Source organism: Triturus cristatus, chromosome 2_2 (genome assembly GCF_964204655.1).
Source record: "Triturus cristatus chromosome 2_2, aTriCri1.1, whole genome shotgun sequence".
NCBI classification, from domain to species: Eukaryota; Metazoa; Chordata; class Amphibia; order Caudata; family Salamandridae; genus Triturus; species Triturus cristatus.
Genome location: NC_140582.1, coordinates 1,138,949,312 through 1,139,237,669, shown reverse-complemented (window position 1 = coordinate 1,139,237,669; position 288,358 = coordinate 1,138,949,312). Strand labels below are relative to the sequence as shown.

The 288,358-nt window shown below is 45.5% G+C and overlaps 2 protein-coding genes across 4 annotated transcripts; both read left to right on the top strand.

Annotated features, from left to right (window-relative positions):
- Positions 1-59,524: 59,524 nt before the first annotated feature.
- Positions 59,525-277,334, top strand: MAVS (mitochondrial antiviral signaling protein). Of its 3 annotated transcripts, XM_085642674.1 has the most exons (8): positions 59,525-59,640; positions 142,650-142,778; positions 167,235-167,415; positions 185,723-186,129; positions 210,755-210,913; positions 226,086-226,253; positions 226,544-226,696; positions 270,861-277,334. In XM_085642674.1, exons 2-8 carry the CDS (start codon positions 142,659-142,661, stop codon positions 271,692-271,694), a joined length of 2,022 nt encoding a protein of 673 aa, XP_085498800.1. In that variant the 5' UTR covers positions 59,525-59,640; positions 142,650-142,658; the 3' UTR covers positions 271,695-277,334. The 3 variants fall into 3 exon arrangements, with proteins under 3 accessions (XP_085498800.1, XP_085498802.1, XP_085498801.1); XM_085642676.1 differs by lacking the exon at positions 167,235-167,415; XM_085642675.1 differs by lacking the exon at positions 210,755-210,913.
- LOC146863251 (eukaryotic translation initiation factor 5A-1) lies at positions 168,147-169,536 on the top strand. The gene has a single exon (XM_085642672.1). The coding sequence runs from the start codon at positions 168,185-168,187 to the stop codon at positions 168,647-168,649; it is 465 nt and encodes a 154-aa protein (XP_085498798.1). The 5' UTR covers positions 168,147-168,184; the 3' UTR covers positions 168,650-169,536.
- Positions 277,335-288,358: the final 11,024 nt, after the last annotated feature.

Here is a 288,358-nt window from a genome sequence, read left to right as displayed (position 1 = left end):
GTAATAATCTGACTCCTCCTCTCTAACAGTGAGGAGCTTAGCTCTACCTTTGTCTGCAAAGGAGAGCCATAAGATAGCTGCCCACTGCTCCTGGGGGACCCTTTGCACTTTACAGGCCCTTTCCAGTGCAGTTATCCACTTGTGGATGTCATCCCACTCTGGTAGGGAGGGACAATCTTATTCAGGTTTCTATGATCATAAGACCGCTCCCTATCTCTAGGGATGTTGCTGCCACCATGGGACTCTAGTCCCACCTTTTTTTTTTTAGCTCTGTAGAGCTCTAGGGCCTCCCTATCTAGGGCTACCTGCTTTCTTCTGATTTTAAGCTGAGCTTCCTCATACTTAAGCAGTCTCTCCCTTCTCTCCTGAGAGGTTTTCCTCCTATGACAGGAGATTGAGGACCCTACAGATGAGTTAGACTGGTTAGACTCCCTGGAGGAAGATCTTGACCTTCTAGGCCCACCACCAACTCTCCCAGGAGGGACAAAGAGGGGTCCATAGTGGTCCTCTCCATCACTGTCTAGGGGAATTGGATTTTCCAGGTCCAGATCATTGTTATCTGCCTGGCCAGCCTCAGAGGTCAGGTCATGGGGAGTAACACCCCTAGGCCTTTCCTCAGGTGCTGTCCCACCCACTCTGCCCAACCCTTCAGATCCTAAAGATCTGCTAAGGTCATCCAGCCTGAGTACCTCTATGAGATGCTGGGTGGTTGGACATTTGCCTGTCTTCAGTTTCCTATTTGCACATAATGCTCTCAGTTCCATGAATGGGAGGCTATCATACTGGGAATCTTGAAGCCCATTGGCTTCTGGCAAGGACCTACTGGTTCCTGGCCTTGAAGACATTATTAGTGTGGTGTGGTGTATTGCACTGCCTACTCTAGTGTGGCCTACTAAATTCTCTTGAGTTGTAGAAAGGGCGTGCTAGCCCTTAACACACAACTCTAAGTACAGTAGAACTTACTGTATTCTAAAGCTTGTATTATATGTACCTAGGGTACCTTTAGTGGTTTTCAATTAGTTACTCAATTGAGATTATCTGGTAAAACAATAGCAAGCTGGAATCCCACCGCTGCCACCAATGTGCGAAGTTGGTCTGATTTATGCTGTCCACTAGTTATAGTGGGCACCTTGTATCAGTCCAAACAACCCCCTATCGGTTATAGGTTAAAGACAACCTATATTGAAAGCTATCCTAGTGGTAGCTATGGAGAGCAGCTTTCAGGCTAAGTCTTGAAGGAATGTAAAGTGCTTGTTTTACCAGTCTATAATCTCTTGAGTCACTAAATGAAAGAAATCGACACCAGGTATATATATAAAATATATGTATTTATTACTAAACACACCCTCCTATTCTCTTTATGAGACTAGAGGTCAAAAAACATAAGTTACACTTCAATAATCACAGTAAAATTGCACAAATACACCTCAGGCCCTAGGGGCGAGCCCAACCATATACTAAAATAGTGGTATAAGAACCACGACTTAACTAGACACAAGGCATAGAGCCTGTAGAATCGCTGGGACCCCAAGGACCCACCCAAGGTAGTGACACAGGGGACCCATGGGGGCCGTGTGCAGTGTGTGAACACAGCCGCAAGCTCCCGTTAGCTTCTATGGGGAAAGTCGTGGTTTGATTTTTAAAGATTAGGGACACTTTGAAATGAGTCAGAACCAAACCCTTTTGGACTTATGAACTTCCTGGGCTAGCACCCACGGAGCACCAGAGTACCCGTGTTACCTCACCCAGGGAAGCCGGGTGCATAGGTGTCTTTCGGTGTCGGGTCGCGTCGTCGATTTCAATGGGAGCTGGCGAAGAAGTGCTGCTGCCGTGAAGATGCAAAGTGTCTGAAGAGATCCAAGCCTGGATCGAAGATGAGAAGAACCTGAAAGCAGAGGGGACAGAGTCTGGGTCACTAGCCAGTGACCAGGAAGGCGATGGACAGATGCCCACCGATGTCGGGTGATTTCAGCTGACAGAGGGGAACCTTGACTCTTCAGCCACGAGGACCAGGAGGCGTCAAGGACAACTAGGAGCTGGATTCGAGCTGTCCCACAAAGGATGTCGAGTGCTGCAGCGTTGGTTCCCAGTTTGGACACTACAAGCCTTGGCAACAGCAACCCACGCAGAAACAAGAAAGATGCTTCGGTGCAGACCAGCAAGGTCTGTGAGAATCACCACTTGGTAGGGGGTCGGGGCATGTCTGGAGCAACCAGGGAAGCCCAAGGAAATTAAAAGTTACCCCCTCAGGAACCCACCAGTCAACGGACCAGGGATTGCGAAGGGACCTCGAGATGAAACACAAAATGGCGGCCCACAGGTCACTCGGAATGACCAAGTGAACAATCTTTGGTGGATTCAGTGCTCGAGGTGGGGGCTACAAGTCAGCCCAAGCACGACTTCAGGAGATGTCGAGAAGTCAATGCACTTGCAAAAGCGCACAGTGACAAGGAGTTCCGGTTCCACGCTACTCACGAGGGCTGCGGGTCTCAGCTTTGCTGGGGACTCAGGTCGGCCTCTGAGATGTTTGGAAATCCTCTTCCTGGGCTACAAATACTTCGGAGCCCGGCGGGAGCTTCGATAATGCAGACCGGCAAATTGCTTTGTTGGTGCCTGCCAAGCAGGGGAGTCACTCCTTGACCCCAAGGGAGATTTCTTCAGTCCTTTGGTCTTTAGCAGAGCGTCGAAGGTCCAGGATTCGGTGTCAGAGTTTCATCCAGGGTAATCTAAAGTTCTGGTTACAGAGGTTCCTTACTTATCCCTAAGGAAGAGGTTGGACTAGCTCTGGGGACCCATCTATGGGAGGGTTTGGAAAGAGGGGTGGCTACACCCATTTCCTTTGTACAGTTTCGTGCCAGAGCAGGGGCTGGAAGCCCCTGAACCGGTCTGAGCTGGACTATGCACAGGGACACCAAATGTGACCCCAGTCCAGGACTTCAATGCACTCAAAGAGTGCTCCCACCCAGCCCCAATACACATAATCCTGTCTGCGAGGTGGTTACACCTCCCTGTGACAGGAAACCTATTGTCCAGGCCTCCCCTGCCAGAGTTTCGGTCAGCAGCAGGAGGCCAGGCCCGTGTTTGTGGCTGCAGCATCCATTTTGTGATGCCAGGGCTCTGTTAAGTTTCTACCGGGTATACCAGTGCTGCCATGTCTCTCCCTCTAGAAGGGGGGGATCATACTTCCACACCAGTTACTGGTGTGGGGGTATGATTCCAAGGTGTTTGACACCAAACACAACATGTTTCCGTGCAGCCAGTCCAAAGTAAGCATTTACCGTTTGGTTATAATGCACTTAAGAGTATATGGTCAGGCTGCACTACTGACAAACCCGGAGAAGAGATTCCGAAGGCTGTAGAGGGGCTCAGCTCATGTCTGGGCAACCCCTCACATATAACCAAGCACCCTGCCTTCAGGATTGATAAGGCCTGCCATAGGGGTGACTGATAGGTTTGTATGTGCAGTATATAGTGAGATATAGTGAACCTATATCTCAGTAAGGGGTGCATGCACCACCTTATCCAGGCTGCAGTAGCAGACCTGTGGTGTCATTTTGGGTGGCTTTCCAGGGGTGGCATAATACATGCTCCCGCCCCTGATAAGTCTCTTGGGTACCTATGCCCTGGGTACATAGTAAACCATATACTAGGGACTTATAAGGGCACCTCAGATCCAATCTGAACTGTACCTAAAGTACATGGAATCATTTTAGAGAGGATGCAGCTGGGGCCCTCAATAGCAGGGTCCCAGCGAGACTAAAGTAGAAAAACAGTGAACAGTGGGGGAAAACATGTGAAGCAGATCCTACTCTCCTACACCTTGTTTTCAACTTGTTGCATAGCTGCTGCCAGTATCCTGCCTGTAACCTGATAGTAGTGGACTCTGGTCAAGACATCAGAGTGTAGTAAGGAATCCCTTAATACGTACATACATTGTTAAGTTAGCATAACCACGTTAGATGTTAGAAAGCCATCTTGCTGCTTTTGCGCACGACACTGCATCTACATGTTATTGTTTAAACAAACTGCTGGCTCGCGCTTCGCCTCACATTAGAGCAATCTGTTGTTACCATCCCGAGCTCTGCGCAGCGACCTTAGTCTGTACATGGTGTAACAAACAGTCTGGGTCGTTAGACAATGCATGTTTTCCACTCCAGGTTGATCGACCCACTATTTAGCCATAACACACAGGCAGCTGCGAATACCTGAAAGTTGGTGCTTTTAATATTGCAGACATCAGGTTTAATAGTCAGACCGAAGACGAGCCTTCCTGCGAGAAGACTTCTGATGCTCCTGTGATGTGATTTCACTAAGCTGATCTGTGAGGTATGGGGTCCCCTGTTCAAGCCTAAGAGACCTTTTATTAGCATAATAATAATATTAGCTTCTTAGTTAAGGGAAGGTGGCAGTATCCACTGTCATTTATAACATGATCACTCCCTTTATATTCTATGGTATTGTAACGATGCTGATGGTTTTAATTATAATCATTTGTCTGCTTGTATTAGCCAAAGTACTGCACCTTAGGACACGTGGTCTATAAAAATAAACTCTTTTTATTTTCACCGTGTCTCTGTTTATTCTTGTTGTGGACTGATGTGAGAATAATATACGAACAGGTATTTCCGATTCCCACCATTCCTGAGAGTACACTGAGTCGCTTGTTCTGGGTTGTCTTTTCATTGGGACCGCCGAGCTAAATCTCGGATAACGAATGGGACACTTATGCTAGCCGGATACTGGGTTCTGGGTTCTGAGGTGAGTTTCTGGTACACCACAATTCACTGAGGTCCTGGGGTTCTACGCATAGTTCTGTGTATAAGCAGAATCCCTGCAACATGGCGCACCTAACGTTTGGTCTATGAGTTGAAACGCCTTAGTAGTGCTTATATTAGTCCACAACACCCTCATTCTTGTTTCCGGATAACAAGTCTGACGGATTTAAACCTACCTATTTCTGTTGATATAGGTTTCTTCAAGCTTGATCATTAAAAAGGTTATTGAACCCTTGTGCTACTAATTACTTGGAGTGTAGCTTGTCCTTATGGCGGTTGATATAGCGGCGCACAGTCGGGCACCTCTAAAACGTCATTTGACGCAGTATGGGGTGCCGGACACTGGTATGAACGTAATCTTTGTGGTAGGAGCCGATGCGGCTCATCCTTATGAGTTGTTTTACTCTTGGGTGACGCTTCCGGCGGTGAGTGAGGACGATAACTCTTTTCATACTTACACTGCCACTGCCGTGCCAGCGAACTATACACCGTATAGGACACAAGAAATACCAATATCTGCTTGGCAGCATCTTATTTGGTTTAATGGCGCCCTTCCCCATGCGGTCATACCGCCGAGAATGGGCCCTTTGTCAATTGCAGGGGCCACTTGGCCGGTATTAGCCGGATATATGCCTCATCCCCGTTACCTAACGGTGTCGGTGGCTGATTTGCGTGTACTGCACACTGCCCTTATTACGGTGCATAGGGCTTTAGTGCAGTACGTGTCACGCAATGTGCAGGCGGGGGCACCTGCTGTTGCGGGGCAGCCTACTGACCACCACGCAGTGGTCATTAGTCCTGTTATGGTTAATTCTGTTATGGGCAAGCGCCCCCCAAATAGGGATGATTTCCCTTTTTGGCTTGCTGAAAAATTTGACCAAATAGAAGCGGTTTACCCAAATACATCGCCTGTGGAGAAACACAGGATCCTTACCATTAGTTTGCCTAAGGACTTGGTCCCCGACATTGATGATTGTGTAAACTGGGGCAAGGTCTTTGCAGCGACGTACTCGCAGTGCTTTGGCACTCCGTCTATGTCGGTACTGCCCTCCGTTATTAAACGTGTTCAAGATAACCACGGTGCGGAGTCTGCGATAGAATTAGGCATGCGGCTCCTCGGACAGTTTGACCTGGTGGCTACCATGGTAATGTGTAACCTTAAGGGTGATGCTATGCAATTCCAAGTTCGTAATGAACTGAAGAAAGTTGCTGATGAGGATAAGCCGCGGGAGTTCGCGAAAATAATCTCGACGGCATGCAGAGATTTGGGTCGTAGCTCTTTAGGAGTTAAACCTGTTGTAAAAACTCCCGAAATTAAGCAGCAGGGTAAGGCAGAAGCCTCTGGTAAGGATGACCGTCCGAACTTTCCAAAACAGAGTTGGCGGTCAAAACAACAGGGAAAGCAGCAGCAGCAGAAACAGGGGTCTCGGCCTGCCTCTCCCGTTCAGTCAGGTAGTGAGCGCACTTATGATCTGCGTGATCGTGCTACTATTAAGTCTCCTGATAGATTTCAGGTTTCTGAACAACGTTCTCCTCGTTCTTCACAGGAAACATCGGCTTCACAGTCCAGTGGCGGAGGCGGTGGCAAAGGTCGGGGTGCTCCACAAACACGTGACCAACCCCGACTGACTGAAGGTAAAGGCAAGCAGGACGAATTCGCACGACAAAGACCCCCGTTTCAGAAGAAGAAAGTGGCTGCCCTGACGGCACGATATGCCTCAGATAGTGCGGACACGGCTTCGGAACCGGACATGGGCGCCTACGCTACTGGACAGCGCAGCGGAAATTACCATAGTCCGTCAAGCTCTGCGTCCATTTCTGGCGGCGACAGCAACTGATACATTGGTTACTGTTGAGACAGCTGACACCAGAGTGGCTCCCCCTGACAGACTTTCCGAAATAGTCTTACTAATTGAGGGTGACATACAACGTACAATAAAGGGGATTTTTTGGGATAATCTGTCTACCACCTATGATATCCTCCTAGCGGAGGCAGATTGGCCCCCAGCTTTCATTTTAGAAGCTCATAGAGGGGAGGAGGTAATCCTCCCGTCCTTTGCGCACACAGTGCCTAAGGACCGGGCTGAAGTGTACGCTGAGGAGTGGGCACTGGCGCTAGCGCCGGCATTGTATCGTACTCATGGGACCGATTGTCCCCCTGCCATGAGATTCCATTGCGGTCTATGCCCCAGCCACAGCCCCAATATCCTATGCGTCGTGAAGCTAGACCGCACGTCGCTGCAATCCTTGACCAATTGGAATATCAGGGTGTTATTGAAACTTGTGTGTCCCCTATGAATAACCCTTTATTCACTGTGACGAAGCCTGACGGGTCGTACCGTTTAGTTTTGGATTACCGGCACTTAAATTCGCATTGCCGGACCTGCGCGGTACAAAATACTCACAGTTCGGCTCTTGTCGACAGTCTCGTGCGTAAGAGATTTAAAACGACACTTGACATCTCCAATGGCTTTTTTAGCCATAACCTGTCCACACTGAGTAGCCAGTGGACTGCGTTTACTTCAGGCGGCAAACAAAAACAGTTCACAAGATTAGCCATGGGTTATAAAAACAGCCCTGGCGTCTTTGCCGCTCGCGTGGTCTCTCTCTTAGAAAGAATAGACCCTGACGCATACTCCTATGTTGACGATATCTACCTCACGGATGATGAGCTGATGCCACATCTGTCTCGTGTCGACAATATTATTGTGAGTTTTGCGGATTATGGCTACAAATTTAATTTTGCGAAGTCTCACATCGCAGAATATACAGTGTTGTTTTTGGGCTACGAGCTCAACAATGAAGGTAAGGGATTGGCTCCTCACTTTCTGGAGACATGCGCATGCTTGCGTGCTCCTACATCACTGAAAAAATTACAGTCTTTGCTGGGCTTTCTGAATTTCGGTCGTACGTATATTCCTGATTATGCCCAGCGTATCAAGCCGCTTTACGCCTTGGTACAACCTTCTTTTTCGAAGTCTAGCTGGCAGCTAGAACATTCTGCTATTCTCCAGTCTTTACAGGCTGATCTTCTTGCTTCACAATACTTATTGACGCGTGATAACCGCACTAACCTGGTAATAAGAATAGTACCAGGCGCAGTGGGTTTCACGTACTTGACGTTCAATGAGGGCGATACAGTCCCCATTGCGTATAAATCACACTTGTACACCTCTGCTGAGTTGCGTTTTTCCACTGTCGAGAAAGTTCTGACGGCTGTACAGATGGCGATCCTTAAAGAACGCGCATTGTCACAGGGAAAACACATACTGGTTGTAACACCGTATCCTGCCCTAGAGGCAGTAACAAAAGCAAGTGTACCAAATTCTAAAGCTTTGCATCCACGGTGGATACAATGGGCCACGACTCTGACATCACCAGATGTCACTTATATCTTTGACGCCTCTTTACAGACTTAGGAGTACTTACAGTATGAATTCGTTCATCCGGCTCCTCTGTCTTTGCGCCCACTCGAAGAATACCATTGTGTCATATACACTGACGGCTCGGCGCAGCCGGCGATTGGATCAAAGCATGCCTATTCTGCGGCTTGCGCAATTGTCGTGGGTACATTCGTAAATGGTGAATTCCAATCTGATGCCGTGCATACGCAGTCATTGGGTGATTGTACCGCGCAATTGGCGGAGCTCCGGGCTCTGGTGCTTGCACTGGAGTTTGCTGATCCCCGAGTTACTACTCTTATAGTAAGTGACTCCTTTTATTGTGTCCAGTCCTACAATGACAATTTACACTTCTGGTCTCAAAACGAATATCGTGATACCAAAGGTAGCACTATTAAGCATAAATTGCTTTGGGTTCGAGTGGCAGACTTTAAAGAACGTCTCCCTCTTGTGAATGTTATTCACACTCTTGGTCACCAACGACTTGGTGTCCATGCTGTCGGTAACAGCTTGGCTGACGAGGCAGCAAAAACAGCAGTGGCAACATACTTATTGGCAGCAGTTACAAGATCTAAAAGTAAGATTGATGATGACATCTTGGCAGCTATTGCTGCTACAGAGAAGGGAAGTGATTACCCGAAGGGTTTTCCTTCTCGTTATTTTTATCACTTAAGTCCTGATAACGTCCCGTTAGTGAGGATTAACGACGTTGGTGACAGAATTATTCCCAACGCGGACTGCAGACCATCTCTGATACTAGCAGAACACGAGGGGTTGGCGTCTGCCCACGCTGGCGTGTCCGCTACTGTATCTCTGTTACAACAACGTTACTGGTGGTTTGGTTTATACAAACAAGCGCGCGCTTATGTTCTTGATTGTGACATTTGCCAACAGATTAAACCTTCCACTGTTGCGCGCCCACCACAAACACAGTTGTACATATCTAATAAACCATTTGGTTGTGTTTATCTAGATCACTGCGGTCCTTTTTCTTCTGATACTGCGTACAAGTATATCTTGGTTGCAGTGGATTCGTGCACACGTTTTCTTTGGGTATGGCCACAAAGGAGTGCTGATTCACGGACTGTCATCAGGGATTTGCGTGTCTTTGTGGGAACTTTTGCGTGTGGTACCTTCCATTCTGATTAGGGCCCTGCGTTCGCCTCTAAGGCTTACAAGGAGGCTATGGGAAATTTGGGGGTCCAAGTCAAATTTTCGTCCCCCTACCGACCTGAGGGTAATAGTGTGGTGGAGCGAATGAACCGTGACTTAAAGCAATCTTTGACAGCACGAGTTTTAGGCACAGGCCGGAATTGGTTAGCCCACTTGTATAACGTCCAACGTGCACTTAATAATCTCCCTAGAAGGTCTCTGGGTGGGCGGACCCCATACATGATGCTCTTCGGAATCAGAATGTTTGTCCCAGACCTTGATGGTCTAGACATGGCGGCGTCGACCGCACCCTTTGACGTAGATGATCACTGTGCTGTTTTGCAGAACCTACAAGAAGCCAGAGACACTCTATCGAAGGAACACTTGCCCTCCACGTCTGATGCTGAGCTTCAGATTCCGGTAGTCGGCTGGCTACCCCGAGTTGGAGACCTGGTCCGTGAGAAGGTGGAGAACAAGAAGGAGTTCGGCCCCTCTTATCGTGCACCAGCTCCAGTGCTTGGAGTGCAGGGTACAAGAACAGTCATTTTACCTCCACTTCTTGGTCGCAAAGAAAACAGGTACATCTCTATTGACAATGTCAAACTTCAGCGAGTGGCCGATACTTCTTAGTCTGACTCCAGCAGTTTCATGCCAGACGATGCAAAGAAATTCAGTGTTGGTTCCTGCTTTTACCACCTTGTCTGATGTTGCCATCGAGATGCAGTCAGTTACTGATCCCTTGTTAATACCGCCGGCTGGTGGTCTGCCCGAAGAGACTGAGTATGCTTAGCCTACAAATGGTCACTCGCCTGTTTTACAATCTATGGCGGATGACCAGTCACGTTTCTCCTTTGACACTAACTCATTGCCTTCTACTTCCCCTTCGAACATTGCTATTTTTGCTGGTTGGTTCAAAAGACATTTTTTGATTCCCCCTTGGACATACATCTGGCTGGTGCTTATAAGTATTTTTTTGTTTATGTCCATTGGATTTGTAATAGTATTTTTCCGTCTGGTGAATGGCCACTATCTCGAAGAGAGATCTACAATTAGACTTATCAATGGAACTTTGGCCCCCCACTCCTTGTCCCACATCATGAAAAGGGACCAGACTTTTGTGAATATTACTGCCTGGCCCGTTTTGGATGGAATTGCGTGGGATGCTGTTAAATTCCAAATTCATGGTCCTACAGAGGTCATCAATGTACCTAATGTATTTCGTGTTTCTATGGGTGATGTGGTTAAGCAGAACATTCGTTCTGATGATTGGGATGTTCATGCCATTGAAGCACTGTTTTCTGATTTGAAATATTATGCCGCTTTTGATGCGAAAGATTTATATGAAAATGCGGCTAACTATGCAGAACAGTATTGTTTTCAGCATTATGGCAATCACTTCCTGCATAAAGCGAATACATTTCGAAATTTTGTAAATTTTACCCAATGGGAACACTGTCCCACCCCATCTTTAGGCAGTTCACCTACATTGGTTGATAAGTATACTTATTTTACTGATTTCAGTGTTTCCAGCCCAGCGTCCTTTTATTTTAAAGTGATGTCTGAATCTGCCTCGAAGGTTAGACTGACACACACCAAATTACTATATTCTAAATCCTTTATGGATGAGTTGTCAATCAAAGGTTATGATCTGTGGAAGGCTACTATTGATCTTAAATCGGTTTGGGGTTCCAAACCATGGCAGGTTCAGGGAACTGAAGCTTTACATCGTGCCTGTCTTGTACCAAATCATATGTTGTTTTTAAATTCAACCATCTTCCAGACCACCTGTTTCGGATTGGCCACTTCTAAAAAACTAAATTTCCCTTCTGTTCTAGATCTGGGCGCTTACCCAAATTGGGATAACCACACAGATCTGTCCCTTCCTGCTTTGCAGTCATTAGTCTCTAATACATCTTTCAATATTTCGAAATTTAGTAGTGAGGGATGGTTAATTTGGCAAAGCAGTTCAGATGCCTGTCAACGTCGTTTTCTGGGTCTGAAACCGGGGTATACGCAGCAACGCGTAGACCCTCGGTTTGAGTCCTCTCATACAGTAACTACCTACTCTGTAGGGAAATTATGTCATTCCTGGCTGCGACATTCCACCTTGGCATCTGTCAAAGTTCATTTATCAAAATTACATGACAAAATAGATTTGAATGATTTTGTTAAAGGTCCTGTGGGTGGCAGATCCAAGAGGTGGGCGTATGCTATTTACAACGAAGTATGGAAATTGTCGCAGATTGAGGCGGCTTCAAGATTGAGAGCCATTGATCAAGCAAATATGGAAAAGGTCTTGGCTGTTATAGATAACAGCATTAACACACTTTCTTCCAGAATTTTTACATTAGACAATATTGTTTCTTCAATTGTTGATATTGTACATGATGATATGTCTGTGTTGTATCATGGTCAAAACCAGTTGCGTTCTGTTATGCAGTTTGCATGGACATTACAAACGTTAAAAGCAGGAAAGGTCCCCTGGGACTATCTGAATACGACATCATTATTCCTTCCCTTTAACCTTACTGTAAAGCAGCAGTTCATGTCCATGAAAGATGCTACATATTCATTGTTACACATTGAAAAATTGGAGCCGTTACCTTTCTCTGTGGCGGAATTGAATTCAGCCGTGTGGTTAGTACATGGGTTGATAACGCTCCCTTTCGCGCTTTATAAGTTTACGTCATGCATGAAACACTATGCTCTGGGTAGATATGAACAGTTGGGTACCGCGTTCCTACATGAGGTCTGGTCTCTCCCTTTTCGTATAGATGTACAAGAGACGGTACAGAGGTTTAACTGAAAGGTGAGGAGTGTACCTCGACACCTGATCATTCTGTAGTATGTAGGCACATTCAGTTACACGGTGCATGCAATGTACACGCCCCAAATTTGGCCTGCGTCCTCAGAGGTATCCCAGTGCCATTGATTACACCATCTTTCACGCTGCTTGCAAACGGTAGTAAATAATGAAGCTTGCTGCGGGATGTTAGTGGGAATCCCATATATAGTAACTGTATCGCAGAGAGTAGTCTGCTGCAATAATGTTCTATTTCCACCCCCGCATGGGCGGCTGGATGTTTCCATCTGGCCTTCGATTCCGACCTTGAAAGCAGAGTTCAACAAGATGAGCAGAATAAGAGCTCTATTGTCCCAAAAGGAGGTGCCATTGACTTCCTCCCGAGAAACATTTGTCCTTCACGTGGCAAATACGCGCACTGAGGTACAGGCGCTTTTGAATACTGACCTCCCCCTGCATTTTGGAGCTTTGATCCAAACAATCTTCAATGCCTCGTCCACAACTGGCCTGGCTCATTTTTTTAAACTTGTGGGCTCAGGCCTCGTGACCTCCTTCCAAACTATTTTTGGTGTGATTCCGGATTTTTTCATTCTATTTTTTCGAGTGTCTTTGGCGGTGTCCCGCTGATTCTGGCGCTGGTGGCAGGTGTGCTACTTTTACTTTTCATACTACGAAATGGCTGCACTTTCTGTGCCACACGACAACCTGCCCCGTCTGCATCTTCTTCGTGACAGGATGCTTGAATATTATGGTACCCTGCCATTGGCGACTTTGAGCCTGGCATATGGATTATCCTTCCGGTATTCCTACTTTACCTGCGTGCAACCTGTCTTTCACTGCCTAGATTGTCCCTTTGAATGGCCTCTGGATTTGTGCTTAACCAACACGGTGTCTCCAGTGCCGGATTATGATCGACTGATGAGTCCTTTAGTGTCTCACGAGTTTGCCTGTTCTGGTGTTCGGATTATGGCCTGTGGTGCGGCGCATGGTATCCTGGGTAATTGGGACATCGCAAGGGCTGCCTATGACTTCTTGGATATGAGTTATCTGGAGGAACACGTCGGTTGCCCTCTGTTGGTGCTGGAGGCTCCGCTTATTGAAGAACATGCATGTTCCTTTTCTTTGCTTAACTGGATGGCTGAAACTTTTAGTGGCCGTGCCAACGATTTTCTGTTGGAAGCTGTTGCTATGTATGCTGCATACACGTTCATGGATTGAGTGAACTGTCATCCACTATGTTTTTTCTACCATGTCTTGAACGTTACCTATGACTTTGAAATGCTGGCTAAAGCGGCGTTTTTCATTTTTTTCCTTTCCCTTTTTGAGGTTTTCTTTTGCTTTTCTTTTTTGAACTTTGTCTGAACCGATATTTAGTTTCAATTTGAATACGCCTTGTTCTGCTCTGTCGAATTTGAACTCTGCGTTCTCTCATTTCTTCCCTACTGGTTAGTGCTTCGATCAAGGGGGCATGTAGTAAGGAATCCCTTAATACGTACATACATTGTTAAGTTAGCATAACCACGTTAGATGTTAGAAAGCCATCTTGCTGCTTTTGCGCACGACACTGCATCTACATGTTATTGTTTAAACAAACTGCTGGCTCGCGCTTCGCCTCACATGAGAGCAATCTGTTGTTACCATCCCGAGCTCTGCGCAGCGACCTTGGTCTGTACATGGTGTAACAAACAGTCTGGGTCGTTAGACAATGCATGTTTTCCACTCCAGGTTGATCGACCCACTATTTAGCCATAACACACAGGCAGCTGCGAATACCTGAAAGTTGGTGCTTTTAATATTGCAGACATCAGGTTTAATAGTCAGACCGAAGACGAGCCTTTCTGCGAGAAGACTTCTGATGCTCCTGTGATGTGATTTCACTAAGCTGATCTGTGAGGTATCGGGTTCCCCTGTTCAAGCCTAAGAGACCTTTTATTAGCATAATAATAATATTAGCTTCTTAGTTAAGGGAAGATGGTAGTATCCACTGTCATTTATAACATGATCACTCCCTTTATATTCTATGGTATTGTAACGATGCTGATGGTTTTAATTATAATCATTTGTCTGCTTGTATTAGCCAAAGTACTGCACCTTAGGACACGTGGTCTATAAAAATAAACTCTTTTTATTTTCACCGTGTCTCTGTTTATTCTTGTTGTGGACTGATGTGAGAATAATATACGAACAGGTATTTCCGATTCCCACCATTCCTGAGAGTACACTGAGTCGCTTGTTCTGGGTTGTCTTTTCATTGGGACCGCCGAGCTAAATCTCGGATAACGAATGGGACACTTATGCTAGCCGGATACTGGGTTCTGGGTTCTGAGGTGAGTTTCTGGTACACCACAATTCACTGAGGTCCTGGGGTTCTACGCATAGTTCTGTGTATAAGCAGTATCCCTGCAACAAGAGGGTAGTTTCTTCCCAGTCTGGTGCACCAAGAAGACCTTCTATTAAAGGTGCATTCAGCATAACAAAACAGCCATAATCAAAATGAGTGTAAAAAAGGTCATATCGAGAAAGAATAGAAAATACTTGAAGAAAAAGAAAGAAAATGGTTAAAACTATAAAATGTATGGTAAGGTGACTTAATTCCAATGTACTGGCCAAAATGTAAAAGTGAAAAATATTTTTAATATAAGACACAGGTAATTCTAAAGTTTCCCTTATGTACGGGTCTTTAACTTTTTAGAGGCTCTCTCTAGAGTCCCAACTTCTTCTCTAGTATATTCCAGATAGTTTTGTGGCAGACACTCAGGAGAAAGAATATTTGATCGTTGGCTGACACAAGCTGATCTCTACACAGGTTGATATTGACAGCACTCATCCTGATGGGGTTGTACAGTTGACAGTTTGGCAGGAAGGGTCTCATGTCCTGTCTTGCTCCACACAGTCAGTTTGCTGATGCTGCAGGTTTCTTTTCTTTCTGCAGTTCATTCAGCAGCAAGCAGCTCCCTTGCGAGTTATGTCCAGGATCATGTTTCTTTCATAGGCAGTTGAAGGATCTGTCGAAAAGAGACATGGAATGAGGAAATTTGGTGTTAGAAACATCTTTACTAAGAACTCCTAAGGCAATTGTGAATTTCTCCATCTTACAGCTTGTCAGTCGTCAGCTGTTGCTGGGCTTTCTATGTAGTCGCCATGCCTGCTAGCAACAGGTTCACCAGGCTTGTTTCTACATGTTCAATACACATCCCTTCTTTCTGCAGTGAGCAGTCTAAATCACAGAGAGACTTAGTGAACTCTTGCCGCAATGCTGTAATGTCTTTTTTGAGTTCCATAAAGAGGATATCACTTTTTGTTGAAGGGGCCTGGAGCTTGGGCCATTTGCTCATCATGGGTGATTTTAGTGTCTTCCACTGTCTCTACTATTCCCCTCTTAGCCATTCTTTGGCTGACCAGAAGGTACTTTATCAAAGAAGCCTTCAATTGCTTCTGCTTGTCTGCAATCATAGCATGAGGGAGATGAGACATTGTTGCAGGGATTCTGCGCAAACACAGAACTATGCGTAGGATTATTGGACCTTAGTATATAGGGACTGAGTTATCCTATCACCTTATTACCCATGAGCCCTGGACCGACTAGCTATAGTGTCTCACTTACCCTCCTACTCACTCACAGAGGAACAAGTGATTAGACACCCCAGAATACAACACTCTCAACTCTTAGGAATCGCGGTTGCAAGACACACCCTTTCGCTCACACTCTTGTATTTGTCCACAATAAGATATGACAGAGGCACAAACAAGTTTAAAATGTTTATTTTAACTAACATGCTCTAATATGCAGTATACGTGCCTCAATAAGTAGAAAATGCATAACACAAATATGGTTAGCATGGCAAGTAGTCTGTAAATCATAAAAGGAAATATCATTGTAAAAGACAGCGTAGCCTAGCTTTCCTCCCGTTGTACAGAAGCAGGATGATTATATATTAGAAGATCTCTGAGCGTTATCTGCAGACCCCGTACCTCAGTCTATAGATGGTAGATCTACATCATCGGTGCTGTCATGCTCTTCTCCCTGGAAAGGTCCCTCTCCAAGTGTGTGCTACCTATCTGTGTTTTCCAATTAAAGCCAACATGCGTATTCCCAAACAACAGCTGCACCTGTATGTTTTGTCTCGGTGGTAGGGCCTGACCAGAACAGAATAACAAGGGTCATTGTTGTTCGACCTTGTTCACAGTGTTCAGACTAAATCTCAGGAACCTGCAAAGCGTGAAAACAGTGGTAGGTTCTTATGTAAAAATGTCAAAAGAGGCATTTGCAAAATAAACTTTTGTAGTAAGGTGCGCAAAGCAGCGGACAGTCTGCAGCATGCTCATGCTAACTTAGAGAAGACGACAATGTCCCCATGGGCCATGTGACTACATGTCACGACACCCAGACATAATATCGCTCACAATGTCAGGGAGACCACATTTTATTTCCACTATGATGCGAAAGGTCCTGTGGTTCGTGCCCCCAAATCAGTGAACAGCAGAGTTTGGGAAGGCACTATCTATCATCCACCGGGCCTCCAGAAGCACCCCCTCTTAAGGTTCTTCGTTAATGGTTTTTGTTCAGTTGGGCACGCTCACACTTCTACATGGGTAGTGGCCTTACAGTGAAGGAACAGCCAGGCCCTGCACCATTCTCCTTTTGACTCACAATGCTGGTAAAGTGGCAATTGCTCCATGGTACTGCGACAAGGATCCAACAGCAGCTTCCCAACTAAAGTCTTACAACAGATGGCTGTGCAGAGCCTCTATGCTATGGGCATGGCTATATTGAATGGCAGTTTTGTTTTTGGCCATGGAGGGGAGAGGCTGCAATCGGGGTAAAAACATTGCGTAGACTTGGGCATCTAAGCAAATGTACTAATCCATTACATCAACTTCCACTTCTTCTATAGGAATCTGTCATGATTTGCGGGGCCACATTTCATTAAGTAAAATATGCAGCCATAGCAGTTTGCCCAAACCCAGAACTCAGCAGAGACCAGAGAAGTCGGGTCTGCACTCCAGCCATGACCTAAACTAATCGTTAGTAATATGTCATTTAAATGCAGCACCCAACCGGACAGTAGATATGATATACCTTATGAGTATCGCTGTATAACCCGGTCTTTGTGTACTTGAAGTGAAGCAGACATTTGATAAGGTAACGACCTTCTGCTTTGAGAATGCACATTCCATGGAGATGAGTGTTAGTTCTTATCTAGTCTGTGTGTTCAGCTGTAAGGCTATTAACAACCCTCATATTCTCTGGCACCTAGTACCAGCAACATACACATACTATTCAATAATTGCAAGCCTTTCTTCCATCACCTTTTGTGTATTTCATGTACAGCCCTAAGTGGCATGGGTATGCCCAGATGTGGACCCCGTGTTCATTGTGTCACTGGAACCAAGCTGTACCCAGCTGATGAGCCAGTAACTAGGGCAAAACCAGTCTTGGGATGCTTAGTTCCAGCTCAGGGAGGACCTGGCCTGCCAGTTCGGGCTGGACTATTCCCATGAGAAGCAGGGTCAAAACTGATTTGCAAATGCATGGGTCCAAACTGAGGTGGCATGGTTATCAAGAGACCGATGGTTTGGGATGCTACCCGAGCGATTGTCAGTGGTTAGATAAATATCAAGCACGTCTCCCAAAACCTTCTGTGTGTGGTTTGTGTACCACCCTAAGTTGTATGGGTATGCCCAGACGAGGTTCCCATGCTCACTCTGTCACTGGAATCAAGCCCATAACTATGCAAAACTGGTCCTGGGTTGCCTGTTTTCCTGTTCAGGGAGGACCTGGCTTGACAGTTCAGGCTAGACTGTTCCCATGAGGAGATTTTTCAAGACTGATTTGCATATGGCTGGGTCCAAACTGAGGTGGCATTGTGAGCAAGAGAACGATGGGTTGGGAAGCTACCCGGAGCGAGTGCCAGTTTTAATACAAATTGCAAACACTACTCACAACACCTTTTGTGTATTTCAGGTACCCCCCTAAGTGTACCTGGCTGATGAACCCATAACTAGGGCGAAACTGGTCCTGGGTTGCTTGTGTTTCAGTTCAGGGAGGACTCAGCCTGGCAGTTTGAGCAAGACTTTTCCCATGAAGTCCAAGGTTGAGACTGATTTGCATATGCCTGAGTCCAAACTGAGGTGGCATGGTGAGCAAGAGAACAATGGGTTGGTATGCTATCCGGAGCGATTCGTAGTGGTTAGACAACTTGCAAGCACTCCTCCCATCACCTTTTGTGTGTTTCTATTGTAATCTGAGCAGACAGTCAAGAGGTTCCTGTTGACACCAGCAACGGAAAGCGTACTGTGACAGCCTGATGGTGTGCTGGTTGTCGGAGTAAGACTATCACACTGCCCGTCCTATTTAGGGTAGATTGTATAATGTCCCTTTTACCTGCCGGTGACAAACAGAAGTAACTCTTGGGAGTTTGTTTTTGAAAAACAAAAAGTTTGGTGGATAGGCATCAAAATGGATGGTGACTGTACACCAAACTTTTGGTACCTTCAGAGGTGCAGTGATTACCACTGGGCAGGCCTTGATCTCTAAATATGGGTGTCTTCTGTCCATCAGAGGGCCAGATATAATGTCCTCTGCCACCCCAACAGACAGAGGTAAAATCACCTAACCCTGAATCACGCCTAAAATTTCTACATATTTTACAAAAGCTGTTGAATCTAAAAGCTCAGAACCCACCTTCTCCTGACTTTCTGTCAAAATCATTTTCATGGGGACTATCATATAAGTCACAGCTGATTGCATTGCATGAACTAGCATTAGGTCTTCTGATGAATGCTATTCGAAAACAGAAGAAGGTCCCTGATCAAAACCAATAAATATGGGGAAGTTTCCAGGGAAGGATACTAGCAAAAAACCAGAATACAATCTTCTCCAATTTAACCTAATATAGGAACAGTACGTTGACAATATAGAAAAGCATAAATCAGACTGATTCTTTTAATAACTTATTTTTCATAACTAAAAATGCTTGTCATCGACAGAATGTGAAGTTGCACGCCGCAAGATCCTTCTGTATCCTATCCAATCCCTAGGATTATGCTCAAAATTATGAGAAGGAATGCTTCCCTTCTACACCTTGAATTATTTATTTGAACTGAAACTGGTAGCAGTGCTGTAGGAGAGTAGGATCTGCACTTATGTTGCCCCCACTTTTTTTCTGATGTATACACTGGTTTCTGGCTATACTCTGGCTGGGTCCCTGCTAATCAGGGCCCCAGTCTCTCTAAACGACTTGGTGTGCATATTAGATGCACTAGTGATTGGATACTGTGGTACCCTATGAGCCCCTAGTATATGGTACCTTAGGTATCTAGGGCATTGGTACTTCACAGGCCTTCCAGGGGCTGAGGCATGTCTTATGCCACCCCTGGGAAGCATTCTCAATCAGACACCACAGGCCTGCTACTGCAGCCTGTGTGAGGTAGTGTTAGCACTCCTCACTGAGATATAGGTTCCTATATCTCACCATACACACACATATAAACCTATCAGCCACCCCAACGGCAGGCCCTATCAATCCTGAGGGCAGGGTGCTTGGTTTACAATGTGAGGGGGTGCCTCTGCCTGAGCAGGGAACCTCTGCAGCTTCCAGAGTCTATCCTCACAGCCCCCTTTTTGTGGATGCGGTTAAACCATATACTCTTAAGTGCCTTAAAATGCTAACTTTGGAATGACTGCATCAAAACATGTCGTGTTTGGTGTCAAACAACTTGGAATCATACCCCCACATCAGTCCATGATGTGGGAGCATGATCCCACCCTTCTAGAGGGGACGACATGTAAAACGATAGAAATCATATAGAGCCCTGGCATCACAAAATGGATGCCACCAGCACAGACACTGGGCTGCCCTCCTGCTGCTGACCGAAACTCGCAGTGGAGGAGGCCCAACAAAAGGCATCCTATTACAGGGAGGTGTCACCACCTTCCAGACAGGATTTAGTGTATTGGAGCTGGGTGGGTGCACTCCTAGAGTGCTTTGAAGTCCTGCACTGGAGGAGCAGTAGGCTCCTCTGTGCATATGCCAGCTCAAACCGGTTCAGGGGCTACCCGTCCCTGCTCTGGCACGAAACTGGACAAAGGGAAGTGGGGGTAACCACCCCCTCCCCTGACCCTCCTAGAGGAGTGGTCATAGAGCTAGTCCCTCCCCTATCTTCACTATAAGATAGCAAGCATTGCCTTTACAAATCAGATAACCCTGGACGACGCTCTACAAAGAAGAATCCTGGCCCTTTGACATTCCACTACCTTTGTAAGACAGAAGAATCTCCCTTGGAGTCAAGGAGTGACTCCCCTGCTTGGCAGGCACCAAAAACCTTAATCAATCGTTGCAAACTTTCCTGCTCCCGCTGGAGTCCGAAGTCCCTGCGACCTCAGAAGCAGATTTCCTGACCTCTCGACGGCCATTTTGAGTCCCCAGCGAAGCTGTGGCGTCTGGACCCCACTAGTGACGAGGAACTGCAATACCTAGGAACCGTGCACTATTGTCAAGTGCAAACCCTAAACAACGTGTGCTTTGGACCACTTGTGGCCCAAGCCCCCAGCAGGTCTTGCACCAAAAATCAGCGGCCTACCCAGTCCCGAGTGACCGTGGGCTCCTGTGAAGCATTTCCTGTGGCGGCGTCTTCGCGATCACTTGCCCGTTGGCTAGTGGGTCCCCCGAAGACTTTCTCAACAACTCAAATGGCTCTCCTGGTTGCTCCAGGCCTGCCCTCACTTACCCTTGCTGGGTGCGTCCATCAGACCTTGCTGGTCTGCATCGACTTTCTTCAGTCTACACAGGACTTGCAGTTGCCAAGGCTTGTTGGCTCCAATCCAGTTGCCGACACCGACATCAGCTGCAGACGTCATGGGACACTCTAAATCCAGCTGCTGGTCATCGTCGATCTCTCCTGGACCTCGTGAGCGAAGAGTCAAAACACCATCGACGACCTGAATCGACGCGACATCTGTGGTCATCCATCTTGCTGGCCACCGGTCACTGGCACGTGACTTTGAACACTGTTCCCTCAATTTCCAGGTCTCCTCCATCTTAAATCCACCTTCGGATTCCACCGGACACTTCTCCAGACGACGCAAGCAGCAAGTCTTCTTTGGTCTCCATAGAAAACAGCGACGCGACCCAACACCAAAAGACACCTATGCACCCGGCTTCCCTGGGTGAGGTAACTCATGCACTCCGGTGCCCAAGTGTGTGTTGGCTCTCGAAATACTTACCTTGTAAGTGACTTGCTTGTAGTCTTCCTCGAAGTACCCTAGAACTGTAAAAATCTAACCGCGACTTGCACCATTATAACCAATAGGAAACCCGCGGCTGTGTTCACACACTGCACGCGTCTCCCGTGGGCTGTTACTTACCTGCTAACACTGCAGTAGTGAAGCCCCAGCGATTCCCCAGGCCCTAGGCCTTGTTATTTTGCAAGTCGACATCCTTATACCACTTTCTTAGTATATGGTCTGGTACACCCCTAGGGCTCCAGCCATATTTGTGCTTAATTTATTGTGAAACATTGACATTTGAATGAGTACCTGGTTTCTAATCTCATAAAGAGATTAGTAGAGTGTGTCTAGTAATAAATACATATATAATTGATATATATACCTGTGTGGTGTCCTTTCATTTGGTAATTCAAGAGATTATAAGGTAAAACAAGCTGCTTTACATTCCTCTGAGATTTAGCCTGAAGGCTGCTCTCCACAGCTACCACTAGGATAGCTTTCTTTAAAAGGTTGTCTTAAACCTATCTACCATAAGAGTCGAATTGGACTGGTGCAAGGTGACCACTATAACTAGTGACCAGCATATGCCAGGCCAACTTCTCGCATTGGTGGGCAGCGTGTGGGATTCCAGCGTGCCATTGTTTTACCAGAAAATCTCTATTTGAATTACTAACTGAAAACCACTTAAGGTACTCAAGGTACATATAAAGTCAAGCTTACTATCAATAAGTTCTACTGAACTTAGAGCTGTTTGTGAAGGGATACGCACACTCTTGCTACAGCTCAAGCTAGGTTCAGTAGGCCACAAACTAGTGTAGGTAGTGCAACACTGCATAACACTAGAATGTCCTCAAGGGATGGAGCCAGTGGGTCCACCCAGCTTCAGTACAAGGACACGGGCTACTTTGACTTGAAGGCCATGTGTGTTGCAAAACACCTGAAGCAAGGACAGAGTCCCTCCACACAACACCTAATAGGTCTGTTAGTAGCAGATGATCTTAGACTGGCTCTAGGAGCTGGTGCATCTGGATCAGGGGGTGGGTCAGCCATAGTCTCTGGGTCTGATGATGAAAATCAAGATGACCTGGAGTCTGTGATTGAAGGGCCAGACCCAGAAAGGTCTGAACAGGACAGAGGAATCCTCCCTAAGAGGGCGGATGGAGTGGAAGAGAGGCCTAGATCCCCTTCTAGGGAATCTGACCACTCATGTCACTCTAACAGAGATTCTGTCCATCAGAGGAACTCATACTCACATAGAGAGACCTCCTCTGAAAGAAGGTACAAGATGCTCCAGTATGAGGAAGCTAGGCTTGCCCTCAGAACCAAGCAATTGGCCTTAGAGAAGCCTTTGAGCTCCAGAGAGCTTCTAGAAAAGAGGGGTTAGATACCCCTGGTGGCAGCAACAGTGTCCCTAGAGGCAGAGATTACATTCCAGACCATAGGAACCTGTCCAAGGTTGTTCCTCCCTACCAGAGTGGGGATGATATCCACAAATGGGTAACTGCTATGGAGAGGGCCTGTAAAGTTCAAGAGGTCCCCCAGAAACAGTGGGCAGCAATCTTGTGGCTCTCCTTTTCAGATAAAGGTAGAGATAAGCTCCTCACTGTCAGAGAAGAGGATGCTGATGACTATGAAGCCCTGAAGAGTGCATTAATAGATGGGTTTGGCTTAACCACTGAACAGTACAGGTTGAAGTTCAGAGATACCCAGAAGGCACAGACTCAGGATTGGACTGACTTTGTTGATTGTGCAACCAAGGATCTAGAAGGTTGGCTGGTTGGTAGTAGAGTAACTGATTTTAAGGGATTGTATAATCTTATAATGAGAGAACAGATCCTTAATAATTGCCAAAAACAGTTGTTGCATCAGTTGTGAATTTCTCCTGGGGAGGGGTAACTGGCCTCAAAAAGGTAGTAGTCAGTGCAGACCTCCCTGTCGAATGTTTGTTGGGCAATGATCTGGAGATTTCAGCCTTGTCTCAAGTAGAATTATGGACTCATGCTGAGATGTTGGGCATACCTGCAGAGGTATTTGCTGTGACCAGGTTACAAGCCAAAATGCACAAAGCTGAACCAGCTCTGGATCCTGAAACTATGGACCAGATGCTACCCAAGAGGAGGAGCAGTAGGGTTAAGGCTGGGCCTTCCCCTATGTCTCAGATCTCAGATTCCCCTCCTGAGGGAGGAGAAGAAGAGCCTGAAGAAGGAACTGCCCCAGAGGAACTTGAGCCTGGTCAGGTTGAGTTCTTGGGGGCAGGGGGACCTTTCAAGGAAGATCTGAGCAAAGAGCAACAGTGCTGCCCCACTCTTGAACCCCTCAGAAAGCAAGCTGCTGCTGAGGCTGCTGGGAGTGCTAGTGGGTCCCATAAGGTTTATTGGGATTAGGGGCTCCTATATTCTGAGGCTAGAGATCCTACCCCTGGAGCCACCAGGAGGCTGATAATAGCTCAGAAGTTTAGGGGGTTCCTCCTGACCTTAGCACACGACATCCCATTGGCAGGACAGACACTTGGGCCAGAACAAGACCTGGGACAGGCTTGTCCCTCATTTTCATTGGCCACACATGTCTGAGGACACCAAGGAGTTTTGTAGCTCCTGTATCACTTGCCAAGCCAGTGGCAAGTCAGGTGGCACAACAAAGGCCCCCCTGATACCACTACCTGTGGTGGGGGTTCCCTTTGAAAGGGTAGGGATTTACATTGTTGGTCCCCTTGACCCTCCAACTGCATCTGGGCACAGATTTATACTGGTGGTAGTGGATCATGCCACCAGGTATCCAGAAGCTATACCCCCCAGGACTACCACAGCCCCTGTGGTAGCAAGAGCCCTTATTGGAGTTTTCTCCAGAGTGGGTCTCCCTAAGGAGGTCATATCTGACAGAGTTACAAACTTTATGTCATGATATCTAAAAGCAATGTGGAAGGAGTGTGGTGTCAATTACAAATTTACTACTTCCTATCACCCACAATGCAATGGGTCAGTTGAGAGATTCAACAAAACCCTAAAGGGAATGATTAAAGGCCTCCCAGAAAAGCTTAGGCGAAAATGGGACCTTTTACTTCCCTGCCTTCTGTTTGCATACAGGGAGGTTCCACAGAAGGGGGTTGGCTACAGCCCTTTTGAACTTCTGTTTGGGCACCCTGTGAGAGGACCCTTATGTTTGGTGAAGGAGGGATGAGAGTTACCTCTCAAACCTTCCAAACAGGATGTGATGGACTATGTACTTGGTCTCCGCTCCCGGATGGCAGAGTACATGAAGAAGGCAACTAAAAAACTTGAGGCTAGCCAAGAATTACAAAAAGCATGGCATGACCAAAAGGCTGTCCTGACTGTTTATCAGCCAGGCCAGAAAGTGTGGGTGTTGGAGCCTGTGGCCCCAGCAGCTCTCCAGGACAAGTGGAGTGGCCCCCATACAATTGTTGAGAAAAAGGTAGAAGTCACCTACTTGGTGGATCTTGGAACTCCCAGGAGCCCCCTTAGGGTGCTCCATGTCAACAGACTTAAGCCATATGTGGATGGGGCTGACATGGGCTTGCTCATGGCAACTGATGAGGACCAGGAGGAGGAGAGTGACCCTCTCCCAGGGCTCTCACAGAACCCTGATGATGGGTCAGTTGATGGTGTTGCTTTGGCAAGCAGCCTCACTGAGCATCAACAAACTGAATGTAGACATGTGCTACAACAGTTTAGACATATGTTTAGCCTGACCCCAAGTCAGACTTCCTGGTGCACCCATGAGGTGGACACTGGAGACAGTCTGCCTGTAAAGAGTAAAATCTACAGGCATCCTGACCATGTCAGGGATTGTATCAGGACTGAAGTCCAGAAAATGTTGAAACTAGGTGTTATTGAGCCCTCAGATAGCCCTTGGGCTAGCCCAGATGTCCTTGTGCCAAAACCTCATACCCAGGGTGGTAAGAAAGAAATGAGGTTTTGTGTTGACTACAGGGGCCTCAATGCAGTCACCAGGACTGATGCCTATCCAATTCCCAGGGCAGATGAACTTATAGACACTTTGGCCTCAGCCAAATACCTTAGTACAGTTGACCTAACAGCTGGCTACTGGCAAATCAAGTTAGCTGATGATGCCAAGGCCAAAACACCATTTTCAATCCCTGGTGGGCACTATCACTTTGTGGTAATGCCCTTTGGTTTGAAAAATGCACCTGCCACTTTTCAGAGGTTGGTGAATAAAGTTCTGACTGGTATGGAAACTTATTGCTCAGCTTATCTTGATGATATTGCCGTCTTTAGTTCCACCTTGCAGGATCACCTGGTCCACCTCAGAAATGTACTGGAGGCCCTGCAAAAAGCAGGCCTCACTATCAAGGCCACTAAGTGCCAGATAGGGCAGAGTCCGATTGTGTACCTGGGCCACCTTGTTGGTGGAGGCCAGGTTCAACCATTGCAGAGCAAAATCCAAACCATAATGGAATGGGTAGCTCCAACAACCCAGACACAGGTTAGCGCCTTTTTAGGCCTGACTGGGTACTATAGGAGGTTTGTTAAGGGATATGGATCTACAGTGACCCCCTTAAATGATCTGACCTCTACGAAAATGCCAAAAAAGGTTCAGTGGACAGCTAGCTGTCAAAAGGCATTTGATGACCTCAAGCAGGCAATGTGCACTGCCCCCATCTTACAGAGTCCAGATTACCAAAAGAAGTTCATTGTTCAAACAGATGCTTCAGAGCTGGGTGTGGGAGCTGTACTGTCTCAACTTAATGATGAAGGTCAAGACCAGCCAGTAGCTTTCATAAGCAGAAGGCTGACCCCTAGAGAGAAACTTTGGTCAGCTATAGAGAGGGAGGCCTTTGCTGTGGTGTGGGCCCTGAAGAAGCTGAGGCCATACTTGTTTGGCACTCACTTCATAGTTCAGACTGACCACAAGCCCCTCCTATGGCTCAAACAGATGAAAGGTGAAAATCCTAAATTTCTCAGGTGGTCCATTTCCCTACAGGGGATGGACTATTCAGTGGAACATAGACCTGGGACCCAACATGCCAATGCAGATGGACTCTCAAGGTATTTCCACTTAGAACATGAAGACTCAACTGGTCAAGGTTAGTTTAATGTCCCTGCGTTTGGGAGGGGGGGTTGTGTAGGAGAGTAGGATCTGCACTTATGTTGCCCTCACTTTTTTTCTGATGTATACACTGGTTTCTGGCTATAGTCTGGCTGGGTCCCTGCTAATCAGGGCCCCAGTCTCTCTGTTCTCTCTCAACGACATGGTGTGCATATTCGATGCACTAGTGATTGGATACTGTGATACCCTATGAGCCCCTAGTATATGGTACCTTAGGTATCTAGGGCATTGGTACTTCACAGGCCTACCAGGGGCTGAAGCATGTCTTATGCCACCCCTGGGAAGCATTCTCAATCTGACACCACAGGCCTGCTACTGCAGCCTGTGTGAGGTAGTGTTAGCACTCCTCACTGAGATATAGGTTCCTATATCTCACCATACACACACATATAAACCTATCAGCCACCCCTATGGCAGGCCCTATCAATCCTGAGGGCAGGGTGCTTGGTTTGCAATGTGAGGGGGTACCTCTGCCTGAGCAGGGTCCCTCTGCAGCTACCAGAGTCTATTCTCTATGGCTGTTTGTGGATGCGGTTAAACCATATACTCTTAAGTGCATTAAAATGCTAACTTTGGAATGACTGCATCAAAGCATGTCGTGTTTGGTGTCAAACACTTGAAATCATACCCCCACATCAGTCCATGACGACATGTAAAACGATAGAAATCCTATAGAGCCCTGGCATCACAAAATGGATAAGTAAACACAGAGGTCATCTCGGGTCTAAGAAGGTAGTGAACGCAAAAGACCAAGGCAGGTGAATTGAATCCCCACAGGGATAATCCCGAAAGTGGACTGGAGCCCTCACTCATCAAGAGGTGACATGCTTTATCATCGGGTTCGTTCCTCCAGTGGAAAAACCTAGTTCCAAAGGGGGCTACAACCCCCTCACTAAGAGGGAGGAGTCCAGGGATTTTGTTCAGCGAGGATGAGGCTGTATGTACAAGGAGTAGTGTTCCTTATACTGTGAGTGAGGTAAAAGAGAGCAGTGCTAGAGAATCAGTGGTGAGAAAACTAGTGGTGAGAAAACTAGTGGTGAAGTTAAAACTGGCTAGTGAATACCAAAAAAGACTTTTCTGTATAGGTTTCACTGTCAGGATGAAAAAAGTGCATACGGTAGAGTAGTGGAGATTCGACACTACTCTTCGCAATAGGTCGACATGTTTCAGCCCTTGGGATCTATACAAGGATCTGGGCTTTCTTCAGGACCGGGTGAAAGATAAAGCTACTGCTGTGGTGTAATCAAATTGAACAAAATAATAGTAATAATACTACACCGATGATCCAGGTGTTCAGTATTTATTGGGTCCATCTGAGGGCGATAAAAAAACAACAACTCCCCTGGTCAGAAAGGGTCACTACATATATACAGTTCTAGTAATGCAGGTAATATATTTATAAAACATAAAAAATGTTAACCCCAAAAGTGTGGGTCCTGCACTTACCCAAATAGTTTGGATGACACCCTCACCTCAACCTGGATACAACTCAGGGAAGGGGGCCTGCTCTATAATAAACAAAATGTGTGATGTCAGAGTGTACAGACAGATCTCTGATCATATGGTTTACTATAAACACAACCACCCACCTAGTCACAACTACAGTATGGCATAAAAAGAAGAACTCAGGACAGGATTCAGTCATTTTAAAATTTGAAAAAAAGGAATTTCTTTTATAAATAATAATTATTTAGGTAAACAAATAGAGAAACTGTTAGCTATGTTAATGTAAGGAGAGAGTATCTAAATTCCAAGCGCAAAGCTTACCTGTCCGTCGGTACCCCGGGGCGGTCAATGAGTTGAGACCGGAAGTACCGAACGGCTGGCCAGCTCTGCGCTTATATAGTGAGTGGAAGACAGTGAATTGTTCCCACCTGTGTCAGTCAGGACACTGAGGTGGCCAAGTATATCGCCTGGCTTAAAGAATGAGGCCCTGTCATGACTGAGCATGCTCAGTAAAGGATACACTTATTCATAGCGCGATGAGTGAGCATGCTTAGTGAAGGACATACTTATTCAAAGCCTGAAGAAAAATACTCAAAATTAAAATAAATGAAATTAAATTAAATAGAATGAAATTAAATGGCAATGATGGAGTAAGGCATTGCTTAAAGAGAGGGGGATAGTTCCACAGTGTGAACGATCAAAGAAACGATCAAAAAAAGGTTCTGCTATAGTGTTGCGCATGTGCAGTGTCAAAGACACTAATCATAGCCCAAGAAGCAGATTAACAATAGAATCATCTCCAAAAGATGTTATATTAAGCACAACCTTGTGTAAATTTGAGGAATGATTGAGTGGTGCGCCTCAGAGTAGGGTGCGGATACAAAGCATTGGTAGAGGAGAATCAACCACTGGAAATCATGTGTGCTGTATCTTATGTTGTGATGTAACAGATCAGTTATATGATACATCTACAATAGAAGCCAGAGTATGTCATCATTCAGTCCATTGGCATCAGTACGTAGTTTGTGTACCCATCGTTGTTCTCTGATCAGTAAGAATTGATGAATGTCACTGATATGAGGGGGAATAGTTGGTTTCTCTAGTACCACCCAACTAATGTCATTCTCAGTGTGTCCTTGTATAATGAAGTGATTGGTCATCTTAGTTGAACTTTTCTTGCATCTCACATTGCTTTTATGTTCCAGAATTCTTGTCTTCACCTTTCTCGTTGTCATGCCTATGTACCGCATCAGGCAAGGGCATGTGATCATGTAGATCAGTTTGTCACTATTGCAATTAGTGTTTTTCATGAGAGACCATGGTCTGTTGGTGCCTATGTCAATTTCTGTCGTCTGTTTTGTTTGTGGGCATGCGGCACAAGAACCACATGGTAAATGCCGTTTAACTGCAGGCAGGCCCCATAAGGACAACTGGTTCTGTGTCTGTTTGGGCTGGGGTCTGGTGTGCACCAGCATGTCTTTTATGTTCCCCATACGCTTGAAAGCAAATAGTGGCGGTGGCAGTGATGTGGGTCCGATGTTCAAGATGCGCCAGTGTTTGAGGATGGTTTTCTGGATTTGGTTGGAGAAACCACAGAATGTGTTTACACATGTCAAGCGCTGTTGTGTTTCTCTAGGTGGTGCTACCTCAATAAGGGCTTCTCTGTGATTGTTGAGTTCTCTCTTCCTGCATTTGCATATGATGCTGTGGGGATATTGCCTGTCTTTCAGTTGTGTGGACAGTGATCTAGCGTGTTCTTCATATTTCTCCACACTAGAGCAGTTGCGCCTCACACGTGAGAATTGTCCAAAGGGCAGATTATCCCGAAGGGCTTTGGGATGAAAGCTGTGGTAGGACAATAGTGAGTTCCTTGCCATGGGTTTGCGGTACAGTTCAGTAGACAAAATCCCATTATCAGGATAGATTCTCACATCTAGGAATGGAAGACTGGTGTGTGAGAACTCATAGGTAAAGCGCAGAAATTCATTTCTTGTATTCAGCCAGATATGAAAATCCACGACGGTCTCAGGTGTTCCTCGCCAGACCACCAAAATATCGTCGATGTACCTCTTCCATACTATTATGTGATCTCTGTAGGGATTAGTCGGATGAAGCACTTCAGTTTGTTCGAACCGGTGTACATAGAGGTTCGCCAGGCTAGGTGCGAAAACACTGCTCATAAATGTACCTGATATTTGTAGGAACAACCCATCTTCGAATTTGAAGAAATTCTCCTTCATTGCAATAGTTGCACAAGACATGATAAAATTCAACGGAGTGATGGAGTCTATGTGCTCGCCCTCTAGCAGAGACCTGATGGTAGTCAGTGTCTCGTCTTGAGGGATGCACGTGTCTAGCGACTCTACATCAAAAGACACCAAGAGTTCTTCTTCTTGGTTGAACGGCATATCATGTAGTAGGCGTAGTAGATCCTTAGTGTCTTGCACAAATGTTGACATCTTCTGTATGATAGGTTTGAGAAACACATCAACAAAGGTGGATAGGGGTTCAAGTAGGGAGCCTATCCCGGAGATAATGGGTCTACCGGGCGGCGGTATTCTTCCTTTGTGTATTTTGGGTAACACGTAATAGTACGGTGTAACCGGATGTTCTGTAACCAGCTAGGTGGCCTCATGGTTGGTTATCCATCCAGCTTCCTTGGCTTCGTTGACAAGGTCCTTGATGGTGGTAGTGAGCCTTTTCGTGGGATCCATCTTGAGGGGACGGTAATATCGTCTGTCTTCAAGCTGGCGTATGCATTCTCTTCTATAGACTTCAGTGTCAAGGATGACAGTTGCTCCGCCTTTGTCTGCGGGTTTGATAACGATGCAATCCTCTTTGGCTAATGTCTGTAAAGCCATCCGTTCCGCTCTGGGGAGGTTCTGAAATTGTCTCGTGTTGGTATTCATGATGGTTTCTGTGTCATGTAGGACCGCTTTCTCAAAAGCGATAATCTCCGGTGGAGTCATCTGGTTAGATGGATGCCCAGTGTTGGTGTTAGCGTCATCCCTTGGTTCAGGGTGGCCTTTGAAGAAGGCCTGTAGTCTAATTTTGCGGAAAAAACCTGCCAATTCTTGTCTTATAGTGAAAGGATCACCCCTGGCAGTGGGAACAAAGCCCAATCCTTTCTCCAATGCCGAATATTCGATCTCAGTCAGCTCCCGTTGACTGAGATTCACAACTATTGAGGATCGCTGCTCGTCCCTGGTCCCATTGGTGTTTTCAGATTGCTCCGTGTCCTTGAGGCCGGTGGGGGGCTCCAGTGAACATTGGCCTGTTGATTTCTTCTGCGTCCTCTCGATCTGTTTTGGCCTTGCCCTAAAAAAGGCTGGTTGGGCATTGTGTTATTGTATGGTTGGAAGGGGAACATGGGTTGTTGAAAAGGCGGTTGTTGGTAACCAAAGGGTTCCGGGGGCCACCATTGTAGGGGTGCCGGCCCGTAGAAAGCACCTCTGCCTCTCCTTGGACCTCTATTGCGTCTACCTTGGTATCTGCCTCCCTGATTGTCATAGTTGGTCGTATCGGAATCAGATGAACCATCTTCACTGGCAGAGGTTGAGTAATTAGAGCCATAGCGTTTGCCTCTTTGGTTAAACTGTGGAGGTTTATAGGACTCGCTGGTGTAAGGGTAAAACCTCTCAAGAGAGAATTTGGCCAAGTCTTTCTTAAATTTGGTGATCTTGCTAGTTAAGACTGCATCTCTGTAGTCTTTGTTAGTTTTGACTGTTTCTTTGGCCTGCTTATTGTAGACCGTTGTGACTATAGCAGATTTGATTTGTGATTCAAGGATCTGAATTTCAACTAATATTGAGTCTGCTATTTTTTTGGCTGTAGTGATAATTAAGATAAGCCAATCCCTTGTGCAGCGCCAGGCAATGAGGGACCAGTCTTTCAGGAAAGTCTTATCTTCAAGGAATAGTCTAGGGGCATTAGTTACAATCAGGCCCGTTGGTGCACAGTCTGCTCTCAAATATTCGGTCATGATTGCCCTATGAATGTAGGTGCTAGAGTGTGATCGTTTAAGGACTAGAAGTTTAGTCCATTCATCGTTCATAGTACTGCTAGTCGTAGGACCAGAATCTATTATGCTAGGTGTTGATAATATATCTGCAGCTATTGTCTCATCGAATGCCAAGCCCTGTCGTTCTGACATGTTGGTGTGTGTAGTGAGTTACTTTAATATGCCAATACTGGGAAGGACAGGAAGTGTGTAGTGGTGCGGAAAGGGGGCTCCAAAACAGTAGTGGAGCCTCAAATTAAAAGACCCGCGGCCGCACTAACGTATAAACAACAGGAATTAGGGGGGTCAAAGGGAAAAAGTTTATAGACCAGCAAGATGAAGTTTCCCCATATACTAAGTAAACACAGAGGTCATCTCGGGTCTAAGAAGGTAGTGAACACAAAAGACCAAGGCAGGTGAATTGAATCCCCACAGGGATAATCCCGAAAGAGGACTGGAGCCCTCACTCATCAAGAGGTGACATGCTTCATCATCGGGTTCGTTCCTCCAGTGGAAAAACCTAGTTCCAAAAGGGGCTACAACCCCCTCACTAAGAGGGAGGAGTCTCGGGTGTCCCTCGCCAGACCACAAAATATCGTCGATGTATCTCTTCCATACTATTATGTGATCTCTGTAGGGATTGGTCGGATGAAGCACTTCAGTTTGTTCGAACCGGTGTACATAGAGGTTCGCCATGCTAGGCGCGAAAACACTGCCCATAGATGTACCTGATATTTGTAGGAACAACCCATCTTCGAATTTGAAGAAATTCTCCTTCATTGCAATAGTTGCACAAGACATGATAAAATCCAACGGAGTGATGGAGTCTAGGTACTCGCCCTCTAGCAGAAACCTGATGGTAGTCAGTGTCTCGTCTTGAGGGATGCACGTGTATAGCGACTCTACATCAAAAGACACCAAGAGTTCTTCTTCTTGGTTGAACGGCATATCATGTAGTAGGCGTAGTAGATCCTTAGTGTCTTGCACAAATGTTGGCATCTTCTGTACAATAGGTTTGAGAAACACATCAACAAAGGTGGATCGGGGTTCAAGTAGGGAGCCTATCCCGGAGATAATGGGTCTACCGGGCGGCGGTATTCTTCCTTTGTGTATTTTGGGTAACACGTAAAAGTACGGTGTAACTGGATGCTCTGTAACCAGGTAGGTGGCCTCATGGTTGGTTATCCATCCAGCTTCCTTGGCTTCGTTGACAAGGTCCTTGATGGTGGTAGTGAGCCTTTTCGTGGGATCCATCTTGAGGGGACGGTAATATTGTCTGTCTTCAAGCTGGCGTATGCATTCTCTTCTATAGACTTCAGTGTCAAGGATGACAGTTGCTCCGCCTTTGTCTGCGGGTTTGATAACGATGCAATCCTCTTTGGCTAATGTCTGTAAAGCCATCCGTTCCGCTCTGGGGAGGTTCTGAATTTGTCTCGTGTTGGTATTCATGATGGTTTCTGTGTCATGTAGGACCGCTTTCTCAAAAGCGATAATCTCCGGTGGAGTCATCTGGTTAAATGGATTAAAGGTGGACTCTGGTCTGAGCCCAGTGTTGGTGTTAGCGTCATCCCTTGGTTCAGGGTGGCCTTTGAAGAAGGCCTGTAGACTAATTTTGCGGAAAAAACCTGCCAATTCTTGTCTTATAGTGAAAGGATCACCCCTGGCAGAGGGAACAAAGCCCAATCCTTTCTCCAATGCCGAATATTCGATCTCAGTCAGCTCCCGTTGACTGGGATTCACAACTATTGAGGATCGCTGCTCGTCCCTGGTCCCGTTGGTGTTTTCAGATTGCTCTGTGTCCTTGAGGCCGGTGGGGGGCTCCAGTGAACATTGGCCTGTTGATTTCTTCTGCGTCCTCTCGATCTGTTTTGGCCTTGCCCTAAAAAAGGCTGGTTGGGCATTGTGTTATTGTATGGTTGGAAGGAGAACATGGTTTGTTGAAAAGGCGGTTGTTGGTAACCAAAGGGTCCCGGGGGCCACCATTGTAGGGGTGCCGGCCCGTAGAAAGCACCTCTGCCTCTCCTTGGACCTCTATTGCGTCTACCTTGGTATCTGCCTCCCCAATTGTCATAGTTGGTCGTATCGGAATCAGATGAACCATCTTCACTGGCAGAGGTTGAGTAATTAGAGCCATAGCGTTTGCCTCTTTGGTTAAACTGTGGAGGTTTGTAGGACTCGCTGGTGTAAGGGTAAACCCTCTCAAGAGAGAATTTGGCCAAGTCTTTCTTAAATTTGGTGATCTTGCTAGTTAAGACTGCATCTCTGAAGTCTTTGTTAGTTTTGTCTGTTTCTTTGGCCTGCTTATTGTAGACCGTTGTGACTATATCAGATTTGATTTGTGATTCAAGGATCTGAATTTCAACTAATATTGAGTCTGCTATTCTTTTGGCTGTAGTGATAATTAAGATAAGCCAATCCCTCGTGCAGCGCCAGGCAATGAGAGACCAGTCTTTCAGGAAAGTCTTATCTTCAAGGAATAGTCTAGGGGCATTAGTTACAATCAGGCCCGTTGGTGCACAGTCTGCTCTCAAATATTCGGTCATGATTGCCCTATGAATGTAGGTGCTAGAGTGTGATCGTTTAAGGACTAGAAGTTTAGTCCATTCATCGTTCATATTACTGCTAGTCGTAGGACCAGAATCTATTATGCTAGGTGTTGATAATATATCTGCAGCTATTGTCTCATCGTCGACCTATTGCGAAGAGTAGTGTTGAATCTCCACTACTCTACCTTATGCACTTTTTTAATCCTGACAGTGAACCCTACACAGTAAAGTCTTTTTTGGTATTCACTAGCCAGTTTTAACTTCACCACTAGTTTTCTCACCACTGATTCTCTAGCACTGCTCTCTTTTACCTCACTCACAGTATAAGGAACACTACTCCTTGTACATACAGCCTCATCCTCGCTGAACAAAATCCCTGGACTCCTCCCTCTTAGTGAGGGGGTTGTAGCCCCCTTTGGAACTAGGTTTTTCCACTGGAGGAACGAACCCGATGATGAAGCATGTCACCTCTTGGTGAGTGAGGGCTCCAGTCCTCTTTCGGGATTATCCCTGCGGGGATTCAATTCACCTGCCTTGGTCTTTTGTGTTCACTACCTTCTTAGACCCAAGATGACCTCTGTGTTTACTTAATATATGGGGAAACTTCATCTTGCTGGTCTATAAACTTTTTCCCTTTGACCCCCCTAATTCCTGTTGCTTATATCACAAAATGGATGCCACTAGCACAGACACTGGACTGCCCTCCTGCTGCTGACTGAAACTCGCAGTGGAGGAGGCCCAACAAAAGGCATCCTGTCACAGGGAGGTGGCACCACCTTCCAGACAGGATTTAGTCTATTGGAGCTGGGTGGGTGCACTCCTAGAGTGCTTTGAAGTCCTGCACTGGGGGAACAGTAGGCTCCTCTGTGCATATGCCAGCTCAAACCGGTTCAGGGGCTACCTGTCCCTGCTCTGGCACGAAACTGGACAAAGGGAAGTGGGTGTAACCACCCCCTCCCCTGACCCTCCTAGAGGAGTGGTCATAGAGCTAGTCCCTCCCCTATCTTCACTATAAGATAGCAAGCATTGCCTTTACAAATCAGATAACCCTGGACGACGCTCTACAAAGAAGAATCCTGGCCCTTCGACGTTCCACTACGTTTGGAAGACAGAAGAATCTCCCTCGGAGTCAAGGAGTGACTCCCCTGCTTGGCAGGCACCAAAAACCTTAATCAACGGTTGCAAACTATCCCGCTGGAGTCCGAAGTCCCTGCGACCCCAGAAGCAGATTTCCTGACCTCTCGACGGCCATTTTGAGTCCCCAGCAAAGCTGTGGTGTCTGGACCCCACGAGTGACGAGGAACTGCAATACCTGGGAACCGTGCACTATTGTGGAGTGCAAACCCTAAACAACGTTCTACGAACTTGTGCTTTGGACCACTTGTGGCCCAAGCCCCCAGCAGGTCTTGCACCAAAAATCAGAGGCCTACCCCGTCCCGAGTGACCGTGGGCTCCTGTGAAGCATTTCCTATGGCGGCGTCTTCGCGATCACTTGCCCGTTGGCTAGTGGGTCCCCCGAAGACTTTCTCAACAACTCAAAGGGCTCTCCTGGTTGCTCCAGGCCTGCCCTTACTTACCCTCACTGGGTGAGTCCATCAGACCTTGCTGGTCTGCACCATCGACTTTCTTCAGTCTACACGAGACTTCCAGTTGCCAAGGCTTGTTGGCTCCAATCCGGTTGCCGACACTGCCATCAGCTGCAGACTTTGTAGGACACTCCAAATCCAGCTGCTGGTTATCGTCGATCTCTCCTGGACCTCGTGAGCAAAGAGTCAAAACACCATCGACGACCTGAATCGACGCGACATCTGTGGTCATCCATCTTGCTGGCCACCGGTCACTGGCAAGTGACTTTGAACACTGTTCCCTCAATTTTCAGGTCTCCTCCATCTTGAATCCACCTTCGGATTCCATCGGACACTTCTCCAGACGACGCAAGCAGCAAGTCTTCTTTGGTCTCCATAGAAAACAGCGACGCGACCCGACACCTATGCACCCGGCTTCCCTGGGTGAGGTAACTCGTGCACTCCGGTGCCCAAGTGTGTGTTGGCTCTCAAAATACTTACCTTGTAAGTGGCTTGCTTGTAGTCTTCCTCGGAGTACCCTAGAACTGTAAAAATCTAACCGCGACTTGCACCATTATAACCAATAGGAAACCCGCGGCTGTGTTCACACAGTGCACGCGTCTCCCGTGGGCCTGTTATTTACCTGCTAACACTGCAGTAGTGAAGCCCCAGCGATTCCCCAGGCCCTAGGCCTTGTTAGTTTGCAAGTCGACATCCTTATACCACTTTCTTAGTATATGGTCTGGTACGCCCCTAGGGCTCCAGCCATATTTGTGCTTAATTTATTGTGAAACGTTGACATTTGAATGTGTACCTGGTATCTAATCTCATAAAGAGATTAGTAGAGTGTCTAGTAATAAATACATATATATTTGATATATATATATCTGTGTGGTGTCCTTTCATTTGGTAATTCAAGAGATTATAAGGTAAAACAAGCTGCTTTACATTCCTCTGAGACTTAGCCTGAAGGCTGCTCTCCACAGCTACCACTAGGATAGCTTTCTTTAAAAGGTTGTCTTAAACCTATCTACCATAAGAGTCGAATTGGACTGGTGCAAGGTGACCACTATAACTAGTGACCAGCATATGCCAGGCCAACTTCTCACAAGTGCCCCAAGCTTTTTCCCTGCTTTATCGTCTATCAGATGGGTCCTTCACCCTCTCCTCTGTGTGGAAACCCACAACTCTATATGGACATTGATGATATCCGTTTAGGAAACCAGACAGCCATTACTTCTGCATATTTCTATAAACCAGCATCTTCCTTTGATTGTGAGCAATTTTTTGTCTTACCTGATACTTTGAACTTACCCATACTGGATGGCAGCTGCCACCGATCTTTGAGTACAGACAGCGCCCTGATGAAGGTTACTCCAACTTCCTCCACTGGCCTCTGACAACCGAAACGCGCGTCGGCGCAACTCTGTCCAATCCAATTCTTATTTCAATAATTAAGGCACAAAAATAAACGTCATGATAAAACTGTATTATTTGTATTCAATGTCTGGGTGTGATTGTTCTTTGAGATATACTATGCATTTTTAGTTTTTGTCCTGTAATTGTTTGCAAATGTTTTGAACCTTCTGGAGCTCACTAAAATCTATGTACATATTTGTTTTTATATAAAACATTTTTACTTATGAAAAATAAATTAAGAAAGTCTGATGTATGATTTTCTATATTGTAATTATTGTTGCAGGGATTCTGCTTATGCACAGAACTATGCACAGGAAACCAGGACCTCAGTGAATTGTGGTGTACCAAAAACTCACCTCAGAACCCAGAACCCTTTATCCGACCAGCATCAGTGTCCCATTCGTTATCCGAGTTTTATCTTGGCGGTCCCAATGTATAGACAACCCAGAACAAGCGACTTAGGGTATTCTCAGGAATGGTGGGAATCAGAAATACCTGTTCGTAATTATTCTCATATCAGTCATATCAGTCCACAACAGAATAAACAGAGACACAGTAAAGTTTAAAGAGTTTATTTTATAAACCTTGTGTCCTAAGATGCAGTACTTTGGCTAACATAAGCAGACAAATGATTAAGATAAAAACCATCAGCATAGTTACAATACCATAGAAAATGAAAGGAGTAATCAAAATAAAATGACAGTGGATGACAGCCACCTTCCTTTCGCTAGTAAACTAATATTGTTATTATTAGACTAATAAAAGGTCTCTAGGCTTGAATGGGGAACCCCATACCGTAAAGATCAGCTTAGTGGAATCACATCACAGGATCAGCTTAGACTCTGCTCCTGGGAAAGCTCTTCCTCCGAATGTGTCTAAAACATGTAGCCTGCAATATTAAAAGCACTCGACTTTCAGGTATTTGCAGCTGCGTGCGTGTTATGGCTAAATAGTGGGCCGATCAACCTGAACCCAACAACATGCACCGTCTAGCGACCCAGACTGTTTCTTTACACAATGTTCAGACCAAGGTCGCTACTCACTGTTAGCGATGTGAACAACAGACAGTTCTCATGTGAAGGAAAGTCGAGCAAGCATTTCTCAATTATTAACATGTGACTACAGTGTCGTGTGCAAAAGCAGCAAAAGCGGCAAGATGGCTTTCTAACATCTAACGCGGTTGTGCTAACTTAGCATTGTACGTATATAGATAGCAATATTCACTACACCACCCCTTGATCGGACCACAAACCAGTAGGGGCGCACTTTCAAGAACGCAGAGTTCAAGTTTGACATAACGGAACCAAGGGCATAAATTGTGTGTCCATATAAGGTAAGTGAAAAGTTGGAAGAAAAAAAGGAGAGAAAAAAAACATTTAAAGGGGAAAAAAATATCATCGATGGATGTTCAACGAAATGAAGGGGGAGAAAAAAATACAAAGTCATTCCACAGGAATTCTGGATCACTTCCAAGTTAATCCATCAAGGTGTAAGCACAATAAGTTGCAACAGCTTCCAAGAGGAAATCATTGGAACGTTCTGCAAAATTATCTGCCATCCAAATCATCAAGGGGAAGGAACACACATGTTCCTCGACAACCGGAGCCTCTAGCACCATCAGAGGACAACTGGTGTGTTCTTCAAGATAACTTCTCGCTAAGAATTCAGCTGCAGCCGTTCCGATGTCCCACTTCCCTAGGACTCCATGTGCTGCTCCACAGGCCATAATCCTGACGCCAGAACAGTCCAACTCATGAGCCACTAAGGGGCTCATTAGCCGATCATAATCTGGGGCAGGAGGCACCGAGTTCGACAAGCACAAATCCAGAGCCCATTGGAACGGACAATCTAGGCAATGAAAGACAGGCTGCACACAAGTAAAGTAGGGAAACCGGAAGGACAATCCATAGGCTATGCTTAAAGTTGCCAGTGGTAAAGTGCCATAGTATTCAAGCATCCGGTTACGAAGATGGAGCAGCCGGGACATGCTGTCGTGTGATGCAAGTTGTGCATCCATAGCGTAGTACACAGATCAACAAAAGCACCCCAGCTACGAGAGCGAGAATCAAAGGGAGACCTCCGAAGACGTTGGAAAAAATAGAATGAAAAAATGCCGGGATCACACCAAAAATAGTTTGAAAGGAGGTCACGAGGCCGGAGCCCACAATTTTAAAAAAATGTGCCAGGGCACTTGTTGACAAGGCATTAAAGATAGTCTGAATCAGGGCCCCAAAATGAAGTGGGAGATCAGTATTCAAAAGCGCTTGCACCTCTGTGCTCATGTTTTCTACATGAATGACAAATGTTTCCCGGGATGAAGTCCTTTTTGAGACAATAGAGACCTTATTCTGCTCATCTTGTTGAACTCCGCTTTCAAGGTTGGAATGGAAGGCCAGATGGATACATCGAGCCGTCCATGCGGGGGTGGGAAAAGGACGTTATTACAGCAGACTACTCTCTGTGATACAGTCACTATGTAGGGAATTTCCACTAACATCCCACAGCAAGCTTCATTATAAAGGACTTGGAATACAACAATTTGGTGTGTGTCAGTCTAACTTTAGAAGCAGACTCACATATGTGAATTTGTCCACTAACGTGGTGGAGCTGCCCTGCCTAGGGGCTGGACAGTGTTCCCATTGCGTATAATTTACAAAATTTCGAAACGTATTTGCTTTGTGTAGGAAATGCGTGCCATAATGTTGATAGCAGAATTGCTCATCATAATTAGCAGTATCTAAATACAAATCTTCAGCATCAAATGCAGCAAAATATTTCAAATCAGAAAACAGTGCTTCTATTGCTTGTACATCCCAATCATCCGAGTGGATGTTCTGCTTAACTACATCACCCATAGAAACACTAAATACATTTGGCACATTGATTACTTCAGTGGGGCCATGAATTTGAAATTTTACAGCATCCCAAGCGATCCCATCACATACAGGCCAGGCAGTAATGTTTACAAAAGTCTGGTCCCTTTTCATAATATGTGATGAGGTGTGGGGGGCCAAAGTTCCATCAATTAGTCTAATTGTAGATCTTTCTTTCAGGTAGTGTCCATTTATAAGTCTAAAAAACACTACCACAAAGCCAATGGACATAAACAAAAAAATACATATGAGCACCAGCCAAATGTAAGTCCAAGGGGGAATTAAAAAATGTCTTTTGAACCAGGCAACAAAAATCGAAACTTTTCATGGGGCAATGGAAGTCATTGAATTAGTGTCAAAGGAGTAGCGCGACTGGTTAACTGTGGCGGATTGTAAAACAGGCAACGGGACATCCGCAGGATAAGCATACTCAATATCTTCAGGTATACCACCAGGTGTCGGTGGCAATAAAGGACCAGTAACTGTATGCATCTCGACGGCAACATCAGGCAAGGTGTTAGAAGCTGGGGCCACAACAGAATTTCTCAGCATCGAAGGGCAAGAAACCGCTGGTGTCAAACTAAGAAGAATCGGCCACTCGCTGTAGCTTGACATTGTCAATAGAGATGTACCTGTTATCCTTGCGACCAGGAAGTGGAGGTAAAATGACTGTACGTGTACTCTGCACTCCAAGCACTGGAACTGGTGCACGATAAGAGGGGCCGAACTCCTTCTTGTTCTCCACCTTCTCACGGACCAGATCACCAACTCGAGGTAGCCAGCCGACTACCGGAATCTGAAGCACAGCATCAGATGTGGAGGGTACGTGTTCCTTCGCTAGACTGTCTCTGGCTTCTTGAAGATTCTGCAATACAGCACAGTGATCATCTACGTCAAAGGGTGCGGCTGACGCCGCCATGTCTAGACCATCAAGGTCCGGGACAAACATTCGTATGCCAAAGAGCATCATGTATGGGGTCCGCCCACCCATAGACCTTCTAGGGAGATTATTAAGTGCACGTTGCACGTCATATAAGTGGGCTAGCCAGTTCCGGCCAGTACCTAAAACCCTGGCTGTCAAAGATTGCTTTAAGTCATGGTTCATTCGCTCCACCACACTATTACCCTCAGGTCAGTATGGAGACGAAAATTTGACTTGGACCCCCAAAGTTCTCATGGCTTCTTTGTACGCCTTAGAGGCGAACGCAGGGCCCTGATCAGAAGGAAAGGTACCACATGCAAAACTTCTAATAAAGACACGCAAATCCTTGATGACAGTACGGGCATCAGCACTCCTTTGTGGCCAAACCCACAGAAAACGTGTGCACAAATCCACTGCAACCAAGATGTCTTTGTACGCAGTATCAGAGGTAAATGGACCGCAATGATCTAAATAAACACAACCCAGTGGTTTATTAGATATGTAAAACTGAGTTTGTGGTGGGCGCGCCGCAGTTGAAGGTTTTATCTGCTGGCAAATGTCACAATTAAGAACATAAGCGCGAGCTTGTTTATATAAACCGCACCACCAGTAACGTTGTTGTAACAGAGATACAGTAGCTGCAACGCCGGCATGCACGGACGCCATGCCCTCGTGAGCTGCTAATATCAATGATGGTCTGCAGTCCGCGTTGGGAATCAATCTGTCACCAACGTCGTTAATCCTCACTAATGGGACGTTATCAGGACTTAAGCGATAATGGTAACGAGAAGGGAAACCTCTTGGATATTTTGTTCCCTTCTCTGTAGCAGCAATAGCTGCCAAGATGTAATCATCGATCTTACTTAGTGATCTTGTAACTGCTGCTACTAAGTATGTCGCCACTGCTGTTTTTGATGCTTCGTCAGCTAGGCTGTTGCCGACAGCATGGACACCAACTCGTTGGTGACCAAGAGTGTGAATAACATTCACGAGAGGCAGATGTTCTTTAAGTTCTGCCACTCAAACCCAAAGTGTTTTATGCTTAATTGTGCTACCTTTGGAATCACGATAGTCATTTCGAGACCAAAAATGTAGATTGTCGTTGTAAGATTGTACACAATAAAACGAGTCATTCACTATAAGAGTAGTGATTCGAGGATCAGCAAACTCCAGTGCAAGCACCAGAGCACGAAGCTCCGCCAACTGTGCGGTACAATGACCCAATGACTGCGTATGCACGACATCGGATTGGAATTCACCATTCACGAAAGTACCGACCACAATTGCGCAGGCCGCTGAATAGGCATGCTTCGATCCAGTAGCCGGTTGCGCAGAACCGTCAGTGTAAATGACACAATGGTTCATCCTCGAGCGGGCGCAAAGACAGAGGAGCTGGATGAACGAATTCATACTGTAAGAACTCCTGAGTCTGTAGAGCCGCGTCAAAGATATATGTGACGTCGGGCGATGTCAAGGAAGTGGCCCATTGTATCCACCTTGGATGCAAAGCCTTAGAATTAGGTACACTTGCTTTCGTCACCGCCTCAAGGGCAGGATATGGTGTTACCACCAACATGCGTTTACCTTGCGATAGCGCTCGTTTTTTCAGAATCGCCATCTGCACTGCCGTCAGAACTTTCTCGACAGCGGAAAATCGCAGTTCAGCCAAAGTGTATAGGTGTGATTTGTAGGCAATGGGGACGGTGTCGCCCTCATTGAACGTTAAGTATGTGAAACCCACTGCGCCCGGCACAATTCTTATGACCAGATTAGTGTGGTTATCACACGTCAGTAGATATTTTGAAGCAAGAAGGTCAGCTTGCAATGATTGCAATATAGCTGAATGCTCCGGCAGCCAACATGATTTGGAAAAAGTAGGTTTCACCAAGGCATACAGCGACTTGATACGCTGGTCATAGTCAGGAATGTATGTTCGACCGAAATTCAGAAAGCCCAGCAGAGATTGTAATTTCTTCAGTGTCGTAGGAGCACGTAGGCATGCGCATTTCTCTAGGAAGTGCGGAGCCAATCCTCGACCTTCATTGTTGAGTTCATATCCCAAAAACAACACTGTATATTCCGCAATGTGAGACTTCGCAAAGTTGAATTTGTAACCGAAGTCTGCAAACAAAACAATAATGCGATCAACACGACACAGATGCGGCCACAACTCGTCATCTGTGAGATAAATATCATCCACATACGAGTACGCATTAGGGTCTATGCTCTCTAACAGAGAGACTACACGAGCGGCGAAGACACCAGGGCTGTTTTTATAGCCCATCGGTAATCTTTTGAAATGTTTTTGTTTGCCACCCGAGGTAAATGCCGTCCACTCACTACTAAGAGAGGACAGGTTATGGCTGTAAAAGCCATTGGAAATGTCAAGTGTGGTTTTAAACCGTTTTCGCACGAGACTATCGACGAGAGCCGAACTGTGGGTATTCTGTACCGCGCATGTCCGGCAATGAGAGTTTAAATGCCGGTAATCCAAAACCAGGCGGGCCGACCCGTCAGGCTTCGTCACAGTGAATAAAGGATTATTCATTGGTGACACACATGTTTCAATTACACCTTGATATTCCAATTGTTCAAGGATAGCCGCGACGTGAGGTCTTGCTTCGCGACTCATGGGATATTGGGGTTGCGGCTGGGGCGTGGACCGAAACGGAATTTCATGGCTGGGGGACAATTTATCCCAGCCTACCTGATTACGATACAACGCAGGTGCAAGCACCAGAGCCCACTCCTCGGCGAACTTCTTAGCTTGGTCCTTTGGCACTGTGTGCGCAAAGGACGGGAGGATCACCTCCTTCCCTCTAGGAGTCTCTAAAACGAAAACCGGGGGCCAATCAGCCTCTGCCAATAGAATATCATCGGAAGAGGTCAGATTATCCCAAAAAATCCCTTTGATCGTGCGTTGTATGTCACCTTCAATTAAAAGGACTATATTATACAGTCTGTCAGGGGGAGCCACTCTAGTGTCAGCAGTTTCTACAGTTAGGAACGTATCAGTTGCTGTCGCCCCCAGATATGGACGCAGTGCTTGTCGCACTACTGTAACTTCCGCCGCGCTGTCGAGCAGCGTTAGTGCCCATGTCAGGTTCTGAAGCTGCGTCCGCACCGTCTGTGGCATACCTCGCTGTTAGCGCAGCAACCTTCTTCTTCTGAAACGGGGGTCGTTAACATGCAGACTCGTCCTGCTTGCCTTTGCCGTCAGTCTGACGGGGTTGCTCACGACTTTGGGCACCCCTTCCTTTCCCACGGTCTTCGCCACCAGATTGTGAAGCCGATGTTTCCTGTGAAGAACGAGGAGAGCGTTGTTCAGAAACCTGAAATCTATCAGGTGACTTAATACGAGATCGATCGTGCAGATCATATGTGCGTCCGCTAGATGACTGCACGGGCGAGGCAGGACGAGACCCCTGTTTCTGTTGCTGCTTCCCCTGTTTCTTTGTTCGCCAACTTTGTTTAGGAAAATTTGGGCGTTTGTCTTTAGTAGACGAGCTCACCTTAGTTTGCTGTACTATATCAGGAACTACCACAGTTGGTTTAACACCCAAGGCACTACGGCCCACGGTCCTATAGGCTTGCGCAATTATTTTAGCGAACTCCTTAGGCCTGTCGAGTTCATCCACGCGGTCCAGCTTATTAGCCACTTAGAACTGCATGGCATCGCCTTTGAGGTTGCCCATTATCATGGAAGCCACCACATCGAACACTCCGACAAGCCTCATTCCTAATTCAACAGCAGCCTCCGCTCCGTGATTCTCTTGAACACGTTTAATGACGGAGGGTAGCACAGACATAGACGGAGTGCCGAAGCACTTCGAGAAGGTCGTGGCAAAGACCTTGCCCCAGTTTGTGCAATTGGCCATATCTGGGACCAAGTCTTTCGGCAAACTAATGGTGAGAATCCTGTGTTTCTCCACAGGAGAGGTATGCGGAAAAACCGCCTCCAGTTGGTCAAATTTCTCAGCAAGCCAATAAGGAAAATCATCCTTATTTTGGGGGCGCTTGCCCATTACCGAATTAACCATAACAGGACTAATAACCACCGCATGGTGGTCCGTTGGTTGTCCCGCAACAGCAGGTGCCCCCACCTGCACGTTGCGTGACACGTACTGCACTAAAGTCCTATGAACTGTAATCAGGGCTGTGTGTAGTACCCGCAACTCAGCCACCGCCACCGTGAGATAGCGGGGATGAGGCGAAAATCCGGCTAGCACCAGCCATGTCGCCCCTGCAATAGACAACGGGCCCATTCTAGCCGGTGCAACCGCATGGGGAAGGGCGCCATTAAACCAAATGGTATGCTGCCAGGCAGAGATTGGAATTTCTTGTGTCCTATATGGCGTATAGACTGCAGGTAGCTGCGTGGGAGTAAAGGAATGAAACGTATCATCGTCCACATCCACCGCCGGAAAAGTCACCCAAGAGTAAAACAACTCATATGGGTAAGACGCATCAGCGCTCACCACAAAAAGAACAGCCATCCCATCATCCGGCACCCCGTACGTCGTCAAATGACGGCACAGAGGTGTACGACTATGTGCGGCTATATCAACCGCCATAGGGACACACTAAAGAGTATCAACGATATCAACAGTAGCACTGGGGTTCAGTAAAAATAACCTTTTTAATGATCAAGCTTGAAAGAACCTATTAGTCGAAACACAGGTAGGTTAAACCCGCCACTCCCGTTAACCGGAAACAAGAGTGAGGGTGTTGTGGACTAATATAAGCACTACTAAGGCGTTTTCAAATCAATCGACCAAACGTTAGGTGCGCCATGTTGCAGGGATTCTGCTTATGCACAGAACTATGCACAGGTAAACCAGGACCTCAGTGAATTGTGGTGTACCAAAAACTCACCTCAGAACCCAGAACCCCTTATCCGACCAGCATCAGTGTCCCATTCGTTATCCGAGTTTTATCTCGGCGGTCCCAATGTATAGACAACCCGCAACAAGCGACTTAGGGTATTCTCAGGAAGGGAGGGAATCAAAAATACCTGTTCGTAATTATTCTCATATCAGTCCACAACAGAATAAACAGAGACACGGTAAAGTTTAAAGAGTTTATTTTATAAACCTTGTGTCCTAAGATGCAGTACTTTGGCTAGCATAAGCAGACAAATGATTAAGATCAAAACCATCAGCATAGTTACAATACCATAGAAAATGAAAGGAGTAATCATAATAAAATGATAGTGGATGACAGCCACCTTCCTTTCGCTAGTAAACTAATATTGTTATTATTAGACTAATAAAAGGTCTCTAGGCTTGAATGGGGAACCCCATACCGTAAAGATCATCTTAGTGGAATCACATCACAGGATCAGCTTAAACTCTGCTCCTGGGAAAGCTCTTTCCCCGAATGTGTTTAAAACATGTAGCCTGCAATATTAAAAGCACTCGACTTTCAGGTATTTGCAGCTGCATGCGTGTTATGGCTAAATAGTGGGCCGATCAACCTGAACCCAACAATATGCACCGTCTAGCGACCCAGACTGTTTCTTTACACAATGTTCAGACCAAGGTCGCTACTCACTGTTAGCGATGTGAACAACAGACAGTTCGCATGTGAAGCAAAGTTGAGCAATCATTTCTCAATTAATAACATGTGACTACAGTGTCGTGTGCAAAAGCAGCAAAAGCGGCAAGATGGCTTTCCAACATCTAACGTGGTTGTGCTAACTTAGCATTGTACGTATATAGATAGCAATCTTCACTACATTATACTGTTCCTATATTAAGTTGAATTGGAAAAGTTTGTGTTCTGTTTTTTTGCTTCTGATGGATGTTGCCTCACAGTGGGTATTGTGAACAATGCTTGATTCTTATATGGTCTAGGTTTTCTTTTAGTCTTTAAGAAAATGACCCAGCCTTCCAAAATATAAACATAGCACTGCGCACATCTTCTTTGTGTCTCTTCTTTATATATATGGGCCTCTTATACTTCCTAATTGCATAGGTATTGACAAATCTGTGACTCTATTCTCCTGAAAGTTAGCCTGCACTACAAATACTTTAGCTTCCTGCTTCCTTCCTGGCAGTGATTCCTGGAAAATATATTCTATCCTTGCTCAGCATCCTTAGGTCATTTATCTTTAGTGGGGGCAAGGTGGCAAAAGTGGATTCCCTTTTAACCCATTATTGAAGACGTTTGCAGACTTTGCAACTTTTTAACTTCTGGAAAACTGTGCCTTTGGAATTACAGAAATTGGTACTTGTGAAACCTTTTGCTCAATGGCGACTTGGCAAGTTCTCTTGTTGGTTGCTAACTTAATAATTGTCTGGTACAGCTAAACACAAGGTCTGGATCCCCCCGTTAAGCACCAATGTTAGGATTTGGGTGTATTATATGGTATGGCTGTGGGGCCTTACCGTGGAATACACTCACAAAAACTGTATTGGGTCCAGTCAGGGTAATTTGAACAAACTTAAGCTCAATGCTGGGTAGCTATAGCTTTTGAGCAGCAAAGCTTGAACAAAGGCACTTAAAGCATTTAACAGTACCAAACAATGAAATAAGAAAGCCAAACAACACTAAAAAACCACAACACCAATTTATAAAAATAGATTACATTTTATGAATTTTTAGAGTCCTAGGTGAGCAACATCCACCGAAGGATTCCGGAGATACAGATTTTTAAGTTTTTAGCACTTTTAATATCAGCCGCAAAAAAGCACTGGTCAATAAAAAGTTTTGAAACTTTTCAAAGGTTTATAAAAGTTAGTTTGGCTACTCCGGCCTGGCTTGGGCGACCAAATCTGACAGGATGGAGGTTAACTTAACTAGTGCTCAAAGTGCATAGTTGTAGTTTTTAAATATCCCTCCTCTGCTCTTCCTAGGTAACCCCTCCCACCCCCGGGCCTTCCCTTTCTTCACTGTCCTGAGGGAGACCCCATCATAAGGGAACATTAACCTACAACAACACTCTAGGGGTCGAAACGTCGACTTTTTATTGATTGCCAGCTAGATCAACAGCGATTTATCATTGTGATATTGTTTCTAATCATGGCTATTTATGTTTTCTACATTACTTTGAATTGTGAGGCTTAACAATGAGCCATATGTCTGTTAATCAACGAATTGCGTGATTTGCACTATACCTTCCTTACTTACCCTGCAATCTTCACTCCAATCACAATACTCAACATATTACTACCATCTCCCTTCTCCCTTTTTTCCCCCCACTGGGGGCACCATTTTTTGTCAATCTTTGGAATGACCTTGTATTATGCTCAGTGTAATTAAATAACACTGTACACAGAATATACAACATGTCCTTTTCTAAGTGTTTTTCATTTGTTTACATTTTGTGTTGTTGATGGATTGGTTATTGGGACCATTTCTTTCTATGTACTGTTCTATACCCAGGTCCCAGTGACGTTATTTGGGTTTATCCTTTTTGTAACCAACCCACTCCCAAGATGGGTCAGCTGTTAGGAGCTTGATAGCCCACCCTAGAGTTTTGGCTACCTGTGGGCTACAAGCCCACAGGGTAAACCAGTTTGGGGATGCGTTTTCCCTCTCAGGGCCAGTCTCTTGCCCTGTCTCTAGCTAGTCTACAGGAACAAGAGGCAGCCCCTCTGGAGTGTTATCACCGTTTGCTCATCAGCAGAGGATTCTCCTTTGGAGCTTGACTTTTGGGCTAACACCCGAGTGGCTTTCTGAAAAGTGGAGGTAATACCTCACCCTGCAGCAGGCTGTGTTTGATCCTAAGCCTCGGAGTCGTTCACATGACTGCCCAAGCGGGCAGAAAGCTGTCTGTGGGTCATAGCTCGTGTGAAGCTACTGAATCACTGGGGCACAGAGTGGCAATTTTATTAAAGTTGCCTTACTCTAATAGTGACATTAAATTCGACCTGGTGGGGTCGAATGCCACAAATAATTTGCTACCTAACAGTACCCAGTTAGCTAGCCCCATTCAAAAGTTATCCATGCTGGGGGTCAGCCTGCAAGCCTATATTAGCCAATAGAGCTACTAACTGTTCCATAGCAAAATGACAATTTGAGGGATTTTGCTGCAAGGAGATATATAACCATACGTCCCACTTAACAATATACAGCTCCATGCCTTGGGGCCTTAGGGGAGACTTACATTTATTGTTAAAGGTAGCGGTGGCTTAGACATTGGTTTGGATGGCAAAGTCGAACTGGCAGAGTAAACACTGGCTTGATATGAGTAAATTTAGAGTGCATACTGTCACTAAAAAGAGAGCATCCAGGCGTTATGCAAAACTACTACAGGTTCCTAAGAATAGGCTGGTAGAGTTAAATTAACAAACTACTAAGTGAGTCTGCAGCTCGTAAGAGCCCATTTTTAAGGTCTTTTTTTTAGGGTTCCTTCAGAGCCAATTGAGCCCATGCTGTTCAGAAGCAGGTTCCATGCTTTGGAGCCTACAACTGTGAATGCCTTTCCACCTTGAAATTTCAGATGGAACGAGAGCAGGTTCAGAAAGTTCTCTGAGGATGATATTAAGCAAAACCCGTAATTAAAGTATTTAGTTTAGGTACACTTAAAAGCTCTATAAACGAACAGAAGTATTTAAAAAAGGATCCTTTTATGAATTAGAAGCCAGTGCAGCTTATTAAATGCAGCTGATGGAGAACTCCGCCTGAGAAGTTGTAATACCAGTCTGGCGGCTGTATTCTGTACCATCTGAAGTCTATGAAGGAGGCATTTTGTGCAGCCAGCATAAAGACTATTACAAAAGTCCAATATCGAGGAAATGAGAGCCAAGGCTACAGCTTTCCTGGCAGCCAAGGGCAGAAAGTAATAGAATTCTTCCAGAGATTTTAAGAGATTAAAACACATGCCTGCGACTGCTGAGGCGTGTGAAAAAAAGATAGGTCAGTATCGAATTTGACCCCAAGATTTTTTGCAGCCATTACAGTGCCTGGGGGGAGAAGAATTTGGCCATCATTTTGTGGGGCAGAAACAGTTGGATTTGCCATAAAGGAGTATCTCCGTCTTGTCAGAGTTACACTTAAGATGGTTGTCATGCATCCGCAAAATGTCAGCTAGGCAGGTCTGCAAATAGTTTCTGATTTAAAATTAGTTTTTATCTAAGGGCAAAATTAGGTGGGTGTCATCAGCATATGATGTAGTACCAATCGCGTATGAGGCAATTAGTGAAATAAGGGGAGTCATGTAAATATTAAAAAGAGCCAGACTCGAAGAAGAGCCCTGGGGCACACCCATTGTGACTTCTCTTTATGATGACAGATATTGTCCAAGAGATAGTGTTTGCCTTCTGTTGGTCAAGAAGGATTTTAACCAGGCTAAGGCATTGTGAGAAATTCTGATGCTCTGAATCTGCTGCAATAGAATGGCGTGCTAGATGGTGTCACATGCAGTGGATAAGTCTAATAATTTCAGCACAGTATTATTTCCTGAGTCATTTTGATTGTTTTCGAGACTTCAAGGTGTGCTAAATCGGAATTCTCAAGGCCACCGCCTTGAGACCCTCACGGGTGAGTAGCCAATCTTAATAAGCAATGAGTTATTGATAGTGGTACTACCATCATGCAGAACTCACAGGCTGTGTATTCATTTGATCAGAACTCGTACTTGATTGCAACTTGGACTAACCTGCATGAATCTGATGACTGATTCTCTCAGCAATACAGCCAAGGTAAGGCATCTGCTCCTCTGCTAGAGGGTCACTCCTAGAGAGAGACTTCTGGATCAACGGAGTAGGGTGATAGTACTCTTCCCCCTTAGGAGACTTAGGGTGTCTCTCAATGGTCCATGTGCATCCTGCAGTTGGATTGACTGTAGCTTTTGAAGGAGCTTAGCGCTAACCAACTCAATCCCCATGGCAAGACTTAATCCATGCAAGGTGGTCTTATGTCACGTATTTGCTTGGACAGGCCTGGTTTTAGGATATATGTTGAGGTGTCCAGTTTTCTCCATATAAAGCACGGCCTTATACCTGTCAACTCACTTGCATTTGGCTGGTGTCTCACCATTTCTTTTAACTGCTATTCATGCGCCTGACAAACCAAATGCCTCCATGGACTTTAAATAGGTCATCCTTTTTTCAAACCAATATCACCTCTAAAAAAGTGTCTATTCCACACTTGATCTTAATGGGATCACCCTCTTAAACACCTGACTGTACCCGCATATTTGAGACAAGAGGTTGACAGGTATGTGTCCCAGTTTTCAGAGGGGGGTCAAGTTGAGCAAACACCCCACATTAAAGATGTTACTCATGAACCTTTTGATAAAGCTTTCAGTGTGCTCAAAAAGCAGGCATTTCTTTACAAAAAACAGCCGTTCCATTCTCTCATCTTCATTTGGAGACAGGCCAGCAGCAAAACTTGACATGGAACATGCAACATAGCATGCCATACAATTATGACTTGCAAACCAAGTGTGATGATAGAAACAAGCACTAGGAAGAATCTGCATTAAGCAGGTCAGGTCAGGTCAATGGCAAGACCATGAGTTCGACACTTGCAAGACTCACAACCCCTACCGTGACTTGACTCAGTCTTTGCCATATTTGTATACCTGCATTAGAGATTTTAATGCACATCAGAAAATGTGAATTTAATGTCCCCTGTGATTCCAACAAAAATGCACGTCCAATGTTGTGCAATCCGTATAGCTGTTAATATAAAGGTCACATCGCTAGCTTTTGTGTGGTCTATGTGAAGAGGGCTAGGATTACGGTCCTGCTTCTATGTCGGTGCAATGTGCCGGTTTTTAGGTCTCACTGAGACAGCGAATGTGCTGTACACTGTTGCTTACATGACATTTAGTTTACTTACAGGGGGCTTAGAGCCCATCCTTTGCTTAACACTTATTGGCTTTGTCATTCTCATTAGCTTGCTTTTCGTTGGTAAGCGAATGGCGGCTTCATATCCTCTTGTGTTTGGCCCTTCCATGGAACAAGGCCCAAGTACTGTTTCCTTGCACAGTATCCTTCCCTTTATCGCTATCTTTTTCTTTCTGTTGCGACACTTTATAAGAGTGCTTGTGTTTGTACTGTCCGTCATGTTGCTTGGCCCTTCCGATGTCTGCTGTGTTGAAAGCCCAATCCGGCTATCTTCTGTTTTGCTTGCCTCCTCTTGCCCTTTTCCTGCTCTCCTCCCAATGTGCCTCATGTTGCTTGCCCCGTCCCACTTTCCATCATGTTTCTAGCCCTCCACTTCAGCTGTCCATCGTGTTGCTTGCCACCAAATCTCTATCCGTATTGTCCCAACCCTACAACAAGTAAAACATGCTGTGGCGCATTTTTTCGCTCACTTTAATTTTTTGGGGCCTAAAACTGCAGCTGTCTGTTTGCTCCCCCACCCTCCAGTCCACTGTTTTTGCTTGCCCCTTCACCCACCCGATGTTGTTGCTTGCTTCTTTCGCCATAACTTACACCCTCCCATCTCTTTAGAGGGAAAAAGCATTGGCAAAGCCAATAGGTCGCACCAATGCAAAAGCTGTTTGGCTTTGTCAGTTTTCTTAGCCACGTTGTACAGCAGTGCGGCTACTGTGCACCATAGGTGAATGCAGAAAAAAAGCGCTATGAACACGGCCAACACTGACTGACAGCATAGCACTTTCCTTTTTACTTTCAGGCATGCTGCACAGCAGTTGTACTGCTGTACAACATGGCTAAAAAAACATTGTCAAAGCCAATAGATCTTGCATTTCGAGGCCTATTGGCTTTGCCACTGCTTGTTGTAAAACGTGTCACGTTACATCCATGGCGCCAGCAGTCAGACCTCAAGATTAGATTCAATTCAATTCAATTCAAATAGACTTTATTCGGATTTCAAAACCATCCATAAAAGCACAAAACCTGAATTAAAATACACAGTTTAACACTACAGTTTTAGTCCGCAAATTAATAATAAATGACATATTAAATATAACTTGCAAGAACAACAATTAAAATACAATTATACCATCATACTAAACTATACATTAGGCCATCATACGTAAAATATATAAAAATGTACAGAAATGTAACTACTAACTTTATAGAGGCAAAGCAGATAAGTGCATTAGGTTTGTGCAAATTAAGCTTTAAAGTGCGTAGTGCATATGTAAACAAAATTACTCAATTTTCAAAGACCTGCGTGAACGTACAATTGCATTAAGAAAACCACTGACTCTAAAAATTAATTCGTCCGATCCAAGCGTCAAAAAGTGTCTAAAAGCATGGTTATGGTCAGTCAAATCATATTTCCTGCAATAAGGGATTAGGTAATACTTTGTATATTTCCTATAAAAACCACAGCCAAAAGTAAAATGGAGCATACTCTGGGTTCCACCAAGATCACAAGGGCAATGTAATTTTTCCAGATTTTTGGTGTAGCCCAATGGAAAGCAGATAAGGTTTACAATGCTCCTATCCCTAAATCTAAATAATAAGCCCCTGTTCCACCTGCCCAAATTTTTGCGTAAATAGGGCTCAGGTAACGTCGGAGATTCAGTGTATAACTCCCGGATCATTAGGTAGTTTGTTGTAGATAATTTCAGTGAGTCCACTCTTTCCCTCTCATTATAAAAATATTGATAGAGTGCCCTTCTCACCAGGTTTTTATGGGAGCGGTCAATCTGGTTGGGATCTGTGAAGAGGTGACCATAGTTGACACTCACAAGGCTCCTTTCCACCGCGTTTATCCAGGGGATTAAGCTCGAGTTCTCACATTTCAAACAATCCATAATGATCTCACGGGAAAGGGAAGCTGCTGGGTTTTGCCAAATCCTTAACCAAAATAATGCAGGTCTAGCTCTTATGAAATCCTCAATATAATGCAATTTTAGTTCTTTGGGTCGGTGCACTAATAACCCCCCCCCCAGGATCTTCCGACAGAATCTATTCTCTTCTCTTTGTAATTCTGAACAGTTCGAGAACCCCCAGACTTCTGCTCCATACGTTCCAGTTGGAAGACATTGAGTCCGATAAATTTGTAATAAACTGGAAACCACATCAGCCCGACGGGGTTGACGAAGAGAGGTGACAGAATTAATGGATTTAGAGAGTTTGTTCCTCCCCATTGCAACATGGGGTTGCCATGAACCGCTATTAGAGAATAGTAGACCCAGATAAGGGAAAGTGCATGTGCTTTTTAAAATGTTTTGGCCTATCACAATCTTTGGGATTTTATAATTTTTAGGGCCGCAGGTCATTATAAAAGATTTGCTAAAATTAGTGCACAAACCAAGATCAGACATATAGTTAACAAATCCCGAGATTAAAATGCGCAGAGCATTCGGGGTGCGGCCCATAAGGACCGCATCATCTGCGTAAAGTAACGCCGGGATAGGTCTCTGTTCAATGATAGGGACATCCTTTGTCAGATTACATAGGGAGTTAGTTAGTTCATTAATGTATAATATAAAAAGCAAGGGGGCCAGGACGCAGCCTTGTCTCACCCCCTTGCCAATTAAAATATCATTTGAAACCTCACCTTCGTTATTTATTCGTACTCGGGCTTTCAAATTGCAATGGAGGTTGGCCAAAAAGTGAACTAAAGGTTCATCTAAACCATAATTTAAAAGAATGGACCATAAGCGGGAACGGTTTACAAAATCAAATGCTGAACTTAAATCCATAAAACCAAAATGTAAAGGGGATTGTTTGGCTTTTGTATATTTGGCCATTAGGAGATTAAGATTCAAGCATTGTTCCACCATGCCAAGTTTACTCCTAAAGCCCAACTGGCAACGGTGGATAATAGAGTTCTCATCTGCCCAGGTACTAATTTTATTAAATAGAACCCTTCCAAGGACCTTCAGGGTGTTATCGATCAAGGATATTGGTCGATAACACCCCGGGTCCATCCTATCTCCTTTTTTAAAAATGGGTACAATGGTACTGTTGGACCATGTCGAGGGGATAGATTTCTTACTCAAGTTATTAAAAAGGTTACAGAGTAAGGGGGCCCAGATACAGATGTTAGATTTTATCTGGTCAATGGACAGGCCATCTGGGCCAGGGGCCTTATTGCCGGCACTATTGGCAATGGCATCCTCCACCTCCTCTAATGTTATAACTATGGTACTGTCGGGGAAAGTATCCTCAGTTAGGTCTCCAACCGCAGCATAAAGCTTAGAAAAATGATTGACCCATGAATCACCTGTGATATTGCAGTTTATCGGGGTAATATTACTGCCCAGGGCTCTCAAGTTCTTTACTTCTCTCCAAAACCCTGTCGAGTCTTTTAGAGCAGCAGTTTTAGTGAGATTGTCCCAGTGGCTTATTAACAGCTCCTCAGATCTAACTTTTAATGTATGTTTGTATTTAAGGCGTAATGATCTGACAAGGGACACATCTCGGGGTTTAGCTTCCAAGGCCTTTCTGAGCTCTCTATTAGCCCTCGAACAATCAGTGTCAAACCATCTGTGGTTGTTTATGTTATTCTTTTTTAGGGGTTTGGAGATTGCCCTTTTTATAGCTGCACATAAATCACAGAAGGACTTAATTATGTCAGGGCCGCCGAATGTTAAGCAATTAGAGATCAATAGAGGGTGATTCTTAATCACATTAGCTAGAATCTCTTGGTTATCAATCCCTCTCCATACAATCCTAAGCCTGTCTGTGGATGCAGTAATGTTTGAGGCCCCCACCTCATGTGGGCCTATAGGTTTTTTAATGGATTTAAGGTGAATTACTATTGGCAGGTGATCGCTATATGAGCTACTGACAACCTCAGATTTAAGTAACACACCACTAAGGAGGGAGGAGGTAAACATATAGTCAATAGTTGTTGAACTACCGCGGCCAATATAGGTGGGGGCCGGTGCCTTTTCCTCAGCAATTCCACTGTAACCCATTACATCGTCTAAATCCCTGCTATATAATAAATTCAATAGTTCAGATCCTCGTCTACAAGGCGGGGATATAGAATGAATGTGAGCATTGAAATCTCCGCCAACACAAATACAATCAAATTGGCCATACTTTTCTCCATTTGCAATTTCATCAATAAAATTAAACAATTCTAAAAAAGTGGGATTAGGATGGTTAACGAAATCATTGTTATAAAAGTTTATAAAAGAAATCTTTAACCTTGCAACATATTTCACAGCTATCAAGTGTTTGCTGACCACATATAGTGGTTCAATTTTCACGCCCTTAGAGATTTTTGCCCAGATAGATAGACCACCACTAGGTCGCCCCATAGCAGGAGATGGTGCAATAAGATTATGACAGAAAAAGCCCTCCAGTAATTGAACACGTGTGCACCATGTTTCTTGCAGCATTACCACATCAAAGTTACTTATCCAGGTAACCCATTCTTTAATTTTCATCTTTCCTAAGAGCCCAGCAATGTTCCAACTAATGATACTCAAAGTATCAATCGGTAAGCTAATGGGGGAAAGAGGAAGGGCAATGGGAAGATCGGGGCATACTACATGTGGAGGTACTAATCTACCTGGGCATGGCTTGTGAATACATGTGAAATTTGCCTTTACCAAAGGAACAATACTTGTAACCTCATCAATTATATTAGGAAATGTTAGTGGTGGTCAATCTAGACTTCCTAAATCAGATAAGGCGGAAAATCTATTAGATAGGAGAAAAGTGGTAGGGGCCTATAGAAATAACCCAATGGAAGCAGGGTTATTGCGGTAGACAGACTGGCGTGGGTTTGATAATTATCCATAAAGAATCTAACTGAGTTTGGGTGTCTAAAATTGATCACTATACAGTCCCCACTTATGTTTTTGTGTTGTGGGCCCACCCAACTCACCCGGCGAGCTGATATGATCTCATTTGAGATGTCCCATCTTGCCCCTTTATGTTTGGTCAGCCAATCGATACATTTGTTATGTAGTTGTACCCATGACTCACCTTGACCTTCTTTAAGGGCAGGGACGCCTGCTAAGACTAGAACATATGGGCAGGCTTCTGGGGGTAAGTGGAGTGACGGCCCTTGATAGTTAGTGGGTCTATTTCTTACATGTACACCTCCACTATTGCTTACGCCATCAAGGGTAATGCCTGTCCTGGCTAGTGAAGTAGCTAATGGGGTAGCAATAGCCTTGACATTTGAACTTACAGTGTTGGCCATTGCTATTCCTACTACTTCAGAGGGGTCATAAGTTGAACCAATGTTCCGTACGGGTGGGGTATTGGCTGGGCTGCTATTAGAGAATACAATTTTAGGAATAGTTGGGCCTCTGATGTTACTAGACCCAGGGTCAGCGGTAATAGCCAGACCCCCCTCCCTCAGGACATTACATAGTGGTTCTAGCTCCTTCATAAATTTCTCGCCCCGGAGGGCATCTAAACTAATAATGCCTTTTCTTTTAGTTTCCTCTTTTTTTACAAGGTTTTCGATTTTATCTAGTCTCTTAAAAATAGTATTAAATTGTTTAGCTATTTGAACTTCAACTTGTTTAAAAATGGTATCTACAATAGTTTCAATCAAGTTGCCATTGTATTTAGGTTGGATATTTCGATCGAAGAATTCAGTCTGTGTACAGACAGAGTTATCAATTCCCTCAAGGGGCAACATGAAATCCCCACAGGTGCCTTTGTCCATAGCTAAAAGCTGTGGTCTACTGACAAAAGCAGGGAGGCTCTCAGTGCCTTTGTCCAATGGTGATAGTGAGGGCAATAGATCCTCGGTGACAATTGGTGTTACTATTTCACAGTCTTTATCTTTATTCCACATGCTCTGTGGGGTAGGTTGATTTCTACAGCAACTTGGTTGTTTCCTTTTATTTACAGTACTTTTAGCAGGGCCTCTCTTGCTTTTTCCCCCTGCTGTTTTATTAGTAGATGGCGTTATATCTGTTTCAGGTACCACTAAAGAGTCAGTGACAGGGACAGTCGCCAAACTGGTGGTTCCAATAATAGGGGCTGATGTATCAACTTGGACAGTTGGTTTAATGGCAGTTACTGTAGGAGAAAGTGGGAGGTCGAGATTGGAAGTAGCCTTTGGAGATTGAGGGCATAGAGGAGTAATAGTAGGTAGTCCAATGGACATCCTTCTTTCAGTGTCTGCTATCTCATTGGTAACCATGGTAAGGGCATTGGCCAACAATTTATCAAACAATGTGGGCAACTCAACAGGGTCTGCAGGTGCAGTCGTGTTAGTACGTTTCCCCATGGTATGTTCAAGTACCTTCGCAGCCTGATGTGAACAAAGGGATGGCCCGCCCGACCACTGGTGACCACTGAGGGCCACAGAGGGCCCGCCCTTTGCCCGGGCTTCGCCCGGCTCGTCCCGCGAAGCGGGTTGTAGCACAAGATATAGGCGCCTCCAGGCGCTGGCGCTGCGTGTCAGCAACGCGCCGCCGCTGAGGCTGCCGGGATATGAGGTCCCGGGGCGGCGACGCGGCGAGTTTGAATAACGGGATTCTGGTTCCCCTTTGACTCTTGGCAGTGGCGGCGGCAATGTGGACCACTTGGCGGTAAGTTTTGTTCCAGCTCAAGATTAGAGCAAAACACGGCTGCAGCCCTGTTCATCAGTCACATGAGACGGGTGTGTTACCAGACGATCAACTGACCTTTCCTTAATCCCTGGGGTGATAACTATCAGCAGCAGGTAAATGCTCTTCTTACTTTGCTTCGTGCTCGGGGATCTCAAATTATTTATTCTGGGTGCCTGCACAAGATTCTTGAACAACATGTGGAGCTCTGATTTGCATAACAAAACATTTTAAAGTAGTACCCCAATTGCGTTACTTAGTGTACCCCCGATGAGTGACAATGGCAGGGCTGCACCATGGCACTCTAGGGTCGAACTGGGACAGAGGACAGGCCTGGGCACCAAAATAAAAGTGGCCCACATGTACAATGGGGTCAGTTTTTAACTTGTAAATACATGCTTATATATCTGTTTTGCACGGTATCAGAGATAGTATGCATTTGCTTGCTGTATTCAAAACTGGTGGTAACATGGGGGAAATCAACAGCAAACACAGGCCCACCATACCATAAAACAGGCACCACAAACATGGGGCCTACAACCTACACACTAAGCTGTCAAACCAGCCCTTGGCGCACTGCCAGGTTGCCCTTTTGGTTAGCCCGACCCTGTAGCACCCTAGCTACTTCTTGCCATACACAGGAGCAAGCAGGTTCTTGTCGAAAAGACTATGCTGAGCTCCACCCTGGTGTCACTCTCGCATTAAGAGAGTTAATGCTGCCAACAGCGAGGCGGGCCAGCCCTATCACAGTGAAGGGCGGCAGAGAGCGGCATCGACAGTGCGCCTCAAGGACATGCTCTGTACAGCTGGATTGTGACCAGGCCGGTCCAACGGCGCATACCGTTTTGGGCGTCTGCCAGGACCAGAGAGAGGAGCCGCCCGCCACAGACGCACCCAATCAGTAAGGGAGGAGGGCGTCGGCTGTAGGAGGAGCCGAGTCAGCCGAAAGTGAAAGCGACTAACGCAGCGACTGGATAAGGGAGGCCGGTACACTGTGTCCACCTCTGTCCGCCGCAGGTAAGGTGGCGTGGCTTGTGTGGGTCATAGGTGGGGTCGGGGCCTCGCGCAGTGTCACGTGACAACTGTCACTCGCAGTTAAAGGGGAGTGGCCTGCGCTGATAGGGGGGGTCTGTGGCGCGCGCGACACTGCGCAGAGCCTAGGATGTCAGTGCCACGCAGCTCGCATCTCAGCCACTGGCTAAGCTCGGAGGTGTCCTGCTGCCCCCCCCCCCCCCCCCCACGGGGGTCCTCGGCCCGTGCGAAAGGTGTCCATGGTGCTACGCGGGGGCTCAGGATAAACGTCCTAATAACAATCGACGAGGACATATTGGCTGATAGAAATCCCCGGTGACGCCATGCATGCAGTCACAGGAAGTGACGTCATGCCCTTATAATAGTTATGTTCCCCAGGGCAGACGTCCTATAAAAAGAAGTGGGGAGCATGACCAAGTAAGACAGTATGCAAATGACATCATGACGTCGCCACGTAGCGCTATAAAAGAAATGAAATAGTGCTATGTAAATTAATTGTGTAAATACTGGGACAGACCAACCCATCTGATAGTCTTACAGTGTCTGCACTTAGATAGAACAAAGGCAAAAGCATGCCTCTCTTAAGTACCTGTGTAGGGAGGCAAGCTATGTGCCTTTGTTTCCCTCTGCGGCATTTACATTTAAGTGTGAGATTCCAGGTGGCCCCCAGTCAGCATTTTCAAACAAAAGGAGGCCGGTTGGCCCCTAAACTTCGGCCCAGCTGGAGGTGAAAAGAGGCTCCCTCGCTGCCTGCACGTTGCTGCTGGGAATGGAAAGCAGACAACGTACAGGCGCTGCTGAACGTGTCCCAGTGTCTTATGTTAGGAAGAATAAAGGTGCAAACATTGAGTAGATTGTAGGCTTTATTCTATTAATTAAACCCCCATGGCAGCAAAGAAGAACTAGCACAACCGCCAGCTGGCAGCTCCTTTCCACGATCCCCCAGCCTTCTCCAACCCGAGCGCTCTAGAATTACAACATTCCAAGGTGGCTCTTATACTGGGACAAGTTCAAAATATTTATGTGGGGCCCAATTTCTTGGCAGGGGGGACGGCATCCACCCTGTGAAAATAGTGGGTGGCCGCCGTGTACCTGCGTGTACCCCCGACTCGTGCCCTGATCTTCCCTTTATGATGTGGATGAGGCCTCTTTTACAAAAGAAAAAAGTTAATCTAAAATGCAATAATGTGGAAAGGATGTTTTAAACTGCGTTTAGGGCGTAAGCAAAATGAATATATGCTTTGTGTATGTGTTTTTTAAACTGGTAAACCTGTTAGTCATGCAGGTTTGCTTTCTGTTAAGTTTTCTTTTTCCATCACCAAAGCATAATAGCGCTGTACATTTGCAACACACAGTGTCCTGGGCATAAAGTCGCAGATCTCCTCCTCCGGTAAGGGAAAAGGCGCCCCTTCTCTAAAATATTGGATGTATACCATCTACCCCAACTTGTTCTTGAGTGGGCACAATTCCAGCAGCACCATGGCTGATCATGTTGAGAAATTGGAGAGTAAATGCCAGGTTCGACCTACTCTTGCAGGAAAAGCGAACCGTAAGCCTGTGGTACAGCCATTCTACATGTCGGCTGTCACGCTGTATCCCAGCGGTACTTTCTTGCAAACACAATGGATTTCTCTTTTATAGTTAAGCATGCAGTTAATGTTAATGTAAATATTGTCCTGTTTTTATTTTGGTGAAATACATTTTCAGGTATCTACAGGGCTTCAAGTGGCATTGAATAAGTGTGGGGTATCTCAAAAAGAGGTGTGGCCTAAGAATCAGTACTAGCAATACTTCTCAAGAGGCAAAAGCTTTAAATAAAGTGCATGGCTTAAAACATGTAAACTAAACAAGCATTGGCATAGCCAATAGGTCTCGCTTTTGGGACCTTATAAGTATTTAGTTATGCAGCACAATATCCTTGGTGCAATAACATCAACTGTTGCATGGCTAAACACTTATAAGGTCACCAAAGGCGAGACCTATTGGCTATGCCACATGAACATGAAAACGTAAACAAGTCTCAACCTCTGGTACTGAATGAATGACTATCTACGTTGCTGTGTGGGTCACTGCGTGGACCTTATTACGGACAAGTGCTGAGTCTACCGTTCACAAAGTGCACTGCTGATAGGTTGTGGAAAGTATAAACCAGTGGACACCTCCAATAATCAATAAATACATTATTGGACGTCGCATCAGACGTCATCCAAATACCGCCAATGGGAGGAATGAGACCGGCAGTGCCTGGCAGAGCACAGGGTATAACAAAAACAAAGGACAACGAGAGGTCTGTAACGATGAGAAAAGCACCGAGTGCCTCAAACACAACCAGCAGAAAGCGAACACGGAACAGCGTAAGTAACCTCGGCCCGGGGGCAACAACAGGGAACCTCAGTTTTCAGCGGGGATGGATGGTGGGGGTGCCAGCAGACGGAACTTCAGCAGCAAATGGGGAGGAGAGTAGAAGAAGAAACCACAGTCACAAGGGGAAAGCAGATTGAACCTCATTGGGACTCAGAGACAACCTCAGCCAACGGTAACCAGCACAACTGAAGCCTCGGCCATCAAGAGGTAGACAGCAAACATTACAGAGGCGACCACAGCCACCATGAGACAAGGAAGAGCAGAAGAAGACTCAAACAGCAGGGGCATGGAGGAGGTAGCAGAGAGAACCATGCCACCAGCAGACAGGAAACAAAAGGAAAATGCCAAACAACTGAGGAGGATTTCAGGTGAAGGGCCAAGCAGCCCCCCTCACTCTAGGAGGAAAGACGTCTCGAAGAGACAGGCAATCAGAAAATGAAATGCTCCCCAGGGAGTCACTAGGAAAGATACTGCGCAGGCAAACACAGCTACTGGCCATGGGGTACACAAACTGCCCAAGGACAGCAGGGACAAGGCAGCCAAATCCTGCCCCACGGATAGACAGAGGCAGATACAGCCCAGAGCCAAGCTATGCAAGGAGACACAAAGCAATGCACTGTTCAGGCAGCCAAATACTGCCATGGGAGCCACAAAGACAGATACTGCCCCGGGGCTGAGAGTCACGGAGAGAAAGAGATGAACAGTCTGAGGGAGGGAATGAGCACAAGCTCCATGGCCAAGCGGCCATTTATTTAGACAGATCTTAATCCAGGTTCCAGGACTGACCATGAGAGACAGACGCCTGAGGTTCGGGGGGCAACACACAAACACACAAGTTTAAAACAATTAACCTTGGCGGTGGGACTAACGCTGTTGGCTAGGTATGTAGCGCCTAAGGATCGCAGCGGGGATGCACACCAGGGATGGGAGAAGAGGGTCACTATTCCCGAGGGAGTACATCCCTTTGCCGGAGTACGGGAGGGGCTTTTGTGGATGTTCGGGGGCCGGAGGCAGCACACCTAGGTGGGGCGGCTGCACACTCCTGGGTAGAGGGGCGCGGTCTAGCGGCAGCGCACCTGGGCAGGGAGGGGGAATCACTGCAGCGAAGGCAAAGTCCTGTCTGTGGGAAGGGGTGGGCGGGCGCTGCCGCGGCACTCACCTGCTGGAAGCCCGAGGGGGGAGGCATGAAGACACGAGGGCTCCACTCCAGGAGCAAAAGGACGAGAGCTGCCCAGGGAGAAGGGAAGGAGCCCGGGCTGCAGCCGAGTATAAAGAGCCTTACACGCTGTTCTCTCAGCCTCAGCTGAGGAAGGAGGGCGGTGGGTTGAAGGAAAGGATGGGGCGGAGAGAGAGAAGGACTGGACGGGGCGTGGGAGGGAGAGGGGGATAGCTACAGCAACAAGGAGGGGCACTCGGAGAAGGGGAAAGGAGAGAGGATCGCGGGAGGGGGCGGAACGAGGCAGATGAAGCCATGGAAAAGAAGGCTGTTGACAGCCTGCACTGTGTCTTTGAGCGTAAACAGCCAATCACACTCTTGGCTGAAAAAGAGATTCAGGCGCAGAGGAGGGCTAGATGGGGAGAGGGATGAAAAGACTGAGGAGGGGTGAACCTTATGGGGGTAAAGAGCGAGGTGATGTGAGAAGAACAAGCGTGCACGCTGAAAGTTAAAAGCAAGCTGCAAGACGCGCTCTGTTGTGGTAAATATTTAAATTACCTGTACTATTTTTATGCGGTAAAATACAATATGAATAACTCAGTAAAAATAAGAGGCAGAATCCGTGGTAGTCGAGGGTATAATAGGGTATTTATTCCTTACAAAGGAATGATGGTTCGAACCAGGCAATCGGGTTCCGTTACCACGAAGGTTCAGGAAGGGATCAGCAATAGATTATTGACAAGTATCAGTATATATAAGAAAGGCATTACATTAAGATAGATGCAGGAGGCGTAACAGCTTGATAATACAGATAAGAATATACATACGTAATAAAAAAGGCATAATAATAGGCGTGCATAGAGGCGTATACTAAAAACGTCATTATGATGGTGACACAAATGGGTGGATCCATAAGAGAATCCTGCAAAGTCAGCGAAAATACACGGCAGAGATGCGCGCGCAGCCGCATGACGTGTGATTGACGTGTAACTAAAGGGTGAAGGGAACTTGACATTTAGCCCTACATGTGGAGACAGAAGTCTGGGGTGTCAGGACAACCTAGTCCTAAATCATATCTAATATCTTGTGTTTAAGGAACTATTTTATCTGGAAGGAAAGGTCTTCTCGGACAGATCCTATTCTATACTGACTGCTAGTGCGTGTACAAGCGTCTAAGTGTCTACATGAGATGCGAGGGGGCATGGGCCTACCATGGTAACGAGAGTCATGAATTACTTGCACAGAGATAGTAAGGCCGGGCCCTTTGCTCTGCAGCTAGAGGGATGTTTACCTAAGCTACTTAGACAGGAATGCATTTCTTGAGGAGCGGAACAGATAACTTGAAAGCCGAATTTAGTTTTGGCAGGCAACAGGCCGGGCTTAGGCACCGTTAGCCGCGCAGGAAGTAAGACAAAGTTCATGGATACAGATGCAGGTCCAGGCTGGAGCATTCAGAGGCAGAAGCAAGAAAAGGCTCGATGGCAGAATTCAGGGCCTACCTTGCCAGAGCTGGAAAACGTGAAAAGTATACCATATAAAGACGGTGGCAAGGCATACTTAGGAACGGAATATCTGGCCCATTCATGGCAGATATGAAAGAGTACATATTAACGTTGGACACAATTGTATTTGCGTCTTCATAGCTTGAAGTGGAGGGAACATACATGTACTTGTAGCATGTACATGGAGCCGTTGGGGTCTAGATAGGGGACACAATTGACCATAAAAATTCATATTTCCTCATTCCCTCCTTGTCCCCTACGGACCCTTATGAAATATCGATCTTCAGGAATCCATCAATCTGTTCATGTAACATCATTTGCTCTTCTTTCTTCTTCCGGGATCTTGAATAAAAACTTGAACGTGGAATACACGATGTGGCACACAGGCCGCAAATCGCTGGTCCACATTGTAGACATAGGCAACAACTAAATACTATGAGAAGGCCAATACCTAGGAAGGATAGGACTTTCCATCCCCAGGCTGACAACACGCTCCAGAACCAACCGGACCATGTCCAGGTGCCTGCATTCTGATTTATCTGATTTGCAATCTTGTGAAGACGAGTTATGGCTTTATATACGGATGGCACGTTTTCTGGGATGAAAACACAGCAACTTGATCCGATGACCCTACAAGCTCCGCCCCTATCTGCTAGGATGACGTCAAGGACAAGACGATTTTGAAGAACAACAATCCGCATCGCAGACTGCTCCTCTGTTAAGTTGCCTAGGGCAGAGGTAGTTTCATTCACTACTGCTTCAAGGGTTCTAGTTAATCTACGTATCAATTTACTGTTTGAGACAACACCTATGTAAGGAAAGAGACCTTTATTGAAGTCGGTATATTGTTCCCATGCTGTTTCGGTGTAGTCAACAATCGGGGTATCTCTCTGGGGTCTATGGTGTACTAGATTGGTATTTCTATGATAATCAGGAGGGGCTAGAAAAACAGGTGGCAAAAGGAATGCAATGTAACAGGTACCATCCCAGTCTGGAGGTAGACGTATATATGCGGTATGCCCACATATGAAGTAGGAATGACGGGAAGCTCTAAATGTAGACTTGCCTTTCTCACTGAATTCGATCACAGTAGTACATTTACTATGACCCAGGTGTACTGAACCATTCTTTCTTACACAGAATTCACCTTTGACTGGTAATACGGACATAGCAGGCAAGACTAGTGTAGCGTCAGATTCAACATTTAAAATCATGAGGTTAAGTGTAAAATTACCTAATCCATATACTTCATTTTCTAGATCAGTTCCTGTTCTTTTGGGAAGTCCCTCCTTGTTAGGATAACAGGCTTTAAGCAAAACTAAGTTCAGGTTTCCCCATACCCAGTTGCTCTGGTAAACTACAGTGTTTAAATCTAAGGAATTAATCAAACTAAACCATGCTCCACAGGAACCATTGTGTGTGAACGGATATGGAAAGAGAGGCAGAACTCCTTTGTATTTCTGATAGGGAGGGAGTCGGCCACATATCCAACAATTTGTAGCATTGCTGGTCTGATGGGAATGGTGTAACATATTAATGAATGTGTTGTTGCGCAGCGCAAATCTATAGGACAACTCATGTGGAGGTAGTTCACTAAAAGAATGTTCGGCAGTAACATTGTAAGCACGCTTGAAAATAGGATAGTACATATGTAACAGCACACTTGCAGCAATAATAATAAGACTTAGAAAAAACATAATCAACAATGTCACTATACAGTGACTATGAAGTGATTTACAGTATGCATGTTTCTTGAGCTGCTTCTGTCTATTTTTCTCTCTCATTCGGTCTAGAGGATACATGTCAAAGACTTAATTCAACCGATTCACCTTGGAGAGGACTTAAACAATCGAATTGTCTGACTTGCTAGACCTTAGTTTCAGTTTATAGTTCTCTTTTTCTGTCTTTTCAACCAGGGGGAGTTTTGAGTCAGTCTGTGAGGGAATGCAGGACTGAACGTTTAAATCCGATGGTAGTCCATGAAATTTCTTGATATGGCTCGAGTGTAACCACCCTTTGCGGCCCTCTATCTTCACGGCTGTCCTCGTGGTCAGTAAAACGAGTTTCGGTTGTTGCCAGCGAGGCTCCAACGGACTCCTCCTGTCGAAGTTCCTCACAAGTACCAGGTCACCTGGAACCACTTCATGAGGCTTTACCTCAGTGTTATCGGGAAAAGCTGCAGCTACCTGTGAACGACAAGATTGTAGTGCAGACATCAAGGAAGCCAGGTAATCTGTCAGCATATTACAATCAACATCAGTTATTTTACGAGGTATAGGCGTCCCCCACATATTTGGTGGCCTACCGAAGACCACCTCATACGGGGATAGCCCTGTTCGAGAATGTGCTACCATTCTCATGTAAAAGAGCGCAACTGGTAAGGCTACTATCCAGTCGACACCTTTTTCTCTACAGATTTTGGACAGTCTAATTTTCAGAGTTTGATTATGGCGTTCCACGAGACCTGCTGCCTCGGGATGTCGGACACAGTGGAATTTCCATTGATAGCCTAACAAAAGTGAAACGTGTTTCATTAGCTCGGATGAGAACGGCTGGCCATTATCTGAGTACACGATACGAGGCAAACCATACCGTGGGAAGAATTCTCGAACTAACTGTTGGGCAGTAGTCGGGGCAGTGTAATCTGAGACGGGATACGCCTCTGTCCAACGGGAAAGAGCGCATACGACTACGAGGACATATTTGAATCCTCGACATCGTTCCATCTGGATATAATCCATCTGGAGGACTTCAAAAGGGTGATCAGGAGGTTGGAATCCACCCTGCTCTACAGGTACTCCTTTACCTGGATTGAACTGACAACAAATCATACAGGTTCGGACTTTCTGTTTGGCTGCCGCTCGTAAGTGTTTGTTGAACCAAATGTGTTGAATACTGTCTAACATGGCTTTTTCTCCTAGATGTGCTGGACTATGTATTGTGTTAATGATAACTTGAACCATTGAGTCGGGGAGAAACCATATAGATTTTCCCTTCGTCATCCATCCCTGATCTGTCTGGATCCCTCCTAATTCGGTCCATTTCTTTATTTCCTCTGGTGTAGCATGTGTCTGTATGTCAATTACATCAAGGGCGGGATCCTTAACTGTCATGCAGTGTGTCGGCGTCGGAACTATTGTCTTTGTCAAGTCAGTTGCATGAGTCTGATTCTGTGCTGTTTGCTTAGCTGTTCTGTCTGCTAGGTCGTTACCCTAAGAAATAATGTCAGTCACTTTCGTATGGGCTTTGCACTTCATGATAGATATTGAAGTAGGTAGATGTATTGCATCTAATAGAGCTTGAATGAGGGGACCGTGTTGAATGTTGGCACCGTGAGAAGTCAAATAACCTCTCTCTCGCCAAAGGACTCCGAAGTCATGTACGACTCCGAATGCATAACGTGAATCTGTGTATATGTTGACTTTCTTATTTTTGGCTTGAATACAGGCTTGTGTCAGAGCGATAAGCTCTGCTGCTTGAGCTGATAATGTGTCGATACAATTTGTTTCAATGACTTCGGTGTCTGTCGTGACTGCATAGGCGGCCACTAACTTTCCTGTACTTGTTCTCATACATGAACCATCTACATAAAGTGTCAGGTCTGGATCTGGTAATGGGACATCTGTCAAATCTTGTCTGGGTTTGGTCGTAATAGTAATGACTTCAATACAATCATGTGTCAGTGGGTCTGTTCCACTTAATGGCAAAAGTGTGGCAGGATTTAATGTACTACATCGTCTGATTTCTATGTGTGGCTGAAACAATGTAAGTTCGTAACCAGTCAGTCGTGCTATAGTCAAGTGTTGTGTCTGTGTCCGGTTCAAGAGAACCTCTACTGCGTGTGGTACTTGTACTATCAATTGATGTCCTAATACTATGGAATCACTTTGTCTAATTGCTAGAGCTGTCGCTGCAACTGATTTCAGACACGCAGGAAGAGCCTGAGCTATGGGATCTAATGTGCTAGAAAAGTAAGCGCATGGCTTGTGTGATCCTGCTTGTTCCTGCGTGAGTACTGACAAAGCAGTACCTTCACGTTCTGTAACAAAGAGTGTAAAAGGCTTACTGTAACATGGTGTCGCTAAGACAGGTGCTTGGCATAAAGCTTTCTTTAAGTCTTCAAAAGCTTGTGTATGTTCTGGAGTCCAAGGGAGGACAGTCGATGTTGCTGCCTCCTGTGTTGTCAACTGAATGAGTGGTTTAGCTAAAAATGCATATTGGGGGATCCACTGTCTGCAGTACGAAGTGAGGCCTATGAAGGCCCGTACCTCCTTTTGTGTCTTGGGTGGTGGCATGTTTACAATTAACTGGATGCGATCAGGTGTGAGCTGTCTCCCCCATTTGGACAGCAAGTGCCCTAGGTACACAACTTGCTGGGCACAAAATTGCAGCTTTGAAGGGGACACCTTGTGCCCCTTGTCGGCTAAGAAATGTAAAACCGTCAGTGATGCTTTTTCACATTCGGATTCGCTTCGGGCGGTGATCAGCAGATCATCGACATACTGAAGCAGTGCAGTGTTAACAGGCATGTGGATACTGTCAAGTTGTCTTTTCAGTGCTTGGCTGTAGATGCTAGGACTTTCTGTAAATCCTTGAGGTGCGCGTGCGAATTTAAAACTTCGTCCATTTAAACTGAATCCGAACAAATATTGGCTTTCCGGATCGATTGGGACGCTGAAGAAGGCGTTCTTGAGGTCAATTACAGTAAAGAACGTTGCTTCTGAATCAATAGCTGTCAGTAATGAAGAAATATCCGGGACCACGGGATATTGTGGTACAATGCATTTATTTAATTTGCGTAGATCAATAACTAATCGATATACTGGGGGTGCTTTTGGGTCGGTTCGTTTAAGAATCGGAATAATCGGAGAATTACATATATTGGAGTCGGTTTCTACAACCACTCCTTGTGAGATGAGCTCGTCAATGATTTGCAGTAAAGCCACTACAGCATCTGGAGGTAACTTGTATTGTCGCATTCGTGGTAATACCACTCCTGCTTTGAGTGTGACTCGATACGGTGTAATGTGCATACAACCTACATCAGTGGGGCCTTGTGCCCATAAATGTGCAGGTAGATTCTGTAACCGGTGATCCATGTCTCTAGACACGTAGTGACCTTTAAAGTCACGCAAAAATAGTCGTACTCCGTCCGGAGAACAGCATATTATAGCTCCTAGAGCTTTCAATGTTTTAATACCTAACAAATTTTCGGGGCATGATTTCGTAAGCAATAGATCTGTAGTCCGTGTTAATGGACCGACTGTAAATGCAAGCGGTTGTGATACTTCGTTAATAGTGGGCTTTCCTGAAAAACCAAGGGAAATATTTTGTGAGCCTGAGAGGGGTGCCCCTGGAACTTCATCATGACTTATAGTTGTTCTGCTTGCCCCTGTATCGAGTAGAAACTTTCTGTCTTTCCCTAATACTTGACTCTGTACATAAGGACCCTCTTGATCTACAGGAACCTCAATAAGGGGTAAGCCAACTTCCCTCTCTAGGCTATTTCATGTGTAGCGTTGATACTCTGGATAGTCATTTTGTGCATACTGGTACATCTGTTGTGTCGTGTTCTGTGTTGCAGCAATAGGCTGTGGCTGTTGTTGCGGTACGGTCTGTTGTGCAGCTTGCATAGGCTGTATATTCTGAGGTACTTGTTGTTGGATCTGATCCTGTCTAGGCGGACGTGGTCTCTCCTTGGTTTTACCCGTGGAGATATTATGTTTCAGAACTGCACAATCGTTTATATAATGACCTGGCTGTTTACAATAGTTGCATGTCCCTTTAACGGGAACCGTTGAATTACTGGACTGTGTTGCACCCTTTTTATGACCGTCAGCTGGAACTGACTGGGCGACGAGCATTTTCATTTTCGTGTCTTTCATACGCCTTGTTTCGTGTTCTTGTTCTTCTCTAATTCTATTCTGGTGATACTGTAACATTTGTAACATTTGTGAAGGAGTGTTAGCTTGCCAAGTGCTCTCAACTTTCAATACTCTGTTTTTAACCTGCGGCAGAGAATTCTCGACTAGTTTTGTTACAAAAAGATGTGGATATGACTCGCTATTTGCTTTTAGGCCGCTATTAATACCAAAACATTTTTCAAATCGGGAATAAAAATCACTGGTGTCTTCCTCGGGTTTCTGTTTACAGGCTGAGATTGCTCCCCAATCTTCCTTTTTCGTAGTTAATAAACGTGGCAATACTTGTACTAATAGACCTGGTAATGCTTTTGTTTTGTCCCCCAGCCCTACGCCTGCAGTTCTGTTATTTTCTTCATTTTCTAATGCGGTCCAATCAATCTTTTGGTCTCCCACCTCCCATTCTTTTTCCTTGAGTTTCTCATAAATACCGGCAGGCAATAATACTTTCAATATTTTCATAATGTCAGGATAGGTATAATCACCCATGAGTAACATGTCTTTTAATTCACGGTGAAAACCTGCTGGATCTTTGTCATGGCTAGGCACTAATTTTTTCATTTCCAATAGTTCTATTTTGGTTATGGGCGTGTACACAAACACGCGTCTAAACGTATTGTCATCATTTCTGACTGGGTGTACTTCGCGTAAGGGGTTCTGTCTGTCTATGTGATACGTTTTTCTCTCCATGGAAGGAGCTGAATCATGTTCTGGGCATACGAAGACAATGTACTGATGTCGATATTCTAGAATTTCTTTAATTAAATCAGTACCTGAACCTCTCCATTTATTCGTGAGTAATTCTATCAGTATATCAGGTAGGGGACCAGGATCGGAGTGTTGGCTTCTATACAATATAAGGAGGTGTTGTATCATGTATATACTAGCTAAACGCTGTTCGTCTGGGATAAGGTTCAGAAACGTGTGTGCTAGCGCATCATCACTATATTTTTCAGGGCTGTCAGCCCATTGTACTGCTGACCTGGCTAATTCTTGTTCATCCATAGAATCAAGCATATGATACCCCCTTCGATCTCGGAGTAATTTATCAGCAGCCTGGAATAGGTGTTCAGGGGACCTTGTATTTAACATAGGGGCTTGAAAATGTCTGCTACATTCTGGACGTATCGGACGTATTGGATCATTGTAGTGTCTGGTATTGTTACAAGATCTTCCCCTACCTACATAAGCTATCGTTTCTAATTGTCCCGTGGGCATTTCTGATTCTTCCTCCTCCTCTCCCCCTGATTCAGTCTTGTCTGCCTCTAATCTGTTTTCATGTATTCGTTCTATTTCTTTTCTGATCTTTCGGCACATAGCTACTATACACTTCTGTTTATCATGTTTCCCTTCTGATATATTCTGACCCCATCTGATAAGCACTTGCATTTCATCCTGATCTACCTCAGGCCTATCTCTGTTTCTGATCAAGCAGTTTATGAGGAAGCTTAACAGTAGTTTCTGTATATCTACTTTCTGGTATTCCATGGCCTTGTCAATACTTTCAGGGCCTTGCCCTGATTGGACAAAGTGATATATATTGTCCAGATGAGCAACCATTCCTGGTAGTGTCATTAAATATGTGGACGCTCGTCGTATACGTAGTGATGACAGCAGCATTCTGTCATTTTTACCGGGCACTGGATCATATCTGCAATCCACAAGATGTTCCTTAAACATACCGGATCTTACTGTTTGAGGTGTATGTTGATATGCTAAATCTCTAAAGGACAATTTATTTCCTTGCTGTGGCGTGGAAAAAATCGCTGTCGCACCTCCTGTTGCACCTTCTGAGGTGCTAGGCGCGAAAGGATTCGTTGAATGTAAGGTAGAGACGGTAGATGTAGGAAAAGTGGTAGAAACAGATGAAACTGTTGGAATTTGAGGGGGAGTTTGTTGTTGCGGAGTTGAGTGCAGCTGATTTTGGGGTTGAGTGTCGTTAACGGGTGGTGTGCGTTGCTGCACACCATTAGCATATTCGGGGGTTGCATCGTCTAAATAGGAAGAAAGAAAAATGTCTTTTGCGGTCTTGGGATGTACTTTAATCGGGAGTAACGGAGATGGCAGATCTTTTGGTACCTCCAAAGTGGCCTTAGGCAAACCCTCGGCCAGAAGAGGATACATACCATTCATAAGAGTGTTTCGTTGTCTGTCTACTTGTTCTGATTTTACTCTGGTACCTTCGTCAATTAATATGTTTTCTCGGGCTTTTTCTGAATCTTCCCTACTTTTCTCTTCCTTTCTGAGCGCTTTTTCTGTGCGCCTATGCGATTCTTTACGCCATAATTCAATGGCATCTTTCTGTGACTGTCTGGCTTTCTTTTTCCATAACGCTTCTTCTATTCTCATGATGCAATCTGCATCCCATGTTCCAGCAGCGGGCCATCTCTGACTCTCTGCCAAATCCTTGGTGTAGTCCACCCATAGATCGAGATATAATACGGCATCTAGGCCATGTTTATGGTACATAAAGTACCCTGGAGTGTCCCTAGGTGGGATAGGAACAGCTTCCTCGAGTATCCCTTTTCTAGTTTTTATCTGTCTTAATTTTGAAAATAACGGCATCTTGAACCTTGTTACTTAATTCCTATTCGGCTTTTGAACACAATAATTACAATAAACACAATAATGAAGATCGAACAATCACTCATACCACGACATTTAAAACATATCAAAACATTTTAGAACGAACAATAATAATTAGAATAAAACTAGTTAACTGCATAATACTAAATATACTGTATGTACTGCTAAACAGTACAGATACACTGCTAAAACAGTGCAGACCAGGTCTGTGTACCCAGACCCGTCTTGACCGGCACAAACTAATGTGCACGTCTAGATGCGTCCCCAGCAACGGTACTCACCGGGAAGCACGGAACGGAAGGCCTCGGAAGTCTGGACTGGACTAGACCAAACTGGACTGGACTCGACTCGTGACTTAGGTACTTCGGAACTTCGGAATCTGGTGGGCCTCTGTATACCTCGGATCTTGCTCTCTCAGCTAGGCTCTGGTCGGGATTCTCCGCACTCCTCACCGCCTCGTCTGGGTGTTGATCGCAGCCTCAGTCGCCCCCTTTGGCCTGAGGGAGATACAGGAAATCCTGCGGGTACGCGTAATTGTCCGTACTGCTGTGGCAGGAGACCGGGTCTGCAACGCACCTCCGGCGCGTGGGGTGTGAGAGGTGTCCCTATTCGGGCGCCAATTATGTGGTAAATATTTAAATTACCTGTACTATTTTTATGCGGTAAAATACAATATGAATAACTCAGTAAAAATAAGAGGCAGAATCCGTGGTAGTCGAGGGTATAATAGGGTATTTATTCCTTACAAAGGAATGATGGTTTGAACCAGGCAATCGGGTTCCGTTACCACGAAGGTTCAGGAAGGGATCAGCAATAGATTATTGACAAGTATCAGTATATATAAGAAAGGCATTACATTAAGATAGATGCAGGAGGCGTAACAGCTTGATAATACAGATAAGAATATACATACGTAATAAAAAAGGCATAATAATAGGCGTGCATAGAGGCGTATACTAAAAACGTCATTATGATGGTGACACAAATGGGTGGATCCATAAGAGAATCCTGCAAAGTCAGCGATAATAAACGGCAGAGATGCGCGCGCAGCCGCATGACGTGTGATTGACGTGTAACTAAAGGGTGAAGGGAACTTGACATTTAGCCCTACATGTGGAGACAGAAGTCTGGGGTGTCAGGACAACCTAGTCCTAAATCATATCTAATATCTTGTGTTTAAGGAACTATTTTATCTGGAAGGAAAGGTCTTCTCGGACAGATCCTATTCTATACTGACTGCTAGTGCGTGTACAAGCGTCTAAGTGTCTACATGAGATGCGAGGGGGCATGGGCCTACCATGGTAACGAGAGTCATGAATTACTTGCACAGAGATAGTAAGGCCGGGCCCTTTGCTCTGCAGCTAGAGGGATGTTTACCTAAGCTACTTAGACAGGAATGCATTTCTTGAGGAGCGGAACAGATAACTTGAAGGCCGAATTTAGTTTTGGCAGGCAACAGGCCGGGCTTAGGCACCGTTAGCCGCGCAGGAAGTAAGACAAAGTTCATGGATACAGATGCAGGTCCAGGCTGGAGCATTCAGAGGCAGAAGCAAGAAAAGGCTCGATGGCAGAATTCAGGGCCTACCTTGCCAGAGCTGGAAAACGTGAAAAGTATACCATATAAAGACGGTGGCAAGGCATACTTAGGAACGGAATATCTGGCCCATTCATGGCAGATATGAAAGAGTACATATTAACGTTGGACACAATTGTATTTGCGTCTTCATAGCTTGAAGTGGAGGGAACATACATGTACTTGTAGCATGTACATGGAGCCGTTGGGGTCTAGATAGGGGACACAATTGACCATAAAAATTCATATTTCCTCACTGTGGTGGGGGAGGGGCATTGAAGCGAGGCGCGCGTGCAGTGCTGAAACAGAAGACGCGAAACTGAAAGTGATCGCTCGCTAATGAGCCATGACAGCATGCGAGTGATGCGCGCGCTCGGCAGCAGGAAAAAGTGAAAGTGATCGCGCTGTAAGGGTGCCGCAAGCGATGTGCTTAATGAGGCATGATGGAAAGCCAGATGGCGGCTGCGCGCGTACCCGCGCGCTTAACCGCACGCTTGAGGCCAGCAAAAGCGTGTGGTAGCACTTTGAAAACCCACTTACTAAATGTCTTGCAGCGCAGTGCATGCGCTGGCTCAGACGAGACCTAAAAAAATCCTGTGCTTCACATAGAATGCTTCCCGACCAGTATTTTGATGCCTCTCTGTGATCTTTCTATTATTGCATTCATACCTAGCAAACAATAACGGACACACGCCTAAATAAAAATAAGACCTATTGGCTTTGCCAGTGTTTGTTAGCAGTATCAGATAAATGAGCAGTAATCCTATTTTTTTTCTTAATAATTAGAATGGAAAATACTTCAATTCTGAAACTGAATTTAACTTTACAAAAGTCTGTGCATCGGGTTGTTGTCTTTGGAGTGTCATAACCACTTCAGTTCTTTGCCTCGTCAGGGGTAGTAAGCGCTATATTAATGCAATTACTATATAATACAGTCTCTGAGTTGGACAGTCTTTTTAGATCGCGCATGCGCTGTTGCTGAAAGAGGTGTTGTTTACAAGAATGGACTTGAAGCCCACCCATTGCTTACCATTCGTTGGATTCATTGTTACTCTTCTTTCCTACCTCCTAATTGACCAGTGCATGCCGGGTGTCACTTTCTTTTCTGTCTGAGCAGCAGAGACCAAGCACAGATTACTTCCTCTTGATCAGGGTTCGGCCGCTACTCACTCTGTAATTGAGGTACTATTTTTTCTGCCCCATACTCCATATTACTTCTTCCCCTTCCCACCCGCCCCTTCTCCATGTTGATTTGTCCCCTCCCACCTGCACCTTCTCCATGTTGCTTCTTTCCCCTCCCATCCACCCCACTCACGCCTTCTGTGTTTTCTGCATACTGTACCTGTACCCCCACACCCTTTCCCCGTCCTTGCTTGCCCATCCAGCTCGAGAAAAAAGCGCTATGATGCAGCACTGGCTGCGTCATAGCACCTTTTTCTAACTTTACTTTTAGTCATTCTGCACAGATGCGCTGCTGTACAACATGACTAAAATACATTGGCAATGCCAATAGCTCTCACATAGGTAGACATATTGATTGACTTTGACAGTGCATGTTCTCTTGATATCTGCATGTATCACACCTCCTCTCTTTCCCACTTTCTTTTCACTTGCTCTTGCACCTACTTCCTTCATTTCACCACCCCAACACACACACACACACCACACCAACTCGCCTGTAAGCACTGTGTTTTCTTTTATTTTCACTGGCAATAGACAATAGAATCACAATTACAATTCACACACCTGACTATTGCTCTATGTGCTCTGCAGAGAGACAAAGGACATTCTAAACCTCTTTATGACCCACTTGCACTGCCTTCAGTCGAAACTCTAGAGCTGTAATTCATGGCTTGTTATAAACAAGCACCCTCAACCATAACTCACAGAGATACCTAGAGGCCACTCTTTTTATAGTACACATTATACAAGAGTGATATGTTTCATGGGAAAAAACTACAGAAACAAAACGATCTTGAAAAAGCAAATTCTCTTAGGAAACACAAGAGTAAGTAAAACGTGAAATGTAAATTGGAACAACATTGTTGACATAGATTACCTTGATATTTTTTACAGTATTGTTCGGATATTGATGAACGTTTTTACCTTTAAAGTTAAAGGCATCAATAATAGTGCCCGGGAGGAACCTGTTTGATGCTCACTTTTTAATTACTGACTGGTCTGAGACTGGAGCATTTGAAGCTCTGAGCAGCTATGTCGTCTTAGAGGATGTAAAGTATTTTCCACCCTTCGCTCCGAACAATATTCTGTATGACCAAAATGTGGGTTTGAAATTGGGACTAAGTGCAGTGAGATGATAACTGGTGTAAATTAAGTGATCAACTCTGGGACATTAGTAGATTCTCTAGATATTGATATTTTGGTCCAACTACTTTTCATGGTAATTGTGACTCTTGTAGTGCCTACTTCTGTTTATATATGTAAGGTGTGACATAGTTAAATTCTGGTTCTGGAGCTGTGTTGAATAAAGAGTCCATCTCGGGCGGCAGTTGATCTCTAGAGCTAAGATGTGCAGCGGTTCCTTGGGGTTGATCGAAAAAACATCAAGTTCTACTGTATCTCACTGCTGCCTCATTCTTTCATCTCTACAGCACTGCTTCAAGTATAATAATGTATTTTTGACACTGCCCATTTACTGTTTTGAGTGCCTTAAATATCACTACTATTATCTATTTTTGGCAGTATTTGTAAGGCCGAGTGTGCCCTGCCTGGATTGAAGTTCGTCGTCTGCAGTTTACCACTTGCATCATTGGCGAGCTTGGAACTCACAGAGCCGTGTATGTGTTTAGAACAGTGATACTCAAAGTACGGCACGGGGGCCGCATGCGGCTTCCTGACCTTTGTATGTGGCCCCCTGGGCAGCAGCAGCAAGAGCAGCAGCAGCAGCACTGGGCTGCTGTTTACTCGACTCGGCACTAACCTGGAAAAAAATGTTAAATATACAGCAAACACTTATTTAAAGGTCAATTGCAGTTAGGGAAAGGAAGTAACTAGGTCCTAAACTTTTAGGAACACCTTCATTCTTAAAAACCGCTACTAGATATACATGCTTTACTTCCCCTACTCCCACTTTACACCGCTGCTGGCATCAGTGCAGCTCTCGGTCACACCATAGATTAAACTTTGCGGCCCCCGGTAAAATGTTTTTGAGTACTCATGGTTTAGAACATAGTCCCAGGCTCACCGAGACAGACTGTGTAAGTGACGTCTGATACGTAGTGCCCTAGACATGCTTGGAAACAGGACTGTGTTTAAGTCTGTTTCCTCAGTTTTGCATGGAGTTGTTACTGCCCTTAACAAACTATATGCTGAAATGATATGCATCGGAATGTATAAATCCTGTAGTCAGTTAGTAGTTATCGATGGTGCAGTGGCACCGAAGTCCAGGGCTATGACGGGCCCACTGCAACCCAATTGTGGCTGTTTTCTTTTTTTACTACAAAGTAGGTGATTAGGCAGCCCATTTTCCTTGCTTGCATCGGGACCCATGACACTTTTGCTACAAAATTTCTTGTATTTATTTTTATGGACAGAAAATGTAGCATATACCTTTTATTGTATATAATCTTTCAGAATATTGAGAATTTAATGTGCACTTTAGTTTATATTTGTGAAATATGTTCATTTTTCAAAGGCGCGTGGCATTCCCCATCCCATTGTGCATTTGTCATTTTTTATTTACATTTTATAAACTGGTGCCATGGTGAAGTAGTGACAAGGATGCTTTCAGTGGTCAATTTTAAAGTAGGACAACCCCAGCTACGAAAATACAGTTATAACCTAGATACAAGATCCAGCTGGCAGAAAGATAATGGAATGTGCCCGGCAGGCGGTTGACAAGAACATAGCAACAAGATTAAACACAGAAAGCACTGTGTAGAGAAGAGAAAGGGAGGGGACAGAAACATGGCTTAAAGTAAAAAATAAAATGCTATTACGCAGCCCGTGTTGACCATTTCTTTTTACCTTTGAGCCATGTCGCAGCAGGTTAAAAAAAAAAACAGCACATGGTGTTTTGGGGAAACACATCGGAGACTGAGAGAAGGGCAGGGGTGGGAAAAAATCAACGGAGGATAGAAATGGTAGGGGAAATTACTTTTGGAGCATGAGGAGGACAGAATGAAGGAGAGGGGCTACAAAGCATGCACTCTCTGAGTGCATGCTGGTAAAAAAAAGGTACCTCTTGGCCATTGGAAGCAGGAGTTGGGCCATGATCCATGGTTTGGACGAAGATCCCAATGACACCAAAGCCTCGGAGGAAGCTTGATACCAGGAGAAACAGCTGACCAGTGAGGAAGCAGGGACACGAGAGATATGAGAGTCAACCAGTGGTAAGTAAAGGTAAGTAATGGGTTTCTTTTAAGTTTTTTGTTGTTGTTGTTAAGGACAGTAGCTTTCGCTGTCAGCGCATGCGTGCTGTAGGGGAAACCTAAAAACTAACAAAAGAATTACTTTACAGAAGATACAACACATCTCCCCCTTCACAATATCAACAGAATGCATCACTTACCTATATTAAAGTAGGTATTAAGTGTCATATTTGGATAATGAATAGAGTTTGTATAGTTATCATTGTTTTATGTAGGTGCATAATGTTGTATCCAGTAAGGGGCAACTAACTCAATAAAAATGTTTGTACCTTTTGTGTACTCAACTGTATTATCTGTAATTTAGTAGTTCGTCCAGACTTCTTTGTGCCCTAAACAGTGGGATCGATGACAGTAGATAAGGGGTCTCTGACCTTTTCCTTAATAGGACCTACTTATCTTAATTGAAAATCATCCTGAGCTACTAATATTACTATTGTTGTAATGGGACCACATCAAACAAGATGATATTAGTGACTACCTAATGCAGGATTACCACCAGTGTTCACCTCAGTGCCTCACGCAGGATGGCTAGCAGTAGTGCAAAAAAGGTTGTATTAATATGGAATGCCTCTACATGGGTAATCCATTACTGCCATAGCTGCAATGTCACTGACACCAAGGTAATTATATCAGTAAAACTTCTCCCCAAGGCTGCATGATCTCAAATATTAGCTATTAAAGTTTTTGGAAAATTCTACACATTTTCTTATGAAATCAGCATATTCACTCTGAAACTGCATACAGATTGATGTCAAATGCACACTGTTTGATTGGGGTATACATATATTAATTCAACTAGGCAAAAGCTTTTAATTTAGTCGGCTAGGCTACACACAGGATATCTACATACAGCTAGCTGGGGAGCTGGCAGTACCTCACAAGCTACTTGTTGAAGAAGCCTGCAGTAGATGTACCCTGCCCATGTGCATTAACACCAGAAGAGCTTACGGTGTCCAAGATTAAATTATCACTCATTTGACCTCTGATTCAACATTGTTTGCCATCTTGTTCTGACTCATTGACTGACTTCGCCATTGGTAAAGTTGGAATGATGCCTGTGAAACTTGCTCCTGCTGTGGAAGAAGACACGTTATAACCACCCAACTCTCACCGTACAACAACTAAATTTCTTTAATCACCAATATCAGAACCCAGATTTATGTCACACAGATCTGAGGCTTTATTTCTGTGCAAACCCCACAAGGTGCCATTGTTAACTTTCTCTGAAGTTTTACCAATTCTAACAATTCTATAACATCTGTAGAATTTAGACAGTTCTATCTTGACAGAAAAGGTAATTTAATTTGTACCTCCCCTATGACGCAGCCTAAACTAGAGTTCTGACCTATGGTTTTGGTAATTTTGGACATCCTATCAATGCAAGTTACCCTGACGTCATAGCACATGGTTTTTAAATTCAGGCCGGGTGAATATATTTTGACGCACAGGGAGCTTAACTCAGTACGACAGCAGTCACTGTTATTTCTTTTAAAAACTGAAATGTGCTATTCTGTGTGACAGAGTGCTGTATGCATCAATGAGCCTAAATCTTATCTGAAACACACTCTTTAACATTTAACTCGACTGCAATGGCAGTTTGAACACCCTCAACCAGGACCCTGGTAAACCGTTCATGTGTGGGGAATTTAGTGTAGGTTTTTGTAAGAGATACCCCTTTTCACAAAGCAATCTAGCAGAGATTTCTTTTAAAACACAAATCTAAAAACTCAATAACATACTCAATAAATGACTCAGCCCACTTAGGAAAAGAATCCGTTAATAAGCATGCTTTTTAGGTCTCGCCTAAGCGGCGCGCATGCGCTGCATAAGAGGAGACCTTTAGAAATCGATTCCGTTTTTCAGGCAAAAACATGCACACATTGCATTGCTTTGAATGGCAACGCGTGCACGTTTGGCGATTCCCTTGCGGGAGCGAGCTTTGAAAACAACTGTTTGTAATTAACAGATGGTTCCTGCTCGCTCCTGCAAGGGAAAGAGACGCAGGCCCCCTCCTCCCTCCCCTCCCCCTGCTGCCTCCTCCTCTCCTCGTCTCCCGGTCAAACTGTTTTTTTTACTTTCAGCATGAGGCGCGCGCTCTTGTTAAGTCTTGAAATGAGGCATAACACGCAGAATCGGTGTGTAGAACGGAGCACTCTGAATGTTTTCCATTTTTTCTCACCATTTTCACAGGATTAAGTATGTTTGACCTGCTGAAATCTGCCACAGGTAAATTGATGAATTTGCAGCATTATTTGGAATTTCAATCCCTCCTCAAAAATTCCTTTTGACTTGTGGTTGGAATTCTCCAAACTCGGAATTGAGGCCGAAGAAGTGAGGGCAGAATGTGTCCATCTTCATCTGAGAACGCTGACGCTGTTGGTGAGCAGGAACTCGGAGAGTCCTGATTTGAGACTGTTGCGTCATCATGAGGGAGGATTGGGAAGGAGTGACTGCAAACAGCGTCCATGCAGTGCAAACAGCGCCAGCCTGCTGTGCGCAGGTTGTCGCCCCCACCATCCTTACCAGTTCAGCAAACAGGCCCGCACCTCGCCTGGCACGAGCCTGAAAGATCTAGTTAGCTGCATTTCCAGCAGGACTTTCCTAAAGATTACAGGCGGGTGGCAGCCGTGCACGGCACTGTGCCACCCTGCAGCCGCCCAGGCAGGTCACGTGCTGTCTGTTGCACATGCTGCTGCCAGCGGACTCTTACCTCTGCCCCAGCAGCACCTTTGATATTTCACACACTTGCTCACGTGTTCAAAGATCACCGTCTGGCAGCTATACACAAACACTTACTCCACTTAACATCGTAGTTGTGGTGATATCAGTAACAGCTTCTGCTGGAACTCAACACGTTATAACTCACTCTGCCAACCTCAAAAGCATGCCTGCCTCTGGTATGCATATCTGTAGCATGCGGGTGCTTGAGAGGCTAACATCAGGTGCATGAATCTATTGAGCTAACTTATGTGCTATAATCCCTCCCCTTGTGTCACAGATTCTTTCAAGCTGCCTGTGTCATGTGCGTGTTTTCTGGCACTGGGTTCCTTTGTAAAAGGACAGCATAGCAAAGTCTCATCCTGGTGTTGAACACCTCCCAATAGAAATGTGTTACAGAAGGTAGGATGCCCAGATGTCCCGGATCATCTTTCTTCACACCAGGGACAGTCTCCCTGTTTAAACATTCTCCTGTTGTGCTGTCTGGCTCCATTCATGCAGCACATCAACATTTATTGAGGGTGAGCCTGGTGCACGGACCCAGCCCGGCCTCTTGCATGCTGGATCTGGGAGGGCCATGAAGCAGCATGGGTGGGCCATGAAGATTAATGGAGTTGCCTACCGCCTCCTAGGTGTCTGAGAGCTAGCTCTGCACATGCGAGAGTGCTTAACAGTGAACGTGCAGGTGGTAAAAGTGAACAAGGGCTGCTTTTGTTGTGCAGATTATTGGTAAGGGAGCCGTTCTTAAATGTAAAATGTAAGCTCTTAATGACAGTTTCTTTTAGAAGCACTTTCACCACAGTCCATCGTGCCTTACTACATCCGTCAGAATTGCAAATGAAACGCAGCATATTCTCCAGAGAACAACTAATTTCAGCGCCCACATGCTTTATGACAAGCACAGCTTCGTATTTCTGAATACCATATAATAACGCACTCTACAAGTTGCCAGCAAAAGTGTGGTGATGTTGATTTAACAGTTAAAACAGAATACCTATAAAATCAGCTTGTTGCAAATTCACTCCTCAAAATCGATGGCATGCAGATGACTCCCGATTTGTCACTGAGAAGCCAACAACAACATAATATCATGTATAGAGTCATAATTGTGAAGCATAGCCAATAGGTCTCGCCTTTGGGACCGTATAAGTGTTTAGCCATGCTTTCACTTGCCGTATAAGAACGAAAGTGGGATATAGCACAGGGAAACCAGGAGATTTTCCAAGAGGTCACGGTGACTGCAGTCTGTGGGAGAGCCCGGGTGCTCGTTATTACTGTTCCAACTCTCGCAGCCTTACACTTCCGTGACCGCTTGGAAAATCTCCTGGTTTCCCTGTGCTATATCCCACTTTCGTTCTTCTACGCCAAGGGACAGCATGACTAACCACTTATACGGTCCAAAAGGTGAGACCTATTGGCTATGCCAATGCATGTTTTTGAAGACTGTGTTTCATATGGTCCAGGTAAATCTAAAGCAAGGTTCTTCCCTGGGCTTTCTGGAAATCCAAAATACACCTTATCAAATTAGATATTTTTAGAGACTTGTTAGAATTTAGGCAAACTGAGCATCTTTGACATAGTTTGAAATTTCAAAATATATGGCTACAAAAAATTCTCTCTAATTGTTTTCCTGGTTAAGGTTTCACCCACATGCTCCAAATGATTAAGGAATGATATGTCAATATGCCCTTCATTGAACAACATACCCATATTTATGGTTAGGATATCCCGCATCTTCCAAAATATTTGCACCTCAGAAGACAGTACTTTTTCATGAGGCCACCCCTCAGTACCATACCCTATTACTTTCTGAATAATATCATCCTTAGCTAAGGTCTCTAGCCAGTTGTCTTTTAAATCTCCTCTCACAAAGATATAGCACAATATTTGACTGAAGCCACAACCCACTCTTCTGTGAGTTCCACTGGGTCATCTTTAACAGAGACCTCAGATAGTCTAGATAAACAATCAGCAACTACATTACGAACTCCTGGCATGTACTTTAGCACAGAATTACATTAATTTATTTTATTTATCAGCTTTATTTCGGTCACTAGGACCATAAAAGAATGCAACAAGTATACAGAAAGAAATATGTCACATACAAGAGTGAGTTAAAATCCATCATAAAGCAATTGAACTAAAATTGTCAAAAGTGTTCAGTCAACAATATTTAGTTTTATGCAGCGGTTACGACGAAACCACATTGCTGTTAAAAATTTTGCAACTGCGAATACAATTGGGGCCGATGAATCTGTTTTTAAAATTCTAAATGCTGGGAGATGCTGCCTAAAGCCCAGATTTTTGAGCAGTCGGACGAGCCAGTAGTTCCTAGCTCTTTGGTAAGCTGGACAAAAGAATATAATGTGCAAGTCGGTCTCTCGCAAATGAGCACAGGCTGGGCATTGCGCTGTAGGCTGGGAGTGTGTCCAGCGGTCCGTGTGCGCCCTGAGTACTATAATGCCATTGCATATATAGCTTCCTTTTAAGTGTTGGGCCAATATCATCAAAAGCGAGCTCCAGATGATATGAGTCTTTGAACCCCAGGAAGTATTCAGATAGGGACCCTGCCCGAACATTCTTAATTGAGACGCGTAGGTTGTGCTCATAGTAGGCCTTGGAGATAGATTTGCGTGAGATCTGGCAGCATGCATTTCCTGGATCAAAACACAGATCTGATCTTCCTAATGACTCGCATGTTTGTTTGACATATCTTAACCATGGAACTTGGACGACTTTTACAAGGCGCAGAATCTCTTGAAGCTCAACTCTATAGTTAAGAAGTTCCGGTGTGCTCCATATTTTGCGCCAAAAAGTTATGGGTTTGAGTCCGAGCTCCTCTGTAATGGGTCTTAGGCCCAGATCTAGTCTTAATGGTAGTAGTGGGGTGCTAGATGGTAAAGCTGCCAATTGCCTTAGGAAGTTATTCTCCGTGACCTGCAATTTCTGGGCGACTGTATGCTCCCATATTTCACCCCCATATAGCACAGCCCCTCTTGCCTGGGTTTTATAGATTTGCAGGCGGGGACCAAATGGTTTATAGATCAATCCTTTTGTCATCCTACATATGCCACCCGTCATCTGGATCAGTTTAAATTTGCCTTAGTTCGGTGTGAGTCCCAAGTCATAGACTGGTTGATTGTTACCCCCAGATATTCGAACGTGTAAACCCTCTCTAATCTGGAGGACCCTATCAAGGGATTCGGGCGTGTTGAGGAGGGCGGGTTGAAGATCATGTACTTGGTTTTAGAAGCATTGATCTCCAATCCACGCCTCAGACAGAAATCCGCAAATCCGTCCAACACCCGTTGTATGCCCATGGGGGATTTGGAAAGCAGCAGGGTATCGTCTGCAAACATGATAGCAGGAACCCTGCTGCCAGCTAATCTGGGGGCGTCGATGTTACTCAACCCATTGAGATGGCTAATTACCCCATTGACAAAGAGGCTGAAAAGGGTCGGTGCGAGCACACAGCCCTGTCTGACCCCCCTGTCAACGGGGAAACCATCCGAAAGAGTTCCTCCTCTGCCACACCTTACCCTGGCAAAATTTCCCTGGTGTAATCTCTTCAGAATTATCAAAATATCAGCGGGAACCCCTAAGTCTGTCAAGACGGCCCATAATTTGTCCCTGGGCACTAAGTCAAAGGCCGCTCGCAAGTCCACGAACACCGTGTACAAGCTGCCGCCCTCGATTGAGACAGTCTTCCAATATAAGAGATTCAGACGGAAAATCTCATCAGTGGTTGAGACGCCTCTCCTAAACCCTGCTTGATAGGGACTCATGATTTCACATTCGTCAATCCAATCCTGAAGGCGATTGAGCATCAGTCTACCGAAAATCTTTTGAGAAACATCGATGAGACTGATGGGTCTGTAATTGGCTGGGAGCAGAGGCGAACCCTTTTTATATATGGGGACAATCTCTGCGCCAAGCCAAGTGTCAGGCACCTCCATACCCCCCCAAGACGGAATTGAAAAAGAACGTTAGGTAGGGTGCCCAGACATCCGGTTCTTGCTTAAAAAGATCACCCGGCAGGCCATCCAGGCCTGGTGCCTTGCCTGATGCCAGCCCGGCAATGGCTGCTCGAACCTCCTTTATTGTAAGTCGCACCACTTCCAAAGTGTTATTAGCCGTCTGGGTAAGAGTAGTTGTTTCCCCTTCTGGTGACTTGTATAGAGACTGGAAATGATCTAGCCATACCCTAGCTGAAATATTAGGCTCTATTGCTGGGGCCAGCTCCTCGGAGCCTGTGTTCACACAGCGCCAGAATTTGCGCGAATCCCCACATGCCAGAGAAATAGTGAGTTTTTTCCATTTTTGATGTTCCCATTCGCTTTTAGCATTAGTAATTAGAGTCTTGTAAGCAGTTCTCATAGCCCTAATTTCCACGCTTCCCTTGCCCGCCTTAATAGATATCAGTTTTTGCCTTACGGCATGCAGTATTGTACCAGGTGGGACCAGCGGCACGTCCGTTAGCCCTTTTTGGTATAATGGTAAGGATTTCGGACGCCGATTTAATAAGGTCTTTGTGGAACTGCCCCAGTTGTTTGTGTGCACCCTGAGTTGTACCGTGCACCATGAGTGCCTGGACCTTTTCAAGTGTGGGAATTACCCGGGCATACAGCTTTGGTATCTTCCCTGGGTTTGAAGCTAATTTCTCCCATTTCACTCTACGTCTGTTGTTCGTAAGGCCTAACCCCGCCTCAGATGCCACCCTCTGTTTCTCCATGGCCTCGAGACCAGGATGGTCATATTCCAGTTCCAATGCGTTATGGTCGCTGTCTTCCCTAGATGTCACCCGGAAGTCTTTGATGAGCGACCACGAGGCTAATGGGACCAGAATATAGTCGAGTCTTGACTCCCTGCCCACTCTGTTATAGGTACATCTTGGGGGGATGTCAGATTTTATCCTTCCATTACAGGCCCGAAGACCATGTTTCAGGGTTAGGGATGTAATTTGTAGAGCCAAAGGGGTCCAAGCTCTTGCGGCCGGGGCTTGCGATGGAGGTACAGACCACACCAGGTCCTCCTCCTGGGCCAGGCCATCCAGTATGCCCGAGAGGGGCTCAAAGTGACAGTTTAAATCGCCCCCAATTAAGAGAGGGATGCCCTGCGGAATTTCATCTAGGGCAAGTGCAAGCTCTTCAATGGTGCGAGACTCCTGTGTAATGTTGGCTGGCCTGGAGTAGACATTTATCAGCAAAAGGCTGTTCGCGTTTGGCCACTCCAACAGTACAGCTAAAATGTCCTCCTTATTTAGTGGGAGGACAGCGGCCCTACATCCCAAGTCATTAGCCACCCAGGTTGCCAGACCTCCCGAAGGACGCCCTCTGCCCCCCCATTTCGCTTGTGCGGAGAATGTGGCAAAGCCTGTACAGGTGACTTCTTCCCTCGCCCAAGTTTCTTGGAACAGGCATATATCTTTGTCTTGGATGAAGGAACTCCAGACCGGGCAGTTCACTTTATTGCCCAAGCCCGCCACGTTCCAGGATAAAATCTTGAGAGAGGAACAATTAATTCTCTCTGTTGGTAAGTTTGGGAGCGCAGCCGTTCCAGGGTCCTTCCCTGCTGATAGGTTATTAGCTGAGCTGTCCGCTTGGACAGCCATTGCCTCAGTTATAATATGTGGGGGGGAAGAAGTCCTAACGCTTGGTTGTGGGATTCCTATTTTGGGCCATGTCCTCCCCACCCCTGTCTTATTTGGTCAATCCACCATATCTAGGCTGCTAAACCTATTATAGGTGGGAGGATGGTCATGTCGTGGAAATCTGGGAAAAGGGTGGTCGCCTCTTTCACTTGGGGCCCATTTGCCTCCTCTCCTAGGTACTAGTTCCCACCCCTCCTCTACCTGCTCACGTCTAGGAGATGGATAGAAGAAAGATAGAGGAAGCGATTGTATAGAAGTCCCCTGTGCATAGTGTGGCCAGCTACATATGTGAGAAACAGTAAGGGGGTCCCTGAAATTGATCAAGACGCAGTCTCCATGGATTGATTTCCTGGTGTTACCTAGCCATGAGACTCTCCTCACCATAAGCACCTCACTATGGATTCCTTCCGGGAGGGGCCTATAGGCAGAGAGCCAGTGGATTACCTTGTTCTTCAGGGCCTCCATTGGTTCTCTAGTAGAAGGTTTTAATTCTGGGATACCTGTTAGGATGACTGTGTACGGAATAGCCTCCGGTGGCAAGTTAATTGATCTATGTTTTGTAACATTGCCATGAGCCCCCAATGCGGGTGCAGCTAACTTCTCTTGCGGGCTTGCACTTACTACGCAAGTTGTGGCTTGGGAGTTTGTAGCTTCTAAAATTGATGGCGTAAGCTGTTGTGTTTGTGTTGGCTTAGATAGAGGGCGCCCTTCCTCCATTGGAGGCGCTGATGGGAGGGTCTTGCCACTGCAGCTCAACCTTCCACTTGGGAGTTGACTAACTTTTTTTGAGGCGTCAGCTAATTGTGCGATTCCCTTTTGGATGTTCACTAAGCATGTTTCCATCTTTGCTAAACGATCTTCTAGGGGGTTGAGCATTTCCCTCAGAAGAGTACGAATGTCCGGGAGGGTGAGACCCTCCTCCCTCGCTAAGACATTTAAGCTGGGAGATGTCTGGGGCAGGGTATTGGGGGATGCTGCCCTTTTTTTTGCTAATTGATTTGACCCCTTGCTGGCCGAACCGTGTTGATTACCCTCGCACATAGGATTATATTTTGGGATCTTGGGCTTTCGCCCTCCTGTGATTGGGGCCCTTCTTTTCCTTTTCGGGATAGCTCCTTCCCTCTCTCGCTGTGGTGACTGCACAGTCTGGTGGGCCCTTTTGGTAGTTGCGTCCCTATTAGACGCGCTTGCTTTGGCAATGGTTAAAGGTGGAGGTGGCTTGAGTGGTGGAAGGGATAATATACTGAGGTCTACAGGGGCGGAGATGTCACAATCAATAGTGGGAGTATTGAGATTACATTGGTCAGGAAGGTCAAGCAGAACATTTGTCCCCCCAGCATCAGTTGTTATGTAATCAGGCGTTTGTTCTGGGGTAGTGGCATGTCTAAGGGGTCCCAAAGAGGACCTCCTAACCCAATCAATTTCTAGCGAGATGCGCCTTTCTAGGGTAGTAATTTCATCAATAAGGGGTGACCCCGCCTCAGCAAAGTACGTGTCCAAAGTACCTTTTGCCGTCCCAGTGGCCAATGACGTTTTGCTCCTCGTTTCTCTTGAGGTCATTGTCCCGAGCTCGGATTCAAAGTTGATTGAGGAGTCCTGGGCCGAGAGGGGTGGCCCAAGCCCTAACTCGCCCGTTCTCGAACGGCCTCAAACGGCCCGCTCTTTGCCCGGTCTTCGCCCCGTGCTATGTCCCGCGCGCGTTCCGCTAGCGCGAATGGGCGGGGCGTTTTAAATAGAGAAGAGGACAGGAGGAGGAGTGGGCGGGAAGAGGCCCCAGCTGCAGCGGTGATGGAAGCGCTGTGCAGGCTGGTCCTCGCAGTCCCACCGGCAAGTGGATTCAGCAGAAAAGGCTCCTCGGGTCCGGCAGAGTCTGAATTGGCCGGGTTTAGGCTCCAAAGTCTCAGCGGTCAGAGATGCAGCGAGCGGCCAATAATAAAATTTGGATAATATCCTAACCAACCTGGAAGAGATTTTTCCAGTGCCATTGTTATTTAATAGTGGTACCAAGGGCTTGTGGTCAGATCTAATGGTGAATCTCTTCCACACAAATACGTTTGAAATTGCTCAATGGCCCAGGAACAAGCCAACCCCTCTCAATCAATTGTACAATCTTGTGTCTCTGTGGTAGAAAAGGGCTTTGAGGCAAATGCCACAGTTTTCTCAGTGCCTGCGACCTTCTTTGATAAAAATTATCTGATACCACCTCTGGTATCAACAGGTACAATACAATGAACACTGTAGGAATACAGGGGGTGCATTAATAAAGGATGTCTTTAAATTGTTGAATGCCTGAGCATGAAGGCACCCCAAAAACTCCACACCTTTTTAAAGTAAATTTCTGAGGGGCTTCAATTGAGAAGCAAAGTTCTCCACAAATCTAGGTAAGATTACAAGTAGTCTTTGTTGGTTGGTATCTTCAGATCCTCAATAGCCTTGAGTAGATTTTGCTCTTGGTGAATACTAGATTGAACAGTGGAATGACTCAAATATTCCATATTTTGAGTCAAGAACTTGTATTTTTCGGTGTGAAGTGTCTTGCATCTCTCTTGTACAATGCTAAAAACGTGTTTATTTTTTATTGAGATCAGTTATGGTGACAAAAAAATCAAATCATCATACACATACACCAGTACTACAATGCATGCACAGATTACATTTCAAAACACTTTAAATCCATCAAAAAAGTCAATCTTAAAATTACACATTTCATTTAATACACAAAGCGCAATAGAGCAACGAGATATCAGAAAAGACCATCCACCTCTTTGTCCGACCCTGGGACGTCGGCCATAAACTGCCCCACATTTTGTCAAATGTCCTTGCCCACCCGCCGCGAAAAGCCTACAGCCATTCTTTGTTTCTCAAGTGCTTCATTTTCGCCACCCACTCCTCTGTTGTGGAGATCAACTGCGTTCGCCACCTTTGAAACAATGAAGATCTAGCCATAGCAACATACAGCAGCTTTTTAAATCTGGGAGCTAGTTGAATGCAGGATCATAACCCAAAACCATCCACCATATACTAGGTGCTAACTTTATCTGCCAAACCGTATCCCAAAATCCAAATATCTCTTTCCAAAATTCTTGGATGGCAACTCACTGTCCAATTACATGATACCGATGTGCCCCTGAATTACATCTAAGACAGCGACTTGACCAACTGGGTTAATCTGGGCCAAAAATTGCGGGGCTCTATAAAGTAGACATTTTGTGTAGAATTACATTCTCCACCAGTTGCCTCCTCTTAGGACCTAAAAATGTATATTCATTTCATCCCACATCTTTCTAGTTAATTCCAGCCCTTCATACTTCTCCCATTTAGTATTTGCCTTTTGACACAGATCGGGAACCTTCAAATAAACAAGCAGTCTCTTCCATTCTCCAGGTCCGCTTACAGTCAGGCACTTCAACTAAGTCCATTACAATTTTTTGACTGCCACAAACCGACCTCTAGATTACTAAATACGCAGGCGAAAATCTTATCGGAGTAGCAGATCAAAACTTCCCCAGGCAATTCTGTTGCATTGATGTGGGGAATCGCACATCTCTTATAGAATGCACTGCTTTTCCTTAAAAAAAACACCTCTGGCTCTTATAGAAAATATTTTTGGGTGTCTTTGTTAATTTTAACACCCCTCGAATGTCATATTCACTAAGCATCAAACAAGTAAAGTCAATCTTGAAAATTCCTCCTGATCTGAGTTTCACATTCAGTCGGACATGTACTGTACAAAATATGTAATCCTTCAAGTTAGGTAGTAACCAAACCACCTACCTCCAATCCTCCATATAAAGTGCCCATTGCTAATCCAGCAGTTTTGTTTTGCCAAATAAATGATGTAAATATAGACTCCACTTATGTCTTAAAAAAAGCTGTTGTTAAAACTCACGGAATGGCAGAAAAAAGAAAAATTAAAGAATGGGAGAACCGTCATTTTAATTAGGGCAACCCTCCGTAGACTAGTTAAAGGAAGCAAATTCCTTTGCGCACACATTGCTTTTACTTTTAATAGTAACAGGGCAAAAATGAAGATCTTATAAGTCCTCAATCTTTGAAGAATAATTAATGCCCAAGTATCTCTTTGGATGATCATTTACACAGAGGGCCATATTTGAAAGCATTGCAGCTGCAAAGAAAAACCAAATTTTTCTTTCTATTCCTTTTATAACCCCCTAGTTCCTGATAACGAATAAAATCTCAAAAGCTTTTTCCTGAGAGCACCCATTAACAACAAGGAGCAACATTATGTCATTGGCATATAATGTTATCTTCCACATCTGTGCATTAGGAGGGTTAATATATCTCTATTCTCCCTAATGGCTCGGTAAAAAAGGCAAACAGAACCTTTGCCGGGTGCCACTATGAACTTTTAATCTGCCAACCACTGTGGCATTAACTATAATCCTGGCCTCCGCAGTCTTATGCATTTTATATATCAACCTCGTGATCTAAGTGGGTACTCCTAACTTGGCTAAGATACAGAAAAGTGTTTCCCAGACCTCTAGGTTGAATGCCTTCTCTGCATCTAATAGGAGAACTATGGCAGGAGTATTATTGACTGAGAGATAATCCAATGCCTCCGGTAGGTAATGTGTATTCGTTACTAACTGACGTCTGGTTACAAAACCATTCTGGGCCAGCAAGAATTCATTAATCCGCTATAAAATTGAATCTATCAGCTAAAAATGTCATTATGATCTTATAGTCTGAATTTAACAATGTGATTGTACAATAATTCGGGTCTTCACCATCCTTTCCTGTTTAAAAAAAAACTGACCGTATTCCCCATGTTAAATGATGCTGGTTTAGGGCCTCCCTCCAACACCAACAATTTTTTTTGGGGCTGAAACCTCCAAAAACGACATAGAAAATTCAGTCGAAAAGCCATGACGGCCACATACCTTGCTGTTTGGGAGGCTTTTCCCCACCTCAATCAGTTCTTTGTTGGAGAAGGGGAGGGCTATATTTACTGCATTTTCCTCAGAAAAAGTAGGTACTTGGCTTTGACTATAAATCTGCCTGGAATGTTCAAGGAAAAATGTGCCCACTTTCTCCTGCTCCTTGCACCTAACCCCAGAAACTGGGCATTTCAAAGCATGAATCGTATTACTCTCAGCTTCTTCTTATGCCTGCCAAGCTAGAAATCTTCCTATGAAGTTACTCTCCTCACAAACCTTCTACATATAAGCCTGATTAGATGTACAACATTTAGTGTAATATAAGTCACTGAACGCCTGTTTAGCCTTCTCCTGTTCTTTTCTGTTTGCTGCAGACGAGTGCCTTAAAAATGTATCATGCATTTCCTGAACAGCCTTTTCAAGAGACTGCTTCTTTTCTCTAACACTTGTAGAATTAGCTGCATCCTTCCTTATCACTAGCCCCTTTTACGTATGCATTTAATGCACCCCACACCACACTTGGTGGGGCTGACCACTGGCTCCTGATAAAAAATTCCTTTATCTCTTCTTTGCATATCCGTACCCATCCCCCCTCTTGTAAATACTGTTTATTAAAAACCCATCTTCTAATTTGTAGAGAACCTTTCTCCAGCAAAATCTCCAGATCAAGAATTGCATGATACGAGAAACTATTGGGAAGCGTCCGCTGGCCCTAAAAACTCAGGGTTTTAGAGACTAAAACAAAATCAATATGCGAGGAACTGTGGAATATTCCTGATAAGCATGTATATTTTTATTATTGTGGCCTCCCTCCAGAGATCAGTAAGAGCAAAGGTTTTTTGTTAGTTCTGCAAAACCTGCACAACTTTAGGCTTTAGATGTTTTTTTAAATGTTTTACTGAGGAGTCTATTCTAGTGTTTTGCAGAGATTCAAAATCCCCGCCCATAATAATCTCTCCTGGAATTTTCAATAATGATTGGGATAGCTCCGCAAAAGACCCAGCATTATCTTCCACTGGGGCATACAGGCTCACAAAAGTGAGCCATCTAGAAAACACCAAACGGCCCGGAGATAGATGTATGGGAAGCAGACTTGGATTGGTGCCAGAGGTCAGAAGAAGTAGTCTTTAAAGTAAGAGGCTGCCCCAGGAAATGGGAGAAAGTATGGGTGCTTGGTGGGAGTATAGGGGGTAGGGTAATGCAGTAGACTAGTAGGGTTCAACCTTATGGATAGGGTGGACTGGTTTGGGTGACAATGGTTTGTTGACTGTAAGAGATTGGGCCGTAAAAGCGCCATCTTTAATCTGTTACGCAACTCTCACTCAACTGTAGGATGACTTAGGCATTTGTATAAGTTATATCACTGTTAACATCTTCTCCATTAAATGCTGTTTAAATATCAAGAAAAGAAGTTAAAAAAAAGAAAACACCAAACAGTTGACTCAACACCTGTGACCATATTTATCACAGGCAAAACTGAGCACTTCAGCACCCAATCTCTTGGCTAAGAAAACAGCAGTACCTCAGTGTGCAACCTGGATGGAGGAGCAACCTCTATAGCCAGCCCAGCTTTTAAACATGGAAAACTCTGAAAACTTTGCAAGTGGTATATGAGTTTCCTGCAATAAAACACTGAAGGGTTTTCTTATTTCATCCAGGCTGCTGTAGCACGTGATTTCTTTCCTCTTATTGTTGAGCCCGTTAACATTAAAAGAAACCACCTTCAGAGTGCTTTTAAACATCAAACCCGCCTCCTATTCCCAGGCATTAATGCATGATTCACCGAAAGTGGCTAGGGTGCCTAAAGCGCAAAATATGCAAAAGTGTAAACATAAACAAAAATGCCGCCAAGAAGCCAAAATTTAAAGTGCATCCGTTTAAAAAAATATGTCCTAGACTACCTACTGCCTTGCAAAGTACTCTCATACCACGACTAAACTGCAAACATACATACCCCAGCAATGCTGCCAACATCCCTTCCAAGACGTAATCAAACCTCCACACCATTCCCAAGAAAATGGAGTCCCCCACCCCACGATCCATTTAAAACCAAGTCATTTAAAAAACATCAGGCCCCCTGGCAACTCCATAAAACGCACCCCAGATTTTAAAATCACTTTATACTGATGTATAACCCTTCCATTTGCTATTCTTGAACTTTTTATCAAACATGCTGACCCCTCCCCTCTGAGCCCAACCTCCACCAATATCTTGTCCCCCCCATCCCCATGCACCGGTGGGTGGCACACCTTTTTCACCCTCTCCCGGCATGCAGCCCAACCCTCACCCCTGAGAGTATTGGCACCATGACACAGTACCAGAGCTTCCGGCTGCTCCCCTCCAGCCCCTCCCCTCAATGTTCACACAAAATCCAAAACACCACATTGAACCTGCACACTTTTCCAACTCCCAGCATTAAGCATCATCTCACAGATGTTTAAAGATAATCCTCAAAACAGCTGCATGCCGGGATTAAAGCATTGACTCTAGGAATTTAGTGGCTTCAATCGCATTGCAGAAGACGCGAAAGGAGCCCCTGTAAAGCACTTTAACTTTAGAAAACTGAATTACCAAGGCTTGCCCCTCCCCCCGCTGACTGGAATTTCAGAATCAGGGTTTTAAATTCCTTGAGCCTTTGAGCAGATTCAGCAGTCATGGCCGAAAAAAATTCAAATTTCCCCACAGATTTAAAGGCATTCTCCTTTATTGCCTTAGCCAAAATCCTTTCTTTAATTCTAAAATCGGCAAAGTTCCCTAGCATAGTATAGGGTACTTGGCCTGACCCCTGATGTGACCCGGTACGCGGTGAGCTTGTGTGATTGTTAAGTCATGGTCAAACTCTGGAATTACGCAGGACTGAATCAGCAACCTCAGTCTGTTAGACTATAGTGCCATTCCCCCCTGTTCCAACTCCGACATCCCCTGCTCCTCTAAACCTGCGTTGGCCCGATCACTTCAACAGCCACTTCCTGCGGGCTTCTTTCCGCAGCTATGCCTGATCTCTGGCTTTGAGGGGCCTGACCTCTCTGCCTAAAAATGCCTTTAGTCTTGGCATTTTCCGGTTAGTTTGGAATAGTGGGTATAAGCCATCACCCTCAGCTTTTTTCGAAGAAGACCCCATCTTTCTACAATCCTGTCTCCGAACACCTCTTGTGGTCCTTTATCTCCCGAGGACTCAGCTCCTCGTTCTCTCACCAGCATGTCTCAAACTTCTGCTGTTTAAAGGGACAGTGCACCTGGAGAGCTCTCAGGTGTGCTTACAGGGATATCTCAAGAGCTGAGCGATGAGCCTTTCCTTTGCTCCATTCGTGATCGTGAAGCCCGGCTAGCAGCCAACCCCTTGGTAGAACCAGGCACCTTCTTCTAGGCACATCCTTGTCCCGGTTGTCAAATTGTTCTTCCTCTCTGCAGAGAATTTGGCAGTTCTGACTGACTTAGGGATTTTTGCTGGCATCTTTTTCTTCATTCGGCTAATAATTCTTGTTAATCCCACATCAAGCAATCAAGCATCCAGACCTAACCATAACCAACCTTGTTCTGCAAATAAAAAAAAGAGCAGCGGGGTAGGGGGAGAGGGATTGAGACAAAGCTGTAAAGGCAATCTCAAAACAGTCTCAAAGTAAACAGTGCTTACAGAGGGCTATCTGTAAAACTTTATCTTAGCCCAGCGTAAAGACAAGACCCATCCACTCTCTCCTCATTCTGCTCCGTAATGTAATGCTGTGTGGCATCACCAACCATACAGAGAATGTAGCAGGGTATGAAACAATGGTATAATGGCCTTTTAGCCAACAGAAATCACACAGTCCCTGAAGCCACCAGATATCTGCCAGTCACCGCCGAATGCTGATGCCACTCGCCCACCAGCAATAAAATTCACAGGCCAGCAGTACAATTCCAGGTTCCAGCACAGCGTGGGAGCAACTGTGTCCCTACAGGGCTTCCACGGCCTCCAAGCAGCCGACTTGGCAAACACTTTTTCACTGCTTTCTCTCCGCGGCTCACCGCGTCCCAAGCCGACGTGCTGAAGTGCGGAGGGTTGCGGGGCCGGAATCGGAGGGCCAGAATCAGGGAGACGCACTACAGCGGCAGCTTCCTCCCTCAACTTTCACAAGGCTAAAAAACATTGATTAACCTGAAATTCTGCTTTTTCTACTGTCTCAGCAAAGCTAAGATATCATCCTGGAAGGTTATTACCTCTTCCAGGTTCTTAAATAATTCAAATAGATAATCAAAATAAATCCACTAGAAAGTTTAAACTGATATCCTTCCAGATATAGTAGTATTCCATAAGGTAAAAGATTTACTTTTCTTAAAAGAACCCTCACCCACCAAAAGGGTCCCTTGGTGGCATGCTTCATCATCGGGTTCATCCCGCCCCGCTGTTGGACGGGGCATGCTGCAACCGACGGAGACGTGGTAGCACTTTCTGTAAGGTGTGGGCTATATTACTAAAAGATAATAGTGGAAGGGTCAGTGAGATAGTAAACAAAAATTCCACAAGACAGGGTGCATGATATTTAAAAGTTAGACATAGAGAATTTATTGTTAGCATGTCTATACAGTGACTATCACCTGAAAGCTAGTTCTACTGTACGAAGGCTAGCTGTCCCATAGAAAAACACGGGGAAGCTATATTCATTCTGTTATCTAAGGATACAGACCAGCTGGAGACATGAATAAACCACTATTTTCAATATTTATTAAAAGCCCAACTCAAAGGTAAAGCTGGAGTTTTAATAAATTTGAAAGTTACCTTTTTCCTGCCAGAATCTTCTGAAGGCTAATTTGCATTAGCTTCCAGCCACAGAGGTGTGAAGACTGCTCTAATGAGAGAGACAAAGACTTAGGTGTGGGGAGGTGCTTTTGTTCCTCTGGCAGAATGGCCAGTTGTGTTGGACCCAGGACCTTGCTGTACTTTAAAGGGGCCTCTCTTTCACAGGCAAATGTTAGCAGACACCTGAACAGCCCCCTTCCTTTGTTTCCCCAGTCAGGTAGACACCAGAACTGGTTTGGAGTGACCACAGAGAAGGGGCTGCTCATTTCCTTGCCCACACCTTTCAGTGGGCACGTAGGCTCTGCACCAGGGGAGAAGTATTTCTCCATCTTGGATTTATGCAGTGAGGGCCACTGTGGGATTGTTTGCAGTATGGCAACCAGGAACTGCTGCACAAGTGGGTAGGTTTACATCTGGGAACTTTTACTGTGTAGGTGAGGGATGGGTCTTGAATCACCTTTACCCACTAGCTAGTGCCTGGCCTAAATGTGGTACGTCTATGGAACCCGTCTTTCTAATACTTGCTGGATCTGAGAAAGAACTGTAGAGGACTGGACTTGTTGTCTGTGACCTGAGAGGAGTCCTATAGGACTGGACCTTCTTCCTCTTGTACTCAGGACAAAAAGTGGACTTGAAGGGTAATTTGGCTGAGCAGTGCCAGCTGGACCTGACCTGGACCCTGCTGGTTGCCTTTACAGGATTGAGTGCTGACCCCTAAGTGCTCTTTCTGCACTGCTAGAACCCTTGGCTGTGTTTGCCTTGACTTCTCATACCATCACTAAAAACTGGGACTTGAAAAGTTTCTGGTCTTGAAGATCTTCAGAGTACCAGAGCAAACCTGCGAAGCTGATCCACCAAAGGTGCGTACAGATGGATCAATAAAACAGGTTAGGTTAGGTTTCTCCTGCTCTGAGCTTCTCTGCAGCAGTAAATTTGATTCAGTTGGACCTTGCCAAGAAAATATCTGGCCTCGTGGAGCACTTACCTGCAGTTTTGCCCTGCTGGAGGATTCCAAGTTCCAAACAAGCATTGGCATAGCCAATAGGTCTTGCCTTTGGGACCTTATAAGTGTTTAGTTATCCAGCACAATATCCTTGGTGCAACAACATCAACTGTTGCATGGCTAAACACGTATAAGGTCCCAAAGGCGAGACCTATTGGCTATGCCAATGCTTGTTCAGTTATGCTCAGAGTTTATCCTGTCATCTTTCACCCTCACTCATTACTTGCCTTGTTTCCTCTACCTCCCTCATCCTCCACTCCCTCAGGTGAGTGAATTACAGGCAGTAGCCCACTAAAGAGTCAAAACCGCAGAGCCTAAAAATGATGGAGCTTTACAATTCCATTCTTTGCAGAAAACCATAAAATCCAGACGTTAAGCTGCTTGAACAGTCAAGCTACCTGGTAATGAAGCTCATGTGACAAAAGTAATGAATGTAGTAGGATTCAGTGGCCTGAGAAATTAATTTCACACGTGTGATATGTTCTAGCCACAAGACTGTTTTGGGGTCTTCACCTATGGTGCCTCCCAACCAAACTTCACTAATTTAAATGTAGGAAGTTGTTCTCTCTGAACTTACTTTGGAAAAAAGATTTTGGGGAATGTCTATCAACAAGCTTGCCATTCACCTAAATACATTATCGATGCAAAACCTAAATATTCTTGAACCTTAACAGCTATTGTGTAACTATTCACAAATACCCGGAGTGAGGGAAATCAAAACATTGGGGTTTTATAGCTTTCTCTCCTCACTGTGTAAGTAATGTAAGTAATTTTGAAGAGTTTTCTAAATATATACATTTATTTCGTTTTAAAGATTAATGGTGTCTTCGTAAAGTTGTAATTTTACAGTAGGCATATAAGAATATGTGAAAAAGAAGACATTTATTGTAAATCTCTCTAGAATCTCTCTCCATTTAGATCTCTTGTACCATTTCAGTAGTGCATAACCAATTCAACGGTGCTGAACTGAGCCCCAGTTCAGATCCTGACAGAAAAGCAGTTCAGGGACACCAGCACAGACTTGCATCGCCAGTGCTGTACAGTGTCACCACTTTACTTTAATTTTAAGTTGTGAGACGAAATATGTGTGGTTGATGCAACAACACTGCCAATAGAGTCCTATTTTGATCATTATGTACAGAACTCTTAATTAAAAACCGAGATTAAACAGTCTGGTTGGTTTAGATTTTTATGTATTAAACTAAAACTTTTTTGTAATAGTCAAAATGACTTTTAAACTGGTTGCATTTATGCATCTGCTTTTGAATTTTCTTTCTGGTAATCCTTCAGTAGGTAAGGTTGTGACTTTTGGTAAATTAGGCTGAGTCTCGAAGCTCATCTCTGCTCAGTTTGTCAAACTGGGAAGTTTCCATATTTGAACTCCAGTGCCCTTCATTCGAAATTGCTATGTTGGCAAAAGTGCAGTGGCGCTTCTGCTTAGCTTCCCAGGCGCCTCTGCTGTCAGAGTCTAATTGTAGATGCCAGCTCATTTTGTGCACTCTGCCCAATGTAATATAAGATGCTAGATCATATAGCTTTTAATAGCACACAGTTATTGAAGGACGAAGGAAGCTCTCATCCCTATAGCAGGTATGCCCAGCCTAGGATCATGATGGTCCATGACAGATTGTCAGGATGACCACTGACCGCAAAAATCATTTGTATTTAAATGTGCTATTTGTATGTTCTTCTTCCATGGATATCCTCTAAATCTACCATGGGGCCAGCCTACTTGGGCCTACATTGGACACCGCTGTTCAAAGAATATAAATAACTTTGATAAATAAACTTTGCAGAGTGATCTGGGAAACCTATGTGCGTCGTACATTAGTATAAAATAAATTAAGGTGAAGGATGGAATGGGCGTGCAGAGAGTACTCCATTGTTATCAGCAGGTGATCATTCCAAAGAGGGCATTGACTGAATGAGCAGGGAGACTGAAGTATTTAGTATTTCACCTGCTAAAAGTGATTTCTTTAGGGAGGGGCAGATGGTTAATTAGGCGCTGATCCTAATCTTTCCTCGACCTCAAACTTGATTTAATTAACTAGGGGAGGGGGGGGGGCATCTATTAAGTGGGTGAGTAACCTGCATGCATACGCCTGTCTTCCTTCTTTCTGTTTATCCCCTATCCCTCTGTGTACCTGTTTTGTTCTATCTTTGTGTTTGTTGTCTGTGAAATTCCAGCTGTGCTGGTTTGTGGATGTGGGTGCTACCTGGCATCTTCCTACCAATCATATCTCTTTGTTAGTCCCTGATTCTCCACACATTGGTCACCCCCTTGATTATACTTCCTACCACCTCCTGTTTCCCACTTTCCTCTACTGCAGCCTTTGAATCCTTTCCTACTGACCAACCAGATGCCTGAGAATGGAAACAGACATTGGTGAGTGTAAAGTTCTTTAGAGGCAACCGACATAACATAGCACATCTATGAATCTATGAATGTATGGATGGCTGGTTCACAGGGGTCTTCGTGCCTTGTTTGCCATAGAACTGTGCACAAGTGCCTGTTTTTCTGCTAATCTATGTACCTGGAGTACTGGGGATGTATAGGGGTGTATGTGCTTGAATGTCTGAAGGTATGTTGCTCTGTATGCATGCAATACACAACAGTCAAACCTACTGGCTATCAATGTTTGTTTTATGTTTATCTTGCTTTATTGTGGTTAACCCATTATCTTATGCCACATATACCAGAGCCTACATACCCCAAATGTCATCTCCAAAAGTAATTATGAGAAAATATATGCTTGATCTGTGTGAGGGCCACGAAGATGCAACAAAGGCCCTGATTCACAAAGGTAACTTACAGTTTTTGAGAAATTTACATTTTTTAGCAAGTTTTCTACTTTTGGCTAGTCACAAAACCCAATTGTAAGTTTTTAAGAAAGGAAACAGGTAGCAAACCCAACATCTCACGCTGCCAACCACTGGTATTGCAATATCATCCCAAAGAAAATAATTGAGGTAGAAAATAAAATAAAATCCCATAGGAAATAATTTTTAATTATTTAAAATAAGTACAAATATAAATAAATATAATCTATTGTTGATCAGATGTATGTGTATACTTATTATTTAATTATAAACTATATTAATGACCTATTTTAAATTTAAAAACGAATGTAACCATATTTTTAATAAAATATTGGTAAATTCATTTTAGTTAATTCTATTAATCACTTAAATTAAATGCATATTAATGCATGGTAAAACTTTTTTCTCTGTATGAATATATTTTTTAATTTAAACATCAGGAAAGTAATCTTAATGTACTATATCTCCACAAATTCAATATTTATTTAAAAAAAATAAGATAATACTGCTATAGTATGTCGTTTATTTTGTTCTGCATTTAAAGTAAAAGAATGAATTTGCATTAATATTTGATAGAAATAATTTGGAGTACTAATTTTCAAGTTAATATATATATTTTTTATTTTCTCTTTACTTTACCATAGGGAGACTGATTCATTTTACATGCCGTATGTTGTTTTGCAGGCCTACGTTTTACGTAGCCCTTCCTTCATAAATGTCTCTGCTCTGCAGCTTTGACACCCTGCCTAGGAAAATACCTTGAAGGGCACCAGGATATTTAAGGAAAGTTGTAATGATTGTGGCATGTTGGAATATGGGTAGGTGGATTGTAGGGAGATAATAATAAGGCTTGTTAGACGGTTGAGTTTAATGTAGTAGCACATATGTGTTACTAACTAGAAAGAATTGGTTAGTTAGCTGGTGTGGGTTCATAAAAACACAATGTCCAAGCTCAGTGAATACTGACAACACAGGCAAGATCCAAGATGAAAGTTAGCTCTAAATCATGCAGTATAGTTCTCACAAATTATTTTATAGGGAAACTCCCCACATCCATGCAAAAAACACCTTTGTCTGTATTTGTTGTTACATTAGCTAGCTCAGTGTTGGGTTGTTCAGTATCTGATGTTCTCAAAAATCACCAGTGACCTAGACCTGGTATGTTGTGGAAATGTTTGCTTGGTGAGATTCAATGGTTGATCCCGTAGGTTGGAAGAAACCTGTATAAAATCTGCTTACTTCAAGTCTCAATTTTTGTTCCACTCTGTTCCTCAATTCAGTGGCCTTGGACCATGCATAACTTATAAGAGATAGAATCTACAAATTCTCATCAAAGAATCTGGCTAGAAATGCCTAATTTCAATTGAGACTGTTAATGGGACAAAAATGTAATCTCTGAAACTGACTTCAAAGATGTGGTCCATTTGCTGTTATTATCTTGTCTTGGCTATGGTTACTACTCACTAAAATGATTTTAAAAGTTTCACTTGTTCTCCTAAAGACAGCTCTGCTTGCTACTGCAGCACTGCTGACAAGACTTTCTTCTCACCATGCAATGCATTCTGACTGAAAGGAGGAACATTGATATGTTTGTTTGTGTTGTATATAATAATGCACCATGATTCGAAACACTCAATCAGTCGAATCCACAAATTCCTATTTCAGTTGATCTTTGTTCCCTCAGAAGTTCCAAAAATCGTTTCTTGGAACTTCAAACATTTTTAAAAAGTACGCATGAACTCAGAATTTCTCTGCCTATTGTCTTCTTGACTAATATACCCTATTTGAACTTGAAGAAGGAACTTAAAGCTCTTAATTTTCAAATGGTACTTTCTGCTCTGAGTTTTCTACTGCATGGGTTTCAGTTTGTCATCCAGCAAGGACACTGGCCATCTGCCCTCGATCTTTATATAGCCTTTACAGCAACAGTTAGGCCAACTTTGATTATATTTTTATTTTAGTTTTATGACAAGTGTTCTGGTGAGGTTTCTGGTATTTCCACTGTTGTGCACGTTTACATGTCATTATTAATGCTTTCCTGAATTTTGTATAGTATTTCTCATGATCTTTGGCCTTTGTATTCATTGTTTCTAGTTGCGAAGTCTGTGAAATGTACTTAATCATGTGATTATCGATCCTGTGTAAATTACAATTTTGGTGCAGTAAGTCACTCTGACACCCACAGGGCCTGGTTTGTGTTGTATACAACTATAAAAATAAACCAATTATCCCTGTTTCTCTAGATCCTTGTTCCACCTCCTTGTATACAGGACTGAGTGCTCTCTGTTTCTTGTTTTCTCCATTTATCATAAGTATGTATTTGGGACATGTCCATTCCCGGATCTCTCCTTTCTCTGCACACTCTCTGTTCCTCAGTTCTCTAGCTCAAGGCACTTGTATTGCTGTCCACTCTACTGTCTCTTATAGAGTCACCTCTTTCTTTGAATCACACTTGGGACTTTTTGCTCAGATATTTGGCCTCTATCTTTTCCTTCAGTAGTCTGTGAGTAACAATGTTGTATTGCTCTCTAAACAACGGAGTACCAGCATGAGTCACTTTCCATTTGTGCACCTTCTGGATCGTCCTAGTGGTGAGCTATTTCTTCTGCATGATCATTAACTTTCCATTCTGAAGCCTTCCTAGTGCAGCTTTAGTGTTATTGTGTCTTGGAATCTCTATGTACCTTCACTGCTCGCCTTTAAACCGTGTGGGATGTAGCAGATGCTACCTTCCTCGCTTCCCATAACTTACTTTCATGGCTTCAAGTAGTCCGACTGTTTGGCCAACCCGATCATCATGGGAGCTTCTCACTGGTGCTCTTAAGAAGATACTGGCATATTGCGCTGTCAACTTCAGGTGCTATATTTTGCTTGATTGTTCTCCTGTATGCCCCAGTGTAACATCTAGTTGGACTTATTTTGCCTGACTGCTCATAGTCCAGCTCATCTCCACCATGGATGGAGGACTATCACTTCCAAGTTATGAGCCTCTCATGTTTGCAGGGACCCATAACATTATATTTAATAGCTTAAAATTGCCTGTAAATTGAAAGTGTAAGTTATTGCTCGAACCTGTCAGGACGTGTTAAGGGCTTTTCTCCTGTGACTTGCTTTTTTTGGTACCAGGGTTTTTGACTCCAAAATTCACCTGCTCATTCCTTAGCTCACCATCTTCTGTTTCCTAGCAAACATCAAAAAGAAACACAGGTAATAGGATAGGATAGGATAGGATAGGATAGCCATTTGTTAAGCGCGAACGAATGCCGAAGCGTCTTGGCGCTGTTAAGTAGAGAGATACAGCCCCATCTTAAGCCCTAGTCACATCAAAAAGCAGTGTTTTTAACAGTTTTCTGAAAATTTAATGACTGTCTGTTAGTTTCAGTGAGCCAGGAAGCTTATTCCAGAGACTGGCGGCATGAAACGAAAAGGCTCTGCCGCCCCATCTGGCTTTCCTGACCCGGTTTAGCTTAAGAAGGCATCGAGAAGAGGACCTAAGTGTTCGACCCGGGGAATAGGGAGTAAAAAGCTTCTGAACCTCCTTGGCTCCCCCCCCCCCCCAAACACAGCCTTGTGTACTAGGCATAGGGCCTTAAAATCTATACGCTGCTGGACTGGGAGCCAGTGCAGTGCCTTGATTCCCTCGGTGACAGACTGATCTCTAGGAACGTCTAGCAGGAGTCTGGCTGCCGCATTCTGCAGAACCTGCAATCTCCTCATCAAGGTCTTATTAATTCCTAATAGTAGTCCATTACAATAGTCCATTCTGGACAGGACTAGGGCCACCACCACATTCCTGCGCAGATCAGGTTCGATAAAAGGGAAGATCTTCCGCAACGTCCTGACTAGATAAGAGCAAGAGGAGGCAAGATTACTGACATGGGCAGAAAAATTGAGCTGATTGTCAAACACCACTCCCAAGTTCTTGACCTTAGATACGGGGCAGGGGCATTCGCCGGCCTCTGCCGGCCACCAAGAGTTATTCCACACATTTCCCCGGCCAAACTCTATTATCTCGGTTTTCTCCGTATTGATTTTCAGACAATTTTCTCGCATCCATCTAATGATTTCAGACATGCAGCTATGGAACTTAGTAGCCGTGTCCTTTGCTTCTTCACCAGCAGACACAATGAGCTGGGAATCATCAGCATAGGAGATGATAGTTAAACCATGCGCCCTAATGAGCCTGGCCAAAGGGGCTACATAGATGTTAAAGAGCGTGGGCGATAAAGCAGAGCCCTGTGGCACTCCACATGGTAAGTGAAACGGGTCGGACTGTAGACCATCCCATGACAGACTCTGCTCCCTACCCTCCAAGAAAGAGGCTAGTAGGGCCAATGCCGTTCCCTGGACACCAAACTCCTGGAGCCTTCGAATTAGCATCTTTTTTTTTTTTGTAAAACATTTTTATTGGCATTTATAAACAATAATACACGCAGGCATAGGCGGTATCGCCAGCATCACAGAGACTTACATATCAGAGGCGCCCGGTCACAGCCCTTTCGGTCTCGCAGTCTCGTGGGCCCTCGGGCCGTTCGCCTCTACCCTGAGTGGGGCTGCCGGTGTGTGTCCGGGACCAGTCGCTGGGTATGCCTCACTAGAGCACGCAGTGATCGCCCCGTCGCAGGGGTGCCGTGTAATGTGATTGATCCCCTGTGAGGGGTGTCGTAGAGGCTATGGGTGTGCAGCCATTGAATAACCAAGAACTAACTGGGGGCAGAGAACTAGGGAATGGAGGTGCACTATGTCGCCTATCAGAAATACGTGTATCTATGCGCTCGAGAGCTGGACCATCATGTGGGGGAAGGTCAGGGCGGTCGCGGACGCGGAGAAGGGGAGGGGGCAGGGGTGGTGGGGGCATCGATCATAGCCTATGAGGAATCTGGCGGTGGGACCTGTGGTGTCTGCCTCTGCGAGGCACCTGGTGCTTGGACTGCCTGCGCATTTCCCAGGGTGGGCTCCGGAGTCGCGGGCGCCCCCGGGAGGTCAATCGGCCCTGAGCTCGCCACAGCCGCTGTTTCCTGCGCGAAAGCGTGCATTAACATGGCCCAGGGCATGGAGATCGGGTGTTTGCGCATCCCCCGGGCCTCCTCCATTCTGAGTGTGGTTTCCTCCGCCTTGCCCCACTTCTTGACTGCTCCCACCCATGCCGCTAAAGGGGGGCCCCCCTGGCGCCTTCCAGTGCATAGCAATACCTCGTTTGGCAAGAAGCAACACCAGGAAGGCGAACCTCCTCTCCACTTTCTGCGGTTTATGTCGCCCGTGAATACCCAATGCACACGCCTCCCATGTGTCCAGATCCTGGAACCCTGTAACCGTTTTGAGGGCAGCGTGAATTGTGTGCCAGTAAATGTAGAGCGTCGGACAATCCCAAAACATGTGCAGGCAGCAGGCTCCGGGCATCTAGGGCAACCAAACACACCATTAGGGAAATATTTCTGCAACTTTTCGGGGGTTAGATACGCCCTGTGCAATATATGCAACTGTATGTTCTTAAACCGATAGTTGCGGACACTTTTTTGTGTATTCCAGAGCCCTGGTCCACTCCCTGTCATGTAGAGGCCGTTGGAAGTCCTCCTCCCAGTGCTCTCTAAGGATCACTAATGTGGGACTCCGCAGGGTCCTTACCGCTTTGTAGATCCAAGTGACAAGGTGGCGACCTACCCCCATCTGCAGCACCGCATGGAGGACCGGGTGCGCGGGGGGCTCCGTATCGATCCCCCCCCACTGCCTGCGGAAGTCCGTAAGAAGCTGCCTGTGCCGAAGGAATTGCCCCCCGGGAAGCTCGAAGTCCCCGATCAGTGCATCGAAGGTCTGCAGGCTCTCCCCGGAGAACAGCATCCCCACCTCCGTCACCGCATGATCCGTCCACACCTGCATCATTTGCTCTGTGTAATACGCCCGACCCCTAGGGAGCCCCACCAATGGTAGCAGCGGAGAGTACAGGGGAGTACCCCGACTGAGTCGGTGAACACGCGCCAAGCAGGCTCGCGCCGTCATGACCTGGAGGGGCCGGGATAACGGCGGTTCTGCGCCCGGCAGCAGCATGCGGTGGACAGCGGGAACTGGAATCCGCCCCGTCTCCGTGAGCAACTCCTCTTGTGCCCGTCCTGCCGTCCAACGCGACACCCACTGTAATTGGGCGGCAAGGAAATACGCTTCGAATGAGGGAGCCGCCAACCCACCCTGATCAAGGGGCAATTGCTGTTTTGCCCGGGCAATACGCCGGCGGCCGTTGCCCCAAATGAGGGTATCAAGCAGGGTATCCAACTCCCGGAACAGGGATCTCGGGGGAACCACCGGAAGATTGGAGAAGAGGTAAAGCAGGCGCGGGACCAGGATTATCTTCGCGGCAGCTATCTTTCCCGGGACAGCTAACTGGAGGCCCTTCCAGAAATGGACCAGGGATCGGATGTTACCCATCAGTGTGCAGTAATTCCCCTCATAGATATCTTGCGGCGTATGATATAGTTTAACGCCGAGGTACCGAACCGCTTGGGGGCTCCACGAGATGTCCTATCCGTATCGGACCCTGGGGCACGACTTGCGTTAAGGGATAGACAGTAGACTTGGCCCAATTCACCCTGAGGCCCGTCACCTCCGCAAAATCATGCAGGATGCGTGATATAGGGGTCAAGTCGATCGTGATGTCCCGGACGTATATGAGTACGTCATCATCGTACAGGGATACTGCGTTGGTAGAATCGCCTATCGGGATGCCCCATTCCTCGCCCGCCCCGCGCAACAGGGCCGCCAGCGGCTCCATCGCCAATGCGAATAGGAGGGGGGAGAGAGGGCACCCCTGCCTGGTACCACGCTGGATCGGGAAGGAGTCCGAGATGAGAGGGCCTATGCGCACTCTGGAACTGGGCGAGGAGTAAGTGAGCCGAGTGTAAGCCAGCAGTTTGGGTCCGAAGCCCATGCGTAGCAGGACCTGAAACAGGTAGGCCCAGGAGAGCGTGTCAAACGCCTTCTCGAGATCCAGCACCAGACACGCTTCCCAAGGTTCGAATCAGCATCTTATGGTTAACGGTATCGAAGGCAGCCGAGAGATCTAACATCACCAGGACTGCCTGCCCTCCTACATCAACTATGGTACGAACATTTTCCGCTGCCATCAAAAGTGCTGACTCCGTGGAGTGCTGGGCGCGGAAACCATGCTGAGAAGAGTCGAGTAGATCGTGGGACACCAAATATGCCGTCAAGGAGCGATTTAGCTCCTTCTCCAGAATCTTGGCCGCCATGGGCAACGCGGCAATGGGCCGATAATGTTTTAGAACAAGGGGGTCTAGTGTAGGTTTTTTTAGCAGTGGCTTGATTATTGCCCTCTTCCAGCTAGCGGGATAGCAACCGGACTGCATTGCTATGTTAATTAGCTGAGCTAACTCCTCTGCAATCACATCGGCAGCCAAATGAAAAACTGATGGCGGACAAGGATCTAGGGGTGATCCTGAATTGATTAAGAGGATCAGCCTACGAGTTTCCTCCACCGTAATCGGAGCAAACTCTCTGAGAACCGTAGAGCCCCTAGAGCCCAGTTCCTGGCTCTGCTCGCTCCACTCTGCGCTAGGGGACATACTGCTGAACTCATTGTAGATAGTCTGTACCTTCTCCTGGAAATATACTGCCAGCTTACAATTGAAAGTGTTGTGTTTTGCAAGAACCCAAAAGAAACATTTATATTTGGACCTCACTACCATGAATTGCTTCCACCTTGAGACAATGAAGGCCGACATTCCTGGTTTTGTACTGTGGAAGTTGACCATGTGTAAAACTCTTGAGGTCACAGAGACCAACAGTAGAGTGGGACATCTTTGCCAGTCATTGCATTTCATATATTTGAACTCTATCCATGAAGTATTTGGTGTTTGGTGAGAATGTTTGTAAAGTGTTAAAAATGTTTCTGTGCTTCACTACAGAGGTGAATTATGTTCCCAGAATGTACTTCTTATCTGGTCTCTTGTGGCATCAAACAAGTGTGACATGAGTGAGCTGAGTTATTATTTTGTGATTTGGGTTGCCACGGTCAATGTCCACTATTTTGGCCAATGCTGCCTTAGTTGTGATTAATGTATGTGGCATAAGATATTGTATACTAATCTAACATATTACAATTTAACCTGTGTTTTAAGTTAAAGCCGAGTATCTGAGATGTACAAAGAACCCAGGAATGATACATCACTTCCTTGATCACTGCTCCGTATTCTGGAAAAGAGGCTTGCTACCACTTATCAAAAAAAAAATTCTGATGCTCCTACTACGTGTAAACTTAGCAGTGAATTTCTAGTGGGTGTTATGGAGAAGGGAGTAGGAGATTCATGAAAGGTGGCAGTGGCACACACATTGAAGGAACACATTTTGTGAGTCACTAATGTGCTGGTGCATTTTACCTTAATGCAGGCTATAAGGAGGAGCGGTATGCCAAAAAAAGTACACTGTAGCCTCTTCATCTCCAACCACTAGCACAGTAACACGGCGGGTGTGCTCCTGCCTATTTAATATTCATTGCAGTTCATGATCCACATGATGGGTGAACCTGGGTCTGCACACCTTTGGCTTGACGTGTCGCCAATGCCCCATCCAAGGTTATGAATAGGATCTCACTCCTAACTCGAGTTTAAGATTTATCATGTATGTCAGCACTCATGCTGCCTCTGAGGATGTGCCTCTGAGTATGCATACCAACCTTCATGCTCTGAATAAGCTTCAGTGTATGTGGATATGCTGACTCCCAAGGTAGACAATGAGAAAGGTTGTGCAGCAGTTTATTTTTTATTTTTATTCAGGCGCTATATACTTCCAGAATATTACTTCATATTCATTGGTTCTTGTCAAAGTCAATCCATACATTTAAGCAACTCTCAGTCTCTGCAGTCTTGTCACTCCAGACCGCCTGCTAGGTTCATTAAGACGAACCCTGGTTCTTTTCCCATTCAAGACCTCCCTGATTGCTGTCCTGGAAATGTTCAGAGTAGCCCTGTAAACAAATCACAGGTTCAGGTCCTCGCTCCAGGCTATCCTCCATCGTACCTCCTGAAAACCCTGTTTTTGTAGTCTCCAGGTTTTATCGTCACCAGTGCCCTCAGCCTCCCCACCTGTATAACTCTACCGGAGATGGTGCAAGAGAACATAGACTTGCATGTCCCTCTAAGGGCCAACACGATATCTGAGCTTCTGTGCTGGTGCTTTCTCAAGCTACCTGACCTGCCTCTGGCAGCCTTGCTCCAGATTCAGTGTCACTGGTCTTCAGAGTGTCCCACTGACAGCCCCTACAATACCTCCTTCCGGTAGGTGCAACCAAACCCACTAGCAACCCAAAGTGAGTCCTCACATCCCTCCTCATCTTAGGCCCTGATGCTCGGTCAAGTATTTTAAGCTGATCTGGACCAAAAAAATCACATTTCCTTGTAGTTTTTCTTTCCTGTGAACCACTGTAAACGAAACGAGTCGTATTGCCAAAAACCATTGGCGTTTTATAGGATTTGTAGCTTTACCATGAAACAGCCTTGTCAAGGGTGAATGAACTGTATATAGGAAGACTATTCCTAACCAGTAATACATCAAGACGTCTACTGCTCATTTGATAGCCAAACACGCTTTCTCAAGAGTGGTATAGTGGCTTTGATTTGGCAATGATTTGTGGCTGATACTCAAAATAGGAGGCACCCCATCTTCTGTTTCTTGAGCTAGCAGTGCCCCAAGACCGTTTCCAGAGGCATGGGTCTGCAGAATAAAGTGTTTCTTAAAGTCAATTTCCAGAGGCATGTGTCTGAAGAATACAGTCCGGACACTTCAGAGACGTGTCGGAGGCCAGTGCCCTCCCTTAGTACAATGAACACTTCTTCCTGCTCTACTCCCCATTGTACTCGATTGGGACAAGTTGTATTGAATAAAGTGGTCATGGAATCTGCTAGACTTGAGAAATTTGGGATAAGCCTCTGATAATAACCAACAAAACCTATAAATGATCTGACTCTTTGTGGTCTTGTATTTCCTGTAGGGTTATTTTTTCTTTTTGCCGGTGAATCAACCCCTTTTCTGATGTGTAGGACCTAGGTATTTCACCTGTTGGACTGCTAAGGAACATTTTACTGGATGCAGCTTGTCTTTCTCTCCTATAGTTCTTAATACTTTGTCTAAATGCTGTAAATGTAATTCCCAATGAATTACTTTATCTTTACACTTGCTACCAGGTTGCAAGACCTTGTCCATTATAAACTTAAATGTGGGCAGGGTCACATGTAAGCGGAAGGGAAGAACCTCAAAGTGATAGAATCCTAGATGGGTTCGAAAGGCTGTAATCTACCTCCAGTAAATATACCTTCCAGTAGCACTTGGTGAGGCCTAACTTACTTTTAAATTGTGTTTCCCCTAACTGTTCGACTAACTCGTCCATCCTGGGAATGGATAAGCATCAAAGGAAGAGATGCTGTTAATCTGCCTACTTTTATACAATTACAATCACAATCACATCTAGTTAGCCCCCACTTACATTTTCCAGCGTGAAAAAGTCCCCTATCATCCAAAACACCTTAATATTGTTCCTTAAAGAGTGTCCTTGAAGTCAATTTGTTTGGCATGAGAACTCAGTCTTGTCTTATTTGTAAGAAGCTGTCACTTATGTGTATGACTTCTTTCTTCTAGTGTTTTTGTCAGTGGCGGCCGCCGCCAATAAAAACTGGTGCGGCAGCGTGGAGGGGGGAAGAAGGGGTGGGAATAATAATAAAATAAACAACTTACCTGCTGCTGACGCTGCCAGTTCCTCTGCTCCTGGCCAGACTCCCCACCCAATACAGATGCTGTTCTCATACTATTATCCAGCATGAGAGAAGCGTCGGGATTGACGTGAGTGGCCTTGTTTGACGCTCGCTCAGAGACAGAGAGCCTGTGCCTTTTTGCCACCTGGCTGTGCAACACAGCTGGGTTGGACAAATAAAAGTGCTCATGTCAGTTTAGCCGGTCTAAGACAGCTGGCCAAACTTACATGTGCACTTACAAGTGCCCACCACTCCTCCCCCTGCCGCTATCCATAGGCATAGAGGATGGCCCAGTGCCGCCCTTGACTCGCATCGGCTCAGTCAGTGTAAATGAAAATAATAATAAAATAGTTTTATTATCATTTTATTTTTCTTCCGCTGACTCTGAGCAGTGGGGCGATGCTCCTACGCCATTACGGAAGACCCGCTGCTGCTTTCTGTAGTAATACTATAGGTAAGTGTCAGGGGGACTCTGGGGACTCGGACTCGGGAACTCTTGCTGACATTGCTGTCCTGCTTGCACAGTTACGGGACGAGGTCGGTCCCTTTAATTGTCCCCGGCTGCCGCAGGGGGAGGAGTCCAGTAGAGTGACGTCGGTCTCAGTGAGCCTATCCGGTGGCCCCGGGCTATTCAAGGAGGAAGCATCTGGAACAGAAGGCGCGCTGGTGGAGGAGCGGAAAGACGCGCTCGGGGAGAAGATGCCGTGGTAGAAGCAGAGCTGCAGCGACCCGACTTCAGGTGAATCGGACGTCCCAGCAAAGGTCCTCGAAACAGACGCAACAACGGGAGGACTTCTGCACCGCGCCACGTCCCGCACCACTCCTGGAGGAGGGTGGCTAGATCAGGTACGGCAACGTATACTGAGTGTTGTCAAGCCACGGGGAGGGAACGGGTAGGCCTGTGGGAGGACACCAACTCTCTTTCTTTTCTGGTAATCACTCTTTGTACGGCTGGTATGTCCCTCACACTCCCCGCCCCCATCTAGACGGTCTCGGATCACGTTCATTGACCTGTGGTATATATTTTTTTTGTTTTCTCCTTCCCACGCTTCGACCTTCCTGAATCCGGACTTCAACTGGAGTGCCACATCGGATCCCAGCCCTCTGGAACTACCCTGAACCCGGTGCACGAGGAAGGATTTCCTATAACCGGACTCCTTTTCCCTTCAAGTTGTTTTGTTCCTTGACTCTCTATAATGAATCCAGACCACATAAGAAACATCTGAGAGCCTCTTTCTTTGGGTACTGAAACCCGCCATACCTCAAGTACCAACAGTAAGGTTATTTGAAGATACCTGTCCTCACTTTCCACTCATCAGATTATTTTCATGATGCTGAAATATGACCACGGGGAAAGTAGAATAAACATCTGAGTTTTCTTGGATTAAGCCCACCTCTACCTGTGCTGGGGGATATGTCCAGGCCAAAGTTGGCGCACACTTTTCTTGTTCAATTATTGATGCGTCTACTGTTTTCTCCCCTCACCTGGCCACATTGGTGTTAAAGTTCCCTGTGACAGTAGTTGGCCATCTTATTCTTGCGTCTACTATCATGCTGTCCAGCAGGCCAGAGAGTTTTTGTTGAGTTTGATGCCTTAGATTAGAAGTGTTTAGTTTACCATGCACTAATACTCCTGGGTATACTCGCTGTCCAGCTAAATTTAGTGCTGGATTATCTACCTGGTTGATTGGGATAGCTGGCACTATGCATCTTTGACTCTTCCTGAACACTATTGCGATCTTGTCTCTTGTTTGACTTTGGAAGGGGAGATTTAAGTGAGACAGTGCTCCATATGGTCTGTGTTCAGTGGACGGAGAGAGGCACTCAGACCAGCTCAGGTTTAATATCTAGTGGGGAGGATTTGATAGTGTCAGTATTTTCATTGGGTTTATTATCTTCTCTCTCTTGTGCATTTTCTATTCCCATTCCAGAATAGTCTTCTTTCTCTCAATGAGTCTCTCTGGGCGGACACAACCCTGTCTCAACTTTAGGCATCTTGAAAGCCTCTGAACTATCATTGCAGATGGTTCAGATGGCTGTGTGTACAGTTTTTACAGTCTTTGGGCACTTCAAGAGATTCTGATTATTTTATATTGGCTGTAGTGTGGGGGCATTCAATTGAAGCATTCCTGAACAGTCCTTCAGCTAGTGCACTCTGTTCTAGATGCATCAGTGGAGGCAATCTTTAAAGATGATTTGTGACATATATCCACCAAGTCTCCCTGAGGTTTCTTGCATTTTGGGTATTGGGAGTTTGATACCCATTTCGATACACATACTTACACTTGTGCCTGGCTTTGGTTTCTATCCCCATACAACAAGGTGTGTTATCCTTCCGTCGAGTATGCCAGAGGCTAGGCTAGTTCAGATCAATAAATTTGTTATGCTTACCTTCCCTTCTCTATTGCACTTTGCTGCCACTGTTTTCTTTATGGTTTTTCATAGATTCTGCTGTGGATGAAGTAGAAGGTCATAAAAGTGGTTCGGCCCAACTACACGTCTTTAGTGAAGAGATTAGGAAAGATGTAGAGGAATCCAGAAATCTTTCTAAAACTTAGACATAGTTCTGAAGATAAGGATGAGTAACTGTCCCTAGACACATTTTGACCGTCCTCATGTTGTACTTACAAGAAAGTAATGAAAAAGAAGTATAAAATGTACCTGTTAACGTTATTTCAGCAGTTTCTGTCTTTTAAAGTAAAATAGCAATAACTTCCACTGAGTTTTAAAATTTTGAGAACACCTGATTAGTTTTGTATTTATGATGCATGGGTCACCCTTAGGCTACTATGAACAAAGGAGTCTTCACATTTCTTTTTCAATACAGATTCAAAATTTTTGATTTAGCTTAAAATCACAAAGTAAAGTTGATAGGAAGAAAAGTAATACATTTCTAAAAATTATTTACTATTGTGTGAAAAAATAGTTGAACCATATGACAATACCCATAAAGTCATATGATTTATGGGCACATTTTGGAAAATTTTGTGTCAAATGTATAGATATTCCTACGATCTATAGCTCCTAATTGGCGGTGAGGTATCATTATCAAATCTGTGTAATATTATATTGCCCCTAAAATGGGCAGTAACCTGTGTATAAATACACAAAATGGACTGAAGTTATAATGTGATTAGTTATTGGTAAATACCCATAGCCTTCAAGAAAAATCTCCAGAGCCATCAAATAAAGTGGTAGTGGGATGTAAAGACACTCATTGGTATGGTTTAAGTAGCTATCCTAAAACCAAAGGAAATGATGGATGGAGTGTTGAACATTGCAAGCACTCACCCCCAGTCAACTTATCTGGGTTTAATCCATCACCGTTCTTTAGCCCACTCTGCCACCCCAGTTCAGACATGGCCATATGCAAATCAGTCTGACCCTGTGCCTCACGGGAACAGTCCAGCCCGAACTGCCAAGCCATGTCTTCCCTGGACCGGAAACAAGCTTCCTAGGACCGGTTTCTGGCATTTCAGCCGTCTTCAGCCAGGCTTGCTGGAATCCAGTGGCAAAGTGAGCAAGGGACTCACGTCTGAGATAAAGATTTGTTAAGTGCCAAGAGGGCTGTGGTAGTAATTTTGTCATATTACGACTTGTTGTTTTCATATATTGCATACAATAAATTGTCACATTTTCCATCCAAATATTTTTTATTCATGGCTAGGGCCTGCATAGAGATGCCAAAGCACTTTACTGTTTTAGAGAAAGTTCTCCTAAAAGATCTGCCATCAAAAACAAAAAGTTGCAGTAGGACAAAGGAGTCTTCTTTTTTCTTGAGGAAACAGTCTGTTTCCCAGAGCATTTGAAGCCCCAGTGTTATTCCACAATGGCATACCCATCCTGGTCATTGGGGAAGAAGCTAGCTCTGAATAAGATGAGTTGAGAATTCATGAGCCCATCGGCTGACCTTGCGAAGGTTAAGGTCTTCCAAGTTGCTATACTGAATCTCTTCAGTACTCTCTGCCACCCTCTGGGACACTACCAAAAGGGAACCCCTTGCTGGGGGAGCTTTAAAGACTTAGGACGGTCTGACCATGACACCACCTGAATTCATGTCTCCACGGAGCACCAGCACCTAATACCAAGTTGAAATTGGCTAAATACCTTTATAAGAAATTATAACCAAGCTGCAACAGGAAGAATATCTTACAGGCTGCAAGGAAGATCTCACATATTGCCTACACTACAAGGCCTTGTTAGCCATTTAATAGTAGGTTATGTTCAAAACAACAGCCTCTGCACATAAGTATGTCTGTGTTTTTTTTTTCATTCCTGCTCTATGAATTTCATAGCATTTTGCATGATTTTGGCCTACAGGAGTCAGATTTGAGCAGTCTCTTGCCATTTTCCCATTTGATTTTTGAAGGAGAGGTATTTGTTTGTGCTCATTTTGTTCATATGAAACACCAGCAGGTAAATGTCCTGTAATCTTGCATAATTTTCGAACATTTTGTGATAACAATTGTGATTTTGCACACCTATGTATACAATGCCTTTTGATTGAATGCTCCTAAACACATACATTTCATTGTCAATTATGATATACCATGCATAGTTATCCTCCACAAAGTAAACATGAGCAATCAGAAGTGCAGACAATGTACTATCTGAGATAGATCACTAATAGACTTGGATGAAAAATTGACAAAATGACAGTGGAATTGTGAGTGAAGAAAGGCATTTGAAATACTTAGTGCTCCTGGTACCAGCTTTCCATACCCGGACAGCAAGCTAGGGTTGCTGCAGGCGGAGACACCTTTCTGCCCTCCGGCTGCTGAGCCAAGCTCGGGCAGGGGAAGGCAGAACAATAGGCATCCTGTCACAGGGAGGTGTGACCACCTCCCAGACAGGGTTCAGTGTATTGGAGCTGGGTGGGGGTGCGTGACAGCGCCACGTAGTCTGCGTGCAGGGCACACTTGGTGGCCTCAATGCATAGTCCAGTTCAAACCAGTTCTGGGAGCTGTTGACTCCTGCTCTGGCGCGAAACTTGACAAGGGATAGGGGAGTATCCTCCCCCTTGTCCAGCCCCTCCTTAGGGAGGGACCCCTGAATCGTCCCAACCCTTTCCTTAGGGTATTTAAGGGCTTGCCTGTGGGTGGGTCCCTAGATTCATCGTGGTAAAAGATTCATATCAAGACACCACTTCATCTTTGACTTTCTGGGGACTCTGGACTTCGCTGGACTTTGCTCTGGGCACCAAGACTGCAACTGAGAAGACTCCTGCTGCTCCTGGTCCTGTCGTCCAGCTCATCTGCTGCAACGTCCATGCCTGTGCTCCATACAGGAACCTTCCAAGACCTTTGGACAGCCAAGACACCTGAAGGAATTTACCTTGAAGTGAAGGAGTCACTTCCCTACATCTGCAGGCACTGCAGCCAAGCTAACCGGTCTGCTGCTCCTGGGCTCCCAGGAGCTCCGAAAAGGCTCAGAAACAAATTGGTGGTTTTACAACTCCCTTGAGGCCTGCACTGTCGTCTCACTGAGTGTGAGGCCAGTATCCCTCGTCGGAACCGCAGGAACCAAACCCCAGCACACCGTGTAAACTTGTTGCAAAGGCTTGTTGGCTCTCTTCCTCAGAGATCTTTGGGCTCCAAGTAGCCCCCTCCTCAGGCATCTTCTGTGACCAAGATCTTCATCCTCACCGCATCCCTTGCACCGTGGTCCTGCATCTTTGGTGAGCTGCTTGAGGTCCTCTTGCGTCTCTAGTACCTCCGGCCTGTGGGTCCTCTTGAGGGTCTTCTTTGATTCCAGTGGGCTCCCCAGATTTCTCGGGCCTGCTCTGACTCCCCTGCTTGTATCGAGTCAAATGGACCTTGCTGGTCCCGACACTGCACCTTTTTCACTTTTCACATCGTTTGCAGTTGCAGAGGCTTGTTGGTGTTCTTGACGGACACCGACCCCTCAACTCTCGACACCCGATGTGGGACAGCTGGTGAATGGCTGCTGGTCCTCCTTAGCATAACCTGGTCCACACAGCTGCAGCTCCAAGGTCACTGTCAACTCTCCTGCAACACCCGACATCGGTGGGCATTCATCTTACGTGCCTCCTGAATGCCATAGACTCTATCCCCTCTGCTTGCCAGGTACTTCTCATCATGAATCCACCGTTGGGTTCCACTGGACACTATCACCTTCTTCGCTAGCGGCATCTTCCTGAAGTCCTCCATTGAGTTTGGCGGCGGTTTACAACGCCACTTCGCACCTATGCACCCGGCTTCCCTGGTGTTGGATAGCCTGGTTCCTAGGGTATCCACAGGTGGGATGGCTCTCCAACCTTCTGTCTTTTCTGTCTTCCACGGGGTTTCCTCAGGGTCCACTGGGAAGGGTCCTTCTTCTTTAAAATTGCAACCGCGGCTTACCCATTACCTTGAATTGAGTGCACGGTCGTGTTCCCACTCTGCACACGGCCTCAGTGGGGTTCCTGGTTACTTAACTCTGGTGGTTTTGCGTCTCCTGGGTATAGTCTTGATTTGAGGCGTGGGTCACATCCCACTATTTTAGTATATGGTTTGGTCCCTCCCTGGTAACCCCTGTGTATTCGTGCCACTTACCTGTTTTCTTTGCAAAGTTTTGTGTGCATTGTGTATATCTCCGGGTAGGAGGTGTTTGTATGTCTTAGTGAGGGTTGTATGACAGAACAACAAGTTCCTCAACCTCGCATACATAAACAATGCTGTCTGTATTACGACATCGTCTTAACCACGCATGCCTTTACCACGATTTTTTGTGGTAAAGGCATGCATGGTAAAGGGGTATGCGTGTCTAAGGTTACCACCCACCTCTTACTTCCCCTGAGCCCTAAAAACAACCCGCCCTCCCCTAATCCCTAAAACCTACTCCCATCCACCTCCCTGAGCTCTAAAAACAACCCCTAAAAATATACCCCAAACCCTCCCGAAAACTACCCCAAACCCCCCTCCACCCCTCAAAACTACCCTGAACCCCCTCCAACCCTGAAAACTACTCGAACCCCCACCCCTAGAAGCTACCCCAAACCCCTAAAAGCTACCCTAAACCCCCACCACCCCTGAACACTACCCGAGCCCCCACGACCCCCAAAAACTACCCCTCACCCCCCTCATCCCTGAAAACTACCCTGAACCATCTCCAGCCCTGAAAACTACCCCAATCCCCACCCCTAGAAACTACCCCGAACCCCTAAAAACTATCCTGAACCCCCACCGCCCATGAACACTACCCCGAGCCCCCACCACCCCCGAAAACTACCCCAAACCCCCACCATCACTTAAAACTACCCCAAAACCCCACCACCCCAAAAAACTATCTCGAACCCCCACCACCCCAGAAAACTACCAAAAAACGCCCCCCAGACTCTGCCCCAGCCCGACTTACCTGTCCGTGTCTGCTTCCTGATGCTCCTCTTTCCCCGCCTATTCCGAACACTGGAGCGCATTTGCCTTAACCATGCGCGTGGTTAAGGCAAAATCATTGTCCGGTCAAGATTGTGGTCCGGAACTCGTGGCTCTGGCCTCATTGTTCTGGATGTTTCCTATTAGTGAGTGTCTTATAATAAATGCATAATTTTATAGGTACACTGTGTGGTTCTTTTTCACTTAATCTATACCAATAAGATTATGTTATGGGTAAACAAGCTGCTTTAAACTCCTTCTGGACTAAGCCTGAAGGCTTCTTTCCACAGCTACCTTTCTAAGGTTGTCTAAGACCACTAAAATCACAATAAGGGTTGTTTGTATTAGTGCAGGGAGCCCACTTACATAAGTGTGCACCATGTACTAAGCCAGCTTCCTATATTGGTATGCAGCAGTTGGGATTCAAGCCAGCATTGTTTTACCGGCTAACCGTGTGTGGATTAAATGAAAAACCATCACTAACATTAGGCACATATAATACAGCTTTGAACAAGTAAGTTCTACTGAACTTAGGGTTGGGTAGTTAAGGGTCTAGCTCAACCCTTTCTCCAACATCAGAGAAGAGAACATAAGGTCTTTGGAAACAGGCGATAGGAAATCCATACCCCCCTGCATCTATTCAGCCTAATCAGTTTATTGTAACTACCATTATTAGTTCTGAACTATATTCCTATGAAGCCTCAATGGATATGATATATTCTCTAGTAGCGTTCCATAAGGGTTTCGAGCGGTTGATAAGATTTTTGTTTCTTCATGTGATATTGCTGCATTTTCTCAGATATTTAGCTCATGTCCACCATGTGTGTATAGTTTGTACTCTTGTTTCCATTTCTTCCCAATCCTTTGTAAGCCAATCACAAGCATTAGGTCTATACGCACTAGTCATTCACTGTCCACTTCCAGCTTTCCTTTCAGAACCATTGCACTTAGTCCTACAGGTGATTGATTTATTTCCACCTTGGTACCTGCAGTTCAGGTATTCAATTCCCAAGTCAATCGAAATGTATTTTTATAGTTTCCCATGATGCCGATATCATATGCTCAAAATCACCTAAATCAAGTTTGCAGTACAAACACAGGGAGACTGTTTTGTGTCCTAATGTGTTCATCTTTTTGGATTAATAAGGCAAATCTGAAATGACTAAAATCAAGGTTGCACAATGACATTTGTAATGTGATGATGGAAGGGGGTTAACTAGACTTTATCATAGTTAAGGGACAAAATGTCCAGGTGTGTGGTCTTGGATAAAAAGCTAGTCTGTATTTCATGTTATGTCAATCCTACACAGCAGTTGAAAAAACAGGCCTTAAACTCTCTCGTAATCTCACTCGAAGAGCTACTAAACAAGTGCAACTCTCATATGCCAATATTGACCGGCGACTTCAACATTAGGGCTCTGCATAGCAATACTCATCCAATCAAATCATCTAAGGACATTGCACCGCTTCAGAGACTGCTCAGCTACTAAAGGTTAACATCTATGCAATCACTAGAAGAAGCTAATGACCCACAATGTCACATTCTCCCCATTCTCCAAATATACAACTGGAACCCAAAAAGTCGGCACCGAAAGAATACATGCCTGAAGATGAACTTTTCGACCGGATCCTAACCAAAATACACTCCAAAGAGACCCTAAAACAGGACAACTCATATTTAGCCCTTCAAAAAAACGGAAGCTGGACAAACCTATACCAGCTCCACTTCCCTTGAAAAAGAGAGACATTGCTACTTCTCCATTACTGATTCCTTCTCCTCCTCCCCCTCCACACCACTCTCCTATCCCATATTCACCTCCCCCACCATCTTCTCCACCTCCAGATGATAACACCTCTGACGACATGGGAGATGATCACCCTTTAGGGGAACCCAGTCCTCCTGATCCCCCAAAGGATACATGGGAAGATTATGACACACCAGATGTCCCAGACACACCTCAGGACGATATCTACCCATCTAGGCCATCCCCTCCTGAGGACACTATAGGGTTCACTCAACTGATACACAGGGCAGCAGAATACCACGGGGTAAACCTACATACAAACCCTAGTGAGGAAGATTTCCTCATGGACACTTTTGAACCATCCTAAAGGTCCAGTGCCATTCTCCCCATGTTCAAAGGGGTAATCAAACATGCTCCCGAGGTGTTGAAGGATCCTGCACGAGCCAGAGTCATTAACCCCAGGGTAGAAAAGAAATACAAAGCTGCCCCATCTGACCCGGTTTACATTAAAGGGCAAATACCCCTAGATTCTTTAGTGGTCTCCAATGTCAGGAAAAGGGCCAATTCGCAAACCACAAGAGATGCCCCACCTCCTGATAAAGAGCCAAAACTGCTAGACCCGTCCGTAAAAAGAACAGCGTCCCAAGCAGCTAATATGTGGAGGATTGCCAACACACTGGCTTTGCTCGCAAGATATGATAGGGCACATTACGATGAGCTAGAGACCCTACTTCCAACACCTTCCAGATAAATACAAGACACGAGGTTATGATCTCATCCAGGAAGGCATGGTCATAACAAATACCTCCATTCGTTGTGCTCTCTATGCTGCAGACACAGCTTCCCGGGCTATTGAAACCAGCGTCCTTTTACATAGACATGCATGCTACGCATTTCCGTCTTTAAGCCGGATGTCCAACCCACTATACTAAATCAGCCATTTGATCAGGAACACCTCTTTGGACCCAACGTAGACTCATCTTTAGAAAAGATGAAAAAGGACACTGACACTGCCAAATCAATGGGAGCCTTGCAATCGCAAGCTCCCAGTCGTTCTTTTCGTCGCTACTCTTACAGAGGCGCCTCTAGAGGCTTTTCCACAGAAAACCCCTCCACTTCGTACAGAAGTCCAACACAGACCTCATGTACAAGAGGCTATTTCAGAGGAGGCTACAGGGGCAACAACAATAAGGGTAGAGGCAAAACTACCAACACTCGTACCGCCTCCACCCCTAAACAATGACTTCCCTCCACTCCCCATCGGACCACTCTACTCTGGTCGGGGGAAGATTGCTACAGTTCCTACCGGTCTGGAATACCATTATCACAGACTGGTGGGTGAGACAAATCATCCAATCCCGTTATTGCCTGGAGCTCACTTCCACTCCCCCGCACATTCCACCCAGATAGCGTCCAATGTCCCCGGAACCTTAATGCTTCTAAAACAGGACGTACTTTCCCTCCTATTAAAACATGCCATAGAGCCATTTCCCCTTCACCACCTGAACACAGGGGTTTACTCCCTGTATTTCCTCATTCTACAGAAGGACGGAACCCTGAGACCCATCTTGGATCTCAGGCCATTAAACCGCTACATACAATCAGACCATTTCATATGGTCACTCTTTAACAGGTCCTCCCGTTTCTCAAACAAGGCGACTTCTTTGCCACATTAGATCTCAAGGACACCTACTTCACCATTCCCATTCACCCTGCTCACAGGAAATACCTTCGGTTTGTGGTAGACGGCCAGCATTACCAGTTCAAGGTCCTCCCGTTCGGAGTCACCACGGCACCCAGGGTCTTCACAAAATGTCTGGCAGTGGTAGCAGCCCACTTAAGAAGACAACAGATTCACATCTTCCCATATCTAGACGACTGGCTCATAAAAGCAAATTCATATATCCAGTGTGTAAATCACACACATGCAACAATACAACTACTTCACGACTTGGGGTTTACCATAAACCCCAAAGTCTCACCTCCAACCATCCCACATCCAACAATATCTGGATGCAACAATAGACACCACAAAAAGCCTTGCATATCCCAGTCCAGCCAGGATAGCAAGCATGCAAGCTCTCATATCAAGATTCCAACCGCAACACTCACTTCCAGCTCGAGTGTTCATGCAACTAATACGGATGATGGCCTCTTGCATATTCATAGCACCTCATGCAAGACTCCAGATGCGCCCTTTACAGGAATGCTTAGCACGTCAGTGGAACCAAGCTCAAGGTCAGCTGACAGATCTGGTGTTGGTGGACGGCCGCACACATCGCTCTCTGCAGTGGTGGAACACCCAAAACCTTTCCAAAGGGCGACCGTTCATAGAGCTGGTTCCACAGATTGTGCTAACAGCAGACGCATCGCTCACTGGATGGGGTGCTCATCTACTTCATCACATCATACAGGGTACATGGACACCTCAGCAAATGCTACTCCACATAAATCATTTGGAGTTACTGGCAAACTTTCTGGCATTAAAATCATTCCAGAAACAAATATCAGGCAAAGCTGTCTTAGTCCGCATGGACAATATGACAGCAATGTACTATTTACAAAAACGGGGGACGCACTCTCTCCAGCTCTCTCAACTAGCACAGAGCATATGGAGATGGGCCATTCTTCAAAACATTTTCCTATTAGTACAAAATCTCCCATGAACTCAAAATCACATGGCAAATCTGTTAAGTTGACAGACACAACAGATTCACGAGTGGGAACTTCACCCACAAGTTCTCCAACCGTTCTCTCAAATGTGGGGGCAGCCAGAGATAGATCTCTTCGCCACACATTACAACACAAAATGCCCAAGCTTCGCCGCCAGATAACCACACCCATTGTCCAAAGCCTCTCCCATTCATTCCATTAGTGGTACGCAAGCTGCAACAACAGTCGCTCACACTGATCCTAGTTGCTCCAACGTGGGCCAGACAACCCTGGTACACAACATTGCTGGAACTATCAGTAGTCCCGCACCAAAAAGTACGCCTCTCCCCACAACTCTTAACACAGAACCGTGGAGAGATCAGACACCCAGATCCAGCACAGCTCAACCTAGCGATCTGGCTCATGAAGTCCTAGAGTTTAGTTACCTCAATCTTCCCCCTGATTGCATGAACGTTATCAAAGAGGCTAGACGCCCCACCACTAGAGCCTGCTACGCAGCCAAGTGGAAAAGATTTGTTATATACTGTAACAATAACAACATCAACCCTCTAGATACCTCCACTCAGCACATCATATGTTATCTTCTACATCTTCAGAGATGTAACATGGCACACACATCAATTAGGTTACATCTCGCTGCCATTGCAGCTTACTTACAAAATAGACAGCACCTATCACTGTTCAGAGTGCCTGTCATTAAGGCATCTATGGAAGGCTTCAAAAGAATAATTCCTCCCAGGGTACCTCCTTCCCCCGTGTGGAATCTAAACATTGTCCTCACAAGGCTAATGGGTCCTCCATTCGAACCTCTGCATGAATGCGAACTACAATTCCTCTCATGGAAAGTCGCTTTCCTTGTGGCCATTGCATCTCTTAGAAGAGTCAGTGAGCTACAGGCACTAACCATTCAAGAACCATTTTTACATCTCCATCATAACAAAGTGGTTCTCAGAACAAATCCCAAATTTCTTCCTAAAGTTATCTCTCCCTTCCATCTGAACCAGTCTGTTGAGTTGCCAGTGTTCTTCTCGCAACCACAAACAGTAGCAGAAAGGGCTCTTCATACACTAGATGTAAAAAGAGCACTCCTTTACTATATAGACAGAACAAAACCTTTTCATAAAACAAAACACTTTTTGTATCCTTCTCACCGCCACATAAAGGCAATCCCATATCAAAATCTGGCATTGCAAGGTGGATTGTCAAATGTATACAAATTTGCTACCACAAAGCAAAACGAACACTATCTATTCCCCCTAAAGCCCACTCTACCCGAAAGATATGGGCTTCAATGGCATTTTTAGGGAACATTCCCCTAGATGATATCTGCAAAGCAGCTACAGGGTCTACACCGCACACATTCACAAAACACTATTGTGTAGATGTGCAGGCGAAACAACAAGCTAGTGTGGGCCAAGCTGTACTTAAAACACTATTTCAAACTACTGCAACATACACTGGTGGTCGCCGCTAAGGAGGAGTACTGCTATGCAATCTATGCATAAGTGTGTGATCTACAGCTCATGTGCCTCAAACGGAAAATGCTACTTACCAGTATGCATCTGTTCTTGGCATGTAGATCCACACACGCTCACCCACCTCCCCGGCTACCTTCATCTGTTCCAGTATTATCTTATTTAGATACAACATACATGGACATCTTTTCTGTTTCTTACAAAACTCCATCATTTCCCTTCTTGGTGAAAAAACAATCTGACGATGGAGTCGATGCCCATGCACACTATTGTCCAAAGGGGGAGCCACCTATCCCGTGACTTCCAAAGACTTTCCAGGACAACAACAAAGTGCAAACATCCGGGCCCTACACCAGATGGCGATCTAAGCATAAGTGTGTGGATCTACAGCTCTACACGCCATAAACAGATGCATCCTGGTAAGTAGCAATTCTTTATATGTTGTTTGTAATTAATCACAGAATGTAAGTCCCAGTCCATACCTTTTAGTAAATGTTGGGTATCCCACACGTATTTTATTTCATTAGTCCAAGATACTGTAACTGTATTAGGCCAATAGCATTGATTCAGGGATTGGCATCTGTCTAGATTTGCGCCTGTGAAGTTTTTCCGCGTATCTGACTAAAGTGAGTGTTGGTCTGTGGAAAGCCCTGCAGTTCACCTTGAATGCACTCCGCTTTGCCTGGTCAGAGTAGCACCATGACCTACCCATTAAATGAAAAGGCTTGCTCAGCATTAGGCTCTTTTCATTGGGTGCACATTCACACATTCAGTGCATGCTCCCTCCCATCTGTCATAGCACATGAAACTGCACCACTTGCTCACAGTGTTGGTTTTCCCCTCTCTTAGCAAGGTGCAAAGTAAGATGCCGGGAATCGCAGGTGGAGACTACATCTCACTTTGATGAGAGGTCAAACTTGCACAGTTGGCACCATCTTGCTTGCTTGTGGTAAATATTCTTTTTTTACCTTGACTGAATTTCAGACAGAATCTAAATTAAAGTAAAATAGCTCAGAATAACAAGAGGCAGAATCCGTGGTATAAGAGATTTTCTGAATGGGCTTTTATTCCAAAATGGCCGACTCGAGTGGCGGCCTTCAGGTTCCGTCACCACGAGGGTTCAGGAAGTGAAGTACAATACTTTATTGACAAGAAGTGACTTTTATAGTTCATACATTACAATGAAATGAATGCAAAAGGCGTAACAATTGATAAGAGAAATGACATATTGGTGCGTAATCGAAACTAGGCGTAATAAGGAGCAGAAAGAAACATGATTGGCTCTGATTATCATGCATAGGTGGATCTATAAGATAATACTTAACATAGATGCGCGCGCAACAGCATGACGTGTGATTGACGTGCAACTAGGGGGTGAAGGGGACTTGACATTTAGCTCTACATGTGGAGACGAGAAGTCTGGGGGGTCAAGTCAACCTAATCCCAAATCATATCTAACATCCTATGTTTAGAGAACTATGTTATCCACAAGAAAAAGACTCTCGGACAGAATCTATTCTATACTGACTGTGTGTGCGTGTACAAGCGTCTAAGTGTCTATATGAGATGCGAGGGGCAGAAAACTTTCCATGGCAACAGGGCTATGAATTACTTGCAGGAGGACGGAAAGGCCGAGTCCTTTGCTTGTGAGCTTAGAGGAAATGTTTACCTAAATCACTGAACAGGAATGCATCGGCTGAAGAGCAAAGTAGATAATTCGAAGGTGAAATACAGCTTCTTGGCAGGCAGGCAAAAACTGGCCGAGGCAGGCACCGTTAGCTGCACAGGGAGTAGGACAAAGTTCATGGATACAGATGCGAGCTCAAGCTGAAGCTGTCAGAGACAGAGAGCAGGGAAGGCTTTAAGGACAGGATCGGGCCTACTTGCCTGAACTGTAAAAATGGAGTAACTTAGCCATATAAAGTCGGTGGCCTTTCATACTTAGGAATCGAATATCCAGCCCATTGATGGCGGATCTGACAGAGAACATGTTGACGGTGGACGCACATATGTTTGCGTTTTGGAAACTGGAGCTGGAGGGAACATACATGTACTTGTGACATGCACCTAGAACCGTTGGGGTCCAAGATAGGGGACATAACTGACCAGGAAAATCCACATTTCCACATTCCCTCCTTGTCCCCTACTTGCCCTTCAAGAGATATCAATCTTCATCATTCCATCGATTTGCTCATGGAGCATCATTTCTTCTTCCTTCTTCTTCCGGTATTTTGAACGAGAACCTTGATATGGAATGCATGATGTGGCGCACAGACCACAAATCGCTGGTCCACATTGCAGGCATAAACAACAACTGAAGAGCATAAGAAGGCCAATACCTAGGAAGGATAGAACTCTCCATCCCCAGGCTGATATCACACTCCAAAACCACCCGGACCACGTCCAAGTGCCTGGATTTTCGTGTATCTGGCTCACAATTTTATGAAGGCGTGTTATAGCTTTATATACAGATGGCGAATTTTCTGGTATGAATATGCAGCAGCTGGATCCGATGACCCTGCAAGCTCCGCCCCTATCGGCCAGGATGACGTCAAGGACAAGACGATTCTGGAGAACAACAATTCTCATTACTGATTGTTCCTCTGTCAGATTGCCTAGGGCGGCTATAGTCTCGTTTACTACAGCTTCGAGAGTCTTGGTTAGTTTACGTATCAGCTTACTATTTGATATTGTACCTATATAGGGAAAGATACCTTTATTGAAATCTACATACTTGTCCCATGCCGTCTCAGTATAATCGACAACTGGGAGATCTCTTCGCTCTCTATTGTGTACTAAATGAACATTTCGATGATAATCAGGGGGAGCTAGGAAAACAGGTGGCAGAAGGAATGCTATGTAACAGGTACCATCCCAATCTAGAGGCAGACGCATATATGCCGTCTGACCACATATAAAGTAAGAATGGCGAGAAGCTCTAAATGAAGATTTACCTTGATCACTATATTCTACTGTAGTAACGCATTGGCTATGGCCCATATGTATGGAACCAACTTTTCTTACACATAATTCACCCTTAACTGAAAATACTGACATAGTGGGCAGAATTAGTTCAACTTCGGATTTGACATTCAGAATCATAAGATTAGGTGTAAAATTACCTAATTTATACACTTCATTTTCTAGATCAGTTCCTGTTCTACTGGGGCGACCCTCCTTATTAGGATGACAGACTTTGAATAAAACTAGATTCAGATTTCCCCATATCCAATGTTGTTGATAAACTGCTGTGTCTGGGTCTATGGAGTTTAGTAAACTAAACCATGCTCCACAGGAGCCATTGTGTGTGAACGGATGTGGAAAGAAAGGCAGAACTCCTTTGTTATTCTGATAGGGAGGGAGTCGGCCACACACCCAACAATTGGTGGCATTACTAGTCTGATGGGAATGATGTAACATACTAATGAAAGTGTTATTGCGCAGCGCAAGTCTATAAGATAATTCATGTGGCGGTAGGTCACTAAAAGAATGTTCAGCAGCAACATTATAAACATGTCTAGAAATAGGATGATATATGTGCAAAATCACACTCGTAATAATTACTAAAACACTCAATAAAAACAAAATTAATAATGTCCTCATACAGTAGCTACGCAGTGATTTACAATACGCCTGTCGTTTCAACATTTCTCGGGTATTTTCTCTACTCAGGTCCAAGGGATACATGTCGGAGACAATTCAACCGCTTCACCTTGGAGAGGACTTAAACAATCAAATTGCTCGACTGTTTGGGCCTAAGCTTTAATTTATAGCACTGAGAGTCATTCTGTTCAACAAAAGGAAGTTTTGAATCAGTCTGTGAGGGAGTGCAGGGCACAGTGTCTATATCCGAGGATAGTCCATGAAATTTCTTAATGTTGCTGGAATGTATCCAGCCCTTGCTGCCCTCAACTTTCACGGCTGTTCTTGTGGTCAGCAGGACTAGCTTCGGTGCTTTCCACCTGGGCTCCAACTGGGTCTTCCGATCAAAATTTCTCACAAACACCAGATCCCCCGGAGCAACGTCATGGGGTTTCACCTCAGTGTTGTCAGGAAAAGCTGCAGTTACCTGTGAACGACAAGATTGTAGTGCAGACATCAAGGAAGCCAAGTAATCTGTCAGCATATTACAATTAACATCAGTTATTTTACGTGGTATAGGCGTCCCCCACATATTTGGTGGTCTTCCGAAGATCACCTCATACGGGGATAGCCCTGTTCGAGAGTGTGCTACCATTCTTATGTAAAATAGTGCAACTGGTAATGCTACTATCCAGTCAACACCCTTCTCCTTACATATTTTAGACAATCTGATTTTCAAAATTTGATTATGTCGTTCCACGAGACCTGCTGCCTCGGGGTGTCGGACACAGTGGAATTTCCACTGATATCCCAACAAAAGTGAGACATGTTTCATTAATTCGGATGAGAAAGGCTGGCCGTTATCTGAATATACAACACGTGGTAAACCGTACCGCGGGAAGAATTCTCGAACTAACTGTTTGGCAGTAGTCGGGGCCGTGTAATCTGATACTGGGTACGCCTCAGTCCATCGGGAGAGAGCGCAGACAACTACCAGAACATATTTGAATCCTCGACATCGTTCCATCTGGATATAATCCATTTGGAGCACTTCAAAAGGATGATCAGGAGTCTGGAATCCACCCTGTTCTACGGGAACACTTTTTCCTGGGTTGAACTGACAACATATCATACAGGTACGGACTTTTTGTTTAGCTGCTGCTCGTAAATGTTTGTTGAACCAAATGTGTTGAATGCTATCTAGCATAGCTTTCTCTCCTAAATGCGCTGGGCTGTGAATTGTAGCTATAATGGCCTGGACCATAGAGTCAGGAAGAAACCATACAGATTTCTCCTTCGTCATCCATCCCTGATCTGTCTGGATCCCTCCTAGTTCAGTCCATTTCTTTAATTCCTCTGCAGTAGCATGTGTCTGTATGTCAATTACGTCAAGTGCGGGATCCTTAATTGTCATACACTGTGTTGGTGTCTGAACTATTGGCTTTGTCATGTCTAATGTGCGATTCTGAGCAGTCTGTTTAGCTGTTCTGTCAGCTAAATCATTGCCTTGAGAAATGATATCAGTAACCTTCGTGTGTGCTTTACATTTCATAATCGATATGGCAGTTGGTAGATGTATTGCGTCTAACAAGGCATGAATGAGGGTTCCGTGCTGAATGTGGGCACCATGGGAGGTTAAATAACCTCTCTCTCGCCACAGCACGCCGAAGTCGTGTACAACTCCGAATGCATAACGTGAGTCAGTGTATACATTAACTTTCTTATTTGTGGCTTGAATACAGGCTTGTGTTAGAGCAATAAGTTCTGCTGCTTGGGCTGACAAAGTATCTATACAATTTGTCTCAATAACTTCAGTGTCTGTTGTGACTGCATACGCGGCCACTAAGTCTCCTGTACTTGCTCTCATGCACGATCCATCTACATACAATGTCAGGTCTGGATCTAACAATGGAACGTCTGTCAAGTCTTGTCTAGGTTTCGTCTTTATTTCAATAATTTCAACACAATCATGAGCTAGTGGGTCTGTTCCAATTACAGGTAATAGTGTAGCAGGATTCAATGTATTACACCGTCGGATCTCTATGTGTGGCTGAAACAATGTCAGTTCATAACCGGTAAGTCTTGCTATGGTCAAGTGTTGTGTTTGTGTTCGGTTCACAAGAACTTCTACTGCATGTGGTACTTGTACTGTCAATGGATGTCCTAACACTATGGCATCGCTTTGTCTGATTGCTAAAGCTGTTGCTGCCACTGATTTCAGGCATGCGGGCAAAGCCTGAGCTACGGGATCTAATGTACTGGAAAAATAAGCACATGGCTTGCGTGATCCTGCTTGTTCCTGTGTGAGTACTGACAAAGCAGTACCTTCGCGTTCTGTGACAAAGAGTGTAAAATGTTTGCTATAACATGGTGTTGCTAAAACAGGTGCTTGACATAAAGCTTCCTTTAGGCTTTCAAAAGCTTGTGTATGTTCCTGAGTCCAAGGGAGAACAGTCGATGTGGCTGCCTCCTGTGTGGTTAACTGAATGAGTGGTTTTGCTAGAAATGCGTACTGAGGGATCCACTGCCTACAATATGAAGTGAGGCCTATGAAAGCCCGCACCTCCTTTTGTGTCTGGGGTATTGACATGTTAGCAATTAACTGGATGCGATCTGGTGTAAGCTGCCTTCCCTCCTTGGACAGCGAGTGACCAAGATAAATAACTCGCTGGGCACAGAATTGCAGCTTAGAGGGAGACACTTTGTGCCCCTTGTCGGCTAGAAAATGTAAAACTGTCAGAGAAGCCTTTTCACATTCAGGTTCGCTTCTCGCGGTGATCAGCAGATCATCGACATATTGAAGCAGTGCAGTATTGACTGGCATGTGGATACTGTCAAGTTCTCGTTTCAGTGCTTGGCTGTAGATGCTGGGGCTTTCTGTGAATCCTTGGGGAGCGCGTGAGAATTTAAAGCTGCGCCCATTTAAACTGAATCCGAACAAATATTGGCTTTCCGGATCTATTGGGACGCTAAAAAAGGCATTCTTGAGATCAATTACAGTAAAGAATGTTGCTTCGGAATCAATTGCTGTCAATAATGATGATATATCGGGGACCACAGGAAATTGTGGCACAATGCACTTGTTTAGTTCCCGCAAATCAATAACCAATCGGTATACTGGCGGAGCAGTAGGGTCAGTTCGTTTAAGAATCGGAATTATCGGTGAATTACATACATTGGAGTCTGTTTCTACAACTACTCCTTGGGCAATTAACTCATCAATGATTTTCAGCAAAGCCACTACAGCATCTTGCGGTAACTTGTATTGTCGCATTCGTGGTAATACCACTCCTGCCTTGAGTGTAACTCGGTATGGTGTAATGTTCATGCAACCAACATCAGTAGGGCCTTGTGCCCATAGATGTGCTGGTAAAGTCTGTAGTCGGGGATCCATGTCTCTAGATACATAGTGACCTTTAAAATCACGTAAAAACAACCTTATTCCTTCCGGAGAACAACATATTATGGCTCCTAGGGCTTTCAGAGTTTTAATTCCTAACAAATTTTCTGGGCATGATTTAGTAAGCAATAAATCTGTAGTTCGTGTCAGAGGTCCTATCGTAAGTGGAAGAGGCTGTGATACTTCGTTAACAATAGGTTTTCCTGAAAAACCAAGGGAAACATTTTGAGAGCCTGAGAGGGGTGCCCCTGGAACTTCACTACGTTTTATAGTTGTACGACTTGCCCCTGTATCGAGTAAGAATTTTCTATCTTGACCTAATAATTCACTATGTACATAAGGTCCTTCTTGATCTACAGGAATCTCGATAAGCGGTAAGTCAACTTCCCTCTCTAGGCTGGTTCATGCGTAACGCTGATACTCAGGATATTCATACTGTGCAGTCTGATACATTTGTCGTGTGGTGGTTTGTGTGGCAGTAACAGGCAACGGTGGTGCAGCTGGCACAAACTGTATTGGCTGTTGTGCGGCTGGCATGGCCTGGGAATGTGGCATAGCTCCTTGTTCATTCTGATCTTGTCTGAGTGGCCGTGATCTTTCTTGTGTTTTACCTATGGCGATATTGTGTTTTAAAACTGGACAATCGTGTACGTAATGACCTGGCTTTTTGCAATAATTGCATGTCCCTTTTACCGGTCCTGCTGAATCGGACTGTGTCATACCCTTTTTATGTCCTTCAGCCGGTACTGTCTGAGACACTAGCATTTTCATTTTTGTATCTTTCATACGTCTTTGTTCGTGTTCTTGTTCATCTCTAATTCTATTGTGATGATACTGTAACATTTGTAGCATTTGTGACGGAGTGTTACTTTGCCAGGTACTCTCGAATTTCAATATTCTATTCTTTACTGGAGGTAATGCATTTTCTACTAATTTTGTCACAAATAAATGTGGATACGACTCACTACTTGTTTTTATACCACTATTTATTCCAAAACATTTTTCAAATCGGGCATAGTAGTCACTTGTGTCTTCATCATGCTTTTGTTTACAGGCCGTGATTGCACCCCAATCTTCCTTTTTCGTAGTTAACAAACGTGGCAGTACTTGTACTAGTAAACCTGGTAATGCTTTGACTTTATCCCCGAGCCCTGAACCTGCAGCTCGGGCCTTTTCTTCCGTTTCTAATGCTGTCCAATCTATCTTTTGGTCTCCCACTTCCCACTCTTTTTCTTTCAGTTTTTCATAAATACCAGCAGGTAAGAGCACCTTTAATATCGTCATAATATCAGGATAGGTATACTCTCCCATCAGCAACATGTCCTTAATTTCTCGGTGGAAACCCGCTGGGTCTTTGTCATGATTTGGTACTACTTTCTTCATTTCTAACAATTCAATTTTTGATATGGGTGTGTATACAAATACACGGTGAAACTCATTGTCTTCGCCTTTTATTGGGTGCACTTCTCGTAAGGGATTTTGTCTATCCATATAATACGGCGTTCTTTCTCTGCGGGGCAGCGGGAAAGAATCCGGATTTACAAAAAGGACATACTGTTTACGTGATACTAATATTTCTTTAATCAACTTGTTACTAGAACCTCTCCATCTGTTCGTGAGTAGTTCCGTTAATATATCAGGTAAAGGACCAGGGTCAGCATGTTGGCTCTTATATAATATAAGGAGTTGCTGAATCATATAGATTCCAGCTAAACGTTGTTCATCTGTACTAAGGTTAAAAAACGTGTGTGCTACGGTCTCATCACCGTATTTTTCAGGACTGTCAATCCAGTGAACGGCTGATCTGGCCAATTCTTGCTCATCCATGGAATCGAGGAGGTGGTAACCCCTTCGTTCTCGTAGTAGTTTATCTGCGGCTTGGAACAGATGTTCAGGAGACTTTAAATTTATTACAGGCGTCGGATACGTTCTGCTATTATTTGGACATACAGAGTGTATGGGATCAGAAAAACATCTAGTATTATCACAGGATCTTCCTCTGCCTACGTATGCTATGGTTTCTGACTGTCTTGCGGAATTCCCTGATTCGGAGACTTCATCTTGCTCGAACTCGTCTATTTCCAATCTTTCTTCGTGAATGCGTTCTATTTCTCTACGGATTTTTCGGCACATGGCTATTATACAGTTTTTCTTATCGTGTCTCCCTTCTGATATATTCTGGCTCCATCTTGTAAGAATAAGCATTGTATTCGGGTCTACCCCCGGACGGTCTTGATTTCTGATCACACAGTTTATGAGGAAACGTAACAGTTCCCCCTGTATCTCTACTTTCTGGAATTCCATAGCTCTGTTAATACATTCTGGGTCTCGCCCTGTTTGGACAAAATGATATATGTTATCTAGATGCGTAGTCATTCCTGGTAACCTCGCTAAATACTCTGCGGCTCGTCTGATACGTAATGATGCCAGGACCATTTCGTCCTCTTTACCGACCACCGGGTCATATCTACAATCTATAAGGAGTTCCTTAAGCGTACGTTCACTTACGAATTTGGGTGTACGTGAATGCGCTGATTCTTGAAAAATAAGTTTATTTATTCTAGGTGGCGTAAAAGTATTGCTTACACCTCCCGTGGCCCCTTCAGGGGCGTCGGGTGTGAATGGATTCGTCGAACGTGACACAGCAACTATAGGTGTCGATACCACTGTAGAATCGACTGCGGGGACAGATGCGGAAACAGACGTGCTTGCCGGAGCTCGCGTCGGGACTTGCTGTTGCACGGGGACAGATACCTGATCCTGACGTTGAACCCCTCCGCCAGACGGTCTATGTGGTGTGGGGTTAGCATACTCGGGAGCTGCGTCATCTAGATATGAGGAAAGAAAAACATCTTCTGCGGTTCTGGGATGCCCTTTTGGATGTACCTTAATTGGAAATAATGGGGGTGGCAAGTCTTTTGGCATCTCTGGAACAGCCTTAGGTAGTCCTTCGGCTAGGAGGGGATACATACCACTCATAAGAGCGTTTCTTTGTCTATCTACTTGTTCTGATTTTACTCGGACACCTTCCTCAATTAATATATTTTCTTGAACTTCCTTTGAACTCTCTTTACTCCTCTCTTCCTGTCTACGTGCTTTTTCTGTACGTCTATGAGATTCTTTACGCCATAACTCAACAGCGTCTTTCTGTGACTGTCTGACTTTTCTTTTCCATAACTCTTCCTCCACTTTCATGATGCACTCTGCATCCCAGGTTCCCGCTGCGGGCCACCTTTGACTTTCCGGTAATCCCTTGGTATAATCTACCCATAGATCAAGAAACAATATGGCATCTAAGCCATGCTTATGATACATAAAATGCCCTGGGGTGTCCCTAGGAGGAATAGGAACTGCTTCTTCAAGCACCCCTTTTCTAGTAGTAATCTGTCTTAACTTCGAGAAGAGCGGCATCTCGACAACTGATCTGATACTTACTCTTGAATTCACTTAATACGGAAAACACAATAATGAACGGTGAACAATGAACAATCATTCATACCACAATATGCAAGACATTTGAACACTTTAAACATTTAACATTAAACATTTTAACCTTTAAAAATGACCAACAATGATGACAGTCTGCATAACTAATCACCAAGCAGAATTCTTGACAATAACTAGATACTTCGGAATACTTGATATACTGCTAAACAGTACATATACACTGCTAAACAGTGCAGACCGGATTTGTGTACCCAAATCCGTCTTCACCGGCACAACCTATGTGCTGTCAACACGCCTCCCCGGCGATGGTACTCACCGGGTAGCTCCTTGAAACGGAAGGCCTCAGAGAATGGACGGGACTCGATGACTGCGGACAGCGGACCCTCTGGACATCGGGGTTTCGAAAACCTGGTGGGCCTCTGTATACCTCGGATCTTGCTCTCTCAGCTAGGCTCTGGTCGGGATACTTCGCACTTCTCACCGCCTCGTCTGGGTTGATCGCAGCCTCAGTCGCCCCCGCTTGACCGGAGGGAGCTTACAGGAAATCCTGCTGGTACGCGTTTATGGTCCGTCCAGCTGTGGCAGGAGACCGGGCCTGCAACGCACCGCCGGCGCGTGAGATGAGAAAGTGTCCCTATTCGGGCGCCATTATGTGGTAAATATTCTTTTTTTACCTTGACTGAATTTCAGACAGAATCTAAATTAAAGTAAAATAGCTCAGAATAACAAGAGGCAGAATCCGTGGTATAAGAGATTTTCTGAATGGGCTTTTATTCCAAAATGGCCGACTCGAGTGGCGGCCTTCAGGTTCCGTCACCACGAGGGTTCAGGAAGTGAAGTACAATACTTTATTGACAAGAAGTGACTTTTATAGTTCATACATTACAATGAAATGAATGCAAAAGGCGTAACAATTGATAAGAGAAATGACATATTGGTGCGTAATCGAAACTAGGCGTAATAAGGAGCAGAAAGAAACATGATTGGCTCTGATTATCATGCATAGGTGGATCTATAAGATAATACTTAACATAGATGCGCGCGCAACAGCATGACGTGTGATTGACGTGCAACTAGGGGGTGAAGGGGACTTGACATTTAGCTCTACATGTGGAGACGAGAAGTCTGGGGGGTCAAGTCAACCTAATCCCAAATCATATCTAACATCCTATGTTTAGAGAACTATGTTATCCACAAGAAAAAGACTCTCGGACAGAATCTATTCTATACTGACTGTGTGTGCGTGTACAAGCGTCTAAGTGTCTATATGAGATGCGAGGGGCAGAAAACTTTCCATGGCAACAGGGCTATGAATTACTTGCAGGAGGACGGAAAGGCCGAGTCCTTTGCTTGTGAGCTTAGAGGAAATGTTTACCTAAATCACTGAACAGGAATGCATCGGCTGAAGAGCAAAGTAGATAATTCGAAGGTGAAATACAGCTTCTTGGCAGGCAGGCAAAAACTGGCCGAGGCAGGCACCGTTAGCTGCACAGGGAGTAGGACAAAGTTCATGGATACAGATGCGAGCTCAAGCTGAAGCTGTCAGAGACAGAGAGCAGGGAAGGCTTTAAGGACAGGATCGGGCCTACTTGCCTGAACTGTAAAAATTGAGTAACTTAGCCATATAAAGTCGGTGGCCTTTCATACTTAGGAATCGAATATCCAGCCCATTGATGGCGGATCTGACAGAGAACATGTTGACGGTGGACGCACATATGTTTGCGTTTTGGAAACTGGAGCTGGAGGGAACATACATGTACTTGTGACATGCACCTAGAACCGTTGGGGTCCAAGATAGGGGACATAACTGACCAGGAAAATCCACATTTCCACACCATCATGCAAAGAGCAGGAAGTGATGTCACCATATTGTAATCAATGGAAATACCAAGAGTGTAATTGTTGTGGTGTTAACAACCCCAGAAGTGCTGCTACCCGAGGCATGTCCCAAACAATTTGCAGTGGGGTAAGGCCCATCAGCTGCATTGATTTTGTTCAAGGACATGCACAAAGACATTTTCAAGATTTCAATCTGTGTTTAATAAAAGCACATTGGCAATGCAAATTATTTTGAACACATTACCATGGAGAGAGACTGCTGGGCCCTCTACAAGAACAAGCATTGGCAAAGCAAAAAGGCTTTGCCTATGCAATAGTCATTGGCTTAGCCAATATGTTTTAGTCATGCTGTACACCAGCATGCTGCTACTCAGCATGGCTAAAGGTTGATGTCGTAGAGGAGAGTGGCATGTAGTAAAATGGAGTGTTTTAGAGAGGAGTGTTGTAGAGTGGTGTAAGGTGGCATGGAATGGCATAGAGTGGAGTGTCGTGGATTGGAGTGGCATAGAGTAGAGTGGAATAGAGTGGAAGGTCAGCGTGGAAGAGTGTAGAGAGTTGTAGAATATGGTAGAGTGGAGTGGCATAGAGTGTCATAGAGTACAAAGGCGCAGCGTGGAGTAGAGTGTCACAGAGTAGAGTGAAGTGGCATAGAGTGTAGTAAAGTGGTGTGGAGGGAGTTGCGTACAGTGGAGTAGAGTGTTGTGGCATAGAGTGGAGTAGATTGTCAAAGAGTGGAGTGGCATAAACTGTTGGGCCCTATTGACCATGCCCCGGCGGCAAATAATAACTCTACTACCCGACAGTACAGACCCTGGCACAAATTAACATCTCAGCATCTCTCCCCGCTTTTTGCCGGGTGGGATTGGGACAGTATGCTAGGGGATGTAAATCAGCAACTTGATTTTTTTGATTTGAGGGTTAGTAACTTACTCAACAAAGTAGTTCCGCTCAAACCTCTTAGATATTCACCCAAAAGCTCCGCCACTGGCTGGTACACGTCTGTTTTACGAGAGGAGAAGAGTGCTTGTAAAAAATTGGAGCGTGTTTGGCGACGCTCACATAATGAGCATGCCAAAACTACTTATAAAGCAGCTATGATAATTTATCATAATAATGTGAAACTGGCCCGCAAAACACATATTGCAGAGACTTTGGAACATGCAGGTAACAATTCTAGATTGCTGTTCCAAATTGTGCGCGATTTCACGAACCCCAAATCTTGTCAAACTAGTGACAGTTCCTCTCAGACACTATGCGACAATATCTCTTCTTTCTTTGTACAAAAAGTTGAAAAGATTTATCAAAATATCACCCTCCTCAATACTTCTGTTCCTGTCCCTGCTGTGACTAGATTCCACCCCACTAGTGTAGTACCTCATTTAACTACATTCCCTTATATCACCATCACTGAAGTGCAAACACTTCTGGAATGTACCAGATCTGGGTCCCCCCTGGATATCATTCCAGCTAAAATCTCTTCTAGATTTGCGGCTCAGCTGGCGCCACCATTATGCTCCATAATTAATAACCCTTTAAAATCTGCCAGACTTCCGCAAAGGTGGAAACATGCCCAAATTATCCCCATTCGTAAAAACCCTAACATCTCTCCTGTGGAATTGTCGAATTATCGTCCAATATCGTTGCTCCCATTACAGAGTAAGATCACTGAGAAACATATCAATAAGCACTTATCTGCTTATCTTGAGTCCTCTAGTGCTCTTGATGTTTCTCAGTCAGGCTTTCGTGCTAAACATAGCACTGAGACTGCCTTAGTGGAGGTTATGGACAACATTAGAATGGCTGTGGATCAAGGTCAGGCGGCACTCTTGGTGCTGCTTGACCTTTCAGCAGCATTCGATACCATCTCCCACCAAGTTCTTCTGTATAGATTACAAGAGCTGGGCATTAATGGATCTGCATTAAGCTGGCTGTCAGACTTCTTGTCTAATCGTACTCAGGCAGTGTCATTGGGTTCTTTTACTTCCGCTCCCTCACAGGTTACCAGGGGTGTCCCTCAGGGCTCATGTCTGAGCCCTACTCTGTTTAACATCTATGTGACACCCCTGGCTAAACTGATGAGGGACTTAGAATTTAATCCCATCTCTTACGCAGACGACACCCAACTCCTCCTCACCTTCGACAAAACAAGATCAGACATTCAAACCATCTTTTCTCAGGGCATGATGGCTATTGCCTCCTGGATGAAAACTAACTATCTCCAGTTAAACTCTGAGAAATCTGAGATCTTGTTGTTTGGGGGTGCTGACATCTGTTGGTCACCGAGTTGGTGGCCGGAGGAGTTGGGTAAAGCTCCTGCTCCTAAAGAGGTAGTAAAAAATGTGGGCATCAAGCTCGATAAGAAACTTACCCTTCAGACCCATGGTAACACAATTGTTGGTTCCTGTTACCACATTTTAAGTCTACTTAGAAGAATGTTTCCGTTGCTCCCTCTTTTCACCAGAAAGACTTTAATTCAGGCACTGCTCATGAGCAAGATTGACTATTGCAATGCTCTTCTTCTTTCTGCTCATGTAGCTTCATTGGATAAATTGCAGGTTATTCAGAATACGGCCGCCCGTTTGGTAACTGACTCACCTGCCAGGACCCCCTCTTTGCCTTTGCTGCATGAACTGCATTGGTTGCCAATTAAAAAAAGAGTGCAATTTAAAACAGGCTGCATGATTTTTAAGGCTCTAAATGAGCTTAGCCCTCTCTATCTTGCCAGGAAATTAAAAGCATATACTCCCACATGCTCACTTAGATCAGGATCTAAAAAACTCCTTTCGGTTCTCAGAATAAACAAAGCCCGCGCTGGTGGCAGGGCCTTTTCCTATCTGGCTCCTATGTTCTGGAATAGTCTCCCCCAACATCTTCGTATGGAAATGTCCCTCCTCCAATTTAGGAAGCTGATGAAAACACATCTCTTCTAATGTCAAGCTAGACTTCTGTTGCAAGTGCAGAGATACCCTCGGGTGATTCAGCGCTATATAAAATCATAAAATAAATAAATAAATAGAGTGTCCTGCACAAAGTAGCATAGAGTGGAGGGGTGTAGAAGGTTGTGGAGTGATATATAGTGCCATAGAGTGGAGTTTAGTAGAGTCGAGTAAAGTGGCGTGGAGTTGCTTAGAGGTCATTGCGTAGAATGTAATAGAGTGTGGAGTAGATAGTGGAGTGGCATAGAGAAGAGTGGAGTGAAGTGGCATAAAGTGGAGTGGTGTAGAGTGCAGTAGTCTGTCATAGATTAGAGCCGAGTAAAGTGGTGTGGAGTAGCATAGAAGGAGTTTCAGATGTTTCGTAGAGTGGAATAGTGTCGTAGAATGGCACAGAGTGGAATAGAGTGTTGTAGATTGGAGTGGCATAGAGTGGAGTATATTGTTGTAGATTGTAGGGGTTTAGAGTGGAGAAAATTGTCATAGAGTGGAGTGGCATAGAGTGGAGTGCCATCAAGTGTCATAGAGTGGAGTATGGTGTTGTAAATAGGAGTGAAGTAGAGAGGTGTGTCATAGAGTAGAGGGGACTGTCGTAGAGTAGAGTTGCGTGTTGTAGAGTAGAGTAGAGTGGCGCGGCATAGAGTTGAGTATAATGGTGTTGCTTAGAGTAGAGTGGCATGTCGTAGAGTTTTTTTTAGAGTGGAGGTGCATAGAGTGGAGTGGTGTAGTGTGGAGAGTAGAGTAGAGTGGAGTGTTGTGGAGTGGTGTGTCGTAGAATGGCGTAGAGGGGATTGGTGTAGTGTGTAGAGTGGAGTGTCATAGTATGGAGTGCCGTGGCATAGAGTGGAGTAGAGTGCATTGTCGTAGTGTGGATTATGCATGGTGTGGTAGCGCACAGCCACGACAGACAACACATTTTCAATTAAAATGACCACTACATTTGCACAGACATACAGTTTTACAGATAAAAGTATACAGTGCTCAAACGATGTGTGGAAATTTCATCAATTAACCCCTTCCCCGCTCATGACGGAGCCGCTCCGTCATGAGCCACGGTTGCCGTGTGCTCATGACGGAACGGTTCCGTCATGTCACGGCCGTTGGCGGCCGCTCCGCCTACGCGGCGCTGTTTCCCCGCCTGTGCGGGGGGACAACACAAATGGGCGGAGTCATGACGGAACCGTTCCGTCATGAGCACAGCTCTACCGTGGCTCATGACGGAGCGGCTCCGTCATGAGCACAGCGCCACTGCGCTGCCCCCCCCCGCACCTCCCAGCGCTGCGGCGGAATTCCCGCCGCAGCGAAAGAGTTAATGTATTGATTTGTTTTGATTTTATTAAAATATTTGTTTTCACCACACTTTACAGAAAAATTGGTTGGGCTTCATTTCTGCTTTCCTAACTCGGACATATTCACAGTTCATTTACAGACAATTAAAGTTTGTCGTGTGACATAAAAAAGCCTTTCCTTTCACAGCAAGATGGTCGCATTAATCCTCTCACTTTGAAGTCAGAGAAAGAAAAGTAAGCACCAAGCTCCCTTGGAAGACAGAGCCTGACATTTGACCTCTATCTTTAAATGCACAGGCAAATGTGATTAAATGAGAACAAGATTTAAAAATCTGTTTACGGAAAGTGAGCACTCCTGGTAGAATAGACTATACTCCATGGGAGGGACTAACTCAGGCTGCACAGCCTAAAAAAATAAAGCCAGCAAATAGAAAGCAAACATTTGATACTTAACAAAACTCAAAGCTAGTGGTAAGCAATGGATGGAATGGATTCACACGGAACCTTTCAGAATGACCACAAGATGTCTTTAGCAAAATAGCAGCTGCAGTGTCTGATAGGCTTTGACCTAAAAATGAGTGGCCTGGCTTACCTGTCATTGAGGTTTGCTTGGTGCTCGGCATACAATGCGTACAGCCTGGTTTGCAATCAAAGGGAATGGTAAGTGCTCTGGATACAGCATGAACGCCTGTAGCAGTGGTCTCATGGCTATGCTCGAATTACTGCACAGGTGGCCTGGTAGCAATAGCAGGGAAGAATCTGGGGCATGCCGAGTTAGCCCCTCAGTGAACAAACGTCCCACAAGGAGCAGGTTTGTTTGCCTGTATGTTTCTGTTCCAATGCTGCCCTTCCCTATGTGAACTCGTATGAAAAAAGGCAAGATGTATTCACTGACACTTCTGCTACCCCCAACAATGATTGGTTGTCCCCTGGGCTTTGATGGACAGATCCAACATGTGATTGACACTGAAACTGAGCAATGACTGAAAGGGGCTGACTGTATGTAATTTTAATAATTATAGGTATTATGAATTTTCATGATTACATGAGTTTAGGAAATAAAGATTATTATAAGCCAGACTTAAAATGTGTTGTTCATTATACCTTTTTCTTCATTTTATGTAGTAAAGAACAATGGGGTTTGCTGAAGACAAAATGTGGGATTATATCAGGAAGAACTTGCCAGACTTCTTCGTCATCAAGGTTGAGGACATGTTGGACTATGTAGCAGGATGTCTCACAATACCAGACATGGTAATGTTCTTTTCTGAGTTTTTAGTGCCCAGTTGCATATCTAGTATTTTAGCTAAAAGTACAACAGATTGTGTAGATTTCATGCATGGACTTTGTAACACCTATAGCCTTTTAACTGTCCAGGTTTCTCTGCATCACTACGCATTTTAAAATGTTAGTATATGTCATGATGGCATTGAATGGGTTTCAATTTGTTGTCTCTGTGACACTGGTGGTTGCTGCAACATACAGCACAAAATAAATTTGTAAATTGTCACAGTCAGAGTCATTAATTTATTTGTGAATTAGAGGCATGCAGAAACTTTTGCAAAAAACACAAATTAAGTATATTCATTCCTGTTATTTAAATATGGCTAAGAATCAGTTCTTAGAAGACTTTGTAAATGGGGTGATTGGTTGGGATCGACTGCAGGTCTGCAACCTTCCCTAAGAAGCATTTCACGGTCCTGCCTGAAAATTGTGAATCAGTTATTAATATTGTATGAATAGAGTAGAAATGTGTATGCCAAGGAGCAATCATGAAGATCAGGTGGACTTGCAGGCTATTTCAGTTTTTCCCCTTTGTTTGCCTCTTCCCTTGTTTACCTTTGGGAACCTCATGAGAACGTGCTTGTGGCTGACAGTTTTTTTATGCATCTGTGAGTTGACTTCAGGGTACTCAGATTGTGCATGCTGACTGAAGGTACCAAAGAGCGGTCTTTTGGAAATATCCATGAACCACTTATAACTCAGAATGATGCCTGTTAAAGTGAAGAATGTGAGTACCACCTGCACAAGGATAGAGGTGTTACTGGTGTGAAGCATGTCAGTGTTTGGATGACAGAGCTGTGTTCAGTGTCACCTTGGCTGATCATCTATTGCACATTGAGGAAAAGCTTCAAACAGTCCAGAGAATCAACCTGCCATATATAGCAGTCATTAAATTGGAAGCGGGAAGATAAAATTTCTCCAGGCCCAAGTCTCATCCATTATAGACTGGAAAACTTCCAGAACTCAGACCGAGATGACAGCCTTCATAGCCCTCACCAGGTATTATATTGTTGCAGGGATTCTGCTCATGCATAGAACTATGCGCAGGAAACCAGGACCTCAGTGAATTGTGGTGTACCAAAAACTCACCTCAGAACCCAGAACCCCTATCCGACCAGCATCAGTGTCCCATTCGTTATCCGTATTATCTCGGTGGTCCCAATGTATAGACAACCCAGAACAAGCGACTTAGAGTACTCTCAGGAATGGTGGGAATCAGAAATACCTGTTCGTAATTATTCTCATATCAGTCCACAACAAGAGTAATCAGAGACACTGTAAGGTTTAAAAGGTTTATTTTATAAACTACTTGTCCTAAGATGCAGTACTTTGGCTAACATAAGCAGACAAATGATTAAAATCAAAGCCATCAGCATTGTTACAATACCATAGAAAATGAAAGTAGAATCATAATATAATGACAGTGGAATACAGCCACCTTCCTTTTGCTAGTAAACTAATATTATTAGACTAGTAGAAGGTCTGTAGGCTTGAATGGGGAACCCCATACCGTAAGGATCAGCTTAGTGGAATCACATCACAGGATCAGCTTAGACTCTGCTCCTGGGAAAGCTATTCTTCCGAATGTGTGTAAAGCATGCAGCCTGCAATATTAAAAGCACTCGACTTTCAGGTATTTGCAGCTGCGTGCGTGTTATGGCTAAATAGTGGGCCGATCAACCTGTACTCAAAAACATGCATTGGCTGGCGACCCAGACTGTTTCTTCACACAATGTTCAGACCAAGGTCGCAGCGCACGTCTAGGGATGTGAACAACAGACAGTTCTCATGAGAAGAAAAAGGCGAGCAAGCAGTTTTCAAATAATAACATGTATCTGCAGTGTCGTGTGCAAAGGCAGCAAAGTGACAAGATGGCTTTATAACATCTAACGCGCTTATGCCAACATAGCAATGTATGTATCTAAATCGCAGCCCTCACTACAATATAGCTAAATAATATACTTTAGATGCTTGTTATAATTAGCTATTACCACTATTTATTAAAAGTTATTTATTATTATTACATAATTTTAGTATTTGCTTGTACTTACCTGGGATTTAATGTATTTTGCGATGTAGTGACTCTCAATGTACCTTGTGCTGGGGTGAACAGACTGTTGTTGCCCAAATGGTTTGCAGAAATTGGTAGACACTTCCGTTAAATATATGGACTAGTATGATCTTGCCATGATCTTGACCAAATCAATAGCAATGCACATAGGCTTTAGAACTACCAAGTAAAAGCATGTTTCTTTCGTTGTTTGACCCTTACGTCAGATTTACCTACGCCCTCTTTGGCTTGTGTAAATCATTTGCCCATAGACACATTAAAATAGCTGAAGCAATTGGTGGTTTATTTCAGTCTGCTAAAATTAATGGACGGAGGAGGACTGTATGATGAATGCACTTTCTCAGCTGGAAAGGTCTGACTTTTTTCAAGTCTTGACAGTTAAAGGAGATTTAAATAATAGAACTGACTTTCTGGAATGGTTCTGGCAAATGGAGATTTGATTGTGAGTTATGTTATGTTATGTTATGTTATAATTTTTTTGTATAGCGCACAGCTGCCGCAGCAAAGTGGCGTCCTGGCGCTGAGGAGACGATAAAACATAACAGAAAAGAAATGCTAATCAGAGTGAACCAAAGGAACTAAGTCGTGGCAAACAGAAAAGTTTTCAGAGATTTCCTAAAAGGAAGAAGACTGGTGATAGAACGAAGCGAAAGGGGGAGGGCGTTCCAGAGCGAGGCAGCCAGCACCGAAAAAGAGCGTCCACCCATTCTGGCTCTTTTAAAACGGGGAACAACTGCCAGATTTGATCCTGCAGAGCGAAGCGCTCTGTTAGGGAGATAAGGGGATATAGTCTGGGCAAGGATAGGGGGAGTAGACAGCTTTAAGATTTTAAAGGTAATGCAGAGTGCCTTGAATTTGATTCTCTGTTCCACCGGGAGCCAGTGCAAATTATGGATGGTTTGACGGGCGGAACAGAAGCGATGCAATCCGACCAACATCCTGGCCGCCGCGTTTTGGATACGCTGAAGGCGGAGAAGATCGGCTTTATTCAGTCCCAATAGAAGTGAACTAGCATAGTCCAGTCTACTTAGGACCATAGCCTGAACTATAATTTGCCTGGTTGTGGGGTCAAAAAACTTAAAAATAGGTCTAAGACACTGTAAGGTGCCAAAGCAGATCCCGGCCAGTCTTTTGGTGTGGGGAATGTAGGACAACTTATTGTCGAACCAGACCCCAAGATTCCTGACTTCCTCAGCGGGCGTTGGGGCAGGGCCAAGCTCCGGAGGCCACCACTGGTTGCCCCAGAGGTCAGTGTTTCTTCCAAAGATTAAGACCTCGGTTTTTGAGGCATTTAGCTGCAACTTGTTATCCGACATCCATTCCATGATCCCTCGCAGAGCGACCTGAAAGGCAGCAGCGTCCAAAGCGGACTCACCATTCAGCGCCACCACTAACTGGGTGTCGTCGGCATACGACACCATGGTCAGGCCGTATCTCTGGGCAACCTCTGCCAGGGGTTGGACGTACAGATTAAACAAAGTCGGGCTGAGGGCCGACCCCTGAGGGACACCCATGCAGTATGGAATGGGAGGTGGAGACAAAAGGCGGAGTAGACACCTGAAAGGATCGGTCAGTGAGAAACGACCGAAACCAATCAAGTGCAGTCAGGCCAACCCCCGCCTCAGAAAGCCGCTGAAGAAGGATGGAATGAGAGACGGTATCAAAGGCAGCGCTGAGATCTAACAGGATCAGCGCTACCGTTTGGTCTCTATCAAGCAGCTCTCTAATTTGTTCCACTACCGCAAGGAGAGCGGTCTCAGTGCTGTGATGCGCTCGAAACCCATTTTGCGAGGGGTCGAGGATATTGGCTTCCAGCAAATGAGACGACAAAACGTGGTTGGCATGAGATTCCGCCAACTTGGAGATCCAGGGGAGGAGGGAGATGGGACGGTAGCTTTCAGGAAGAGAGGGGTCCAAGGAAGGTTTTTTCAAAATAGGTACAACGGTTGCCTGTTTCCATTTGACCGGAACACTTCCTGTTTCAAAGGATAGATTAATGAGATCAAGGATCGCCGGGTAACAGCACTCCTCGAGTTCTTGGAATTGTATTGGGCGCAAAGGGTCCGTAGGCGAACCTGACCTGACTTTCCTAGTTAGTTCTTTGAACTCCTCTGAGTTGGGGCCACGAATAGAGAGAAGTTGTGGGATGGTAGGAAGCTTGGTACTCGGCGGACATAGAGCTCGAGAATCTTGGGAAAAGGATCTATAAATTGTCTCAACTTTGTCTATAAAGAAGGTGGCTATATTTTCACATTGATGCAATGTAGCTTTGGCAGAAGTTGCAATCTGTTTACTAGTCAGCTCCTTACAAATTTGAAAAATGATCTTGGTCGGATTTGGGCTGTTTTTGATTTCCGTCGCATAATAGGCGGCTCTAGCTTTACAAATAGCCTGATGGTAGTGCCTCGTACAAGATCTGTAGACTTTTTTAAGCTCAGCATCATACCTTTTGCGCCAGGCACGCTCCGCTTTTTTACAGGCGGATTTAAGGATTCTAAGTGAGTCCGTGTACCAGGGGCTCGAGGGACTAGATCTAATTTTTGTCCACCTGGCAGGTATGAAAGAGTCAAGAGCTGACGTAAGCCATTCACAAAAATTTTCATAGCTACAGGTGATATCAATAGAAGAGGGAGCGCGGTGTGTCATGAGGAACTGCTGGAATTCCTCCAATTGAAGCTTCCTCCAGGGGCGTTTAAAAACACTTCGCGAAGATGGTTCGAACACAGGGGACAATAGCGTGATATGCCCTTGTGCCAAGAAATGGTCTGTCCAAGCCATTGGTGTAGGAGCGCTAAGTCGAACATTCGGAATGTTCGTAAAAAAAGGGTCGAGTATATGCCCTCCACTATGGGTCCTTTGGTCAACCAACTGGGTAATTTTAAGGGCCTCAAGATCAGCTAGTAAAGTACTAACTGAACTGGAAAGTGGTTGATCCAGATGGAGGTTGAGGTCACCAATGATAGTAAAGTTGGCTGTCTTCAGAGCTAAAGACGCCACTACCTCAGGGAGACTAAGGCGGAAGATTCCGTCGGGACCCGGAGGTCTGTAGATAAGTAGTCCGGACAGTGTGAAGTGAGGAGACAAAGTAATGCTAAATTGCGCACTCTCACAAGCTGCCACTGAACTTTTCTGCCAGATACACGGGTAACAGGATTTTACGGCGGCAGCTATGCCACCTCCTCTGGAATTTCGATGTAGAGTATACATCGTGTACCCACTGGGTAAAGCTAAATTAATGGACGCCATAGCCTGGTCGTGCAGCCAAGTCTCCGTAAGGAAGAAGATATCTGGTTGTTCATCTTCAAGCAGAGCAAATACTTCCATATGATGGCAAACAAGCGATCTGACATTTAAATGAAAGACCTTAAGGGAAGCACAGCTCATGCCGTCGGTGACCACTGTTCTCACCCTAGACGCTTGAACATGACGCGACAACGAGTTTATCGGCTTGGGGATGGGGAGGGCGAAGGCACAGCTGGGACAATGAAAGGGACCACATAGAGGGTCCATGACATGATGAAGATGACATACCACTGTCTGCCTCAGCTGGTGTATTTCCCTGATGGTAGGCATCCTGAGTTGTCCGGAGTGGCCTGCCCTAGCCCTGCCTTAGCGCTGACGAGCGCAGACGGGCAGGACTCTGGCACGACTCAGGCGCAGTGAAGGCACGTGCTATTTTTGAATATTTACCACTTCCTTGGGCACCTTCTACGGACTCTAACTATACTTAATTGTTCACATGTGCAACCCTTTGTTGAGGTTAACGTTCTAGCTTTACAGCCTGCTACAGTGGCTATACCAGCCATTAAAAACCTGTTTCAGCGTGGCTCAGGCTTTTAACAAGAGAGTGGGACTTTAAGTGCTGTTATAGCCCAGCTACAATGGGCTATAAAGCTATCGGGGCAGAATGTTCCAATTAGTACAACAGAGGTCTCGGAGTCCAAGGCGATTGAAATCCCCTCTGCTCCGAAGCCTTTGTACACAGCTGTTGCTGTTCAGTCTAACAGTCAAGTCTTGGGTCCTTTCCTGAATTTCAGCAGAGAGCGTGAGGTCAGGATCTGTAAAGGTGTAGAGGGAAGTTATTCCAGGCCCTGGTCACAAGGTATGAGAAGAAACAACCTCCACTTTGGCTTCAACGTATACAGGGGGCATGAGCGAGCTAAAGGAAGGCAGAACATAGGTGTCTGGACCCCTTCCCCTTTGTGATTTGGCACCGAAAAGAGCAGGCAGTGGTCCCACTGCCTGCTCTTAAAAAATTAAATAGAAACGTTTCATTAGGGCTCGCGCCCAGCAACGATGCAATGCGCAGCACTGCTCGCGCAGGCGAGAGCCCTTTTGTGGAGGGTTCCAAAATGGACCCTGGAATCGCACACGCTCGTGCATGTGCGATTCCTTTTGGGCAACGGTATTGGCATTTGCGGTCATCTTTTTTAGAAAGATAGCACGCAATAGGCCAAAGGCGGTCACGTTGCTCTGCCCATGGCCTATTGGTGTCTGTTACCCGCACTCCGACATCTGTTTTCAATTATCGTGCCCAGACACGGGCGCGATAATTGAAAACAGATCGCGCGCCCTCCTTGCTACTGTTCCTTCATATCCAGCCTACCAGTAGGGACTAGTAGGGGCACCAGCAGTACAGTAGCAGATGATTTAGTGGCAGACTCGTTGACCAAGGGTACACAGCGGTCCGTTATGTGACCTTGTGATACATATCCCATCAGTCTTGTTACTGGGGCATTGCAGCATTTCACGCGCCTCTGCTCATATATATGACCACAGCAATATCCTAGACGCATGTTTCGGGCAGTAACTGCATGTAAGACACTCACATCACATTCCGCTGGCCTCTATGCAGCTTTTGGAAAGAAGGAGATATAAATAATATAGACACTAACCTTTTTCAAAAGAGAAGCAGTGCGTCATATACGGAGCTGCTTACACACCAAGCTATTTTGAATTATGCTGAAAAATGTGTTCTGCCATGCCTTTTAGTGCCTTTTATAAGGCTCTATATGGCTGCTAAAATGGTTTTTTTTTTAATGGCGAAATTTCAGCATATTGAAAGAATTTCTGCTTTCACAAATGCCCAATGCGGGCATATTATTCGTCAATTCTGTAAACGTAAAGTAAACAAATTATGCAATCGGGACTTTGTGTATAGCACGTCCCTCCGTGTGAAAGTGAGCTATGCCAGCGGTGCACAGTGGCGTGTGTACTGAGTATCCGCGTGATTGTTGACGTACGTTAAATAAATATCTTTTTTTCTTACACGGGCAGCCCTGGCCTCTTACTTTGAGGCGTGTTATCTTTGTCCCTGGGGTTTCCCAAGGCCCCTCCGACCGGAAGTCCCGGCCGTCTGTCCCGTATGATTTATTTGATTGACAGGCCATGCTCGGAGGCCTGATGTGACAGGTTCAGCTGTGCTGCTCGACATTGCACTTCGAGGCAGCTGGATGCTGTGGGCCGGAGGCCAAGGGTTAAATTCCTTTTCCATGCGTTCAAATCTGTTTAAGGCGGATGATGCGAGGCACGTGCTTTTGTAGCGCGAAAGTTAACACAGTGCAGAAAGAGATATAACCAAGTGAGGTAATGCCAGGATCACCTTGTGCCCTACACCCATGCCCATTCATTTTTTCCAAAACCCCAGCAGGAGATGAAATCCAGGCGCAGTCTGTTCCTGCTGAGTGAAAGGTACTTCCTTGACAGCGCTCGCCTCCGTCTAGGACTGCCAGACCACACCATGCTGGCAGAACGCCACGTTTTCAGTCCTTTTTTTTTTATGAACGCATCTTTGTTAACGGGTTTGTTAGCCCAGTTGTGTCAATAAAATGTGACCGAAACTCCCAGAATGCAATGGTATTTGCCCAGTACGGACATACGCTCCACGTTTCCCAAGTCATGCATGTCTAGTTAGGCCAGGCGCGTCTTTTTTTTTTTTTTTTTTTTTATTTCAAAAGTTTTTATTGGTTGTTACAGCATAGACATATATAAAGCAAGTCCAGTAGTGTAATATGAGTCATAGATTTACGAATCAAAATTACTGTACGCTACAGTACATCATAGTAAATGACAGTACAAAAGTACAACAGTAGAGTACGTATACCATACTCACGACAATTCAGTAACAGACATTGTATTTCAACAGCATTTTACTCATTCATTAAAGACAAGTATTTATGGTGGCTAGGAGTGCAATGAAGGCAGTCGGGCAGCCTGTGTTGGTGAGTCGTGGGCGGTGTATGGGCCCATCTAAGGTGGCTTACGTGTCGTGAAGTAGTTATCAAGAGTCGACCATAGTTTTCTCGTGGCAGGTCGCCACGGTGTCTGACGGAGTGTAATATTGTCTGCTCCACGTAAACTAATTATCCAATTCAACCACCCTGCGTAGTTAGCCTTGCTGGTATCTTTCCAGTTGCTGAGGACTGTCTTAACTGCAGCCGAGAGGAGGAGGTCAAGTAATGCCTTATCATCTGCATCCAGGGATTGGTTCTGGGTGAAACCGAAAACTAGGTAGGGGAGCTCTTTCACCGGTGAGATGTGGAATAGCTTTGAGATCAAGTCGAATATATTCTCCCAGAACTGCGCCACGCAGTCGCAGTCTAGGATGATGTGTGATAAGTCACCCTCCGCGCGTTTGCAATTCCAGCAAAAGGCATCTTGGGAGAGGTTGTGTGCGAATAAACGTGCAGGGGTCCAGAAGGCTTTGTGCAAGAGCCAGTATTTTGTCTGTGATAGTGTGGGGCTGATTTTGTGTCGCGTGCAGGATATCCATGCATTGGTCCAATCCGAGTCTGTGATTGGCCTAGACGAGAGGTTATTCCAGAATTGTGTGATTGGGGCAGTGAGGCCCGATTGTTGGGGACGGCTGAGTTTATAGAGAAAGGAAACCTGGTGTCCTAGTCTGTTTAGTCTGGCAAGGTATGGTGGGAGTGAGGGCGGCGTCGGGGAGAGTTTGAGTTTGGATAAAGCCGTTTTTACATTGAGGAAGTTATAAAATTCAATTGGTGCAAGATCATATTTGATTTGTAGGTCTCTGAAGGGAATAGGGTATTCCCCCGCGTACAGCTGGTGTGGGAACAGTATGCCTTTTTTGATCCATGCCTCGTTGTGCATGGGCTTACCCTTGTACAAAATGGTACGGTTGTCCCAGAGGGATTCCCAACGTGAGCCTCTGATGTTGAATTCTAGGATTCTATCAAACTTTAGGAGAGCAGATTTTGTGTTATGAAATATCGATTTAGAATGGGTCAGCTGGTTCAGGTTGGATGAGAGGGCCGCGCTAGGGGAGATACCGTTAAGAATTTCCTCCTCGATTTCGAGCCATACTGGGGTGTAGTCAGGTGAGGGAGCGAGCCAGTGGGCTCCTTGTTTGGCTAGGAAAGCGGTCTCATATCTCTTAAAGTCTGGCAAATTAACCCCTCCCGCGGATTTGTCTAAGCGAAGCTTTTTTATGCTGATTCTTGCTCTTTTCCCTTTCCAAAGGAAATTAGAGATGGCCATGTCTAATTTGTGATAGAAGTCTGGTGTGAGGGTTAGTGGGAGCATAGATATGAGGTAATTAACCAGAGGCGAAATCATCATCTTGATGGTTTCCACCCTACCCCACCAAGTGATGAAACGGGGGGACCATCCCTCTAGTTGCGTCTTGATTTTATTTAAAGTGATTTTTTCATTTCGATGGAGGGTCTCCATGAGGGAGTCACCAAACTCGATACCTAGGTACTTCACAAACTCTGGTTGCCAGCATAGCCCTGAGACTCCCAGCACCTCTTTGGTGGTTAAAATATTCTGTGGTTTGACCTCGGATTTATCCCGGTTAAGTTTGTATCCAGAATGGGAAGAGTAACTGTCTATGGTGGACATTAGTGCAGAGATTGAAGATTCTGGTGATTCCGTTATAATCAGTATATCGTCCGCATAGGCGGCGAGTTTGACGCACTTATCCCCGAATTCCACCCCTTTGATGTTATCATTTTTTTTTATATGTGCAATTAGGGGCTCCATTGCCAAGAGGAAAAGTGAAGGGGAGAGGGGGCATCCCTGTCTAGTCCCTTGTTCTAAGGAAAAGGCGTCCGACAATGAACCATTTATAGCAATGCGTGCGGAAGGTGACCGGTATAGGGCCATAACCAAATCAGTGAAAGCTTCTCCCAGATTAAAGGCGGACATGCAGCTCTTGAGAAAAGACCAGGAGACTCTGTCAAACGCCTTCTCTGCGTCGAGGGTGATGGCTACGGCCGGGGCTGCGAGCATTTTGGCTTTTTCAATGACGTGACAGAGGATCCTCGTATTATCGTTAGACATGCGCTGCTTCATGAAGCCTACTTGTGATGTGCTGATTAGCTTTGGGAGTTGTAGATTTAGACGTGTGGCGAGGATTTTAGCATAAATTTTGCAATCTAAGTTAATTAGGGAGATTGGTCTGTAATTTTTGGTTAGCAGGGGGTCTTTACCATCTTTAGGTATGACTATGATGGTAGCTTCACTCATGGAATTGGTAATACTTTTTGTTACACTAAAGGATTGGAATAATTTTAGGAGAGTTGGGCTCAGGGAGTTTGTGAGTTCTTTATAGAAGCTGGCTGAGAACCCATCAGGACCCGGTGCTTTCTTACTTTTAAGCGTCTTAATGGACGCTGATATTTCCTGAAGGGTAATCGGAGAGTTCAGTGTGTCCTTATCCGAACCGTTTAGTTTAGGAAGACCCAGTGAGGTTAGGTACCTGTCACAATTTTCCGAGTCAAAGTCTAGGTTGTTTTTGTACAAGTCTTGGTAAAATGATTTGAACGTATTAAGAATGAGATTCTGCTTTGTTTGGATGACATTGTCGCTATCTTTTACTGAGGCAATGTTGAATTGCTTATGTTTATGTTTTAGATATGATGCTAAGATCTTCCCAGCTTTGTTGCCCTCACATGTTCTTAGAGCCTTAAACTTATTAATCCAGACCCCTGCCCTTCTGCTGAGTATCGAGTTGTATTCATATTTGAGTTTGGTGAGGTCATTTAAAATGTTCGAGTTTTGGAGATCTGCTATATGGGCGGTTTCCAGATTTTTGATGTTGTCTTCCAGAGTGGATAGGTCTTTGTTTAGTTTTTTGTTAGTATGGGCTCGGATGCCTATTATTACTCCTCTCAAAGTGGCTTTGAGTGCCTCCCAAACACTCGCTATGTCTGAGTCGGGGGTGTCATTATGTTTGAGGTAATCAAGGATGGCCTCCTCGATTTTTCGTTTGTTTTCTGGCTCGGAGAATATTTCGTCATTGAATCTCCATCTTTTAGGGGGGAGAATGGAACTAGAGCCCACTAGTTTGGTCTGAATGCTGGAGTGGTCGGAAATCAATTTAGGGGCAATACTGGTTTCTTCGATGAGGTGGGTGAAGGGGCTATTAATGAGGATATAATCTATCCTCGAGTAGGAATTATGAGGATGCGAGTAGAAAGTGTAATCACGGCCATCAGGGTGTTGGAGTCTCCATGAGTCGTGCAAGTTGAATCTGGAACATAGGCGTTGTAAGCTAGTATGTGAGCGTGTGGGGTGGTAGGCGCAATTCGAATGTCGATCGGTGATTGGGTCAAGTGGCAGGTTAAAATCGCCTCCCACAATTAGTAGTTCTCCCTGGGGAATACAATCTAGGGTCGGGGCTAGTGAATCCCAAAACTCCGGATCGTCAGTATTGGGGCCATATATATTTAAGACATGGATCTGATCTTCGTTTCTCTGAAGGTGTGTCATGATGAAACGGCCGTTATCATCGTGAGTGTGTGAAACTACGGAGATGTTGGATTTCTTAGCTATAAGTGTGAGAACCCCCCTTTTTTTGCCAACTGCTGGGGAGCAAAGGTTGTGAGAAATCCAATGTTGGTTTATATAGACAGCGTCATCCTTTGATAGTTTAGTCTCCTGCAGGAGTAGAATGTCGCCCTTGGATTTTGCTAGATAATCTAGAACTTTTCTCCTCTTGACCGGATGATTGAGCCCTTTGACATTGAGGGAAACAATGTTAAGGCCCTCCGAGATGGATGTGGTCCGAGTCATTGGTTACTATGGTGTCGCTCTAGTTCTGGTGTATTGTTGTTGAAGAGTACGTTAAAGGGTGGCAGGTGTGTGATGAGTATGAATGAGTAAGCTGCGTAATTGGATCTGTACTTTCTCGCGTGTAGCGCTGATACAATGGTGGCGTTAAAACAGACACATTTCGGGTTTGAAGTGAACATGGTACTGGAGGCTATTGCTGTGGATAGACTAGTAGCACAAGGAGTTAGGTCACCGTATGTGTGCTGCGAGTGCCCCCATGGCACATCGGAAAGCAGTCCTTTTGCTGACATATAATTGAGAAAGAGCATTAACCTCAAACAGAAAAAGCATGCTGAAACAAACCAGATTTTTCCTCCCCCTTCCCCCCCCCTTCCCTCCTCCCCCCTCCCTCCTCCCTCCCTCCCTCTGCTCCCCTCCCCCCTCCCCCCTCCCTTCTCAACAGAACTTGGGAACTGCGACGGCATTGCCATCCATCTGCAGCACAGGAAGGAGTTAGACTGATGGATGTAATAGGGAACAGGTAATTAACCATATTCGATAGTTGTAGTTAGTAAGCAGTATATAGTAGTGTTTGATACACTGATGGTTTTTGTAAACATAAAACATAAAACTTAACCAACCAGTGAAGTTTAAGAACATATTCAAAAAGAGTAATGACCGTTTAGCCCCGCACACCGTGTGCATACATGCATGTAAGACATGCTTAAACAAAAGGTATGCACAAATAGAGGACAAGATGACATGAGGGGATGTTCTGCAGATACATATATAGAAAGTCCCTGAGGAACAGCTGAGTCCCCGGTATGATCATGGTGTAGAGAGTGAAGGAACAGAGCATATGCTCCGATTTCGGATTAGAGAGCATCAAGCAAGATCTATTCTAGAACACTTGTTAAGGATATTCATAGAAGTACAGGTGACCACGGTATGAATACTGGGCGGTCTTACCTGACGGAGTCGGTTTAAATCAAAGCATCAACAGAAACTGAAAACAGAAGAGACAGCAGAAAGTTCGGCTGCTCCGGGGTGAAGGTTATTTCAACTAGCTATTTATCATAGGAGATACTGAACAATGAGAACATTATGCACTTCAAATTAGAGGTTTGAAATTGTTCCGTTAGAGTCACCCATGACCAGAGCTCGAGTTTATATTTTCTTGTGAGTTGGTCTTCCGTTTGTTTGAAGAGCCATTGGACAAGTCCATGTTCTGCGGTGGAGAGTCGCCGATGAATTGCGCCAGTGCATTGGGGTCCGTGAAGAATTTCGGTTTGCCCTGTATGGTGATCCTGAATTTCGCCGGGCCAACAAAGGAGTATAGAATGCCTTTTGATCTAAGTTTTTCTCTCAGGGCCAGGAAACCTTTCCGGACTTCGAGTGTGTCCTTTGAGTAGTCCTGGGTGAAAGTTATATTATGGCCTTCCCAGGAAATTTTGTGATTGCGTCTTGCGAATTGAAGTATAGCTTCTGTATGTTGGTACCTCAGTGGTTTGCAAATCAGTGGACGCGGGCCTCTATATCCATGAGGGATGTAGCTAGGGACTCTGTGGGCTCTGTCGAGTTCAAACTCATGGTGGAATGAAATCCCTGTTATCTTCGGAATCCAAGCTTCTAGAAAGTCCACGCAGGAATTCGCATCTTTCTCCGCATTCTCTGGGATTCCAAAAATGCGCACGTTGCCCCTTCTGTTCCTGTCCTCTAATTCCGCCACCTGGCGTCTAAGGTGGACCGTTGATCCCTGTAGTTGCTGTATAGAAGTGGATGCAATATTGGATTTGTCTTCTAAGTCACTAATTCTCTGTTCCGCTTCATCTATGCTTTTGTGTACAGAGCTCATGTCGGCTCGAATTGCAGTAAGTTCCAGCTGCATAGAGTCGGTGTTGGATTTGGTTGATTTTGCTAGGTCGTGTACCTCTGCCAGTTTTTTCAGGATTACCTCTAGGGTGCTATTGATGTCCGCCCTCGATTTAATAGGAGAGTCTGATAATGAGGGTTCCGGTTTTACCTTTTTGTTGTTCTTCTTCTCATCCCTGTCCGACATTTTGCAGGCGGGTTGTGTGTGGAGGACGCTATTGCGACGGCCCTCCAGTTTGCGGAAAAGGACAGGGTGGTCTGAAGGATGACAAAGCGCTGGTCGATTTACGTCGTCCACCAGAGATCTCAATAATGTGATCCTAAGTTTCAGAGATCTAGTAGATGGTGTCGGTGCTGGCTAGTGATCGTATGTCACTCTCTGCTTGTGGCTGTACTATCATTTGTGGCTGCAATTCCAAAAGATAGTATGACATTAGATTATGCCACCTTGGGCCTGCAGGACTGGTTGAGCGAACTTTCCATTTGTTTAAAGTGCACAGAGCACTATTATTGCACCTCTTTTCTCATTTTCGCGCCGAAAAAAGGTGGAAGATTGAACAGAGTCGCCATCTTGGGGTCAGGCACCAGTGAAGGAAGGTTCTCCCTATTTTCGGCTGAATCGCCGCTGAAATTGCGCTCTCGCTACCAAGTGCACCCCTCAGGGAGGCGTAGGGCAGAGGCACCGTGACATTGGGACATTCCACAGGTCTTTAGCCGCTGTATTAGCGCTGCTGTTGTTTGTAAGGTAGCTGGCGGGCGGCCATCTTAGGGCCAGGCAGGCGGACACACGGAGTTACTGGCCAGCCTGAACCACGCCGTTAAGCTCACCAGTTTTAAAACTGTGAGCGTACATTGTCCGGCGCCTCCCTCAGGGCTCACCTTCTCTTCGTGCGCGCGTCTCTCAGGTCCGCCGCTTCCCGCCAGGAGACGTGCAGGCTGATCGCGCTCCGCTCCGCCCTGAGATCAGCGTCGTGGCAGCATGTCGACAGAAAGGTGCGTCCGGCCGATATTGAGAGCCGAGCTTCGCACCGAGTGTGCCTTAGGGGTTCTGAAGTCCAGCCCCGCGGTGCATTCGGGTGAGGAGGTGTTTTTCTGCCCCCGAAACTCGATGGGATCGCTCTCCTGCACGGCAGAGAACAGGCTAGGCGGCCATTACCAACGCCGTCCATGCCACGCCCCCAATTTTTTTTTTTTTTTTTTTTTTTAAAAGGTTTCTGGAACTTGTAGCCTTATTTAATCCACTATAAGACCATGACTACAAGTCCCAGAATTCTAAGAAAACACCATGACTGGACTAACATCACTCATGGACCAGGGAAACTTGCCAGCTACGCAGGCAGCCGTTCTTTATTTCCTCCACCTTTACCAAGATCCGACCCTACCCTTTGTTTTCCTGTTCGTGTCCACATGTCCTCCATTCTGCGAAGCACACCACAGATTTCTCAAAATAGGCAGGTCCTTTTAATTACTTTTTTCTTTGAATTTTCTCAAATATTTCCACAGACAACAGCTGAAACAGTCTTGTTAGCAGTTTGCACACGATGTCCATTTTACCTTTTACTTGTGCAGGTCATAGGTCTCCTTAGTACACAAGTTCCCTTTCTCTCGACCCCTGTCTTCATCATTTTCCATCCCTAAGGCAAGCAAGGAATTATTACTAGGGAGCTTTTCACTCTGGGCGGCGATGCACTTTCTGTTTTGGTTAGGGTCTGTATAGTAAACCAGTGGAAGACCCCGCTCCATGCCAATAATGTGGCAAACATGCCAGTTTCACTCGGACCCATAGGGTCACTGATCACAGTGCATTCACAATGCATTCTGGGAGTGGTATGAAAATCCTCAGCGTGTTCCTGATGTCATTTCACAGGAACCACTTTTGTTGGAAAAGGGCAACACCAGGGTCGGACTGGGACAGAAAATTAGCATTTGCACCAAATTAAAGGTGGCCCCGTTAGTGAATCAGACAGCTAAAACAGTGGCCCACATTTGCAAAGCAAGGCAGTTTTAAACTTGCAAAGACAAGTTATATATTTTGCAAGGTATGGAAAACTGCATGCATCTGTGCTTGCTGCAGGCAATGTTTATGGTAATATCCGGGAAATCAGCAGTAAAAACCTGCCCAGCAGACCATAAAACAGATCAATAAAGAGCCAAAAAACAGGTCCATACAGTGCTCTGCCGGACCAGTTTTTTGGGCACTGCCAAATTGCCCTGTAGGCCAGTCCGACCCTGGGTAGTAGTCAGATTTAAGTATCTCACTTTCTCAAGCCCATCCGAAAGCTGCCTAGCTTGCTTCCGATACATCTCGGCGAGCCATGGTTTTTAGCCATCAGCAGTTTGCATGCTTGGAACTTTTACGCCAATGCTTTCTGTGTGTTCAAAATGCTTTACTAAACAGAAAACTAATCCAACCTTGTTGATCTTAGGTAAATAACAAACACCTAAAACCATGAACAAAAAGCCAGACTGAATGCACAATAAATAAATGATGAAGCCAACAATTCTAATGCAGAGTAAATAGTTCATCCAGGTCTGTAAAACACATCAGCAGGTGAAGCAGTGCCTGCGCACACTGCATAAATCAGCGCCCTGCTGGGTTGTTTTTTTTAAACCTCCAACAAAATCAGATACTTCACCTGTAGTGTGTGTTTTTAGGTCTGGCCTTAGCAAAGACCATTTGATTGTACTAAAATTATATAGAATGTACGTTATTATAGAGGCTTTCAGTCAACCCTCTTCATCCATTGGTCTGTTACTGTGAAATAAACATTTTTCTTCCACCCACTTCAGAAGACATCATGGTGCAATGGGCCAGCTCACTTAAACCATTGGCTAACGCGTTTTCATTGTTATGGCGGTCTTGCCCCTTTCTTTAGACAGGGCTTGGCAAAGAAATGTGCGTGGCCTCTATTAAAGTGAAAGCGTGGAATGGGGGCGCTTTTACAAAAAAAATCATTTGTTTGTCAACCTGACAAACAAATGCTTTTTTTAGTAAAAGTGACCCATGGCGTGCTATCACTTTAATGGCGCTGAAAGCACGGCATGGTGCGCTTTTACAGACACACATTTGCAATGCAAATGGTCTCACATTTGCGAGAGTTTAAGCTATTGGCATTGTAAATGACAATGCCTTTTATTTATGTGTTTTCAAAGCCAACACCTAAATAAAAGGCGTTGTCATTTACAATGCCAATAGCTCAAACTCTCGCAAATGCGAGACCTATTGCATTGCAAATGCTTGTTTTTCTTTTTTAAATGCATCCCATTTTTCTTTGAGGAAAACTGACTGCATTTGGAAAAAAACTGCTTTATTTAAAAAGCAGTCACGGACAAGGGGGTCTTCTGCCCCCCATGCAGGCCACCGTCCCTGGTGTCGTGTAGTTCGTAGGAACCCCCAAGACCTGCACGTTTTAGGTGCCCTAAACTGAGGGCTGGGTGTGCAGACAGACTCTGGACACCCTCACAGGATGAGTCAGCCATTAGACCGGCTAGCTCTTCGGTGCCACTACCACCTCCCTGTATTCTACAGTGATGTGCGTAGTTTCTGGCAACCACCGAACATGACAACCCTGATTCCTCAGGTATCGTGGAAACAATACGGTATCTCTCGCTCAGTCACTCGTGCTTACTTTTTCTCAGAACACACGTAGAATGACGACTGAAAAGGTTACAATAAAATATTTTTTGGTTCAGCGCCAGTCTAGTGTGAAACATATTCGCTGCGACAATCAAAAGACAGGAGCAGACAAATGTGATCGCTAGTACCAATATTGTAAATAGCAGATACATTTCTATCATATTGCTAATAACATGAATAAAATCAGATTACATAAAACAATAGCATTGGCGAACTCCTACGATGCGTAGCCTACCTAGCTTAGATATGTAGGTGAAGCTTGTGTTTGTAAGTGCTAGTTTGATCCTAATGGTTCCTGGTGGAGCCTAATGAAACCTAGTGGAGCCAAGAATTCCCCGGGGAAGTGCTAACCCCTCACCTAATGATTCTGAATGAAGGACACCGTCTCTGCGTCGAGGATGGCACCCTGCAAGGGATGTCCGGTCTCTGCTTGTCCGTAGGATCAGCCTGCAGAGGCTCGGTCCAGCCTGGAAGGAATTCTCCTCTGCCTCTCTATGGGGTAGTGAGGGTCTTTTATACTAAAGTGACCACTCTGGGTTTTTTGAGAATCAATATTGTTTTGAAAACTTTCACTAATCCCTTGTTAATCCTTCTCTGAAAAGCAAAATACTCATGCACAGCTGGCTGTTGGCCATGGATGGAAAAAATGGTGACCCTTTGTCACAAAGAGGGATTGGTGCCAGAGTGTAGATGGCCAAAAAATGAATATTTGCGGAAGAGATGATTGAGGGTCAGAATATTTTTATTTGCACCAAAACAGGAAGAAAAAGAAATCATCAAGATAAAAGTCTTTGGCCTTCCAGGGCAGATTTCCTGGTTGGGATGGTCCCGTCTTCACCAGGGCTTCTTCTGGACTTGGGGTTGGGCACCAGGTGCTCCGCTTCACATGAGTTGATAACCAGCGTAGGTGGGAAGGAACAAAAAAACAAAAACAACACCGGAATGAGTCGCCGGGGAAGTGGGCACTTCCTATCTCAAGGGACTAGGAGTGGGGGAAGAAGTCACCTCTGACCGGCACCAAGTGAGCCCCGATGTGACCTCGCTCCTACCTCTAAACAGCACCCTTCCCCCTCCCGTGTCCCGTGAACCCCTGTAGTTTTGCCTGTACCTTGTTGAGCCACCCCCCTCCAGGAGGGTGGCTGGGCGAGACGCGGTCCGGTTGGCCTCCCGGCTTGACGTCTTTGTCTGCGGCAGCAGCCCTCGTCTCGGTGTCCTCTTCTGTAACCGCTTGGCTCGTTTCAGATGATGTTCCGCCTCGGTCTGCTCCCGCTGTCCACGCCACGAACTCTGCTCCTGCTCTGGGGAAACCAGCTTCTGCTCCGTGAGAGAAGTTCGTCCCTCTTGTTTTGGCCGCCTGCTCCTCTGATTTCCGATGACGTCAAGGGCCACACCCCCTGGGATTCCGCTTGAGGTTTATTCTTAAAGGGCTCCAGTCCTCCCTGTACAAAGGGTGAGATGGCATTTATGAGAGACTTGTCAGTGTCGAAGGGCAACAAAGTCCGCAGTTCGTCATCGGACTCGTGACACCCTTGTACAGAATAAATCTGCTGTGCCGGAGGATATGTTCATGTACGTCCGGTACAGGGATTAAGATAAGCTGCCAAGAGCCCGTTGTCGGAAAGACAGAAGGAAGTTACTAGGTAAAAGGTCACCTATATAGAATCGTTATGTCGTGTGGATGGGACAAACTCTATGTAGCTTGTATGTATATAGTCGGACTATCCTAAAGGACATGACACTGGGAGTGCTAACCATTCCCAATAGGTCGCACATCGCGAGCTGCCTCATGAATATTAATGAGGCAGACAATTTGCGACCCCATTAGGAATTGCAAACCGTGTCTGAGACACTGTTTTACATTCCATTTTGCGAGTCGCAAATCGACGCAATATGCGACTCTCAAAACGGAAGGTCGTTCATCTGGCCCTTAGTTCTATGGCTACCAGGAGTCATTCCACGAGGAGGTGGAGTTCCCGAAGATCAGTACTCCCGTTTTATCAGTGTTGAGTTTCTGGCAGTTGTCCTTCATCTAATCTGCAATGTTTTTTTTTATCATCTTTTTTATTTTATTAAATCCGCTCAGTACATCATTCACATATCAGAATTACAATAAATTCAACATATTTTTGGGGTAAAAATAAAATAAATGGAAAAAGAACATAAACATACCGCTATGTTCGTATATGCACACTTAATATTTCATGATGCTGTTATTGTAGTGAGGATATGGACACACCTGCGGACATTGCTAAGTTAGCATAAGTGAGATATGCTTGGCCGCCATTTTGCCGCTTTTGATCACGTTACTACATGCCAAATTTCTCATAAACACTTTGCTTGCTCGCTTTCACATGAGAACTGTCTGCATTTCACATATTTAGTTGAACACTTTGCTCTTCGTCTGTACAGCATTTTCAAGGTCGAAAAACAATGAGCTCTGTCGATTTACTTTGGTCAGTCTCACGTCCCTAGCCATAACATAGATCACAGCTGCAAACCTGGAAATCTTGTGCTTTTAATATTGCATTGCATGCATGTTAACTCACTTGGAGCAACGCTTTCCAGGATAGAAGAGCTGTGTTTGTCTGGAGATGTAAATTCCTGCATCTGAACTCGGAGGTATGGGGTACCCCTGACAACGCCTGGATGTCTTCTATAATTATAATAAACTAGCTTCTAGCACGGGAGGGTGGCGAGGCGCTATAGTCCTGTTTCCACTATCAATATAATATGATTTCCCCTTTTGTTCTATATGGAATTGTAACAATGCAGATTTGCTTGATCTTATGCATATTGTAGCTATTATTGGCGCGTGTACTGCATTATAGAGCACGTTAGTTGAAATAAACATTTTAAACTATTCCTTGGCTCTATTTACTCATGTTGTGGACAAGTACGAGAGTTTGAACAAAAGAGTGTTCTTGTTCCCATGTATCCCTGAGAGGGACGGAGTAGCATGTTCTAGGATGTCTAATCATTGATAGCTTCGCTATAGCACGGAGAACGAATGAGACACTGTAGCTAGTCGGATTGGGGTTCTGGGCACCGAGGAGGGTATTTTGGTACACCACTACACACTGAGGTCCTGGTTTCCTGCGCATAGTTCTGTGTATGTGCAGAATCCCTGCAACATTATCCACTTACCCAATAACCTTCTTCCCTTTATTTATACATTCAACACCCAGGGTACTTCCTCCATACAACTTTATCTTCATTTATATTCCTCTGTACAAACTCCATCGTCCCCATATCTTGTCCCACTTCCGCGGGCAACCTATAGCCTTGTATGTTATCTTTTCTGCCACTGAGCACCAGTCTATAATCTGCAATGTTAGTCATACACTTGTGGAAGTTGGCTCAGAAGGTGGAGGGTTCTTCTGATAGCGATAGAATGAGCTGGTGTTGACGGCAAAGAAAATTATGTTTAGTCCATGGGTTTGGACGATGTCGGCCAGGGGGATCATGTAGGCGTTGAACGGGGTGGGGCTGAGGGATGAACCTTGAGGTATGCCGCAGATGATAGTCTTGTGTTCGGAGGTGTAGGGAGGAAAGCATATTCTCTGGGTTCTTCCTGTGAGGAAAGAGGTGATCCATTTGAAGGTATTTTCTTGAATTCTGATCTGGTAGAGTCTATTGATGAGGGTGTGGTGGGATACGGTGTCAAATGCTGCTGAGCGGTTAACGAGGAACAGGGCTGCCATTTCCCCTTGGTCTAGGAGGGCTCTGATGTCATTGGTGGCAGCAATGAGGATTGCTTCGGTGCTGTGGTTGGTGCAGAATCCAGACTGGGAGATGTCTAGAAGGTTGATGCTCTCAAGGTGTTCCATGAGTTGGCAGTTGATGGCCTTTTCGAGGATCTTGGTGGGGAAGGGGATCAGAGAGATACAATAGAAGTTCTTGAGTTCACTGGGGTTGGCTCACGGCTTCTTGAGAGGGGGTTTGACTTCGGCTTGTTTCCATTCTTCGGGAAAGGTGGCCCTGGTGATGAATGCACTGAAGATGGTTGCGAGTTCATTGCTGATCAACTTGCTCCCAAGGTTGAAGATGTGGTATAGGCAGGGGTCCATAGTTGCTCCTGAATGGACGGAGTTCATGATGGTGATGGTGCTTTGCGTGGTGAGGTGGTCCTAGGTGGTAAGCAGGGGTTCAGGGTTTGTCTCTGAAGGAGCAAAGAGGCTGAAGATGTTGGCAGTGGTGGGTTACGGCTTGAAGTTTTTTCAGATGTTGGCGATTTTGTCATCGAAGAAGTCCGCTAGGGTGTCGCAGAGTTACTGGGAGGGGGTGATTTTTTTTTAAACTTATTTTTATTGCTTTTTTCATATTTCATACATTGTACATCATTCATATTCTTCCAGTGGTCGTATCCGATTATACATCCTGTAATGGTACTTAACAACTGTACTGATTGATGATTCGTAACCAGGAAGCATAAACAATGTATACAGATATTGTAACGTTTATATCCTGATGTCTCGGGTTCCATATATGGCAAAGGAACTGGGGTTTAACACAGGCATAAACTAGGGGACGGGTATGGAAGAATATATCCAATTACACTAGTGAGGGTATGTAGCGTCGTAAGGGTAAGGCACCTCTGATACTCATGTTTGCCTATCCTAGTTGGTGCGACCGAGAATCGTAATAGTGTGCCTGAAGCTAGGGCTTGTTAAGAGCTCGCGCGGTTGGGAGTCTGCGGAATCAGTTGGGCAGGGCCTGTGACTGTGTACTCTGGATTAGCTGTGTAGATGCGTCGTCTGGTGGGTCCGCCCCCGGGGAGAGTCGCCTAAACTGATACAATAACATGGCCCATTCCATTGATATAGGATGCTTGCGGGTCCCTTTCACCTCCTCCTCCCGTAATGTCTCCTCCTCCGCCGCCGCCCATTTGTGTGTAGCGCCCACCCACGCCGCCACCGGAGGACCGGTGGGGGAACGCCAATGCATGGCTATGCTGCTTTTGGCCAAGAGCACCGCAAGGGAGAGGAAGCGAGTCTGCACCTTGTGCTGCTTACTTACGCGAAAGATGCCTATGGCACTGGCCTCCCAAGTGTTCATGCAAGTTAGCCCAGTGAGGGTACCCAAAGCAGTGTGAATGTGGTGCCAGAAAATTTGAATGACGGAGCAGCTCCAAAACATATGCCGGAAGTCTGCATTTTGCTCATGACATCTGGGGCATAGGAACTGAATGTCAGGGTAGAATCGTTGGAGGCGTGCAGGTGTTAGATAGGCCCTGTGTAGGATGTAATATTGGATGTTTTTAAAGCGTGCGTTTCTGGAGTTCCTGGGAGGGGGTGATGATGTTTTTGGAGGCAGGGGAGTTGGAGAACTGTCTGACGATGTTGAATAGTTTTTTACTGTGGTTGGCCCTGTCCTTGATGCGGTAGGCAAGGGTGCTTCTTTTCGTCTTTTCAGGAGTTAGTGGTAATGGCTAAACAAAGTTTTGTAGGCTGTTCGGTCTGTAATGTCCTTGCTGGTATGCCACCTTCACTCGAGTTGTTTGCAGTTGCGTTTCGCAGTTTTTAGTTTTGTAGTGTACCAGCTGGCCGGTTCGGAGGCTCTCTTCGATGTAGTGGGAGCGACTCTTTTGGTGTAATCGGTTATCCAGGTGGAAAAGTTCTTGACAGCCTGTTCTAGGTTGGTTGAGGTGTCTGGGTGGGAGGAGTTGAGGGCGTAGGTCCATTTGGCTTTCTGATATCGGTGCTGGAAGAATGTTCTACATTTCACAGCTGCACGCAGGGCCATGGTTGTTAGCTTCTGAACATTCACAGCAAGACATGTGAAAAGGGGCTGAAGTCAGCCTCTAGTTCTCCCCGGCTTAGCTGAACTGCTTTTTGTGATTTAGCCAAGCCAGGGAGAACCAGGTGCTTAGCAGCATTCACACCTCCCTCATTCTGAAGCCCTAGTACTACTGAGCTATAGGAGGAGGGAAGAGTGAAAGCTGTGTGGGTCCTCCTGCATGGCCCCTGTCTTTCTTTTTCCTCTGTCTAATGAATATATTTTCGAGAGGCAAGGGAAAGAGAAAGGCAGAGGCTGTGTATTAGGACATTGAAATGTTGAGAGCAGCGCGCCCATATTAGTTCATATAGGCCTCTGCTGCTCCATTGTCTTCAAAGGGGCTCTTAACATTTCAATGTTCTAATCAACCTTCAATCACTGATGACAGACTGAGTTTGGCGGAAGTGGACATCTCTAATTGCCCCCTTAATAACTTCAGCCTAAAATCGAACACTGATTGCATATTCTTTTGTCACTTTTAAGGACCCTTATAAATGTATTTTATTCTAAAAGCACTGAAATGTTAGCAATGTAGGTCTGGTTAAATGTACATTGATACCAGGACTTGTCAAACTGTGTGCCCTTTTTTAACTTGAACAGTGTAGATCAGGAAACTGTAGTGTTTTGTGTGTGCTTTTTTTTAATCATGGGTGCTACACCTGTTTACTGCTGCAGGAAAATGTTTTTGTGACCTGTACTGATATTTATATCTACCTCTGATTGACTGTGGTCTTGTCTTGTGAATTGGTCCTTTACTGATTGATGGGCTATTACAAGGATCACCGCTCATGTAATGTTCTTCTGTTTATATACTATGATAAACAATGCTGCTTTTTATGTTTTTATGGATTTTATAAATGTGAACTAAAACACGTTTTTCTACTACTAATAGCTTCATCAGGGTATATTTGTGGGTAATGAGCAGCTGACGAAACCTAAGTGAGTATGTGTGTGCTTGCCATCCCCAGAGCTGTTCATCCTTCATGACCTTGTCCATGCCCCCTGCGAATCCCCGAAAGCTGGTCCCCGATCTAGAGTCTTTTGATTTTTACAGGAAGGAATAAGAGCAAACCTGAACAACCGCGGGAATCAGAGGAGCATGCTTGAGTTTCTAGATGCCTTAAGGCGACGGAAGGACTGGGTGTATGAGCTGATGAGAGCCCTCAGGGCTTGTGAGCATGAGGAGCTCGCAGACCGTCTTCAGAGGGAATACGATGCTCTCCAGGCTCCTACTGGTAAGGTTTCACTTTGGGATGTAAACTAGTTTGTTTTGCAACAACCATGAGTCAGGTGGGTCCGCACAGCAAAATATCTCAGGGCTTGCGAAAGGCGCAGCTTGGATGGATACATCTCTCTTTTTAAGTGCTGCACAGAAGAAATTCATTGTTGAGAGATGCGGTGTCTCAGCAGATGGGGTTTTACCTTGCACCACTGGTGTTTCTCAGTGTTAAACCTCCAGGTAATGGTTTAAGCAGGTAATCAAACATGTTTGTCAAAGTTATATTTCAGTTAGGTGGGAATTCAAGAAGACTCCATCAAAAAAAGGGGGGGGGACCAAGGAGCCAGTTAATGGTCCAGTGTCCATGCTCCCAAAGGTTATCTTACCACAAAAAAGGTTGGGCACTGTTCCAAAGATAGGGTCCAGAGATTGACCCATATGTCTTATAAAAAGACAAAAGAAAAAGGGAGGGGAAACAAAATCCTAGGTTAAATGGACCCACCACAAGGGGGAAAGCAAAGTCTTGCCTCTTGTTGCCCTCACACACCCCAAGGGGTGTCATGCTTCATCATCGGGCTATGCTCCTCGTTGGGCCGGCGCTGCAATTCCCAACGGGCCCCCCCGAAGGGTCACTTTCTCTGAGATCTTTTTGAGGCATGCCGGATGGTGCATGAGGGTGTGTAGGGTGTGGGTTTTTAATGAGGGTAGCTAGAATGTGTGCAAAGTGAATTAAAAAATGACTGGGGGCCTTTTTTTGTTGGAAGTACTGGTACAAACTCCTCGCCATGGCTGATGACATTGACTTCACCACTGGAGATGCTGGGGCTTCCACCACTTTCCCTATGCAGTGCTCTGCACTGCGCAAAAATGGGTTTGTGGTACTGAAGGGACGTCCCTGCAAGATCGTTGAAATGTCAACTTCCAAAACTGGCAAGCACGGACATGCCAAGGTTCACCTTGTTGGAATTGATATATTCAGTGGTAAGAAATATGAAGATATCTGCCCTTCCACTCACAACATGGATGTTCCAAATATCAAAAGACAAGATTACCAACTTATTGGTATTTGTGACAATTACCTGTCTCTTCTTACTGATACCGGTGATGTTCGTGACGATCTGAAGGTACCCGAAGGTGACCTTGGGAAGGAGATTGAGTCAAAATATGAGGCGGGAGAAGAGATTATGGTCTCTGTCTTGTGCGCCATGCAGGAGGAATGTGCTGTTGCTATCAAGGCCATGACCAAATAATCGCCCACTTGGAGTCAACAGCGCAGTCCAGAAAAAAGGATCTAAAGAATTTGGTTCAGATTGTCACCAAAGCTATGGCCTTCACAAACAACCTCATTTCCTTTTGGATTGTTTCAAAATAGAGCTGGATCCTTGAATAGTGTTGCAGGTTAACTGGCAGTTTCGAAATCACTGAGGTTTTAATTTATTATGAAATCTTGAAAGTTGTACCTTTACTATTCCTGTAGGTGTCAGCTTGTGGGTCCAAGAAACCAGATCAAGTGTCATTTGTGGATGTTTTACAGTATTTTCCGGATTATAATGTACTTGTTCACATGGACAGATGGGAGTATTGGGCTTTTAGTTTAAAAATGATAAATGGCACCTGAGGCAGAAGGTAACTTTAGCTGAACAATGTTTAAATTTGTATTACTTAAACTACCGTACTAAGATGTTGGCAAGAAGTCTTTCTAAGATGTTGGCAAGAAGTCTTTCTAATATGTAAGGAAGAAGGATAAACTATGGAATGTATCGACTACGAAACTGATTAATAATTGAATTTGGATTAAAATATTCAGTGTAATCCGTGGCCTACAAATACACAAGTGATTTAAAAATGCCAGTTAGTTTGCCCATTCCCAGTTCCCTGGCCCCTCCCCCCAAAAAAAATCTGATGGCTGTGTGCAACGAACTGTATTACCTCTGTTGTACTCTATGCCAAATTTGTTGGCTACATTTTGTAACCTTAATGGTGTCCGAACCTGCTTTTGAGCTAGGCAGGTAGTCGGATTGCTCGGTGTATGCGGCATAGCAGGTACAGAATGGCACAAATGGGGGGGGCAGTTAACAGATTTTTCACTCGAGGCCTTTGTCATCAGACTGAAAATAAAAATAAAAAATGCAGTTAAGTTGCTTTTTTCTTTTATTGTATTTATCTTGAAATATTAAAAGAGTAAATGACTTCCCAGGAAAAAAAAAAAAAAAAAAAAAAAAAAAAAAATGACTGGGGGTTATGTTGATTTAGTAACCCTCCTGCCAACAATAAAAAATCTCTAATTTAGAGTATGGTCCCCAAAGACACATTGTGCCTCGGTGGCATTAAAACGGTCAACATGTTTCGCGCCTCTATCGCCGCTAGAGTCGTTGGCGCTTCATCAGGACCAAAGAAGTGCAGAAAGTGGTGAAATGCACGTGAGTGTGTACGTAAATATAAAATTTAAACAAATATATATAAATACCCACAATATATGTCAGGGCGGGTCAATTGTACTGCTCCTGAACATGACCTCTCAAAGAGCAAAACTCGCTTCAGTGGCTGTTGGCGATTAGACACCCGCACCGTGTCAGGTTGTGTAGATAGCAGGTGCCTGCACTCTTACACCTACCCGTCCAACCGCCAAGCCAGTAATGGCTTGGCGGTTGGACGCGTAGGTGTAAGAGTGCAGGCCAACCGCCAACTATCTACACAACCTGACACGGTGCGGGTGTCTAATCGCCAACAGCCACTGAAGCGAGTTTTGCTCTTTGAGAGATCATGTTCAGGAGCAGTACAATTGACCCGCCCTGACATATATTGTGGGTATTTATATATAGTTGTTTAAATTTTATATTTACGTACACACTCACGTGCATTTCACCACTTTCTGCACTTCTTTGGTCCTGATGAAGCGCCAACGACTCTAGCGGCGATAGAGGCGCGAAACATGTTGACCGTTTTAATGCCACCGAGGCACAATGTGTCTTTGGGGACCATACTCTAAATTAGAGTTTTTTTATTGTTGGCAGGAGGGTTACTAAATCAACATAACCCCCAGTCATTTTTTAATTCACTTTGCACACATTCTAGCTACCCTCATTAAAAACCCACACCCCACACACCCTCATGCACCATCCGGCATGCCTCAAAAAGATCTCCGAGAAAGTGACCCTTCGGGGGGCCCGTTGGGAATTGCAGCGCCGGCCCAACGAGGAGCATAGCCCGATGATGAAGCATGACACCCCTTGGGGTGTGTGAGGGCAACAAGAGGCAAGACTTGTGCTTTCCCCCTTGTGGTGGGTCCATTTAACCTAGGATTTTGTTTCCCCTCCCTTTTTCTTTTGTCTTTTTATAAGACATATGGGTCAATCTCTGGACCCTATCTTTGGAACAGTGCCCAACCTTTTTTGTGGTAAAATTCAAGAAGACTGCCACTCTCTTGGTTACCCGGGGGAATGCAGGGCATACCCAGTGAATGCTCCAGGGCTCACGTGTGGTGTGGCGATGAAATAACAGCGGTTCCCCTTACCTGTGGCCTGGCTTAGGGTAATGGAATCCTGCAGTATCTGAAGCGAGGGATAAACTCAGAGAAGAATCCTTCGGCAGACTTTCTTACGCCATACCTTTTCGCTAGTTTCGAAGAATTAACTTGTGGTTTCTCCCTTGGTGTTAGCAATTCTTCCTGAAATTTGAGAATCTAAAACAGACCGTTAGTGTCTAAACTATTTTAACAGTTGGGCCGTCTTTTGTGAATGGAATGCGGTTGCCAAGCAGTAGTAACTCAGTTTATCATTGGCAGGACCCAGGCAGGTAACACTTTGGCACTCATGTTGAACATCTAGAAATAGTCTAATATGATATTTATACAGTGCAAGAGACTCCTAGTGAAATACCGGCAGCTTCTAGCTGATAGTATCTTCCTGTAAAAACACACAAATAATGCATTCAAAAGGAGCACAAAACCCTTGTGTGCACGTAATTTATTTATTTAACAAGTCGTCTTGCTACTTCTTTGCACCTAGGCAAACTAGGAATCCTCAAACCCATGTTTCCAGGTCCGGCTTTAGGGCGGTGCGACCGGTGCCACCGCACCGGGTGCTGGCTTCCTGGGGGCCCCGTGTTTGAATGTTTATTATGCTTTTGAAGCACCTGCTGCAGGGTTTCTTTCCCCCGGCAATTACCAGGCCTCACAAAAATGTCAAAATAACTCGTATGATTAATTATCTTCCTGGAGAGAGAACAGCATGTTTTATAGTTGAGGTTTTGACTTCGGTGAAGTTAGTGCAGAGGGTTAATATGCCTGCTGCAAAGAACGTGTACCAAGTAGATTACAGAGTGCGTATGATGTAAACAGATCAGCAGGTTACTGCTTTCAAAAGAGACATCCTTTTGTTACTTGCAATTTATAACTTAAAGTCCTAATATAGAATAGTGAGCTATTAACTTTCATCCTAGAACTGCATACACACTGCAAAGTATGCATTATTAGAACATTGATTAATGTTGCAAAAAGGGTTAATTTGGCTAGAAATCAATTCTTATTATTAAAGAAAACTCCCAACTATGCTGTTTCTTTTTCGACTCTGAGTTTGTGCTTCTCCACACCAAGCACTCTTAAACTATACTGCCTACGAGTATGGATGACACGTCACTCCTACACTTTTAGTCATTTTGCTTATGTAACATTTCGTATACCATGATTTATACAGTATGATTGATTGGCTCTGTGTAATGTGTGTGTGATGCAAAGTGCTCGGACACCCTACACTGGTATGAGTGGCGCTATATAACTAATTCAATGCATCTGAGAGAGTGTGGTTATGGAGACGTGGTCACTGTTAAAGGGTGCTAGTGATAGAATCCGTGGTGGAGGAGGTCATTGGGGGGGCGCCAACAAACATTGTCGCACAGGGCGCCACCAGCGATAAAGCCGGCCCTGCATGTTTCTGTGCATATCTTAGGGCTGCAGAACAAAATGTTGACTCTTTGAGCACAAGTGCAACTAAGTCTACCTGGCAAAAATAAAGCAGAACATATAAATCTATATTTAAAGCTGCTAAAACCATTTTTCTTTTTACTGTGCGGCGTCACAACCAGAGCTGCGGCCTTTGGAACTGGGGAACCTGGTTCGAATCATGGCCTTAACTCAACATCCTGTGCTTCTGGGCAAACAGCTTAATCTCTCTCCCCATGCCTAAAACATGAAGGTGAACTCGATGACAAATATAGGTCACATATACACATCTCCCTTACAGAATATTTCCTGCATGGTGTTGGATCGGTTGAATCGCCTACGATTGTGTGGGAGGCGATGAAGCCTACACTATGAGGGGTAGACGTTGCCTACTGCACGGCGCAGCGTAAAGTGCGCCAGGAGCGGTTGACACTCTTGTAGGCCCAGATGGTGGCTGCGGAGCACGCGTGGTGTGAGGTGAATGGGCACGATTCACGTAGACAACTACTTTATACCCACAGGTCCATGCTGAGGAATTGATGGATGACGCTCGGGCTGCCTGGTTGGCTACCCGCAGCAGAATATATCAATGGAGCGACAAATCGAGCGCCTTGCTCCACCACTTGTGTCAGAAAGAGCTTCGCCCTATCTCCATCCCATGCTTGCACGATCCCGACTGAAATGTTCTCAGTCGGGTGGCCGCCAGTTTTGCGACTTACTATGCAGAGTTGTATGCCCATCATGAGACTATCTCGCCACAGCTAGTCCAGCGGTTCTTTGCAGATTTGCGCCCTCACAGACCAGACAAGGGACGCACTAGATGACCCGATTACGACTGAGGAGGTTCAAGAGGCGCTATCTGGGATGTGTTCGTGCAAGGCTCCTGGCCCAAATGGTTTCCCATGTGAATTCTATAAGAAATATCAGTCCCTCCTCACTGCTCCTTATCTCACTGCTCTTCAGGCCGCTTTTGATGGTCGGTCTCTTTGTTGTGGCCGGGAATCCTCAGGATCGTATGTTGCTTAGAATGGTCCACCTCTCGACACCACCACGGTCTGAAAGTATATATGCACAGACTCTATGGAGTGGTCAAGTGGGGAAAGGGAAGGAAGGGGACAGCAGGAAGGGAGACCTGGAAAGACAACAACAGTTATATAAAACACTAGGGCATTTATACTTTTCTTTCCTATTCCACCCGAACCCCACTGTAAGAACAACCCGAGTTCTAAGAGAAGTACCTGTAAAGAAAGAAAACACCGCCTCATCTGTTCTGCAAGGTTATTGGCTGTCGTGATCTATAGCTCAACCTGGGGAAAGAATACCACAGTCCGCAATCTGCGCAATACCTTGTACCCTAAACCATGAGGTGGCACACAGGCTCTTACTACATACCATAGAAACAATCCTGTTGGCCGAGTCAGGGGTGCGGAAGAGCCGTCCTCTGCCCACTCTCAATACCCCTGCTACAGGACACACAAAGAAATCAACATGACGTTCATGAATTAGCACAGATACCAGCAATAGCAGAGAACTTGTCTGGCCCTACACCTAATACGTCTTGGGTAGAGGCTATGTTCAAACGCAGGAACAAGATATCTGCCAAACACCTTGCACCAGTGTTTCTATCCCTTGTCACCAAGGATAGTTCCCCTCCCTTTCCGGAGGCTCAAGTAGTGTGCATATCACAATCAAAAACGATAAGACGTTAAGGCCACCAAGGATTCCTGGCGGTGGCAATGTTTGTTAAGAGGAGACCATAGGCGTATTCCCTGCATGAACCGATGTGGTTCTCCAACAGGGAAAACGAGTTTGGGCTAGCCTGCCCCTTAAGTATCAGGAAGTATCTTTCCCCTGCAAGAGCCGAATGCGGCTCGCCAACAGGGAAAACGAGTAAAGAAGCTTGCCCCCCCCTCCACAGGGCCAGGAAGGACGACGGGAGCAAGTGATCAAGGAGAACCCCGATGCCACGGGTCTCTCTCTGGCTGAGTGAATGCCTGGACGTGGGACCCGCTGAAGGGGTTGCTCCGCAAGGAACCGGCAAGTGGTCCCGCCAGCGGAGCAATCCCACAGAAAGCGCGGACCCCCTAGACGGCCACTCGTAGGCTATGTGCGTGTTTACTGACCAAAGGTAGAAACGAAGATGCGGTGCACATGGCACCCTTACCAGCCTCCAGTAACCAGCACAACTCCTCAAGGATGAAGTAAGCGGCAGCGTTCCGCTGCCCTGGACGGGTTTTCTAGGAAATGCCTCGCGCGCGTTATGACGTCACCACGTCATCACGCCGAGGATCCTTGGAGGTGTAGTTTTTCTCGTACGGCTACGTTGCTCTAGCGCGCCGAGTCCGTGTTCTTCGAGCCCCCATCCAGTGGGTTGCAACACTCTTCCAGAGGATTGGCAACATGCAGAGATAGTGATATTTCAGAAGCCGGGCCGACCCCCTGATCTCTACTCTTCCTATCGTCTGATATCTCTCCTCAATGTCGAGGCAAACTCTTTGGCAAAATTATCGCCAACCGTATAGTTCCACATATATCGGATGTTGTCCACTCGGATCAGGCAGGCTTTATGCCGGGTCGCACTACGCGGCACAATATCCAACGTGCCCACAACGCCATTGCCTCAGTGGATTGACTGTGCAAACCCGCTGCTATCCTGCTGGCAGACATAGATAGGGCCTTTGACTCTTTGAGTTGGACGTACCTCTTCGGGCTGCTGAGCCGCCTTAACTTTAGTCGTCGTCTCCTGAGGTATAATGAACTCCTGTGTACTGATATTACTGCCTCTGTCCGTGTGGCTGACTCTGTTTCACAAACCTTTGTCATCGGACGAGGCACCCGCTAGGGTTGCCCCCTCTCTCTGTATCTTTTCGCACTCGCTATGGAGCCGCTTGTCGTGGGTGCAGATAGATGCTCAGTACCGGGGATTTGAGTGGCCTGGAGCAACGTCTGATCGCATAGCGCTGTATGTGGACAACCTGTTATTTTTTCTTATGCGTCCGGACCGTTTGGGGCCTAGACTCCTCAGGATTATGCAGATCTTTGGTGAAACATCTGGGTTATACATGAACCCTCGTAAATCCTACGTATGGCCCTTACGCAATACAGGACAACTCGGCTCATGGTCCAAGGAGGTCACGGTTGTGCCGGATGGTTTTAAGTACCTTGGGGTCTTTTTGGCTGCCTCACAGCCCCTGTCCTGGGAAAGAAATCTAGCCCCGCTTTGGATGCAGATACAGATCAAAGAGCAGACTCACGTCTGTTAGCATCTACCACTTTCTCTATTTGATCGATCCGCCATCTTTAAGATGGTTTCCCTACCTCAATTATTGTATCAACTTCAAAACCATCCATATTTGATACCACCTAGTTGGTTTATACAACTCAATGCTACGCTTCAACACTTTCTCTAGGGGGGTGGGTCTGCCCGGGTGGCTTTGAGGACCTGCTTTCAGTCTACCTATTGCGGTGGATTGGCAACACCTGATATTCAGGCATACTATGCGGCTTCACACCTATTAATTTTAAACGACTGGTGGTACGGAGATAGGTCAGATCCCGCCTATGTGGTCGAACGGTGGCTGATGGGTGCCAAATCTTTACACTCTCACCTGTATGCGGGTGCGACCCTGAAGGCCTTGCCTCCGGCGACTGCCACGGTCTTTAGGCTCTGGAAGCGTACTCTCCGGCAGCAGGGGTGGTGGGGCAGAATAACAAAAGAAGCTCCCCTTTGGCATAATGGCCTCCTGCCACAGCTGGCTGGCCTTCCTGGTTTCTCGGGCTGGGAGATAATAGGAATTTCTACCATGGGCGATGTCCTTCATCACCAGATAATGAAGTCCTTTCAGGAACTCCAGCAAGAATATGCGATGCCTCGATCGCAATTCTACAAATATCAGCAGTTCCGTCATGCCTTCTCGCCATATCTGGCACTCCAGGAGTCCATACCCGAGTTTAGCCCTCTTGAGGCTAAGGTGTTCATGGGAGACTTAGGGGAACACAAGATTGCCAAAATCTACCTCACACTGGTCACGAATAGCCATACAACACTGTCCAAAACACGGGAGGCCTGGCAGGCTAACCTGGGCCCATTGGTTGACGAGGACTGGACTGAGGTGCTGGCATCCCCAAGAGGGGCCACCATAGGAACACGACTACGATATATACAGTTCAAATACCTACACCGGGTGTATTACACAAGATACCGACTCTGGCTGGCAGGACTCATTGCCTCTCCACTTTGCTTGAGATGCTGAGCGTCCGAAGGTACTTTCCTCCACACAGTATGGTCATCACTTTCGGAGTTCTGGCATGGCATCATTACATGTATGTCGCAGGTTTTGGGTTGGGACGTCCCTCATTCACCCAGATTGAGCCTCTTGCATATCACTGATGATATTGGGGAGAAGATCTACAAACACCACCTGCTGTTTCTGGACCTCACACTCGCGAAGCGAGGCATTGCAAAATCCTGGAAAGATACCTCCCCACCCTCTCTTGGGGTTTGGAAAAAGGGCCTGGGTTTCTGTATGTGGCTGGAGATACCTATCTTTGCTGCTCGGGGCTGCCCTGGGAAGCATCCTAAGATATGGAAGAAATGGGCAGACTTCCGACGGATTTACTTAGAGCCTATTCCTGATCCAACAACAGATTGATTTAAATACAGTTGCTACATGGCGGGATATACAGTTTGTGGTAATGTAGACTCTGCAGTCATGGGTTGATTCTACATGCTTTATATTTTACAGTGGATTAATGACACTTCAGTTACTTTTTATTGTAACAAGTTGAACATGAAGGTGATCTTGTGTAATGTTACTGATGCTCAGGTAAAGTACTCCAATACTTCCTGGGTCGAGTTTGTGCTCTATAAACTGCAAAATAATAATAAATATATCATCAGATATTTTTCTTCTATTTCAGAATTTGCTTTTCCCAAACATGGGCAGACCCTGATTTGTTCTGACAGCAAATGTCATTAATTTGCAGAATTGCAATCCTCTTTTGGATTCTGACTTTGACACACTGATCCAAAAGAGTAAAATCATAGTCTCCCTTCTGCTTCCTGCATGCTAAATATGAAGGGTCTCATCAGTTTTTGCCAAACGAATAATTAATGCCTCTTTAACATCAGCATAATACAGCCTTCATTTAAATCTTCAATCAAGGCCCCACTACTGAAATAAGACATCCTTAGATCTTGACTGAAGTATCAGACATTGCCTCATGTCACAGTTTGCGTTTTGTGACTAAACGTTTGGAGAGAGCTATATATAACCAAATGCAGAATTTTGTTGAGACTAATCGCCTTTTTCGCCCATAGCACCGCAACGGTGGTGTTTGCCACCGTAGGCCTGCGGATGTGGCGAATTGAATAGTCCTCGTTCTAGACCTCTCGCCGTCCTTGGACACTGGATCGCCACATCCTTCTCGCTCGGCTGAGTGATTTTTGTGTCCAGGGCATGTTTTTAAAATGTCAAAATAGGCACTTTTCACACTAAGTCCCATAACACAAGCTGTGACATCCCTTGCACGTCTTTTCTATTACTTCGTCTGTTTAATGTTTTTATTTTTTGATTGGCCTATTTGATCTTATCATTATGAAACCCATTATTAGACGAGGCGTTAGATAAGACCTTTTGAGTTAACTAAAAATGTATATCATATACTTATAGAGAGGGACTTTCAGTCAGCCCTCTTCATTCATTGGCCTGCTGTTGTATGAAGGTGAGTTATTTGCCTCCTACATCCTGACAAACACCTGTCCTAGAGGCCTCATGTTGTCTTGCCCTGAATTACTAAACACCACAACGTCATCCAGGTATCGCACACAGAACTCCTCCAGCCCTCGAGAACATGGCTCACCAGGAAGGAAAATGTGCCAGAAGCATCACTCAACCCTAAGGGCATTACCTTAAACTGTTACATCCCTTCTGATGTAGAAATTGAGTCTTCTCCTTGGCTCTTGCTGCTAAGGCAATCTGCCAATATTCACTGGTCAAATCAGAGGCGCTCAACTACTTTGAAGCACCCAACTGATCAACAAGCTCATTTGATCTGGTGATTGGTTAGGCAGCGGTTTTAGTTACCTTAATGAGAGCTTGGTTGTCCACATAGAACCACAAGTATGTAGATACTTAGCTTTGTTGCTGGCTGCACAAGACTATGACATCTCTCAATGACCCCCAAATCCAACATCTTGGCAACTTCTGCCTTAATGCATCCCTGATTGAGATCAGACATTCAGTACATTCTGCCCTTCCCAGGCAGACAATAACCAGTGTCTATGGGGTGAAAACAGACTGGTGTCAACCCTGGAACCAGCACAAACAGGTTGGAAACAGCTCCAACGCCTCTCTACACTCTCTTTGCGGCTTGGGCGTTAACTTGGGGGCTAAGTTAACCCCTTCTGTTGTGCCATCACTCATGTCACCATGGAGCTGGTCAGTATGAGGCCCACTGCCTCCCTCAACCTCCTCAACCTCTTCAGCCATAGCCATTACATTTACTGTGCAGTGCTGCTGGAGGTAATGCTTCAGCCGTTTCACATGGTTCATCTTCCTTGGTCCCTTATGGCACCCGTGTCCACTGCGTAGTTAACCGCAGAAATCTTCTGAGCTACCTTGTTTGGCCCACACCATTTGTCCTCCAAAGCCCTGACCCAAAATAAGCTTCGATACCAAAACCGTCTAATCTTCCTGATACCCAGTCAGTTTAGCTTTGTGGTCATATCAGCCTGCCATAAGCGATTGGCTTGCCTTAAAGTTTGACTTTGCCTGACTAATTTATTGCCCCATTAGCTTCTTGAGGCCAATCACAAAGTCACAACATCCTTCAGTGGAGAAACTGAGGTTCCTTTGCATCCTTCTCTGATTAAAAGGAGTAGACTCCATTCCCAGTATAAGAATTGGCTTGGTAGTTTGGTTTGCCCTGTTCCCATCATGCACTGGGACAGGTACAGACTAATTTGCATGTAGCCAGGTTCTGAGCTGGGATGGTGCAGTGAGCTAAAAAACGGTGATGGATTAAAACCATGATCTCTTGACTTGGTAAGAGTATTCTGCATCATTCAGAAACTCTGTCCATCACCACCCCCTTTTTCCCAAATCGATTTTATCCACACTCAGTGTGGGAGGGTATGCTCAGACGTGAGTCCCTTGCTCTTTGCACCATCAGGATTCAGGCAAGCCGGGCCGACGAAGGCTGTGATGCCAGAAACCGGTCCCCGGAAGCTTGTTTCCTTCCCAGTATAAGAATTGGCTTGGTAGTTTGGTTTGCCCTGTTCCCATCATGCACTGGGACAGGTACAGACTAATTTGCATGTAGCCAGGTTCTGAGCTGGGATGGTGCAGTGAGCTAAAAAACGGTGATGGATTAAAACCATGATCTCTTGACTTGGTAAGAGTATTCTGCATCATTCAGAAACTCTGTCCATCACCACCCCCTTTTTCCCAAATCGATTTTATCCACACTCAGTGTGGGAGGGTATGCTCAGACGTGAGTCCCTTGCTCATTGCACCATCAGGATTCAGGCAAGCCGGGCCGACGAAGGCTGTGATGCCAGAAACCGGTCCCCGGAAGCTTGTTTCCTTCCCAATATAAGAATTGGCTTGGTAGTTTGGTTTGCCCTGTTCCCATCATGCACTGGGACAGGTACAGACTAATTTGCATGTAGCCAGGTTCTGAGCTGGGATGGTGCAGTGAGCTAAAAAACGGTGATGGATTAAAACCATGATCTCTTGACTTGGTAAGAGTATTCTGCATCATTCAGAAACTATGTCCATCACCACCCCCTTTTTCCCAAATCGATTTTATCCACACTCAGTGTGGGAGGGTATGCTCAGACGTGAGTTCCTTGCTCATTGCACCATCAGGATTCAGGCAAGCCGGGCCGACGAAGGCTGTGATGCCAGAAACCAGTCCCCGGAAGCTTGTTTCCTTCCCAGTATAAGAATTGGCTTGGTAGTTTGGTTTGCCCTGTTCCCATCATGCACTGGGACAGGTACAGACTAATTTGCATGTAGCCAGGTTCTGAGCTGGGATGGTGCAGTGAGCTAAAAAACGGTGATGGATTAAAACCATGATCTCTTGACTTGGTAAGAGTATTCTGCATCATTCAGAAACTCTGTCCATCACCACCCCCTTTTTCCCAAATCGAAGTGGCAAGCCACACCAGCTTGCTCCCCCATCTCTCTCATGTATGAGGAGATAAAGTTGGTTCCCTCATCAGAAATCACTATTTTTGGAAAACTAACCCTAGAAACAATCCCCAGGGGAGCTTTCATTACCACCTTTGCAGTCATGCTTCTCAGAGGTACAGTCTCGGAGTACCTGGTGGTATGATTCACCACAACCAAAGTGTACTTGTTACCTAACGTTGAAAAGGGAGTCAAATGGATGTACAGTTCCCATCTGTTGGCAAGTGGGAGTGTTCTACATTACCTGCCTGTGTCTTTGCACTTCAGTATAACAGAAGGCCCAACCTATCCTGTGTTTTTCTAATGCCAAAGTATCCTGCAAAGGGCACTTCATGGAACTGTGATAACAGAAGTTCCTGTGCACAGAAGCACTTGCCTTCTTCTTAATCGTGGTTCAGGATTCACTGGCTTGCTATGCAGTAAGAAATCCAGCCAACATAATGACCTGTACCCTGGATTGCTTGTGAAGTTCCACAAGTGTAGGCCAGTCCTAATGTTCCTTGCACAAATCATCTTGCTAGGTCTCAAGCAGCTGGCAAACCCTGCTGCTTGCTCTGGAAGCGGCCCAGACACCAGCACCTGTTCCACTTTGGGAGCTCCGTCCTTGTTTCCCTCTGGAACAGAAGCGATGACCTTCACGGCAGTGCTGTCCTGGAGTATGTACTTTCTTGCAACCTACCTTGTCTTGGTCCCTGCATATTGGGAATGGTCCCAGTCTCCTTTTGAGACTGCTTCGAAGCCTGTGCTCTGGCCAGCACAGGTGATGATGTCCTAGCCATAAAGGCTTTTGGTCCTGGCACCAAAACAGAGACAATCAAATCATTGTCCAAGAGACAACCAACACCTTGCTTCTCGGACAAGCAGGTACTCCATTTGCTCACCACTGGTTACCAAACCTGTATCCTTGGTACCAGGGAGAATGTCCTCAGGCTTGAGATAGTTCCTCTCAGTCATAGTCCTGAGAGCTCCAGGATCCCTCAGTGCACCCATTAAGGCAGCTGCCTTAGGCACCTCACTGAAAGGCCTGTGCCTTACAAGCAACCTCAAAGCTCGCAAGCCATTCCAAGATATCTTTTCCTTCCACATACATCTGTATAAGCTCTCTCTTGGAATCTTGGCCATTACCTGGCCTGAACTGGAGACTGAGACACACTTCCCAGAAGGAGCTGTCCTTGCTGCCACCCTAATCTTCTTCTCAAGAGCAATCATTTTGATCTCCCGCTCTCTTTCCCTATCTTTTCCCTCTCTTCGTACTCTCTCAATTTCTCAGGCTCATTCCTCCTGTCTCTCCTGCCTCCACTCCTCTTGTTTCTAGTGAGCTAGCCATGGCTTCTCCCTCTCAAACACCCTGCCCTCCTTCTTGTGCTCCGTTTTGAGTTTCTGGAGAGCCAACTGCAAGTTTAGGGTGTCTACCAGACTCATCTCGTCCAAAGGATTTACTTCTGGAATTGGTGACAGCGGTACCCTAGAAAATTGAAGCGGGGTGTATTGAGGAACCTCTGGAATGTACGTTAGGGGACACATTTGGCGTGTATCTGGAATAGATCTGTGCTAAGTGGACTTGTGAACCTGACTCCACAGCACCCTCCTCCTGGGTTCCCGTCATATTTTCCTCCCCAGAGCGTACCACAGCCTCCTGTGTTTTACCCAGTCTCTCAAATTGGTCCCTAATGAAATTACATAGAACATCTCTGTCCCTGCTTCTTGGAGCCCTCCGCCCCTTCAGCTGATCTACTGACATGATGCTAAGGTCTATTCCTAGCCCTGTGTTATTCATTATTTACATTTGCAGACTTTGAGTGAATTTTTCTTGGAGTTATTATGTCACATTTCACATAGTTTTACAGCACTCCCCACGGCAATTTTGCAGGAGCGGAGAACCCCATGTTACTGGACCAAGATGTATCATATTCAGGCATTTGAGTTTCCTGAATTGATTGACAACCATACTTCTCGGCTTTGTAGGCAAGACCACAGTATCCACATAGGGCACTGCTTCCTCAGAATCTAGTGACAAGAAGTTAGTCATTCCCTAAAAAGCTTGCACTGTATCTGCAGATGCAATACGAGCTGAGATATACACATCCTAGGCTGCATAGTCCCTTATAAAATACTTACAACTACTGAGATAGTGAATTGCTTTTTTGTTAGGGCTATCATTGAAAAACACCTCCATTTGGCATCAGACTTCTCATTCGGTATCAACTATAGCTGCTTGCCACCAGTTTTGCCTCAATACCCTAAGGGCTTGCATCCCTGGGAAGGTTACCCTTTTAAACTCTAGATTCTAGGAAGGAAACACTTTGGCTACTAACTTAAGCAGTAAGTTAAGCAGGCAGTAGAGGACATCAAGCTCGGTGCCTCAGTGTCTTCTTGAGGCAGGAAACAACCCATCACTAAATAGCAGTCCCTTCGCCAACCTTACCCACCCATGACCAGGTTCCAGCAATGAGTTGTGATACAGAACGCCAACTTACTCAAGATGGATGCTCTTTGTTTTCTTTTGGGCAGTAGCCCTATTTATATCCATGTTTTGAGATCACACCCCAGGCTGTCCCCTGTTTGGAGGCAGAATTCAGCTGATGATGTCAGGTAAAGGTAGGTTCTGGGTTTGTCAGACAACATTTTCCTTCCCACTATGCTTGGGTATCCTTTTGGTCTCCTGGCTCATGAACCCCCAGCAGCATCAGAGTATTTCTATCACCACTTTCAGGTTGGCTTTCTAACATATTGGGATGAGATGGAAACAACTAAGGCAATCATTCTTATGATATGTATTAGGGATTTTCCCATATCAAGACATACCCAGGGTGCCTTTTTTGACACTCCTTTCTGCCCGTGCACCAGTGTTTCCTGGGATTTGCTATCCCGAATGATTAATTTTAATTCATTATGGTCCTTTGGCCTGAAGTCTTCTCCATGGTTCTTCACCAAAGGCTTGCCTTTCTTGGCAGGGACCTCTACGCAGACAGCATCTGCTCGAAACCTTATCTGGGTGTGTAGCTAGTGTGTACAACTTCTCAACAGTGGCAACAACAAGCTTATTATGTGATCTGCTTCAGAATCACATGTGGGTACTGAATCATTGGAAATCTACCCTGTGCCCATAGAAGATTTCAAGAAACAAAAGCTAATACAGCACACCCATAGTCTGTATATAGAGGTCCTGCTTGATAACCAGTAATGAGGACCATTAGTCGTTTGAAGTCAAAGAAGCAATTTCACATCTTATGAGATCATGTATGGCAATCCAAAATCCAACAAGATATGATGAAAAGTCCACGTGATGTCAGTAGAAGACGTTCTTTTTATTTCTTTAAGAAACCCATATCCAAGATAGAACACAGCCAACACGTGTTTCGTTAGTACTTGTCAGTACTAAAGATTTTCTCAAGGCTATCGATTAATAGTATAAATTTTATAAATGTTGTAGTCTGATGAAAAAGTCCTGAAGAGTCAGTGCGTATAGAGTATAAAATCCACACCATGGAAATGACTAAAGTCAGGGTAATCTTACATATCGGACAAATATAGTGACCAAGAGTAAGGTCAGAAAATAAACATCACAGTCATAATGCGTCAATACCTTCAACATTTCAAGGAGTTATCGAAGTCACCGCGCATGCTAACCCTCGCCAATAAAGTGTTTTTCCCGTTAGGGAACACTACTACCCTTTTCTACAAATTCCCCATAGAAGATTTGATGGTTGTCAGTGCATTTTGGGAGGGTTTAGCCAGCTTTACTTCCCTTCTCCTCAGGCAAAGAAGTTCAAGTCCAACCTCCTCTTCATCTCTGCATCTCTAGCAAGATATTGGCTTCAGTTCTAGGGGAATAAGCTGATTGGCTTGGACACTGAGGAATTAACAACAGGCAACCGGCAAACCACCGAGCACCTGCCACCAACATTGGACATCCTTCTGTGCTTAGTGCGACACTCAGGACTTATCTATGTTTACCTGTTTGATTGGAGTCTAACTGTGCCCACACTCCATGTTTGGGTGTTTGCCATTAAGACTGGGATTGGTGGAATTCTATACCTTCTATCTCCAACTAAGCTTTCACCAGTCCTTGTATAGGATTGGAGTGAGGTTTCCTCCTGGCATTTCCGCTGCTCTTCCTGATAGGTCCACAGAGTCCCATTTGAACGTCTGGAAATGGTTACTTTCACTTAAGTTAGCAGGGCGCCTAACACTGCACCTTCTCTTAGCCTCAAGTGGCAAACGCTTTGCTTGGAGCTCCATATTTGTTTACTTATCTGCAGTTAATATTGAGTTCGGGACAGTGGTAAGGAAGTTACATTTTCTAATCTGCAGCTCTGGTTTGAACTTTGTTAGGACATGCATGCTTTTGTGTCATGTGAATGGGGCCCGGCTGTATATGACTTGGCTATTAATTTTAGTTTGTGGTATAAAAAAGCTTTAACATTATTTCCTCCTAAAGGACAGGATTTCTTTCACCTCAATGTACATAGTAAAATTGATGTGGTGAGAAAGAACCAAAAAAAAGTATAAGGGCCAAACCACTTGCACATCCTACTCTTTTCTGAATAGGTGGTAAATATAAGCAGTCTGTTTCCAGAGGAATAATTATAGATTTAGACCCAGTAATTCCATGCATGGTTATTCTCCATTCTAGGCATTTAACCTGTAATTACACAGTGTAGGTATGGCGGTACTGTCCACAATCATTATTTCGGGACCTGGTATCTCTGCACTTAAATTTCGGGGAGCTCATAATCAGACTCATAGACTGAAAATTAGAGTATTGAAAGCGGGTTCATTAAGATAGACTTCCGAGTTCAGTTGTCAAAATGTACAAAACTTATATTTTCAATGTTAAAATGACACTGAGTCTGGCCTGGCACTCAGCCTGATTTGTGAATTTAACAGCTTGAAGGGTGATAGGTTTACACCATGCTTAGGAGTATCTTAAGCATGTATGGATATGCTGCATGAGCTCAGCTTGTCAACATTTCTCATGATTTATATATAGGACTGCGTGCATCTGCTTAGAACATTTTAAAGCATGGTACATCTTATAAATCATTGCCTAGGACAACATTTGATTCAATTACTCAGCCTCTCAAGGCAAAAAAGAAAAAGAGCAGATTGATTAAGAAGGGACAGACTAGTAAGAATGCTGTTCTGGCAAGCTTTTTTAATGTGGTCAATCTCTGTTTCTCTTCTAGGGTCTCGAAGCATCAACTACTTCAATCAGTCCAGCAACTTAGGGGCTGCGTCTCCTCAGCCTTCTCCTTCGCCCCATTCCAACAGCACCCCACCCAGTTATAGTTCACTTCCTCCTACCTTCGCACCTCCACGTATAATCCAGCAACCCTCTGCTTCCCCCCTAAACACCTCTTCGGCAACGTCTCTTCCATTACAGCATACCCCAGAGCGAGCAACTTCAGTGCCAGAGCCGCCACCCCCCTATTATTTACCATCGGACAGGAACTCAATCACTGCTGCCAATCCGCCTGGATACTTATCTCAACCACCTACAGATGATGCTCTCACAGAGTTTAAGGCTCCAATCCCTGAAACTCAGCCAGAAAGACGGCCACCAAGTATCAGCTCGACTCAGGCAAGCGACGATGTAAGTTTCACCAACGAGTAACACCTATAACCAGCGTTATGACAAGGGCAGAACTGAACCCTACAAGTTCAATAACCTGTCCGCACAGTAATATTAATCAAGGTTCAGCACAAGGGCCAGAGCATAGGAATTTCTTTATGAGAAATTATTTAGGAAGCAAACCACAGGTGTAGACTCAGTCTAGGCTGGGACCGTGATTAATGGTGCAATCAAGTCTTTTTCCAGTTACTGGTGAGGAAGAACGAACATCCAGTGCCTGTATTTTGGGTGTCTAGCGTTGAGAGTGAAATGTATTTGGATTGATTTCCCTCCCTGTTATTTGGGTGCAATGTTTGCTCCACTTCCTCAAGTTGTCTCTAATAAAACCATGTAGAGATGGGTTCCCAGCTGTCACTACATAGATGATCATTAATATATCATTATACCCCATGGGTAGATCTAATCTCGGGTGCTCCATAATATAGTGTACATTATCAAATCAGTCACCACATTAGAATGCCATTACCTCAACATGACCATCACATCAACCTGTAAGTCACCTCAACGTGCTGTGACGTAGACCTTGCAGACTTATTTTTCCATGTTCAGGCCAAGCAGGTAGGGTGGTAGAGCCATGGCAAAGTCATGCCAAGTTGGGCTAATGGTGATGCAGTTACAATGGTTTTAACGAAGTAGGTGGGCGCACTTCATAGTGTATTGGAGTATATGTATTGGTTGTGCCATTATTACACAGTACAGCTATAGGTTGTCGACAACCCTATTATAGATAAAATTGCAAACACTGGTTTCATTGTGTCGGAGAGTATGATCATGTGGACTTCTTGTCACAATTTTACAAAAATATGATATATGCAGGACTCTATCAGCTCGGAGTCTTTATTAGTTTATTTTTAACGATACCCAATTTTGCATTGCAAACCAAATTCATTATGAGGCAATCAGTACACATGAGCGAATCATAAACAGTACATTCATAGGTTACTGTTGACATCATCCATATCCGATAGCTTACTTGTGAAATATAAGTCACCAATATAAGTGTAGAATGCCCCTCCCCTTTTTGTTTCTATTCCATAATCAATAGTTGGGGTTCATTGGTTTTCTCCCCCTATTTCTAGTCCATAGTAGCTTAACCATGGGCCCCTGATCTTGGAGAATTTCTTTGAACATCCTCTCACCTTGTAGGTCACCTTTTCTGCCCCCATGCACAGGTCCATCCCAGTTCTCCATTCCGTCACTGTTGGGGAGTTCGGGACACCCCAGTATTTAGCTATATTTCCTTTAGCTACCACCAACCCAAGAATACAAAGCATAAGAGTGTGTCTGGGCATGTCGACTTCTGAGAGTATGCCCAACAGGGTGTATTTGGCATCTTTTTGGAGCGACATCCCCACTCTTTTGCTAAGCTCCTCTAATATTTTCCCCCAATACGATTGTATGTGCGGTCATTCCCATAGCGTATGTATATATGTTCCCAGTGCTACGCTGCAGGAAGGGCGGCAACCCCTGAATGCCCTTCCTATTTTGTGGATGCGGGACCTATCGAAGTAGCCCCTACGTAGGATTTTGAATTGTATTAGTCGTAGTCTTCATTTAATTGCTACCTCTCTTGGATGCATGAGACAGGCCTCCCAGTCCACATCCTTTAGTTCTCCTAGGATGTTTTCCCATTGAGTTCTATGACCTTTTAAGTTAGCAGGGATGTTATTTATTAGGGTCTTATAGGTCCAGGAGAATGCTTTCTCCTGTATTTCTTCCATGAGGAGCGTTCCCTCCAGTGGGGCATACTCAAGTATAGTAGCTGTGTCCACCTTCTCTGCCCTCCACGTTGTAATTGTCAGTATTTATACCTTTGGATGACAGCAAGCTGGTATTCCCTTTGCAAGGAGCTGAAAGTAATCAACGACCCTTCCTCTAGGAGGTTCCCCATCTCGGACAGACGTGTACCTTCCCATATTGGGGTTTTCCTGGTGAGTTTCTTGTCCCATCCCATCTGTCTCTCTGCCCCTTCCAAGCTTCTATCATTCTCCGGGTTGCCTGTAGTGGCTTCCAAGTGCCGCACCCCCGTAGAGGTAGTGGAGGTAAGTGTGATTCGAATTGGCCTCTAATGCTTAAGTTGGGTGGTTCTGGGGAGGTGCTCCCATTTATTGATTGCTACCAGATGTGCCGCACGATAGTAGGATCATATGTCTGGGAAAGCAATCCCGCCATTATATTGGTTATGATGAAGTGTCTGGTGTGTCAGCCACGGGTGTCCCCGTCCCATAGTAATGTTTTTACCTCAGTGTCAATTGCTCTAAAGACTGCCTCCCGTATCCTATAGTTTATGTTTTGGAAGACATATAACAATTTTGGGAGTGTGATCATTTTGTACATTGCAGCTCTGCCTAATAGTGTCAGGGGCATACCTTCTCCATTGTTCTACTTTGATATGAAATTCTGCTATTACTCTCCGAATATTATGCACCAGACTTAAAGAGGTATTAGTGGTTATGTAGCGGCCCAGATATATGAATCCCTCATTCACAATGGGAAGTCGTTGTGGGTGTTCTCTTGTGTCTATGGGTCCCCAGTTAGGTGTAGACTGGACTTGCCTCAATTAATGTTATGTCCTGCGTGCCGTCCCTATTCTTCAAATACATGTAGAAGTGTTGAGAGAGTCGGTTTGGGATTGGTTATATATACAAGGATATCATCTACATATAAGCGGCCATGTATGAAGCAGGGGTATGGGGGTTCGTGAACACACTTCCGATACAATTTGTGGGAACACCTTTTTGTGATTTATTTTGTCGGTACCACAAAGCACATCTACCTTTGCCTGCCATGAAGAATTGGGTCTTGCTTATGTATCGAATCTTATTAAATTAGAACCCATACTCCTCTGGCATAGGATAAGGACAAAGGAACAGACAGTACTGAACAGAACAATTATGTCGGATGTAATGAGACTTGATGGGGTTCGTATGATCCCCTGGATGAAGTATGTCGAGTCTTTTTTATCACTATTAGGCAATTCAGAGTTTTACTCAAACCCCAGCTCAATGATTGGTATCTCTAGAAAGGTGTTAAAATCTAGGGGCCTTGTGTACCTAGCTGAAGAGAGAGCATCAGGTGAGCTTCCGAAAACCTGTGTGTTAAAACATCAGTTAACACTTACAACTGGAGGGATGGAGTCATACCTGTCCTTTGTATCTAGTGGGTTTGACAGAATGTTGCTTTTTAGATTCAGGTTAGGATCCATTCACAGACTATTGTCATTTCCTACAATGAATGACTGGTCGCATAATTTATCAGCTTGCCCGTGTGACTCCCAATCAACTCAAACAACACTAAACATGATGTTCTTCTGTAAATTTTATGTAACACAAAGAAAAGCATCACTTGTACCCGTTTTTAAAAGCGTATGGTTTAAGACAGTGTCGCATAGCGCTAATTCGCTTGCAATGCCTAGAAAATGTACATATTGCCTGGAGGATTGCTTTAAACATTAAAAGAGTGCTCCGAATCAGGAAAACAATGTGTTGGGATGGTAAGGAGCAGAGGGGGGTGGATGGTGACCGGTAATATGTGATTTAATTCTTTAACCCCACAATCGTTTTTTTAATGTACTTTAACTGATTTTAATCTGTTTTAGCTTGTTTTAATTTTTTTTTGGCAACAGGGGGTTCTGTCAGTTTTAGCAAAGTTTTATTCTATGGAAATTTTATAAATTCTGAGCAAATGAACTGCTATGAACTCGTTTTAAATATGAATTGCTCCTGTAATTGCATTTTATTGTGCTTTTATGATTGTTTTTTTACAATCGAATAAGGCTTACATTGATTGATTGATTGATTGATCATCTACATATAATAAGATCTGTTCATCTTGACTCGTCTCTCCATCTGCTGCAAACACTCTTATATCTGGATGGGCCCTGACAGGGCACGTCAGTGGTTCCAGCATGTGCAAATAGCAGTGGGGACAGTGGGCAACCCTGCCTAGTCCCCCTTTCCACTGGGAACTCAGCCGACACCGCTCCATTTACCCGCACCCTTGCCCTCGGTGAGGTGTATTGCTGGTCGATCCATGTCAGAAACACGGAGTAAAATACAAACTTCATCAGTGTCTGTTTCATGAAGGGCCAATGTATGGTATCAAATGCCTTCTCGGCATCTAGGGCTATGAGTATATGTGGGTCGGTTCTGTCTTTGACCCTGTCAAGCCAGTTAGATAATAGGCGAAAATTAAACCTTGTCGATCTTTTGAGCATGAAACCTGACTGGTCTGCATGATTAAGGGAAGTGATAACTGGTATCAGTCTCATTGCTAGATTAGGGGCCAAGACTTTGGTTTCTGTATTTAACAGTGAGGTCGGTCGCTATGATCCACACTCTGCCGTGGGCTTCCCAACTTTGTGAATGACTACCACTGTGGCCGTGTGGAGATCAGGGAGGAGTGCACCCTCCGTTTGGTCTTCCTGGTACATCCTTAGTAGGTATGGACTTAGCAGGCCAGAGCTCGTTTTGTAGAACTCTGTCGGTATTCAGTTGGGTCTCGGGGCCTTCCCTACTGCCTGCTTAGCTATTGCCATTGTGACTTCATCCAGTGTTAACTCTGTTTCGAGTGCGTCCTATCCTCTGTTGACAAAGTGGGGAGGTCAATGACGTGGAGGTAGCTTTGAATCAGTAAGTTGTTTGCCAGATCCCTCGTCTTGTAAAGGTCTGCGAAGTAATTTGCAAAGACATTAGCTATCTCCTGCACTGTGGTTAGCGTGTTGTGTCCCTTTTTTTATGGCGGCCACCCATCTTCTTTCCCTCTGTTACCTGCCTAAGCACGCCAGGAGTCTCCCGGTTCTATCTCCGGTTTCGTATAAGCGATGTTGCGTGGCCAAGAGGAGTGATTTTGGCTCTTTGTGGGCCAGTGCTGAGTATTCTGTGCGTGTGACCGAAATCTGAAGAAGGAGGAACTGATCTGAGTCAGGGCCCACCCAACTCTCCAGTTCCAGAAGTCTGTTTTCCAAGCCTTCGATTTCCTGGAACTCTTTCTTCCTTTTATGTGCTATTCTGTTTTGTTCCCTATCTCGCAGGACTGGTTTGAAGGCCTCCCAAAGGACCACTGCTGAAGATACTGAGCCCTTATTTTCATGAAAGTATAGTTCAGAGTCTACCCTAATTTCTCAGGCGATTTCTGTATCCCTCAGATCCCAGGCGCTAAGCCTCCAATCAGTTTGTTGTCTACGGGCTTGTTCATCTGTTTTGAGCCATAGGGGAGAGTGATCTGATAAGCTCCCTGCCAGGTATTCCACCTTCTCTATCGTCCCTATTTTCCCCTGCCGGGGCCAGGAGGTAGTGTAGCTGGGAGAAGACCTAGTGCGCACCGGAGAAATACAAGTAAGCACGTTGGACAGGGTGGTGTCTGCCCCAGAAATCCATCAGGCCTAGTGTCTGTAGGAATCCGTCCAGTGGTGTGTTCCCCCACTGCCCTTTATTCGTGCTTGTGCAGTCCGTGTAGGGGTCTGCTACATCATTAAAGTCTCCACCCATTATGTGTATGAAGGAGTCAGTTTACAATTAGATTTCTGCTACTTTATCTAGGTTTTGCTGCTGCAGTTGTGGAGGGGCATAGATGCTGATCAGCGTAAGCTCCCTTCGCCCTCATGTCCCTTGCACCACAGCAAATGTGCCGTTTGGGTCCACCCAGGTTTTATGTACATGAAAGGGCGGTGTCTTTCTGATGAGGATTGTAACCCGCCTGGAGCCGGAGGAAAACCCTGTGTGGGCAATGGCTGTGTAGGTACTTCTCCCAAGAAAGTGTGTAGGTTCTGTGCCTTTGTGTTCCCTGATAGCCCATGGCAACTGTCTCATAGGTTAAGCTTAAGAGGTCTGTATCCCCCGCCCCTTACCCCTTAATAAATGAGCAACAACCTAGTGTGAGGTGTGCCTGAGACCCTTGCTAGGTGTAGTGTAAGAGTCTCAAAGGGCACTAAGTCTCCGACAAGCCACTGTATCTTATCCTTCCTTGCTCTTTTCATGGATTTCTGCTGGGGGTTTTTCACGAGTTGCAGTTTCAGAGTAGGGTGCTACCAGTCTGGTTATCTTTTGTAGAAATGGATGGTCACTAGCTGTTCCTGCTGAGTGTTTCTGTTCCAATAGGTCAGGGGTGACTTGACTTGCCTACGTGGTCTTCCTTTGGGATTTATCTTCTTAGGCGTTGCCTGTGCTTGACCTTCATCAGTGTCCAAGGTGTGGGTTCTTTCCTTGGAGTTGCAATCCCTTCTCAGGGGAGTATCTCAGTGCAGTCTGCTTATCTTCCTGGAGCTGCGCTTCATTTTCAGTCTTCGTGGGCAAGGCCCGGCACTGGGCTGCTGATTCATACAGGGGTCCCCATAGGTTCATGTCTTTATTGTGTGAGAGGGCGTTTCTCAATCCAGTTCCATGCCTCCTCTGGTGTCTGGAAGAAGAGTAATTTGCCCTTGAAGATTACCTTTAGTTTCGCTGGAACAAAAAGCATGTATTATCTAGGAGTTAGCGAGGCAGATCTCTCCAATGAACCGCATCTCACGGAGTATTAAGTCCCAGTCTTGGTAATTGAGGAAGTGGGCAATCAGTGGCCGTGGGGGTGCCCCCGCCGGCTGTTTCAAACTAGGCATCCTGTGGGCCTGTTCAATCACGAAGCATTGAGAAAACTGTGCTTTCGGGTGAGAGTCCTTTAGCCCCTTGTATAAAAAGGCTCCCACGTCGAAGCCCTCAATTCCCTCAGGGAAATCTATAAAGCGTAAGTTGTTTCTACGTGCACAATTTTCAGCGTCGTCCACTTTCCAAACGATCTCTCTCATTGTGGCTTTAAAAGTTTTCACCTCTTTATGTAAGGTGTGTGTTACATCTTTGTCCTCCGATATGCGTTGTTCTGCTTGGGTTACTTTTACAAATATGTTGCGTAGGTCATGTCGCAGTACCCAAGCGGACTTCATCTATTTTATCTTCCAGTACTTCTCTGGAGGACTGTATTGCCTGTAAGAGGGCTGCCGTGTCTGGCATGGGTATTGTTTCACTCGCCGCTCTCATGAGGGGGGCCATGACTTTTGTGTATTTGTCCATTATCCCCAGTTTCTGTGCCTTTGGCTCCTTGTCCCTGGCCATTGGGGGTTACTATCTTCAGATGTTGCGTCCTATTAGTTATGCCTCTGGGTTAGGTCAAGTCTGAGACCCCATCTCTGATTGGCGTTCAATAGTCCCGTTGCTGTTTTGATTGATAGCCAGATGAAGCTCGATGCTCAGTTTTGGGCGTGTAGGGTGGTGTGTACCAAGGCTTCTCCTATAACCGGTTTTAGCTTAGGGGCATCTTGGACTCTATCTCTCAGTGTATCTTGGACCTCTTTTCAGAGCTTCCCCTGTCCCTTCTTCTTTTATGCGTGTATGGTTCTGAGTTCTCCGGGTCTCTTCCAATGCTTTTCACGTGTTCCTGTTTTGGAGTCTTTTGCTCTTTAACACCCTCCCTGACGTCTCTGCGGCTTTCTTCTCACATCTGGATTGCCTTAGCGCCAAGGCAGCATCTTCTGGAACCTCCGTCCACACATTTCAGGGCCCAGTCTTCTATCTGCTGCCTGTCCTGATGTGGCACCACTGCATTTACGGCACTCTGAGCTCTGGTTGTAGTGCATGCCCAAATTGGGGTTTTGGACCTGCGTCGCAGGATTTATTAGTGTTTCGTAGCACTTCAGGCCCTTGCTCACAGGCATTTTCTCTGGCCTCTCCAGCTTCTCTGGATTTATCTGGGGCTCTCAAGTTGTCAGCTGGAAATGTTTGGGCCTCCCTGGGTTACTGGTGTCCAGGATTTGGGGCCTTTCCTTTAAAGATCATGTAGGTCCAGGTTACCTCTCTCGGTTGTCTGCCCCCACTGCCGCCCTCTCTATTCACTGTCTGGGGGTCTCGTGTGATTCCCAGCCGGTCCTCGCTTGCTTTGTCACCGCTGCGCACTACTCTCTGTTGGCCCAACCCGGAAGGCGGTTTGTGGGCTTCTTCTCGGCCCGACGTCCCAACACGTGCTGGTCTGCGCTGTCACTGTCGCCTCCAGAAATGCAAGCCGCCACCGGCGGAGGCACCCCGGGGTGAAACCTGAGCGCTCTCTCTACGGTGCTCCGGTCCGGGCCGCGCAGCCCCTCTCACCTGCACTAGTCCCTGGTCGTGGCCCACCGCCTCGCCGCTACGAAGATGGGATTGTTTTGAGGGGCAGCTGGGCCGCCCGTCTAGGAGGGGGTATTCAATCTCCATCCACTCCCAGTGTCTCTGCTGAGGCAGCACCGATACTGGCTTCCTCACTTACTTCTCTATCCCCGGTGGGATCTGGTGCGGGTCACCACCATTTTGGCTTACAGCCACTGCTTCATTAGTGATCGAAGTGAGGTTCAGGATCGGCCGGCATGCCTCCGTTTCAGCCAGCTATGTTTTTTGAGAGCCCTTAAATTATGAGCTGATGGCTCTGGGAAGGCAGGATGGTGAACAAAATTGTTATCGGGTTGTTAGAGCTCCTGACAGGGGAAACATCCTTTACATCGCGGTGATTACACCGCGATGCATTTAGAATGCAGCCATTACAACGCGAGCGTTACATCGACTTGCACTGGAGGGCGCTATAACCTAAGGAATAGTAAAATTTACTATTCCAACACCTTCCTTACTGTACGTAGATTGGTGTTGGAATAGTAAATCTTACTACTCCTAAGTCCAGCGCCCTCCAACGCAAGTTGTTGTAACGACTTGCGTTGTAAAAACTGCGATGTTACATACCGCGATCATTTTGATAGCATTGTAACATCACATATTCTCCTGACAGACACGTCTATTCGGCCATGTTGCTGGCCACGCCCCCAGCTCTGAGTCTTTTGACCATTTGTCTAAATATTAGGGTTTTTCTGTGTCCACCTCACTCCATTGGTATCTCTTCAATACAGAAATATCTATTTTGGCTAGTCTGATTATTTTTCTTAACGCAATCTCCAACACCTGTTTGCATGCATGCCTTATGGCTTCTACTATATTATACACATTTTTACTTTTGTAACACATAATGTTCAATGGACAGCATTAAGTTTGAGATAACCTCTTTTAAATGCCTCATCAATTGAAACACTGAACTATGATCATTTAGTGTTCGAGGCATGTGAGATGTAGATCCCATGCTGTGCATAGCTTGCCATCTAGTGTTGGGTCCGGATGTTTGCACTTGTTTTTCTTCGAAGAAGTCTTTCTAGTCACGAGGTAGGGGACTCCTTCTTTCGATGATAGTGCGCATGGGCATTGACTCCATTGTTAGATTGTTTTTTTCCGCCATCGGGTTCGGACGTCTATCGCAGCACTCCGGTTTGACACCGTTCCTTCTGTTTCCCTCGGTGCGCAAGATACTCATCCTCGAAGGAGTTGTTTCGATCAGGTTTTCCCTTCTATTGCGTATTGTATTTACTTGCAAAAACCTAACTCTCAATCGGAAAGCTCGTGGAAGGCCGTCGGGCCTACCCACGTCGGGCCGACACGCATTTGATGGAACAAACTCCTTTTAAATTCTGCCCTCGGTGTCACTCGAAATACCACTGCACCGACTCACACAAAGTGTGTAACCTGTGTTTGTCCCCCAAACACAGAGAACAGGACTGCGACGCATGCCCGTCTTTCCGCTCCAAGAAGACACTTTGCGACAACAATCGGATGAAGAGGCCGGCGAGGCCATGGGAACCGAGGACGAGCAGGAGCCGATCGCCATCGCAGAGCTCGACTCCGACCAAGACGACGACATCCATCATGGACAACATACCGTGAGTACAGCTCCCTCCTCATCCAAAGACCCAACTCCACAAAAGAAGAACAAAAGAACGCTCCGGTCCAACCCACGCCCTCGTTCTCCGGTCGGCACCGAGATCATCCTTCCGATTCCCCGCCTTCTGGCTCGGCGCTGAAGCCTACCAAAAAGCACAAGTCCAGCGCTGACCCCGCCCATTCGCCACCGAAACACACTTCGGATCTGAAAACATCAACATCCAAGACTTCGGCACCTAAATGTTCGGCGTCAAAACAGTCAGATCTGCCGGAATCACCAAAAAGACAAGTTTCGATGCTTAGATCAACAAACCGGATCCATAACAAAAAGTGCTGTATATTCATCCGCAAACTGGACATATCACCACTAGTGACTTTAAAAAGGATTGGTACAGAGGAAGAATGCCACATTCCTTTAAAGAAGAGAACGGTTGGAACTAACCCTTCCCCTCCTCCTCCTCTTTCTTCACCTCCTTCACCTCAGTTTCAGCCTATTTCACCTGAACATTCACCACGGCATACACCTGACAACCAGGATGAAGGGGATGACAATGGGGATGATAATCAACCAATGCAAGACCCACGGGATGATTACAATACCAATTTGCCCACTGGCAATATTCATGATTTATATCCTAACAAAGCCCTCTCCACCAGATAACAGTGTAGGCTACATTGAGCTACTGGGCAGAGCTGCCAACTACCATGGTGTGCAGCTACATAAGGAATCCTTAGAAGAAGATTTCCTCTTTGAAAACCTCAGTACCACTCAGAGATCATCACATACACTACCTATGCTCAAAGGGATGATCAGGCATGTAGATTACATTTTTAATGACCCGGTCAGAGCTTGTATTCTTAACCAAAAAATACAAGCCAGCACCATCAGACCTAGTATATATTAAAGGTCAGTTGCCACTAGACTCCCTGGTTGTGTCCAATGCAAGGAAAAGGGCCAACTCCTAGACAACAGGAGATGCTCCACCCCCGGATAAGGAACCCAAACTTATTGATGCTTCCAGGAAAAGGGTGGCCTCGCAGGCGGTCAATTTCTGGCGTGTCTCCAACACTCAGGCATTGCTAGCATGATATGACCGTGCGCACTGGGAGCAATTAATACAATATTTACCCCAGGAACATAGATCTAAGGCACAAGACCTGGTGTGTGAATGGCAACTATTTCCAATAGCGCTATAAGATGTTCCCTAGATGCTGCAGAAACTGCTGCTAGAGCGATAAACACCAGTGTCCCTTTGAGAAGACATGCTTGGCTTCTCATATAACCAGGTTGAAAACCAAAGGTGCAAACCTCCATTTTAAACACTCCTTTAGATAAAGAGCATCTATTTGGCCCAATGGTAGATTCTTCACTAGAGAAAATGAAGGCAGACACTGAAGTGGCCAAATCCAGGGGAGCCCTTATGTCAGCACAAATCTGTGGTTCCTTTCGGCGCTCCTTTTAATGCAGAGGCTCCAAAAATACCTCCTCGGAGACCACCACCTACACGGGCAATAACCAACCCTCTCCATCTAGGAGTTACTTCAGAGGGGGTTACAGAGGTAACAACTGCAAGGACAGGGGTAGGGGTTCAAACACACGCACCTCCCCCTCCAATACAAAGCAGTGACTTGCCTCCAATTCCCCCCCCCCCCCCCCCCAGACCACCTAACACCTGTCAGGGGAAGACTGTCAGATTTCCTACCAATCTGGCAGTCAATAACAACAGACAATTGGGTACTACAAATAATCCGTTCTGGCTACTGCCTGTAGTTCATCATCACTCCTCCAAACATTCCTCCAAAGTCACTCAAACTTTTACCAGATCACCTACACCTCCTCAAGCAAGAGATTCAGTCTCTACTTCTGAAAGGAGCTATAGAACGTGTACCACCGCAACATCACGGGTCGGGCATATACTCTTTTTACTTCATAATACCCCAAAAAGATGGTTCTCTCAGACCAATATTAGATCTCAGAGAACTCAATCTTTACATTCAGTCAGATCATTTCCACATGGTAACACTTCAACAAGTACTTCCTCTGCTGTCTACTCTAGATTTAAAAGACGCCTATTTCCATATTCCAATCCACCCTGCATTTAGCAAATTCTTCAGGTTTGTGGTAGCGGGTTGACACTTCCAGTTCAAGGTACTCCCATTCGGAGTCACCGCAGCCCCCAGAGTCTTCACAAAGTGTCTGGCGGTAGTAGCTGCTCACCTAAGAAGACAAGCATCCATGTCTTCCCATACTTGGACGACTGGCTCATCAAAGCCAGCACTTACCAGCAATGTATTAAGCACACTTTCAAAACGATTCAGTTACTACATCAACTAGGGTTCACAATCTATGTGACAAAATCCCATCTCCAACCAGCCAATACTCAGGACTACCTCGGAGCCACGATAGATACTCAAAAGGCTCTCGCCTTCCCCAGCGCAGCCAGAATTCAAAATATTCAGGCTTTAGTTCTCCAGTTTCAACCCAATCTTTAGATTCCAACTCTAGTTTATAGGCAACTGCTGGGAATGATGGCATCTTGCATCATAACCGTCCCCCACGCCAGGCTCACATGCGTCCACTTCAAGAATGTCTAGCCAGTAAGTGGAACCAGTCACAGGGTCTATTGACCGATCTAGTGTTGGTAAGCGGCAGTACTCATCGCTCTCTGCAGTGGTGGAACACACACAATTTGTCAAAAGGACGGCCGTTCATAGACCCGGTTCCACAGATAGTACTGACAGCAGACACGTCCCTCACTGGCTGGGGAGCTCACCTACAACATCACACAGTGCAAGGCCTTTGGAGTCAACAGCAGAAGTTGCTCCACATCAATCATCTAGAGCTGCTTGCAATCTGTCTAGCCCTCAAAGCATTTCATACTCACCTAGAGGGCAAAGCTGTCTTGGTTCGTACAGACAACATTACAGCTATACATTACATACAAAAACACACTCTCTCCAACTTTGCCACTTAGCCCAAAATATCTGGAGGTGGGCCATTCACCACAAACTTTATCTCCTGGCGGAACACCTCCCAGGAGTGAACAGCCAGATTGCAGATCTCCTCAGCAGGCAGAGGCAGCAAATACACAAATGGGAACTCCACCCTCAGGTTCCCATACTTTCAAAGTTGGGGAGTCCCTCACATAGACCTGTTCGCCACATACCAAAACGCAAAATGCCGAAGCTTCACCTTCAGGTACCCATACCCGCAATCCAAGGGCAATGCACTATGGATGAACTGGTCAGGGATATTTGCCTACGCTTTCCCTCTGCTCCCTTCACAAGCTCAGGCAAATGTCTCTCACACTAATTCTAGTAGCTCCCACATGGGCACATTAACCTTGGTTCACAACCCTGTTGGAGCTATCTCTGGTTCCGCATCAAAAGCTGCATTTAACCTCCAGTCTCCTCACACAGAGCCATGGAGAAATTAGACACTCAGATCCACAGCTAAACCTCGCGATCTGGCTCCTGAAATCTTAGAGTTTGGTTACTTAAAACCTTCTACCAGAATATATGAATATCCTTAGGAAAGCTAGACCTACTACAAGGGCATGCTACGCAGCTAAGTTAAGAGATTTTTTAGGTCTCGCGTTAGCAGTGCATGCACTGCATGCACTGTCTCAGCGAGACTTAAAGTAATCTCTATATTGGCTTCAACTCCGTGTAATTTCTCCTGCCCCTTGTGATTGGTTCAAGTCTGGCATTGCTGTTGTTTTCTTGATTTCTGTTGGCTGTTGATCCTATGGTAACTTCCGTGAAGTCCCGAAGCAGCGGCGCCTAACTACAGTTTTCCTCCGCTTCACTCGCACTTAATTGCTGCAGTGTGACATCTGTTTTTAACCCCTCCCCGACAGACGTGCCAGACCCCGCCGACAAATGTAAGCGCCGGTCGTTGTTGGGGGCGTGGCCTCCCTCCTCTCCGTCCTCGCTTTGTTATTGAAGCAAACGCATTGAAGCAAACGCTAATAAAACCATGTCAAATTAGGTCGAAAAAACAACAAGAATGTCCGAAGAAGGTTCCAAAGATGGGCAATCAGAGGTACAGTGTTAGCCTTTTATTTATTTACGATTTTTTGCCTTTTTTTTTATATCCAAATTTCTGTATCTAGGTTAACAGCTGACAGGTTCAGTCAGGAGAGAGCCTGACAGGGAGGTGACTGATCCCAGCGCTGCCGAACATGAACACTGCCTAAAACAAAGAAGCCATCAAACATCTCTCAACTGGAAGAGATTTATGCGGCTTTGGTGTTTAATTCCTTCCTCTGGTGCTTCAAACCGGAGCCCTTCTGAAGGCAGAAGGCCGTCTCTTAGGGTAACCCCCTTCGTGCATAAGGCAGACGGGAACAAGCAGGATTGACGCTATGATCTCCAATGCTTCAGCCCTGTGTTTGGCTGTGGGGCGGATTGCTTTGGGGGAGGCTGCCTGTATCGGCTGCGATGAACCGCCCTAACCTTTAGCCTGAGCCACAGTATAAATCCATCAAAGCGCCTACTCGCAACTCAAATTCTAGTATGCGCTATGAAAAACTTGTTTCGCCAAGCAGCCACTAGCTCACGCTTACAAGTTAGAGCCTTCTGCCTGGCTTCTTTTTGGTGATGGCAGACTGTAAGGTGGAAACACGGGAAGGTGCATAAGGAGGCTGTACCCCCGCCGCGGTGATCTGTGTTTCACGTGTCTGAGGCCAACTCCGCCTTTCATCTGTGCGGCGGCCATAGGACCCTTGCCTTGGATTATAAACTCCGATGTTTATATTTAGTGTTAATAATATTAATTTTGATTAAAAATTGCTCTAGTGGATAAGAGAGATTTAAGTACAGCTTGGGCGTGGATAAGTAGTCAGTGATAAAAGCCTCAGGTGGGCCCGCAGAACCCACAGGTCTTTATCCCGTCCAGGTTTGCAGTGATCACTCCATTTGCGCACAGGCCATTGAGTAAAATACTGTACATGTTTCTTATGTTGCAGCGATTTATATAGCGCTTATTCTGTCCATGGTAAGGCCTTGTAGCGCTTGTATTCTGCGCACAGCAACAATGCCGTAATTGGAGGTGCTTGTCTGTTACAGATGTCAAGGTAGGCGAGGGCGTCAACTGTTCGGTAGGGCCCTGTGTGTACTGCATGAGTGCAGGGCCCATAGTATTTCGGTACAGTAACAGGCCTTCTTCTTGGAGCCCCCCCCAGCTTCCCTTTGTGTTTGAGTTCTGCTGCAGACTCCGTACAGCTTGTTAGCTAGGGCCGCGCATTAATGTTTGCATAGGGGCGGGTTTGAGGCTCCGTTGTAGGTACTCTGGCGTCTTTCAAGCCCTCAAAAATCCACTCAAAGCCCCCTTTACTCTCCCCCAGTAAAGATCACTTGCACCAACTCACAAAGCGCCTGTCACTCACCCCAAACATACAGAAACGCAATCATGGCGTGGTTTTGGCTGGTTTATTCTCTCATTTGTGTTTGAAGATTTCCTACTTGAAACTATATGCGTCTCCATGGCTTCCATTCTATTTTACTTTTTAATTTGATAAAATGTTGTTTATTTTGTTTGGTACCATTGGCCTGTAATGCGCTCTACTCTGGCCTTATCAACCTCCCCACGCACCGTGACTGCTCTGCCCCGACCCTATCGACCTTTGAAATTTAAATGGAAGAGGTTGTCTATGCAGAGCAAAGCACTTAAAACACAGCAATGACGTGCTCATTGCAGTGGCCTCTGTGCCTGTTTGCCACCGCTGTGCTTCGGAATTATATACTGTTCTTATCAAACACGTCTGCTTGACCTTGGAAGGATGGAAGGCTTGCCAGCCCTGCAGACTCTGCACCTGCGTCCTTAAGACCGTTTTTAACCCACTGAGTTGCCTTGCTGTCTAACACACAATGGTCCGACCGGCTGCATGCAGACTGGCCGCTTTATCCTCGTTAAAACTAATGAGTTGGTATGTAGGGTTATGGACGCACATGTGGGATTTATGGGCCGGACCTGCACGGTATCAACCAGGGAGGAAGGCTGGGCTCCAAAACGTAGACGGGAAATTATTGTAGCTCTCCAGCCTGGGGCGACATGTGTGAATCGGTGGTCCCCATAAAAACTGGGTAACAGGGCTCTGAAGACGAGGAGGGGCAAGCGTAGCGTGAGAGTTTGTAGTGATGGGAAAGGGGGGCAGTGTGCTTCTGGGGAGGGGAAACAATTTTGTTGTAGTCCATGTTACATAACACAATTTGAATTTGAACCAGCGAATAGAGGAAACCAATTGAGACACTATTGCAAACATGTAAAAAAAAATTCTCGTTCTAGAATAGCTTTTCCCCTAAAGAAAACGCTGTTTCCTTGCTTACGATTTCAACCTCAGAGACCCCAAAGCGATTATGCCCCAAACCCGGCCGCATGTTCCCTGGTCATTCACCTCAGAAATGGGGTAAATGAACTTTCTGAAGCAGGAATAGTGCACTAGGGGTGCTTACATGAAGTGGGTTTTTCCACTTCCTGCATGGTTCAAAGTCGTATAGAACGTCACGTTTACCTACTGACCGGACCACTGGAATTATGCGGCACAGGAGGAACATATTGTGCAGCAGAGTTGACTAAACGATTTGGTCAACAGGCGGATTGTGGTAGCATCGCTTCGCTGTGTTGCTGATTTCTTGCATGTTAACCCTGTCTGAGCACGTACTGCATCTTTAGCGCCAGTTTAACACCCAAATGCAGCGATACGCAACGCAAAGGGTTCCGTCAACTTTTGGTAAGAGCGTGCCTTGTGCGGCAACGTGAGTCATTTTGGTTATAGAACAACCTAAGTTTTCAATGCTGCAATCCCGCTGCGGCCAAAAAAGACATTCTGTGTTTGTTTATTGTAATCCGAGTATTGCTTGCGTTTATCACGTTCACTGGCATTCCACTTCTAGCATGTAACTTGCAGGTTACACATAGATCTCTGCAATACATGCAGTAACCAAGTGAGCTATGTTTTTAGCACAGTCAGCTGTGTTACCAGCTACAAGTATACAACCTCTAAAGCTATTTGTGGGAAGTGTCTTGACACCCACACATTCACGTAGCTTATCTCTTTTGTGTGTGCCCATTCAGGGAGTTGTTGTTTACTCCTTTTAGATTGCAAACATTTTGAAGTACTGCCATTCCATGGACTAAAAACTCACACAATTTTTTTAATTTTGCAAAATACAACCCGATCATCCGTTTTAGACAAAATAAGCTCAAAAAGTTTTTATAATTTCCTACCAGAGAAGGCTGTCTTCTGATTAGCAGCATCAACGTTCAAGGAAAAGATTGATCACCTTTCTCGGAGACAAAGCAAAAAAAAAACAAGCATTTGCAATGCAATAGGTCTCGTATTTATGCGAGTTTGAGCTATTGACATTGCAAATGACAATGCCTTTTATTTTGGTTTTCGTGTTTAAAACATAAATAAAAGGCATTGTAATTTACAATATCAATAGCTTAAACTCGCGTAAATGGGAGACCTATTGCACTGCAAATCGGCAATGAACCTGCACAGAGCAAAATCCTCCCAAATTTGAGACGAGAATGAATAAGTTAGGGGCATATTATCAAGACAGGCGATAAAATTATCGCCGCTTTAGTGGCAGAAGACTGCCGCTAAAACGGCGGTCTGCTGGTGCAGGCGACAGTGCAGAGTGGCCATCGCCGGCGCAGCCCTCGTGAAGGGCCCCGATGCCGCCAGCTGAGCCCGAGGACTTCAACAATCAAACGCCTTTCACGAGGGTCTCAAAATGGGGTTCAGGAGAATTCACTCAGCTCCCGGTGCTTTATGGAAGTGGCTGCTTTGCAGACCAGGGATTCCAATAAATCTTTCTCCCTGCAGGATTCGTGTTTGGTTGCAGAGATGCCGCAGATCCCCTGGGAAATCTGACCTGCTCCGAGGCTGCACTGCAGGGACCTGATCATCAGTTACAAATAAAATAAACATCCATCGCAGGAGCTTTCTTGTTGTTAAATTAGACTTTTAATCACTGCTGCCCAACTTGCTCAATCCATAAAACGTGGCCTGCTAGTTCATTCAAGCATTCCTTCCACTCTTAATTTTACCTGGGGTTGCGCGGGGGCCATTAAATACCCTTCTGTGTAAATACAGTGCACATATAGCGGCCTGAGTTGAAGTGCAGTGGCTCAACATTAGCTAGTGTCACATGAGATGGCAACCAGGGGCACGGCTGAGCTCCTTTTTAGCTTGCACCTGAAAACGGGGATGTGCTGTCAGCAAAATCTAATGTACCCCCCCCCAAAAACAAGCATTTGCAATGCAATAGGTCTTTCATTACTAACATTTTGAGCTATTGGCGTTGCAAATAATTATGCAACGCCAGTAGCTCAAACTTTCAGTAATGCGAGACCTATTGCATTGCAAATGCTTGTTATCTATTGTGGTGACAATCATATCAACTCTCTTGATGCTTCCATACAGAACATCATATGCTATTTGTTATACTTGCAACAATCAGCGTTGGCTTATACCTTTAGCAGACTACAGCTAGTGGCAATTGATGCATATCTCCAAAATAGACATCATTTGTCGTTGTTTAGAGTACCTGTGATCAAAGCTTTCATGGAAGGACTAAAAAGAGTCATACCACCAAAACTTCCACCAGCTCCACTGTGGAATCTTAATATAGTCCTTACAAGGTTGATGGGCCCCCCTTTTGAGCCTATGCACAAATGCTAACTACATTTCCTCTCTTGGAAAACAGCTTTCCTCATTGCAATTACATCATTAAGGAGAGTGAGTGAATTTCGGGCATTAACCATACAAGAACCATTTTCCAACTACACAAAGACAAAGTGGTTCTTCGTACTAATCCTAAATTGTTACCTAAGGTCGTATCTGCATTTCACATAAATCAGTCGGTAGAATTATCGTATTCTTTCCTCCACACACCTTAGATGTTAGAAGAGCACTCTTAAACTACACTGAAAGAACAAAATCTTTTCATAAAACGAATCAACTCTTTGTTGCTTTTGTGCCACCACACAAAGGCAATCCTATCTCAAAATCAGGTATTGCAAGGTGGATTGTTAAGTGCATTCAAACCTGCTATGAGAAAGCAAAGAGAACTCTAACTACCCACTAGGGCACATTCCACTCTTAAGCTAGAGGCCGCTATGGCTTTTTAGGAAACATTCCTATCGTTGACATTTGCAAAGCTGCAACATGGTCTACACCGCACACATTCACTAAACATTATTGTGTAGATGTGTCAGCAAAACAACAAGCCAATGTGGGTCAAGCAGTACTTAAGACACTATTTCAAACAGCTCCAACAGCTACAGGCTAGCCACCGCTTTGGGAGGATGCAGCTATGTAATCTATGCACAGCATGTGGTCTACAGCTCCCATGCCTCTAACTGATAATTTTCCTTACCCAGTATGCATCTGTTCTTGGCATGTAAGACTGTAGAGCCACATGTGCCCACCCACCTCCCCGGATACCGGTAGCTGCTGCAGCTCTCTATTTAATTTACATACATATGCATGGACATCTCTATCCTTTCCTACTACTCCATACTCGCCCTCTGCGGCAAACAATCTAACAATGGAGTCGAGGCCCATGCGCACTATCATCGAAAGGAGGAGTCACCTACCTCGTGACTGGAAAGACTTCTTCGAAGAAAAACAAGTGCAAACATCCGGACCCAACACTAGATGACGAGCTATGCACAGCATGTGGCTCTACAGCTTTACATGCCAAAAACAGATGCTTACTGGGTAAGTAACATTATCCTTCCTTTTCATCAGTAGTTGTCATATGTATAAATGCAAACTGCACCCCTATATTGTATTTTCTAAACTAAAAGCAACAAGCGATTCAGTGCCTCACATAGTGGTATTAAGCACTATATACATATTGCAATTCAATACAATACAGCATTTTTCCCAAATATTCAGCTCAAGATGTGGTTCATGCCTTAGTATATTCTGTCTCAGTATTCATACACGCTCTAACAAGACAACTAGATTGTTGGTGCTTGACGCCATGTGTCTAAAATACTTTCATGCTTTAACTTTTAGACTGACAGAATGTGTATAGCTTCAATGCTTGAATACTGGTCCATAAATAGGGGTGTGTAAAAATATATTTTTGCTAGAAGCACTGCAAGGGTGGCAAATGTAAAACAATTTACAAAGCTGAAAAGAGTAACACCATTTCATGTATATATATATATCCATATCTATATATATATTCACAGAAAAAACCATAGGTTTCAGGGTTGTTATAGTTAGCTGGCCATTTCACTCGTACAAAACCATAGAAATTCCTCCGTTATAGTTAGTTCTGCGAACTATAACTCGCGTGCCCGCAATGCACAGCTGATAATGTCACATATTGCATCATTCATTACGTGGTCAGTGACATCACTGATGACATCACTGATGACATCTCAAATGACATCACTGATGACATCAATGATGACACCATCCAGTGAATGTGATTTAGTTTGAAATTTAAATATGTATTATATATATACCAATCTGTATTGAAGATTGAGTGGATATATAACTGTCTGGATGGAGGATTTAGTAGCTGTCTTACTGTCTGTTTAAGGGAGTAATTAAAAGTGTCTCACTTAATACATGGATTAGTAACTAAACTATGTGAATGTGTGCATCACTGTCTCTGTTGTTGTATAACATGCTGCATCAGTTGGTCACTAACTACATGAGTGTGTATATTAGTTATTGATTAGTTGGGTGAGCATTTGTATGGGACACTGAGTTTGTGTGTGGTTGGATGGGGTGTGTGTAACTCTATGCATAGATGTGTGAATAGTTGATTGACTAGGTGTATAGGTTTAAGAGTGCATGTGGAAACAGTTGTTTGGATGACTGAGTGTATTCATTTGTGTGTTGGTGAGCTAATATATGTTTTAGTTGTACATCTTCAATAAAGTAAAAAAATTAGAGGCATTGTATGTGAGAGTTGGTGTATATAAACAAGTATGTGTAAGAGTCAGTAATTGAGAGAGTAACTATATGAATGAGTGTATAATTGTAATGGTGATTTCTTAACATATTAACTATGAGTTACTATGTGTTTGAATATATGAGGTGTTGTTGGATAATTGTGTAAGTGAGGAAATGTAAGTGTGATTAATTTTTTTCATGAGTGAGTAGGATGACTGCATAACTGCTTAAGATGACGGCTGATGTGTCAGTGTCTATATATGTGTATACGTGCATTTGATAGTGTTCTATTAGTTAGTGACTGCATGTATAAATGATTCTGTTGTTGAATAGGTAGTTGTGTGTGTAGACTTAAACTGAAATCTGATTTGCTGCCACCCCCTCAACCAGGAAGTGGTGGCAGCCATTGTAGAGCTCAGGACTCTCCTGAGTCCTAAAGAAAAACGCAAAAAAAGACACAAGGGGGCAGGGTAGGAATACATTGACCTCTAGGCCTGGTGTTGAGGTCCCATATTTAAAAGCAATTCTGCGAATCTGCAGCAAAATTAACAAAAATGAGTGCAGTCTTCCACAGTCCCCTCCCCGGGCTGATTTTGTCCCTGGGGACCCCATCCCCTGGGGCCTGCCTGAATATTTAAAGGGGGAGTGGGGCCTGAGCCATTAATGGGCCTGGGGATCCCACGGCTGGCTCAGGCACCGTTCCTGGCAGCCCCTCCCCTCCCCCCGTCATGGGCAGGAAAACCTGTGTGTGCTCTTGCTTGGTGAGATCTCCTGCCAAGCCGGATCAAACACCAAGTCTGCTCCCAGCGGGCAGGAGCTTGTAAAATGCTACTGCCTGTTGGGAGCGGCCTATTCATTTGTTTTCCTGCCTGCACTGAACTAGGCAGGGCAACAGATGAAAAGATTGCTCCTGCCCGCAAGGATCAGCTTTATTAGAGGAACCATCTGGGCCTGTAGTGGAATGAGGCTCCCTCTCACAGCCCTCCATAATAGTGTGGTGGGTGCCCTGGGTGGGCCCTGGGGCACCCGCCTTTTGTTGGTGGGGCCCCAGGGGATGGGGTCTACGTGGCCGAAATCAGCCTGTGGGGCGGTGTGGGGAGGGGGGCACTTGCCCCATTTAATATTGTTCCGGGCCCCGGGGGATGGGGTCCCTGGGGCTGAAATTGACCTGGGGATGGGGCTGCATGCCCTCCTCTCCCTTAAATATGTTGCTGGTCCCCAGGGGATGGGTTCCCCATGGCCAAAAGTGGTACAGGGAGGGGGCTCCCTTTGCCCTAAAAAATGTGTAATGCCCTGAGAGATGGGGTCCATAGGGCCGAATTTGGCGTGGTGAGGGGGCTACATTCCCACTCCCCTTAATGTTAATTAGTGGCCCTGGGGGATAGGGGTCCCCAGGGCCTATCAAGACTCTGGTAAAGGGGTCGGACGGCCCCCCTTGCCTTTATTTAAAAAATAAATAAATAGCCATGGGGATGTTGTTCCAAGGGCCTTACAAACCATGGGAGGGGGGCTTTGTGCCCCCCCCCTCAATACATTTTAATAGTGGCCCAGGGCAAAGGGGTCCCCAGGATCTAACAAGGCTCAGGAAGGTGGGGCAACGCGGCCCCTCTCCTCTTTTAAAAAAGGCTGCGAGAGGTTAACTGCCTTTGGGGGGTTGGCCACAGGGCCTGACCACAGGCCAGGCCTTGTGGCTAGCTCCCCACTCTGTGCGGCTAAAGGCTGTGCACAGCGTGCGGTTGTCTGTATGCGGCGGGTTGTCAGGTGGGCCTGCAGCCAACCCCCCATGTGTGACGCATTTGGATTAACGTATGGTAATTTAATATTGCTTTCCATTTAAAAAAATTCACTGAAAAAAACAAAGGTTAAAGTAACGTTATAGTTAGGTGAAATGCCCAGTTAACAACAAAACATTTTAAGCTCTCAAAATCACTGAAATTCACCAGTTATAGTTATCTCAAGTAACTATAACTCGTACCCTAAGGTAACTATAGCTCATGCCCTTTTCCAATCCCTTATTGTATATAGGTTTTTTAAAGGTTTGCAACATGTTTCCTCCTTCTCCCTTTGTTATGCCTCACTGGGACCTTAATCTGGTCCGCACTTTCCTGATGTGCGCTCCGTTTGAGCCATTACATAACTGTCCTCTCAGGCTCCTTACCATAAAGATGGCCTTCTTAGTTGAAATATGTCTGCCCAGGGAGTCATGTGAGCTTCTGCCTTGTCAGCCAAGCCTCCTTACCTGAACATCTATTCAGACAACCTGGTGCTTCGTCTGAGCCCTTCCTTTATTCTAAAAGTAGTCACTCCATTTCATGTTGGTCAAACCATCACTCTGCCTACTTTTTACCCTGTGCCTCATCACTCCCAGAAAGTGGAGCGACTTCACCTTCTGGAACCTGAAAAAGCATTGTCATTCTACCTTGACCGCACACATGATTTCCGGGTGGACGACCAACTCTTTGTGGGGTATGGCAGAGTAAAGAAAGGTCGGGCCGTGCAGAAGCGGACCATCTCCTGAAGGATAGTGCTCTGTATAAAGATCTGCTATGCATTGGCTAAGAAGTAACCCCAGAGGATTTACGTGCTCATTCCACCAGAGCTAAATCTAACACATGGAGTTTTGGTACTGGACATCTGTCAGGCAGCAACATGGGCTTCCTTGCCCACGTTTGCTGAAAACTACTGCCTGAACAGTCAGGTCCATAGTGATGGGCATTTTACCCGTTCTGTCCTGATGGACTTCCTCGTGTGAAATTGGTCCACAGCCCAATCTCCGGGGAGGTATTGCTTGGATATCTATTCTAAGGTTTCTATCAGATACTTACCTTCAGTAACACCTTACCTGGTAGAGACTCTATCTAGCCGCAGATTCCCTACTGACCCACCCATCCACCTCTTTCTGCGAACTGACTTCTAGGGACAGGGTTTTTCCCCTTTCAGGGCCCCAGTTTTTCAGTGTACTGTGTGGCTCTGCGTTTTTGGCAAGTAATTGAAGCCAGCTTGCCTGGATGGCACGGATATACGCACCGTGAACTCTACTTCCAGTGCGGACAATGCCAACTATGCTACATGGAGCTGACCTATGTCACCTACCAGCTTGCAGGGGTACTGCTCATTAAACATTTCCAGATCCAGTATGAAGCCTGGGGATGATTCTATTATGGTAGGCCATTGTTGATAGTTTCCGCCACCTTTAGCCTTTTCTCCTGGTGAAAAAGCAAGCCATACCATCCAGTGATCTGTACAGGTCACAGGTTTCTCCAATGAGTAGCTGGTGAGCTACTGGTAGCTCTCTAGCTACGTGTAAATAGCTCTTTTGTGTGCATCTCAGCCTACGGAATCGAAAACTTTTGCTTAGTTGAATTGATATATGTACGCCAAAACTGTGTGTATTTGCAGAACTCATGAGCTGATGTTTGAAGAAAAATGGTTGAATTTCCAAAGTATATTTAAAGCTGATTTTCAAGTGATAAATCATGAGTGAAATTTCATACTAATATTATTACTTTCATGCTAGGGTCACTGCAGCTTGACTGGCATGTATTACTCACATAGAGGCATTCCAAACTGACAAACCCATCAATTAACCCTGACTGATGCACTGTGCTGATCACATCACTGCTGGTAATCAAGCATATGGTGGTCACTAATGTAATCTTGTCTGATGTGGTCACTATTGCAACACTTTTATAGTAGCTCGTGGTGATTTTCATTGAACATAAGTAACTCCTAATACACGAAATAGTCGGAGCCCCATAAGAGTTTTCTGTGCGCTATTAAACACATATTTAATCGATATGGAGATTTTAAGAAAGTGTTGTAGTTGTGTGCTTAGTTCTGGTAAGAGTCAGTTCGATTATGGAGACTTTATGTAAAATTCTTTCTTGTTAATTTTTTAAGGCTGCAATGGGAATTGCACCCCAGGAGTCATCTGGCTATGCTGCAGCGTATCCAGGAGTAGAGGCAGTTGTGCCGAGTTTAACTCCTCGAAGCCCAAAGAAAGGAGGTTTTGAAAGCAGGTTACCGCAGAATGCCCCATTAGATCGGTATACGAATGAGGTAGGTTTCTGCTAACTAATAGTGCATTAGCCGACTTTTAAAGAGTAGAAAACTGCCAGGTGGTGATAGTCATTATACATTTATCAATGTATATATTACAAGCATAGTCCTATTGTTGTTGTCTTTATGTACTCTCTAAATGTTTTTGTAAACTGATGCGGTACATATGATGGGAGGAGCATGTGGATTTTCTGTACACTTAAATAGGAACAATATGGGAGGTGGGATCATAAGCTTGGAGTTAGGATGGAATATGGCATACAGAGAATAGTAGTTCAGCTTAAGTTCAGCAGAAAGAAGTGTCACCTTCTGGCACTCAGGGTATGGTGTCTTAGAGGTCGTTACAGTCCATTCAGCTTCTGCTCGGCCTACTCAGCACCTGGGAGCATGCATATACATTCTGATGAGTAGCAGCATGCTCACATGCATTTCTTGGGCGCTGGGCCGCATTCAGCGGTCTGCCTGTCCCGGAAATGTTGGTGTGCAGGAGGCGACAGTTTTGCTGTGACACTTCAGTTGTTGCAACCCTGCACAAGCTGATCACACTTTTGTCTGTTGTGGCCGTGCACAGGTCAATTACAGCTTTGGCATTTACAGCCTCATATAGACCGTCCGCAGCTTCGGAAGTCGAAGCCTCACTCACGCCGATTGCAGATTTGGTAGTCGCAGCCTCACACAGGCCACACGGAACTTCAGCAGTTGCAGACTGTTCACAACATGTAATCAGAACCATGACAGGGCCTTAGCATTTGCTCTGTTCCTGAGTCATGGTTTCCACTTGGAACCATAGAGAAATAGAGAAAGAATGGGAGATCCTTCGGCGCCCTCTCAAATCGCTCTCTAGCAGGTGGGGATGGGTTGCACCTTGCTGCTTCTTGGACAAGTTCTCCTCCTGCAGGGTTGGCAGGCACTTTTCCTCTCTCATCAGAGAGGCAGTCTTTTAGGCCTTCAGGACAGATATGCAGCAATTGTGTAGACTTGTTATGGGAGGGTGCTACACCATTGATAGATTTTAGATCGGAGGCCATAACCCTGTACCCTGTAAAAGGGTTGGTGGCACTCGGTGAAACAACTAACATGATGCCGTAAGGTGGCCCTTGTTGAGTTGAATTAAGATCATATATTAAAGGTGAGTACTTTGTTTAGGGTATGGAAACAGTATGTAAGTAGAAATAAGAGTGAGATATTACAGTGCTGGATGCCTCTGCGAATCTGGAATGTATAGGGAAGGTGGCCACCACAGTTAATATCCACTGTAGGGGAGTCATATAAGAAGCGCACTCAAGCTATAAAATAGTACCTCAGGCCCATTTTCATGACCATGGGGAAAAAGAAATGGCCATTCTACTCGGTCAAATGCCTTCTCGCTTCCAATGAGAGGGCAAGTTTCTCCTCTGGGTCTTCCGTCACATACCAAAGGATGTGGGTCACAGTCCTTAGATGGTTTCCCGAACACTTGTCCTGCACAAATCCCACTTGTGGGTTATGAATCAGTTGAGGGATGACCTTACCCCAGTTGGCGTGGCAGCATCTTGGTGAGGACCTTGAGGTACACGGTAAACAATGAGATAGAGCGGTGGCTAGCAAACTCCAGTGTGTCTTTGTTGTCTTTTGTGAGAAATGTGACTGTGGCTTTATTAGATATGGCTTTCTCAGAATCCAGCCTCCACTGTCTCTTGGTAGGTGCATGTCATTAGGGGGACTAGAAGGGCTTTGCTGGGCTTAGAAGATTTGCTAGAAAAGCAGTCTTTCCAGGCGACTTACAGGTAGGGAGCAGCGCAAAAGCTGCAGGCACTTTGTCTTCTGTGAATGCCCCTCCAAGTATGTCCGACCTTCCTCTTTGTGTTATAGCCAAAAAGCCTTTGATTTGTGCAGTGGAAGTCCGGGTCTCCGATGTATGAAGCAGGGAGTAATATAAAACGACCCATGGCATCAAGAAGATGAGTCTGAAGATTCCCATTGGCATCCCATATAGCTGGAATGGGACTGGGATTCTCATTGGTTCATTTGTGCGGCCAAAAGCTGGACCATCTTTCTCAATGGCCATACCTGCGCCATTGTAGTTATACCAGGGTCTTTTCCTCTGCTGCAGAGAAGTAAGTGTGGTTTGGCCAACTCAAATTCTTCCAGTAATGCTGGAGAGGGAAGAAGAATTCTAATGTGTATTGAGATCACAAACTGTCGCTTCCAAAATGAGCAAGTCCTCCCAACCCGGTGTTTTGCCACCGCGGAGTCTCTCATGAAGGCCCCTCTCTAAGTGGGCTTTTCAGCTACCCACAAGGTCCTGTGCGAGGCCACTGATTTCTCATTGTCCCTTAGGGAGGAACAAATGTGTTGCCAAAGGTGTTCCTTTTCCTTTGGCTGTTTATAGGCCCAGGCTTTCATTCACCACCTAGCGGGAGGGGGTGGAGTGAGGCCCAAGTCAAGGTTGATTTGGACCAGGCTTCTAGTATTTCCCAACAGGTCACCTTGGATAGATGGTGCCCCTGGAGCAAGAAATAATCGATACAAGACAGGATACCTTGTGGGCAAGGGAGAAATTAGTAATCCTGGTCCCTGGGATGAAGGAGGCGCCAAACATCAGTCAGTTCATGGCCCCCCAGTGGCTCCCGGAGCAAGGCCTGGTCTCAACGGTTCTGTGTCTTTGAATGGCCACACAGGTCTAGGATTTAATCGGGCTGTTTTTTTTACATTTTCATGATGTAAAAGGTGAAAGACTAAGGGCCTCTTTTAGAGTTTGGTGGGAAGGCAGCTCCAGTTCCTGTGTTAGGCAGGACCTTTACCCCTATGCTTTCGGAATGGTGTACAAGACCATACATTTAATCCTAGTATCAACCAGACGCCAGCAGAAAGCTTAGAAATCAGCAGAGTTTGATGTTGTGCCTATAAAGATGAAAAGGACTAGGTGTTAATATTGTTTACCACAGTGTTGACTTGAAGAGCAAAGGTGAGATTGCTGTTAAAAACAGTTCTCATATTCCTTACTTTTGGTGACGTCTGCTGTGTCATGATGACAGCCAGCACAGCTTAGTACAATATCTGAAATGCCTTGACCAGAAAAGGATTTCTGTATTTCTAAAAAATATATGGAAGTTTTGTACAAAAAAACACATATGCAGAGAAACTAATTAGCGCAAATTAAATAGTGCACAAAAGCCATTACTTGCACTTAAATACAAAATAAAACTTGTGTAGATTTTAAAGTATATTCAGGACCTTGATAAAAGCATGTTTCCTCTCACTAAAGCATATTGTCGTCTGGAAAACGACATATACTGTTTCAACCTTTCCCGCAGAATTACATAGGTGCCTTATACCACAATTAACAGTATAATTGCAGACTACAAAAGTCAAGAAGAGGCTGGTGCAGCATATTCCACCTGAAGTCCACAATTATTCCTTGAAGATTGCCAAGCCCAGGGCCTTGGTTTGCGACAGAGACCCTTGCAGTCACTTCCTTGTGGAACTCCTGGAGTGGGGCTTCTTCCCCCGGCTGAAACATGGGTCACTGAAGCCCGGCATCTGACTGGAAAATCTTCAGACAGTGGAGATCCCCTTTCGAAACTGAAGATGAAGCCCAAGATGGGGCCGGCAGCGCGGACGTTTTCCTAAGCACGGCCGACTGGGTTGCCTTCTCACATTCATCTGGCGCCAGGACAGATAGGTGACCGGGTGAAGATTCCACAGAGGCGATGACCAGCTGAGGGCCTCCAGGGGAGTGCTGAAGACCGGGTTGTGGCGTTCCTCTCCCGGACGTGGCCTGAGTTTGTGCCCTGCAAGAGTAGGGCCTACCATGGTGGATAAAAACACGGGCAAGGCTCTCTTGCCTGTATATTCACAGAGTCAGAATCTTGCTTGCTGTACTTGGAAGTGAACCAGAGACCTGGTCCAAAGAGATTCTGGCACTTTTGCTATGAAGGTGAGAGGCCGCAACAGCAATGCGTCCTCTAGTCCAGTTGATAATAAGTAACTTGTGAACCTCAAGAAAAATAGAGCTCGTCGCAACAACCTCCATATTGGAGTGAACCGGGAGACAATTCCCGACCATGAGTTGAAGGATTACATTAGAGGCCGCCTCAATTGCATACTGGAGAGCCCAGAAGATCACAACATCAATCTCGATAGAACGCACTGTGTATTTCCAAATAAAGAAACAATTAAGTTTAGGTCAAAGAAGAAATCTTGAGAGCAGCAAGGACAATTGATCCCATTGTATACAGAAGCTCAACAATCCCTCTTTTTCAAGATCTTTCCACCCTGAACCGGGTAAAACTCAGGGTGCTCCAAATAATGACAGATCCAGTATAAATGTGATTTACCATCTAAGCTGATTTTTACTCTGAATTGTAAATCACTTGTGGTGACTTCAATTGAGAAAGTTATCAAAGCCCTAAATTTACACATGGGTCCAGAGGCTCTAGGTGGACCTGCCAACAAAAGAACCCAGTATGGCTGAAACATCAACCAAACAGATAGAAGCAAAGCCACAGATAAAACCTGAAGAAACATTCCCCCAGATAGTGAAACAGAACAATACTGTACTTAGGGAACATGCCGTGAACTTGATCCATTTGAGAGAAGTAACTGAGTATTGACAAGTTTACCAGGCTTAACATGAGCAATAACTGAAACTGAAGGAGCAGGAATGACCTCTTTCACTTTCCACTCTTTTACCCATCTATCGGAACTCCTTTTTTTTCTCTTCTTTTACTATCTACCTTATTGTCTTCCCTCTGGCAAGAACCCGGATAGCCCTGGAACTGTACCTTCACAATTTTGAGTTGACGTTTCTACTGTAACATGTTAAGCAGCTTTTAGCTCCATTACAACTTGTTGCAAAGTGCTTTGTTATTCATTTATTTTACCAATTGGACACCATGTTGAATGACAGTTAAATGATGAGTTGGCACTGCTCTGCTGTCTACAGCCTGTGGGTACCCGTGATTTTGACACTTATGAAGGACCCCAGATTGAATTTGTCCACTTGCCTGATTAGTTGATGTGTTTCCAGACAAGCTTCCCCAGCACACCAAACATGGACCCAATTTTACTACATGCAATAATGTTTCTGTCACTAACCACTCATACTAAACTCCTCTGTGAAGCTAAAGCCCTCCTGCACTGGCTTCACATGAAAAGGGCGGATGTTGTCCTGCTCCAATAGACCCATATGTTGCTCTCTGATGTCAAACGCCTGAGATCCTGATACTTCCCTATACAAGTACACTCCACTGCCACCTTTAAGATTAATGGGGTAGCTACCTTCATTTGTTCAGGTGTCCCAAACCAGTTCAATTCTCTTAATAAGGAGAGGGTAAAATAGTGGGCTGGCAAGATACACTTTACGGAACCCCCTTCACAATAGTTTCGCTCTATGGCCCAAACGATATCAAGGGTACTGTCTGTCATCACTTTTTTTCTAATATAGCCACTTTTCCAACAGGGCGTCTAGTGATGTGCAGTGACTATAAGGTGACCTTAAACACAGATATGGACAGGTTTGCTGCCCCAGGGCACTCACCCCTTGTCCCCTCCTGTGATGACAGCTGACATAACCGACCTGGTTCTTACAGGTGTATGGTATGTTGGACACAAGACTACTCCTTTCACTCCAACTTTCATAGGTTCCATTGAAGAATCGATTTTTGACCCCTGGCTCTCCTTCCCCTCCACAAATGTGGAGGCTTAATGAGGTGGTTTGAGGGAACCAGTCCTTCAGTCAAATTTCAGAGAAGCTTTGGAGAAGTATTTTCGGGAGAAAGAGACTGAGGGCATGCATGCCATGGTTAATGATTTGAGATACAGTTGAGGCAACAATGAAAGGTAACTAATCAAACTACAACAACTTTGTATGAGTTTGCTTAGGCCCGATGCTTGGAACTATGGACTGAGTTAGCCAATCTAGGGAAGGAACATAAACTAACAGGATCGAGATGTATTTATATGAAACCCGATCCTGAAGGTGAGAACTGGAAGAAATGTTGATTAAAGATACAGCCCATAAGTTACTGAGTGTTAAACTATCATTTTATGGGAAGAGGGAAAACACTGACAAACTGGTAGCATATAAATTGCAACACAAACTGACTAGAAATTACATTCATGCTATAAAAAGCAAGATGGGGAGCTTAGTACCTTGAATGAGTACATACTAGAAACATTTACACAATTCTATTTGTCACTCAGGTTGTACGTAACGCCTGAGGGGATGTGATGTCTAGGCACATACACTGCATTGGATGTGAATCATTTAGAAGGTCAAAAGATATTACATGCAGACTGGGGTGGGGGTTTATTATAGTTCTTTTGTTGTCATTATATGTTGCCTTATAATCTGTAAAACATAAACGTCAATGCTTTTCTTGTATCATATATGTGGCAGATGTTCTCTGGGTTTCAGGGCTCTGCTGGATATTTGTGGCTTGACACAATAAAATTTGTTTTCAAAAAAAGATATTACATGCAGACACCTACCAGTGGACCCCTTGAAGATTTTGCTGGAATATGTGGATGACGAAGGGCTGTTTCCACTTTCACCACCTGTAGGCAGCTAATATCCCAGCTACTATTTGTAACTAAACTGATGGTAGCCCAGAAGGTGAAGAATCTTAACCTCTCCCCCCCCCCACCAAGACTAGAAATATGGTGCAGTAAAATTTGGAGTCTTTGCGCCATGGAGAAACCGACACTGGATTTGCGGGAAAGGTAGCTGGATTAGAGAGGACATGGACCCCATTCCTCATGGACCACAAGAGACAAGCCCTGGTGGCCTTCCCCCTGCCATTGTTGTCTGGTGGTAATGGATACAGATTCCACCGGCGTACGTATCGGGTTGGATTTGAGACAAGGGTAAGAAGAATGTTTTAGATAAAAGTATTGGTGTTGACAAAATCACATCTGAAGTTCATGAGCATTCTATGAAGATATGTGACTTGTATGGTGGATGCCTCTGAACCTGTAGATTCCACCGGACCTCACACCTTGGGGGGTGGAGGGGCTTGTGGAAATGGAGAGAGCTATAAAACAAGAAACTGAGGAAATAAATCAGACTAAGAAATGAGTAGCTGTTGTGTAACAATCACACCTTATCGTTGAACCAGTTGTAGGGTCGTGTAAAGGGAGATGTGTAGTGTGTGCTGGTGCTCACTTGGTATCCACTACCCTTCTACCCATGGGTGTGTGCCAGATAATAAAAATGTGGTTTTATCATATAATAATCAAGCACAGAATGATCCTGAAGCACTCTGATGGCAGCTTGCAATATTAAATCTACATGGTAGGATATATAGAAAAAAACATATCTGTGGTATTTATTCCAATTAAAGTCCATAACAGATCCAAATTTCTATTTGCACAACATCTAAGCAGCTGACACGTGTCTCGTCACAACAGTGACTTATTCATGGCTGTAAATGTACATAGATTGTATAACAGAGTTACTAACATATTATCATTAAGAAGATTATGCTCTAATTATTAACTAGGAAACAAAAAGACACCAGTGTCAAGGTAGAATCCAAAAAAGTTTATTGGTGCATGCTGAAACCTGCCGCCAATGGAAAATATGGATCCTAAATTCTTTTAAAGAATGAATGGAAAGACTCGTTAACTAGTTTGACCAAATTATTAGTTCAATGCAGCAAAGGAATGCAAGCCAAAAAGTGTAGAATACTCTTCCAGAAATACCTCTTTCATATGGCTAGTATGGTGCAAATAATTCTCTGCGAGGATTCTTTGCTGGCAGTGAATTCTCCAGCAGGAGATTTACCACTTCCTTCACAAATTTAAGGTTTTTTGTTGACAATCAAGAGAAAATGCGGCATAACTTGTAGTAGAACAGTACCTCACAGAAACATTCGGCTAGAACATTTCTGTGTTTTGCCATTCTTTTTGTTAATGTTCGTCCGCATGCAGCCACTGTTGGGTATGTAAGTTGTTTCTCCACATCTCCTTACCCTCCTAGTAGTTTGTTCAGTGCCATAGGATGAAGAATTCTTTGGAACATTGGAAGCATTTGTGCTGTACCATTTAAACATACAACTCCTGGGTAAGACCAGTAATATGTTTTACAATTACCTGCACTATAATGTTGTGTTCCCTTACACTACTTAAAACCTTAAATGATCCCAGTGCTCTTGTTCTGTACAATGTGTGAAGCTTTGGGCTCAGAATGAAAACTAATGTACAGATATGCTGTATCATTCTTCCCAATGGCGTTAATTTTTGTTTTAACTCTTGTAGATCTAGGAAACATAACCACGCTAATAATCATAATGCTACACATTAGTAACATTTTCTTCTTCACTACAGTCTCTTGTTCAAAGGAAGGTACACCTCAAACATGTCACACATTTAGTGAAATATCTGCCCTGACAAATATTCAAGTATGTTGCCTATAGATCTAGTTATTGCTATAAGTGTTTTGTAATGCCCTGATATGTTGTTTGAGGCAACTTTGTAGGACCTGATGCTACTGACCTGGGGACACTGTGGTTGAGTAAGATTTGTGAAATTGGCAAAGGAACAATGTTAAATACCTCTGGTTGTTGACGGTCCTGGTGCTTAGTAGTTGGCGCAGTCCTTCTTTAGAAGGGTTGCACAGGGAGTCCCCTGCTGGAAATTGAAAGCATCATTGAGTATGTTCTTTAGCAATGGTCTCTTAATGCCCCGTAGTTATATTGGTCAATTAATGAATGGTCCTCAGCAGCTGTTTTGGTTTTGCCTGACTGACTAGCTGGGCAATGCCTGAGCCAAAGGTATGGACAGGGGTGTAGTGGGACCATTTTGAGTAGGTTTTGTGGAATTAAGAACTACACATTTTGATTATTTCTGCAGTTTTGATAAGACCTTCTTTGGTGCTCCAATGTACAATATGTTGCTAGAGTCCAGAGATGAATCCAATGTAGTGGCTAGTTTGTTGCCTTGGCGAAAGAGCTTAAGCATCGTGTCAAGTTGTGGTTGGTCCTCTTTGAGACTGATGTGATGTTTGGGTTGAATCAAACCAGAATATGAGATTTCTACCTTCCTTGCTGTTGATGGGCTTCCCCAGCTCTGTGAACTGGTCAGCTGTGATTATGGCAACTGAGGTATGTTTGTATGTATGCATTCATGGGTACGCATAAAATGAGACGCTAGCTACAAAGCAACTGCAGGTTTTACAGAAGTGGACGAGATCAAAGAGGCATATATTAGTGGGTTACAAGTATGGATGTTTCAACTGTTATACTAGTTGTAAAAAAGTGATTAGACATTGGGGATGTAGTTATAGAAGTTCATGGTGTGTTGCATGTCTTGAAAGGTACATGTATGCATATTATAGTCTACCTGGTGATGTTAACTGAGAGAAAATTGGAACACAGTGTTGCGAATGTTAACATCATATTTTTAACTTCAATATGATGTGTGTTTTGTTTTTAATTAATCAAAGTAAAACAGCTCAAGAGTGTGTCGATAGCAGCTTTTCTGCCACCAGGCCAGACTTTCCTACATTTCGGAACAATCCAAAGGTTTTAGGAACTCACTGGGAAGAATAAGGTTTATACTTTTCTTTTAGAAAGGAGAGTTTGCCTTTGTGCCCTGCCTTATGTACAAGACTTCGAGCTGATTCGTGTTCTCACTTGGAGTCTATAGAGTTGATCCAGGCCCAGAGTCATGTGATCCTACATGAGGCTCAGGAAACATCAAACAGCTGCAGGTTCTAGGTGTTGAACTTGGTAAAGTAGATTTTCAAGGTTACTAAGATAGGTCCCGGTTGCGTAGTCAGTTCTTGCCAACACAGCTTGAACCCTATAGCAGTGGTTAATTCAGGGAAAGCTGTGGTGGGGTAAGCCTATGTTCAGTACCATTGAGATTTGCGACTATAATGAAAGTGTACTAACCGTTATAAAACCAGCTTGGTGTACACTGGTGAACCATGTTGTAAAGACCACAAATCTTTGCCAAATTATTTGAGGCCATTTTGGTGAGTTGATGATGATACATCTGTTATCATAATTTCAGTTTTTGATTGGTTTCATTTTACACTGTTCGCTGTCATTTGCCAATCAGTGGTTATTAGACCGTTTGCAAAGTTATCAGATTTGTCTTGCTCGAAGGACTTGAGCATAAAAAATAAACTTTGTATCATCACCATTATTATAACCTGTGATACCAAGGAGTGAAGTATTTTTGACCAGAAGAAGTAAGTGAATAGTAGTATCGTCACTGATTAACTTTTATGGGACTCCTCACCTTAAAGTAGCAGCCAAGCACTGGAAAGCTAGCCAGGCAACAATCTGAGTTTAATCTAGTTAAAAACAAAGCTATCATTTCAGAATTGTGCGATTAACACCTACGTTCCTCAGTGGTAGTTTGGTAGATGGCGTCAAAAGGCCCTGATGCAGGCACCCTTGGTGTCTGTACACAGGTCCTCCAAAATAGACGTTAGTTTAAAACCTGCTTGTATCCCAACACATATACCAATAGGATGAGTAAATGTCTGGCGTTGACTTATCACGACTTGTCCTAGCACCTTTGCCACAAACAGCAAGCTAGTCCCTTGACAATATTAAGTAAGGCACAATCAGATTGAGGGTTTTTAAGCACTTCTCTAAATCTTTTCAGGATTTGGACTGTGCCAATTCCTACAAAATTATAAATGTTTGCAGTCAGGAAGCTATCTCTGCAAAGGTGGGGAGTATCTACTCGCCCAAAGCACAGGGTGCTTCAGAAATCTACTTGTCTTATAAAAAATAGATCCACTTGTCCCTTTTGGTGTCATGCAGTAAGATGACAAGTTAGAGCATTATATCAGAACTAATAATAGCCTCTCTGATTATGCCAGGGCTCATGTTATATCAGAACTTGAATACTAGACTAGGAAGGCTAAAATGTTTGCCATCTTTAAGGGCTGCAAGTAGATGGTATGCGATGGTTCCAGAGTTGGAATGGCCAGTGAGTCTATTATACGTAGACAAACCTACATGTTGAAAGGGGTTTATCAATTCCTCTCCAATATCCTTCCACATTGGAAAACGTTGGAAATATTGTCCAAATACAGTCAGGAGTATTTTTGTTTTAGGGTTTTAAAAAACAGGAAATAGGGATAGTGAATTGGCAGTTGCTCAGCAGATTTTCGAATGGACTAATGTATGCTTGTTTTCTTGCTCATGCGAAAATGGAAAGGAGAAAGGTTTGCTATGAGTATGGTTTCCAGGCCTACTTCTTTTGAGTTTATGAAAATCGTAAATATGCACCACCAGTGCAAGGACCTATACCTCTGAGTGCACTTCACTGATTTTTTTTATAAGAATTTGGCCTCTAATTTATATTCATGTTGCCAATACTGTTTTTTCACTGATTCAGCATTATTAAACTTTTTGGGTTTTGCCTGCACTGCGCTTGAGAAATCTATTATTTTTAATATAAACTTAAAGGGACTTACATCCCACCTTCTCTCTTTGCAGACTTTTCATTGGTTCCTGTGTGGGCCACTTACCTTTGCTCCATTTCTATTGGCTGTAGAAAATGTTCTTGTATATACCAATGCCTGTTCTTCGTCTGCTTCTCTTATCAGTTACCCGCTGCTGAAATACTATTAACATCTGCTTTGGTGGAACTATATTTTCATAACGTTTTGCCTTTTACTATTGCAGCATATTTATATAACAATTTATCATCCGGTGGGATTAAGTGATCCCCAGCTCTCAAGTCAGCAGCTCTGGCCGCTGCGTTACATCCTCTCCACTCCCGTGTTATCTGTCAAGGAGCTCTTTTCTTCTCCTGGACATGATTGATAAAAACAGCTCTTTATTAATTACATAGGCGAAAACGATTTAGTGCTTGTTTTTAAGTCTCGCCTGGCAAAAAGCAGCGCATGCGTTGCGCTCGTCAGAGAGACCTTTTGGAATCAATTCTCCGCCGTGGGCTCATGCACACGCCTGCATGGACAAAGATGGCTGCTCTCGCCATTTGTCCAATGCAGACAGCATGCGCGTGTCCAAGGGACAGTGGACATTCCCACACCAATTTGTCAGTCCCCCCGGGCACAAGCAGGCATCCACTTCTGTCTTTTTGCTGCGATCAGCTGTCCTGACAGAAGTGGATGCCTGCTTGTGCCCCAAGGGGAACTGCAGGACAGCTGATCGCAGAGGTGTGTCTTCGCCATTTCTCTCTCATGACCTGGCTTTACTACTCCCCTCTCTGCAGCCCCCTTCTCTCAGTGCTCCTTTGTCCCTCGCCATCTTTGTCCTTGCACTGTCCCACACGTGCCCACCCTCTTTGTGCCGCTCGCTGAATGTATCCCTGTCAAGCCCTCTCCGTCTTGCACCCTGTTGCCAGCTCTTGTCTGCCATTCATCTCCAGCCAGCCCCTCGCGACGCGCCATTTTGTTGCCATAGCAACGCAAATGACGCTTCGCGTGTCTTTTAATGTCAGTCCCCCCGGGGCACAAGCAGGCATCCACTTCTGTCTTTTTGCTGCGATCAGCTGTCCTGACAGAAGTGGATGCCTGCTTGTGCCCCAAGGGAACTGCAAGACAGCTGATCGCAGAGGTGTGTCTTCCCCATTTCTCTCTCACGACCTGGCTTTACTACTCCCCTCTCTGCAGCCCCATTCTCTCAATGCTCCTCTGTCCCTGGCCATCTTTGTCTTTGCACTGTCCCACACGTGCCCGCCCTCTTTGTGCCACTCGCTAAATGTATCCCTGTCAAGCACTCTTCGTCTTGCACCCTGTCGTCAGATCTTGTCTGCCATTCATCTCCAGCCAGCCCCTCGCGACGCGCTATCCGCTCCGCTCACCCTCTGCCTCAATGCTTGATCTGCCTTCTTGACATCCATTTCAAACCCACAGAGGCATGAGACAGGCGCGATTCATTAAGCAACTATGGGGTTCGCATTGGTTTTCCTTCATGCACTGCCTTTCTTTTTCACTCCTCCTTGTATGTCTGCATGCTTACATAGCTTTCTCTTAGCAAACCAGTATGAAACAAGCATTTGCAATGCAATAGAAATGACAATGCGTTTTATTTATGTTTCAAAAACCAAAACATAAATAAAAGGCATTGTCATTTACAATGTAAATAGCTCAAACTCGCGTAAATGTGAGACCTGTTGCATTGCAAATGTTTGTTTTAATATTGGCAACCTCAAACTTGTTTTACTAAATGATGCTTCAGAGAAATGGTATTTAAAGTTTTACAATAGTTTAGAAAAACACTTGTGTACATTTTATTTTGAAAGCAAACAATCCAATATCTGGCTATCGTGTTTTTACATGTATTTACATATAATATGACATCAACCGGAGAGCATTATAATTAGCCTCAATTTGGTAAATTTTGTGCACCTGTGTACATGTTTTTATACTGGACCCAGGGTTTGTAATGCTAGCTGAGCTCACAACTCAGTGCATTTCCTTAGAGCTCTCTTAATAATAAAGGATTTCACATTAATGAATCATATATACAAGTCTGAAAAACTGGTTTGTGCTGCAGGGGGTGGGCCTGCTTGTGCAGTGGATAAAATAAACATGAAAACCTTTTGTCCTTGACCCCAATTAATATTTCTTGGGAGTCACACAATAGGGATTCCTAGCCCCTGTAGTAAGGGCAGATATCTAGCTGTGAATTTACTGTTCTCTAGAGCAATCCTTAATTGTTCTTCCTCATGTAACTTGAAGTTTGAAAGTAGGGGTAGACGTAAATTGCGTAATTTACTGTAGCATTTTTCTACAAAATTATGGCAAAATTACTCAAGATTGTGCTAAATTCCACGATGAGGGTAACACTGAATTTAGTGCTATTTTCTTAGCACAAAATGTACCCTTTTGTCCAAAATAGACCTGAATATGCATTTTGCACTAAGAAAATTTCACTAAATGCAACACAACGCGAAAAGCAGCAACCACTCAATCTGTTCCTCTACTCTTGCGGTAGGCATTTCTTGCCTAAATACTCTGAATCACAAGGCAGACATAATCTTGTAATTTTTGGTCATTTTGCGTCACAAGATTAACACAAATTTACCAATATTACTCCGATTACTCGGGCGTAATGAAAATTTTACCGAGGCCTATTTAGAGGTGTTTATTTTGGTTCATTATGTCTCACTCCGCCTCAGTGATATCCTTTTCATGGGTATACACAGAGCATTTACCTAGTATATCTTCATATCCTCTCCTCTACCCTTTCAGACACAGAAAGCTCTCTGTCCTCTTGAATACATCTTAATCACATAGTTAATGCATTCATACAGTCTGTTATCCTGTCACAGGTGAGATTGTATCTGGAAGGGTACTGCTCACACCTTCCAAAAGACAGATAGATGTAGATGTTGGATCGCAGTGGTGAAAGAGATGTGACTTGGATCTGCCATAGTGGTTTTTTTGGTCACTGAATTCACAATGGCAAAAGGAGTTGTACTATTACAGCACCTAAGTTACTCCCTTCGCATTCAGGACAGACCGAGGAGTTTACTTGATTGCACTTACTGAAAGTCACTGCCAAACTGGCTGCAATATAATAATAATAATAATAAATATATATAATAATAATGTGTTATTTACTTAGCACTTCATACAAAAAAATGTTTTGTTTTCTTAGAACTATAAATAATATGTATTAACCAGTTCAGTACTAATCAAATTGCCAGTCTGAGGACAATAAACATTTTATTTCCCCAGTTTGGGATTCAGACCCATGATCTGCAGGCCACACTAGCAGTGCTTAATTTGAGCCAGGGTTTCCAATGCTCGACACCGGCCCTTAATTGTGAACACCAGTGCTTGTGACAGTCTGCCACAAGCTGGCGCTGCTTGGCTAATTTAGAGATGACCACAAACTGCTTAATTATTAATTCAATATACATAAAAAATAACTATTACCTGTCACCCAAGGCCTGAAATAGCCCGAATTGTCAGACTTGTAGGAGTGTGATGGTTAGTAGCTGGGTTCTTGCTATCATTGATAGCATAGCAGGGGCAATGTGTGCTGCAAGCTGCAGTTGTCTCTTGACGAGAGCCCTAACACTTATGTTTTTTACAGATTAAACACTGCACACCGGGTGTCACTAGCAAACACGTAACTCGCCGACCCATGTTTGCAACACATATTGATATTTTTCTGTAAATTATTTAATGGACCCCAAAATGCATCAAAACAGTGATTTTAATTGATGATAATTTTTTTCCTCTAAGGGTTCAGGAGATGGTGCATCCAACTCCGCTTTACTTCCGGAATCTACTCCTGTTAGAGACAGAGCTGCTGCTTTTGAACCTGATCCAGAGCCAGCTGTTAGAAGAAAGGAGACCGGTTTGCCTAAAAAACAGTCCCCGGTTGAAAGATCAGATGACCACTTGGGCAAGGTATTGTAGTGCAAAAATGGAGCTAACAATTCTTTAGCATTTGTACTTAATACAATAGTAATGAAACAAAACCAGTTGTTTAGCCCCTCCACACCAGTTTGTTTTTAGTGTTACAAAGTAGTGAAAATAGTGGATCCACTTTGTGACAGAAAGTGTGAGTGCAGTCAGGGTAAAGTTTGTAAAGCCTTTTACATTGATAAAAGAGTATATAAGGTCTAAATGCATGGCAGAATTATAAACTTTGAAATGTTAATTTGAGGATTTTTGATTTACTGCTAAATCTTGGATAGGTTACAGATAATGTCTCCCATCGGCTGTCTACAAATCCAAACGAAGCAACTCCCAAAAGCAAGAATACTTTTGGAGGTGCTGGGAGATCCCAAATTCCAAGAAAAGTTATCCATCTGCCAACCAGTGATCCACGGAATACACCTTCACCAGCTGTATGTACTTTACTTTATATTCTGTGTTACATTAACATATCCCATGAATATTAATATATTAACTAATGCATCTGATTACAAATCTGTCAACAACCTTAAAATTAATCTAACAAAAATGTTCTGTTCGAGGCATATGAGCTGCAGATCACACACTGAGGATAAGATCGCTATCTGGTGTTGGGCTCGGATGATTGCAGGTTGTTGTTGTCTTCGGAAGAAGCCTTTGGTCACGAGATAGGTGACTCCTCCCCTGGACAACAGTGCGCATGGGCATCCACTCCATCGTCAGATTGTTTTTTTCCGCCATTGGGTTCGGATGAACATTTTTCCGCTCCAGCAGAAAACTTCCAGCAATCAAATTAACTCTTCAATCTTCATTCCATCGACATCGAAATCAACTCGGACCGGTTCCGGAAGCGGCTGATGGACAGGACACCCTTTAAAAAATGCCCCCAGTGTGGAGCGAAGTTCCCCCACAGTGACCACCACGAGGTTTGTAACCTCTGCCTGTCGCCGGAACACAACGAATCGAACTGTCCAGCTTGTGCCGCTTTCCGTTCCAAGAAGACCCTCCGGGACCGAAGAGCTCGACGCCATATTATGGCCAAACCAGCTCCAGAACCGGAGGACATCTTTGCTCAGGATGTTCCTGAAGATGACACCGAAGATCTCGAGATCGTGTCTGAGGCCGACGATTCCGATGACCTCATCACTCCAGGGCAGCGTGTGAGTACCACCCCCCCTGCCCCTACCCCATCCAAAAAGACATTGGTCAAGACTCCGCCAGCTGGGCCCAGTCGCGACCGAAAATCCTCTTCAGAAGCCCCACCCTCGGGCCCGGCTCCGAAGACATCTAAGCCTGTAGGTGGCTCGGGCTCGAGCAAACCTCATGTTATTGTACCTATAATACCTTCGGCACCGAAAACTCCACTGTCGGCACCGAAACAGGCTTCAAGACCGAAATGTCCTTCGGCACCAAAACGTTCCTCGGCACCGAAGTCTCCACCGGCACCGAAACGTTCTTCGGCATCGATGCCTAAAAGTCCCTCGGCACCGAAGATTCCATCGGCACCGAAAACTCCATCGGCACCGAAAACTCCATCGGCACCGAAGATTCCATCGGCGCCCCGAAACGTTCTTCGACATCGATGCCTAAAAGTCCCTCGGCACCGAAGATTCCATCGGCACCGAAAACTCCATCGGCACCGAAGATTCCATCAGCGCCGAAAACTCCGTCGGCACCTAAAAATCCATCGCACCGAAAACTCCGTCCACACTGAAAAAAGTTCATAAAGATCCGAAACGGCCATCGCCACCACCACTTTCGGAGCCGGATGAACTTTTTCGCCCAGATCCTACTCAAAAGCGGATCTACATCAATCCCAAAACCGGACATGTGACTGCAGTCCCATACAAGAAACGGAAGCTGGACATCACACCACCTCCAGCTCCCATACGGAAGAAGGACTGTGCTACTTCACCACTTCGTCCTTCCTCTCCTGTGTTACCTCCTGACCCATCCCCCCCTCCTCCTCCTCCTTCTCCTTTACCTTCACCATCTCCTTCTCATTCACCTCCTCCACAGGATGATACTGATGATTTAGGGGGAGGGGCGGACCCTGATTTATTTAATGATCCTCTTGATCCAAACGACCCTTTTACGTTCCCAGACACAGCACCAGTAGATGACTGGTCCTATCCAATACCTGACATGCCTGACCCCACTACCTACCCTTCCAAGCCCTCCCCGCCTGATGACCATTTGGGGTTTGGCCAACTGATAAATAGGGCAGCAACATTCCATGGCGTCACGATGCACACGGACGCCCTTGAAGAGGACTTTCTCCTCGATACTTTTGAGCAGTCACAAAAAACTGTTCACATACTGCCCATGATTAAAGGGGTTATAAAGCATGCCACTGAAGTCTTTAAAGACCCTGTTAGAGCTAGGGTTCTCAACCCCCGCATCGAAAAAAAATACAGACCAGCCCCACAGGACCCTGCATACATTAAAGCTCAGCTCCCTTTAGACTCCTTGGTCGTGTCAAATGCCAGGAAGCGTGTTAACTCACAGACAACTGGAGAAACGCCTCCCCCGGACAAGGAGTCTAAGCTTTTAGAGGCCTCAGGCAAACGAGTCGCCGCACAGGCGGCAAACTACTGGCGTATTGCCAATACCCAAGCCCTGTTAGCCCGGTATGATAGGGCGCATTATGACCAACTTGAGGACCTTATGTAACATCTGCCTGAGCCCTTTAAATCCCAGGCTACTGACCTCATTCAAGAAGGCAAATTAATATCTAATGCCTCCATTAAATGCGCCTTAGATGCGGCAGACACTGCTTCTAGGGCGGTCAATACCAGCGTCTTACTCAGACGACATGCCTGGCTCCGTATTTCCGGTTTTAAACCGGAGGTTCAAACCACAATTCCAGCTCAACCTATCAACCAAGAGCAGCTATTTGGCCCTGCAGTGGACCCTGCATTAGAAAAAATGAAGAAAGATAATGAGACTGCCAAATCTATGGGAGCACTGCAGTCTCCTCAAACCCGGGGTTCCTTTCGTCGCTCCTTTTATAGAGGAGCCTCCAAAAATGTGGGAACTGAGACCACGTCCACCTTTAAAAATTCTGGACAAACATCCCCTAACAGAGGATATTTTCGAGGGCGTTATAGGGGAAACAATAACAAAGGTCGAGGGCGGGGCAACAACAACAACACCCGCACCTCCCCAGCCACTAAACAGTGACTTGCCACCACTCCCCCCAGACCATTCCACTCAAGTCGGGGGGCGGCTCCAACAATTCCTACCTGTCTGGACTTCCATCACCACAGACAGGTGGGTAAGACAAATTACCCAGTCTGGCTACTGCCTCGAACTAATACAATCCCCCCCAAACATACCGCCCAAACAACGTCCAATGTCCTCACATCATCTCTCTCTCCTCAAACAAGAAGTTCAATCCCTGTTACAAAAACATGCGATAGAACCAGTCCCTCTTCAACATCAGGGAACAGGAGTATATTCCCTATACTTCCTCATTCCCAAAAAGGACAAAACGTTAAGGCCCATACTGGATCTCAGACTACTAAACCAGTATATACAATCAGATCATTTTCATATGACCACCCTCCAACAAGTCCTCCCACTATTACAACAGGGAGACTTCCTCGCCACATTGGACCTCAAGGACGCGTACTTTCACATCCCTATGCATCCCGCTCACAGAAAATATCTACGATTTGTAGTAGATGGGCAACACTATCAATTTACAGTTCTCCCATTCAGAGTAACAACAGCACCCAGAGTGTTCACCAAGTGCTTAGCAGTCATGGCAGCGCACCTCAGAAGACAACAGATCCATGTCTTCCCCTATCTGGACGATTGGCTCATAAAAGCCAATACTCACCAAAAATGCGTTCTCCACACTCATCGCACTATTCAAACCCTCCACAACTTGGGATTCACTATCAACTACCCCAAATCTCATCTACAGCCTTCCCACTTACATCAGTATCTAGGAGCAACCATAGATACATCCAAAGCCATAGCTTATCCCAGCACTGCCAGGATAGCCAGTATACAAAATCTCATCTCTCAATTTCAAACTCATCAATCTCTTCCAGCAAGAGTGTTCATGCAGCTCCTAGGCATGATGGCGTCATGCATCTCCATAGTCCCACACGCACAACTTCAAATGCGTCCCTTACAGGAATGTCTAGCACAACAGTGGAACCAAGCTCACGGACAACTTACCGATCTGGTGTTGGTGGACAGTCGCTCACTTCGCTCACTGAAATGGTGGAACACCATCAACCTGTCCAAAGGGCGGCCGTTCTTAGAGCCTCTTCCACAAGTTGTGCTGACTACCGACGCATCTCTAACGGGGTGGGGAGCCCACCTCCTTCAACATACCACTCAGGGCAGATGGACCAGTCAACAAAAACTGCTCCACATCAATCACCTAGAACTCTTAGCAGTGTTCCTGGCACTAAAATCCTTTCAGGTACACCTAAAGAACAAAACTATCCTCATACGCACAGACAACATGACGACAATGTATTATATACAGAAGCAAGGGGGGACACATTCTCTCCAACTGTCCCAACTGGCACAGCAAATCTGGAGATGGGCAATTCCCCAAAACATCTACCTGTTAGCAGAACATCTCCCAGGAATCCACAACCAGGTGGCCGACCTCCTAAGTCGCCACACACAACAGATCCATGAATGGGAATTACACCCCAAGGTTCTACTCCCATTCTTCCAAAAATGGGGACAACCAGACATAGACCTGTTCGCCACTCCCGAAAACACAAAATGCCCAACCTTCGCCGCCAGGTTTCCACACCCACAGTCGAAGGGCAATGCCCTATGGATGAACTGGTCAGGCAGATTTGCATACGCTTTTCCGCCTCTCCCACTCGTTCCATTTGTGGTACGCAAACTGAAACAACAGTCGCTAACACTAATTCTGGTAGCTCCCACTTGGGCACGTCAACCGTGGTTCACCACACTTCTGGAACTATCTTTAGTTCCACATCAAAAGCTACACCTCTCCCCGGATCTATTAACCCAGAACCATGGAGAAATCAGACACCCAGATCCTCAAACACTGAACCTAGCGATCTGGCTCCTGAAGTCTTAGAGTTCGGGTACCTCAACCTCCCTCCAGACTGTATGAATATCATAAAGGAAGCCAGACGACCTACTACTAGAGCATGTTATGCCGCAAAATGGAAACGATTTGCCATCTACTGCGCTAATAATGACATACATCCATTGGATGCTTCCATCCAAAACATCATTTGCTATCTACTACACTTGCAAAGATGCAATCTAGCGTATTCCTCTATACGTTTACACCTAGCAGCCTTGGCAGCCTACTTGCAAAATAGGCAACACCTGTCCCTCTTTAAGGTACCAGCAATCAAAGCGTTTATGGAAGGTCTGAAAAGAATTCTTCCCCCAAGATTACCACCTTCCCCAGTGTGGAATCTCAATGTTGTTCTAACAAGACTTATGGGTCCCCCTTTTGAACCTATGCACAAATGTGAATTACAGTTCCTAATATGGAAGGTAGCTTTCCTTATCGCAATCACTTCCCTACGAAGAGTAAGTGAAATACAAGCCCTTACGCTAGAGGAACCTTTCTTACAACTACACCGTAACAAAGTAGTTCTTAGGACAAACCCTAAATTTCTTTCAAAAGTGATTTCCCCTTTCCACCTTAACCAATCAGTAGAGCTACCGGTCTTTTTCCCTAACCCAGACTCCGTAGCTGAAAGGGCCCTACATACCTTAGATGTTAAAAGAGCCTTGCTTTATTACATCGACAGGACAAAACCTTTTCGAAAGACAAAACAACTCTTTGTTGCTTTCGCGCCACCACATAAAGGCAATCCCATCTCCAAATCCGGTATAGCCCGGTAGATAGTTAAGTGCATCCAAATATGCTACCAAAAGGCTAAACGTACTCTTACAGTTCCCCCTAGGGCGCACTCCACGCGTAAAATAGGGGCTTCTATGGCCTTCTTAGGTAACATTCCCTTAGAAGACATTTGCAAGGCAGCCACGTGGTCTACCACGCATATCTTCACTAAACACTACTGTGTTGATGTGCAAGCCAAACAACAGGCCTCAGTGGGCCAGGCTGTCCTAAAAACTTTATTTCAAACTGCTGCAACGGATACAGGTGACCACCGCTAAGGGGAGACACTGCTATATAGTCTATCCTCAGTGTGTGATCTGCAGCTCATATGCCTCGAACGGAATATGCTACTTACCAGTATGCATCTGTTCTTGGCATGTAGAGCTGCAGAGTCACACACGCCCACCCGCCTCCCCGGGACCTGTATCTGTTCCAGCATTTGTCTTACTTAGACATTGCACATGGACATCCTTTCTTTTCATTCCTATACACTCCATCTTTTCCCATCATGGCGAAAAACAATCTGACGATGGAGTGGATGCCCATGCGCACTGTTGTCCAGGGGAGGAGTCACCTATCTCGTGACCAAAGGCTTCTTCCGAAGACAACAACAACCTGCAATCATCCGGGCCCAACACCAGATGGCGATCTTATCCTCAGTGTGTGACTCTGCAGCTCTACATGCCAAGAACAGATGCATACTGGTAAGTAGCATATTCCTTTAGCCATAGCTTTTCATAGACTCCCAGTGACAAATCAGTATTAACAATGTGAAATAATAATGAGCTGGGTTCTACTCAGTGAATAAGGTAGAAAATCAACAGAGGGTTTAGGATCTGAATGTGGTTTCCATAGAAAATTCTATAGACTTGAACTGAGTTAAAAATTGAAAGTTCACATTACCAAAAAAGAAATGTAAAGTTTGCAAATTTGACACAAACAGGTTGAACTCTAAAACGAGACTGTCTCAAAATTCAATTAGATTAGTTAACTGTAGACTAACGACCAAACAACAGAAAATGTGGTGTAAGCTTAAAGTGTAAGGCTATTGAGGAAAACAAGTCTTGCTTTGTTTCTAATATCTAACTAAGATAACTTAGCATGTATATTTTTAAAGCACATGTTCGCCCAAAAGGATATTTTGGCGCTGAATAACAGATGTTTTTTTGTTACCCAACTCAATGGTACTCATTTAAATGGACCTCCGAAGGATCGGATGAAAGGCTGAGTGGACCTGCCGGGATTTTAAGCTGTGACCATGAGGTCAAACACAGGACCCTGCAGTGGACGAATAAGTCCACTAAGCCCCCAGACCCTGCAACTAAGAAACTCACCTCAAACTAGTGTGTTGATCTGTCTGCTTGTCCTAAAGTTCACTATAAAAAGGCAAACAACATGTTTCAGTGAGAGTTCAGAATGGTGCATTTTCCTATTTTATTTTTACAGTATATTTGTGTATTCTTCTTATCAGTTTCAGGCCTTAGCATATCTCATCACATATGTAGAATAAACTTTCAGAGTGGCCTAAATCCATCCTCAGCCCGCTTGCTAAACTACTCTGTTTTGGGATACTGTTAAACACACTTTGTAATGCAGCTGAATTTTCAAAAGTTATTCTTTCTTTCATACTGGCTTCCATTTGAAAGCCAAAGTTGGAGAGCAATTCAGTTAATAATAACAAATACTCTACTATTCTTGTCCAACATTTCTCCCCATAAAAGCGGTAGTCCACGTGTGTGGGGTCGGCTGATTGCTAAGATAGGAAAGGCCCCAAAGTGCAACATGGAGGCATCAAATTTTCACAATGACAAATGACCCATTTTGGCGATGTGGGTAGCTCTGGAATTGGGCCCGGGCAATAATGGAATCTGGACACATAGGGGAGTCCAGGGTGGTGTGACCTGTGTGAATCCCACTTCCTGTTCCTATGCAGAATACCCTGCAAACCTCAAACATTATCTAAAATCAAGAAGTTTCCTCACATTTCTGCAAGGGAAAATTTCTACTACCCAGCATTTCTACACTTCTGATAAGAACGGTCCCACACTTGTGTAGCTGTGTCTAATGCTTGAGACTAGAACAGACTAAACCAATGACCATGTGACGACCGCTCAGATAGTACAGTGGCTTCATACGGTAACAGTTTTCATCCGGATAATTGTGGCTCATTCCACGGTCAGTGTGAACATATCTACATTTGAAAAGTGGGGTAAACATGCTAAGGCAGACTTCTAAGTTCCCTAAACAACACTTCCATGAAGCCCAATGACCTTAGGGTTAAGCCAACCGTGTACTCCTTCAAAACAAGATGTATGCCTCATCTGTTATTATGTGAAACACATTGACTGCAATGCACTTGTAATACAATGGTTGTAGATCTTCCCCTTTTTGACAGAGGATAAAGATAGCAAGCAGGCCACAAGTATCACCCATGTGAGTCGTTGAGGGTGTAGGGTCTGTAGGTTACTCTTACCATGACCATCTGCCTTCTATCTACATTAGATTTGTATGAAAACAGCCTGTGCTACGCTTTTACTACCTCCTTATGTTTCTGTCTCACTCTGCGTCCTGACTTATTCCATGCAGGTGCCAGATGAACCTTTACTAACTCTTCCCAGTGGCTGTTGTAATATGGCGGATGGAACATTCCTCACGTTTTGACAGAGGATGAAGGTGGGAATCAAACCCCAAGCAAGACCAATGTGTAACTATTTTGCAGAGGCAGTAGAGGCACATTGTCTCAACTCTATGAAAGATTTTTCAAGTTTGCTCCCATTGAGGTCTTATTTCATACTCTTAAGTCGCTGATGGTAAAATTGTCATGAGCAGGCAAATAACCTAGGCTTGGGCAGGTAGGAGACACTGACGCTGCAATTTTAGCAGGTTGGATTTGAAGCATTTGACTTCAAAATGTAATACTTAAATGCTGTACTCACTTTGCATACTTCTGGTTCTACCAAACACCCTACCTGCCAAGTATAGTGGTCAAACAAGGTAACACAGTAGTCTCAGGTGGGCGTACCACCCACTCGGTACTCAGCTACCATCAATACTATCGCCTATACTGCCAGAACCATGGGACTAGATGAGAGTAGGAGCAGGACTAGATTTAATCTACTCTCCCACAGTTTTATAATCCAAGGCTGATTATGATGCATGAGAAAAAAGTGGATGCTCAGCTACACTCTCTTAGCTCATAGAAGTGGGGAATCTATACATAGATGGCAGCTTTATTTCCCTCAGTGTCATTAAAGCAAATCATACACCTCTGTATGTTTTCTTTAATATGGGTATGTAGGTCTGGGTTTCCCACTAAAACCTGCTGTACTCGAAACACTGGAAAGGCTGGTAGCCGCTACATCAACTAAACAGTTCCTTGCAGGAACAGTCCCCAAACACTTGCCCATTGCCAGGGTCAAGTGGTCTGAAGAACTTGGTGAACAATTCACTGTAGAGGTTGACCCCACCCTCCTCCCCTACTTGGACACGGAGTCGGACCAAAGTCGGCCGACGTCGGTTTCGATGCCAGTGGGTACTTTTGTTCCCCTGTTCATCCGTGGTGTTCCTTATCGACCAGAGGTTGGTGATGAGGACTGCGAGGGGACGCTGGACCTTTTAACTGACCACCTAGAAGAACTGGACTGGCGAGAGGACCTGGGTGATGCTAGTCGTCTGGACACCTCTCCAGACACTGGCTTTCTTTCTCCCCCTACCATGCTTACGGAGGAGGAGGGAGCGTCTTATGCTGTGGTGGTGAGAAGGGTGGCCGAGGTCTTGTGCCTTGAGTTCCCTTCAGTGGCGGTCAGGACTAATCTCCTGACAGAAGTGCTTCAGCCTGCAGCATCCACATCTGAACCCCTATTGCCATTTAACAAAGCCCTCACTGACGTCCTCCTGGGCACCTGGTCCAAGCCCAGCACAGGGGCTCCTGTGCAAAGGACGATTGTCTGCCGCCATTGCCTGCCCCGGGCATCCCCGTGCTCCTCACCCAACAACCTTCCCCCCGAGAGCTTGGTGGTCCAAGCCTCTTCTTCAATGGGCGCATTCCCTTCTGCCCCTCCAGATAGGGAATCCAAGAAGCTGGACTACCTTGGGAAGCGTATGTTCTCTTCCTCCAGCTTGGCACTGCGGTCCCTGACTACTGTGTGCCTCTTGGGCCGATACTCCCATACCATCTGGGATACGGTTGCGCAGGTGGTGCCTCAGTGCTAGGTGGAGGCCCGGGCCGTTCTCTCCCAGACAGTGGCGGATTGGAGAGATGCAGCCAAATTCACAATCAGATGTGGACTGGATACCACTAACTCATTGGGCAGAACGATTGCCACGTCAGTAGCCCTTCGGCGCTACACCAGGTTGAGGACATCTGGTTTTTCGAGGGATGTCCAGTCAACCTTGATGGACATGCCCTTTTATTTACTTTTATTTATTTATAAAGTTTTATTAAGCGCAAACATGACCAAAATGTTGGTGTCAGAGCGCTGTACCAGAATAAATTGCATTAAATATAACAAGGAGCAACATATAGAATATACAGCATGAAAAGATAATACAAAGAGACATAGTGAGAACACCAGCAAAGACATCAAATTGCATGGATATTCGCCTCAGATAGGAAGGAGATTATTTTTAAAAGAACGAATGAAGGGATGGTCCTGATCTCAGGGGAAGAGAGTTTCAAATTCTTGGGGCAATTCCAGAGAAAGATCTCTTATAGGTTTTTCTTTTTGAGAAATTTTGGTGGTTTCAGCAGTAGGGACCATGTACTACGAGAAGCTCTATTCCTTCCGGATAGCACCAGTTTCTGAGCCAGGTAGCAAGGAGTGTTGTGGTGGATGGCTTTGTATGTCATGCATGCTATTTTTAGGTGGATCCTAGATTCATAAGGTAGCCAGTTCAGAGAGTGGAGGGCTGGGGTGATGTGAACTTTTTTCTTTATGCCTGTGATGAGCCATACAGCAGCATGGAGGGTAGCCCTCAACGGTGCTAGTTTTATTTTCGGTAGGCCAACAAGGGTAGCATTCCCATAGTCAAGTTTGGAGATCACAAGAGCCTGAACCGTCATCTTGAGATCTGCATTGGGCAGGAAAGGCTTTAGTTTTCTTAATATGTGGAGATGGAAATTGTCCGCTCTGGTTGTGGGGCTGATGTGATTCATCATGGAGAGGTTGTTGTCTAGTGTTATTCCTAGGGATTTTGCTGAATCAATAAAATGTGGGGTACAGTTCAAGGCGGTGAGTAGTGGGAGCCAGTCTTTGATGTTAGAGGTGGTGTTGGGAGGCGAGATTAATAGCAATTCAGTTTTGAGGGCGTTAAGTTTGAGGTGATTAAGTGTTAACCAGTGTTGAGTTTTGTTCAAGATGTTATTGAGAGTGCTGATGTCGTTAGGAGAGGTAATCTTCATGTACAATTGCGTATCATCAGCGTACATATGGTAGGAGATGTTGGAGTGTTGGAGGATTTCAGTCAGGGTTTCCATGTAGAGATTAAACAGGGTGGGTGAAAGTGAAGAACCTTGGGGAGCGCCGATAGTGACCGATATCTGATCGGATAAGTCATGATTGATCAGGACTCGTTGAGATCTGTTTTGTAGGAATGAGCAGAGCCATTTTAAGACAGTACCAGAGAGACCCATTCTAAGTTCTAAGAGGTTCAGGAGGGTTTCATGTTTGACTTTGTCAAACGCTGATGTTAGGTCAAGAAGGATTAAAAGACAGGATTCATTATAATCGAGAAAGCGTAAAGCATTGTCAACAATGTGGACCATGGCGGTTTCTGTACTGTGACCTGGTCTGAAACCAGATTGGCAGTGGGCGAGGTGTTGGTGCTGGTCAATGTGATTTCAGAGTTGTTGATGTACACATTTTTCCAGCACCTTGGCTATGGTTGGGATACTCGAAATGGGGCGAAAATAGTTGGGATCAGAGAGGTTCGCGTCTGGCTTTTTTAGTATAGGTGTGACTTGTCCACTTTTTAGACTTTCCGGCATGGTGCCTTGCTTAAGAGAGGCATTGATAATTCTGGTCCATAGGGGTATCAGGAGGTGTGAAGTTTCCTTGAGGAATTTGGTGGGGATAAGGTAATTGAAGTGGTTGGAAAGTTTACTGGAAGACAGTAGTTTTGAGATGTCAGTGTCCTCAAATGTCTGAAAGATGGACCACGAGGCATTATTTCTAGTTTTAAAGAGAAGGTTTCTAGGACATATTTCCTGCAAGGTGGTGGTGCATTGTGACTGGGTTTCAGGCGGTAAACAATTCATGACAATGCGGAGCTCATTGTCAATAGACTTAGTTTTATCAGAAAAAAAGGAGGAAAATGTTTGACAATTATGTAGGGTTGTAGTGTCAGATGTGGAGGATTTACGCTTTCCATTAGTTTGTTGTTTCACTAGATCAAAGAGTTTTTTGGGACAGTTGAAGGCTGTGCCCAGTTGCTGACGGAAAAATGATGATTTGGCACTTCTGATGCACCTATTGTAGTTCCTTCTTTTTTTACGCAACAGTTTAAGGTTTGAAAGAGATGGGGTCTGTCTCCATACTCTTTGTGCAAGCCTAAGGGCATGGCTTTCCTCGTTAAGGCTACAGTTGAACCTTTGATGGCCATCGTCTTTTTGGCGACAAAGCAGACTCAGCACTGGAGCGCTTTAAAGCTTCTCGGGCTACGGCCAGGTCTTTGGGCTTCGCTTAAGCCTTCTCGCCCACTCCAGTCTGCTTTTCGCCCCTTTTGTGGCTCCAGCCCAGTTTAGCCACCAGCTCACGCAAGCTGCCCAGCCTCTACATGGCCGCGGACGTGGAACCCAGGGCCATCGCAGGTCTGGGAGCCAGCAGACGGGCCAGTCCACCCTTCCCCCCTGCCGCAACCTCTAAACATTCCTAGACCGACATTTCAGGCCCATCAACGGCCAGTGGGTAGCAGGATTCTCCATCACCTCCTCCACTGGCAATCCATCACGTTAGACAGGTGGGTTTTGCAAATAGTCCGAAGGGCCTACTCCCTACCCCTCCCTCCATGTCACCATCTTTCAGAGGATCATTTGGTGCTTCTCGTCCAGGAAGTCTCATCTCTCTTGGCCAAGGGGGCTATAGAGAGGGTCCCTGCGACAGAAGTAGGTCGTGGTTGCTATTCCCACTAATTTCTGGTGACCAAAAAGGAGTCATGCCTGCGTCCTATCCTAGACCTTAGGGCCCTCGACCGCTTCCTCCTGAAAGAGGAGTTCAAAATGCTCATGTTGGCTCAGGTTCTGTCTGCCCCTGACCCCGGAGACTGCATGGTGGCGTTGGACTTGCAGGACGCCTCTTTCCATAATCCCGTCTTGCCAGTCCACAGACGCTGTCTACAGTTCACGGTGGGCTACGAGCACTATCAGGTCACTGTGCACCCCTTTGGCCTTACCAGTGCCCCTTGGGTGTTCACGAAAGTGATGGCGGTGGACGCAGCTCACCTGCGCAGATCAGGGGTTCTAGTCTTCCCTTATCTTGATGACTGGCTGTTGAAGGAAGAGCTCGCCCCAGGCTGTCGTCTCCCATCGCCAGACTACGGTGGACATCCTGCATTTGCTGAGGTTCACTATAAATGTGCTGAAGTCACACCTGACTCCCTCTCAGACGCTCCCTTTCATCATAGCTGTTCTGGTTACAGTGTAGTTACGGTCCTATCCTGAACAGGGAGTCCAGAATATTCAGGCTATGATACTGATGTTTCAGCCTCTATCTCAGATTTTGGTGAAAATGACTCTGAGGTTGCTGGCCTCATAGCCTCCTGCATCCTGCTAGTGGATCATGCCAGATGGCATATGCGGGCTCTGCAGTGGGACCTGAAGTTCAAGTGGGCACAACATCAGGGGAATCTTTCTGACTATGTTCAGATCTCAGTGGGGACTGCACTGCAGTTGCAGTGGTGGATAACGAACCAAGCTTGGGTCAGAGGCAGATCCCTCTCTTTCCCCTACCAGATCTAACTGTGGTGACAGATGCGTCACTCCAGGAAAGGGGCGCCCATCTGGGAGAGGCTGAGTTCAGAGGCATCTAGTCTTGGGCTCCATATCAACCTTCTGGAGCTCCGGGCAATCCGACTGGCACTGAAGGCATTCCTTCCCTCTCTCAAAGGGAAGGTGGTGCAGGTGGTCACAGACAACACCACCGCCATGTGGCACTGCAACAAACAGGGCGGGTGGGGTCATGGACCCTATGTCAGGAGGCTCTTCACCTCTGGACATGGCTGGAACATCTGAGCATTACCCTGGAGGTTCAACACTCAGCAGGCTCTCGGAATGCTAGGGCAGATGAACTCAGCTGTCGGTGCTTGGTCGATCATAAATGGCATCTTCATTCGGAGGTGGTGCATGGTCTCTTTCAGCGGTGGGGAGAGCCTTGGTTAGATCTGTTTGCCACCAAAGAGAGCACGCAATGTCAGCAATTTTGTGCGTTGGAGTTTCCCAGTGGAACTGTGGCCTCCTGTGCGCCTTTCCGCCTGTACCTCTTCTGCCCCGAGTGCTCAAGAAGATCAAGCGTGATCGGGCCCAAGTTATTCTTGTGGCTCCGGACTGGGCACGAAGAGTCTGACACCTCGAGCTCCCGAGCATGGCCATCGATCCTCCGATCAGACCTCCCCTTTGGGAGGATCTTCTGTTGAGGCAGCAGGGGACGGTTCTGCACCCGAACCTGTCCAGTCTCCACCTCCTTGCGTGGAGATTGAGCGGCGACATTTGACAGCTTTCGACCTTCCACCCGAAATTTGTAATGTCATCTTGGCAGCCAGGCGTCCCTCCACTAAATCGGTATACGCCTGTAGATGGAATAAGTTTGTGGCATGGTGCACAGCAAAGGCTGTGGATTCGCTTTCTGCTCCTCCTTCAGATCAGCCATCCTTATTTAATTCTCGATTGTAAATAGATTCTTTAAGGGCATTACTCATCTATTTCCTCCATCTCCTTTCATAATGCCCCAGTAGGACTTGAATCTTGTTTTCACATACCTTATGTGTGCTCCCTTCGAGCCTCTTCAAAACTGCCTTCCTTGTTGCCATCGCCTCTGCTCGCAGTGTGAGTAAGCTTCAACTCTGTCTTCAAATCCCCCTTTCTTCTCTGTGCATCGGGACAAAGTGGTGCTTAGAACAAGGCCATTGTTCCTTCCTAAAGTGGCTACACCTTTTCATATTGGTCAATCCATCGCCTTGCCTACCTTTTTCCCACCTCCGCACCCTTCCAAGGTGGAGGAGAGACTCCACCAACTGAACCCTAAACGGGCGCTGTCTTTCTACCTTGACCGCACCAAAGACTTACGGGTGAATGATCAACTCTTTATTGGATATGTGGGTGCTAAGAAAGGCAACGCTGTTTAAAAACGTACAATCTCATGATGGGTGTCCTTTGCATAAAGATCTGCAATGCTTTAACTAAGAAGGAACCTCCAGTGGGGCTGCGTGCTCACTCTACTAGGGCTACGGCAGCTACCCCTGCATTGGCACACGGAGTCCCATTTCTCGATATCTGCCAGGCGGCAACGTGTGCATCTATGCACTCGTTTACCACACATTACTGCCTGGATAGCCAAGTCCGGAGGGATGGCTATCTTGCCTGTTCGGTCCTCCAAGACTTTCTGGTGTGAACTTGGTTCGCAGTTCCTCCTCCGAGGATGGTATTGCCGGGGTATCTATTCTAATGTAAGGAATCTATAACTAACTGTCTCTTTCAGATGAACAAGTTACTTACCTCCAAAAACGATGTATATGTAAGAAACATATGTTAGTTATAGATTCCTTACTGCCCCACCCATCCTTCCCGCTCTGTGAGCTGATTTATAGGGATAGGGACTCCCTTCCAGGGCCCTAGTTGTGGCACACCAGTGGTCAGTGTCTTGCATGGCTCTGCGCTTCTGGTGTGGAAAGAAATGTCAGAACTGACATCAGCTCGCAGGGGCGGCATCTAAGTAGGCACCATAACGACATCCCAGCGACCACGACGCCGATGACAGATGCGGAGTCGACTGACACCACCTACTGACCTACAGGGGTAATGCTAAAGAAAAATCTCCGGATCCAGTCTGACACCTGGGGGAAATTCTAAGGTAAGGAATATTTAAATAACATATGTCTCTTACAGATATATAGTTACTGAAGGTAAGTAACTTGTTCTTCGGGAGGTGTACGTATGCCCAGGGCTCAAGGGCGTGGCCCTGCGTCAAGGTGTAGCTCTATGTACGGAAGTGAATGGGTCGCATACTGCCACGTCTTGGAGTGTCTGATCAGCACCGGTGGGACACTTTGGGATATGAAGTTCTATGTTACATGCCTGGTTGAAATACTACTCAATGCCAAATTATAAGGAAAGCTTGAAGGTGGCTAAAGTGTAGATTTCAAATTGACGCCTTGTATGTCTTTAAGGGTCTGGAAGATGCGTGAGTGTGTACCAAACTTTATTTTTTTTAAAGGCTTGAGAAATTGTAAAAAAACAAGTTATATCAAATACCTTCCAGAGGTTGAACATGGACTACCATGTTGTTTTCAACATCCATTTCATATGATGCGAGGAGGCACTTGTACTATCTTTAGAGCAGTGTCGTAGTTACAATCAGGTCATGGGACCATGATAGTTATATTACATAATGAGTATGTGTTTTACACTCTGAGGCAGCACAGTTCTTTAAATTCTAGGCTTAGTTGGTGCCACGGAATGGCATGGTTCAATCCTACTGTGTTTGTCTTTAATCTGTCACGCAAGCTGCCCAGCCTCTGCATGGCCGCGGACGTGGAACCCAGGGCCATCGTAGGTCTGGGAGCCAGCAGACGGGCCAGTCCACCCTTCCCCCCTGCCGCAACCTCTAAACATTCCTAGACCGACATTTCAGGCCCATCAACGGCCAGTGGGTAGCAGGATTCTCCATCACCTCCTCCACTGGCAATCCATCACGTTAGACAGGTGGGTTTTGCAAATAGTCCGAAGGGCCTACTCCCTACCCCTCCCTCCATGTCACCATCTTTCGGAGGATCATTTGGTGCTTCTCTTCCAGGAAGTCTCATCTCTCTTGGCCAAGGGGGCTATAGAGAGGGTCCCTGCGACAGAAGTAGGTCGTGGTTGCTATTCCCACTAATTTCTGGTGACCAAAAAGGAGTCATGCCTGCGTCCTATCCTAGACCTTAGGGCCCTCGACCGCTTCCTCCTGAAAGAGGAGTTCAAAATGCTCATGTTGGCTCAGGTTCTGTCTGCCCCTGACCCCGGAGACTGCATGGTGGCGTTGGACTTGCAGGATGCCTCTTTCCATAATCCCATCTTGCCAGCCCACAGACGCTGTCTACGGTTCACGGTGGGCTACGAGCACTATCAGGTCATTGTGCTCCCCTTTGGCCTTACCAGTGCCCCTTGGGTGTTCACGAAAGTGATGGCGGTGGACGCAGCTCATCTGTGCAGATCAGGGGTTCTAGTCTTCCCTTATCTTGATGACTGGCTGTTGAAGGAAGAGCTCGCCCCAGGCTGTCGTCTCCTATCGCCAGACTATGGTGGACATCCTGCATTTGCTGGGGTTCACTATAAATGTGCTGAAGTCACACCTAACTCCCTCTCAGACGCTCCCTTTCATCATAGCTGTTCTGGTTACAGTGTAGTTACGGTCCTATCCTGAACAGGGAGTCCAGAATATTCGGGCTATGATACTGATGTTTCAGCCTCTATCTCAGATTTTGGTGAGAATGACTCTGAGGTTGCTGGCCTCATAGCCTCCTGCATCCTGCTAGTGGATCATGCCAGATGGCATATGCGGGCTCTGCAGTGGGACCTGAAGTTCCAGTGGGCACAACATCAGGGGAATCTTTCTGACTATGTTCAGATCTCAGTGGGGACTGCACTGCAGTTGCAGTGGTGGATAACGAACCAAGCTTGTTCCTTCTCCAGGAACCTATTGGTGATGTTGTGGCCTGGGGTCAGCTTCTCAATGATTGACCATCTTAAGTCTTGATCTGAATGATTTTTTTAATGAAGTGCCCTGTTAGTTATATTTATAGTTATTTACAGCATACTGTGCTCCTGTGTTCGCTTATTTGTATTCAGTTTTTTCTGGTTGTCATGTCAATGAATGGGGAGAGGATGTGGTCTAATGGCTAGAGCGGTTGAGCTTGGAGCTTGGCAACCGGATTCGCGTCTCAGGAGGGACGGTCAACAGCCTGTGATTCTGGGCAAATCACTTAATCTCCTTTTGCCCAACAAAAATGAATATGTCCATCTGTAACACAACTGGTGCTCATATAAAGCGCTCTGATACCTTCGGGTCTAGTTTGCGCTATATAAAACTAAAAAAATCTATAAGGAATGAAATGATCAAATGAGCAGAAGCGCTCCTACCCAACTATGAAGACTTGTTAAAGTATATGTTCACCTGTTGGTGTGTAATGAATTCTCAGATCTCCCCTGGACCAAGGCACTTTCCCAGGGAGAGAATATCAGTTCCAAACTTATGGAATATAACGTATACACAGCACTTCCTAAGGTGGGCAAACTTTCAACACTCCCCCAAAGGCAAGGCAAGAAAACAATATACACATGAGTCTCCTCTAGAAGAAGGTAACACACACAACACTTCTCTAGAGCGAGATATACTTTGCACATCACTTGCCAGGAGTAGAACAACTTCCTGTAACACCATTTCCTGCTAGAAGGGAATTCACCCATCCTTCTACAACAGAATACTTGGCCAAGAAGAGTCCACACCTCCTGCTTCAAGGAAAAGACGAATTCAAACATATGGAATATATAAATTTATTAACACAATACTTCAATCACGGGCAGGCCGAATATATATATTGATCATGGCAGACTCTTACATATCAATAGTATGATTGAAACACAATCAAGGCAAACATATATGTAGAAATATATATGTATGGATATCAGAATCAGAAAATTAGAAGGAAAGGAAAGAATCAGTAAAGAATCAAGAGACAGTTAGTAGCAGAGACACCTCACCTACTGCTCCATCATTTCACCCCACTTCGCTCAAGGGGAGTCCATTGCTTCAACCGGGTGAACTCTCAGAGGTGACCCCAGCCCCTACTCTTCCGTAACAACACGTCTGCTCCACGGCATGAACTTCCACCAGGCCAGTGTAGGCTCCCCTTTTTAATACAAATTCAAACACAACGAAGCTTCTAGCAAGCCTCGCCCCCTCGTTCTCATGAGAGCCCTTACCAGCCTGCTCCAAGGCCACTGCATCGGTTGATCAGGCCTTTGCTATGGCTCCGAGACAGACCATGTACATTCCTCTGATAAGAACCAGTTCTCTCTAGTCAGTAAAGTGAGAAGAGCAAAACATGCCCTCCCCACCTCCTGCAGGCACAGAAAATAGCTTCAGTCATGGAAAATGGAGTTAGTTAAGCCATGCACACAAAGGCCCAAAGAAAGATGGAATCAGAAAAGCACGGATGACATGAAACCATGTCAAAGGCAATAGTCAGCACCTATAATTCTCATCCACACAAATTACAAGCACCACTGTGCACACAGAAAAGTATGAAGCAAGGTAAAGTCAGAAGGCAGGGTGACATTAGACCACGTCAAAGCCAATAGGTCAAAGTCATAATTCACCTAACCCAAATAACATTATGTTCGAGGCATATGAGCTGCAGATTATACACTGTGCATAGATCGCCATCTGGTGTTGGGCCCGAATGTTTGCAGTTTGTTTTTCCTCTTGGAAAGTCTTTGGAAGTCTCGAGTTCGGTGACTCCTCCTCTGGTTGGTATTGCGCATGGGCTTCGGCTCCATCCTCAGATTGTTTTTTTCCGCCATCGGGCTCGGATGTAAAATTTCGCACTCCGGTTCCGAACTTCCCAGTTCACCGATCGACGCACAAATCCTCGCTCATCGAGTTTCTTCAAAGACATAAATCATCTTATTCATCTTCTCTTCGGCACTTTTTCTATTCCGGTGGTCGACGGCGGCCTTCGGGCCTATTCCGGCTCCGGTCTCGGCTGATGGAAAGAACTTCCTTCAAGAAGTGCCCTCGATGTGGGTCCAAGTTTCCCCACACCGATCTCCATGAGGTGTGCGACCTCTGCCTCTCCCCAGAACACGAGGCTCGAGACTATCCCGCCTGCAAGTCTTTTCGCTCAAAAAAGACCATTCGAGATCGCAACATGGCGCACTCCTCGACCTCCGCTCCAGTCGACATCTTCGGGGACGACGTCGAAGCTCTGGGACAGCAGGACATCGAACAGGAGGACGACGACCTCGTCAGCGCTTCCGAGGCCGACGACTCAGATGTGGAGGACAACACCCCGGCGCAGCGGGTCGTGAGTATAATTCCCGCTCCCCCGCCCACGCCGATCCCGAAAAAGGCTTCGGTCACACCTTCGCCTCCGGGCCTAGGCAAGACCAAGGACACGGCTTCTCACACCCCACCTTCGGGCCCGGTAAAGAAGCCTTCTAAGCCTTCTGGCAGCTCGGGCTTGAGCCAGCCGGCCACCGGTGCCGACAAACGCACTTCGGCACCGAAGAAAAAATCGGCCTCCACCTCCACACCGAACCCGGCACCAAAGCCGAAACCTTCTCCGGTGCCGACCAAACATCACAAGACCCTCGGCACCGACACTCCCGTGCCGAAATCCCCTTCGGCACCGACCAAAAAACTGGAGGTTCCTAGGAAGCACGGCTCCGACAAACCTAAGAAGCCGTCGGCCCCGAAACAGTCGGCGCCGACCGATCAACCAGTCTCACAGGAGCTTTTCACACCGGATCCCTTGCAGAAAACCCTCACCAAGGATCCAAAGACCGGACACTTGACATTGTCTTCGAAAAAGAGACACTTGGACAAGCCGGCTCCACCTCCCACTGCAAAGAGAAAGGACATTGCTACCTCTCCTTTCAGGGTGCCTTCCCCACCTCCTTTACCACCTCCACCCTCTCCACCTCCACCCCCTCCACCTCATCGTTCCCCCACCTTGTCCCCTGTCCCAGACGATTTGGGGGACCCTTACTATGATCCAGCAGATGTGCCACAAGATCCTACTCCTACTGTATCCCCAGACCCATGGGATGATTATAACAATCCAGACATCCCAGATGTCCCACAGGATGACCTTTACCCATCTAGGCCATCCCCTCCTGAAGATTCCTTGGGTTTTCACCACTTGTTACAACGGGCGGCACACTACCACGGGGTGAAGTTACACACTGACCCAGTGGGGGAGGACTTCCTCCTAGACACCTTCGATGATACACATAGGTCCACTGCCATTCTACCTATGTTAAAGGGCGTAATTAAACATGCCCCTGAGGTTTTCAAAGACCAAGTCAGGGCCAGGGTCCTCAAACCTCGAATAGAAAAGAAGTACAAAGCCGCCCCTACAGACCTTTCTTACATTAAGGGCCCTGCACCATTAGATTCCCTAGTGGTATCTACAGCCAGGAAGCGCTCAAATTCTCAGGCGTCAGGCGAAGCGCCCCCACCAGACAAAGAGTCCAAGCTCCTAGATGCGTCAGGGAAGCGCACTGCGTCACAAGCGGCCAATATATGGCGTAGTGCCAATACGCAAGCACTCTTGGCCCGGTACGACAGGGCACACTATGATGAGCTAGAATCCATCATGCACCATCTCCCTGGAAAGTACAAGACTAGGGCTAATGAACTTAATCAAGAGGGGAAGACAATAACCAATACCTCAATACGATGTGCCCTAGATGCGGCAGATACGACCTCCAGGGCCATAAACACCAGTGTCCTTCTCCGTCGCCATGCCTGGCTCAGGGTTTCAGGGTTTAAACCAGAGGTTCAAGCCTCTATACTAAATCACCCGTTCGACCAAGATCATCTATTTGGCCCTAAAGTAGATGAAACCCTGAAAAAATGAAGAAGGATACAGACACGGCGAAATCTATGGGAGGCCTACAAACACAGACTCTCAGACGCTCCTTTCGCCGTCCTTCCTTTCGGGGCACGGGTAGAGGCTACTCATCAGACAGTGCATCCACGTCCTATAAATCCCCCCCTCAGTCTACCTTCAATAAAGGTTATCAAAGAGGCGGATACAGAGGCAATAATAATAAGGGCAGAGGCAAAACAAATACCGCCCGCTCTGCCACACCTCCCGCCCAATGACTTTCCCCCGCTCCCTCCAGACCATTCCACTCCGGTCGGAGGCAGACTACAGCATTTCCTTCACGTCTGGGAGACAATCACCTCAGACAAATGGGTGACGCAAATTATTCAGTCAGGGTATTGCCTGGAATTAACATCAACACCCCCCAACATTCCACCCAGGCACCGCCCCATGTCGCAAGAACATACGGTGCTACTAATACAAGAGGTAATCTCCCTCCTGCAAAAAGGAGCAATAGAGCAGGTCCCCATAAATCAACAAAATTTAGGGGTCTACTCCCTGTACTTTCTGATTCCAAAAACAGACAAGACCCTAAGACCTATCTTAGATCTCAGACCTCTAAACACTTACATTCATTCGGACCATTTTCACATGGTAACCCTCCAACAGGTTCTTCCACTTCTCTCCCAGAACGATTTTCTCACCACTCTGGACTTGAAAGACGCGTACTTTCACATCCCAGTACACCACTCTCACAGAAAGTACCTCAGGTTTGTGGTAGACGGACAACACTACCAGTTCAAGGTGCTCCCGTTCGGGGTAACAACAGCACCAAGGGTGTTCACCAAGTGCCTCGCAGTAGTGGCTGCATACCATCAAGACAGCACATTCACGTCTTCCCTTATCTAGACGATTGGCTGATAAAAGCCACGTCCTACCAACAATGTGTGCAACATACCGCCGCTACGGTACAACTCCTTCACCAGCTAGGTTTCACGGTGAACCATCAAAAATCCCACCTGGTACCCTCACACACAAAACAGTATCTCGGTGCCACCATAGACACCTCCAAAGCCATAGCCTATCCCAATCCTGCCAGGATTGCAAAAAGACAGGCGCTGCGTCAAAAATTCCTATCTCAACACTCTCTCCCAGCAAGAGTGTTTATGCAGCTCATATGAATGATGGCCTCTTGCATCTTTATAGTGCCGCATGCAAGACTCCAAATGCGTCCACTCCAAGAGTGCTTGGCGCGCCAGTGGAACCAGGCCCAGGGGAAACTGACAGATCTGGTGTTGTTAGACGGTCGCACCCATCGCTCTCTGCAGTGGTGGAACACCACAAACCTTTCCAGAGGTCGACCGTTCCTGGACCCGGTCCCACAAATAATCCTAACAGCAGATGCATCGCTCTCCGGCTGGGGAGCTCATCTGTTACATCTCACAGCACAAGGCACGTGGACGCCGCAACAGAAGTTACTCCACATCAACCATCTGGAGTTACTGGCGATCTTCCTCACCCTGAAATCCTTCCAGGCACAAATCTCAGGCAAGGCAGTCCTCATTCGCACAGACAACATAACTGCCATGAACTACATTCAAAAACAGGGGGGCACACACTCTCCACAGCTCTCTCAGTTAGCACAGAGCATATGGAGATGGGCAATTCCGCAAAAGGTTTTCCTCCTAGCCCAACACATCCCAGGAGTACAAAACACCGTGGCAGATCTGCTGAGCAGGCAGACACAGCAGATCCACGAGTGGGAACTTCACCCACAAGTTCTTCACCCGTTCTTTCAGAAGTGGGGGCATCCACACATAGACCTATTCGCCACTCACGAAAACAAAAAATGCCCAAGCTTCGCCGCCAGATATCCACACCCATTGTCCGAAGGCAATGCGATATGAATGAACTGGTCAAACAAATTTGCATACGCTTTTCCACCTCTCCCACTAATTCCATTAGTGGTGCGAAAGCTACAGCAGCATTCCCTAACTCTGATCCTGGTAGCTCCAACATGGGCCAGACAACCGTGGTACACCACACTGCTGGAACTCTCAGTAGTACCACACCAAAAGCTACGCCTCTCGCCATGCCTCCTAACCCAGAACCATGGAGAGATCAGGCACCCGGACCCAGCTCAACTCAACCTTGCCATCTGGCTCCTGAGGTCCTAGAATTTGGATACCTTAACCTTCCCCCTGATTGCATGGACATTATCAGGGAAGCTAGGCGCCCTACTACTAGGGCGTGCTACGCAGCAAAGTGGAAAAGATTTGTTGTTTACTGCCACAACAACACAATCCATCCTTTAAATGTATCCATACAACACATATGTTATTTACTCCATTTGCAAAGGTGTAACCTAGCATATACTTCCATTCGGTTACACCTCGCGGCAATTGCGGCCTATTTACAAAATAGGCAGCACCTCTCACTTTTCAAAGTACCTGCCATCAAGGCTTTTATGGAAGGCCTCAAGAGAGTGATTCCACCCAGAGTGCCACCCTCACCTGTTTGGAACTTGAATGTAGTTCTCACACGGTTAATGGGACCCCCTTTCGAACCATTACATAAGTGTGAGCTGCAATTTCTCACATGGAAAACAGCTTTTCTAGTGGCTATCACTTCCCTCAGAAGAGTTAGTGAAATACAGGCACTCACTATACAAGAACCTTTTCTTCAGATGCATCACAACAAGGTTGTACTCCGCACCAATCCCACATTTCTACCCAAGGTGATTTCTCCATTCCATTTAAACCAGTCGGTAGAATTACCAGTCTTTTTCTTGCAACCCCAAACAGTTGCGGAAAGAGCCTTACACACACTGGACGTTAAAAGGGCTTTACTTTATTACATCCAGAGAACACAACCTTTCAGGAAAACCAAACAGCTATTTGTTTCCTTCTCCCCACCACATAAAGGCAACCCTATTTCCAAATCAGGGATAGCTAGGTGGATTGTAAAATGCATACAGATTTGCTACCACAAAGCAAAACGAACGCTATTGGTTCCCCCTAAAGCCCACTCTACAAGGAAGATAGGGGCTTCTATGGCTTTCCTAGGGAACATACCACTAGATGACATCTGCAAAGCAGCCACATGGTCAACACCGCACACCTTCACAAAACATTACTGTGTAGATGTGCAAACCAAGCAACAAGCTAGTGTGGGCCAAGCTGTACTAAAAACACTGTTTCAAACAACTGCAACGGATACCGGTGGTCGCCGCTAGGGTTGGGTACTGCTATGTAATCTATGCACAGTGTATAATCTGCAGCTCATATGCCTCGAACGGAAAATGCTACTTACCAGTATGCATCTGTTCTTGGCATGTAGAGCTGCAGATCTATACACGCCCACCCGCCTCCCCGGCCACCTGTATCCGTTCCAGACTTATCTTATTTAGATACAATACACATGGGTTTCTTTACTGTTATTACTATGCTCCATCTTTCCCTGCTGGCGAAAAACAATCTGAGGATGGAGCCGAAGCCCATGCGCAATACCAACCAGAGGAGGAGTCACCGAACTCGTGACTTCCAAAGACTTTCCAAGAGGAAAAACAAACTGCAAACATCCGGGCCCAACACCAGATGGCGATCTATGCACAGTGTATAGATCTGCAGCTCTACATGCCAAGAACAGATGCATACTGGTAAGTAGCATATTCCACACTTAATCCCTCAGTATCCAACATTGAGCACATGTGTGCACTATCACCCACAACACTGCACCTCAACATTCCATACCTTCTATTCTTGGCAAGACTATTCTACTAAAAGACAGCAAGATTACAGGACAGAAGAGAAGCAGGCATATGCAAACCCATCCTACATTAAGGCTAGGGTAACATAACACACTTAGTGGTGGTGGTTGAGGGTCATCATAGGGTGTCAGACCACAAAAGTGGCTCATTCACTACATTGCACCCCATGACCCTCGATCATCACCATTCACATATACCAAAAACAAAATCTCTTAACTAAAGGCACAACTACAAGTGAAGCACTCCATCTTTTAACTGCAAAATGGAACCATTGCAAAGCAAATAGCAACTGTATATCATAACTGAAAAACAAAACTATCATTGAAGCACTGCATATCTCAATTAAAAGCAAAACCATTTTAAACCACATTTCTAAATTGAAAGACACAACTACTAAAAAGCACATGTTGAAACAGAAACTCTTGTGCCGAAGTGGCTACACAAAAACATATAATTCAAAACAAATCATGACTAAAAAGCAACTATGATCGAAATACTACATTGCAAAACTGAAAAACTCCTCAAAGTACATGATAATCACTTTAGAGCAAATAAAGAATGCATTCCCTAAATACATGTAAAAGCAATAACTCAGGTGCATCTAGAAATAGCACACAGATATCTGGATATATGTTGAATGGATACACAAAATAAATGAATCAAGCTTTTGAATGCTCCTAATGCCTCTAATGGCTAAACTGTAAACTCTACTGCCAAACTCATATATTGTAGCAACAGCAACAGGTTTTTTTTTCTCTTCAGTCTCCAACTCAGAAAATATTGCAGGAAAGCATCTCTATTGGTCTCCATCCCTTAAAAACAAAAACAGTCCTTCTGTGTGAAAAAACACACAGCCTTCTCCCACCGCATCTGAACTTCACGTTGATAAACAGTTCACAGTTCTGGCAAAGCACATCCTGTAGTTCCCTCTTCTTCACTTTTACACAAGCAGTTCCCTGTGTGAAAGACACACAGCCCTCATGCATGTAAAGTCAATCTCACGTAAAGGAAACCGTTCCAATCGCAGCACACTCTGCTCAACCCTCATCTGTGTAGGACACAGCTCTCTTGCATCTATCTTCACCTGTATCTCCTTGACAAAGGAGGACCCCATCCAGTCCGGTCAGCTACAGGACATCAGCCTCCATCAGCCACATGACATCAGCCGCCATCGTCTGGTCTGGCGATCACTCCAGGCTTGGGGGGGGGAAGGGGAGGGTAGGAGAGGGAGGGCCCCACTCACACGGGGGAAGGGAGTCCCACTCACACGGGGGGACTGGGCGAATCTGAAAAAGAAACAAGCAACACTCTTCTTGCAAAAAACATTTTTCAAAAGCACACTTATTCCGTCTTGCATTTCTGAAAGTACAATATTTTCATTTCTGTCTACATAGCTCTCCTCTAGCTTTGGGGAATTATAAAATAATTCTACCAACGCTTTAGCCTCTGAATTCTTGGTAAAATCTCTCTTTTTCTTTACACAGCAAGAAGGGCTGGGGCAGTCTCCTTCTCTCACTGCACCCCTCACAGGTGCTGCCCCCCTTCACAAAATCTCTGCGTACACCAACTGGCCCCTTCACAAACATAACAAGCAGAGACTTCTCTGCTGCCTCTAGCTCTCACCTTATCTCCTCCAAGGCCGAAGTGCCCTGCACTCCTGCCAACTTTCGCCTGCTCCTATCTGCTCTGCGACTCTCCTCATGGGGGGAAAAGAAACCTGCGCCTTTGCAAGCCTCCCAAACATCTATCTCCAAGAAGCTGTCTCTGTCTACTGGGGCGAGGAGCTGGGATGACCCCTCCCATAGGAATTCCTCCTCAGACTTTACAGAAAGCCTGAACTCTTCTCAGCGTTGCTGGATGATCTCACTGCAAGCCTTCCAAACATCCATCTCAAAGACGCAAGCACTTCACCATCACTAAAATACAGATTGTGTATTTAATTTCTCCTCCTGCACCAGATTTCTACGTGCCACCCACTCCCAGAACAACTCTTTACATGTCTGAGAGGAAAAACAGCTTTAACCACTCCTGACCTCCAGCAAGACTTCACATTCTTTAATCTGAAAATGCTCCACCATTCTGTCTAACTAATTCAAGCAAATTCTTAACTGTCATTAGTCTATCACCTCATGAAAAAGACAAAAAAAACTAAACTGATCAAAAAGAAAAAAAAACAACATTGGCAATATCAAAAGTCACATACCAAGTCCCATGCTACTTCTGTAACAATATCTGGGACAGCATCAGTCAAAGAAGGTATATGTTTGTCCAATTCGCAATAATCAACTGTCAAGCGCCAAGAATTATCACATTTGCACACAGGCTACACAAAATCATTCCAAGCATTTGTGATTAGGATCACCACCTCTGCATCTATCAAGCCCTGCATGATCTCACTGATCCCTTCACGCCCATCTGGCATTCTGTACTGTTTCAAATGAATTTCCTTTGTAACATGGGGCACCTTCACTTGGAAATCTTGTGTTTCAAACTCCACATCTGGACCTTCTATTAAATCCTGTGCAAACTGTTTTTCTGTCTGTACATGCCACTTAATAACCATTGCAATCTCCCATAGGCAAATCACAGTTTCTCCAATTCTATTCTGTCCAGTATCTTTTGGTGCGTAAAAGCACAGAATCATCTGCATTTGTCCAGCATCTGAATTTAAAAGTGACCTCTTCTTACCCTGCACTTCCCTGTAACTAAAAAGGGCACATTGCTCTTCAATTAACTCACAAAATACATTTTCATATTTCTGAAGTGACCACATATCAGAATTATTCTACCCAATCTGCTGCTGTTCACATTCAAAATCATATTGTTGCATTTCTCTTTTGAAGCAAAAGGTATCATTCACTGTCATGTCTAATTTATGTCCGCAACCGGTGATCGTTAAGTCTAAAACACTTGTCTGTTTACCTCCCTGCACATTCCTTTCTGGCTGAAAAACCTCCTCAGAAGAATTAATTAAAACCGTCTGTGTAGCTTGTAGTCTGACTGTATTCTCTGTTACATTTATCACATCTGAATCATTCTGGCTGGTCAAAGTAAACAGCTTCAGAGCCTGGTACACGTTTAATTCTGTCTTCAAAGATATATTTTCAAACTGGGCATCAACTTGCTCTGTTTTCAACTCACTACGTTCTTTTTGCAAATGCTCACATTGTTGATGCATATTAACCAACACATTTAAAATAACACTGCTGTCTCTGTCTAAAATGTCATTAATCTCCTGCTGATTAACACCCTTCATCGCAACTCCGGAGTCTGTAATCTCGGAGGAGTCCCACGTTTCAGGGTTATGCCCTGATATTTTACATTCACTTTGCAACTGAAAACATTTTATATGCATTCCTTAACAAACACTTGAAAGGGTTCAAGCCCTTTCTGCCTAACGTAGCAAGCTATTTATAAGCACTTCACGAGCCAGCACGTCATATGGGCTAACCCCATGCAAATAAATCAATTGATATCTAAGAGTCTGCTTTCAATTTCTAAAAAACATATTTCTTCCCCTTTTAAATCAACGTTCACATCCTGCCGACTACGCCAAAATGTAATGAATTCTCAGATCTCCCCTGGACCAAGGCACTTTCCCAGGGAGAGAATATCAGTTCCAAACTTATGGAATATAACATATACACAGCACTTCCTAGGGTGGGCAAACTTTCAACACTCCCCCAAAGGCAAGGCAAGAAAACAATATACACATGAGTCTCCTGTAGAACAAGGTAACACACACAACACTTCTCTAGAGCGAGATATACTTTGCACATCACTTGCCAGGAGTAGAACAACTTCCTATAACACAATTACCTGCTAGAAGGGAATTCACCCATCCTTCTACAACAGAATACTTGGCCAAGAAGAGTCCACACCTCTTGCTTCAATGAAAAGACAAATTCAAACAAATGGAATATATACATTTATTAACACAATACTTCAATCACGGGCAGGCCGAATATATATATCTATTGATCATGGCAGACTCTTACATATCAATAGTATGATTGAAACACAATCAAGGCAAACATATATGTAGAAATATATATGTATGGATATAAGAATCAGAAAATTAGAAGGAAAGGAAAGAATCAGTAAAGAATCAAGAGACAGTTAGTAGCAGAGACACCTCACCTCCTGCTCCATCATTTCACCCCACTTCGCTCAAGGGGAGTCCATTGCTTGATCCGGGTGAACGCTCAGAGGTGACACCAGCCCCTACTCTTCCGTGACAACACGTCTGCTCCACGGCGTGAACTTCCACCAGGCCAGTGTAGGCTCCCCTTTTTAATACAAATTCAAACACAACAAAGCTTCTAGCAAGCCTCGCCCCCTCGTTCTCATGAGAGCCCGTACCAGCCTGCTCCAAGGCCACTGCATCGGTTGATCAGGCCTTTGCTATGGCTCTGAGACAGACCATGTACATTCCTCTGATAGGAACCAGTTCTCTCTAGTCAGTAAAGTGAGAAGAGCAAAACATGCCCTCCCCACCTCTGCAGTTTCGTGCAGGCACAGAAAATAGCTTCAGTCATGAAAAATGGAGTTAGTTAAGCCATGCACACAAAGGCCCAAAGCAAGATGGAATCAGAAAAGCAAGGATGACATGAAACCATGTCAAAGGCAAAAGCACCTATAATTCTCATCCACACAACTTACAAACACCACTGTGCACACAGAAAAGTTTGAAGCAAGGTAAAGTCAGAAGGCAGGATGACATTAGACCACGTCAAAGTCATAATTCACCTAACCCAAATAACATTATACACTTAATCCCTCAGTATCCAACATTGAGCACATGTGTGCACCATCACCCACAACACTGCACCTCAACATCCCATACCTTCTATTCTTGGCAAGACTATTCTACTAAAAGACAGCAAGATTACAGGACAGAAGAGAAGCAGGCATATGCAAACCCATCCTACATTAAGGCTAGGGTAACATAACACACTTAAAATCAGTTAACATGGAGGAGGAGCCTAGCGCGCAACCAAGATGGCCGCGTAGGTGCGAGGCTCCCGAGGACCTCCGCGACCTCCTACATCTATCCTGTCTTCATCCTGATTCGGTTGAGGGGACTGTGTCGGTGAACCTGAGCCGAGGTGGTGCCCGTTTTCCGTTTTCGAATCGGACCCCGGGTGCCGGGATGGGCATCGATTGAAGTTTGCGGCCTGCTCCTCTCCTGACCCCGGCCTTGAGTTGGGGGGTGATCCAGTGGAGAAGTGAACAACATTGGCGGGACGGGCCTGGCGAGCCGCGTACCCCACACTTTCACTTTTGCTTTTGAGTCCCCTTGCTACCATCGCGAGTGGGATCACGGCGCTTCTTTGTGTGGTGGTTGCCTCGCTGGGGGACCCTGCCTGCCTGCGGGGATCTGCTCCGCCTTCCTGAGGAGACCCCTGGGGTCCTTGGCCTCGATTGATCGTTCTCCGCTGCATGACTCGTGGGTGTACGGGATACAGGACGATGGCCACGAAGCAGGATGGAGAGCGGCTGAAGGCCAAATCGACCCGGCGTGGCGCCGCACATCAAGCCAACATAATGGATCGCTACACCCTACCGAAAGGTTCTCCCGGCGGGTTGCATAAGCCTCCTGAGTACCCCGCGGATGCCCCGGATTTGCCTACAGATCTGACTTTGCAGGACGTCATGGGCGCCATAGCGGAGATGAAGACCTCGGTGGGTCAACAATTTGACACCCTGGCGCACAAACTTGACGCGGTTCTCATCGATGTCAACCTTGTTAGGGCAGATCTCTCCAAGACAAATGATAGGGTTGACTCTTTGGCCCACACCGCGTCGGGCCTCACAACTGAGGTGGCGGCCCTCCAGAGGTACGTCGGCTCCGGCAGGCCAGTGCGCTCACGGATCGGCGACTGGAGGATTCCGAGAGCAGGGCCCGGAGAAACAACGTTCGCATCATCGGGGTGCCTGAGGGACTGGAGGATTCGGCGGCAGATCTCTTCGTGGAGGATCTGATTTCTAATCGTCTGCAGCCTCGAGGATTGAGTAAATTCTTTGCAGTGGAGAGGGCCCATAGAGTTCCTGGTGGCAAGCCGAAGGTCGGAGCTCCTCCGCGGCCTCTTATTGCCCGTATCTTCAACTTTCGGGACAGAGATGCGATTTTACAAGCGTCTAGACTGCAGGGGCCGCTTAAGCTAGAGAACGTGGAGGTGAACTTCTATCCTGACTTCACGCAGGCGGTCCAGAAGCAGAGACTGGGTTTTATGGGCGTTAAGCGGCGGCTCCGAGACATGAACTTGAAATACGCCATGCTTTTCCCGGCCAGGCTGCGTGTGGACTTCGAGGGTCGCTCTCATTTCTTTGACCGTCCGGAGACAGCTGGGGACTGGTTGGATTCTTTGCCTAGGGGACATGATCGAGAGGGGTTGGGGACCGCGGGAGGGGAGTGCCCACTGGACCGGACCTGAGGTATTGATACTGGGGCTAATTCCTGATGGTGCCACTTTACGGCCGTGCTCAGGGTTTCTTGATTGTCGTGCCTTGCTCCCCCTCCACTGGAGGTTGAGGTGTGTCTCAAGGGGGTTCTCTTTCCTCCTCTAGGGGGTCTTTGTAGTTTAGTTCATGCAGGGGCGACAGGCACACTGCAAGTTGGGGGGGCTGTTTGGGCTCATGCATGGGTGCAGGGAGGGGGGAGTTTTGTTTGGAATGTTGGGTTGGGGTTGGGTATTGTTTGTTTGTACCACAAGGCAGATGTATTGTTGTGTTATATCCAAGGTGCTCTATGGGTGGAGACTGATTGGCTTTGGCTGTGATGGGGGGTAGGGGGCTGAGACTTCTTTCCTGGAATGTTAACGGACTGGGGGACAGGATAAAACGGGGGGTGGTCCTGCAGTTTCTAAAACGGATTTCACCTGATATTGTATTCTTGCAGGAAACACACCTTATTGGTAATTCCTTCTGTGCTATGAATAGACGGGGCTATCGCCTTGTGGCTCATTCGGGCTTCACCTCTGGCTCGAGGGGTGTGGGCATTATGGTTAAAACCTCGCTCCCGTTGGCGGTTGATGAGGTGCTCCATGATGACAGGGGGGCGATATACGGCCCTCGTGGGTAGATGGGAGGGTAAAGTGGTTACTTTGGTTTCTGTCTATGTCCCACCGGGGTTGCAGACGACTACTTTTGCTGATTTGGGGTGCCTTCTTCTTGGGCTGCCGGAGGGGATTCTAGTGGTTGGGGGGGACTTTAACGCTGTGGTCTCCGGAACTGAGGATCGTCACCCACCCAGGGATCTCCCCCAAGCCCAAACTTGGTTGTCTGGCCTCTTGGATACCCTGGGATTGGTGGATTGTTGGCGGCTGAAACACCCTGCGCAGGTACAATACACCTTCCATTCCGGGGCTCATGGTAGTCTTTCGAGACTTGATTATGTTCTGATGCCAGCGGCACAGGCGGGGAGGGTGGGGGAAATGCGACATCTCGCTCGGGGTATTTCAGACCACTCCCCGCTCTTGTTACACTTCGATATTGTCCCGGGGGTGGAGGGGAGGGTGGTCCCGATCAACTCCTGGTACCTGCGCAATCCCGCAATTCGCGCAGATTTGATTAAATCCCTTGAGCAATATTTTGGAGATAATGTGGGATCGGTGTCGTCTGCTGTTTCTCTGTGGGAGGCGTTCAAGACGGTACTCCGGGGGGAGGCCCTGTCCCTCATTTCCCATTCCAAGAGGTGCGAGCGGGAGGAGGTGACCCGTATCGAGAATGAGATAACTGAATTGGAAGGTGACCTGGATTGTGGTGTCACGGACGACAAATTGCATGCCCTCAGACTCAAACAAGCGGACTACAAGGCCCTAGTCACCGAAGCGGCCAGGGGCCTGAGTAGGGAGCAACAGGGGCGACTGTATGATATGGGTGATAAGGCTGGAAAACTGATTGCGTGGCTGGATAAAAAGGAGAGAGCGAGTCGAGTTGTCCCGTTGGTTGAGAGAGTGGATGGTGTGTGTGTTACGGATCCGGAGGAAATTGTTAATTGCTTCGCGGAGTATTTCCGCGGGGTGTATTCCCCGGTATCTTCCCGCTCGGAAGAAGATTCCCGCGACCTGCTCAAAGATATTGCTTTGCCTTCCCTTTCGGAGGAGGATAAATCGTTGATGGAGGCGGCTCCGACATCTGAGGAGATTGCCCTTGCCATACGTTCAGTTGCCTCTGGCAAGGCCATGGGTCCTAATGGCCTTCCCATCGAATTGTACAAGTTGCGGCCGGATACATTGGCGCCGCATCTTCGCGATATGTTCCTTGCGGCCCGGGCGGCGGGTTCCCTCCCGCTGGACCAGCGTCTAGCCACTATTGTGGTTATTCACAAGGAGGGGAGACCGCGTGATCGGGTCACGTCTTATAGGCCCATTTCGCTGCTGAATGCGGAACCGAAAATTCTGGCCAAGGTGCTGGCTAATCGGCTGGTCGGCGTGGTGTGCGATCTGATCCATCAGGACCAGTCCGGGTTCATCCCTCATCGAAACACCGCACTTAACCTGCGGCGTCTGCATGGGGTGCTCGCGAGGGTTCCGTTCATACGTGAGCCGGCCATCTTGGCGTCCCTGGACGCCACTATGGCAATCGATACGCTCGAGTGGCCATATATTTGGGCGACACTGGAGAAGTTTGGGTTTGGCCCGGGATTCATTGGCTGGGTGAAATTGTTGTATTCCGGACCGCTGGCGCAGGTGGTGGTGAATGGTAGAGTGTCGGCTCCCTTTGAATTGGGCAGGGCACGCGGCAGGGTTGCCCGCTGTCACCTCTCCTCTTTGCGCTCGCCTTGGAGCCCCTGGCGGAGTGGCTGCGGTGGCACCCTTCGATTCGTGGGCTCCGATGGACTCCTGAGTATGAGGATCGAGTCTCTCTCTACGCGGACGATATTCTTTTGTATCTTGCTTCCCCACGTGAATCGTTGATCGTGTTAGTGGATGTGTTGTGTTCCTTTGGCCGTAACTACGGCCTAGTCATCAACTGGGCTAAGTCCTGTGTGTATGTCCTCTCAGGGGAGGCTCCTATCCCCCCGCGGGGTTGTCCTATCCAGGTTGCTCAGCAGGGATTTAAGTATTTGGGTATCTTTATTACCCTGGACTCTGCGGCCCGATACACGCAGAACCTACTCCCCCCCCCCCTCCAGCGTTTGAAGGCCGATGTGGCGCGTTGGAGGCGCTTGCCGCTCTCGCCGCTTGGCCGGTCGGCGCTGTTTAAGATGATGTCGTTGCCACGGTTTTTATATGCGTTACAAAACACTATGGATGTCGTTCCGGCTAGCTACTTTCGGGAGGTGGAGGGTCTGCAACGCCAACTGTTTTGGGATGGGAGGCCGCGGATTGCCCTCGCGAAACTGAGGCTCCCGTGGTACGATGGGGGGGTCGCCCTCCCCGACATCAAACGTTATTACTGGGCCTCCCAGCTGGCTGCTATAAACCACGGGCTCTATGGACCCGCCCTTAATCCAGCTTTTGAAATGGACAAATTGTTGTTGCCGGGTGGCGACTACAACTGTGCGCTCTACTCTAGCTCGCTCGACGCACGTTTGACGGGTCCGACACGGGTCGCGGTACGGGTGTGGCATGCGGCAAACTCGGCGATGGGGTGGAAGGATCGGTTGACCCGGGCGACGCCATTGTATGCATCTGAGCGACTGGGTTGTTTGTGGACCACGAAAGGCTTCGAGAAGTGGGACATGATTGGCATCAGCAGGGTGGGCGACCTTTGGACGAAGAAGGGATTAAAAGCGTTTGATGTGCTGCAAACGGAATACCAGTTGCAGGACAGGGAGTACTTCCGGTATGTGCAGGTTCGTCACGCGTTGTGTTCCGTATTCCCGGAGGTAGCGTCCATCCCGGAGTGCTCTCCTTTGGAAGATAGAGTGCTGGATGGGCATGTACCGGATGGCACTATCTCATTGATCTATAAAAAGCTCATCAACGATCGATCGGGATTGCTGGCCGGCCTTCGTGAAGCATGGGTTGCTGATGGATTGGAGCTGGATGACGAGGATTGGGTATCTGCGGTGGCCTCCCCGAAAGAGGTGGCCATACCGGCCCGCCTTCGTTTCGTCCAGCTCAAAATACTCCACAGGGTCTACGTTACGGGACCGGGTCTGATGCGTATGGGATATGCGGTGGATGGGATGTGTAAGCGTGGGTGTGGCTTGTTAGGGACCTTCTTCCACATTTTGTGGGAATGTCCGGAGGTGGCTCGATTCTGGAGTGGTGTACATGCGGTGTTGCAAGCGGTCACGCATGTTGCGTTATTCCCCGAGGCCAGGAGATGTTTGTTGAATGTGTGGGAGCCGACTGATTACACGGTGACGCAAACGTGGTGGGTGACACTGGGATATATGGTGGCCAAGCGTGATATAGCACAATTGTGGGGCTCCCAGAGGTCACCAACGATTTCGGTATGGAAGGAAAATATGGATTGGTGTATGTTTCGAGAAAAGGTAGTGTATGTGGCGAGAGGCAAGCCTGGGAAATGGGTAAAGGTGTGGGGCCCCTGGAACTCCTACCACGGCGGGATCTGTACCCCGCCACTAACGCCCGACTTGGCGGCGGCCCTGTCTCCCTAGTCTGCACATTCCCTTTATTCTATGTTCTCGTGACCTCTTTGTCTCTGCCCCTGCCCTTCCCCCCTCCCATTCTTGTAGGTTGGTAGGGTCCTCCCGAGGGGAGCACATAATGTTGCCTAGACTCTTGCTGCCTTGTGGGTTTGTTTTTCGTTCTTCATTTAAAATGAAACCGCTATTTGGGATGTTTGGGCAAAGTAGCCGCATATGATATATTCTTGATTTGTGGGACTTTTACTGTTTCTCGCTTGTGTTTATAAATGTGTTTTATGGTCTCGCTGTCTACTAGCGGCCGGCCTGAAGGTTGTAGGCCCATACTTGTATATCTCTTGAATTTTGTAATAAAGGTTTAAAAAAAAAAAAAATCAGTTAACATGGTGGTGGTTGAGGGTCATCATAGGGTGTCAGACCACAAAAGTGGCTCATTCACTACATTGCACCCCATGACCCTCGGTCATCACCATTCACATATACCAAAAACAAAATCTCTTAACTAAAGGCACAACTACAAGTGAAGCACTCCATCTTTTAACTGCAAAATGGAACCATTGCAAAGCAAATAGCAACTGTATTTCATAACTGAAAAACAAAACTATCATTGAAGCACTGCATATCTCAATTAAAAGCAAAACCATTTTAAACCACATTTCTAAATTGAAAGACACAACTACTAAAAAGCACATGTTGAAACAGAAACTCTTGTGCCGCAGTGGCTACACAAAAACATATAATTCAAAACAAATCATGACTAAAAAGCAACTATGATCGAAATACTACATTGCAAAACTGAAAAACTCATCAAAAGTACATGATAATCACTTTAGAGCAAATAAAGACTGCATTCCCTAAATACATGTAAAAGCAATAACTCAGGTGCATCTAGAAATAGCACACAGATATCTGGATATATGTTGAATGGATACACAAAAAAAATGCATCAAACTTTTGAATGCTCCTAATGCCTCTAATGGCTAAACTGTAAACTCTACTGCCAAACTCATATTGTAGCAACAGCAACAGGTTTTTTTTTCTCTTCAGTCTCTAACTCAGAAAATATCTACTCTAATTGCGGGAAAGCATCTCTATTGGTCTCCATCCCTAAAAACAAAAACAGTCCTTCTGTGTGAAAAAACACACGGCCTTCTCCCATCGCATCTGAACTGCACGTTGATAAACAGTTCACAGTTCAAAGCACATCCTGTAGTTCCCTCTTCTTCACTTTTACACAAGCAGTTCCCTGTGTGAAAGACACACAGCCCTCATGCATGTAAAGTCAATCTCACGTAAAGGAAACCGTTCCAATCGCAGCACACTCTGCTCAACCCTCATCTGTGTAGGACACAGCTCTCTGGCATCTATCTTCATCTGTATCTCCTTGACAAAGTAGGACCCCATCCAGTCCAATCAGCTACAGGACATCGGCCTCCATCAGCCACATGACATCAGCCGCCATCGTCTGGTCTGGCGATAACTCCAGGCTTGGGGGGGGGAAGGGGAGGGTGGGAGAGGGAGGGCCCCACTCACACTGGGGAAGGGAGTCCCACTCACACAGGGGGACTGGGCGAATCTGAAAAAGAAACAAGCATCACTCTTCTTGCAAAAAACATTTTTCAAAAGCACACTTTTTCCATCTTGCATTTCTGAAAGTACAATATTTTCATTTCTGTCTACATAGCTCTCCTCTAGCTTTGGTGAATTATAAAAGAATTCTACCAACGCTTTAGCCTCTGAATTCTTGGTAAAATCTCTCTTTTTCTTTACACAGCAAGAAGGGCTGGGGTAGTCTCCTTCTCTCACTGCACCCCTCACAGGTGCTGCCCCCCTTCACAAAATCTCTGCGGACACCAACTAGCCCCTTGCCAAACATAACAAGCAGAGACTTCTATGCTGCCTTTAGCTCTCACCTTATCTCCTCCAAGGCCGAAGTGCCCTGCACTCCTGCTAACTTTCGCCTGCTCCTATCTGCTCTGCGACTCTCCTCATTGGGGTGGAAAGGAAACCTGTGCCTTTGGAAGCCTCCCAAACATCTATCTCCAAGAAGCTGTCTTGTCTACTGGGGCGAGGAGCTGGGATGACCCCTCCCGTAGGAATTCCTCCTCAGACTTCACAGAAAGCCCGAACTCTTCTCAGCGTTGCTGGATGATCTCACTGCAAGCCTCCCAAACATCCATCTCAAAGACGCAAGCACTTCACCATCACTAAAATACAGATTGTGTATTTAATTTCTCCTCCTGCACCAGATTTCTACGTGCCACCCACTCCCAGAACAACTCTTTACATGTCTGAGAGGAAAAACAGCTTTAACCACTCCTGACCTCCAGCAAGACTTCACATTCTTTAATCTGAAAATGCTCCACCATTCTGTCTAACTAATTCAAGCAAATTCTTAACTGTCATTAGTCTACCACCTCATGAAAAAGACAAAACAAACTAAACTGATCAAAAAGAAAAAAAAAAACAACATTGGCAATATCAAAAGTCACATACCAAGTACCATGCTACTTCTGTAACAATATCTGGGACAGCATCAGTCAAAGAAGGTATATGTTTGTCCAATTCGCAATAATCAACTGTCATGCGCCAAGAATTATCACATTTGCACACAGGCTGCACAAAACCATTCCAAGCATTTGTGATTAGGGTCACCACCTCTGCATCTATCAAGCCCTGAATGATCTCACTGATCCCTTCACGCCCATCTGGCATTCTGTACTGTTTCAAATGAATTTCCTTTGTAACATGGGGCACCTTCACTTGGAAATCTTGTGTTTCAAACTCCACCTCTGGACCTTCTATTAAATCCTGTGCAAACTGTTTTTCTGTCTGTACATGCCACTTAATAACCATTGCAATCTCCCATAGGCAAATCACAGTTTCTCCAATTCTGTTTTGTCCAGTATCTTTTGGTGCGCAAAAGCACAGAATCATCTGCATTTGTCCAGCATCTGAATTTAAAAGTGATCTCTTCTTACCCTGCACTTCCCTGTAACTAAAAAGGGCACATTGCTCTTCAATTAACTCACAAAATACATTTTCATATTTCTGAAGTGACCACATATCAGAATTATTGTACCCAATCTGCTGCTGTTCACATTCAAAATCATATTGTTGCATTTCTCTTTTGAAGCAAAAGGTATCATTCACTGTCATGTCTAATCTATGTACGCAACAGGTGATCGTTAAGTCTAAAACACTTGTCTGTTTACCACCCTGCACATTCCTTTCTGGCTGAAAAACCTCCTCAGAAGAATTAATTAAAACCGTCTGTGTAGCTTGTAGTCTGACTGTATTCTCTGTTACATTTATCACATCTGAATCATTCTGGCTGGTCAAAGTAAACAGCTTCAGAGCCTGGTACACGTTTAATTCTGTCTTCAAAGATATATTTTCAAACTGGGCATCAACTTGCTCTGTTTTCAACTCACTACGTTCTTTTTGCAAATGCTCACATTGTTGATGCATATTAACCAACACATTTAAAATAATACCGCTGTCTCTGTCAAAAATGTCATTAATCTCCTGCTGATTAACACCCTTCATCGCATCTCCGGAGTCTGTAATCTCAGAGGAGTCCCACGTTTCAGGGTTATGCCCTGATATTTTACATTCACTTTGCAACTGAAAACATTTTATATGCATTCCTTAACAAACACTAGAAAGGGATCCAGCCCTTTCTGCCTAACGTAGCAAGCTACTTATAAGCACTTTTTTATAAAACACTTAAACACACAAACACCAATTCTAACTCAGCACTATTAGCTCACTTCACGAGCCAGCACGTCATATGGGCTACCCCCATGCAAATAAATCAATTGATATCTAAGAGTCTGCTTTCAATTTCTAAAAAACCTATTTCTTCCCCTTTTAAATCAACGTTCACATCCTGCCGACTACGCCAAAATGTAATGAATTCTCAGATCTCCCCTGGACCAAGGCACTTTCCCAGGGAGAGAATATCAGTTCCAAACTTATGGAATATAACATATACACAGCACTTCCTAAGGTGGGCAAACTTTCAACACTCCCCCAAAGGCAAGGCAAGAAAACAATATACGCATGAGTCTCCTGTAGAACAAGGTAACACACACAACACTTCTCTAGAGCGAGATATACTTTGCACATCACTTGCCAGGTGTAGAACAACTTCCTATAACACAATTACCTGCTAGAAGGGAATTCACCCATCCTTCTACAACAGAATACTTGGCCAAGAAGAGTCCACACCTCTTGCTTCAAGGAAAAGACGAATTCAAACATATGGAATATATACATTTATTAACACAATACTTCAATCACGGGCAGGCCGAATATATATATTGATCATGGCAGACTCTTACATATCAATAGTATGATTGAAACACAATCAAGGCAAACATATATGTATGGATATAAGAATCAGAAAATAAGAAGGAAAGGAAAGAATCAGTAAAGAATCAAGATACAGTTAGTAGCAGAGACACCTCACCTCCTGCTCCATCATTTCACCCCACTTCGCTCAAGGGGAGTCCATTGCTTGATCCGGGTGAACGCTCAGAGGTGACACCAGCCCCTACTCTTCCGTGCCAACACGTCTGCTCCACGGCGTGAACTTCCACCAGGCCAGTGTAGGCTCCCCTTTTTAATACAAATTCAAACACAACGAAGCTTCTAGCAAGCCTCGCCCCCTCGTTCTCATGAGAGCCCGTACCAGCCTGCTCCAAAGCCACTGCATCGGTTGATCAGGCCTTTGGTATGGCTCCGAGACAGACCATGTACATTCCTCTGATAGGAACCAGTTCTCTCTAGTCAGTAAAGTGAGAAGAGCAAAACATGCCCTCCCCACCTCTGCAGTTTCGTGCAGGCACAGAAAATAGCTTCAGTCATGAAAAATGGAGTTAGTTAAGCCATGCACACAAAGGCCCAAAGCAAGATGGAATCAGAAAAGCAAGGATAACATGAAACCATGTCAAAGGCAATAGTCAGCACCTATAATTCTCATCCACACAACTTACAAGCACCACTGTGCACACAGAAAAGTTTGAAGCAAGGTAAAGTCAGAAGGCAGGATGACATTAGACCACGTCAAAGTCATAATTCACCTAACACAAATAACATTATACACTTAATCCCTCAGTATCCAACATTGAGCACATGTGTGCACCATCATCCACAACACTGCACCTCAACATCCCATACCTTCTATTCTTGGCAAGACCATTCTACTAAAAGACAGCAAGATTACAGGACAGAAGAGAAGCAGGCATATGCAAACCCATCCTACATTAAGGCTAGGGTAACATAACACACTTAAAATCAGTTAACATGGTGGTGGTTGAGGGTCATCATAGGGTGTCAGACCACAAAAGTGGCTCATTCACTACATGGTGCTTTTCAGAAAACTTTTCTTCTGTAGAACACTGAGCACATGGCTCTGGGCCCACCCAAGATGTCTGTTGCACTCAAGAATTCTGGGAGTTGTAGTCAAGCCACTATAGGCCCGGTTTTTTGCAGCATGTCCAGCGTCTGCTGGACCAGTTACCTTGTTAATTCTACAGACCACAGAGTGTCATAGAAGGTTGCCTCCGTCAGCCAATGAACAACCAAGCCTTGGCACTGACAGTGAATGCCCCAAATAAAGCTGTGAGATAGGAGCAGAACAAGGTTCCTGACCAAAGACATAGGCAAAGCACCTAAAAGCAAACTAAAGCACAGTAAAAAACAGAAGGTGCAATAGTAATACATAAAACTCTCCTAGTTACAGTCATAAATACTTGGCTAAATGATGACGACTGCTTTGTCTGTGCAAACGTAAAGGTGCAAAATATGCCACTAATATTTTGATCAGCCTGTGCCCTAATAGGCAATAAAACAGATTTTCTTTTTTTTTCAAATCTTTTTATTGCAAATATGCTCAGTACAGAAGAATGCACATCTGAACATGTTGAATAACAGTACCAACATTAAAAATGACAGAGACCAACCTCGTAGAGCAGTAGAGCAATAAAAACTACGAGAGCCCTTGTGCGGCCCATGAACCAGACCAGTGGCGTAACGAAATTTGAGGGGTCCCCCTGCAAGGTAGACAGAGGGGCCTTCCGCTCCAGCTTTAATCCAGAGCTCTCAGGCTTGAGTACAGTGCCGAGGGGGCCCCCTGCAGCTCGGGCCCCCGTACCATGGCAACTGCGGGGGGCCTGTGTTACGCCCCTGAACCAGACCCAAACCCTGCATCCACCCTCTCCATCAACATGAAAACCCCCTATAGACTTGCTATGCTCCTCAGATCTTTTCCCACTTCTTCGGTCAGCCCCTACTTTGGTAGACTTATCTTTTCTGCCTGCAGGCACCAGTCCAGGTCAGCTTTCCAGTCAGAGAGTAGGGGTGGAGACCCTGCAAAGCAGATTTTCTAATTACTCTATCCAAACCGCTGCAAACATATTGAACATTCCAGATATTGATTTGCAGCTGCACCGAAAGGTACCCACGCATTACGAATGGCTCATTATAAAGTACAAAGTGGCCTCTTACGAATGACTTATTTACAAACTGCAGGACAATCTAGAGCTGATCCAGAGGCTCTGGTCCATTTTCCTGGAGCCCTCGCAGGTCCCTCATGAGACCTTCCAATTACTGTGTGATGTGGTGTCTCCAAGGGCTCTGCTGTCCTGGGCAAATATCCTTCACTGTCTGCTCCCTCCTCACCTCTCCTCTCTTCACGCCCTCTCCCTTTGTCATCCTCCTTTTCCATAGACCCTTATGCCTCCCGCCTCATCCCTCTATCCCCCCCCCACCCTTATCCCTCCTTAGTTCTACCCCTAAAAGCATTTATGATATGATTTGCACACTCGTGCTGGTTCATGTTGTTCATATTGTGTATGTCACCTAAGGCATCTGTATTCTTTTTAAAATGTCAGGTGCATCACTTGTGTACCCCTGGGACTTTCCTATTAGTTATGTCCTTCTTCCTGAATCTTCTGCAGCTGTGGTAGGGCTTGTTTATGTGACGTCAGATTCACAGAGCAGTTGTCTCTAATCCCTGGAATTGGAAATACTTCAGTATTACGTTGCAGTAGAAGGGCAGGTCTCCTATTGGATGTAGCTGCCCCATATCAGCCAATAAAGTCCAGAATGCTTGGCTCATGAGATCATCTATAGGGTTCCCCAAGATTATATTGTTTGTTGCTTAAGTCCTTCTCACCCTTCCATTTCCTTTCCTTTTTTTTTTATTCTCTATAATGTAAAGAACCAGGCGATTCACGGGAGAACGGCTCTATGCTCTTTGTATACCCCACCATTAAGCGCGGGCATGATATACTGGAAAGAGACCTAGGTAACTGGGAAATCACTAGCAAATGGTGGAGAAACTTTCTAGTTTGTTTCTTTGTTGGAAATTGTGCATAAACTGAATTTTTAGACTTTAAAAATATTAGTATTGAAATGTATGTTGTATATATGCAAAATCCTACAAAGAAATAACATAGACATTATAATATATATTCATTTATTTATTTTATTTTAAGAGTTTATAAAGCGCACAGCTCCGGCGCTAAACATCAGGCAGGCAACCAGCAGAGCCAGCATCTCAGAACAGCTGTCTTCTAAAAACCAATGGTGAGGGACATTGTCTTAGCTGTTCCGGTAAGGAGCTCCACACCTTAGAGTCCTGATAGGCTAACGAACGCCCTGCCCCTTCCCCCCCTCCTCCCCCCCCCCGACGTGACCATTTAACTTTGGGTATAATATAGAAGAATAACTGATAATAACAGGGTTGTCTTCCTCCAAAGGGTTCCAAGTGACATCATAGATCAGCTACCCAGTGGTGGATGCATCATTGGGGTCAATGCACAGCATTGCCTCAACTCTCTGTCCTCTCTAGTGTTCTAATCTGCATTCCCTCTGAGAGTCCTTTCTCCCTTTTTGGATAAAAACAATGCAAAAAACATATTGGAGCTCCTGCCACCTTTCCTCATTCGCCACTGTACAAACGACTTGACAAATATATATTAAAGTACCTGGCATCCTGTAACCCTACCCTACCTCCCACTGACCCTTCACTCAAACCCCTGTCCTGGGTGTTGCTCTCTGTTCTGTCATGGAGTAGAGAGGCAGCTTTGTTCTGACAGCAGCTCTGGCAGAGCCACTGTCAGCACAGAGACAATTTCCTGTCAGGCCCAGTTCTGCACAGTCATGCAGCTGACTGGAAAGGCCATAGATGGTGATGCTGAACACCTGCTTCATTCCCTTACCCCCTTTAGGGCTGTGGAGAAGGGTTACTAATACTGTCCAGCAGTCCACAGCTGCGTACAGGTATTTAGAGACCCAGATGGCCCGGGGAGAACTGGTGTCCCCTTCCCTGGGTGACACTACAGCAGCCAAAAGCCATTTTTGTGCATCACTGCAGTCTTGTAATAGAAGAGAAAAATAATAACTGGATTTTGAGTCAATTTTACATACATAAATAATGAATTGCATACATTACTTTATACTTCAAACATTGTAGTCTTCCAGATAGTAGTTGTTTAGATTAGACATGCCTGATCTGAACCATCTTTTTATTTTATATTTAAATCATTATGAAACAATCAAAATTTTAAATATATTTTATCTTTAAAGGAAACGAGAGGAAAACATCCACCGGAGCCGGAGAGGACTCAAACGCCGAGAAATGAAACTGGAACTGGAAATTACAGGGATGAAAGGCAAGCAACAAGGTCAGAAGTAAACAGAGGTAGTGGCCAGGAGGAGGAGGAGCATTTTAGTAAGCCAGGTGTCCTCGACTCGCAAGTAAGAACAGATCAGAATCCTGCAAGTGGTGAAGAATCTACCAGATCATCCCTGCATGAATCTCGGCTTGCCCTTAGTGGAAGCACTGATGTCACTTCACGTGGTACCCCATCCAGTCGCCGACCACCGGCTGCAGAAGATCCAACACGTCGACACGCTCCGTTTAACCAACATGCACCAGATGCGAGTAGCAGTGATTTGGGCTCCAGCTTGTACACAGATAGAGATGATCCACTTATGATAAGCGACAGCTCAAGCGAGACGGAGTCCCTGCCTCCAAAAGTCAATGAGCCAGAAGAAGATGACTATTCCTCTTCACCTTCAGCGATGTGGGGAAGAACCGGTGTAGAAGAAAGAGTTTCTCGCAGTCGAAGCGATGTTGCAGCCAACTCTACTCATCCAACTGACGCTTCTGAAACTTTTGATGATGGAAATAGTATAGGAGACGTTAGGAGATATCAGTTTGAATATGAAGGCAATCCCACCGTTGATAATTTGCATGCCAACAATACGGAGAACTTTTCTCCTTCTGGAGGCCCTAACTCTCGAAGTAATAATGATGGAGCAAAGGACAACATACCTTTACTGCACGTGGTCTTTCCCGCTATTATGTTTGCAATTGTTGGGATCTTCTTACTGTACAAAACACAACAAAAGCAGTGAAACGAATATAAAACACAGGCACCACCTCCCCCACTTCCCTCAGCTAGAAAGAGCAAAGTACCAAAGGGGATAGCTGCAGAGAGCAGAGACCAGGACACACACTTAAATCAGACCAATCAAACACATCAGGGTTGAACTTAAGTTTTATAGACTTAAGCTGTAATCCAAGACTCTGCAATTCTGATTCTTTTGCATAATCCGGTCTGCACCAGAATCTCGGTTCTAACTTGACCGGTAATTGCTCACACCACGCATTTTTACCAACATGATTTTCACCAGGTATAATTACGTGGTCATGCTTTGTGACAAGGGATGAACAATAATCAACTAGTTCATTATCGCCCACTCTAAGGTTCACAACTCAGAATGATGCGTAGATTGCAAACCTCGTAAAGTACCATGCCCCGAAATATCAGTTTCTTGTGGGTTTGCAGTTAGTCCCTGGGACTGTGCCATACAGGGACTGAGGGCCTCAGACTGTGGCTTGACTGCTGCCCAGTGTCTGCCAAAGTGTGGTGAGTTAGGCAGATGAATCCATTGTACTGATAATCAAGATAACTGTTGGCTCTCTCTTCCACCAAGAATGGAAGGCTGACTAAAACTGAAAATCAAACCTCTTTTCATTAAGATACTTGCTGTTTTGGGTAGTTGTTTTCAAACATTATCAATAGGCTTTTAAAGATAATGGTACACATTCAGTTTAATTGTTTATTCTATCAGAAGCAAATACATTACCTTGCACTATTTTGTTTATAAAACCTGCCTTAAACACCGCGTGCCTCAGAATGGAACATGCGTTACTTATGCTTCTTTTTATAGTATATATGTTTGGCATGGATTCTGAAATCTCTCTTTTTATGTAGAACAAAACATAAAATACGATATGCACTAAAGTTAAAACCATTACATTGTTATTTTGTAAACGTGGCTGATCGCAGCAAACGGTATATTGCTGGACATCCTTCATGCTCAAACAAGTATGTTTCCTTGTTTCTCTCCCCATCGATAAGCTGTCAGTTCAGAACTCTATCTAACAATGCCTAATATTGGTCTTTAACTCCAATCTTTTTAGTAAGTGGTCATGTGGTCTTATATGCTTATTTTGCCCCTCTGCTTAAAAGCCAGCTTTGCCATTGGGCAGGATGCCACTGCTTTGACTTTCTTGTGCCTGGCCTGGTGTAGCTGGCCATGCCCACAGTGGACATCTTGTTTGCACTGAATGACTCTGGACCTTCTGTAAGAAACCAGATCTTTAGGAGTTGGTTCCTTCATTTATCCAGTGGCCATGTAGGCTTGTTGCTCATGCTTCTTTGCTGTGAACAAGGGGAATGAAGATCTACATTCTGTACAGGACACCCATCTGCTCCTTTTGTTTCTTCCCAGACAGTTATCAAAGTAAGACATCTGGGTCTTGTCTTTTTTTTCTACTGATACAGAAGTAGCTTGGCATCATCAACTCCTGGAATGCATATTTATTGATACTGGCAGCCTCACAGGGACTTTCAGCAGGTTTGTGGGGGACAGGAATACTAGCCCCTCAAGAACAATATTTCTGCGTCTTCCTCCCACTCAGAGTCTAATCTTCTTTCGCACGCCTTAACTCCCACTACACTTTGATGTAACTAGCATGCCCTTGCGATGTAAATGTCCCTGAAAGCCTCTGTAAATCCTGCATATGGCTCATGTTATCTAAATCAGATCTCCTGTGCTCTCCCGGATAGGTTAATTGTTTATAAAAATACCATATAAAGGTAGTAAATACAAATCAGTAAAAGGCTCACTTCTTTGGCCTCCAATAATCACTAATGTGGTGGTTTCGGCCTGCATCTGATGTTATTTTATTCATTTGTGTTCACGCCTAGATCATTGAAAATGTCTCATTCTCCCAGGAAGCAATCTATTTCCTGCACGAGGTTCTCTATCTGCTGTTCTACCTATACATCTTGATCATTGTGCCAAAATCTCACCTGATTTCAACTCAACTACATCTTTCACTACAGTTGTTTAGACACACTGTTGCAGTTGCTCATAGATGTTTATGGTAATCAGGTAGGCTGGGGTGCATTTCTGAATGCACAGTCACACCTCCAGAGAATGTTAGGACCATTCCATCTTAAATTCATGTGGCCCTGGCAGAATGCACATGAATCACCGCAGCATCATTAGGAAGATAGAAATCGGCCCCTTCTGGTCCCAATGTTTTGGATGGCGCGGTTATACTTTTTAGGGTGGTTCTTGGAACTGCATGTCTCACTGTCTGAATTAGCTATTACTATGGATTCCTTTAAATACCTTTAGGGCACTCCAAAGGAGCCCTTGAACAATCTCTTCCATGGAAAGATCTTGGAGCGCAAGACTATTGTGTTGGCATTGAATGTCATTCTCTCATCACTTTTAGGCAAAATACTACTGATCCATGAAGATACACCCACAACGTTTGTTTACATCAACAAATAACATGCATTGGCAAAGCCAATAGATCTGGGAATAATGTACCGAAGGAAGCAGCATTGACATATTAGAGCGAGATACAAGGAGTGGAGCCAGTAGGAGTGAACAGAGAGAGCACGTTCAATGCATGCACTCAAATGTGTGAGGAAGGATACTCCCAAACAGCCAATATGCATTAGGTGAGTCATGAGTACTCCACTGGACTTTGCCAGGACATGATTTACAAAGGCCAGTGGCTGAAAGCTACAAGTCAAAGAAAGCCTTCGGTTGGAAGGAGTGGCCCCAAGCCCCCACTATGTATATTATTAACAGTAGGCCTGTTTGACGTTTTCACTGCCGAACCCAGATGTAAAAAGCAACCATGTGCATGTGTTCTTGAGCACCGGATCTGGTCTTTGGGTCGCGGTTCATGCAGTATACTGACACCCCACCTGAAGAGGCCAAGTGGTTTACCTCCAAAATGGAAAAACGACTACTCATTGGTATCACCACTATTTGTTTGTTTCCAGACAGTGAGCCTAATGTAGTTAGTGTGCCTCCTGAATGGAATAAGCACTCTTTCTCTGGATGGATGCAAAGGGAGAGTTCATGTGCCCCTCTTCTCCAGAAATTGGAAAGGAGGTGATAAAAATGTAGCAGTCGCTTAGTGCTATGTTAGGCGCTGCTACTTGCTCTGTTGGCCCTTTTGTCTCCTCGAGGAAAAAATGGTTTGTTCTTTGCTCTCAGTCATCCAATGGTGCCTGCTGGTTGTTATATACTTAATATATGAACATGTTGGGCAGTCCACAGCAAACATGTACTTCCTTGAAGTAGTATGGCTCACTCTTTACAATTTGGGCTTGCCTAAGAAGAAAATCCTCTTATCTGAGTGTTTATATGTGTTTTTATTTCCTACTAGGTATAGTGAGAAAGGCCAGAACTTACAAAAAGTAATAAGCAGTTTGTTTTATTACTAAATACTGTGGTTCACAAAAGTAAATAATATCTTCTCTGGCTTACTACAAGTGCATTCCTTCTAAGAACTGTACAAGACCCCCACAGATCAGTTCTGTTGCTGGCATCCAGAACGAGCTCCCATGGTTCCTGTATTCATTATAAACCATTGAGCCGCTATTGGCATGAACTAAGGTATGTTGATATGACAGAACAGGTCATTCCCTATTGGTCAACACCTACCCCTTCCCGGAGTCTATGTATTATTTCCATCTGCCATGATATGCGGATGGTGACTGGAGTCTCATTCATTGTCTGAGCAGGTAGCGAGTAATATCCATCTAAGTGTGTCCGGTAGTGGTTAGCGTCACCATTCAAATTGGGGTGGAAATACTGCCATATGCATCCCAGATTGGGAGTTTGGCGTTGCTGCAGTCACCATTCCAACTGGGGAGGCAATACTGTCGAACTCATCCCAGATTGGGATTTTGGCGTTGCTGCAGTCACCATTCCAACTGGGGAGGCAATACTGTCGAACTCATCCCAGATTGGGATTTTGGCGTTGCTGCAGTCACCATTCCAACTGGGGAGGCAATACTGCCATATGCATCCCAGATTGGGATTTTGACGTTGCTGCAGTCACCATACCATCTGGGGAGGCAAAACTGCCATATGCATCCCAGATTGGGATTTTGATGTTGCCGCAGTCACCATTCCAACTGGGGAGGCAATGCTGCCGAAGTCATCCCACATTGGGATTTTGACATTGCCGCAGTCACCATTCCAACTGGTGAGACAATGGTGCCGAATTCATCCCACATTGGGATTTTGACGTTGCCGCAGTCATCATTCCAACTGGGGAGGCAATATTGCCATATGTATCCCAGATTGGGATACCCGCTGGGTAACAGACAGAGGCCAGCCCTGGACTGATAAGGACTGGGACGCCGTCCTGGCTGGCTCTACGTAGGTACCGAGAAGCTCTAAATTTAAACTCATACAAACGTACATCGTACAGAGAGCTTACCTTTCCACCGACAAGATTAACAGATATTTTAACATCGCCACTTCTGCATGCCCACGATGCTGGCAGCTTAACGCGGATCTGTTCCACTTGCTATGGTCCTGCACTTCCCTCCAAATTTACTGGCAAGAAGTAGCCACGGCCCTTGCACTATGCACGGACACACCCCTGCCGCTTACATGAGAAATTTGCATTTTAGGGATTTATGCCAGATCCAAAAAGAACAGAGTCACGTCAAGATTTCGGGACTTGGGGTTGATAGCTGCGAAGCGCTTAATTACTAAGAGAAGCACACAGACCCCCCCCCCAGAGATAATCAGCTGGAAAAGATCACTCACGATATGGGCACAGGCGGAAAGTACAACATTGCACAGAGAGGAAACAGCGGGGCTCCGCAAATACCACATAGCGTAATATTGGGACACACTACTCACAGCCTTCACATGCGGTGGTAATGGAGAGGGTGATGATGACCAGTCTGTTAATTTGCAACATACACACTAGGGATCCTGAGCTACGATGGATGTGGTATTTTACATTAGAAGCGCGAAGCATTGTGACCCACAAATAGCCCAAGTCCGTTAAAGGAGATTCCCCTGGCCCTGACCAGCCACTAATGCGGCAGCGACCTTTACCACTCACATAGGTCAAGGCCCTACTCTGGCGAGCCACCATATTGTACGATACCGAATATGCATTCCTCTACCCAGTCATGCTACGTTTAATATATTTGTATCTTTTCAATTGCAGTTTCTTTAATATATTGTTTAATTTTCTTTGCAGACTAGAGAAAATATGTCTTATTGGCACTTTCCATTGTCCTTCTTCTCTTTGCGTTACACAACTATCTTATTCCTGTGTTGAAATGACCATGCCCTAATACTTTCTGTATACGCCAACACCATGTGTGCCAGGCACCGACAGATTGGTGATAACCTGATGTGTTAGAATAGGGCGCATGTGATCTTGAATGAGGGTTGGCAACTGTAATGCAGCAGTGCACACAAGATGTAGCACACAGCGATCTACTAGAAAGCACCTTTTGGAGAGGCATGTATATGTCACTGTGGATTGTACTCCCACTATTGTACCACATTGTTGATATGCATAGTGTTTTCTGTGATTTGTATCATATAAATCTAGATACTGTTTCAAATTCTCCTGAAATGTAATGTGATATCAGAAACGATAAAATCAGAAAAGACCAATAAAGATATTTAAACAAAAGAAAATGTATCCCAGATTGGGATTTTGACGCTGCTGCAGTCACCATTCCAACTGGGGAAGCAATGCTGCCGAATTCATCCCAGATTTGGATTTTGGCATCACTGCAGTCACCATTCCAACTGGGGAGGCAATGCTGCTGAATCCCTCCCAGATTAGGATTTTGACGTTGCTGCAGTCACCATTCCAACTGGGGAGGCAATGCTGCCGAATCCCTCCCAGATTGGGATTTTGGTGTTGCTGCAGTCACCATTCCAACTGGGGAGGCAATGCTGCCGAATCCCTCCCAGATTGGGATTTTGGTGTTGCTGCAGTCACCATTCCAACTGGGGAGGCAATGCTGCTGAATCCCTCCCAGATTAGGATTTTGACGTTGCTGCAGTCACCATTCCAACTGGGGAGGCAATGCTGCCGAATCCCTCCCAGATTGGGATTTTGGTGTTGCAGTAGTCACCATTCCAACTGGGGAGGCAATGCTGCCGAATCCCTCCCAGATTGGGATTTTGGTGTTGCTGTAATCACCATTCCAACTGGGGAGGCAATGCTGCTGAATCCCTCCCAGATTGGGATTTTGACGTTGCTGCAGTCACCATTCCAACTGGAGAGGCAATGCTGCTGAATCCCTCCCAGATTGGGATTTTGGTGTTGCTGCAGTCACCATTCCAACTGGAGAGGCAATGTTGCCGAATCCCTCCCAGATTGGGATTTTGGTGTTGCTGCAGTCACCATTCCAACTGGAGAGGCAATGCTGCTGAATTCCTCCCAGATTGGGATTTTGGCATTGCTGCAGTCTGTATACCTGTGTTTTCTATGGCACTGTATCATTGGATTCAAGTATGTGACTAGTCTGCTTGGTAGAGCTTCCCTTGTGTCATCTAGGTCATTGGGGTGGGACATAATATCTGAAAGAGAAATGTTGAGCCCTATTTAGGGACTAGAAATAGCCAGCATAGAGCAGTAGGACAGCATGTAAGGGACACTAATGCTCATCACTGTGAAGGCCTCTGGTAAAAGGAAGCCACGCCTTGTTAAAAACACCTTTTTTGTCTCTCATTTTATAAACACTGTGCTTGCATGTGTCTATCTTATGAATATCTAGCTACCATTTCTCTGCTATGGGCAAAGTAACCAGTTCCTCAGAATACAGATTTTTGCTGCAGCAAGTGAGCTGGCTAGCTGTAGTGTCCATAGACTAACAAACCTGCTAAATCAATGACATTTCGCAGCAGGGCCAAGAGCGCTGGGGAGGGGGGGGGGTATGTTCTCTCAGAACTGTGATAATCTATACCACACCAGTGACCAGTACGGTTGTATTTCCAGGCGTTCCCAAAGCACATGCATCATACTACAGTGCCCTAGGCCATGACAATTTCAACAGTTGGAGTCGAGGACCCGAGAGGCTCTCCATAATTTCAGAGAGACATCCAAGACCAATGGTATAGTATTTAAAGTATCTGAATTGCAACTTGGATTCTCTCACAGCTTTATGATCCAGGGAAAGACAGGGCTAGTCTTCCTAGAGAGTATTCCGTATTCAACGGTGTTTGGCAGAATAGGCGAGAGACATTTATAGTACAGTTGGAGAACAGTTCAGCAATAAGGGCATTATTCATGCCAGAGACGCGCCCCCTTAATATTCTCAACTTATAAAGATCAGAAAAGTTTGGTGCTTGGCTGTGTGCCAGGGCGGTTCCTAAAGTAGGGGGAAATCTGACTTTGGCAGTGGTAGGAGTCACGTAAGTCAACTCCTGAACAAAGATCATGGAATGACTTGAGTGAGCCTTTATTCTATAAATGCTCCACAGAGTATCACGGTCCCCAACCATCTGATCCAGACAAGAGACTTCCAGCCTACTTTTAGACCCACATTTTGCCAAATGAGTTCACAATGGTGTACCAATGGAGTTTCAATATACGGCAGCAGTGATTATATGAATAAATCTAAAGTACATCTTTCCAGTATTCGAGGATGTTCCACTTAGTAGGATCCCATAAGGATGGGTCACTCATCCCGCACAAGAAGCAGTCTAGTTGTGAGAGGTCATGCACCAGGTCATATATTGACATGCGAGGGACGCAGGGATCCAAAAATACGGTGTGTGCTTTTAGTTTGTGAGGTTTCCGTCTGCAATTCCTCGTATTCCAGATGTATATTTTAATATCTGAGTCAATTTGGGCAAGCAATGGTTCACGCCGCTCCTGAGCACCCGGTTATACTTTGATGTGACTGTCATTTTAATGGTCTGAATCCAGCCACACATTGTTCATTTGAAATGGGACCATATTACAAAGTTTTTTTTATACTTTGACCAGAACAGGTGTCAGACTGTATGTACTCCATCTGAATTAAGTTTCAGAAGGGATTTAAAAACCTGGCTCTTTGATCAATTATAGATCGTAGTGGCCAAGTCTGTTCGTTAGTCTGCTTTTAGTGACGGGACACCTCGGTTTGAGGCATCCGCACATTGTAGAAATGGCTTTGACTGATTGATCGACACATTTCTAGGTATTTGTTACCTATGGGCACCCATTGTTAGTTAAGTGCCTAGGCATGCCTTAGTGGTAGTTAGTGACATCATCAGTGCCCCACATTTCCTCCAGTTTGTTCTATAACCAGAACATTTCAAACATTAGTGGATCAAGGACATCACCATAACAATGAAGAGTCTAGTTTAGACATGGTAAGCAAGATGTCAGCATATCACTCAATCTGTCCTGATACGGTTTGAATTATATGACCATCACCCAAAGGCTGTCACAGACACACATTGTGCAACCAATAGATTTTACATATAAAATCGTCCCCACAACCTGCTCTCTGTACGGTCCTAAGGCAGTCGCCCCATTCTAACCACTCAAAAGCTCTCAGCATTTAGTAAGATAGCTAGAGTTCCTGAGGGGTCAAGTCTGGCGTTCCATAAGAGGTGTGCCTGTTTTCTGAGGTGATGTCTAGGTGAGTGACCTGGGACGAAGCCCACCTATGAGGACAGTCTCAAGGATGGGATAACTGCATAGCTCAGTTGCAAGAATCTTAGCCAAGATATTTACATCTTTTATTATTATTTAAGAGTTTTATATAGCGCTAGCCTGACCCGAAGGTATCGGAGCGCTTTACAGCATTATCATTTACAGCATTATCATTATTATCAATCATAAGATACATTAATATAGTAATATGCACAATGGGTCCATACGCATTGTGTAATATCTTTGCAACAAGCACAGAGTCACTTGTGAGATATGTTTACACCGTTGTATGTGCAATGTCTCAAGACTTTTTGAGTGGTGTCGTTGTAGAAGGTACCATGTCTCTTGACAGGATTTGGTCAGGGATGTGGGGTATGATATCCTTGTAAGCACTGAGTCGCTTGTAAGAGATGCTAACACAGTTGTGTGTACAGCGTCTCAGATCGCTCCGAATGATTACGTCGTAGATAGCACCCTGTCTCCTGCCGGGGTTTGATCCGGGATGTGGGGGGATCACTGAGGTAGTCATGGGGAGAGTGAGGTAGAGGTCTTAAGGTCAAAGTGACAGTGTGCTGATGTAGACAGGCTTCGGTGTTAGGCTGTACCTAACCCTTCGGGAGAGATCTGTTGAGGAGGAGGTCTTTGAGCTGCCTTTTGAATTTTAAGTAGGAGGGGTTAGTCCTGATGTGTACTGGGATGGAATTCCAGATTTCGGGCGCACTTCCTGCGAAGGATCGAGATGCGTTTTTTTGTTTGCGAGTTTCAGGAGGGATAAGGAGTAGAGTGTTGGTGCTCCTTAGGTTTCTTGTCTGACCTGCCTTCTGGAGTTTGGAGGCCAGGTAAGCGGGTTTCCCTGTATGCAGCGCTTTGTGCGTGAGGCATGCGGTTCTGAGTTTGGCGCGCATTTCGACTGGGAGCCATTTGAGTTCTCTGACTGCTGGCAAGATGTGTTCATATTTCTTTACCCCTGTGACCATTCTGGCTGCTGTGTTCAAGGTTGATCTGAGGTGTGCTAGGTGTGATTTTGCTGCTCCTGTGAGGGTTGCACTTCCGTAGTCAGTCTTGAGAGCACCAGGGATTGAGTGGCTTGTTTGAGGTCGTTCAGCGGGATGAAGGGTTTTATTTTGTTGAGTAGTTTGAGGTTGAGGAAGGCGATCTTTGCGGTGTTCTTGATGTGTTTGCTCATGTCTAATTTAGGGTCCAGAGTGATTCCCAGCGATTTTACTGAATCGGCTAGGGTGGGGTTACAGTTGACAGCATCAATGGCTTTAAGCCATTCTGTGAATTGGGGGTGTTTCTCCTTGTTGGAGATGAGGAGGATTTCCGTCGGTTTAGTTTCAGGTGATTGCTTGATAAACAGTGTTGGACTTCTCTAAAAGTGTCGTTCAGTCTCTGAATATCTTCAATGGAGGAGGTTTCCAGATAGATCTGGGTATCGTCTGCATAGAGGTGGAAGGGAATGTTGTTTTTTTTTTTTTTAGTATGGTGGTAAGGGGTTCCGGATAGATGTTGAAGAGGTGTGGCGAGAGTACTTGGGGGACACCTCTGCCAACGGGGAGTAGGTCTAATGAGAAGTTTTAGATTTTTATTCTTTGGATGCGGTTCTGTAGAAAGGAGGTGAACCACTGTAAGACCACCTCTTCCGCTCCAACCCTTTCTTGAAGTGCCTTAATGAGTAGTTTGTGGTTAACTGTGTCGAAGGCTTCCGATAGGTCCAGGAGTACGAGTAGGCAGCATTGGCCTGTATCGAGAGATTTGTGCATGTCGTCAATAACATTTAAGATCGCTGTCTCTGTGCTGCAGCATTTTCTGAAACCCGATTGGTGAGGGTCAAGAAGGTTGGTGTTGTCCAGGTGTTGAGTGAGTTGGAGGAGAACACATCTTTCCAGGATTTTTGCTAGGAGAGGGAGGTTGGAGACGGGTCTGAAGTTGTTCAGATCGTTTGAGTCGAAACCTGCTTTTTGAGTAGAGGTGTGACTTGGCCGATTTTGAGGCAGTCATGCATGACTCCAGTGCTTAGGGAGCTGTTTATAATCTTGGTCCAGAGCGGGGCTAGGGAGAGTTTTAGCTTTTTAGCCATTTGGGTAGGTATGGGATCCAGGGCGTGTGCTGAGGGTTTAGAGCTGGAAATCATTTTGATGACCTCTGCTTCCGAGATGGGATTGAAGGATTTCCATAGGTTTAGGGTGTGCTATCTTCTGACCCAGTGGGCGGTTTACTGTCGGGGGGACCGCACTGCGTGTCCAGGTAGAGTTCTATCTTGGTGATTTTGTCATCGAAGAAATTGGCAAAGTTATCGCACAGGTCTTTGGAGGCCACAACTGGTGACTATGGGGATTGGAAGTTTGTTGCCTAATGAGATTGAATAGTTCTTTGGGCCTGTTCTTTGCATTACCAAGGGCATTTCAGAAGAAGGAGGTTTTTTCGTTCTGTATGTGCTTTTTATATTTTGCGCGTGCTGATTTGAGTCTAACTCGTAGGGCTGTGAGACAGGTTGTTTCTCCAGAGTCTTTCTGCCGCTTTTTGTTCTCTTCTTTCTGTGTTTACTGGTGTGTTGAAACACGATCTGGATGGTATGGTCCTTACTCTTTTCAGTTTCAGGGGGGCTATTTGGTCCATAATGGAAGTCATAGTGGTGCTGTAGTGAGAGGTGAGTTCTGTTGTTGAGAGCTCACCAGTGTGGATTGGGAGGAGGGAGTTTACCCTTTCCTCCAGGTCAGCAAGGGGAATCTTACTTAGATTCTTTGCCCAGCGGGGAGGGTCTTTTGTATGGGGCCGTCGTTGGATCGTTTGGTTTATGTGGAATAGAATGATATGGTGATCAGACCAGTCAACAGGCAAGGTGTGGTTGATGGAGACTGTGTCAGCTTGAGCGATGATGGCATCCAGGATTGAGCCTTTGTTGTGAGTTTTCTCTGTACAATGCTGGGAGAAGTTATTGTTGCTTAGGAGATCATTTAGGATTTTGATTAGCGAGTTGCTCTCCTCATTATAGTGTAGATTGAGGTCTCCTAGAATTATCTTGTTGGAGTCCCGGAGTGAGCATTGAGTTATCAGGTCAGAGAGGTGTTCTCGGAATGAGGCAGTGTTTCCTGGTGGACGGTAGAGGAGATGGCAGTGTAAGGATTTGTTGCCCCTTCTCTTAATGGTGACAGTAAGGTATTTAAAAGAGTTATATTTGAGGGCATCAGTTTCTGTAGTTCTTGTGTATGATTGCGATCCCCCCTCCACGTTGGATTTTTCTGTCTTTGTGGATGATTGTGAAGCCCGGGGGCCCAAGCATGTCCATAATTGGGGGAGAGAGCTTGTTTAGCCATGTTTCGATGATGAACGTGATATCTATGCTGTGGGTGTGGATGGTCTCCGCCAATTCTGTTGCATGTTTGGTGGCCGATTTACAGTTAATGAGCATGCAGTTCGTATTGGATACCTCATTTTTGTTATTTTTTGTTGAGGGGGCCCTGGGGAGGTTAGCGAGGGAGGCAGGGGGCTTGAGGGTCTGGGGTGGGGGTGTCCTTTTCCAATTCCAGTGATGACCTGGATCTTGGAGCTAGGGGCGATAGTGGTGGAAGTGTTGTACGTGGTGGCAAGATCCATCGCTTCACTTCTAGACATGGCGGCTCTTGTTCTTTTTGGTCTCGGTGTCTGGTTCAGGAGAGGGGTTGTGGTCCAGCTGCGCCTTTGGGTCTTGCGAGGCCTTGTGTGATTGGTGTTGGTGGATGAGGGTGGCGGAAGTGGGTGTTGGTTGGGCTTACGGGTAGTGGAGAGGTTCAGTAGAATTTCGTGAGGCCCCGTAATACCGTTTCTAGCTGGCTTTCCAGCAGGGCGAGTCGCTGAGTCGGCTCTGTGGGTGAGGGGGTGCGAGAGGCTGGGGAGGACCTTGTGGCTCTTTTTCTTTTGGGACCCAGTGGCTGATTCAGATGGGGGTGTTGGTCGGGTTAGATCTTTGAGTCGTTGGAGGTCTTGCGTAATTTGTATCGGTAGCTGTGGGTGTCGGGTATGGGTGCTGGGTGGGCTCTAGGGGTTGACTTTTGGTGTTGCAGTTGTCCCTTTGGGTAGTCTTGGAGACTGGGTGCGGAGGATCCAGGCGCGGTTCGCGCGGCCATCTCTTGTGTGTTGGAGGAAGTAGAGAATTAGGAGTGGTTCGTTGCAAGCAAGGTTCGGTGGTTGTTTTTTGGGAGTGGTGGTTTAAGGAAGGAGGGGGTGGGTGTTGTTCAGAGGGGGGTTGGAGAGCTTTGTCTGTGGAGGGGTTCCGCTTTTTTGTCAAGGGGGGTGGATTGAGTGCTATCTGGGAGGGCTATAAGGAGGGGAGGCGGTGTCCAGAGGGGGGGGCTTGGCTTCCATGGCCGGTGTCTTGTGGTTGCTTTGTGTGATCTCCTGGAGGGGCGGTCTGTCAGGGGATAAGGAGTTAGACGGGCAGGAGCTTTGTAAATGTGAAGGGGCATTGCAGAGCAAGGGGAAGAGGGAGCCGAATGCTTCTAGGTTGTCATTGTTAGCTTGGATCATGACTGTGCCATTGGTGTAGATGGTCACAGAGGTGTTACCGCTAACATCTTCATTGTTAGGGGATATGTGGCGTTAGATGGAATGCTCACGGACATCTTTGATCTTCTTGTGAGTGAAGGTCCATTTTTGCCTCTCTGAATAAGTCATACAGCAGGGGGGTGTCAGCAGATGGTTACCTGAAACCCTCCCAGGGAATCCATCTTCCCTAGGGGTTTACATGTAGTCAGAGAGGAAATCGCTTTGGCAATTATCTCTTTACTAATTTCGCCTTGAAGAAGGGTTCTGCCTTCAGGTGATAAAGTGGGGAGTCATAGCATCCAAAGAGATTCTTCCTTTAGTGCCCAGGTGTTCCCAGTTACTGAGCTATGTAGAACCTCCTTCTGAGGGATGTGTGAGCAAGTGATCTCCAGCAGTTTGGATATTGCAGTGTGTGTCTGCAACTCTCTGGCTTAGTTTTGCTACTAATATTCGGTCAGCCTTCTCCCCATGCTCATATTGCCTCTGTTCACATCAGGTGAGGTATGAGTATGGTGTATGTCTTTGACCCTAATCTCAAAGTTCAGTTGTTCGATCTTGGATTGGCCTGGGATTTTCATTTGGCAGTGGCGCAGACCTTCATTGTGAGTCCTGTCACTAGGCTTTGCTGCCGCCCTTATTGTTGGTGCACACAGCATAGAACAAATACTTTCCCTAAGGAAAGTTCACATATGTGAACACAATCACCTCATCCAGTGGATCTCTGTACGCAGAAGCGCTCATGCACCATCTAGCAGGGGCGGTGCTGTATGTCCTGTCTCTAAGGACAACTGAATTTGTCTGGGGTCTGTATTCCCCGTCTCCAATATTTTGCAGTGTTAGACATCATATTAATGTTGGCCTTGTACCAGAGTGTAATAAGTTCAAAAGATGGTACTATGGGCAGGACAGAAAGGTGTATTCCCTGTCCGCAGGGCGGAGTAGTCTTCACATATATGTCAGATTATGGTTGGCCACATGTTGTGTAATATTGCCCTGTCATTCCCATTGTGCATGTTGGGGCATCATGTTTTGTCTAAGAGTGCCACTTTGACAACCACTGGCATATGTCAGCAAGAGAATGAGCAGCGTTTTCGATCGAGGTTCTAGTGTCAACATGAGCGCCTGTAATTCTCAGTGAGCAGAGTTGCAACCTAAAGATAAGGCCCTCCCTGGGAACCGATGAGTAATAGCAGGCTTAAAGGTTGGTGACTGGTGGACCTCAGAAGCAGGTGGTCTCGTAGGGTGTTAAAAAATAAATATAATCAACTGGGCCACGGTAAGTTACTTAACCTTGCAAAATTAGCAGTAAATAGAAAGGCACTAAGCATATTCAGCAGTATAGATTACTAAGCTTATCAGCTACCAGGGCACTGGGTTCCATCTGCTGTTGAGGGCATGAGAAGATGGTGTAAGGCCAGGGCAGTTGAACAGTCAATCAGCTGCTAAGCAATTGTTTGATGGGGGGCTGATTTGGTCTAGGAGTTCGATTTCGCAATATGTGTCATCACCCGGAAGAACAGTAGAGCGAGCTCTTTATCAGTATTCCCCAGTAGGACTCGGCACAAGGGAGGAAGGGAACAGATAGCAGAATAGAGGTACACTCAGATGTTATAGGACGATATTACTGTGCCATGGAGCTTGGTAGTTTTTCTTGGATTGACATTATAAAGAGAGGCAGGACATGGCAAACTGTATAACCCAGACTATGATCAGACACTTCAGAAACAGAGCAAGAACAATATAATACGACAGGGAGCCATCAGGACCAGTAGCTCAACATCTATGGAGTTCTCAGGTGCATCTGAATCGGTTCTTATATCGACCACATCAACATGGATGATTTGGTATCTACATGCAAGGGTATGTGGCTCCATGTGCTCCAATTTCAAACAGTAGGAAAACATGCAAAAAGCACTATGCAGAGCTTTTGTTGACAAAATAGGGGAAGTTGTGCTATGGAGTTTTTAGTAACATTCAAAGTGGATCTTGGGCTTCCTTTTAAGGGAGTCCTGGACTTATATTCATGCGGGTCTCTTTGCCCGAAGTACGGCAGTTCCCTCAATGATGTTGGTGCGGGTCCAGCCGTCACTCCAAATGCTCCTCGTCAAAGGAGACAATGGTCTCCAGAGTCACATTGTTCAGCTCAGTCAAGAAGTCCTCTAGGTCATGAGGCTCTACGTATTCACTAGTCTTAATGTCTGTGGTCACTATCATGATTGCAGGGTCCAGTAAGCTGTACTAAATGCCCCTTTTCTGTACTTCGGTATGTAGTGCTAGGAACTTTTTCCTCTTAACATTTTTTATAGAAGAAGTCTGTTGAAACATGTATGGGATTGGTTCCTAGCATGAGAAGATTGTTCTTCTTCCTAGCTGCTTAGACTACAAGTCATGAGGGTTGGTGTTGCTAGAAGGCAGGCGATAAAGGGGCGAGGTCGGTTTCTCTTTTTTTTCCCGGTACCTCTTTGATTGGTTCTGTGCTTAAATCCTAGGTGCTCTATAAATTTCTAACAGTTCTGGGAAGGAATTGTCTAGCTGTTTCAGGGAGGGGTACATTAGAAATGCTTTCATATCTTCATCTTCTGCCTTTTCAGGAACTCCATGGATACATATATTGTCCTTCCTGAAGCAGTCCTCAAGGTCAGCGTCTTCAATTTTTAGGTACCAGACGACACACTGTCAATTAAGGGTGTTATTGTATCTGCTTTCCAGGTCTTCCAATCTCATTTCCGCTGAGGCAAGCTCTTTGTTTAATTATGCCAGCTCAATGTGTATTGATTACACTTCAGACGACATATAGAGGGCCTTTGTATTCTTGATATTTCCTTAAAGGCGGTCTGCAGAGTTGTATTCTTAATCTTCGTAGAGCCTTTTTTCAGGTACTCCTGGTTACCAGAAAGTGGTTCTTAGACTAGGAGTTTGAGTACCAAGTAGCCAAAAGACATGAGGATCTGAAAGAGAGATCACCGTATATTTACCTTAAGTGAGCGTGAGAAATGGCAATGGCACACTGGGCCTCTGTGCCAAGTGGAGCTGGCTGGATAAGTCGAGTGTCAGAGTACAGATCGCAGCTGTGGGTGTATAGTGGATACAGTGCATGCCTGTACATTTACCAAGGGCTGGAAGAGTTCCACAACATCATGCTAGGACTTTGTGTCACCATCATTCTTAGACCACCCATGGCCTCTATTCACTGGCTCATGACAGACAAAAGTGGTTGGATGTAGGAATGCACCATTGTTAGATCCCAGGTAAGAGGTTGGCCTGCAGGTTCTAGCTGTGTGCATGATGGACCCAGACAGTATCTCTACACTATTCAGAAGCTGCCAGGAATCTAGTGCAGCTATGACTTGCACTTATCAGTCATGTGCTGCTGAGGCCAGTTGGTGAAGCCTACTTTTGTAGAGATCTCTAAGTAGTTTCACTCCTACAAGTTTCGGGCTTAGTCATTCTTAGTATTTCAAAGCTGCTGCACCTTTGATGTCTCTGGCAAGGTAACAGCTGGCTGAATGCAGCCTGGCGTACCTCATGTACTTTGTGGTGT

Coding starts and splice junctions, on each gene's coding strand:
- LOC146863251 (XM_085642672.1), top strand. CDS start 168,185: ATGGCTGATGACATTGACTTCACCACTGGAGATGCTGGGGCTTCCACC.
- MAVS (XM_085642674.1), top strand. CDS start 142,659: ATGGGGTTTGCTGAAGACAAAATGTGGGATTATATCAGGAAGAACTTG. Junction 167,416..185,722: donor TGCTCTCCAGGCTCCTACTG/GTAAGGTTTCAC, acceptor TTTCTCTTCTAG/GGTCTCGAAGCATCAACTAC. Junction 226,254..226,543: donor CAGATGACCACTTGGGCAAG/GTATTGTAGTGC, acceptor AATCTTGGATAG/GTTACAGATAATGTCTCCCA.